The sequence below is a fragment of the Mustela putorius genome, unplaced genomic scaffold, assembly GCF_011764305.1.
Source record: "Mustela putorius furo isolate JIRA1106 unplaced genomic scaffold, ASM1176430v1.1 tig00000551_pilon_pilon_pilon, whole genome shotgun sequence".
NCBI lineage: Eukaryota > Metazoa > Chordata > Mammalia > Carnivora > Mustelidae > Mustela > Mustela putorius.
The window spans coordinates 172,666-426,403 of NW_025421412.1; the positions used below are offsets into that span (position 1 = coordinate 172,666).

General features: G+C 53.5%; 4 protein-coding genes and 4 long non-coding RNA genes across 20 annotated transcripts; 3 read left to right on the forward strand and 5 right to left on the reverse strand.

The window, feature by feature from the left end:
• Nucleotides 1-24,820: 24,820 nt before the first annotated feature.
• CFAP97D2 (CFAP97 domain containing 2) lies at nucleotides 24,821-41,957 on the reverse strand. 3 transcript variants are annotated; one of them, XM_013053006.2, is made up of 5 exons: nucleotides 41,803-41,957; nucleotides 37,408-37,598; nucleotides 27,699-27,779; nucleotides 26,778-26,896; nucleotides 24,821-25,538 (listed from the first exon to the last, which is right to left on the reverse strand). In XM_013053006.2, exons 2-5 carry the CDS (start codon nucleotides 37,495-37,497, stop codon nucleotides 25,355-25,357), a joined length of 474 nt encoding a protein of 157 aa, XP_012908460.1. In that variant the 5' UTR covers nucleotides 37,498-37,598; nucleotides 41,803-41,957; the 3' UTR covers nucleotides 24,821-25,354. The 3 variants fall into 3 exon arrangements, with proteins under 3 accessions (XP_012908460.1, XP_044937170.1, XP_012908459.1); XM_045081235.1 differs by lacking the exon at nucleotides 27,699-27,779; XM_013053005.2 differs by lacking the exon at nucleotides 41,803-41,957 and having other exon boundaries at nucleotides 37,408-38,545.
• A 30,533-nt stretch (nucleotides 41,958-72,490) lies between these two features.
• LOC123392405 lies at nucleotides 72,491-75,630 on the forward strand. Its single transcript, XR_006607139.1, has 3 exons — nucleotides 72,491-73,167; nucleotides 74,372-74,463; nucleotides 74,914-75,630. It is a non-coding gene; the product is annotated as an uncharacterized LOC123392405 (long non-coding RNA).
• Nucleotides 75,631-81,078: 5,448 nt separating this feature from the next.
• Nucleotides 81,079-195,635, forward strand: RASA3 (RAS p21 protein activator 3). 5 transcript variants are annotated; one of them, XM_045081238.1, is made up of 24 exons: nucleotides 81,079-81,247; nucleotides 122,494-122,611; nucleotides 134,434-134,537; nucleotides 149,968-150,062; nucleotides 156,707-156,783; nucleotides 167,871-167,951; nucleotides 168,312-168,384; nucleotides 170,845-170,921; nucleotides 172,521-172,625; nucleotides 174,080-174,236; nucleotides 175,103-175,251; nucleotides 176,002-176,116; nucleotides 177,112-177,186; nucleotides 177,918-178,041; nucleotides 179,070-179,176; nucleotides 179,812-179,889; nucleotides 181,663-181,740; nucleotides 182,779-182,852; nucleotides 183,769-183,875; nucleotides 184,364-184,446; nucleotides 187,605-187,813; nucleotides 189,413-189,516; nucleotides 193,563-193,746; nucleotides 194,235-195,635. In XM_045081238.1, the coding sequence occupies exons 1-24, from the start codon at nucleotides 81,193-81,195 to the stop codon at nucleotides 194,308-194,310; spliced, it is 2,505 nt and encodes an 834-aa protein (XP_044937173.1). In that variant the 5' UTR covers nucleotides 81,079-81,192; the 3' UTR covers nucleotides 194,311-195,635. The 5 variants fall into 5 exon arrangements, with proteins under 5 accessions (XP_044937173.1, XP_044937171.1, XP_044937172.1 ...); XM_013053008.2 differs by lacking the exon at nucleotides 81,079-81,247 and adding an exon at nucleotides 121,775-121,967; XM_045081236.1 differs by lacking the exon at nucleotides 189,413-189,516 and having other exon boundaries at nucleotides 81,100-81,247.
• On the reverse strand, nucleotides 108,686-112,325 carry LOC123392386. Its single transcript, XR_006607111.1, has 3 exons — nucleotides 112,129-112,325; nucleotides 110,986-111,136; nucleotides 108,686-110,784 (listed from the first exon to the last, which is right to left on the reverse strand). It is a non-coding gene; the product is annotated as an uncharacterized LOC123392386 (long non-coding RNA).
• On the reverse strand, nucleotides 124,507-129,874 carry LOC101688436. 3 transcript variants are annotated; one of them, XM_045081240.1, is made up of 4 exons: nucleotides 129,766-129,874; nucleotides 129,210-129,630; nucleotides 125,387-125,740; nucleotides 124,507-125,009 (listed from the first exon to the last, which is right to left on the reverse strand). In XM_045081240.1, exons 2-4 carry the CDS (start codon nucleotides 129,469-129,471, stop codon nucleotides 124,951-124,953), a joined length of 675 nt encoding a protein of 224 aa, XP_044937175.1. In that variant the 5' UTR covers nucleotides 129,472-129,630; nucleotides 129,766-129,874; the 3' UTR covers nucleotides 124,507-124,950. The 3 variants fall into 3 exon arrangements, with proteins under 3 accessions (XP_044937175.1, XP_004746035.1, XP_044937174.1); XM_004745978.3 differs by having other exon boundaries at nucleotides 124,507-125,740; nucleotides 129,766-129,873; XM_045081239.1 differs by having other exon boundaries at nucleotides 124,507-127,903; nucleotides 129,766-129,873.
• Nucleotides 195,636-195,701: 66 nt separating the features above from the next.
• LOC106005218 lies at nucleotides 195,702-203,528 on the reverse strand. 2 transcript variants are annotated; one of them, XR_001178436.2, is made up of 3 exons: nucleotides 201,950-203,528; nucleotides 196,573-201,031; nucleotides 195,702-196,070 (listed from the first exon to the last, which is right to left on the reverse strand). It is a non-coding gene; the product is annotated as an uncharacterized LOC106005218 (long non-coding RNA). The 2 variants fall into 2 exon arrangements; XR_006607110.1 differs by having other exon boundaries at nucleotides 196,573-201,282.
• On the forward strand, nucleotides 198,246-206,687 carry CUNH13orf46 (chromosome unknown C13orf46 homolog). Of its 4 annotated transcripts, XM_004745974.3 has the most exons (8): nucleotides 198,250-198,583; nucleotides 201,115-201,166; nucleotides 201,771-201,858; nucleotides 201,974-202,015; nucleotides 202,930-202,977; nucleotides 204,658-204,725; nucleotides 206,363-206,443; nucleotides 206,605-206,687. In XM_004745974.3, the coding sequence occupies exons 1-7, from the start codon at nucleotides 198,250-198,252 to the stop codon at nucleotides 206,427-206,429; spliced, it is 699 nt and encodes a 232-aa protein (XP_004746031.1). In that variant the 3' UTR covers nucleotides 206,430-206,443; nucleotides 206,605-206,687. The 4 variants fall into 4 exon arrangements, with proteins under 4 accessions (XP_004746033.1, XP_004746032.1, XP_004746034.1 ...); XM_004745976.3 differs by lacking the exon at nucleotides 202,930-202,977 and having other exon boundaries at nucleotides 198,246-198,583; XM_004745975.3 differs by lacking the exon at nucleotides 201,974-202,015 and having other exon boundaries at nucleotides 198,246-198,583.
• Nucleotides 206,688-212,936: 6,249 nt separating this feature from the next.
• Nucleotides 212,937-218,429, reverse strand: LOC123392387. Its single transcript, XR_006607112.1, has 2 exons — nucleotides 218,284-218,429; nucleotides 212,937-213,681 (listed from the first exon to the last, which is right to left on the reverse strand). It is a non-coding gene; the product is annotated as an uncharacterized LOC123392387 (long non-coding RNA).
• Between the last annotated feature and the right edge of the window lie 35,309 nt (nucleotides 218,430-253,738).

Consider the following 253,738-nt stretch of genomic DNA (forward strand, 5'->3'; position numbering starts at 1 on the left):
CCCACATGGGGCTCTCTGCTGCGCGGGGCGCCTGCTCCTCCCCCAGCCCCCCCCCCCATGGTCTCTCTCCCGCTCTCTCAAAAAAATAAACAAAATCTTTAAAAAAAAAAAAAAAAAAAAAGACCAGTGGCTCAAGAATTAAAATGAGCAAATTACTGAAAATACACTTCATCAGGAAAGAAATACAAATAGAGTCTAGACATATGAAAGAAAACTCAACTTCATTCATAATAAAAATTAAAATGATAGTGGGGTGCCACTTTTCATACATCAGCAAAGGTCAAAAAAATTGGTGATGCTTTTTTGACAAGACTGTGGGGAGGGGTGACGGAGGGGGCTCAGTTGATAAGCGCCTGCCTTTGGCTCAGGTCATGATCCCAGGGTCCTAGGATCAAGCCCTGCCCAGCAGGAAGCCTGCTTCTCCCTCTCCCACTCCCTCTGCTTGTGTTCCCTCTCTCACTGTGTCTTTCTCTGTCGAATAAATAAATTAAATCTTTTTTTAAAAATGGGGGGAAACAGGCTCATATGTTATTTTTGTGGGTGATGTTGGTATACTGTCTATGGTGAACAAGTTGGAAAGTCTCCAAAACTAAATATGACATACTCTGCCCTAATGTTTCCACTTCTAGAGATACATGTTGCACATGTGCTGAATGACCTGCTTCATAAGGACAGTCATTATAGCACTGTCTGTCAGAGCAGAAAGTTAGGGACACTTTAATAAGCTGACAGATATGGGGCGCCTGGGGGGCTCAGTGGGTTAAAGCCTCTGCCTTTGCCTCCGGCCATGATCCCAGGGTCCTGGGATCGAGCTCCGCGTCAGGCTCTCTGCCCAGCAGGGAACCTGCTTCCCTTCCTCTCTCTCTGCCTGCCTCTCGGCCTACTTGTGGTCTCTGTCAAATAAATAAAATATATTTTTAAAAAATAACCCAACAGATAGGAAACCGATTCAAGAATTCCCAGTGTACTCACATGGTGGAATACCATGCAGCTGTTTAAAAGAAGGGAGGGCTGACTGACTGGCTCAGAAGAGCATGCAAATCTTGATCTCAGGGTCATGAGTTCGAGTCCTATGTTGGGTGTACAGATTACTTAAAAATAAGTAAATACATAAACTTAAAAATGTATAAATGAAATTAAGAAATAGAAGAACAAGGCAGTTCTGTGTATGGATATAAAACAATCTCCAACATACATTAAGGCGGGGGAAGCAAGATATAGGAAAGTGTTTCTCACATGCATCCATTGCGGTTAAACAGGAAACTAACTAACGAATAGATAAGATCTTTAAACGACCCCCCTGGAAGACAAATCAAAAACTGGCCACAGTGCAATGCCTTCTGGGATGAGCACTGGAAGCTATGAGAGGACTTTCCCTGGGTGTCTTCTTTCACCCCTTGAATTTCAGACCATGTACATGTAGTACCTTTTAAAGGTAGATATAACCTTTATAAATATAAAAGCCCAAGAAAGAAAGAAAATGCAGAGAAATGAAAAGAACATAAAACTTCCCATAAAGAATCCTATCCACTCAAAAATTCTTTTCTTAGCACTTTTGTGAATAATCTGCCATCTCCTTCTCTACACACACACACACACACAGAGGTAACATTGAAATTTCTTCTATACCTTTCTCTTCACCTCTTCCCAGAAACAATCACTATCAACTATTGCTGTACACTTCATACTCTCCTTTCTGTACTTTGAATGTACATATACACATTTATAAATATCTTTTTCTTTTCTACAAAGAACGATGGTGTGATACGTAATTATTTTGAGATTTGCCTGTCTCACTGGTATACATTAATGATCTTTCCCTGTCAGAACCTGCTTTGTTCTTTCCAACAACTGAAAAATGTTTCATGTTATATTCATCAAACCAGGCTCTGGGATGTGATGCTATACAAACTAACACTATAGATCACACCTGAGTGTCCGTGATGGTTAATTTTATATGTCAATTAGACTGGAGCATAGGATACCCATATCTTTGGTGGAACATGATTCTGGGTTTGTTCATGAGCTGTTCTGGATAGACTTAATATTTGAATCAGTAGACTGAGTAAAGCACATTGCCCTCCCCCAGTGTGGGCCTCATCTAATCCATTATATGCATGAATAGAACAAAAAGATAGAGTAAGAGAGAATTTGCTCTCTGCCTAACTGCTTAAGCTGAGACATTCATTGATCTGCCTTGGGACTCAGACTCAGACTGGAATTCACACTATTGGCCCTCCCAGGTCCCCATCTTGTCAACAGCAAATCTCGGGACTTCTCAGCCTCCATAACTGTATGAACCAGTTCCTTATAATAAATCATGTATGCACACACACACACACACACACACACACACACACTCCTCTCTCCTATTGGTTCAGTTTCTCTGGAAAACAGATTAATACAATGGCCATTTCATTTAGGAGATCTTTGAGCTCCCCAAGTTGAGCTTATGTGTGCCTCATACACTTTTTAGTAACACTGTATTTTCTTCATTGAAACATGATTGTAATTGCCTGTTCACTTTTTCATATCATCTGCCCCGTAGTCTGTGTGTTCCTTGAAGGCCAATACTGTGGGAGAATGTGAGGAGAGGGAAATAAATATAATTTCCTCTATTAATCAAACCATACTTCGGCATTCAAACATTTGGCAGAGTTCTAATTTTGTTCCTAACCTTCGATTGGTACCTGAAATGAGTCTCCCCAGACCAGTGTCACAGTTTGACAGGGCTGCTTTCCATCTAGAGGCTCCAGGGAAGAATTCAGTTCCTTGGCTTTTCCCGATTCTAGAGGCTGCCTGCATAGCACATTGATTAGGTCAGGAATTCCGCATCTTTGCAGCTGTTATTCTGCCAACTGAACCACCCAGGTGCCCCAACAATTGTCTTTCAAATTAACCTCAATGTAGATAAGTAATGTCTGATTAATGTTTGTTAACTTGAGGTTTTATGTTGATTCATAAATGTACAGCCTAGGGGTGCCTAGGAAGCTCAGTCAGTTAAGCATTTGCCTTTGGCTCAGGTCAGGATCCTGGGGTCCTGGGATCAAAGGCCCCCAGCCTCCTCCCCTGTGCAGGCCCACTCCAACCAGGCTCTCTGCTCAGCTGTGGGTGGCTTCCTCTACCCTTCCCCTTCACCATGCTTGTGCTGTCTCTCTGAAATAAATCAATAAAAACTTTTTTAAAAAGTCAATGTACAGCCTGCAACACCGGCTCTCATGGAAAATGAGACCCTGCAAGGAAAATTTCGCTGCTCAAGGTCACAGAGCCAGTCCGCACAAAGCCACAGCTAAAAGCTGGATTCAGGGCAACAATGACTTGTGTTGTCTTATCTGTTAGTGACTGAAGTGTGGCTTTAAGGCAACTACACGTTCTGGAGGAAATAGCTCAGGGTGAGTGACCATCTCGGAATCTTTAGGACATTGCTGATCGCTTGCTGCTGTGACCCTGTGTTCACTTGAGCACAGAGGAATTGATTCGTTCTTTGTTGTGCAGGGCCTCTAACAGTTGAGCGTGTTTGGTGTCGTAATTTGAGCATATTTCCGTCATGGTATACTGTTGCTTCATTGATTGTTTTATTCAGATGGTCCTAAGTCAGGGCACGTGATCCGGGGACATATCCGTGTCAGTGGGAGTCAAAGTAACTCATGCCCACAGAAACTTGACTGGAGATTACCATCTCTGCTTGGGAGCCATCCTGCTGGGGAGCTGAGTTTGAGGGTTGGGAAAATGACCATCAGCAGCATTCCCCTTGCAGAGAGAGAAGATCTTAACTGGAGGGTTCCTGGACAATTTGGAAGTGCCCAGTGGTTTGAGCCTACTGCCCCTCTGGGCATCTGGGTTCCGGAGCTGGAGCTGCAGTACCAGGGAGCACCACTAGTGACCACCACTTCTCCATGAATCCTTGGCTTTGCGCCACGGGCTGTAGGGGACCATGGCTGGCCCAGGACTGGAGACTGGTCAGTCCAGGGATGTCAGAAGGTTGTCATGTCAGAAGCCTGAGAATCATGGAAGGCTCCAGACTAATAGCTCCTAGGGTTCTCTCTGTTTCAGCCACTGTTTTGAGGGTCAGTACTGTGTGTAGTTCACCCTTAGTATACTTGTGGATTATATAAAATTTACTCTGGTCCCAAAATAGATTTGGGAGTTTTTGGCAGTCCTGTGTCTCACTATCTTTGAGAAATCAGCGCGTGGTCATTTGCATTATGGAACTGCTGCTAGAGGCTGGGTGACAAAGAGGAGGGAGGTAAGGCCAGGAAGGAAGGAGGCCCCTAAGCGCAGGCGGCATGCCGCACAGATGAACCCAGCCTCTCCTCCAGCCCCTCCTCTGCCCCCACCAGCCCCTCCTCTGTCACCCATCACTATCCCCACTCATTATACTATGGTGATTGTAAAGCATTTCAAAGTCCTATACATTGAAACTAATTTGATGCACAGTGTAATGTGGGATTAAAAACACACCTGGTACCTTACTTTTTCAAGTTATCTTTAAAATCAAAGCTCCCGGGCACCTGGGTGGCTCAGTGGGTTAACGCCTCTGCCTTCAGCTCAGGTCATGATCCTAGGGTCCTGGGATCAAGCCCCGCCTCGGGCTCTCTGCTCAGCAGGGAGCCTGCTTCCCTTCCTCTCTCTCTGCCTGCCTCTCTGCCTACTTGTGATCTCTGTCATATACATAAATAAAATCTTTAAAAAATACAAATAAAATCAAAGCTCCCTAAGAGGCATGTGTGAAATAAGACCCATTTGCCAACTAAAGACTCTCAGGGCAAAGTTCAGAGAGGAAAGAGCCAAAATCACCATGTTGTTGGAAGATCTGTGCTGTTTCCCAACAGAGAGCTATTTCTTGACGATGTGGAGTGATCTGACAGCCTTTTTTTTTTTTTAATTTTATTAATTTATTTGAGAGAGAAAGAGAGCACAAACAGGGGAACAGGAGGCAGAGGGAGAGGGGGAGAAGCAGGCTCCATGCTGAGCAGGGAGCCCTCTTCAGGGCTCGATCCCAGGACCCTGGAATCATGACCTGAGCCAAAGGCAGAGGCTTAACCCACTGAGCCACCCAGGCACCCCCATATCATCGTTTTTAAAAATTGCAGCTTCATCGAGACAATTTTATACAATAAAAATCACCCATTTAAAGTATATATCTGAGTGGTTTTGGTATTTTCAGTGTTGTGCAATCATTACCAAATTCAATTTTAGATTTAGTTTATTGAGTAAATGAAAGTGTGTATGAGTCTTTCGGTCATTTTTTTTTTTTTTCGAGGCATTAACTATAGGATAGATGTTCATTGCTGTAGAGCAGGATGAGGGGTCTTTTCTGGGTATAACAGAGAGACACTCTTGGCAATACTCAATCCGTCCATCCAAGGCCCACAGATTCCTTTTAGGTCTTAGGGTTATGTGTTCTGGAGTCTGGTGTAGTTTTTTCACATGGAGGAGTTTTAATCTGATTTATTTAGATATTTGTTAAAGTTACAATCACAGATTTTTAAGGTAAATTATGCAAATCCACCTGCGAATTTTAAACAAATACCCAACAGCACAACAATGATAATAAAGTATCATGGCTAGAGAAAAACCTCCGTAGCTCCCAATATTACTCCTCTGTGTAACTGGTTTCCAGTTATCAGCTGAAGAAGCACAAAACTAGTTTTGCTGCATCATCTGGTCAGGGGTAGTCTTGGAGCGCTGTGTCACGCATGCACACAGCTGTCCTCAGTGTGATAGCAGTGGGGAGAACCTAGCCAGCACCCAAGAGAACCAGGACTTGGAGGAATCCATGGCCACTTGCCATTTTCCCCACCACACCTGTCACATTTGTCTTCTTTTCAGTTCGTGTTTTGAGTCCTTCCTGCCCCCTTCACTCTTTGGGTTCAGGCTTGGACATGGCCTTGCTAAACATCAGTTCCAGTTCTCATTGGATTGAAAGTACATATTGGAAATAACACTTTCCTTAGGCAAGGACAGTAAAATATCAATTTACTAGAATGCAAAGGAAATACAATATTCCAATTTACTGACAATTCTATTTCATTTAGAATCAATCATATAGTCTTTTTCTTTTCATGGTCGCATAATATTCCTTTGGATGGTTAGATCACATCTTGCTTACCTGCTCATCAGTCGATGGACATTTGTGTTGTTTCTACTTTTTGGCTATTATAAATAATGTTGCTGTGAACATTCTTATACAAGTTTTGTGTGGCCATGTGTTTTCAGTTCTCTTGAAAATAGTGGAATTTTCGGTTAGATGGTAACATTATGCTTGACGGTAACATTATGTTTGAGGAACAGCTAGACTGGCTGCACCATTTACCATTTACATTCCTACCAGCAAAGGATGAGTTCCAGTTTCTCCATGTCCCTCACCAACACTTGTTATTTTCTGTCTTTTGATCTGGGTCAATTAGTGGGTGTGAAGTGATGTCCTATTGTGGTTTTGACTTGCACTTCCCTGATAATACTGAGTTTCTTTTCACAGGCTTACTGGCCATTTGCCCATCTTCTTTAAAGTAACGTCTATTTAAATAATCAGATAATCATGTATCCTTTTAATTTTGTTGTTGAATATCTTTCTAAAATGCATTAAAGTACTCTTTCACCACATCAGTGCTTTCACAATTGCACTTTGAGTACCCACACACATATCCATACATAGACACATACATCTGTACACAAATACACACATATATCCATACACCTCCAAACACCCACACAGACCCATACATATTCTCTCTCTCTCTCTCTCTCTCACACACACACACACACACACACACATTGGCTTATTGGTAATGGGTGGCGCTGGGTCTCAGGACACCACTGGCCAGGGTTTGGGGGTTTTTTGTTTTTTGTTTTTTTTCCATTTGTTTCCTTCATCCTCTGTGAAGGCTGGTCTGGAAAACATCTGTGGATAAAGTCTGAATGGTGGGACCTAGCTGTACGGGTCACTTAGGGAAAGAGGAATAGGGTTTCTTGCTCTGTTACAGTACGGTCTGGACTTGGACGGGGGAGAATTAAGGCCACCTCCTCCACTGGAGATAGTTCCATTCCCCTGACCTGCAGCAGCAGTGGGGCTTCAGTGCACAAGTCTTCTGAAATGCTAGAAGTGGAATTCCTATGGCTCTTTTTAATTTCATAATATAGTTAAGATATAATCAGGCAAAGAACCCATCAAGGGACGGCCAATATGATCACAAAAGATTATCCGAACTTACATAGTCAGTCAGGGTAAGTTGAAAGCCACCTCAATAAACACAGTAACAGATCACTATGGCTTGAAATAAGTCAAATTAAAGTATTTTCCAATATCTTAAATGGTTAAAATCTTTTAAAAAGAACCTATTGAATTCTCTTCTGCCCCTAACTGCAAACCAAAACTGAGAAGTCACTACTGGGAGCTCTGCTGAGTGTGTGATATGGCCAGGTCTGGAGGCGTAATTGTTGAATGATGACGCAGAAATATTTCAGTAATTAAATTCTGATTCCTACTGATGAGGGAGCAGGAGGCTGGCTGAGGACAAAGCAAAAGCTGGCGCCTTGCACCCCTCTTCACCCTTTCCCCTCCATAAGTGTAGCATCCCTCAGGCAGCCCTGACTGCCATGAACAATAAGCAAATAGTTAACTTGCAGAGCTCACAATCCTGCTAGACAGGAGTCTCCCTTGGCTTACAAATGTCCTAAATCTCACTAACAAAGACGATTGATAGCAGGATTGTGACACCCCACCAAAAAGTCTCCCAAAGATCTTAATGTTAATGGCTGGTCTAAAGACAACACTGATCCAGCCGCAAGGGCAAGGCCTCGGGCAGGCCTGGAACATCCTGGCACCTTGTAGGCCCTCTTTAGCATATGAAAACTCCACTGACACCTCCCTTCCCCTCACCAATCCCTCACAACCCGGGGCAGCAGCTCTTCCTGCCCACGGGTCCTGTCCCCGTGCTTTAATAAACCACCATTTTGCACCAAAGATGTCTCAAGAATTCTTTCTTGGTCATCGGCTCCGGACCTCAGCCCACCAAACCTCACCTAGGTTCTAGAACTTCATCACTACTACTGATGTAAAAATGTTCCCTTATCCCTGGGTTGATTCTGTCATATAGAAATAACCTTGGGGGTGGGGGGAACGCCTGGGTGGCTCAGTGGGTTAAAGCCTCTGCCTTGGGCTCAGGTCATGATCTCAGGGTCCTGGGATTGAGCCCCGCATCGGGCTCTCTGCTCAGCGGGGAGCCTGCTTCTCTCTGCCTCTCTGCTTACTTGTGATCTCTGTCTGTCAAATAAATAAATAAAATCTTTTAAAAAAGAAAAGAAAAGAAATAACCTTGGGGTGCCTGTGTGGCTCAGCTGGCTAAGCATCTGCCTTGAGAGCTCAGGTCATGATCTCAGGGTCTTAGGACCAAGTCCAGCATTGGGCTCCCTGCTCAGCGGGGAGTCTGCTTCTCCCTCTCCCTCTCCCCCTCCCCTACTCATGATCGCTCTCCGTCTCTCTCTCTCAAATACATACATACATACATATACATACATTTTTTTAAAAAAATTGAATAACCCTAATAGAACACCTGCTTTTCATCATCCCATTTCTTTCCAAACCCACTTCTCTAACACACATACATGCACAGACATGCACATCCACACATTCACACACACACACATACACACAGTTACACACACCCATACATGGACACACACATGTATACACAAATGCACACACACTCACACATTCACATATACACATAGTCTCACACACATCCATACACAGACATACATGTCTATACACACATATACACACACACTGAAATTATAAAATCCTTGAGACGAGTCAATGTCTTAACATACTGTTTGTCTATAACATGTTCCTTTGAATGATTTTCTATGAACAGAATTTAGGTTTGCAGGAATATTAAATGCCCTTTCTCTACTATTTTTTTTTCACCTTTGACTCTCTGTCTGTCCACCCCCCCATCACCATGGCAACTGCCTGGCTATTCTCTGTATCATCTAGCTTATTTTTTTGGTTTTGTTTTATTTTTAGATTTGACACATAAGGATGATTGTATTGTGTTTGTTTTTTTGTCTCACTTCACACAATGCCCTTGAGGTCCATCCATATTGTCATAAATGGTAAGATTTCATTCTTTCTTATGGCTGAGTAATATTCTATCATTGTGTGTGTGTGTGTTTATGTGTATGTGTACATGTGTGTATGGATGTGTGTGCATGTATATATGGATGTGTGTGTGTGTGTGTCTGTGTATTCCACATTTTTTTTATCTGTTTCCCTATTGGTGGACACTTAGGTTGTTTCCATGTATTGGCTACTATGAATAATGGTGCAGTGACCATGGGAGTGTAATAATTTTCAAATCAGTGGGGTTTTTATCAGTTAATGTTTTTATTCTGTGTGCAGGTTCACATGGCAAGGAAGGAAAGGAAGAAATGATGTTTCACTACTCGCCAAGTAAATGTCAGGCCCATTTATCATCATTTTTTTTCAAACGTTACTCTTTTCTCCCTGACCTGAGTTCTGGGAGTGGGTCCTATCCTCTCCTCGCAGGCGAGAAATGCAGGCTCCCAGGCAGAGCGAATCGACGCCCGCCTCCTGCCCCCTGCCCCCAGCACGCCCCTCTGCGCAGTTTGTGTCAGCTTCCGACTGATGCTGCCTGCGACCCTGGCGTGGGTTGCATTTGTGTTTCCTTCTCGTGTGGTGATTATTTGGGGCTGCAGCACTGGATTAGAGGAATACATGCTTCCGGTCAGCGGAGGGTGCCCGTAAATTTCAGGGTGACTCATGAGTTTTCTTGTTTTTTAAGGTTTTATTTTCACTCCACTTAGTTGCACAGAGTGTAATGCTAGTTTCGGGTGCACAACGCAGGGGTTCAGCAGTTCTGTACGGCAGTCAGTGCTCAGCAGGACAAGCGCCTCTTCATACCCTCCTCTATTCCCCCTACCCCCCCCCCAGCCTCCCCACCTCCCCTCTGGTCCCCACCAGTGTGTTCTCTGTAGCTAAGAATCTGCTTCTTGGCTAATGAGCTTTATGGGATGCTCTTATAGAAACCTCATCCTCCCTGGGTAAAAACAAGTACCAAGTTAGCTAAGTAATTTCTCTTTGGAATTAGGGATAAATGAGGGAAGTTGAAATCCTTCCTTGAAAATATTTTAGATATTTTGCAAGCTAATATTTAAACTAGAAAAAAAATGCTGAAGCTCCCAGGGAGGCTGGCAGTGCAGCCATCCAGCGAATTAGGGCAGTGAGTGTTACCAGAGGAGATGCGGCTGCAGGAGAAGGGAGCAGGCTCTCCGGAGAAGAGCAGTTTTCTCTGCCACGTCAATGAGAGGCCCATTTCCGCAGTGGTAAACTGGGGTGTTCCTTGTCTGTAGCAGGTGAGCACGAGTCCCAGGCCCAGCTGACGGACATTAGGGAGGGGTGTCCTCAGGCAGCTGGTCAAGGAGGGCTACTGGGGGTTTGGGGATCATTTTCTAACCTCTGGTCCTATGGAACAGCTCTTTTCTCCCTAACCCTGCAGTTTTCAAATAGCTTGATTTTGGTTTTCCTTCTGAAGGAAAGAGTCCTCCCATAAAAAGTGTCCTGCTACCTCCATCCCCACCTCCGTGCTAATTCCCTAATATTTCCAAGGCTGGGAGGCAGGGCTTGTCAGGAAAAAGCGCAAGCAAACCCTCAGAGAAAGTTCTTCTACTTCAAACCCTCAGACCCAAGAGCAGGGGAGGGATTTTTGGCTGAGGAGTCCCCAGAGCGGGTGTCCTTCCCTCTGCCCTGTGCTCTTCCTCCTGTACGGAGACATGTGGAGGCTGAAGTTTCTGAGAACTTAAAACGGGGTGCAAGCTGCTTGTGACGGAGCTTTCCTTTGGTTTGGGACACTCAGACCACAGTTCTTTCTGACTTGGGATCCAGAAGCAATGAGTTGTTTCCTTAAGCTATCCGTGTTTGTCTTTCCATGGAGAGCAGGGATCACCTCACCAGGAGGCCTGGATCCCTAGGGTCTGGTCTTGTCAGAAGCCCAAGAGCTTCGGCGCCTGGGCCAGTTTCCCGACAGCATCAAGCCAGTGCATCAAGCCGACACTTCAAACACAGTGAGGTCTCTGGGCTGCAGGAAACCCTATTTCTAGGAGCTTCTGTTTTCCCTCCCTTTGTTTGACTTTATCTTAACATCTCCCTTTGCCCTTGGGCTTTACCTGTTTCCTGTTATGTAAAAGAGGAATTTCAAGAGGGTCAACACAAATAAATGAAGGATGGATTTGAAACATAGGTTCCAAGCATTTTCTTGACATTTGCTAAAGAAAACAACATAATGGAGGAGAAAGAAAGGAAACAAAACAAGGAAAAAGGCAGAACCGAGCAAACAGGATACTTACATCAATAAACATAAATGGATGAAACCGAGGGAAAAGCCTCTGAGACTAGAGTAAAAAGCGAAATCACAGTGTTCTGCCTGAGGACACAGACCTGAAATAAAATGGCACAGATACTGGGCATAGAGTGACGTCATCGAACAAGTGAGCCTGCGGAGATCAACCACAGGAGGCAGTGGCGGCAGCAGCACCCAGAAAACGGTAGAAAGGGCCCAGGACTGAATAGAATATGATCCCATTTTTATTTAAATAAATAAATATAATGAATAAAAGTCACTGCTCAATAGCAAGCCAACAGTGATTACTTCTAAGTTCAGTCTGAGAGAATCCCCACTTTTATTCACACACTTTACGGTTTGATGTTTCATTTTTCACAGTAAACAGACATTAGTCTCATAATTACAAATAAAGATTTGAGGGGCTCCTGGGTGGCTCAGTCCGATAAGCGTCTGCCTTTGGCTCAGGTCATGATCCCTGAGATCATGCCCCACATGGGGCTCCCCGCTCAGCAAGGAGCCTGCTTCACCCCTTACACTGCCCCCACTCGTGAACTCTCTGTGTCACTCTATCTTTGTCTCAGATAAATAAAATTCTTTTCTTTAAAGATTTTATTTATTTGAGAGAGAGAGAGAGAGATAATTAGAAAGAGAGAGCATGAGAGCGGTCAGTGGGAGAAGCAGACTCCCTGCCGGGCAAGGAGCCCGATGTGGGACTTGATCCCGGGACTCCAGGATCATGACCTGAGCCAAAGGCAGTCGCTTAACCAACTGAACCACCAAGATGCCCTCAAATAAATAAAATTCTTAAAAAAATACAAAGATTTGAGATGAAATATTGGGGGTTTCAATATAAATTGAAAAACAGACTTTCTGAATGCCTCAGTAATTTGTAATTATTAGCTATGCATCTTTGGAAAAGGCATTTGTTCCCTCTGTGCCTCAAGATTGTGTAGGACATGTCCAAGGCAAGTATGCAGGAAGCTGGGACTTCTCCACATCCCTACTGTTGCCCACACAGATGCCTGTGGGGCCAGCAGCTGCCTGAAGGACCAGGGCCCCTTGAAGGAGGGAATTGGGCTGGGGGCCCGTGGGACCTGGGGATGCTCAGGGCAGGGGTTTGGGGCTAAGGGTGTTTATTTAAACTTCGGTGTCTATGCAATGTCTTACAACTGACTAGACTTCAAGGGAAAGCAATCTACTGAAATGTACCACAACACGGTGGCTCACAGGTGTGGGAAGTAAGTGAAGATTTTCCAAGTCTGTAATATGATTCATTGGGACATTAATAAACAGGATAATTAATGATAAAATGAAAATCTTATTTATCTTAGTTCAGAATTATGGTTTTGCCAGCAGCAAGAATAAGATGAAGAGAGAGAGTTTAGTTTTTAAATTATCTGGCAAACTTTTCAAATTATTAAGTTTCTCTGTCTCTCTGGACAAAGTGTGCTACAGCTAATTCAGGACTGTCACATGATTTCCTAGTGATATTTTATGCATGCTATCCTGCCAAGTTATTACTTTTCACCAAATCTCTCTCCCTCAACCTATAATCAATCAGCTGAGCTTGTTTTCATCTCCTTATAATTTTTGTGTGTGAGGAAATGGCTGTGTTCATCAGTTGAGTCATTGTTCCATGCCATCTGTTTTTAGGATATGACCATTTGGCAAATGCTTGCAGACAACAGAATAAAATGCCCTAGAACTGCAAAGAATCAGTGAGTCCGAATGAGCGACAAATCTGATGCAGCATACGCATTTAAACTGGCTACGGATTTAAACTGAAGCAGAAACTGCAGGCACCTAGTCACTGTGCATGTCTGCAGTCTCCTGGGACGCCCTCCGCCAGCGTCCGGGTACTTGCCAGCCTGTCCTGGTCTCCTGCCACCTCTGGGCTCTGTGTGACAATGGCTCGGGTTTCTGGTCCTTTCCAGAGTGGTTTTGTTTTCTCTTTGCACTCTGCGGAGTTCCTCTTCTTTCCTTTACCTGTTTAGACTCCAAAAAGCAGTGCAGATGGTTCTTGAAATCCTGACAGAACCCCCTTCTGCACTGAGCCTAAGTGCCCACAGGGCCGGCAGGGGTCCCAGAAAAGGAGTGTTTGCTCAGCTCACTTGTTGGACACGCATTTGGTAGCCCATCCTGCTCCCGGTGTGGGGTTTGGGAGGGGCCGGGCTTCCGAGATGAGCAGCGACCTCACAACGCAGGTAGGGAAGACCCGATGAAGGTGCAGAGGAGAAAAGGCAGCCCCGTGCAGTGAGTGCGCTGGGGGCCGCGGGGTGGGGAGGCTCAGGGCTTCCCGAGGGCACTGGGAAGAGATAGCAACCCGAAGTGGTGCTGGGACAGGGGCAGGCGAGCGAGGCAGGAGGTCCCTGGTGGCAAGTGCATTTAGGACTCTGCAGGCCCAGGTGCAGCTCCAGGAGCTCTGACTTACCTGGAGGGCAATGGGAAGCCACAGAATGGCTGTGAGGCACGTCTCTGCCACTGCAGAGAAGGGAACAGAGGAGAGGAGGCGTGGGGGGAATCATGGGAACCCGCTGCAGGCGCCCAGGTGGGAGATGTGAAGGCTGGAGGCAGGGCTGCGAGCAGGTGTCGGAGGAAGAAGCAGGAGCAGGGGCTCCCACGGGCTGTCGGAGGGTGGAGCACAGGCCGCGTAAGCGGCTGGGTGGGTGTGGGAAGACGTGTCAGAGTCGCGTGAGCAGTCGAGTTCACCCTTGCCATCCTCAGAACATTTATACACACTGTGTTTCACTGACAAAAGCTTGCCATGGTTGCCGTCTGTGCCACCGAGAAAGAGAAATTGCCTTCTCCAAAACCGTGCCCTGCCAGACGCCGTAAGATGTGTTCCCACTTCAGAGCCGTAAAGGGTGTGTGTGTGGGTGGTGTATCTTAGAGTCTGTGAATTATGGTTATCTCACTTAACCGTTAGAGCTGGGTACTAGTGTTAGCCTTACTGAAGTTAAAACTTGCCCAGTGTCACAGAGAATGGGTAGTAGCCTGGATCCTGAGCACGAGGTCTAACTAAGTGGGACACAGAAGTAGAATCAATCACCTGTTAGATACAAATGGCCAACGGACACATGAGAAAGTGCTCCACATCACTCGGCATCAGGGAAACACAAATCCAGACCACAGTGAGATATCACCTCACACCAGTCAGAATGGCTAATATTAACAAGTCAGGAGACAACAGATGCTGGCGAGGATGCGGAGAAAGGGGAACCCTCCTGCACTGTTGGTGGGAATGCAAGCTGGTGCAGCCACTCTGGAAAACAGTGTGGAGGTTCCTCCAAAAGTGGAAAACAGCTACCCTGCGACCGGCAATCGCACTACTGGGTATTTACCCTAAAGATACAAACGTAGTGATCCGAAGGGGCACGGGCACCCCAATGTTCATAGCAGCCATGTCCACAACAGCCAAACTATGGAAAGAGCCTAGATGTCCATCAGCAGATGAATGGATAGAGAAGATGTGGTGTTTTGTTTTTTTTTTTAAAGATTTTATTTATTTATTTGTGAGAGAGAGAGAGTGAGAGCAAGCACAGGCAGACAGAGTGGCAGGCAGAGTCAGAGGGAGAAGCAGGCTCCCTGCAGAGCAAGGAGCTGATGTGGGACTCGATCCCAGGATGCTGGGATCATGACCTGAGCCGAAGGCAGCTGCTTAACCAACTGAGCCACCCAGGCGTCCCAGATGTGGTGTTATATACACAATGGAATACTACGCAGCCATCAAAAGGGAAATCTTGCCATTTGTGACGACGTGGATGGAACTAGAGGGTATTATGCTGAGCAAAATAAATCTGTTAGAGAAGGACAATTATCATATGATCTTGCTCAAATGTGGAGTTTACAAAACAAGACAGAGGATGATAGGGGAAGAGAGGAAAGAATAAAACTAGATGAAATCAGAGAGGGAGACAGACCCTAAGAGACTCTTAACTCTAAGGAACAAACTGAGGGTTGCTGGAGGGGGGGGAGTGAGGAGAGGGGTAACTGGGGGATGGGCGTTGAGGAGGGCACGTGACATATTGAGCACTGGTGGGATATGCAACTGATGAATCACTGAATTCTACCTCTGAAACTGATAATACATTATCTGTTAATTAATTGATTAAGCTAAAAAAATGATATATCATGTCATAGGCTTATGGTAGGTGGGGGCAACAAGGCTAAAGGCCTGGTCAGTGGAGGAATGTGCAGCAGCGAGTGAGGCGGAGAGAGGGCAGGGGGCGGAGGGGCCGGCCCTTCTGGGCAGTCAGGAGAACCTGAGGGCAAGACAGGCCAGAAGAGAAGTGTGAGGGACAGTGCGAAGAGCTGCACCTGGAGAGGAGTGAGCTCCTCCCACAACACAGGAAGCCGCACACAAGGGACTCGCACTGGGGTCGATCGAACAAAATGGACACTTGTGCAGGCCGGAAACAGTGAAAAATCCCAACGATTGCATCCAACACAAAAAGAGCAGCACGGGAAAGAGTCTTGGTGAGCACTGGTGCATCGAGGGCATCTCAGCTCTGTTTACAGCAGCATGGACGCGGTGTCACCTACAGCCCGGCTGCCGAGGTACTGAGCACATCCACAGTGGGGTCACCCCATGGAAACAGGCCGTGAGCACATGCAGTGGTATGCAAGAAGACATTTTAATGAGGTGTAAACATTCTTTTCATTTAATGTTAGATGAAAAAATTTAGGATATAAGATTATATATGAGGAACAATTCTGACTATACTCAATACACTTCTATATGCACAAAAGTAAAACTATGAGAAAATGCAGACAAATAACACAAAAATTATCTCTGGGCGATGGAATTACACATAATTTTATTTTTTCCTTTATTCTCTGATATAAATGCATATTACTTTCTAATTAGGAACCCCTGGAAATCATGCCCAGAACTTCAAAGGGAAGCAAGTGAATCTAGCATCTGGGAAGTCACTGATGAGTTCTTCCGACTGTTGGTCAACAAACATTTACTCCACACATGCTGGCGCCAGGCCCTGTGCTCGGCCGGTGGTCTGCACCTGTGAACAGCACAGACAGTGCCCGGTGATCGTGAGGCTTGTGGTTCTCAGGAAGATAGGAGTCAACAGGTAAACTCCCAAACCACAGAGTGTGCCCCATCTGATGAGGGAAAAGAGCGTTGTCACAGTGAGTGTCAACGGGGGTGTCTTTTAGAGAGGGTGTCAAGCCTTCCTCAGGACACACAGTGTGCACTAAGACAGAAGCTGAAGAGAACTTTCTAGATATCCACCCGCAGACACAGAGGGCCCTGAGATACTCTGGGAGGGAGAGTGTAGGGAGACAGTGTGTTCCTTGGCAATGCAGACCCGCTCACTTCGCACCGGTCTTGCTTTAGGAGACCGCGGCCCAGACGGTTGTGTCAGCGGGACGACATCCAGCCGAGCCGCTGCTTTTCTTCCCACGTTGAAAGGTACATGTACAGATGACCTGTGGCTACTCGAGGTTTGACAGGATCCCAGGGTTTCACACAGTTAGGAGCTCTGTACATATTCTGGATATTAATCCTTGTCAGATCATATCATCTGTGACCAAGATCATTTGACTTCTTCCTTTCCAATTTGGATATGTCTTATTTCGCTTGACTAATTGTTCTGGAGAGAACCCCCAATCGATGCTGAACAGAAGTGTTGAAAGCAAGACTTTCCTGTTCTTAGAGGAAAAGCTCTCAGTCTTTCAACCTCATGACATCCATGGCAGTTTTCATACATTACTTCTATCATGTGGAGGTACATTCCCTTCTAGTCCTTGCCTATTTTTTATCATGAAAAAATGCTGAATCATGTCAAACACTCTTTCTGCATCAATTGAGATAATCATCTTTTTCCCCTTTCATTCTGGTAATGTGGTGTATTATATCATTTCATTTTCTTATGTTGAACCAACCTTGTATTCTAGGAATAATTCTCACTCGGTCATGGTGTATGATCCTTTTAATATGCTGCTAGTTGGTTTACTGGCATTTTGTTGAGGATTTTTGCATCAATGTTCATAAGGGATATTGGTATCCAGTCTTTTCTTGTGGAGTCTTTGTCTGGCTTAGGTACAAGGAATGTTGCACTCAGAATGAGTTAGGAAGTAGTTCCTCTTCTTCAATTTTTTGGAAGTTTGACAAGCATTGGTATTAGTTTTTCTTTAAATATTTGGTAGAATTCACCAATGAAGCCACTGGGTCCAGGGCTTTTTTGTTGGGGGATTTTTGATTACTGATTCAATCTCCTTACTAATTATAAGTCTATTCAGATCTGTTTTCATGACTTAGTGTTGGTAGGTTTTCCAGTTCTATAAATCTGTCCATTCCATCTATGCATGCGATTTGTTTGGCATATGATTTTTCGTAGTATTTTCCTGTAATTCTTTTTTTCCAGATTTTACTTACTTGGAGTCAGCAGACTCCAGACTCCAAGCTGAGTGCAGATCCTGGGGCCCTGAGACCATGACCTGAGCCGAACGAACTACCCAGGTTCCCACATTTCTTATTTTAGTAATTTGAGTCTTTTCTCTTTTTTCCTTATTACATCTACCTCAAGGTTTATTAATTTTTTTAATCTTTTTGAAAAACCAGTTTTTAGTTTCATTGATTATCTCTATTTTTTTTCTACACTTTATTTCATTTATCTGTGCTCTGTGCTTTATTATTTCCTTCCTTCTGCTGGCTTTGAGTTCAGTTTGTTCTTTCCCTGGTTCCTCGGGTAATAAAATTATGTTGTTCATTTGAGACCTCTCTCTTTTTTTTTAATGTGTTTATAGCTACAAATTTCCTGCTTAACACCAATTTCCTGCATATCCCATGAGTTTTGGTATTTTGTACATTTATTTTTATTTGTCTCTAAGGATATACTAATTTCCCTTGTGTTTTCTTCTTTTAACCATTGGTTGCTTAAGAGTATGTTGTTTAATTTCCAGACTTTTGTGAATTTTCCAGTTTCCCATTCTGTTACTGATTTATAATTTCATCCTGTTGTGGTCTGAGAAGACACTTTGCATAATATCTATCTCTTTAAATCTATTGATACTTACTTCATGGCCTAAAATATGACCTATTCTGGAAAATGTCACATGTACATACTTGAGAAGAATGTGTATACTGTTGTTTCTGGGTAGAGTGTCTGTGTATGTCTGTATGATCTAGTTGGTTTGTTGTGTTAAGTCCTCTGTTTCCTTATTTATCTTCTGCTTGTTCTGTCCATTGTTTTAAGTGAATACTGAAGTCTCCAGTTATTACTATAGAATTGTCTATTTCTCCCGTCTATTTGATCAGAGATTGCTTCATATATTTTAGTGGTCTGTCCTTAGTGCACAAATGTTTATAATTTTTTATTTTCTTGATGTATTAAAACTTTTTGAGTACATAATATCCTTCTTGTCACTTTTTTTTTAATCTAAAGTATATTTTGTTGGATATTAGAATGCTCTTATGCTTATGCTCTCTTTTGGTTGTGATTTGCCTGAGATATTTGTTTTTATCCTTTGACTTTCAATCTATTCGGTTCTGAAGTCAGTCTCTTATAAATGGTATATAGTTTGATCATGTGTTTTTATACATTATACCAATCTCTATCTTCTGATTGGAGAGTTTATCCATTTATATTTAAAGTAATAATAAATTACTGATAAGGAGGGACTTCTGGTATTTTGCTATTTGTTTTCCATATGCCTTATAGCTTTATATTATTTATTTCCAGCATTACTATCTTCTTTTGTGCTTAGTTGATTTTTTGTAGTAAAACATTTTAAATTATTTCCTTGTTTCTTTTTGCATATATTCTATAGCTATTTTATTTGTGATTATCACTAGGATTGCATTTAATATCCTAAAGTTATAACACTCTAAATTGAGTTTATACTAGATTAACTTCAATAACTTACAAAAGCTGTTCCTTTACAGCTGTGTTCCCATCCTTTTTAGTTATTGATATCATAAAATTACACTCTTACCCATCATGTGCTGCCAAACATAAAATAACAAATCTTTTAAATAAATTAGTCTCTTAAACTGTGTGTATAAAATAATATTTAAAGTTCCAAAATTCCAATATACCAGCTTTGATAATTGCCCATGTATTTACTGTTATTGAGATCTTTATTTCTCTGTATGGCTTTGATTCACTGCATCATAACTAGTAATTTCACTCAGGACTCCCTTCAACATTTCCTGTGGGTCAGGTCTAGTGGTGATGAACTCCGTGAGCCTTCATATATTTGGGAGTGTCTTGATTTCTCCCTCACTTCTAAAGGACAGATTTACTAGATACGGGATTCTTGACTGATTTTTTTTTTCTTTTAGTTCTCAGAATATATCAGACCACTGCCTTCTGGTCTCCAAAGGTTCTGATGAGAAATATGCTAATTCTCTTATTGATGATCCTTGTATATAATGATTTTCTTCTTTTTTGGTGCTTTTAAGACTCTCTCTGTCTTGTCTTTCTAAAGTATGATTATAATGTGTCTTGGCATGGGTCTCTCTGAGTTCATCTTACTTGAAGTTCACTGAACTTCTCAGATGGAATTTGGGAAGTTTTTAACCATTATTTCTTCAAATATTCTCTCTACCCCTTCCTCTCTCTCTTCTCCTTCTGGAACTCCTATAATACATATGTTGATCCACTTAATCTTGTCACACAGGTCCTTTAGGTTCTGCCTGCTTTTCTTTGCTCTTTTTAATTTCTGTTCCTCAGCCTGGATGATTTCCATTGCTTATCTTCAAGTTCACTGATTCTTTCTTCTGCCTGCTTAAATCTTCCTTTGAATCCGTCCAGTAAATTTTTCAACTTCAGAGTTTCTTTTTTAGGTTTTTTCTTTAGGTTTTATATTTCCTCGTTGATCTTTCCATATTGTTCATACCTCATTTTCTTTTTTTTTTTTTAAAGATTTTATTTATTTATTTGACAGAGAGAGATCACAAGTAGGCAGAGAGGCAGGCAGAGAGAGAGGAGGAAGCAGGCTCTCCGCTGAGCAGAGAGCCCGATGCGGGACTCGATCCCAGGACCCTGAGATCATGACCTGAGCCGAAGGCAGCGGCTTAACCCACTGAGCCACCCAGGCGCCCCCATACCTCATTTTCTTGACTTTCTCCACATCTTCCTTCAATTCTTTGAGTATCTAAAACCATTGTTTTAAAGTCTTTGTCTTGTATATCTGACATCAGGTCCATTCTCTGGGACAGTTTTTGTTGATGCATTTTTTCCCACTTTGAATGGGTATTACTTTCCTGTTTCTTTGTATGCTTTGGTTGAAAACTGGATATTTGAATCAAGTAATGTGGTAGCTCTGGAAAAAAGATTCATATAAGTATCTTGGATATATGCAACCAGCAGCATAGTCAATGACAACATTTTCATCACCCTCAAAAAGAAACCGTGTACCATTTTTTAAAATTTATTTATTTATTTTTCGAGAGACAGAGAGAGCAGGGGTAGGGGTAGAGGGTGAGGGAGAGAATCTCAAGCAGACTCCCCACTGAGCACAGAGCCTGACAAGTGGCTTGATTCCACAACCCTGAGATCATGACCTGAACTGAAATCCAGGGTCAGATGTTTAACCAGTTGAGCCACTCAGGAGCCTCAGAATCCTTGTACGCTTTAACTATCAGTTCACTATCCCTCTGCGCACCCAACCCTAAGTAATCACTAATCTACTTTCCATTTCTCTGGAATTACCTAACCTGGACATTTCATATAAGTGGAACCATATAACATATGGTCTTTGGGGACTGGCTTCATTCTCTTAGCATGATGTTTTCAAGGTTCATCCATGTTGTAGTATTTTCAATACCTTACCCCTTTTATTTTATTATTTATTTTTTAAAAGATTTTATTTATTTATTTGAGAGAGAGAGAACACAAGTAGAGGGGAGGGGCTGAGGACAGGGGAGACGCAGACGCGTGCTGAGCAGGGAGCTGAAGGCAGGCACTTAACCGACTGAACAATCCAGGTGCCCAGTACTTAATTTAATTCCTTTTAATGGCTGAATAACATTCCATGTTATGGGTTTATTCGTTTTTCAGTTTTGAACATTTGGATCGTTTCTACCTTTTGGCTATTATGAGTAATACTGCTGTGAATATTCATATACAAGTTTTGCTTTTGGACATGTTTTCATTTCTCTTGTGTATGTATCTAGGAGTGGAATTACTGAATCATGTGGTAACTCTATGTTTAAATATTTGAAAAACGGTCAGACTGTATTCCACAGTGACTGCAGCATTTTACATTCCCATCAGCAGTGGATAAGGGCTCCAGTTTTCCACATCCTCAGCAACATTTGTTATCTGCCTTTTATTCTTGTGGGAGTAAAGTTGTATCACACTGTGGTTGTGACTTGCCTTTTCATGATGACTAATGATGTTGAGCATTTTTTTGCATGTGCCTGTTGGCTCTTTATATATCTTCCTTGGAGGAATATTTACTCAGATCCTTTGTCTATCTTTTAATTGCGCCATTTTTCTTTTTATCGTTTGACTATAAGAGGTTTTCATACATTCTTGATGCAAGTCCTTATCAGATATATGACTTGCAAATAGTTTCTCCCATCCTGCGGGCTGTCTTTTCACCTTCTTGATATTGTTCTTTGAAACACAAAAGTTTTTAATTAAAAAAAGTTATTAATTTTGACTAACCCTAACTTATCCAAGTTACTATTTTCTTTTTTGTTCATGGTTTTGACGTCATATCTATTACGTTGCCAAATATGAGGTGAAGAAGAATCACCTCTGTGTTTTCTTATGTGAATTTTTATATTCTCAGCTTTATATTGTGGTCTGATCCATTTTGAGTTAATTCTTGTATATGGTGTGAAGAGTCCAAATTTATTCTTGTGCATATGAGTATAGAGTTGTTCTAGCACTATTTGTTGAAAAGACTATTCTTTCCCTATCAAATGGTCCTGGCACCTTAACTTGAAAATAATTGGCATAGACACATGGGTTTATTTCTGGACTCTTGATTGTATTCCATTAATCTATACTGCCTTTATGCTGGTACCACATTGTCCTGATCACCATTGCTTTACAGAAAGTTTTGGAATCAGGACACATGATTCCCACTTTGTTCTTCTTTTTAGAATTGTTGTGACAATTTGCTGTCCCTTGCAGTTCCGAAGAATGTCCATATCTACTTGTCAACTCCTACAAAGAAGTCAGCTGGGATTCTGGTAGGGTTTACATTAAATCTGAGATCGGTTTGAGAAGTACTGCCATCTTAACAATATGAAGTCTTCTGATTTATGAACATGGGTTTTTTTTTATTTAGATATTCTTTAATTTCTTTCAACAATATTTTATAGTTTTCAAAATATGAGATTTGCACTTCTTTTATTAAATTTATTCCCAAGTATTTTGTTCTTTTTGATGCTTTTGTGAATGGAATACTTCTCTTAATCCCATTTTCAAACTGTTAATTGCAAGTATATAAAAATAAAATGGACTTTCCATTAATCTTCTATCTTGCCACCTTGTTGAACTTGTCTATTAGTTCTAATACCTTTTTTTTAGTCGTTTCCTTGGGATTTTCTGTATGCAAGATCATATCATCTGTGAATGGAGGCAGATTTATGCTTTCCTTCCCAATGTGGATGTCTTTTATTTCATGTCCAATGAAGTTTGGAACTTGCCCACACTCTGTTGCAAAAGAAGTCAGTTACTTTGAGGGGACATCAGGAGCCATTGGTTTTATGGCATGTTTATCTCCCAGGCAAAATCTCAGAGCTCTGAAGCTCAGAGTGGGGGAGATGCCAAGCATCTCCATATGTGACACCCCATGCCCTTCCACTGTGTAGGGGAGGACACGTAGACCTTCATGGCTTCAAATCACTATAGTAATTGAACTAGGCCAAGGGGATCAGGCCCCAGGATTCCCAGCAACACTGCACTTGAGATAGAGCCTCCATTCTTGAGTGGGAGCTGGGCAGAAAGGAGCCCCCATCTCTGGGCCATACTCATCTGAGACTTGGTCTCAGTAGTAGGCAGCTGGGGACAGGATGATAAATGCTGAAGTCCTGCCTTTTCCAGGAAGAAAGCTCTCCAGCTGGGAGTAAGTGAGAGAAGGAGTCCTCTGTTGTCAGCTGTGGCCGTCTGGAACAGTCTCTGCTTTGCTGAGCTGGGAGGGAGGGGAAAAGGAGTCGGTCCCAGTTCCAGTAATATGAAACCTATCTGTTCTGGCCACATTTTAGCAGCTTTTCTTGGAAAATTGTTTCTTTATATGGTATATGCCCTTAGGACCATTTCCATAAACTTAAATTAGTTGTTTTAAAAATAATTTTTATCAGTTTCACTGGGGAGTGGGTCCAGGGACCTCATTATGCTGTCATGCTTGGAAGATCTTCTCTGTGTGACTCATAGTTGAGATTCTTCGTTTATCATTGAATTTTTAGTCTTGGGCAGAGATAATAGGTTTTGATTTTTTAAAAAACGTGACTACTCCTAGCAGCCTTATTTGTAATACCCAAAGACTAGAAACAGTCCAAATGCTCACCTGTAGGTGGGTGGATAAAAAACCGTGAGGGCAACTCGGCACAAAAAGGAATGGTCTGTCGACTCTCTCAGCCACGACATTGCGTGGAGTGAAAGGCAGGAAAATGCAGACACTGCAGGGAGATACTCCCACAAAACTCAGAAAAATGCAAGCTTGTCCCTAGGGACACCAAGCAGATTGTGGATGCATGTGGACGGGAAAGAGGAAGGGTTGGGTGATGATTGATGGGAATAGGAGACCTTGGGGGGCGATGGATGTAGCTATTATCTAGATTGTGGGGATATTCTCCCAGGGGTAAAGCGTGTCAGACTTGTCAAGTGGAACAGCGCACATACACAGTTTGCCGTACGCCAACTACAATCTCAATAAAGCCCTGAAGAATAACAGGAGGAGTGAAAGCCCAATTGCTGGTTATGTAGTTTCTCTTAGACTTGTTGAGTAGTTAGGTAGCTAGGTAATTTTATACTAATTGAACCAACTGGTTTGCAGTGCTCTGGGTGGCTTCCGTTCCACACCATTTATTAATTTGATAAGTGTCTTTTATTAACTAAAGGACAGAGAAATGAAATGGTCAGTTATCAGGCTCAAACTGATGAATTCTTTTTTTTTTTTTAAGATTTTATTTATTTATTTGACAGACAGAGACCACAAGTAGGCGGAGAGGCAGGCGGAGAGAGAGGAGGAAGCAGGCTCCACGCTGAGCAGAGAACCTGATGCAGGGCTCGATCCCAGGACCCTGAGATCATGACCTGAGCCGAAGGCAGAGGCTTGACCCACTGAGCCACCCAGGTGCCCCCGATGCATTCTTTTTTTTTTTTTTAAACATTACCTATGCTTATGTATTTTTTAAGACGTATTTTATTTTATTTATTTATTTTTTGAGAGAGAGAGAGAGAGAGCATGAGAGGAGAGAGGTCAGCGAGAGAAGCAGACCCCCCGCTGAGCAGGGAGCCTGATGTGGGGCTCGATCCCAGGACTCCAGGATCATGACCTGAGCCGAAGGCAGTTGCTTAACCCACTGAGCCACCCAGGTGCCCCCCCACCCCGCGTCCCCACTGATGCATTCTTGACAAAAATCATTGACTTCCATTCTTGCTGGGGCTTCGTTACACTAATCACAAGGAGACATGTCATTTCTACTGTTACCTTGTGATTAGCTCGGTGCTCTCTGCTTCAACACAGGAGTGATGCTGAACTGATCCTGAGTCTGAACATGCAAAGTGACCACACTCTGTTCTCGACATATGGCCCAGAGTTGAACAAAGAGAAGTGCATAGAAAGGCACAAGCTGGTCTTTGCTTTAAAATCCAAGCAGGTGAAGGAGGTGGCATGTCGCTTGCAGGGCCTGTGAAGACGGTGTCCTGGTGTGGGAGGAGCTGGTTGGCCTCGCAGCCCCCTCTGGCCCTCACATCCCTTTTATGTTTCCGGAAGTCTGGCCCTGTCTGGCCCCTTGTTCAAGCTCAGGCACTTCCTGTGCCCTCTGACTGGCTGGCCCCTCCCCGGGATCACTTCTGCTCCCTCTTTTCCCTCCTTCTTCCCCCATTTCCTGAGTGTGACATATCAGGCAGGCGAGGAGGAGGAGGGGGAAGCCACTCGATGGTGTGGGGTGACCTGCAGGCTGGCTGGGACTTGCGTTTTTCAAAGAGAATCCAGGCAGCAGGTGGGGGGCTCTCCCTGCAGGATCCTGTCCTGGATTGAGGTGCATGGAAATGAACGATTAGTTTAGGCTACTTCGTTACAGGGGTTTTTATACTCCAGCTAATATCTGTCTTTAAAGCAGAAAGTGATTCCAAATCTAATGTAAACTAACCCAGGAAAATGGAGGTTGACCCATTCCTCCGGGTTTTTAATGGCAGGGGCTGGACATGGAGGCATTTCGACACCCAGACCCACTCCCTGTCCCCCACCCGCACCCTCCCACCTCCCCGTGAAACCTCAGTTGAACCACTGCTGGAGAACCCAAAGACAGAAGGCTTCCAGGAGGCCAGCCCAGCTGGAATGCAGGATCCGCCCCTCCTGTGGAGCCCTCCTCTGTGACACACTTCCTGGTGCTTGAGGGTCAACTAAATCTTAATTTATTGTGAAATCTGGAAACCACTGTGAGCTTCTCTGAGACTGGCGCAGGCTCAAGTAGGACTGAAAACCCGCCCGCCTGAAACCATCCCTCACAGGCACTGCGGGACGGAACGGACAGTGATGAAACCAGGGGCCAACTCTGGGGCTTTGTAGGGTGTAGGGGACAGGGGCTGTGTGCTTTAGAGAAGAGGGGCTCTTGGGGTTCATAAGTGTCTCTAAATATTTGTAGCAGGTTTTCAAGACTGTGGAGGCCTGCTGTCCTGCACCTCCACAGAGAGCCCCGGTTTGGGTAAAAACAATGTTGTTGGTCGAGAGTAGCACCAGCAGCAGGCTCCCCGTAACAAACAGGAGCGGTCACCATGCCACGCGGGACACAAAGTCACATGACCTTCCATGCATTTTCCAGACGGACATCGGGCCGTTTTTGCACATGGAAGTGCAGGAGCCCAGCCTGAGCACAGGCCCTGGGGCAGGAATCTGCTTCCTACCGCCTCCTGGGGGCTGACTTGGCCATGTTCCTCGCTGCCTGCTGCCTCGGTTTCCCCATGGCCCCTTCCTCATGGGATGCTTATGAGGGTTTGGCGGGAGGACGGTGCAGCAGGCTTGGGACGGCACAGAGGGACACTGCGAGCTGCTGTCGGTGTCCTTGTTCGGTTGTGGGCACAGAATTAGCCCGAGCCCCGGGAAACCCTCTGATTTAGGAAGGACAGAGGAAAAAGCACAGGGCTCCCTGCACGGAGGGTGGCAAGAAAACGTTCCAGCTCCGGGGCAGCGCCTCTGTGTGGGCCCCGGAGCGGCGCTCTGGGCCCTGCCCGGGCTGGTGCTGACTGTAGGGTGCGGGGGCCCCGGTACCTCTTGTGCGCGTGGTGGTTTCCGCTCTCGGCCCGTCCCCCGGTCCTCATGACGCAGGACAGCTTCTCCAGCAGCAGGCGGTTGTCCCTGTCGATGGTGGCAAGCCGCGCCTCCTCCAGCTGGGGACAGACACACAGGGAGCCTCTGGGGCACCAGCCACGTCCGGCCGTGACTGCACAGACTCACTCAGGGGGTCACTTCAAGCCCACACTCCCTTCGACTTGAGCCCGCCGCGCCTTCTAACGCGCTCGTGGGCATCAGCGCCCCCAGTGCTGGGGGGCGCGCTCCTCTGTCTGGGAATCGGAGTCCGTTAGGGCGCTCAGAGTGGGGGTAAGGGCGAGGGTGCCACGCGTCTTTGTGAAATTAGGTCACCCTCTGAAACTCCGAGGCGGGGATGCTAAAGAGGAAATCACTTCAGGTTTCAAGACAGCAATTTTAGAAGACGCGCTCGGAGCCCAGAGGAAAGGGACTCCCTCTTGCTTTAGGGCCGGACACCGGCGGGCCTGCACCGGGCCCGGCCAGCCCCCGCCCGCCCTCCTCGGACCGCGTCCCCGGCAGCACAGCCATGAGAGGCTTATTCTCACTCGGTGGTTTAGGCTTCCAGAAATAAAGAGTCTGTGGTGGGCAAGACGTGGTCTTGTTTGTTATTTTTTGAAGAAAGGTCCTGTTTAGAGGAAGGGTACTGACTGGCCTCCTTAAGGCCGCCGCCCTCGCTTCCCGGAGAGGAAGGGTCCTCGGAGGACCGGAGAGGACCCCCGGCGTCCCCGCCGCCCCACGGCTCCGGCCGGCACCATGAGGCTCACTGGCGTGGATGCGGCCGGTCACTGACGGCAGGAACCGCGCATTTTCCACGTCCCTAGTCTCTGAGTTGACATCTCCTCATGAGCTGCACCCGCGCCCGAGAGGTAGCCGAGAAATTACCTTCAGCTTCTTGAGTTTCAGGCGGAGGTGGCCGAGGCTCCAGGGGGCGCGGGCGTCCACGAGGGGCTGGGCGTCCTGGACCTGTGGTGCAGGGCAGCCTGTGACCCTGGGCACACGTTAGCTGGTGATTACCATGAACCCAGATTGGGCAGCTTCTGGGCTGTGGCCCTGGGGACAAGTATCGATGCTTGTTTGTGGCACCAAAGATTCCAGGTCAGCCTGGGGCAGATGGTCCTGAATGAGGCTCAGGACTTGAGTCAAAACCCAGTTATTCCCTGGGGAACACGGGAAGCCCTGGGGGATGAGCCTGCCACGTGGTTTTCAAGTAGAGAATTAAGTACAGAGTAAGAAGTCATCAAACGTAAGTGCCAGCCGACACTTCTGTTCTGTTGCCAGAGGCCTTTAAGGCAGTGAGTTATGAGGCTGTGTCCACCTCACCCTGATCTCTGGGCCTCCAGCAGGATGAGCCCCTGAAACACTGACGAGCTTCCAAGTGATCTCTGCAGCTTCCCGTCAGAAAACATACCAGCGAGGGGTGAAAACCTAGATTCCAGAATGTGATGGCGTGAATGCATCAGGGCTATCTGCGTTACCATCTTCGACAAAAAGGGACCCCCCCCCCATATTCCAGACCCCGCTTGACCGCTAGCCAGACCACTAGTTCCCGGACACATCAGCTGATGTCCTGCAAGCCACCGTGTTGGGAAAAGCCCGCCGCCGGGTGACTCTGGAACCATGACGTGAGCATCATTCGCTCCAGGAGTGAAAGCCAGCGGGCCAGGCAGCAGGAGCCAGGACAGGGCAGAGGGGCTAGCTGGCAAGAGGCTTGGACAGCACACTCAGCGATGGATGCATGGCCCCTGAAGGGAGGGGAAGACTAAGGAACGGAAGTGAGACAATAGCACGGCTACATACATGACCTGGGGCCCTGTGTCACCAGCTGTGGAAGCAGCCAGGACCAGAGGTGGGCTGGCCAGAGCTGTGGGGATGCTGGGAATAAAAACACACCTGGTACCTTACTTTTTCACGTTATCTTTAAAATCAAAGCTCCTGGGTGGCTCAGTGGGTTAACACCTCTGCCTTCAGCTCAGGTCATGATCCTGGAGTCCTGGGATCGAGTCCCGCATGGGGATCCCTGCTCAGCGGGGAGCCTGCTTCTCCCTCTGACCACCTCCCCAAGCTCTCCCTTTCCCTCGCTCATTCTGTCTCTCAAATAAATAAATTAAATCTTGAAAAAAGCCCTAAAACTGAAATAAATTGAATTAAGGAGCTGAGGATAAAACCAAGAAACCTCCCCAAAGTGAGCCAGAAGTAGAGACGGGCAGGAGGAGAGAAAATGAAAGGACACGAGAGACTCAGTATTGGGTTAGGGACATTGGACTAGGAGGGTTTCTAGAAAATGGAAAGGGACAGAATTTTCAGAGTCTCTAAAATGAAAGAATCCATCAGAATAAACTCAAAGAGACTCATAGAAGCATGTCATCATAAAGTGTCAGAACAACAGTACTAAAGAGGAGTTGCTTCCCAAAAGTTTCCGAGAAGAAACACCTACATGCCCATGCCCTTGGTGACAGAGGAGTCACAGGATTCTTTAGAGAAGGTGTTGGCTGAAGCAGAGGGCTGACCATCCATTAACTCACGCTCACCCTACCACCGTCTTGAGCTGTCACTCCTGTCGAGACAGGACCATGTTTCCTAGGACTCTTGGCACTGAGGTGTGGCTCCTTGATGATTTTTTGCCAAAGCAGCATCACAGATGTTCGTTTTAGGCCAAGGTCTCTACGAAGCAGGTGTGCCTTCTGTGCTCTACCCTGCCCCGCCCCCACCCCCATGCACCACCCCCCCAGCAGCACCCAGGTTGTCACAGAGCCTAATGGGCAGAGGAGCCACAGGTGAGTGGGTCTGGTGCGGAGCCATCCACACACGGGAATAGGCGCAGGGATTGCACTCTGATAGTGCTGGGGTCTTCATACATTTGTAACATATATATGTATATGTTATAACATTATATGGTATAACATGTATAACATATACACGTTTTTATACATTTATACATTTTATACATGTATACTTTATACATTTAAGATCTATTTGTTACAGCAGCTCGTATTACTCTAACTTATGATGAGGACCAATGCCTTCAGCATCCTAAGGGAAGGCTATTCCATCCTAGAATCTCATGCCAAACTTTCTATCAGGAGCGATGGGAGCGGGGCACCCAGGTGGCTCAGTCAGTTAAGCGTCTGCCGCTCTGGCCAGGATCCTGGGTTTGGGGACTGAGTCCCGCATCAGGCTCCTTTCTCAGCGAGGAGCCTCCTTCTCCCTCTGCCCCTGACCCTGCTTGTGCGCTCGCTCTCGCTCTTTCTCTCTCTCTGACAAATACATAAATAAAATCTGTAAAAAAAAAAAAAGAGTGATGGGAGAATGAAGAATTTTCAACACGGAGACCAAAAAACATCCAAAACAAAAGAAAAAAGCACACTCCCCCACCCCCAGCAAAAAAGCTCCCTGCCCCTGTTCTTGGAAAACCACCCTGGGATGTACTTCATCACCAGAGAAGCGCTTTCTGCAGGGGAGACCAGCAAAGGGAGCCCCGTAGCCAGCAGGTCTGTGGGCCGCACAGCTGGGAGCAGAGGACGGGCAGAAGGGGGTGGGGGTGCTGAGAGATTATTCGAAGTTTCTGAGTGTTTGAGAATTTATTCATCAGCATTTGATGACTAATGGAATATTTGGGAAAAATGGCTACAGATATATAGGAAACTCAAGAACATGAAAACAAGGCGATATTAACTTTTACAGGAAATTGTAAGAGGAAGGACATAGAGCTACAACTTGACTCAACAGTGAAAGGTTTTGCATAGTCTTTTTAACTATCAGTAGTCTACATTTCTTATTTAATTGGTTATTGATTGAATAAAAACTGATTCTCTCTATGTTGAGAAGAAATGGCAAACGAGCATCTTATTCTGAGAAATGGAAGCCAAAACCAGGAGAAACTGCCAGAAGGGCTGAGCGTGGCTGCCTCAGAGCCAGGCTTTGCTGCTTTTTATCAAGCTGTTTTGATACTATTCTTTTTTTTTTTTCAAAATGTATCTATATCACTCTGATAAAAAGTAAAAGGACTGCAGAATTATCAGACAGAGCGGGAGCTAGAACTGCGCGGGCTCCCAAGAAAGCAGGTGGCCTCCGGTACAGCCCGGTCCCCGGCGCTTCAAGCCCCTGCAGCGGAGCCCCTGCCCCCTGCAGAAGAGCGTGGGGCCCTCAGGTTCCCAACAGACCCCCGCAGCCTGCACCTCCCCCTCCTCTGACTCCTTCCCTGCTTCCCCATCTTTGCCGCGGGGAAGGCACTTACAACCCATCCACTCTACTGTCACATTCTTAAATTTACGGAAACTGTTACCATCTATTATTACCACTCGGCTTCCTTTTTCACTCAAAATTATCGTTTCTAAAAAATATAAACTTTAAACATAAAAATGAGAAAAATCGCCCAGTGGACCCCCATGTAGCCTCACGCCCCTTCACCCAAACCAGCTCTGCCCCCGCCGGCCGTGCTCCCTCACCTGTGAGGATAGCAAAGCAAACCAAGCAAACCCTTTTCACCCTCAAATATTTTACCGTATGTCTCCGCAATACGGGGAACCTTTAAAAGACACAGAGCAGCGGTACCACGAGCACCGCGAGGTGACGACCGTTGTCCCAGTCTCCGGGCACTGCTCCTCTCTTCCGCTGTTCCTCCCTCCTCTCTCTTTCTCATTTGCTGGTGTGACTTTGGACCCAAGTAAGAGGGTCCGTACGCTGCACTTACTTGATATGTCTCTTGCATCTCTCTCTTTGTTTAAAGCTTTATTGATTTATTCTAGAGTGAGAGAGAGCAAGCCAGGGGGAGAGGCAGAGGGCAGAGAACCGCAAGCAGACGCCCCGCTGAGCACTGAACCTGCTGACCAGGGGCTCGATCTCCCGACCCTGAGAATACCACCTGAGCCGAAATCAGGAGTCAGATGTTTAACCGACTGAGCCACCCCGGTGCCCCTGCATCTCTTAGAATGATAGCTCTCCCTCCATACCCCTCCCCTGCAATGTGTTACAAGGAAGCCAGATAATGTGTCCTGTGCACTTTCTCACTTGGATTTTGCTGATGGAATGCCTGGCACCACCTGTAAACTGACAGGAATTCAGGTTCGGTTTCTTCACTGGCAAGACTATCCCTTAGGTGATGCTGTGATATTTTACCAGAGACAAGGTACACATGTCTGCTTGTCTCTGTTTTTGTGAAAAAGAGACATTCTAAGTCCATCATTCATTCTGTTTATTTGCGGGAATACTTCGATGAAGACAAGCTTCAATTGGTAGGATACGTACTGGGCTCTTCTTAGGACTTGGTTCTTAAGCCCTTGCAATGGTGGCCAATATGGTGTTTCTGTTTAATATCATTGGAAAATCAAAGACTCAGCCCTATTTGATGTGTTTCAGCCCACTGCCATGGATAGTCACTGTGCCCCACCTGTGGCCCGTGAGAAGGTGCTAATAACCTTGACAGCTTCCTTGCCCTCTGGAGTGACAAAGTGATGTGGGGTTAACACGTACATATCCTCTCTCAACTTGGAATCTGCCGTTTCTACAGGAAAGCCTGGTTCTTCCAATGACATGGCATTTAGAGACAAGTCTGGGTTCCCTGGAGTTTCGTTTGTACCAAGTTTGTTCTTTCAAGGCCTTTGCCATAGACAGAGCTCCCCTGGTCCTCCTAGCTCTGGTTCAGAGCCCCATTCCCCTTAGCTAGGCTAAGGGGTCTTACTTCTGCATTTCCCTTCTCCAGAGCTAAAATCCCCAGTTCTCAGTGACACCAACATGACCGTTCATTTGCTTATCCCACTCTAAACACACATGTAACCCGTAAGAGTGATCCTGGCATCTTGTGGACATCTGCCTCAGCCACAGACGTACGGGTCCATCTCCACAGGCAAGGGGAACAGAAGCAGAAATGAACTATTGGGACGACACCAAAAAGAAAAGATTCTGTACAGTGAAGGAAACCTCCAGCAAAAAGAAAAGGCCACCTACCAAACTGGAGAGGATATCAGCAAATGACAAATACAGTAAGGGTTTCGATCCAAAATACATAGAGAACTTGTGTAACTCAGTACTGAAAAACAATCCAATTCAAAATGGGCAAACAATCTGAACAGACATTTTCTCAAAGAAGACGTCCAGATGGCCAACAGACATGTGAAAAGAGGTTCAACGTTCCCCACATCAGGAAAATGCAAATCAGAACCTGTCAGAATGGCTAGAATCAAAAAGACAAGAAATAACAAGTGTTGGAGAGGGTGCGGTAGAGAGGGAAAAAGAGAAACCCGATGCCTGTTGGTGAGAAGGTGAACCGGTACAGTCACGGCAGAGAACAGTAGGGAGGTTCCTCCAAAAAATCAATAAATAAAAATAGAAATACCATAGGGTCCAGTAGTTTCCCTGTGAGGTGTTTCCCCAAAGGAAATGAAGACTCTAATTTGAAAAGATACGTGCGGCCCTCTGCTTGTGGTGGCACTCTCTACAACAGGCAGCTATGGAAGCGGCCCGAGTGTCCACGGACACACGACGGGATAACAATGGTGCATACGTGTCAGGGAATGCTACTCAACCACAAAAAGAAAGAGATCTTGCCATTTGTGACAACATGGATGGATCTAGAGGGCACGGTGCTGAGTGAGATATGTCAGAGCAAGATCAATAGCATACAATTTCACTTGTATGTGGAGTCCTAAAATCAAAGCAAACAAGCAAAAAACACACTCATGAATACAGAGAACAGGGCGCCTGGGTAGCTCAGTCGTTAAGCATCTGCCCTCAGCTCAGGTCATGAGCCCAGCATCCTGGGATCGAGCCCCGCGTCAGGCCCCCTGCTCGGCAGAAATCCTGCTTCTCCCTCCAGCCTGCTTCTCCCTCTCCACTTCCCTGCTTGTTTTCCCTCTCGCTGTGTCTCTCACTGACAAATACATAATATCTTAAAAACATAAATAAATACAGAGAACAGACTGACGGTTGCCAGAGGGGAGAGGGGTGGGTAGCGGTGAAACAGGTAAAGGGCATTATGGGCCACAAAACTCCACGTAGAAAACACGTCAGTCGGGGAGACGGGAATGCCGTCGGTAACACTGTCATCACCTTGCACGGTGACAGACGGCGACGGCACTCTGGAGCTGAGCACGGAGCATGCAGAGGATTACGGAACTGCCGTGCTGTGCTCCTGCGACAAGCAGAGCACCGGCTGCGGACTGTGCTTCCACAACGATAAAGACCCAAACTCAAAAGACAAAGGCAGCTGCCACAGGCCCTTTCAATGTGGTCATGAAACCAATTGCGTCTACATTTTGGTCCATTTTATTTTCAATATTTTGGAATGCTTCCCAAGTTTAATTTTAATACGATGGGAAATATTTACCTGGCTCCAGAGTCAGATCTGACCATTAACTCTTTTTCTGAGAAGTCAAGGCTCCGTCCTGTCGCCTCTGCCCTTTCCCCTGTTGACGGATCCAATTTTACCGTCACTCCTTGAACTTGTGGAAATAAAGGACACACAGGATGTACGTGTCGATATGTTTGTGTGTATATATATTTCCATCCCTTCTTTTTTAGGCAAATGTAGCCCATTTTACACATTTTTCTTCACATTGCCTTTTCCATTTCACGGCGCATCTGACGTAATTCTGTAGTGCTGTGGAGAGAGGCTTCGGGTCCCTTTTCACACCTGCATAGCACGTCGTCCTGTGAAGCGACTCACACAGCTTCCTTTGGATGATCATTTGAGTTCGCTCCCATTTTGCTATTACAAATACTGCTGCAATTAGTATCTTTTGCAATTTCTTTTCAGATCTTTGCCAGGGTGCCTTTGGAATGGGCACTGCCAGGTTAAAGGCTAAACACATGTGCAGTTTGACTGGGGATCGCTAGACCCTCCGTGGGGCCATGTCTGCCGCGTGCCCACCTGCACCGCAGATGGTGCCGCTCTCCCCAGAGCACGGCCAACAATTTGGGGGATCTTTGTCAACCTACTAGTTGAGAAATTGTATTATGGTGCACGTTTAATTTGCATTTCTCTGTTACAAGTGGAGTTGGCCAACTTTTATAGTTTTGTTTTTTCAACTTTTTATAGGTTAAGAGCTATTTGCAGCTCTTTTTCTGTGGACTTTCATTTATCTCCCTTGCCCATCTTTATATGGAGTTTTTTTCTTTTCAGAAGTTCTATCTATATAAGGATATTAACCCTTTGTGCTGTAAGTTGCAATTATTTTTCCCAATTTATATTTGTTTTTCCATTGATTCTTCTGGGTTCTTTAGATATTTAATCATTTCATCTACAAATAGAAAGAAAAAAAGCCCCAAAACCTACTTCACTATATTTTCATGCCTAACAGATTTGTATTGTCCGTTTGCTGATACCTCCAACACAATTCACAAGGTATACAAGGTAGTAAGCATCCTTGTCCTATTTCTAACTTCACAGGGAGTGCCTTTAGTGTTTCCCTATTAATTAAGTTCTGCCTTAGGACTAAGACATTTATATTTTATTGTGTTTGGGAAATATCAGTAGCAATGTCTACTTTATGAAGGTCATTTTAATTTTATTTTCAGCACGAATGGATGTCTAGGCTCTGAGACAGAAAGTCCTGTTGACCTTCTGTCAGATGCTCGCTGGGCTGGGGACAAGGAGTTCCATCCTAGAGACGCTTTGGATACGGGACTCTCTGCAAACCCTTTCGGTCTCTTCTATTGCATTGAGGTCCTATATGTTCCCAAGGGTTCTCAGCCAAGTAGTAAGAAACTAAGTAACCCCAAAGAGCTGACTCCCCTTTCTCTTAATATGGAAGAAAAATTTGTTTCAAGCCAAGTTTCGGTGCCCACTGGTAAGATCTGGAGTTGGCTCCTGCTGTGGCCTCCGGGCAGCACTGAGCGGCCGCCGTCCCCAATACCTGCGCTGCTCTCCTGCTTCCTTCCGCTGCAAGCCCATGTTGCCCTCCTTGTGGGGGCCTCCACCCCCATGTCTTGTCTTCCCACAATGTGTTCTACTCCACAGGACGGCGCTGCCCCCTCCTCTCCTGACCTCTCCTCTCCTCTCCTCTCCAGGAAATCCCTGGACTCCTGGCACCGTCCCTGCCTGGAATGGCCCCTCTGGCACCCGTTGCTCCATTCCACACCCGCACTTCCCTTCTTACAGTCGGCTGTACCTGAGACCTTCTCCCTGACGTCCTGTGGTCCCTCCCAGGTGAGACCTATGGCCTCCCTTTACACCTGATGCTGGGATCACGGATTCCTCGGCCCAGTGACCTCGGCTGCTGAGCACGTGCTATTGGGGTGTCTCAGCAGTCCCTCCTCAGACCCAGCAAGCGCGAGCTCTTGAGCCATCTCAGAGGTGAGCGCGTCAGGACGAGGTAATTTCAGGCTCCAGCACCGCACCACGGTCCTGCGCCCAATGCCAGGGTTCCCTAGTCGTCAGCCCCCGCTCCATATGATGACTGGTCGGATCTTCTCTGTCTCGCGGTTTCTCAGGTGCAGAGCACGGTTACTCACTCACCCTGAGGGTGTTATCCGCCTGCAGGTCCCTGGGACGCACACGTGAACACCAAAACGCTCGTGGCTTACATTCTCATCTACCCTGTGAAGAAGCCGTGCCTGTTGTCTCGTTCTTACTACCGTAAGGGCTCTTCCAGCTTCCCCTGCTGAGCTCGACCTACTAGGTGCTCCAGGTGTCACGGACATCAGAGCAGCACCACGGGGCCATCCCCTGGCCAGGTGGGGGAAACAAACACGACAAGACGAATACATTACATCAATCACATGGTGACAGGAGACAGCAGAATGAGGACCCAGAGAGCGATGGGGATGAGCTTCCTAAAAGAGGGCCCAGAGAAGACCGCAGGAAGCCCAGAGGTCTGAGGAAGCAAGGGTGAGCCCTGGGACGGCCGGGCTCCCAGGGAGGACAGCAGGCGCAGGGCCCAGGCATGGGGGACCCCAGAACAGCCTTACGGTAAGTGTGACCCCCTGAGCCCACAGCGTCACCACCACTGAGGCACGCAGAATCCCAAGAGGAGCGAAGACTCACCTGGATCTTGTACCTTGCAGGAACCTGGGGTTCCCTCCCTGGTGAGATGCCTTCAGAGCGTCACAGAGCGACGCCCCCTTCCCAGCTTACTCCCCTCTTAGAGCATTTCTCAACCTGGAGGGACACAGACTTGGAGCCTCGTGCAGGCGGATGGGCCCACTGACGTCTCGGAGGCGTAAGACCCCCATGGCAGGCCATTTCAAAAGCACAAGGTGACCTTCTCAAACGATATCCACATTTGCATCAAATAATGGAAATAGTAGCGTATCTCCTAATGGAGATAAAAGGCGGCTTTTAGTTCCCATGGGCAAATGCTGTTTTGACAGGGGAGAGGGCTCCTCGCTTTTCTGTGTCTTAAGATACTTTCGAGTCAATTAGGAAAAATTAAGTACTTTATAAATGTGTCATAATTCAAAGTCCTAAAAGACCACAATCCGTTTAACGGAATTTTTATCGTATGGTCATATATATGACCAAACTTCTAAGGAAATACATTCCAACCATTCCATCTCTGAAAATAAAATTAGTTTTTGGTTTCCAGGGAAAGCCCTGGCAATCCGTAGAGGCTGCTCGGGCTGCTGAGCCATCTGGGCTGACATTCAGCTTTCCTACCTTTCTCCTGTGATCCTGGTAGGCTTTCTCCCAGCTGCGCTGCAGGCTCTCGCTGCCACAGGGAAGAGCTGGCCGGGGGGCTCTCCGCATCTCCAACAGCCAAAACAGCCGCTCCCTTCCACCAGCCGCCAGCGCGATCTGCAGGGGGTTGTGTTTGCTGGGTCAGCAGACCGTTGTCATGGCGTCCAAGCCTAGGAGGAAAGAAAGGGCAAGAAGCCGTCCTAGCACAGGAGAACTGAAGATCCTTCTGCTCTAAAGGGCATTTTCTCCACAGATCTGAGATAGCTTCGTGATGCCATCGTGATGCGCTCTGCTCAGCTCCCCCGACTCGTGGAAAAGGGCAGAGTTTCTTCTCCAGCTGAGCTTCCCCTTCCCAGCCTCCCGTCTTCTCCTGCTTCCTTCCTTCCCTCTTCTCTCATTCCTTCTCCCCTTCCTGCCTGCAGCCCTCCCCCTTGCGCCTCCTATCTTTGAAGAACTTTTAATAATTTGGACAACTCCAAATATTTTTATTTGCAGCTTAGGTGGGAGATCTTCATTTTTTTTTCAATTGTCTTGAGGATTAGGTACAGAAAGTTTTAGTCATTTTAAGCCGTTCCTCTCTCTGTGGACTTATCTGGCTGGGATGGGTTTTCTGGGAGGCTGATGAACGGACAGTGGTGCCAGACTGTCTGTCGAGCTGTTCGTCTTTGTCGGAATCATAGGCCTCATTTCAAGATGGCATGATTAGAGGAACTGACTAATGACGAAATAGCAATATTATTCTCATTTCAGGTTGCTGGTCTGACATCTCGCCACACTCACCCCAGAAACATGGTATACGGAATTCGTGATTCGGGGCTCACTGTTGAGCTGCTTGTCAGGAAACAGAACACAACAGAAAAGAGGCATTTTATGAAAAATTGTGTTCTGTATATTAGCACGACTCAGTGGCTGTCAGTCTGAAAGAGAATTAGCTAAGCCTAAATTGAATCAGACTTTGGAAAAATAAGATATGAATAAAATTAGAATATGACTTTTTCCTGTCTGGTGTTAGGTGGCTGAGGTATTGTGGACTGAGCTGGTTCCAGAGCTCTACAGAAGTGGGCAGAAGACTTTGCAGCTGCTAAGATTGTTGATGTACTGACAGTTTAAAAGTTGGGTTTTTCTTTTTTTTTTTTTAAGATTTTATTTATTTATTTGATAGACAGAGATCACAAGCAGGCAGAGAGAGAGGAGGAAGCAGGCTCCCCGCTGAGCAGAGAGCCCGATGCAGGGCTCTATCCCAGGACCCTGAGATCATGACCTGAGCTAAAGGCAGAAGCTTAACCCACTAAGCCACCCAGGCACCCCTAAAAGTTGGGTATTTAAAAATGAGTTCATCTTAGTTCACAAGTAGGAAATTATGCACATACAGTAGAAGGTAGATGTAAGAATTACTGCCTGAAAAATACATATGGCGCCTTGAGACATGAGGCTTTATTAAGATTTCTTAGCCTATCAAATCTACATGTCATATTCCTCTGAATATATAAAGAAAGAAAGTACATGATAATGATAAATAAATAATTTTCTCTACCCAGTTATTGTCATTGATCAGGCCCAATATTCAATAGATGCTCAAGGAAACCGTACGGTTAATGAAGTCGTGGTATTGATGATGACGATTTCCAAGATTTGTTTGTTCGGACTGCGGGGCTGGGTCTGTATGTTTCTTTTTCTTTACCCAAAGCCTGTCTGCCGCACACGCTGGCAAATCCCTGGCCAGCCAGCCGAGGAGGGGAGGCATCGCTCTGCCCAGCCTGTTCCTGCTCAGGATAGACCAGGGATGGGGGGCAAAGTAGAAACCGGCCAGAATAAATGATATGAAAGGCTCTCCGGGCTTTCTTCTGCACTGCCGTGCTCACGGCAGTGACAACACACACTGTCATTACTGCACCTTGTGCGGTGAGTCTGCGCACGTGGGAGTTTTGCCGCTGTGCTTCCCCTCATTTATGTTTACTCTTAAAAAAAAAAGATTTTATTTAATTACTTGACAGAGAGAGCACAAACAGGGGAGCAGCAGGCAGAGGGAGAGGCAGACTCCCAGCGGAACAAGGAGCCCCACGTGGGGCTCAATCCGGGACCCTCCGACCACGACCGGAGGCGACGGCAGCCGCTTCGCAGCCTGAGCCACCCAGGCGCCCCGTTCACGTTTACGCTTAATAACTAACATTGTATCTAATTAACATCTGTATCCGACTTGATATCTGACCTGATGGTGGGGTCCCACAGCAGAGGATCTGGGGAAACTAGACGTACCCCACACCAAACCAGAAAGATTACTCTCAGCAGCATGGTACACCCACCAACCCAGGCTCCAACGGAGTTTGGTTCTTAACATATTCTTCTTTTTCTAAATATGTCTTTGTTTTAGAGAGAGGGAGAAAGAGTATGCACGTGTGCAGGGTGGGGACGGGGGAAGGAAGACAGGGAGAGGGAGGGAGAGAATCTGGAAGCAGACACCCCACAGAACGTGGAGCCAAGCCCACAACACTGAGGCCGTGACTTGAGCAGAAATCAAGAGCTGGGTGGTCAGCGACTGAGGCCCCCAGCCTTGCGGTTTCCTCATATTCTTAGCACGATGAGATCAGAAAAATCAGCCAGCCGGAAACTCCTTGCACTCTGTCCTGAGGAAATAATCTGAAACATTGACAAGGATTTATGCACAGCAAAGAATTACTCATAAAAGTAGAAAATTGGGAAGCCTGGAGTTTAATTAATAGTGTCCATGTCAGTTTCTACTAATGTTCTTTTTTCTGTTCAGAGATTCAAATCACAATATCAGTTTCTATTTTGTGAATTTTTAAGTAAAGAAGTGTTTTTTTTTTTTAAGATTTTATTTATTCATTTGACAGAGATCACAAGTAGGCAGAGAGGCGGGCAGAGAGAGAGAGGAGGAAGCAGGCTCCCTGCTGAGCAGAGAGCCCGATGCGGGGCTCAATCCCAGGACCCAGATCCCGGGATCATGACCTGAGCCGAAGGCAGAGGCTTTAACCCACGGAGCCACGCAGGCGCCCCAAAGTAAAGAAGTTTTTTATCTTGAGCTAGGTTTGAATGCTTAATATTACACAGTTTCTGTTTATACTTTGTACAAAGTAACCCTATTTTGATTCGCTCATTCTGACAATACTGTATGCTCAGCCAGCCTTAATCATTATTGGCTCAATGTTGACTTGAGTATTGGGTTTATTAGGAATACTTTGAACTGGTGACTCCCTGAATATGTGAAGGCTATTAGTACAGTTGGTTATTACATTGTATGTAATACCTGCTACAAAGTATTTGTGAAGTTATCTATGTTAATTCAACTCCTAATATTCCTAATTCTTGTATGTGTCTTGTGACTATAACCTGAAGTTCGAACTTTGGTTTTTATGTCCCCTGCTCTCCCACAAAGGCAGTGAGACCAAAACGAAGAAACAGGCCTCATTCTTATTCCACAGCACAGAGTAGTTTGAAAACCATCTCAAATGACTTCAGATGAATTCAGCTTTTGGGGGGCAAATATTGCTTCACACGAAGGCGTTTCCAGAGCCGTCTGGTGAGTGTGGGTCCCTGGAGAACCCTGAACAAAGGACTGGGATACGTGCTTTCAGGAAGGGTGGCCTGGGCTACTCTCCTCCTAGTGAAAACAACAGAAAATCCTGGGTATTGCCTTAGGAATAAACCTTTCCCCCAAAGCAGCCACCAAATTACTGCAGAGCAGGGAACGGAGTGGGGGAAGGTTCCTGGAGCCCAAACTCACATTGCTTAGGCAGCCCGAACACCCTCAAATAGTGCAATAGGCTCATAGTCCTGGGCTGACCATGTCTCAAGGGGCCGAGGAAAAGGGAGGTCCCTGACCTTCCCAGCAGCCCCAGACTCTCCTGGGGTCTCAGGGGCGTAAGCGTCTTGCCAAGTGAATGGCCCACGAATGGACGGAGCCGAAACCTCAGAACAGATTCCCAGGACCAACAGACACCGCAGAGTCATGAGACACAGATCACAGGAAAGCTACCCTTCCTGTGTTTCAAGGGGGGAAAGGCAAAATTGGAAATATCTGCAGGGTACAGAAACCACAAAAAATCATCCGTCCAGGAGGACCATTTACAGAATATGCAAAATTTGACCGTATGCTGAGCTGTAAAAAAGTCTCCACAAGTTTCAAAAGGCAACATTCATGCAGGTAGCGTGGGCAGAAGAACGGAGCTAGGAATTAGCCACAGAAGGTAACTAGGAATCCCCTGTACTTGGAAACTGAGCCAGGCAATTCTACGGTCAGGGGCGGGACACGGATGTCCCTTTGACCTTCCAGAGGAGCTCTCAGAATGAGCGGACACTCCTGTTGGGGCTGTGGTTACCATTTGGTAAAGTCGGGGCCACCTTCGCCTTACTCACCTGAGAAGGTTCGAGGGGGCTTATGGAGCCTGCTCTGGGGATGCTCTCAGGGAGTCCACAGAGGACAAGCGACACACAGGAATGAGGAGGGTCACGGCTGGGGGAGAGCCGCAGCCGTGGCCATGGAGGCGGAGGCCACACAACAGCACAGCCGGTTGTTAGTGGGTGTGGCTGGAAGCCTGACAACCCAAGAAAGCAGAGACAAAACAGTTCCTCGTACAGTTGGTAACAGTCAGGAATGTCCACCCAGCCCGGAGCACATCTTGGAAAAGCTGACTTGTTGTCGGTGGGGAATGAAGTGATTTTTAACTTTTAAAATGGATTTTATCATATTTGTGTGGCTGATTTAAAAAAAAAATACAGTTTTTACTTATTTATTTATTTGACAGAGAGAGTATGAGTGGGGGCAGAGGGAGAGGAGCCTGTTTCTCCCCTCCGAGCAGAGAGCCTGACGCAGGACTTGACCTCAGGACCCTGGGATCATGACCCAAACGGAGGGCACACGCGTCACCGACTGAGCCACTCGGGTGCCCCTGTGCGGTGCATTTTGTAAAACTCGATTTGATGTGCATGTTGGGCCTTGCTCACCCCACTTAGAGCCCACGGCTTCCTCCCAGCGGCCGCTCTGTCACCATGAACTTGGAGAACTCACAGACCGGTAACAGGTAACTCCGTCCCACCCCCCACGCCGATGTCACCTGTGAGGTGAACAAGCCACTCTTTGGCCTCAGCGTCAGGCTGTGCCCCTGGGTTCGCTCCCTAGGCCTGTGGCATCGCCAGCCCCACACTGTCCACATTGTGTCTGGCCATGCGGTGTGCCCGCTGTCAGGGGGCCTCAGCGCGGGAAAATACTGAGCCCCGGACTGTCCAGGGCCGCGGAGTGTTCCTGGCAAGAGCATCTGGGAAGGGGCTCATGGAGCCTTCTTTGGCCTTCTGCCCTCTCCCACACCAGGAGCAGAGAGCTGACTTGGACTTTCAGTCTGCTTTTGCTCAGAAAGTCAGGCAAAGCTGACCCCACGGGGCCACGGCACCAAGTCCCCACCAAGGAAGGGCACGGGCCTGCGCGCTCAGATGGGCACAGAGCTGGGCGCTGGGGGGGGGGTTCCTGTGCCCCACAGACTCCCCTGTTTGCAAGAGTGCCCTGTCTGCCCAGGATCTCCAGCCCAGTGTGCTGATTATCTAGCAGCTACTTGTCACTTGCTGTGGGTCCTCAAGTCTGTCATCTGCAGGGCAGGGTCCCTCCCTGGGGGTGAGGGGTCTGGGGAACGGGTGTGGCCGAACAGAGCAACCCCTGGAAGAGAGCCGCCTTCCATGGCCCACCAGGAGGCTGCGGGGAATGCCTGGCCCCCCTGGGTGGCTGCCACATCTCCAGGTCCTTGAAGTCTGGGCTCTGCAGAGTCACAGACAGGGTATATGAAGCTCAGAGCCTGGGAGACCCTGTCCTGGGAACCCTCCAGATGCCCGAGCACCTCAGGAGCCCTGGGGGGATGGTGGAAGGCCCCTAGGCTCTCTTGCTGCCATTTTATTGTACTTATATTTATTTAAGTGGGGGGGTTGTGCTGCAGACCCCTGCTGAGTGAGGCACCAGAGCCAAGGACCCAGAGATCCCAGAGATCTATCTAGACCGGAGCTCAAACCACCCACAAATCACCCAGACACCTTCGTTGCTGCCATTTTAATGTAGATGTGACTCTAAAATAATTAAACCATTTTCTGGGTGCCTGGGTGGCTCAGTGGGTTAAGGCCTCTGCCTTCGGCTCAGGTCATGATCCCAGGGTCTGGGATCAAGCCCCGCATCGGGCTCTCTGCTCAGCAGGGAGCCTGCTTCCCTTCCTCTCTCTCTGCCTGCTTGTGATCTCTGTCTGTCAAATAAATAAATAAAATATTTAAAAGAATAAATAAAATAAAATAATTAAACCATTTTCTCCATCATAAAAACCAAGAAGCAGTCCGTGTCTCTTCGGCAACACATCCTTCCTTTCAAGAGAAAGGAGAAAATGCAACTGAAAAAACAGAGCTCACCCTCTCCTCCAATTCTGAAGGAAGATGGCCTTGAGGCAGGGGAGCCCTCCCCCGCCCAGCAAGGGACAGCTTGAGCTTCTGGTGGGGCATTGTCCCTGTGGGGCCATGACTTCCTGGCGTGTGTGTTCAGGTGACCAGAAGGAGGCTGTGAACGGGGGCTTCATCTCTCGGTGACAGCGGAGCCTTCCCTTGGGCACAACTTATCGTGGATAATGTGACCTCCCCCAGGTGGTTTGGGTGGTGAGCTGTCTGCTGGTGATGGAGTTTTGGAATATAGATGAGGTTCACTGGGGTGAGGTCCAGAGCCAGCAGCCAAGAGGGAATTCTCGAAAAGTCTTTGGTGTGAACAGGCGGCTTATTAGAGCGCAGGGTAGGACCCGTGGGTGGAAAGACTGGGGTTGTGAGGGGCGGCTGACTAGGTACAGTGGGGTTGGGGGAGGGAAGGAACAGGGAGGTTTCAAGAGGATTTTTGGATGTTAAAAGAAGACTCACAGGACACCGGAGGCCTTGCCATTGTTAAGCTAAGGTTGTCCTTCCTTCTAGTAAGGCATTACGTGAAGACCCTTGGGAGCTTCCTGGAGGAATGTCATACACATCCCAGCCAGGGGGGCAGTTGTGGGGTGTCAGCTTCTGCTTTGTCCTCAGCCCGCCTTCCCCTCCCTCATCAAGATCTTTAGGGTCACGCTGCCATGACCTGAGCTCTGCTCTGAGCCATGCTCTGAGCTCCCTAACATGGAAGTGTTCTGCTTGCTCTGGGTGACAGGACAATCACTGAGTCATTAGAATCTGGAAATCATGGGGCGCCTGGGGGACTCAGGCATTAAGCATCTCCCTTCAGCTCAGGTCAGGATCCCAGGGTCCTGGGATCAAGACCCACATCCGGCTCTCTGCTCAGCAGGGAGCCTGCTTCCTCCTCTCTCTCTGCCTGCCTCTCTGCCTCCTTGTGATCTCTGTCTCTCTCTCTGTCAAATAAATAAATAAAATCTTTAAAAAACAAAAACTGAGACCCTAATCTCCCTCCTCAGACCGGCTTCCTCTTCCCTACCGTTTATCACTTCATTCAGAGTAAGCTGACATGGCACTTAAGCTTCTCCCAGGAAAAAACTGAGTTTTAAATGAGAGAGTGCTCTGCAGCCATCTTACCCTCGGGCCAGCGACACTCCTGGGTTGCTGACCGTTTGCAGATAGGAGTGGTTGTGGACAGGAGGACACCCAGATCCAGTGAGTAGTCAGACCCACGCTTCCAACCTTACAAGGAAGGCCCGGACGGTGTGGAGACAGAGCTGGTCCCCAGGTGTTCTGATTCTTGGTCCAGGGATGCTCCCCTCTGCTTTGACCTTTGTGGTTGTGATGTGTTGGTGATGCACCTGGAGTGGTTCCACAAGAATTCACCTCCCTTTGCAGACATCATAATAAATGACTGGTTTCAAGGACATGAAAGTCAGAAGTGTTAAAAACCAAAGTTCAACTTAATGAATTGGAAGATCTAATTGGTTTTATTCAGTGACTCACGAATCAGACAGCTACCGTCCAGCAGACGGACAGGAAATCTGGGGAGCTGTGTGAGACAGAAAGCTGTTACAGGCAGAAACAAATGGACAAGGAAGTTATCGGCGAAGGAAAAGAAAGGATTGTTTTGAGCGAGGTCACGTTCCTTCGGGGAAGGGTAAGGGTCTTCAGGCAGCCTTGCAGGTGGAAACAATACCTAAATCTTGGTTTGCTGGGGCCTGGGTGGGGTAGGTAGGCAGTTGGGTGTCCAGCTCTTGGTTTCGGCTCAGGTCCTGATCTCAGAGCTGTGGGATGGAGGATGGCGTCGGGCCCCACACTCAGTGGGAGTCTGCTGGAGATTCTCTCTCTCCCCTGCCCTTCCCCCCATTCACGCACACTCACTCTCTCTCTCTCAAATAAATAAATATTTTTTAAAAATCTTGGCTTGCTGTCCGTGGGGCGAGTGACTCCATTTTGGACCTGCTGTTCCGTTTTTAACAATCCCTCCCTCATACTCAGCTGACGGCGGATGTGGTCAGAATTCGAGGCGCTGGTGCCACCCTGAGCTCCAGCTTGGCAGTCCTCAGCATCATTGACCTCCTGTGACTTTCACACTCAGGCTCACACGTCTAAGTTGGCCACGTGTTTCATTCTTTTTCTGATCTTCCCACCTCAGGGAGATCATTTGCCTGGTGGTTATCAGCTGTGAAGATGCAATTAAAGATTTTGAGAGAGGGGCGCCTGGGTGGCTCAGTGGGTTAGGCCGCTGCCTTCGGCTCAGGTCATGGTCTCAGAGTCCTGGGATCGAGTCCCGCATCGGGCTCTCTGCTCGGCAGAGAGCCTGCTTCCCTCTCTCTCTCTCTCTGGCTGCCTCTCTGTCTACTTGTGATTTCTCTCTGTCAAATTAATAAATAAAATCTTTAAAAAAAAAATAAAAAAAAAAAAAAAGATTTTGAGAGAACACAACATGCCAGGGAGACTGCTATGATGGCACAGGGTCCCTCCCAACATCTGGAGCGCACCCAGAGTCATGGCTCTCAGGACTCAAACCGATGAATATTTTTAAAAGTCAAAGAAAGACCCCATAGAAGGGGTCATGTGTTAGAGCCAGTAGCCTGCTCAGTGATTCTAGTAATGGAGTTTCTACTCCCCCAGAAGTGTCCCTCCAGGTGCACAGGTGACATCGCCTACAACAGACACCTCCTTTTCGGCTGAAAGGTAACCAGGGCCTAGTCACGTATCAAGAAATACCTGGAACAGAGAGTCTAAGGGTCTTGGGGTGGGGGTGGGAGGTGGCTTTTGCCTTGGCACCAGAGTCTGTAACACTTTCAAGACCCAAGTTCCTGATCATGGCTTCATTTACGTTTACTCCCAACTAGGGAAGGAGGGACCTGCCAGAGGAGTGAAGGCTGAATAGAGAAAGCCTCCTTGAAAGTCCTTTCTCATCAACAATGCAAATTCAGGCCTTTCGATGGCGGAGGCGTCCCTGTGTCTGTGAACACTTAGGTGCACCGTCAGATCACTAAGAGGCATTGGTGGGGTCTGCCCCAGCCGTGTAGGTATTCACTGGTCCGAGGAGAACGATAATCACCACAGACAGAGATAAATCCTGTCCGGGCACAGACCACTCCTGCGGAGGTGGGGCTGTTAACGGACAGATTAGGGTTTCTAGCGACAAACCCAGCAATCGGAAAAGTCCTTAGCAATAGCCCGGGAGAGGTGGGGGACGGCAGTACTAGAACTGGAAGTACTAGTACTTCCAGCCCAGTACTAGAGTAAAGGAAAGACAGAATAGAAGGAAGGGTTTCATGCTCAGGTCACAGGGTGGGGGTCTCCAACCAGTGTCTGGGGCAGAAGCAGTCCTGGTGGGTGCTGGCTGCCTCTCTCCCCGCCAGGTTGGCTCTGAGTCTTCCAGCAGCTGTGGGGGACCGGGAGTCAGGTGGGGTCTTCCTCAGCCGGGAGATGCATGCCCAAGGCTTGCTGCCTGTGGCGCAGCAGCAGCGTCAGGGGGCAGGAGCCAGGGAGAAGGCGTGGCACCGCCCCTTCCGAGGGGATTCAACGACAGTCCTTTCCAGTAACTCCGCATCGGAAGGGTGGAGAAAAGTGGGGACGTTAGCTTGTAGATTTGAACTCCCATCCAGTCCTGTTCACAGGTTATACAACAGAGTCACAAAGACTGTCAATTTTCTCTCAATAATTTACTCATAGTTAAATCACAGTTAATTTATTTCTATTAAATTTGTCCTGGTTATTTACATTAGTGCACCAGAATAGTGACTGATCATAAAGCCTTTTTAAGACTTTTTAAGGCTTCTTTGCTGGATCTTTTCATAAGGAACCTCAGACTGAACTCTTACAAACTTCTTGAGGCCAGGAAGCCAAGCCAATGACTTGTCATCAGATTTTGCCTATAATAACTATAGTTTGGGTGAATTCCTAACTAAGCCTTGGTAATACAACCAGTATTTCCCATTGTGTCCTATTACAAGGAGGACGAATACTTACTGAACTTATGCAAATAACTTATGCATGATAGTAACAATACTGTCATGAAAAGAATATTTAACATTTCCCAAACTCTGGAGTAGAGAGAGAAAGCAAATATTTCATCTTTGTTTATAAAGATGTACTTTACCAAATGGCTGTATGACATAAATAGTTTACGAGAAAAAATTTTCTCAAATCTGGAGAAACAAAACATTAAGGAACCAGCAGTGTTTCCAATAAAAATTCATAGAAATTTGTCACCATCCTCCACAGTTCATTCAGTCCCATGTGATTAATATCTTGTCTACTTGAAGCCAGTTTTTCCATCAGTTCGGAAATTCTTACCCAGTTCAGTTTTATGAGCTGAAACTTTTGTCAGAAGCCTGTGCTTGTCAAAGTCCTTTCTATTAATCTCCTTGAAGATGAAGTCATTTTGCAGGGACACACTTGCAAAATATAGAGTAAAACAATAACTCTCTGTAAATGACCAAAGACTCAAAAATGCCCATAATGAAAGATCTGATGAGGATTCATTATAATAGAATTAACAAGAAAATTTTGTTATTTCTGTGCCACACAACATTTAAAGATAGTAACAGAATAATGACTGATAACATTATATCAAGACATGTCACATTTCTAGGAATGTCACACAATTTCTGGAATACTTGTATAGCTACACAAATACTACACAGAGAAGGGTTATTATTACTTATTTGACAATGTTCTGCATGTAATTTAACATGTTAAATAAGCCTAGCTAGTTCAACATCTCTCTTTTCATAAGAGGAAAGCAAATCTTTTGAGATGTTTCAGGGACCCTTTGGAAAACCCAAAGATAGTTTAAGGTCAAAAAGACTATTTAGAATTTGATTTGGGGAAATTTGTCAAAAATATCAAAATATATTTTTTTTAATTTTATTTTATTTATTTGACAGAGGAGACACAGTGAGAGAGGGAACACAGGTAGGGGAGAGGGAGAAGCAGAGAGGGGAAAGCAGGCTTCCCGTGGAGCAAGGAGCCCGAGCGGGAGTCGATCCAGGACTGCAGGACCATGACCTGAGCCGAAGGCAGAGGCTTAATGACTGAGCCACCTGGTGCCCCCCAAAATATCAAAAGATTTTAAAACACTTGATAAAGTAGGATCATAGGGCACTGTGAAATAATATTTAGTTATTCATTTAACCAAAATGACAATTAAAGACTTCACAGACAAATACAAAAAGTTAAACAACTGTTCAAAAAAACTTAGCTCTTTGCAGGGTGGGTGGAGGTTAGGGGAAAACAAAACAAAACAAAACAAAAAAACTTAGTTCTTCTACATAATAGCTTTAATACTAAATATTTTCCTTGAAATTCATGTGGGTTGGTTTCTATTACATTTCTGAGAATTTAATTTATATAAATATTTAATTTTCTTTAGGCCAATTAAATCTAGCTCATTTACAAATTAGTTTTGGCAATACCATCCAGAGACAGAAAATACCACACACCCGTCACACATGCATACAGATGGGCACGAACACATGGACAGACACAGAGACCTCCTTGTTCTTGTTCTCAAATTACTGTCATGAATCAAAGTTTCAAATGTCCTCTTCCCCTTTTGTTTTTCTTCTGATGAGAATTACCTCCCTGAAGTTGATATTTTAAAGACTTGACCTAGATGGGACTGTGAGTGTTCCCGGTGAAGGCCAGGTAGAACATTGACATCTCAAAGGCATGGGGAAAGAATGCCAGATCCTTTGAGAAGGACTTTTGTGCTCTTAAGGCCAAATTTTTTTTTTTTTTTTTAACAATACCTTATAAGCCCTTTGAAATAAGTAGGGGAGGTTTTGGGATTGGTAAAAAGGGTTGGTGGACTTTGAATCATTTTGGAGCCGCACCTTTGGTCCTATAAAGCCTAGATTTATAAAACAAGGACAGTTGGGTTTTGGGTCACCACCTGCATAATGTCAAGTCTGACACATCCATTCATTTACGTCAGAATGTTTTTCTTTCCTTCCAAGTACATTTAGCTTAGAAGCCTTAAAAAATTCCTACCAGGCTCTAAAAATCAGCTTCCAATTTGGCCAAACTTCTGATCAGAGAGTTATTAAATTCTTTCAAATATCTTGTCAGGTTTCAAGTGGGGACAAACAGCAAATATTTCTGGTCATATTAAACAACCCATGGGACTGGAAGGTGTCCTCAAAGAGGATGCAAAAGTCACCACCTTCCTAAGACTTCAAGTCACTCCTGAAGGTGACAAAAGGAAGAACTGACAGCTTGCACATCCCAGATGGATAGAAAGCAGGTCAAGTTCTTAAGACACAAAACAGGACAAGCAAGAGGGAGTAGCTCCCTCTGACAGAAGAAGGATCAATAACCAGCGGACTTGATGTTGGTCAGGAAGGGAGAACTCGAAATTTTATTTCCCTCCCTCAACTGAGTTCCCCAGACAGACACTGGGGAGAGCCGAGTCATGAGAATGTTCCCCATCACCAGATTCTGGTTTTCCAGGGTCCCCTCTGCAGAGACTCCAGTATCAACCAGAATTTGGCAAGGTTTTTCATTAAGTTTAATCTTTACTTTCCCTTGGTTGTTTAAGAGAATAACGTCGCAGTTCGCCAGACCATCCCAGAGAGGCCTGTCCGTTCCGGGTGGGACCCACACGGGAGCTTCCTTTAGATGCAGGCATGAAGACATCTGTGTGGGGCTGAAGGGTTTACACAAAACCTTTGAAGACAACCTCTTTTCTTGTGTTCCAGTTGATTGCAAATGCAGTGTCCATCTCTAGGCCAGGAGGGTATAATGGGGAAGTCCTGCTGTTGTCAAGGCATTTTTGTTTCTTTTATTTTTCACTAGCCTCTTGTAATGACACTTTCAATAAAGCTATTTTGGAAACTTAAAGCCTTGTTGGAAACTTCTGAAATAGATATCCCATTCTGTTTGTTTAATATGGGAATCTTTACTGTCAAGGGCACTTTTTAATTGATCTTATCTAATCAGACAACTCCTCATAATGGCCATTGTAATTCTAGGTTGTTGTTGGTAAGATTTTGCTTTTTCGTAGATATTTATAGCTTCCAGGACCACAGTTTTTAGATTTAAAATACGTCTGCTGGAAAGCACACTTACCTCCTATATAGTTGAAAGATCTTACTTCTTTTAGCTAAGCCCTTGGGCGTCTTGCAGCCAGCAAATACGTAAAAGGGATGTGCCACTGGGTTGGGTAGTATTTTAATGTAGCGTGCTGCATGGACATTTCTCGAGTTGGCAAGTGACCTAGTGTCAATCTAGCCCATTCCATGACCAGCTGAACCTAACGTGAGAATCTTCAGTTGGCGCACAATTTTTTTTTCCTTTTGGTCTCCAAGATCCCTGTTAGCAATAGCCTTTAGCTACAAAAACAAGAAAAGCAGATATGCACACCTTAATGTAGGGTCATTAACTAAGAGATGTTGCCGTGTCCTGGCCACAGGAAGGCCTTCCGTTGGTTCCTGTGGAGGCTTGAGCTGGCGAAGGTCTGAACCAGCAAACCTCAGCCAGCAGGGCTTGTGGATGGGGGAACTGCACATAATCGGGGGCCGCAACGCGCCACTATCTGTTCTCAGGTGGATCTTGGAAAGGAATCAAGAGCGGGGCGTGTCCGCCAGTTGGGAATCGTGGGCTGAAAACCCCGTTAGGCCAGGAGTTCTCTGCAACCACGGCGGAGCTGAGAACCCAGGAGAGCGGACCCGCAGCCCTTGGAAATGGCAGGAGAGCCAGAGAACCCAAGGAGAGTTCGGGTTCCGTCCACGTGTCCCCCCGACGCGCCGTCAGAAGTTCGCGGCGGATCCCACCGCCGCCGAAAATCTGCTCCACGACAAACCCGCGCAGATCTAACGGGCGCTCTGAATCCCGAATCGGGCCGCGCCCCGTCTGGCAATGGAGAGGACTTCCAAGGTGCTGTGCGAAGCGGGACGCGGTGACGCCGGGAGCACAGGACAAGGAAGCTTCCAGCGAGGAGTGGCTGGGGCAAATCATCTTCCTGCGGAAAGGTGGGGCCCGTGGGGCCGCCTCGCGAGCACGGACAGAAGCCCCCGGCGCGCCGACTCGAGGGCTCGGGCTCGGGCCCGGGTTCGCGTCCGCGTCCGGCTCGCGGTCCGCCGGGCACCCGGCCCCGTCTTGGCCCCGCCGGACCTTGGCTTCGGCGGACGATCAACCAGGCGGGTACGGAGACCCACGGCTGTTCGCCTCGAGGCGACGACACGCGGGCGCAGGGTCCGGAGAAAGCGAGCGAAGGGGCCGAGCCGGTCGGGCAGACCGCGGCCTCCGGGCCTTTGTCCGGATCTGAGGCTGCCGCGAGCCGCGTCCTCCGCTGCGCGAGTTTCCCGAGAACAGTGTCCAGCGGACGCTTCCCGGGCGGCTCCGGGCCGACGGGCCTTCCGCAGGCGGACCCCGACTTCTGAGTGGACGTGGTCTCCCCTGAACCCGAGGGCTCCGGCTCCGGCTCCCGCCGCCACGCCCGCAGGTTCCCTGACCCGCGCCCAGGCCACTCGGCTGCCCCGGCTCCTCTGCGGGGAAACGCGGATTTACGCTCAAGCTCGCGAAGACGAAGTCAGACCCCGGCCCGGGCCCCACAGGGAGACCTGGCTCCCTTCCTCTCCGTAGTTGTAGTTCCTTTCTTGTCCATCTTTGCCATCTAACCCGAACCCGAACCCGAACCCGCACCCTAACTACCCGCACCCTAACCCGTCCCAACATGACCCACCTGTATCAGCTTCAGCCCCCACCGGACCTGGAAAAGGCTTCCGACTCCCCGGCTTGTTATGGCCTCGCAGTGGGGGACGTGTCCTCACACACGCGTGTGCGACGAGCTCTTGATTCTTTCCCGGTTCTCTCTGCCGTTGGTCCCCGAGGGAGGTTCAGGAGCCAGAACGTGCGGCCCAGAGGACGGCAGCCCGAGAGCCTCCCGCACGCAGCCCCGACAGCTCCTCTCCACTAGATGTTGGCATGTTGGTGTGGTGGTTCGTTTTCTTGAAGAAAATGGCCTGGAACTCACAGTAATTATGAAAACCGGAGTTCCAAGTAGTCCATGGAGGTATCTTGAATATTAATGTCAATAACTTGCTAACGTATATGATTTATCTCATGAGCACAGAATAATAATTTGCTATAGGATCTAACTTTAAAAAATACCCATGAACTGGACAGTCAATCAGCACAATTCTTCCCACTGGGTGAAACACACAGCTAGGAGCGTATGGTCAGAGCAGCAGGTTTTTCTTTTCTTCACCTTGTGAGCGTAGAGATTCGGCAGGTCCTGAAGCCAGAGGTTTGACTCCGACCACAACGCATTCTTCTAGCTATGGGTGACATGGCACGCGCGAAGGTAAAACACAAAGTGTGGTTGGTGGGAATATGCTGCAACCATGCTGCGTGTTACTGACCCCAACAAACTAAAAACAAAAATTCAGAGGGTGCACACACCCCGCGTTTCTTGTTGCATCATCCACAAACACCATGTTATGGGAGCAGCCCAGATGTGTGCTGAGGGATGGATGGATAAGAAGGTGTGGTATGTACACACGATGCAATATTACTCAGCCAGGAAAAGAATGACATCTTGCCCTTTGCCATGACACAGATGGAGCTAGAGAGCATCGTGCTAAGTGAAACAAGTCAGAGAAAGACAAATGCCGTGTGATCTCACTTGTATGCGCAATTAAAAAAGAAAAAAAAGGAGGAAAAAGAGACAAACCAAAAAACAGATTCAACTGCAGAGAACACACTGATGGTCACCAGAGGGGAGGCAGGTGGGCGGGATGGGGGAGATGGGATGGGGATGAGGAGGGCACTTGTCCTGGTGAGCACTGAGTGATGTACGCAAGTGTCAAATCACTGTATGTTCCCCCCCAAAATCACTCTATGTAGGTTAACCATATTCGAATTTAAAAGAAAGAAATATCACCAAAAAGAAGAAGAAGAAAAGAAAATAAAAAGAAAGTGTGGTGGTCAATGAGAACATGCTGTGTCCCCCAGAGCATCCAAGAGCAGAGCAGTGGACTCGCACATGCAGTCGAAGGTCTCCTACAAGCTCGACACACACAGGCAATCAAGATGAAACTGTGCCAGATGCCTTCAGTGTGTACTACTTGTAGGTTAGCCCTCCCTTTCTGAGACTGACCATCAGCTAGAAAACCACTTCATCCCCAGGGCCCACATTCAATAATGACAGAAGCAAATGGAGGACCTACATGTCAGAGCTTTCCAGCGCAAGCTGATACTAACAAACAAGAGGACAAGGGAACGCTGGTTGCGGGGGGGGGGGGTCGCAACAAAATGATGCACCGAAAAGAGTCAGCAATAGAATAGGTACGGTGTGGGCACCTGAGTGGCTCAGTTGGCCAGGCATCTGCCTTCAGCTCAGATCACGATCTCAGGGTCCTGGGATCGAGTCCCACGTTGGGCTCCCTGCTCAGCGGGGAGTCTGCTTCTCCCTCTGGTCCTCCCCCACCATGTTCTCTCTCTCTCTCTCTCTCACAAAAATAAATAAATATATTTTTTATAAGAATAGACGTGGTTTTAAAGACACCTGCCACAGGGTGCCCCACAGCAGAGTGTGACCCAAGCCAGTAATTCGCCCTCTATGCTCAGCATCGTCTAAGCTCTCAGAAGAGTCATAGACCTAATTTTCATTTCCACGTTTTAAGAAGGATCCTAGAAATACTATGTAAGGGGGTGTTTTAACAGGTTGACTGTCCCCAAGTTTTGGGCACTGTGGACTAGAGAGAGCATCTGTCTGACCCTCAAGCAGTGGAGGGGTATCATCCTCCTGAAGGGCTGCCAGAGCAACTCTGAGAGGCAGGCTGAGATTGTGCATGAACAAGCTTCTTGCACCTACAGTCCGCTCTGCCTGCCGTCCTTCCCCTCACCCGTGGAGATGGGTCTCCAGCCTGCAGACACCAAAGAGGTCTTCTTCAAAGACCTTGAATGAACAATCTTTGGGTTCCAGCTTCTGGTGTGAGTCTGGGGCTGCTCAGTAAAATCTTCCTCGCTCTGGCTTGGGTTGGGGTAGCTCAGAGGGTGGGAAGGAGAGGGAATCGCTAGCCTACTGCCAGTGCCTCAGTCATCTTCCCTGAAAGCACAGCAACAACCCCATCTGTGGGCACAGAATTCCCAGCTTGCCTCCCCATTCAGAGAAGTCTCTGGAGCACCCACAGCAGCTTATCAGAACAAGCCACTGATTCTTAATATATGTGAGCATCCAAGTATCTCCAGACCTTCGGAAGAAAATCAGCAACATAGAACCAGAGATGGAGTTGCACAGAAACAGCTCATCTTAGAGAAAACAGCCATGTACAAAACCACCGAAAATTAAATATCGTCTCAGAAAGAGTCAAGAAAATGTTGCATGTCCATAATCTAAGAACAGGATGAAGAAATGTAAAATATGAGTGCTAAACTTAATGTCATGGAGAAGTTCGAGGCTAAGATCAAAGGAGTCTTGCAGAATACGTATCGCAAAACAGAAAGATGAGAAATAAGCCAGAGAGATAGTCAGAAACAGGCCTCTGAGGAGTACAGTCTGAGCACTCAGGGCTTCAGGAAAAACAAAGAAGGGTGACTAATCATTAAGACATACCAGGAAAATTTCCCAGAGCAGAAAGAAGATGTGAGTCATGACGCAGCCCCCACTCCAGGCTGAGGAACTCAGGCTGTGACCAGCCACATGCAGGCCCGGCCAGTGAGAGTCCAGGGACACTTGGAAGAGGAGCCCATTGGAAAGCCTGGTCAGGAAGAGCCAAGATCACATGTGAGGGTCCGGAATCACACTGGCTTCAGACCCACAGCTGGAAGACAAAGGGGCTGTCATGCAGTAAAATGGCAAGCTGCCCCCTCTCCTCCGAGAACAAAAACAAAGAAAAGGAGAAAGAGAAACACATTTCAGCCCCACCAAAGCCAAACAGAGCCCTCAGTCGAAACCACGCCAGATGGGAGCAGGGAGACCCCGGCAGGCTGTGGGTCACAGCACGTTACAGTCAGTGCCACATCCTGAGGGAAAGGGTGCAGGTCTGGCCTCACTGGGCACAGGAAAGAAGCAGGGTTCAAGCCACCAGGAAGGGTGTTCTTAGAGGGAGGGGGAGGGGACACCGTGAGTGTCCACACGCCCCCTGTGCGCTGCGCTTGGTCCATCCTCACATCCAACCTCATCTCCGCACTGAATTTCCTATAAAAAGCTGACCCAGGGAGGATGCACTATACTCGAAGATGAGTCATAATCAGAAAGAAACCAGCACAGATTCACACAAAAATAGAGTCAGGAAAAATACATAAAAGAAAAGGAAAGGAGAAAGTAAGACCGACAGCAACCGAGGAGTGTGGCCACGAAGGGAGTGAAAACGGACCAGAGACGTATGCTGGGACAGAAACTCTGCCCCTCCAACCTCAGAAAGACACACACAGCAAACCAGATATTTTTAAAGGGAAATCAAGATGACTAGACTATAATGTGAAATACATTCCCAAAACGAAGTCTAACGTGCACTTTCTGACACTCAGTAATGCCCTGAAATGAACTCAACTTGGGTATTAAAATAAATAGGCTGCCAAGCTGAATCACAGAGCAAAACCCAGCATCCCATGTGTGCAGGAACAGGCCAGAATGAGAGAGATTCAGAATGTGCAGGAAAAGGGCTGACACAGAGGGAACAGAGAGTCTGCGGGAACAGGGCTGATGCACAGGATCGTAGAGGGTGTGCAATGAAACGACGGGCACAGCCACACCAGATCCTGAAAAAGTTATCATGTAGAATTTTCAAATTAACATATAAAGTATTATTTGTTTCAGGGGCTCAGGTCTGTGAATCATCAGTCTTATCACAATTCACAGCACTCACCATAGTACATACCTCCCCAATGTCCATCACCCAGCCACTCTGTCCCTACTCCCACCTCCAGCAACCTTCAGTGTTTAGAGTTAAGAGTCTCCTGTGGTTTGTCTCAATCCCTGGTCCCATCCTGTTTCATTTTTCCCTCCCTTCCCCCCATGACACCCCTCCCTGCCACTCAAATTTCTCACATCAGGGAGATCATATGATAATTGCCTTTCTCTGATTGACTCATTTCGCTCAGCATAATACCTTCTAGTTTTAGCCGCATCACTGCAAATGGCAAGATTTCTTTTGATGGCTGCATAGTATTCCATTGTGTATGTGTATACACACACACGCATGCACGCACACACAAACACACCACATCTTCTTTATCCATTCATCTGTTGATGGACATCTAGGTTCTTTCCACAGTTTGGCTATCGAGGACATTGTCGCTATGAACATTGAGGTGCACGTGTCCCTTTGGATCACTACATTTGTATCATTGGGGTAAACACCCAATAGTGTGATTGCTGGGTCATACGATAGCTCTATGTTCCACTTTTTGAGGAACCTCCATGCTGTTTCCCACCAGCTTGCATTCCCACCAACAGTGTAGGAGGCTCCCTTTTCCCTGCATCCTCGCCAGCATCTATCATTTCCTGACTTGTTAATTTTATCCATTCTGACTGGTGTGAGGTGGTATCTCATTGTGGTTTTGATTTGTGTTTCCCTGATGCCGAGTGGTGTGGAGCATTTTTTCATGGGTCTGTTGGCCATCTGGATATCTTCTTCTTTGTTCATGTCTTCTGACCATTTCTTGATTGGATTATTTGTTTTTTGGGTGCTGAGTTTGATAAATTCCTTATAGATTTTAGATACTAGCCCTTTATCTGATATGTCGTTTACAAATATCTTTTCTCATTCTGTTGGTTGCCTTTTGGTTTTGTTGACTGTTTACTTTGCTGTGCAAGAGGTTTTGATCTTGATGAAGTCCCAATAGGTCATTTTTACCCTTACTTCCCTTGCCTTTGGCAATGTTTCTAGGAAGAGATGCTGAGGCTGAAGTCGAAGAGGTTGCTGCCTGTGTTCTCCTCAAGGATTTGGATGGATTCCTATCTCACATTGAGGTCTGTCATCCATTTTGAGTCTATTTTTGTGTGTGGTGTAAGGAAATGGTCCAATTTCATTCTTCCACTTGTGGCTGTCCAATTCTCCCAGCACCATTTGTTGAAGAGTGTGTTTTTGTTTTTGTTTTTGTTTTTTTAACAATGGACATTCTTTCCTGCTTTGTCAGCAACTAGTTGACCATAGAGTTGCGGGTCCATTTCTGAGCTCTCTATTCTGTTCCATCGATCTATGTGTCTATTTTTGTGCCAGTACCATACTGTCTTGAGGATTATAGCTTTGTAATAGAGCTTGAAGTCTGGAATTATGCTGTCAGGTTCGGTTTTCTTTTTCAACATTCCTCTGGATATTGGGGGTCTTTTCTGGTTCCATATAAATTTTAGGGTTATTGGTTCCATTTCTTTGAAAACAGGTAATGGTATTTTGATAGGGATTGCATGAAATGTGTAGATTGCTTTAGGTAACATAGCTATTTTCACAATATTTGTTCTTCCAATCCATGACCATGGAACATTTTTCCATTTCTTTGGGTCCTCCTCAATTTCTTTCATGAGTACTTATACTTTTCTTAGTACAGATTCTTGGCCTTTTTGGTTAGGTTTATTCCTAGATATCTTATGGTTCTGGGTGCAATTGTAAATGGGATTGCCTTCTTAATTTCTCTTTCTTCTGTCTTGTTGTTGGTGTATAGAAATGCAACTGATTTCTTTGCATTGATTTTCCATCCTGACACTTTACTAAATTCCTGTATGGGTTGTAGCAGTTTTGGAATGGAGTCTTTAGGGTTTTCCACATAAAATATTATATCATCTGCAAAGAGTGAGAGTTTGACTTCTTCTTCACTGGTTCACATGCCTTTTATTTCATTCTGTTGTCTGATTGCTGAGTCTAGGACTTCTAGTACTATGTTGAATAGCAGTGGTGATAGTGGACATCCCTGTCATGTTCCTGACCTTAGGGGAAAAGATCTCGGTTTTTCTCCATTGAGAATGATATTCACTGTGGGTTTTTCATAGATGGCTTTGATGATATTGAGGTATATACTTTATATCCCTACATTTTGAAGAGTTTTGTTCAAGAAAGCATGCTGTACTTTGTCAGATGCTTTTTCAGCATCCATTGAGAGTATTATATGGTTCTTGTCCTTTCCTTTATTAATGTATTATATCACATTGATTGATTTGTGGATGTTGAAGCAACCTTGCAGCCCAGAAATAAATCCCACTTGGTTGTGGTGAATAATCCCTTTAATGTACTGTTGGATCCTATTGGCTAGTATTTTGGTGAGAATTTTTGCATCCACATTCATCAAGGATATTGGTCTCTAATTCTCGTTTCTGGTGGGGTCTTTGTCTGGTTTTGGGATCAAGATAATGCTGGCCTCATCAAATGAGTTTGGAAGTTTTCCTTCCATTTCCATTTTTTGAAACAGTTTCAGGAGAATAGTTGTTAATTCTTCTTTAAATGTTTGGTAGAATTTCCCTGGGAAGCCGTCTGACCCTGGGCTCTTGTTTGTTTGGAAATTTTTGGTGACTGCTTCAATCTCCTTACTGGTTATGGGTCTGTTCAGGTTTTCTATTTCTTCCTGGTTCAGTTGTGGTAGTTTATATGTCTCTAGGAATGCATCCATTTCTTCCAGATTGTCAAATTTGCTGGTATATAGTTGCTCATAATATGTTCTTATAATTGTTTGTATTTCTTTGTTGTTGGTTATGATCTCTCCTCTTTCATTCATGATTTTATTTATTTGGGTTCTTTCTCTTTTCGTTTTGATAAGTCTGGCCAGGGGTTTATCAATCTTATTAGTTCTTTCAAAGAACCAACTCATAGTTTCATTGATCTGTTCCACTGTTCTTTTGGTTTCTAGTTCATTGATATCTGATCTAATCTTTATTATTTATTTTCTCCTCCTGGGTTTATGCTTTCTTTGCTGTTCTTTCTCCGGCTCCCCTACACCTAAGGGAGCTGGAGAAAGAACAGCTGGGTATTTGAGATCTTTCTTGTTTCTTGAGAAAGTCTTATTACTATATACTCTCCTCTCAGGGCTACTGTTGCTGTATCCCAAAGATTTTTTAACAGTTGTGTTTTCATTATCATTTGTTTCCATGAAATTTTTAAATTCTTTAATTTCCTGGTTGACCCATTCATTCTTTATTAGGATGCTCTTTAGCCTCTATGTATTTTAGTTCTTTCCAACTTTCTTCTTGTGATTGAGCTCTAGTTTCAAAGCATTGTGATCTGAAAATATGCAGGGAATGATCCCAATCTTTTGGTACCAGATGAGACCAGATTTGTGATCAGGATGTGATCTATTCTGGAGAATGTTCCATGTGCACTAGAGAAGAATATGTATTCTGTTGCTTTCGGATGGAATGTTCTGAATATATCTGTGATGTCTATCTCATCCAGTAGGTCACTTAAGGCCTTTATTTCCTTGTTGACCTTTTGCTTAGATGATCTGTCCATTTCAGTGGGGGTGTGTGTGATAAAATCCCCTAGTATTATTGTATTATTGCTGATGTGTTTCTTTGATTTTATTATTAATTGGTTTATATAATTGGCTGCTTCCATGTTAGGGGAATAGATATTTAGAATTGTTAGATCCTCTCATTGGACAAAGTTTTAATTATGGTAGAGTGTCTTTACTCATCTCTTATTATAGTCTTTGGCTTAAGATCTAATTTATCAGATGTAAGGCTTGCCAACACCAGTTTCTTTTGATATCCATTAGCATAATAAATTGTTTTCCACCTCCTCACTTTAAATTTGGAGGGGTCTTTGGGTCTAAAATGAGTTTCTTGTAGTCAGTGTATCAATGGCTCTTGTTTTTTTATCTATTCTGATACCCTGTGTCTTTTGATTGGGGCATTTAGCCCATTACATTCAGGGTAACTATTGAGAGATATGAATTTAGTGCCATTGTATTGCCTGTCAGGCGACTGTTACTGTATATAGCCTCTCTTCCTTTCTGGTTTATTATTTTTAGGTTTTCTCTTTGCTTAGAGGACCCCTTTCAATATTTTCTGTAAGGTTGGTTTGGGTTTTGCAAATTCTTTCAGTTTTTGTTTGTCCTGGAAGCTTTTTATCTCTCCTTGTATTTTCAATGACAGCCTAGCTGGTTATAGTATTCCTGGCTGCATATTTTTCTTGTTTAGTGCTCTGAATATATCACAGCAGTTCCTTCTGGTCTGCCAGGTCTCTGTGGCTAGGTCTGCTGCCAATCTAATATTTCTATCATTGTATGTTACAAACCTCTGGTCCCAAGCTGCTTTCAGGGTTTTCTCTTTGTCACTGAGACTTATAAATTTTACTATTAGATGACAGAGTGTTGACTTAGTTTTATTGATTTTGAGGGGGGTTATCTGTGTCTCCAGCATTTTGATGCTTGTTCTCTTCCCCAAATTAGGGGATTTGCTATAATTTGCTCCAATATGCCTTCTTCCCCCTCCCCCTTTCTTCTTCTTCTGGGATCCCAATTATTCTAATATTGTTTCATCTTATGGTATCACCTATCTCTCTAATTCTCCCCTCTTGGCCCAGTAATTGTTTGTCTCTCTTTTGCTCAGCTTCTGTATTCTCCCTCTTTTGGTCTTCTATATCACCAATTCTCTCTTCTGCCTCATTTTTCCTAGCAGTAAAACCTTCTATTTTTGATTGCACCTCATTAATAGCTTTTTTAAAATTTCAACTTGGTTAGATTTTAGTCCTTTTATTTCTCCAAAAAGGGATTTTATTTGTCCAGAAAGGGATTCTCTAGTATCCTCTATGCTTTTTAGAAGCCCCCCCTAACATCTTGATAATCGTCATTCTGAATTACCAATGTCCATATTGATTAGGTCCCTAGCTGTTGGTACTGGCTCTTACACTTTTTTTTTTTTTTGAGGTGAGTTTTTTCCATCTTGTCGTTTTATCCAGATAAGAATAGATGGATGAGAGAACAAAATACTAATGGATAGCAATGACCCCAGAAAAATATACACTAACCAAATCAGAAGAGACCTGAAAGTAGGGGGAGAAAAGAGGAGAAAACCAAAACAAAGCATATATATATATATATGTATATATATATATATACACACATACATACACACACACACATTTAGTTGGTGAACAGAACAGAGAAGAGAGTGGCACACTTGATTTTTGTTGAATTTTGGTCTGTTAGAAGAAACTGCCTCCCAAAATTTTAAAGAAAGAAAAACTTATTATATAAAAATAAGAGTAAATATGATAAAAGGATGGAATTCGACTGTAAAGATGAAAATCTGAAAAGATTCCAAAGAAAGGAATTGATAAGAAGTTGTTTAAAGAAGAAAAAAAAAAAAAGGAGAGAATGTGATCAGGCTGGAAACTAGAACAAAGCCATACACTAGATTTAGGGTATATTTTGATCCATTAGAAGGAACTATGTCTCAAAATTTTAAAGAAAAAAAACTTACATGTATACAAAAAGTAAGGTTAAATACAACAAGGAGTTAGAATATGACTATAACAATGAAAATTTAAAAAGACTTTTTAAAAGGTATTGATAAAATCAAATATTTTAAAAGGTTCAAATAGGAAAGAGGAAAAAATTTTTTAAATAGTATAAGAAAAAAATAAAATTAAAAAAAAATTTACCTTTGAAAGACTAAAGAATCATGGGGGAAAAAATCCAGGAATTCTATGTGTTGCTTTCCCCCAACTCTGGAGTTCCACTGTTCTCATTGATCAGAAAACTTGGTCTTGGCTGGATGTTCTTGTTGATCTTCTGGTGGGGAGGGCCTGTTGCAGTGATTCTCAAATTTCTTTGCCCGAGGCGGAATTGTACTGCCTTGCCAGGAGCCGGGCTAAGCGATCTGTAATCTGCTAGGGGTTGCTCTCGGAGCTTTTGTTCCCTAAACGCTTTCCATTCCGCTTTGGAGGATGGGAATGAAAATGGTGGCCTCCCAATCTCTGGCCTGGAGGAGCCAAGAGCTTGGGGACCCCTCCTCAATGCACCCTTAGAGAGAAGGAGTCAGTCCCTCCCGTCTCCCTGATCTCTGGCTGTGCTCCGAGTTCACCCGGCCTATGACCGAGCGTGTCTATCTCTGGCACGCGGCCCTGTTTGGAGACTCCAAACCCAGCACATTCCTGCTGCAGGCTCCTGCGCCACTCATCCCGGAGTTAGGCAGATGAGTCTCCACAGATCTGCCACTTGTGGGGTCCCTGCTCGAAGGGCAATGGCCCCACTGTGCCTCAGATCATGGTTTAAGGTAACCCCGATCTGAGAACTGACTCCTTGGCTCTGTCTCTGCAGCCAGCTTCCCTGCTGCGATACACCCTCGATCCTCTGGTGACCCTGCTGGACCTGAGATCACACTGTCCCCGCGATGGCTCCACCCCCACTTAGCCTCTGGAGCCATGTCCCTCCGTGGAGCCGACTTCTAGAAGTTTGGATTTTGTGCTCCGCTGCTCCGCTGCTTGCCGGGAGCCACCCCTCCCCCGTGGTCGATCTTCCCATCACCTTGGAGTCACTTCTCCACACGTCCTACCTTCCAGAAAGTGGTTGACTTTTTGATCCTAGAATCGCTGCTCTTTTTCTCGTCAATCTCCTGTTGGGTGTGTTGGTGCTTGGAATGGTCTGATAACTGTCCAGCTGATCGCCTGCGAGCTGATGTCATCTCGGTCTGCTACTCCTCTGCCATCTTGTTCCTCCCTTAGAATTTATTTTTAATTGGAGAGGTAAATAATTAAAATAGCCAGAGAAGAAGGCTTATGTTAATAGAGTTATGTTGTTGTATGAATGACAAATCAGGGAATCAAAGAAAGCTCTGATATATACGAACTATCCAGGCATAACTATGATATGTTAGTATATAGTGTAAATGTAACTATGACTTTTCAAATCATGAGGTAAAGGGTGAGTACATAAGGGTCTTATGACAACTAAACAGCTGTCAGAAAAATTAGGTTCACCCTACTTGTCAACTCACACTGCAATAAATTCTAGATAAATCAAAATTTAATTGGAGAGAATAAAAGCATGAAGTTAGTAAATGATAATATGAGTGATTAAAAAAAAACAAGAGAAGTTCTTTCTAAATATGACAAAACTCCAAAAGATAAAAGATTAATTTCTTTACATAAATGTAGACTATATCTTCAACCCAAAAAACCAGCATAAACAATCCAATGACAAAATAACAATCTGGGTGTTCGTGACCTCTAATCACAGACAAAGGTTGGGTACCAGCAAATCAAGAAAGAAGACCACAGAGCCAACAGGAATCTGAGCAATAAGTTGAATAGACGTTTCACAACAAAAGAAATGCATACATGGACCTTAAAGTTGGGAAAGCGCTCATGACAGCAGGAAATGCAAGCTGATGAGGATGGCAGTGGGGTCTGAGACTTGTAGAGAACAACCCTCCCTCCTCTGTGAGCCCAGATTCAAAGGCATCTGTGGGTCCCTTTGAAGTGGGCGGTGGCCCCGCTGAGTGCAGGAGACACGCACTGTTTCTAAGATCAGGCCTTCAGACCACTGTGGTGCCTCCTCTGCCCTTTTCTGGGGTGGGGCCAGGGCTGGTGACACAGCTGTGACCACAGAGACAGACAGGCTCAGAGGACGCAGGTGCTTGAGTGACCCCATGGAGCAGAGCTGCTGACCAGTGTAAACACAAGCCCTGCTTGAAAGAGAAAGAAATAAGATGTACACGATGGTGTTTGCAGGAGGAGACATCGCCGAAGCGCTCGACACATCTTGACACATTCCTACAGTGGAAAACGACGCAGACATTTCTTTTGGTGGGGGGGTGGGCAGGTAGCTGTGTATTTGGTGACTCGGAAAGAAGAAAGCACATGTTATAGGAAGAAAGTGGCATGGGGGTCACTGAGCGGCACACTCTTTACAGATGGAAAGGGTACCAGACGCATGTCTCTGTTCACCATGCCCAGACTGCTCTGTTGGCCCTGGAAGGTGCTCTCCAGCTGGGGCACAGGGTGAGCAAACGGTCTGCTTGTCATCACTGTTGAACTTTGTACCAGGCACATGAACGACCTCTATGGAAAAAACAAAGCAAGTAATTCTTACAAACAAAAAACAACACCCTCTCTGTCTTTTCTTTTCCTGAGACCCTCTTACAACGCTGCAGGGGAACTATATATGTGTCAAACAAGAGCCACGAATGGATCAGGAGACAAGAGGCTGTGGTGCTTGCTTGAAGATGGAGGCCTATGGGGGCAGGGCACAGGATGAGGAGGGAGTCAGGGAGTGCGCACACTCCCAGGGCTCCCAGGGCACGCCGGACCTCCAAGGGAAGACCCTGAAGGAAGAGAGATTGTTCAGGAAGAGAGATTGTTCAAGAAAGCATGAAAACAAAACAAAACAGAAACCCTCCAAATGTCCTATCAGTATCTTCAAGACTAGGATGCTCTTGTAGAACAAAGAAGACCTTCCTGAAAGTCAGGTTAAAAAGCTCAACAGAGGCTGGGACATAAAACTGAAGAAATTGCAAAGTAAAAAGAATGAAAGATTTATTTTTAAAAAATTGAAGATAAAAATTCTGTCAGGCAAAGAGTTCTGACTCTCCACTGACAGGCCCTGAGGGAAAAGAATCAGATGAAAATCACACAAAGGAAGTTACTCAAGAAACAACACAAGAGTATTTCCCAAAGCTGAGGGTGACACTCTTTTGAATAAAAGAGCCGACAGCAGGGATAAGTGCCTGTCCTTGTGAACGGTGCTCCTCCAGCGGGAGGGGGGCCAGCAGCACCTGGAGTTCAAAGGTGATGCTGGTAGCAGCCCCAGCAGGAAGAGGAGGAAGGCCCAGTCCAACACTGGCAGGGAACCCTGGTGCTAACCTAGGGTCTAGGTCAAGTGCACAGATAAAGAATAATAAAATCAAAGATCTCGTGAGAGCTGCAGACTCAGAAAGTTTAGAGGAAGGTGGTTGAATTCTCACTAGTTATGGTGAGAGACCTGGACTGGACTCTTCTCCCCCGATCTAACACTGAGTGGTGTGAACATGGGGCCTCATACCCATGAGGCTAGTGCTGGGTCGTGGGAAACCTTGGCCAGCTGGAGGGGTGGAGTGTGCTCTGCATGGGAGGGGGGCATGGGGAAGGGGGCGGCAGGCACCATGGATTCCTGTGAGAGGTCCTTGGCACTGCCTGATTTTCTTTAAATAAGTGCATATATTTCGACGCATAGAACAAGCTGTCCAAATCCTTACCCAGGCGCACCACAAGATACTCCGTTCGTTTCTGGAAGATGTCAGACCTCCCCTGAGTAAGGAAGAGCTCCCACTGGCTTGGTGCTTTTGTCCTGGAGCTGCTCAGAGCACTGCCCAAGCCCTGCTGATTCTGCTCACGCACGGTCTGGAGGCCAAAGGGCCCTGCCCATGCTCCACTGAACTGTTATATCTCCACCGACAGAAGACTCTGTAGGACCCAGTGGGTCACCTGATTTTAAACCAAACAATGACAACTTACTCAGCCAAATGAGGTTGGTTCTTCCAAGTAGTGTAGTGGAAAGACCTTGTGCTTTGGGACTTGGGACCTACTCTGGAACTTTGTGCCTAAGAAGAGGGGCCCCTGTGTTGGGGGATAGAGCATGAGCTTGGGCCTAGGAAAAGATGCCAACCACGGTTCTGCCACTTACTGGCTACAGAGCTGTGGGCGAGGGGCCAGCAGTAATGTGTGTCTCGTGGTAGGGAAAACTGATGGTCTCACCTGCGGAGACCTGCACCGTGCCTGCAAGGACCTGCTCATGGAATGCCAAGTGTTCTCGCCCCGCGGAGACCCGCACGGAGCCCGCACGCGCCGTCAGCGCAGGCTCAGCTCCGTCCGCGGCTGCCGTGCCCGCGGGCTGCGACACGACCTCTGTGACCGGGCGCTGAGGTGGGGGACACCTGATTCTGCTGCTCTTGAGAACAGTGACGTGTTCTTGGGAAAGTCCTTAAATACCGCAAGTCTTTGTCATTAAGGTAAATTTGCATTTTATTTTTCAACACAACGCAAGTAATTTGGATTATTTTAGACGAAGCGAACCGTGAGCCCAGGGCGATGGTCGCACTCCTCCCAAGTGCCGCGCCGCATCAGCGGTGGGAGCCCCGGGGCGGCTGTGTCTCAGAGGTCGCAGCGCTCTGGCTGAAGCCTCAGCCTCGCTGCTCGCTTACAAGAGCATCTGTAAAATGGGCCGAAGATCGTTTGAGTCCCGCGAAGGGATCCGAGGGCGGCCAGCTGTCTCCGTCCGCCCAGGCCTGCGGGGTGTCCTCTGCTGGGAGCGCGGAGTAGCCACGGGCAGCGCCGCCGGCTGGACGCCGGCCACCTGCAGGTGGGGAAGGCTGGCCGGCGTGGCCTTGGGGAGGGCTCCGCTAGCGAGCCTTCCCTACTTCTCGCAAGTTATTTATTGATTTATATTTGTTTAGGAAGAACAACTGATTCTGGGTGCCTCGTGAAGGCAAGGGAAGACCGGCCCGAAGCAGGGAGCGCGTGGGTCCTGGCGGCACTCCCGGGGAGAAGGGATCTTAGGGGCGGGAGCTTCAGCAGGCGTGGGGCCCAGACGCTGGCCCTGCAGGCTGCCTGGGGTTCGCTCTAAGGCCTTCGGGCTGGGCTGCAGAAGGGTTTCACTCTCGAGCCCCAGATTCCCTTCCTGCACCGGCTTCTGCGAGGACAGCCTCCAGCTCCCCGCGCCGGCCCGGCTCAGAAGCGCCCCGCTCCCGGGCGGCCTCCGCGGTGGTGCTCCCGGCGCCCGCTTCGCCATGTCGGGGCGCCCCCGCCACCGCCTGAGAAAGGGCAGACGAAGGCCCCACTCATCCTTCTAAACCAGGGCCCGTCGAGAGCCGGCCCAGGGCTGGATCGACTCTCCAGCGTCCAAGACACCGGGACTCAGCAGCAGAGAGCGTAATGTCTGACAAGTCACTTTTGAAGACCATTCCAAGAAGTTTTGTTTGGAAGAAGGCGATTGTGATGGGGGACACAGGCCGCCCGCTATCCTCCCTGGGCACTTACATCTCAAAGGGGGACGTCTGTGTTGACGATGAGTATCAGGAGCTTCAGCCCCTCACAGGGTACACACTGCGGGTGGGTGCTCCCAAGACGCGGGCCCGGCAGAGCGCTTTGTCCTGGTTTTCCCCCAGGAATGCTCCAGTTTTCACACCGAAGTCCCACGTCCTGAGGGCCCCCCTTGGTCCCTGGCAGACTGGGACGTGGTCACGCACTCCTGGAGTGCGACAGAAATCTGAACTCCAGGCCCCCCTGCACCTGTGGGCTCAGAACCCCAGGGCTGGGCCCCGCTGGCTGCTTTAATCTGGCCCTTCAGGATGTCTCGGTGCAGGCGTAGAGAAGCTACTTCAGGAGGCTCCAGGGTCCAGGCTTCTCTGGGAGGGGCCACTCTGTAACTCGGCTGCTGGAGAAAATGTGGAACGCTGCCCTCAGCAACTGGTCCACCCCCAGCCCTGTCCCCCCAACCCCGGCCGAAGGGAGTGGTCCATGCTGGGGCTGGCTGGGATCTGCCAAAACTCAGGAGGCCGGTTTTGCCTGAGCTGCTCTGGGGCCACCTTCACAGCTTCTCTGCTCACTCGGGGACATTGTCATTATCCCCAGCAGGTGGCACAGGCTAATGGGCTTTTGCCATTGGCCCAGCGCCCACGTGTAACACAATGGTCAGATTCGGCCACCAGCAGTGATGGAGACAAGCCTGTAGTGGGCATCACTGGGACTTGAGTGCAGGGTTGTGTAATTAAAAATACTCTCTCTGGCTCCAGTCACACTGACACTGGTAATCACAATTTTTTTTTTTTGAGGAAAAAAAAATAGGAGGATATTCCGATGTTCAGCCTCAATCACATTTTCAGATTTACTTGTGGGTGAGTTGCGGGTGCTGCCCAGTTGGTAACAATTCTCTGAAATGCCTTGACTGGGACAGAAAAGAAAATCAGGTGCTTTGGGGACGTGTATGTGACCAAAAATGCGATCTCTCTCTTTTTGTCAATTGAGGTGAGTCGCAGTACAATGTTACATCAACTTCAGGTGTACAACGTATCGATGCAACAGTTGTGCATTACACAATACCACGGTTAGCACGGTCACCACACAAGGTCGTGCAATATTATCGGCTGCATTCCCTATGCCGTCCTGTCCATCTCCCCGACTTACTTATACCTGGAAGTTTGTGCCCCTTAATGCCCTTCAGCTGTTTCGCCCATCCCCCACCCTCTCCCCTCTGGCAACTGCAGCCTTGTTCTTTGTATTTTTTTTTAAAGATTTTATTTATTTATGTGACAGATTACAAGTAGGCAGAACAGAGATTACAAGTAGGCAGAGAGGCAGGCAGAGAGAGGAGGAAGCAGGCTCCCTGCTGAGCAGAGAGCCCGATGCGGGTCTCGATCCCAGGACCCTGGGACCATGACCTGAGCCAAAGGCAGAGGCTTTAACCCACTGAGCCACCCACGCGTCCTGTTTTTTGTATTTCTGAGTCTGTTTCTATTCTGTTTGGTTTCTCAGACCCCACATATAGGGGACGTCATAGGCTATCGGTCTCCATCTGACTGATTTCCCTTTGGGAACACTTGTTATTTCTTGTCTTTTTGACATTAGCCATGGAACAAGTGCAAGGTGACGTATCATTGTGGTTTTGATTTGTACCTCCCTTATGATGTTGTATTTCCTTTCTTAAAAGTTTTTATTTATTTGAGAGAGAGCACGAGTTCATAAGCTGGGGAGTAGCAGCCAGAAGGAGAGGGAGGAAGCAGGTTTCCTGCAGAGCAAGGAGCCTGATGTGGGACTCAATCCCAGGACCCTGAGATCGTGTCCTCAGCCAAAGTGAGATGTTTAACTGACTAAGCCACTTATGCTCTGATGCTTTTTATTTCTTAAGGAGAAAATTTGAAACAAAGTAAAGACTCTGGCCCTATAAATTTTGTTACATCCCCATTAGTTCGCAGGTGTCTTGACAAAAAAATGCACATAGTATAGGTTATTTCCTGTTACCTGAGAAATTGCCCCATGAGATATGGACCTTCTATGACCTTTGTGTGTGATTATAGTTTGGGGTCTCAGTACCTTTTGCAAAGGGGTGAAGGACTGTGGTGACAGGGCCTCTGGGCATGAACCCAGCTGTGGACAGCAGAGCAGAAGAAGAAGACTTGGTCAGTCACAGCAGCCTGCAGAAGCCACAGTGGGAACCATGGGTCCTACCTTGGGATGAATGTGGCTAAGACACACAGCTGAGTGGGTGCACTCAGAGCGTCACGGATACAACGCAGTGAGCTGGAAAGATGAAAACGAAGGGGCAGGGAGGCGGTTATGTGACGTGAAGCAGAGAAACCTCTCAGGGATCATTTGAGCAAAATCTCAGAGGGAGAATAGAGAGCGGCATGTGTCTACGGAGCAACACTCCAGCGCGAGAACAGCAAGTGCAAAGGTCCAGAGGCTGACAAATGTGTGGGGGAAACACAGAGGCCATGGACCTGGACCCCTGAGAAATAGCAAAGGGCATGCCAGGAGGTGAGGCCAGAGGATGGCAGAACGGGAGCACATAGGCCTTGTTTGTATATAGGGATTGAGATTTTGGACAGAAGGCCAGGCTCGGGTGTGGGCAGAGGATTGACACAGCGTGAGCTAAGTTTCCAGAGGACGGCTCACACTGTGAAGTGGAAAATAGATGTTTGTTCCTGTGTGGGGTGGGTCATGGTGACCATGCTCTAATTCATCCCAAATTTCTCGCCTGGTGAACAAAAATGGTGTTTTAAACAAGGGACTTCAATGAGCCCCAGACCTCCCCTACAATGCTGTGTCTTCACTGCAAGGGTAACTCTAGAAGGCAGCAGGGGCAGGGAGCACCCAGCATTAGTGAATTCATCACCATACATTCCGCTCTGCACCCCCTCAAGGGGGGTCTCAAGGTTAGCTTGGCTTACTGAAGGTACCCGCTGGGATCCTGTGGCTTCCTGCCACCTAACATGGCCTTCCAGCCCAGGAGGCTGGTCTGTCCTGGGGGCCCGGCAGCTCCCTTTCCTCCTTGTGGCCCGGGCTTCGAGAGGCTGCTGACTCTCGCAGTCCCCGGGGGGGTGGAGAGGCAGAACAGTGAAGGCAGGCAAGGGGCTTCGAGCTGGTGGTCTCCCTGGAGCACACGGAACTTTGCCCCCCAGAGGCCTTGCTAATTGTGTCTGCTCTTATTTAAATGTGTGACACGCAGGCAGGGAATGGTGCCAGGCGGTGGGAAGGCGCCCTCACCTCCTCGCCCCTTCCCGTGCGCACAGGAGAGGAGAGCCTCAGCGCCCGCCCGGTTAGGAAACACACGGGATTCTTAGTAGCTTCCGCAGGGGGGGCAAAGTGTTCTCGCCGCTCTTGGTTCTGACTGGGCGGGAACACTTGCTCGGGGACACGAGTGGAGGAGCATGAAGACGGCTTTCATGAAAGAGGAGTAGGACCAGAATCACCTTCCTTTATACTTCCCTTAGTGATAAAGACCAGCGATGGGTGAAAAGCACTAATGCAATGAAGCGTATTTTGCAAGGTAGGGACCGATTGCGTCCAGCATCTCGTGTGTGCATTTCCCATCAGATTTTCTCTTTCTTTAGGGGCAGCCTTGGAGGAAAGGTTGTAAGAGCTCTGTGTTCCCCACCTCCTAATAACACGTCTGGGATAAGTCTGTGAGAGCGAATGAAGAAGCACGCCAAGGAGAAGTCCACACCAGCAGGCCAGGCTGAAAGCAAACAGCCCCGCACCTCCCCAGAGCTGGGTGCTGGGTCTCCATGACTGTCCCTGGGCATCAGCTGCCTGGCCAAGAAGAGCAGCGCCCGGCGGACTGCGGGTCCTGGGACCCACTCCCCACCCACACGTCTACATCTCAGAAAGGATGATGAGGCCTGCATGGGAGAGAGCTCTGCTTCCAGCCCCGGAGTCTCGCCATCTGACTGCATGCGGACAGCCCTGACCGGCGGTTTGGGGTGAGAGGCAGGACTTTTGGTGGCCGCACAGGACCTAGAATGGGAAGAGAGGGCACACTCCCACTCGGACACCAGCTGGTCCCGGGCCCTGGACTCTCCAACGACCCCCCTCTCCTGTCTTCAGGATCAAGCCCAAGGTAGGGTGGCACAGGGGAAGGGGCTGTGTAGTGGAGGGCACCTCAGACGGAGTCTCCCAGCTGGCCCCTGCTGAGAAGGGCCGGAGAGCTGACCGGAAACGAAGGGCAGGAGTGCGTGGAGCTCGTCAGCCTCCACGGTGTGAACTCTGCAAGGCGGGAAGAGAAGCAAGTGACCGTCTCGTGTAGCGTTTCCACCACGTAATGAGCGTCAAGAGCGTGGTTTTGTAAGCTTTGTAAGCCCGTGTAATTCAATTTTTAATAATTGTTCAGTTATCAGCTGGCAAAACTCCTGAAAATGTACTGGTTGGGTCCTGTGGGCGGGTCCCTCCCGCACTCCAGCGGCTCACTACCTGACTGAGGATCCCGAAATCAATTCCCAATCAAACAAACAAGGAGTTTAAGCGAAGCCAGAATAGAATATAAAATTTTAGGACACGTTATATCTAGTCAGGATAGGTATTATCTCATAAAATTTGTGAGAGTCTATCAGGTCATGACCTGAAATGTACTCATGTCTGTGGGTCTTTACTAAGAAGTCTGAGCAGTTCTTGGCATCGGGACCACCGGCTGCGCTTCTGCGCACTGTGGGTTTCAGAGTGACTGGAGCCGCCGCACCCATCGGTCAGGCTGTAACCTCACTTAGGAGGGTGGCGCTCTGGGGCAAGGAGCCTGGGATTGTCTGCCTGCCCTCCCGGGGCGGCTCTGCGGGGGGCTGGGGGCGAACCCTTCCCTGGTGCACTGGGTCGGCTGCGGTCAAACCCCCCCCCGCAGTGTTTGCGAGCGAGGACCCCGAGGGCAGAGGGCACCGCTTCCTCAGGTGCGACTGATAAACAAGAGGTCACGCCCTTCCTGTGGGGAACCAGCAACCAGCCCCCCCACAGGAGAGGATGTCGGCCCACGTGAGGCTGCTGCAGGGGAGACAGTCACTGCCGTATTGTCCTTCCTTCGGGGTTTCTTCTTTCAAGAGGACTGCAGATTCACACGCACAATGAGGAGTAACACGAAGATCCCCGGTGCTGGCCACCGTTCCCTCCACTGGCCACATCTTGTGGCACTGTGCTGCCTGTATCCAAGATCCCAGCCAAGACAGCCTCCAGCCGATCCCACCGACGCAGACGGCGCGCTCTGGTGCACCCGCGTGTGCGCTCAGATCTGTGCGACTCTGTCACGCCTGGATTCCCGGGGCCACCGGCGCTGCCAAGACACAGACCATTTCCATCCACAGGGTCCCTCCGCCCCCTTCCCCGACCCTGGACAGCCCCTGTCTGCTCTCCCCCTCCACAGAGTGTCACTCCGCAGTGCCGTCTAAAAGGAGTCATGAGGCCCGTGTGACAGGCTGTCCTCATTCACGTGAGCAGGTTTTTCCTCTTTGTTGATGAGTGGAGTTTGGACCCCCCCGGCTGTGCAAGGACAGGCTGGAGGCTGTTTCTGGGTTTGCAGATCTCTCACAGGCTCAGGGAGCCCTAGTGGCTTTGTCTTTGCAGAGGAACGTGGGCCCATGGTCACCCTGGGCACCAGAGGCCACACTCAGCACTGGCTCCAAGCACCGCTGGGAGGACAGGGGTGGGGGCCCGTGGCAGCGAGCAAGGGGAGGGCTGAGGGGGACGGGGAGCTCTCGACACCTGGGGCTCAGCATCCTCCAGCTGGGGAGGAAGGAGCCCCACCCTTCCGGGGGGAGGAGGGGGAGACGAAAAAGCCACTAGGAGCCCCGGTGGGGGGAGGGGGGCTGGCGGAGTCCGGTCTGACCGCGCTGGCCCACTTCACAAAGTGGACCTGTCCCCACTTCACAAAGACACTTAGAAATAACCTGCGGCGACCGTTAGGTTCACATCAGAGTGTTTGGAAGAGTTGACAATGAGCGGAACGTCACAGCCCGCGCGTGGGGTCCAGCTGTGTCCGTCCTCACTTTTCATGCTCGAAGGTACAGGAGAGGTACCCACACCCGCGCGTCCTGTGTTTGCTCCCGAGCGCCCAGCTTTGTCCTTCTTCCTCTCTGCGGTCACTGGCCCCGGTAACACGGTAACACGCACTCTGGCAGATTTCCTTCTCAGTGGCCGCCACCATCCACTCCCCCTGGTGCCGCCCATGCCCTGAGGCCTGGGGAGTGCGGCTCCGACATCCCAGGAGGGCTTTCCCGGATGAGGGGAGGCACTTTCCCGCTGAGGAGAGGCCCTGCTCCCTGGACCTTCTCTTCTGTTTCTCTGGTTTGCGGGTCCACACTGAGCCGAGCACAGGCACAGAAACTGTGTGGGTGACTCAAGGCCCTGGGGTGAGGGGTGTGTTGTGTTTCTCCCATATTCCCACAGCGCCCAGCAGCTTCCAGAGACAAGCTGGGCGCTCACTAAAGGCTGAATAAATGAATTGCTAAACAGAGTTACCGTTCCAATTCTAGGGCCACTGTGTGGGATTGTATGTAAATACTAATAAAACCTTGACAGGAGCAAAGAAATAAAAATACTTGTTATAATGATGGGCACACATGTATATTTTTGCCCTTTTATTTTTTAAAGACTTAATTAATTACTCAATCTATTTATTTATTTATTTATTTCAGAGAGACTCTGAAGCAGCCTCCTCACCAAGCACCAAGCCCAGTGCGGGACTTGTCCTCACCACCGCAGGATCACAACCCAGCTGAAACCCAGAGTCGGTGCCCAACTGACTGAGCCACCCATGTGCCCCCATTTTGGCCCCTTTAAAGTCTTTCCTATTACCCTGGGTCTCTGAATCTAATGTCTTACAAAAAGACCAGCTCTTCCTGGGCACTGACACTATCAGTTTGCCTGACGGGACCATGTGGGCAAAAGGTTGAGACTTGCTGCTACGCTTGCTCTGGGTCTCCAGTGCTGGTTCCCTGGAGGACATGTCTGTGGGTCAGACAAATTTTCCAGAGCCCTGGGATTTTTCTCCTTTGGAGTTTGTGCCATGATCCTGCTAAGTTTTGAGAGTCAGAACAGTTTGATTGTTCGATTGACAGCGAATCCCCATCCCAAATGGTGTAAATCAGGAACCCTTTTCCTTTGAGCTTTTTCTGGGACAGGGTTGGGTTAGGGTTGGGGTTTGGGATTGATGGAGGCTTTTTTTTTTTCCTTACAGAGAGAGAGAGCGGCAGAAGGAGAGGGAGAGAGAGAATCTTGAGCAAGTTCCACAGTGGATGCAGAGCTCAAATGAGGGCTTGATCTCACAACCCTGAGATCATGACCTGAGTCAAACTCAAGAGTTGGACGCTGCAGCGACTAAGCCACCTAGGTGCCCCTTGATGGAGATTTTAAAAGGAAAAAAATACATATATTCCTACCAAAGCTAAGAAGATAAAATTTGGAGTCTAATTAATTGCTAACTTCAGGGTTCTCTTCAAAAAATACCCTGATATTTGGCCAATTCTGGTCAAAAATAGTAAGTTAGGTCTTATTACATTAAAAAAAGCAGTTATTTTGAGCAAATATTCTTCATAATAAGCAATCAAGACATTACACAAATGTCTTCAAAGAGTAAATCTGTTAGACATCTGCGATTATATTTTATTATTACTCAAATTGACAGATGATTGATATTAATGATGATTAATATTGCATTGACATTAATCAAATAGCGTCTCAAGTAAAGTTTATTTTTTAAGGCTTTGTTTGAATTCCACTTAATGAACACAGTGTTACAGTGCAGTGTCGGAAGGCTTCCAGGGGTCCCCCGGGGCTCATCCTGGTGCTGCTCTCCGTCATCCTGTCCTGTCTCCCCCATCCCTCACCACCTCCCCTCTGGTGACCATCCGTGTGTTCTCTGCAGTTAAGAGTCTGTTTCTTGGTTTGTCTCTCTCTTTTCCCCTTTTCTCATTTGTTTTGCGTCTTATATTCCACACGTGAGTGAAATCATATGGTATGTATGTATGCTTCTCTGATTGACTTATTTTGCATGTTGCCCTGTACCTCCATCCGTGTTGTTGCACATGGCGAGATTTCATTATTTTCTACAGGTAAATAATATTCCATTATATACATACACCACGTCTTCTTTATCCGTTCATTTATCAATGGACACTTGGGCTATTTCTAGATCTTCGCTAAGGTAAATAATGCTGCTATGGGGCTCCTGGGTGGCTAAGTCGTTAAGGGTCTGCCTTTGGCGCAAGTCATGATCCCAGGGTCCTGGGATCGAGCCCCACATCGGGCTCCCTGCTCTGAGGGGAGCCTGCTTCTCCCTCTGCTGCTCCTGCTGCTTGTGCACTCTCTCTCACTGCGTCTCTCCGTCAAATAAATGAATAAAATCTTTTAAAAAATTACTTTAAAATAATGTTGCTATAAACATTGGGGTGCATGAGTTCCCTTGAAGTAGAATTCAGTATTCTTTGATAAATATCCAGTAGTGCAATTGCTGGGTCCTAGGGTAGTTCTAATGGCGCCTTCTTGAGAACTCTCCGAGCTGTTTTCTGCCGTGGCTGCACCCACACCCTTGACAATTCCTGCTGTTTCTTGTGTTGTCGATTTTACCACATACACTTCACTGAGGATTTTATTGGTCAGGACATGGGTCTGGGCTATGTGGATTCCTTAGTCGGTTTGGCTTTAACCAATAAGAAGTGGGAAGTTCGTTTCTCGCTTTCGGATCTCTCACTTTCCGGGCTGCAGATGCCGGCGGCCCTCCAGCGTGACTCAGGGATCCCGGCCACTTCCCTCTTATCTCTGGGTTTCAAAAGGCGTCTTCAATTGCCACAGCAGGAGGAGAGACTGGAAAATATCCCACTTGCTTTGCTCCACTTCCAGTCAGATAGATGTCCCTTCCTTCCCGTTTCCAGGTGCACAGTTCCTTGCCTCGCTGTGATGAGGGCAGGTGCGTGGCCTTTGTGCTCCCCAAGGGCTGGTGGTGTGCGAAGCCGGGCCTACTGATGCCTCCTCAGGGTGGACGGGCCAAGTGTCCACGCTCGGCCCACTTGCTCTTGGAGCACTAGGCCTGCTTTCTACCAGCCACACACCGTCTGGGCTCTAAGCATCCTGAAGGAATCTTAGTGTAGATGTGTCCACTGTCCGGCTTCTGTCCTCTTTGTGGCCCAAGCAACTAATATTGAGAAATGCTCTTCAAAGGTGTGTCAGGGCTTGTCCGTCTAGACTCTCGGAAAGCCCTCTCTCCTGGATGCTCAGGCCTCGAGAGCTGCACTCCGTGACTCCTGAGAGCCTGAGCAGACCTTACCCAAGAGTTATGGATTAACGGTATGTCCCTGAGTTCTCCATGAGGCAGCGGGAGAAGCCAGTACATCTAGTCCACAAGTGTTAGCGGAGCTTCTGCTGTCTGCCCGCCACTGCCATGAGCATGTCCACAAAGGTCAGTCCCTGAGATTGGAAACCTCCTTCCCTAACGTGCTGAATATCCCCAGGGAAAAAAACCTCCATATTGTTTAGTTGGCTATGTTGTTCCAGAAAAACGAATATACTTCCGTTTATAAGATAATATAACTGATATGAAATGCCACATTTCCATATGTTCTTTTTCACCTTGACTACCAGGAAACTCGGAGTGGAGCTTTACACTTGTGGTTGTGGCCATTTCCACTGTCGACATTTGACACAACAGCTTCTTCCTTCAGTGCTTTCTTTGCCCCTTTAAAAATCATTCTGTTATAGACTGGTCATTTATTTTATGCCACTTCAAATCCTTTGAAAGTATTTTGGTCAAATATGAATAATAGATGATGTAATTATGATGTCTTAGCAATTCATAAATATCTACTTATTGATAGATTGATACTTTTCAAGAAATATTTTTGGGGGAAGTGCAGAAGAGGATTCTGTCAAAGAGAGAAAGTGTGACTGTGCTACAAACAAAGGAGATTATAGGGACTTTCAACAAAACCCTCATCTTCCTTTAATCCCCCAATGTTTTCCTGTTTCTTTCTTTCTTTTTTTTTAAAGTAAGCTCCACACCCAATGTGGGGCCCAAACTCACAACCCCAAGATCAAGACTCTTACCCATCACCGACTGAGCCAGCCAAGTGCCCCTGTCTTCCTGTTCCTTTCCATCAAAACTCTAAAAGAACAGATTTTAATTTAGAAAATTAATGATCACTTCCTTTGTGCAGAACATTTTTGAGAAGACATGGTACTGCACATTTCTTAGGAGGTTGAGTTTTGTTGAGGGAGGAATTCTAGAAGTATGCTGTGTGGATCTCTGTGTTAAGAGGAAGAAAAGTACATACTCAGGGACATGATGCCTCACTGATGTGCGGAACCCCTGAATCTCCACAAAGTCACTCACATCCTCTGAGCACATGTGTCTTAGAGTGCTTATGTCTCACCAAAGCCTCCAATGAACCGCCAGCTTCTTGCTCATCTGGTGAGACTAAAATGATGTCATTAACATACTGAACCAAGTCAACATTCTTTTTTAATTTTTAAAAAGACTTTATTTATTTGACAGAGAGAGAGAGACAGACAGACAGACAGAGACAGACAGACAGACAGCAAGAAAGCAGGGGGAGTGGGAGTGGGAGAAACAGGCTCTCCACTGAGCAGGGAGCCAAACACAGGGCCCAATCCCAGGACCCTGGGGTTATGACCTGAGCCAAAGGCAGACACTTGACTGAGCCACCCAGGTGCACCCACTTTTTAAAAAAATATTTTATTTATTTACTTATTTGAAAGAGAGAGAGAGAGAACAATCAGGCAGAGAGGCAGGCAGAGGCAGAGGGAGAAGCAGACTCCCTGTGGAGCAGAGAGCCCGACATGGATCTCCATTCTGGGACTCTGAGATCGAGTCAGAGCTGAAGGCAGACAGTTAATCAACTAACTTGGGGGGCACCTAGGTACCCCCAAGTTAACATTCTGAAGCCTGTTCGGATGGTCTAGGTGTCCTTGGACTATATTGTAACAGAGGGCAGGAAAGCCTCCCAGTGGGGCAGATTATGGGTTAGTCTACACCATGTGATGTAAATTGCTTAAGATTCTCCTTCTTGAGGGTGGTGAAGCGTGGACATCTTGCTCTGTGGACATCTTGGCTCCATGGCCACACACCCTGGCCAGAGGCTGAGGTGGCACAGTGGCTACAGCTGTGACTGCTGTGAGGTTGAGCTGGTCTACTGTCACCACCCAGAACTCATCTGGTATCAGAGGGGGGAACTGGCCAATTAAATAGCCCATGAGGTCTTTAAGGGCAGTCTTGGTCTGTTTCCCCAGGTGTGTTATTGTTTTTATTTTCCATCCTAGCACCCGACTTGGCCCTCCGTCCTGGGATGACTCCTCACCCCCACAGCAAGGAACCGATGTGAGCTTTCTGGCCACTGTCACCTAGGTCTGTGTCAGTTATACCTTCAGTGCCAGAGGAAATCAGTGGTAACTGGTTGGTGGGGGCGGGCGTGTTCACTGTTAGTCCTGCTGGGGCCTGGGCTCCACTCATTCCCTGGACCTCACAAATCTTTTTCTACACATTGGGTCCCTGTGTCTCATGACTTGAAGCCCAGGCGTGTTTGAAATGTCTAGGTAAATGGCCACAGGTGCCTTTGCTGGGCCGAGGTGTCCTAGGGGAACCCTCACCATGCATACGTGTTGCCAGCTTATCTCCCCCACTTGGTGGGCTCTGAGGATGAAAACAGGCTCACATCTGAAAACTGGGCAAGGGACTGTGATGTCTTATTGGGCACATTTCTTCAGCTACTGATACCTGTCTTTGATTGCTTTTGGCTGTACGGATGGAACCACCTCTTACCGGCTGGCAACTGCCTTGCTTCTGACAGCATGTCCGGTGGACCATCTCAGCGGCCCTGTGCAGTTCACAGCGCCCCAGCTGCCCCTCCAGTCCTGCGGCTCAGTATGTGATAGCACTTGGTTTGCTTCTGATGGTGAAACCTCAGTGCTTGGCCTCTAGTATGTCACTATCTGATCACCAGCATGGCTATCAGCGAGCCCAGTGCTGGCATCTGTACCCTCAGGTCAGGCCTACAATGGCCACCTCCTGCGGAGACTCTCACTCAGTCCTCACCACTTTTGTCATGAAGTGCCCTCCAGGCTTTGCAGGAAACCTAGTTTGCAACTAGCTTTCCCGGTCATAGGAGTGTATTTACTCTCCTGAGCTGCTTCTCTGAGCATTGCGATGCTTTAACCTGCTGTCTGCCATGTCCATGGCATCCCCACTTAGTGCGGGATATCACTTGTTCTGAGCTTCCGAAGGCCACCAGAGGCGTGGGGTACTTGCCAAGTGCCAAATCCTCTCCCATAATTGAATGACCCCTAACCTGATCTACCTTTTTGTTCTCCCTGCCCAAAGCCAACGTTCTCTGGATCTGGTTTGGGGTTTATTTCCTCCAGCCCTTTGCGCACACCCCTTGGTTGTGAGGCTCCTTTGCAGAAAAGACCTTCTTCCTTTGTCTGATCCGGCCCGTCTCCAGTGGGGAGATGGTGACACGGTGGAGGTGTGGGGCTGGAGGCCCCCGGCGCACCACCGTCCCGCACAGGTCTCTGCAGTCACCAGCAAACAGAGGGAGCATTTGTCTGTAGCACGAGGTGGGACGCCTCTCAGGTCCAGACGATCTAGGGATGTCTGGGATTCAGGATTTTGAGAACATTAATCTAGACGACGCTCTTCCAAGCCTCAGGGTCGCCCTCCTTCCCCCGTGCCCCTGCCCCGGACCCACTGCATTCCGCTGCCCGGCTACCCCCCCAGCCCTCCCGTCTGGCTTCCTTCTATCCTGGGCCCCTCGCCGCACGGGGTCCCCCAATCTTCGCTCCCCTCCCCCCTCATCTCCTCCATTCCCGCTTCTGGTTCCTCGGCCTCCTCCACCTCCTCGCCCCGCCCCGCCCCGCCCCCCAGCGGGTCCCCCACCGGGGTCTCCCCCTCCTCAGCCCCTCCCCGCCCGGTTTCCCCGTCCCCCCTCCTGGCTCCCCCACCCGACCCCCACCCCCAGCCAGGTCCCCCCATCCCCTCCCCCGGTTCCCCCCGCCGTGTCCTCGGGCCTCCCCCGCCCCCGGCTCTCCATCCCTTCTCTCGCCTCCCGGCGCCGTCTTCCCCATTCCGCGTCCCCCCCCCCGCCGGTCCCTGCCGAGCCCTCCCGAGACCGACTCCGCCCCTCCCCGAGCCTCGGCCAATGAGGAGCTGGCGCTGTTCCGCGGGCGGAGCCGTCTCGCTCCCGCCTCCCAGGCCTCAGCCAATGGGCAGCTGGAGCCGCGAGGCGGGCGGAACCGTAGCGCCCCGCCTCTCTGGAGCCGTGGCCAATGGGGAGCCGGGGCAGGCCGGTGGGCGGGGCGGGGCAGGCCGGTGGGCGGGGCGGGGCGGCGGAGGCGCGCGGGGTCTGGCGCAGAGCGCTGGGACTGCGCGGCGGCTCGGGCTGCGGCTGCTCCGCGGGGCTCGGCGCGAGGATCCGGGCGAGGCCCGCGGGCTCCGGGCGGGCGACGCAGCATGGCGGTGGAGGAGGAGGGGCTGCGGGTCTTCCAGAGCGTGAAGATCAAGATCGGTGAGCGCCGCGCGCCCCCTCCCCGGCGGCGGGCCGGGCAGCGCGGACGCGGGTGCGGGGCGGTGCGGGGCGGTGCGGGGCGGGACGCGGCGGGACGCGGCGGGAGCCTGCGGGCGTGCGTGTCCGCGGGCGGCTGGGCGGACCGCGGGGTCGCGTCTCCGCGCCGCGGCTGCCCCGGGACGCTTCCCTCCACGCGTGCCCCGGGGGCGTGGGCCCGGCTCCGGCTGCGGGCGGTGCGGGGCGCGCGGCCCCGGGGGCGGCTGTGCGTGTTCGCGGCTGTGCGTGCGCGGCCCGCGGCGGATGTGCGCTGCGCGCCCGGCCCCAGCTGCTCGCGCGGGGAGGCGGGGAGCGCCCCGGCCCGCTCCGCGGAGACCCGGCCGGAGGGGCTCAGGGCCACCGGCGCCCGCCCTGCAGGCCGCGTCGCCGTGCGGGCCTGGGGAGGGCGTGATGTGCGGATTCCGGGGGGGCTGGAGGCTCGTCCGCACTTGCTGGGGCCGTCCGGAGAGGCCCGCGTCTGCCCGCCGCTGTTTGTCTCCGGAGGGCGGTGGGCAAGTGCTTTGCCTCCTAAAAACGAGATCCTTGTCCGGAGTGACTGTCGCACAGCGATGCGGTAAACGTCCCGGGAGAGAGAACAGCCTTCGGTGGACCCGCAGTGCTGCCCGACCTCGGGGTCCCCTCGCGTCCGCGGTCCCTGCTCTGCCCCACGTGAAAAGGGGCCGCTGGGAACAGAGCCAGGCACCCAGGGACTGTCCGTTGTTGATGACATTTGATGCTGCCCGAGGAATTCCAGCCGCCCCAATCCGCGTGTCGTTTCCTGTCCGCTTTATTTTGGTTCGGGGATCATCGCTGAGACACTGGATACTTGGCGGAGAAGCACCGGGACTGGATGTAGCAGATCTTCAGGCTCGAGTCTGCCTGCAGCCAATTTCTCGTGTTCACTTGGGTGAAATCTGCTGTCACTTTCGTACTGAGAGATTCCACCGTCCCAGCCGCTGAAGCGGGGGCAGGCACACTGCCTCTGCCACGGTCCTCCGGCCCAGAGCCCTCACTCATCGTCCGGGAGTGTGAGGGACATCACCCCGAGGGTTCCAGATGCTTCCTGGATCAAGGGAGCAGGAGGGGGACCTTGGCATGGGGGTCTGGTTGTGGAGGAGAGTGCCAGGCTTTCTGCGTACAGCAGGCAGGAGTGGGTCTGAGGATCTTGTGGTTCAGGCCAGGCACTGCCATTCTGACACTCAATTCCAGGAGAGTTCTGGAACAGTAGTGTTGATTTCTTTCCAGAGTGGTACAGTACAGGAAGCAGGGGACTGAGGAGACCCCCGGAGATGCGGGAGAGCAGCCCCACTGGCCTTGTCTGTGGGTGGGTTCTGGATCTGAAAGAGAGGGGCCTCTTGTGGAAGGAAGAGGGTTCGGAGACAGCGCTTGGTTAGGCTTTCTGTGCTTTGTGTTCCACTTTCAACGAGGGAGAGAACCACCCAGCTCAGCTTTGGAGTAGTGCAGTGATGGAAGCATCTGCCATCTCTAACCCCCAGGGGAAAAGGTGCTGTTGGGAGCTTTGGAGCCCCTTCTCCAGATCTGAGGGCTATAGCAGTGGGGACAGCACCAGCTCCAACTCCCTGGGTGTTGTTCCATCTCCAAGAAGCTCTTGTCTCTCCTCTGAGGGTCCTCATCACAGTGCACAATGCTGAGCTGTAAGAGGGAGATACAGTGTCTCCCCTTTTTATCGGGGTGGCGGTCAGAGAGCAAGGGGCTATACACAGCACGGCAGGGCATACTTCTGTGTTTGGGTGGTCTCGGCTTGGGCTTCTGAGTTCGAGGCTGGGCTGCAGCCCCGAGGGTGAACTGGGTGCACTGGGTTGGGGCTTAGTCTCATCTGAGTCGAGGGAGAGCCTGTTAATAGGATGGGATCGGGATGGTTCTGGACATGGAACGTGGTGTGCTGAGCTCTTGATTTCTCTCCTTGGTTGTCTGTTGTGGCCAGTGTTGCCTCTGACTTGCCTGAATGCCCTGGTCTTAAAGGCACAAGATGACGAGAAACGCCAGAGTTGATCTGGGAGAGGAGCAGACATGCATGAGTCATACACACACATGGTCACATGCACACTGGCCTCTCCTCGTTCGGGGACACACTGGCCAGGCCGTCCATTCATCTCCAAACCTAGTCTCCGGGCTAGCTGGCTGCACGCCCGTGTGCTCTTGGCCGGCTAGCTGACCCAGAGCAAGTGGCCTCCCCATCCATAGCCTCATTTTTCCATTTGCAAAATGCAGGCAGTAATTGTCTGCTGCATCCGGTGGGGGTGTACAAGACGGGATTGTTCTGGCTTGCATTAATACGCACCCCTCGCTGTCAGAAAACAGAGAAAGAAAAACTCTCCCTGAAGTTAGACCAGTAAGCAATGTCACTACTCCTGTTGCTAAGAAAAAAGGCAGAACATTTTTGGGGGAATGAAGAGTGTTTTAGGTATCAGGGCCTTGGCCTTTAATTCTTAAATCGTTTTGGACTGTGTGGTGGTCCTTGTCTGGTTGACAGGCGAAGGCTGGGGACAGTGGGAAGAATCTGGTCCTTTCTCTCCCCCGTTCTCTCGCCCTCCCACCTTTTGCAAAAGCCAAATCAGACTGAGGCATCTTTACTGTAACTGTTTGGAGTCCTTGTCTTGAAGAGCCTGTTGCTTTCTCCACTGAAACCTTGCAGGTGTTTTGGTACTTCTTCCACACACTTAAAAATCTAAAACATTGTCTACCTTTGGGAACAGTTGTTACTGTTTTTGTACTAGTGTCTCTTGTGGGCGAAGGCCAAATGCACTTCCTCTGAGGTGGTAACTTTGAGGAAGTTGCTTCTCTGACTTTCCATGAGTCAGGGCCTTGGTGCCGGAGGGGAAGCAGCTTGACGGCTGTGGGTAGGGAGTGTGCCGGGGACCACAGCCAGAGCTCTTCTGTGTTATTTTGGACACGACGCCCCTTTAAGCATTGTGGTATAGCCTTGCTTCCCGGGGTATGTTCTTTTCCCATAAAAGTTACCTCTGGTTTTTAAAAGTGTCATCTTATCCTTATAAAATGTTCAATAAAGAGCAATATACAAAGGTTTTTCTCTTGAGCTAAAAAAAAAAAAAAAATCCTATCCTTGAACTCAAGAGTGAGAAAAGCCCCCTTGCCCTGTTAATGGTTTTCATTATCAGGCTTGAGGGCCCAGTTTGGATCTGCTTGACGGACGGCACACCAGACCTGATAGCTCCTCCCACTCAGGAAAACATGGCCCTGCAGGGTGTTGGTGCTGTGGGCCCAGGCGAGCCCGCCCCAGCCTTGTGCCTTCCCTCCAGCCAGACACAGACACCATCCCACCAGAAAGGGACGTCCCTCGGCAGGGAACTGAGGGAGGCGGGAGCAGGAAATGGTGGTGGAGGGTCTCTGGCCGGCACCTCCCTGGCTAGATGGCTGCTTTGGAGGGGTGTGGTGGAGATGGCCCAGACCACAGGGGCTCTGTTAAATGTGGGATCTTTAACCAGATTTCCTACATGGGAAGCAATACTGTGCTCCTCCCAGGGTCCTGTAAGGGTCAGAGGCGGTGGCCGCCTGCTTGCTAAGTTAGAGCAGTTATTGTTGGTGGTAGGGTCTTCACGGGGTAGGAATATGTGGTTTTCCCAATGAGAGAAAACACTTTGTGAATATAAGGCAGAGACATCAGTGTGTTGGCTTTTTCATTGTGTGTGTCTGACAGTGGGAGAAGGGGCAGGCCACACACGGCTCTTGGCATCAGGGATTCTGTATTCCCCTGAGCACTCTGATGCTAAAATTAACCTGGATATTCTATTAACCGAGCTCAGCTGCCTGTGCTATTTGTAACCCCCAAGGGCTAGTGTGTGGATCTGGGGTATGTCTGGGGAGCAGCCGGGCTCAGGGGCCAAGTGTGATTTTAGTTCGCGTCTCTGGGTTTTACATGGGAAGGGCTGGGCTTGCTGTGCCCGTGTGTGGTGTGGGCAGAGTTGCAGACTCTTGGGATCTGGTTTGCAGGTGTTATGTCATTTTCGTGCACGTTCTCACGAGTCTGCGACGTTGAAGTTGAGGAAGGGAGACCCGCATAACTTTGTTTACCTGCCCAGACTCACTGAGCCTGTACAAGTGGAGCTGGGGTTTACGCTGATGCTGATGGTCTTGCGACCACCGTCTCCAGCGGCTGGAGGCCCAGGGCCCTGCCCTTGCTGTCCTGAGCCTTGTAGTCACTGCCTGGGGCTTCCGGGGCGGATGTTGAAGAGGCGAGGAATTGCGGAGATGTGGTCTTGAACAGAAATCCAGGGATGGTTTGTTGAGCAGGGCCACTGGCAACACTTACGCTTTGGGAAAAGGCATCGCCAGGTGAGCAGAGCATGGATCCCTGTGGCGGACTCACGTGGGCGGCATGTCGCATTTGGAAGGAGCGTTCAGATTTGCTTCTCTGAAACGAGTGAGGCCTCTGAGCATATAGGCAGTCACACCTCCCTGAAGGCATCGGGGAATCAGAGCATCGGCTTGTCACGTTTTCGTCATGTTTGCAGAGGAGACGGATGTATTTGCTGGAAGCAAACAGAAGCAGTAGCTGCGAACACCTGAGAGCTGAGGTTTGCGTGTTGCCTTGCAAGTGAGGCTGCGAGTGCACCTCCCCCTCCTAGTGACCCTGGAGGTGGGTTCCTGCTGTCCGAGGCTCGCAGAGCGTCAGTCAGGCCGTGGGAGGGACAGGAGCCCCCGGGAGCCTGCGAGGAGAGGCAGGCGTGACTGACAGCACCTGGGGGCCCGGACCCAAGACTGTCCTTCTCACTAATTCTACCACTTGAGGCAAATCTTCTAAACCCTGTTTGCCTCAGTTTCTCTGTCCAAGTGGAGAGTAAGGCCTTTTTTGTGGTGCTAGTAAGCCTGTGTGAGCAAGGGCACGCCCATTCCTCTAGACAGGAAGGGGTGACTTCCAGGCCAGTCTGTGGCTGTTCTGTTAGTCGTGGGACAAAGTGGCGTTCCCACTGTAGCTGGGCGCATCGGTTAAGAGAGAGCTGGACTTCAGGTGTGTGTTTGCATGTGGGCGAGGTCAGGAAAGGCGTTGGGAGAAAGTGGCTGTGAGCCGGCCTTGAGTTTTTGAGAAGGGGGGAGCCAGCGTGTGGTGTAGATCTGCACAGATGCCCCTGGGGTCACAGTGTGGTGGCCAGCGCGGCTGGCATGGCCGGCGCTGTGTGTGGCTGGTCCTCCGGCCTCAGGGTGAGCCTTGTGGGGACTTGATGTCCTGTCTCGCAGGGCGGCTGCTCCTGCAAGGTCTGAGGCTCGAGAACAGAGCGGGACCGCCATGCCTGAGCAGGGGTCTTCCCTGATGGTCTGGTCTTCCGCACCCTGTGTCTGCACTGGGGGGGTGGGGCGTACCCCGTGATGGACCGCTCTGCACTAAGCAGCAGGTAGTCGTGTGTCGGAGGGATCTGGCCCACAAGGTGATCTGCTGGCGAATGGACACGAGTGGACAAAGCAAACAGCGGCTGAAAGGGTGATTGAACCATGGGGCCCCGCGTGTGGGTGTCCGTGCAGCTTCCAGAGGGAAGAGTCAGAGCCAGGCCGGCCTGGGTGACACGCGGGAAGCTCCAAGGGGCAGGCCTAGAAAGAAAAACAAAACACAGAAAAATCTAGCCAAGGTCACCCCTCAAAGACAGTCAAACGGAGCCGCACGCGCGGCCCTGGACATGGAGGCCCCACAGCCCGCCAGCCGGAGCGGGGAGCGCGGAGGCGGAGGCCGGCGGGGAAGAGCAGCTCGAGGGCATCCCCATGAGGCACACGTAGAATTACGCACGGAGACGGGCATATGAAGAGCTTAGAAATCACAGCCTTAAAAGTGAAAGAATAAGCTTTCGGAGAGGAAAGGCCCAGCAAGGTAAAATGATTGGCCTCGATTGCCGGCAGGTGTGGGAGCGCAGGGCCGGGCGGCGGGTGAGCGTCCTGGGTCGCTCGGACCGGGAGAGCCGGCGCCGGTGCCGGAGTTTGAGGCCGCGTCCTCCCCCGCAGGCGGCCCGCACTGTTCTCGGGCGCGAGGCAGCGGCACGGCCGGTGAGCACGTTCGGGCTCCTGCAGTCCGGGTCCCGTTCCCGCCCTTCGAAGTCAGGAGAGGAGCGGCCCCGGCCGCGCACAAGCGTCGTCGGTTCAACCTTCGGGCCCACGCGGGCCTCGGCGTCTGGACAGCTTCTGGTTGGCGTGTGTGTTTTGTCTTTGCTAGGGGCGGTGGGCCATCAGGCTGACTGTGGGGCCAAAGGTAGTGATTCCTTGTGTGACGAGGTGTGTTTCTGCTCAGGGCTGGACTCCCCGGGGCTGTGGGTCTGTCCGTTCTGAAATTTCACATTGCCGGCTTCAGTTTCCTTTTTTTTTAGAAAGAGAAAGAGCACATGAGTGTGCGCACCAGCGCTTGTGGGCAGGGAGGGGCAGAGCGAGAGAGCGGGGAGAAGCAGGCTCCTTGCCCAGTGAGGAGCCTGACCCAGGATTTGATCTCAGGACGCTGAGATCATGACCGGAGCGGAAATCAAGAGTCAGATGCTTAACTGACTGAGACACGAAGGTGCCCCTGGTTTCAGTTTTCCAGTAAGCTTAACCCCTCTCTGGGGACTGCTGCATCCCGATACAGCTGGTCAGTTATTCTGCATGTCACATCTGAACCACACGCGGTGCATCTCACACACGAACCACACGTGGTGCTTCTCTCATCTGAACTGCGTGGTGAGGGCAGCACACTCCTTTGAAGGAGGCTGGAGGCTGTGCTCAAGTTACGCAGTAAAACAGAAGTTTTTCTAGAAACAGAACAGTACCCTTCGCTCCTTAGTCTGTCAAGGAATGGCTCTTGTGGCTGTTTTTTCCTCTTCACATTGTTTCTGTTCCTGTGAAGAAACAGGAACACGTGAATAATGTGAAGCATTATTCTGCGTTGGCCCCCAGTTGCCAGTGGGATAAAACCCAAAGGTAAGCGAAGTGGCCAGATCCTTCTTAGACTCAGGGGTAACTCGGCCTGGAGACCGTGGCTGGGCTGCTCTCCCCTCGGCCGGCAAGCCCCCGTGTCCTCTGCAGCTGCAGGTGCCTCCGGGGCCCCCTTCGCACCAGGAGCAGGACCCAGTCACCAGGCTTTTCTTGAGAACCATCTTCCCCCTTTCTCAGTCCTAGGGTGAGCAGCCTCCTGGGATAGGGTCCGGCTTCTGGAGTCTTCTGGACATTTAGCAGACTTGAGAGTGCTCGTCATCTGTGTATTTCTTTCTGGACCTTTGGGACGCCACGATTTTCTGAGATACAGTGTGGGCCCAGTTAGGTGTGCCCTCCGTGTGGGCCAGTTGTCTCGTGCGCTGGCTGGGTTAGGGCTGATTCCTCCTTTCTCGTCCTGTCCATCCTAATAAAAGTGCACCCTGTGGGTGAGGACTGTGACGTGTGCCTTGAGATCTCTGTGGCTTTGTTGTATGTTTCCTTTCGTCTGATTCGTTTTCCTTTTTTAGCTCTTGTGGTTTCTGTTTTCAGTCCTGAATCCACTTCTGGGAGGTACAAGAGCAGAAGGTCTGTTTGATTTTGTCTGTTTTCACTCCACCGGATTGGTCACTGGTTAGGGAGCTGCAGACACACTGTTCGATCTTCTAACGACTCTGTGCAGTGCACAGGGCAGATACTCTAACCAGCTCCCACCTCTGAGGCTCAGAGAAGCTGGTGACTTTTCCCAAAGCACATTTAGCGAGAGAGCCTGTGGCTGCCCAGTTGGGTTGTGACGGACTTGCCACGTCCAAGACCCAGCACTTTTGTGGTTCGGGTGGAACTGCGTCCTTGGGTGTGGTACCCAATTACTTCCTCAGACAGGAGAGAGCTGCTTCCCACCCATGCCTTCCTCCTTAGCGAACCCTTAAATGAGCACCGAGGGGGCTTACTCAGCAGAGTGAGCCTGTCGCACGAACGTGTGGCTACCAGGGGCTCAGAGCCCGCTGACCCACTTCCCTGCTGAGTCGGGTACCTGAGACCTGCTTCAGAAGAGGGCGTCCTCGTGGGCAGCCCTTCTTCTCTCTGACTCCCGCCCTCCGGCTTCTGTCTGATCATCCCTCCTCCTGGCCGGGTGCCCCCCCCACCCAGGTGCCGACCTTAGCTAGTGCAGGGAAAGCTCTCTGGGCGAGGCCGGCAGAGAAGGCGTGGCTTTGCGGCAGGTGGAAGATGGGTCCAGTGGGACCGTTAAACTCGGATGCTTCAGAGGGTAGGTCAGCCCCAGGCCCCTAAGCCTCGGGGCACCTGCTTATTTTGGCCCAGCTAAACTGGGGCTTTCCAAGTCTGGGGTCAGACAGAGATCCAGGAATATGAGTTGGTTCTGGAAAACCCATCAGTGTGAAGACCCTAGGGGACCTGGCCAAGCCCTCTACTTGTTTTGAGGTCTGGGGTATGTGCTGTGACCTGGCTGGTTTTCCCATGGTCTTTGGGGTGAGGGTCCCACTGGGGAATTCCAGACCACGTGGGGCTGAGGCTGGCAAGCCCTGTTTACTCATGAGGCCCTGCCAGTCTGTCCTGGGGCTGACTGCCAGGCATAGTTTTTTGGTTTTGTTTTTTTAAGATTTCACCAATTTTATTTGACAGAGAGAGAGAAAAAGCACGAGCAAGGGGAGCAGCAGAGGGAGAGGGAGAAGCAGGCACCCCACTGAATAGGGAGCCCGATGTGGGGCTTGATCCCAGGACCCTGGGCTCAGGACCTGAGCCAAAGGCTGATGCTTAATGACCGAGCCACCCATGTGTCCCCCCACGAGTACTTTTTAACTTAGGAACAATAATTAGCTGTTTTATTACTTTACAAGGGGTGAGTTTCAAGGGCATTTAACTCTGCCTGTACGATGTTTACATGGGAGATCCTTAGCACCAACATGCAGTATGTCCAGGAGTTGGTCAGACTTACACAGACTTACCCTGGAGCTTTCCTCACGGCTGCATCCCGTGGGGAGGAGGTTTAACTGAGGGCGATCATCCATCTGTACTTTCCTATGCGGCTGCCTCCTGTTGGAACACGGTTTCGTGTGTGCACACACACATGTGCACAGAACACACACATGTACGCACACGCGTAGACACACGGGCACACTACAGAATACACACATGTGTGCACAGAACACACGGATGCATACATGTAGACACATGGGCACACCACACATACATGCACACGTACATACACATGGGCACACTGCATACGCACACAGCACACACAGGTGCACACTATACTCACACACATGCATGGAACACAGGTGCACACGTGTGTATACATAGGCACACTCTATACATATGCATACGCACAGAATACACTCACAGGTGCACACACAGATGCACCGATGTACACACATGGTGCACCACACACACACATATACACACGGGCACACATGGGCACATACCACTCACACACACACATGGGGCCCTGTGGCCTGTCTCGGGGTAGAGGTGCCTGACACCATGTGCCCGGTGTGGTGGGAGGCTGGGGACATACGGGAGGCTCACGGCCCTCGTGACGGCTCCGTCCCCTGCTGAGATCTGTGGCACCGGGGCCTGGCCACACAGGGCATGGTGGGCAGCGTGGCATTTAAGAGGAGCTCCTGTCTCTCAAGCAGCTCTGTCTTTTTTCTTCTGTTTGACATGGTAGAGGCCACAGATGCGCTGCAGCGAGTCCTGTGGCCCCGTGAGCTGCTCCCGGTGGGCCGTGGGTAAGTTCTGGGGGCACCCGGGGTCTCTGTGCTTGGACCCCTACCTTTCCACTTTCTATGACTTGAAAGTTTTTCTGCAGTTGCTTTTGAGTCTTTAATTTTTTGTATTTGAATCAGAAGGCTTTCGCTTCTCAGGGCCACAAACTAGCCTGTTTATCAGCTGGCTGCCCTCGGGCCTCCCCGTCTGACAGGCTCCGAGGACGCTGGCTGGGCAGAGCCACTCGGGAGGGTACAGTGAGCAGGACGGATGTCACTTTGGGAGACAGGAGAAGGGGATGGCGTTGGTCCTGGGGCCACAGACGGTGAGCTGCGCCCCGCGGGGCGTCTGGTGGCGCCGAGGAGAAGGCGATCCTTGGGCAGTTCTGTAGGTTTGGAGGAGAAGTTCCTTCCACGTGCTCACCTGGGGCAGGTGCACGCACGGGCTCTTGTGCCCCTCCGGGTTCGTGGGGCACACCTGGAGCCAGGCTGCTGGGACAGCCTCTGCTCACCCCTCCCGAGCGGCAGCCAGTGCACACACGTCTGGAAGAGGCGAAGCCCGGCCAGGGTGACGATTTCGCGTGTCCCCCCGAGCTGGGTCTGCTGCAGACGGTGACTCCTTGAGCAGCCGTGGGAGGGGACGGTGAGAGACCTCGCTTGGCTTCCTGAGCCCCCAGCTGGCTCCGTCCATCTGGGATCTGCGGCATTCCTTTCTCTCTTCATCACTTCCTGCTCTGCGCCGCTTGCGACAAGTATTTGGAGAAAGAGTTTCTCAGCATTTGGACCCAAGAGTGTGTTTATGCGCATCCTGACTGGAAATAAAGGGTCACGTGGAAAGAAAAAAAACTCTTGTCGTTATGTTTTTGCTCAGTATCTTGATTTTCTATTTGTTATTGTTTCCTAAAGTGTTTTCCAGTGATCCCTTCAGGGAACCTCTTTCCTGTCCTCCTGGACCGGCGGAGCCTTGAGTCACAGGAGCAAAGGGGCTGGTCAGGAGGAAGCCGGAGGGGCAGGCACAGGGGTCCCAGGAGCTGGACGCTTCCTGCCGGGTCACCCGGCCGTCCTTCCCTGCAATTAGGGACACTTAAATTCGGCCTCTCTCCTTTGGGGACGCGCCGCTGCCGCGCTCGTTGCCCAGCCTGCGTCGGCTTCCCCGTGGGCACCCACAGGAGGACCGCGGGTGCTGCGACCCGAGGGGCGCCGGCGTAAGCGCGAGGTGCCTGTTGGCCTTCAGCCGCGGGGTTTCCGCAGCTCGGCCTCGCTCCGGGAGCTGGCGCGGAACTCCCTCCTGCCGTGGCCTCAAAGCGGTGATGGCCTCTTCAGATAAAGTAGTTCAGAGTCCCTGGGAAGTGTCCTGTGCCCGGGGGTGGGCGCTGCTGCGGGGCGTGGCGGGGCGTGCTGAGTGGCCGTGTCGGGCCGGGGCAGGCCACGAGGGGTGGCGTCCACAAGTGGGTGTAAGACCGAAGGCTTTTCGGGTCACCACAGGCGTTGGAGGAGCTTTGCCTTAATGTGTGAATCACTAATGCTAGTTGGGGAAAAGCTAGTTTTCAGATTTTCTCCTGCTGCACAGCGCTTGCTGGTGGCTTGGGTGGCGATTCAGAGTCACACGAGTCAGCTGTTGAGGAAGTCGGCGCAGGGGGTCTGGTGGTTCTGATGGCTTCTCGCCCACTGGATGCTTCGTAGGGGGCTGTGGGGCCGGTGCACGGGGCCTGTCTCGGCACATGGAGAAAACACGGGCCTCGATTTCTGGGTTTGTACGGCCTGATGGGTAAGACAAAGTGCTGTCTTTATGGGGTTAGTGATAACGGGACTGTTCCAGTTTTGGGGAGGCGAGATTTCCTTTGTGCTGAGACCAGGACGGGTCTGAGCAGCTCCTCCTGCCCTCTTGGGACGCCCAAACCAGTGGAGGTCAGTTTTAACTGTGCACAGTGGTCCCCATGTATGAGAAGAGCACTTCCTTTCATCTTTAAAAATAAATTAAAAATCAACTCCATGTTTTACCTATTGTGAGATCTTACCTGTTGGAAAGTGCAATGTCCTCCACAGTTGCCGGCTCTGGCGATTTGCTTCCCCTTCCTTGGCGGCAGGTGACAGCGGTCTGTCTGACATCAGCAGCTTCTCAGGCTCCTTGAGATGGCGAGGGTCGCTCTGGGACGCTGGGAGCAGGGAGGGGGAGGGACCGGGTCTGGAGATGGACTAGGAGGCCGGATCGGACACTGCTTTGCACATTCATGTTTACAGATGTGCGTTTCGGACCTGCAGACCACCTTCGGCTATAGTCGGGCCTGCGGGATGGGGAGGGAGGCATGGCACAGCCGAGAGCCACGGCAACAGGCGGTGCCCAGACCCGGGTTTTGGTCCTCTGTGCCTTTTTCCTCTCCAGAGTTGTCTGTGGTTCGCAGGGCCCTTAGTGGGAGGGCGAGGCAGGGAGAGGGAGACAGACATTCCAGGGGCTTCAGAAACAGGGCTCCGACTGGGGAAGTGGGGGGACAGCAGGGCTCGCCCCCTTCTGGGAGGTCCTCCTGGTCCTAGGGTTTCCTAAGAGTCTTGGCCCCTTGCCATGAGTGACAGCATAGTGGGGAGGCCCAGTGCTGTCTCCCTGGTACCCCAGCTCCTCGGCTTCCCGGGCTTTTGCTCAGCAGTACTCAAGTCCTCGATCCTGTGAAGGGAATGGAAAACCGGGGGAGGGAGGGGCCTGTGAATTTTCCTTACACTATTCTTGGGCGACTTGTGAACCTTGTTCCTTCCATGAGAGAGCAGGACTGGCCCTGTGGACGGGCACACCACTGTCTTCACACCTCACTCCGTGGGACCCGTCCCAGGCTCACGGACGTCTGGTCCCAGCCTGTGCTGCTCACCTGGGAGTGAGTGTGTCCAGATGCACAACGTTTCTTTAACACCATGGTTTTATTCCGGGGACGTTTGGGCATGTCTGGAGATGTTTTTGTTTGTCACAGCTTGGAGGGGAAGAGTGGCTCCCAGCTGAGCACCTGGCAGCCCAGAGAACCCTCTCTGAGAACGTCCACACTGGGTAGGAGAGTTTAGGGCACCTGAGCACCAAGGAGAGTGCGTCTGACTAGCTCTCCATGCTTCTCTCCGCAATATGGCCTTGAAGGGCTGTGAGTCACATTTGAGGGCAGGGAGTAGACGTCTCATGCTCACCTCATGGAAAGACCCCCGCCCTCCACCACAGTGTGGACCAAACTAATACAGCCCAAGGGTCTAGTCTGTGAGCGACAAGGGCAGTGCCCTGGGGCTGAGCTGGTGACATTCCTGGCTCTGCACCTTCCCTGCTGTGTGAACTTTGGCCAAATCACTTAACCTCTCTGTGTCTGTAAAATGAGGATAACAGTAGGCTTCATTGGGTTCTTAAGTGGGTTGAGCGGCACGGTGGTGATTTGGGGCCTGCCTGTGCCTCCCCTGCGCAAGCCTGTCCCTGTGTCGTCCAGCTCTTCCTCACTGTGAGGAAGAGCCCAAGGTCTCCTGGGGCTGGGGTGGGCAACCACTGGCATTTTCATGAACTGTTGAAAGCAGGACGGCCGGCTGGATTCCTTGAGGGGACGTGGCTGTGTGCAGGAGCCGGGCTGGGAGGGCAGGGTTTAGTGGCACCTGGGGTCTGGCCCCCCTGCTCCTGGTGGGGTGGGCTCACCTGCATTGACCTGTGTCCCAGGCCTTGGGCCGCACTCATCCCATCAGGCTGGGAGGCCCCGGGGACGTCTGCGGCCCCACGGCAGACGCTTCTGAGCCTGTCTGTCCTCTTCACAGAGCGTGTCTGTTGCTGCCTTAAGCACGCTGCCTAGGACTTAGAAGTAAACCATTAACCAAGAAGCACAGTCACACATAAATGTAGTTTGCAGGGACGCTGTCCCTGGAGGAATGGAGCTGGAGGCTGTGTGTTCCCTTGGGTTGTGGTACAAAGTAGAACACAGGAGGTGTTTCTGATGCTCGGCTAGTTACAAAGGGTTTGGCGCAGTTACAAAAATTCCTCCAAGCCTGAGCGTGTTAGGGAAGAAGCTGTGAAAACAGTGGACCGCGCTGGCGCACTAGATGCTCTGGTGGCCTTCGAGATTTCGGCATGTTGTATTGAAGCTGTGGCTTCTTTCTGCAGCATTTCACGGTTTTATCTCTGTGGCGCAGGCCTGATGGTGGGAAGTATATTAATGAAACAGTTAACTTTTTTGGAAACTACAGGAAGTTATCGTGTGGTGAGCCTGCACTTAGGGCCTGCAGGCGACCCCCCCCCCCCAGAAAAACAAGCATTTTTGTGTGCCGAGCAGCCTCCCGGGGTCCTGGTGGGGCCTGATGGCGCCTGCTGTCATTCTCCTGACATGAGTGCTTGTCACCGAGGCCTCACACTCACGTGCTGACCTCGCCCAGGACAGATGCCCAGGACAACTGTGACTTCTCTTGCAGTCGACGAGGTACAGATGCTGGGTCTCGGGACACAGGTGCAGGTGACCCACTGGCAAGGGAGGCCCTCGTGGGCTGCAGGGGTTTTCAGGTGGGGGGGCCTGGCCTCTGTGTGCGGGACCGGGTGGCCAAGCGGGAGGAGCCCCCCCCCCCCAGCAGACTTCTCCCCGCCCCAGGACTCATTGGGACTTCTGGATAACTTCACTGGCGATTTAGAGAGTCTGACTTCTCTCTGTATATGGAAATGGGGCTGCTGGGGTCAACACCAAACAAGTTTTGGAGCGAGTGTTTACATACTCTTAGGTTTATACTAAAAACCTGCCCTCATTTTATTAACGGAGAAGAGTAAACAAAGCTCAGGGAAGAATGAAGAAAAACAAGTTGCTTTTATAAGTAAAATTAAATGCGTGATAATGTTGCACTCGTTCTGGCTTGTGCAGTTGAAAGACCAGCCAAAATAAGATGTCATTTTGTCAAACGCGGAATGAGGGTCCTGGCCCCAGATGCCCCCGGGGTCCTGTGTGATGACACACCCCACACTCACCCCAACGCGGGCAGGGCCCAGATGACCCGGTGTCCTTCGCTGGCTGGTTTGGACTTGAGTCTAAGAAAGGAAACCCCTGGAAATGCAGAATAGGGAGCTCGCAGGGTGATGGGAGGAAATCCATTTTCAGCCGCACAGACGAGTTGCCGTGTGGACTTCTGTTGGTGCCCAGCGGGCCCCCGCACACACCTGCTCTGCACACGCCTGATCACGGTTTGTGGGTATATTGTGCAAATCTCTAACAGAAGCTTCTACAGTCTTGAAATGCAGGTGACAGACCACGGGTCCTGGTTCCTCATTAGTGTTCATCTTCTTCCGCCATCTCTCGAAGGCAGCTTGGCTCCTGGGTGGGCTTAGCCCGGACCCCTCTGTGTTCAGGTGTCACCATTCTGCAGCCACGGGCCATGGGCTGAGTGACCTCGTGACCTGCCCGGAGAGTGTGGGGGGCCATGGAGGGGGGGTCTGGGCCACACCTATTGGTTTAGGATGTCTGGTGTGCTGGGGTGGGCCCCTGCCAAGGGGGACCTCTGTGCCCCAAGTGCCGCCCGTGAGCCCCTCCTTGAGCACGCTCCGCCCAGGACAGCAGAGCAGGAGAAGCAGACATTTTTGGGGTTAGCATTGCTCACCTGCTCATCAGGGATGTCCCAGGACCCTCCCCTGAGTCCCTAGTCCCCCCTCCCCCCTCCCTCAACCTGGCCCTGGGGGTCCCGGCTCTCTCCCTCTTATTGTCTTCATGGGCCCTGCCAGCCCCCGGGCCTCCCTGCCAAGCCCCCCGACTTCCCCACCCCCGGTCCTCCCAGGCCCCCTGCCCTGGCCCTTTGCATGTCCCATCAACCCCCCCCCGCCCCGATAACCGTCTCCTTCCCAGTGAGGTTTCTTTTGAAATATTTGCACTGATTGTGGAGCCTGTCGCTGAGCTGGTTCAGCTCTGCGGGAAGAGGAGGCTGCTGGCCCCCCCGGAGGTGGGAGAAGAGGGGCCCGACCACAGCCTCCTCCGACTTCTCACCAGGGCGCTCCCAGTGGGTCCTCACGCCCCCAGCACACTGGGACTGGTTTGCTGTGTAGCTGTTTGGGCCCCACCCCAGACCCACGAACTGGGGACTCTGGGCAGAGCCTGGAGACCATTGTTTGCAGGGGGTCCCGCACAGCCCCTGGTCCTTGCTGCTGAGCTGAGAACCCAGCAACGCCTCCCGAATGGCCACCTGTGGAAGGTGCTCGGGCTCTGGGGGAGAGGCCCTGACTTCCCCTGGTGGAGGGCCTGCCAGGACCATGTTCTGGTTGCCCGGGGCCCTGACAGCAGCTCGGGGAAGTAGATTTGCGGGAGCCCGCCCGGTGCTGAGCTATGTGAACACCCATTCACACAGATGGACTGTTTTGTTCCCTGTTTGCACTGGCCCTTGCCAGATTGATGACGCGGTGTCCTGTCCGGTGCAGACCGTGCAGTGTGCCCAGACTGGGGGCTTGTGGGGCACGTGCGGCCAGGGCTGAGGGAAGAGGTTAGGGCCGTGCCATGCACCGGCCCCATGGAGGAGCTTATTTTGACTTTTGCTTCTGTTTCTTCCAGTAACACCTGCATCCCATTCTCTGGAATTGTGGCGTGGGGGGAATGTGCGCCTCCCACCACAGTAGGAACAGAAGGTCTCTGAAGCTGGCCGTGTTCTATTCTGAGTTCCTGCCACGGCTCCCACAGCCGCAGCCTGGGTCTGCTGTGCCCCGAGCAGGACGGGTCGTGCTCAAATGACACCTGGGGAGAGCCCTAATTACTGACCATGGAGAGGGGTTGTACATCCTCTGCTGTCAGGTTTGAGGGGTTTTGAGCAACTTCTGTGGTTGGAGGCTATTTTGGAAAGGAAGGTTGTCGGGAATGTCATCGAACATACTGGGCCTCTCCACGGGAGTTGCTGGGTGGCGGCCCTTTGTGTGGGGGTGGGATGCGATGCTTTCTCCCCTGAAGTCACAGCTCACTTGAGGCATCAACAATTTGCCGATCTGAACTACAGTTTGAGTGTTTTCCTCGGGCCACCCTGAGTGATGATGGGGCTGGGCAGCCACTTTGCTGGGGCCTCATGGGGGGAGCGTGTTGGTGCAGCTTCCGTCCAGGGTCAGTCCCACTGGCCAGTCGGCCTTTCAGGGTGATTCCCAGTCCCCACACAAGCAGGAGCCAGGGTCCAGCCTGTCAGCTCTCAGTGGAGCGTGTCCCTGTGCCATGAGGCTTCCACCTGGGCGCTGTGGCCCCGGGACGTGTCACCGCGGACATGCTGCCAGCCTTCTGTGTGACGCACATGGCGTGCCGTGGTACCCCGACACCGGAGGACGGTGCCCACGTCTCCGCACCTGCTCCCAGGGTCTCTGGTCTCCTAGGGCTTCCAGCAGCTGCTCACTCTGTGTCTTTTGGATGTCTTGTTTGTGTTTACAGAAGTAAACATTTTCACTGGAGAAGATTTGGGGGATGTAGAAAAGCAAAGTTAGAATATGAAAAGTTGTAACGCTACATCAGGTGCCTTTTTGTGGGTAACACCCAGATGCTTCGTTTCTGGGGCGAGACTGCCCTGGCGCTGTGGTGTGTGTGTGGCTAAGACGCAGGTATATTCACGGGGCACCTGTTGCTGGGTGGTCCCGGGGCCGACCGTCCATGTGGCCTAAAGCAGGTGTGTGGGGCCACCCCAGTCTCCACTGTAGAAACTGGGAAGAGACTGTCCAGTGTGTTCAGATTGGAGGGTCCGGCTTTAGTTTCACTGGTGGGTGTACAGCACCTCAGGGCGGCGTTACGAGAACAATTAAAATCGCGTGGCCTGGGAGGAGGTTGAGGGAAATTTATCATCGCCTTCGGGGCTGCCGTCAGCTCGGGTTCTGTGAGCCTGCGTGGCGTGCGGCCCACGCTGGCGTCTCCCGGTGCTGGGGTGCAGTTCTGCCGTGGGCGGGGCTCCCGGTGCTGGGCTGCGGTTCTGCCGTCGAGGGGGAGGACCCGAGCGGAGCGCTGGACGGAGCTGGGGCCACGACGTGCAGGAAGAAGGTGCTTCAGTGCTCAGAGCCGCTGCGGTGCGCACAGCCGCTTTCTGAAGAGGGGACTGCGGGGCCCCAGGTCTGGCTTGACGGGTCCCGCGGCCGAGACGAAGCTGTAGGAGCCCGCCTGTCCGCCCGGCTCTAGGTGGCCTCTTGTCTGACTGGACGAATCGGTGGTTTCTCAGAAGCTTCCCTCGGGAAGCTGGGATTTTGATCTCCTTGGAAGTGGTCAGCACATTGAGCTGGGGGCTGGCCGGGCCCCATCTTCACGCCGCCGTGCGCCGTCTGCAGCCCCGTGGCCTCCTGTCCTCGCTGCTGCTGGAATCGGGGCCCTCGTGTGCTGCTGTCTGTCACCCCGCGGTGCGTCCCTATGATAAACCGCGCAGACGCCGCAGTGATTCGGGGACCCAGGTTCTCCAGGGAAGGTCATGATTTACTGTGGGGAGCCGAGGGGAATGTAATAAACCTCAAGGGCAGGGAGTGTCGTTGTTGGGGGAACTGATGCCCTCTCTGGAGTGCAGCCCTTGAGTGCGACTGCGTCCCGACAGACCCGCGTCCCTGGGGCTCCTCTGACTATGCCCTCGGCCGGTGACCCAGAAGGCCCTGCCATGGGGACGGTGACCGGCCCCTGGTCAGATGTCGCTGTGGCTCCCAGAAGGCCCTGCTGTGGGGACGGTGACCGGCCCCTGGTCAGATGTCGCTGTGGCTCCCAGAAGGCCCTGCCGTGAGGACGGTGACCGGCCCCTGGTCAGATGTCGCTGTGGCTCCCAGAAGGCCCTGCCGTGAGGACGGTGACCGGCCCCTGGTCACATGTCGCTGTGGCTCCCAGAAGGCCCTGCCGTGGGGACGGTGACCGGCCCCTGGTCAGATGTCGCTGTGGCTCCCAGAAGGCCCTGCGGTGAGGACGGTGACTGGCCCCTGGTCAGATGTTAACTGCAGAAACCCTCGTGTTGGGTGTGGCGGGATGAAACGCCTCAGGACGGTCAGCACGGGTCTTCACTCTGTGGGGAGGCCAGGAACCACGCCACACATGCTGAGGCACTGTTATCCCCTGTCGCTGATGGGGAAACAGGGTTGGCAAAAGGCTCCTGTCCGGTCTGAGGTGACCGCGGGGAGGAGGACAGTTTGGCCGGGCGCGGGGCCGTCACTCTAAGTCTCTGTTTCTGGGAGGTTTGTGCTCGGCCTTGCTCTGGGAAGAGCACTGGCAGCACGAGCCCTTCTGGAGGTGTTGAGGTTCGTGTGCCCTCCAGGGCCCTCTCTCCTCTCATCCTGGGGGCTTGCAGCTTCTCAGGCGGGCTGGCTTGCAGTGGTGGGGGCAGGATGTCCTCTAATGGGAATGGAGTCCACGAGGGGCAGCTGCTGCCACAGGAACCTCCTGGACAGACTCTAGGCTGCTGCCCAGCCACAGGAGGTGTCCAGGTCAGTGGCGGCCCAGCCCCGTGGGGACACTCGCTCACTTTGCCAGGATGTGAGATGTGGACATTCCTAGAGCAGTTGACGAGGGTGGAAAGTGAAACCTGTGGAATTACAGCCCAAAAAGGACATGAGATGTCACATGTGTGACTGCCAGTGTGAGAAGACTCGACACACGCGGGGCCCGAGGGGCTGTGTGGCACTGCCTGCTTCCCTTGTGACTCTGGTGTCCTGGGCCGTTTTCCATTTTAACACATGGCTTGTGGCCTCCTGTATTCCCGATTTGGGCTGCCCTCTGCCCTTGTGCCTCCACCTGTCCTGACTGGGCTCTCTGCCTTCTGACCTCATGGCCTTTGTCCTGTTCCCCCTTCAGGCCTGACCTCTGCCTCTTCGCTCTTCGCTGCCCCCTAGGCCCCTGGCCCTGGCCTCCCTGGGCCTGCCTCCTTCCTCAGTGTTCTGCCGGGGTCAGGCCACCAGAAGGTCTTGGTGGCCCAAAGTACTTTTCATTTCTTAGACACAAGGGGAGATATTAAGTTTGGGGGTTTTATAGGAATTCAACTTATTTTGATTCATGGGAAATTGTGAATTGGCCCTTCGTTGAATAATACGCAGATTGCCTAGGCCAGCCAAAGCCTCGGATTCTAGGAGCTAAAGATAGAATGGTGGGTAAAGGGCAGGCTGGCAGAGGACAGAGACTCAGAATGGGAGTGGCGAGCTGGTACTCATGGTGACCGCCGCACCCACGCTCCAGGCAGCTGGCAGAGGATGTGGGCCAGGCCCAGGTTTGGCCAAAGAGCTTTCTCTGCAGTCAGGAGTTCGAATCAAGTAACCATGTGTGTTAAGAGGGGATAGTTGAAGTTTGAATTACAGTAGATTAAAGACTAAATGTGAACATTTCAGCGCTGATTTATTACTAGTGAAGCCAGACTTCAGACTAGAAAAATCGTTCAAGTCAGAGGGCAAGATGCGTGCTTTGTATGTAAGTCAGCGTGTGGAAACGTGATTACAGCTTGGAGACCTGGGGCACCCGGGGGGCTCACCGGAGATGCCCACCAGGGGTTAAGCATCTCCCAGTTGTGGCTCAGTTCATGATCTGGGGTGGTGGAGCCCCGTAGTGAGCTCCGCGCTCAGTGAGGAGACTGCTTAAAACTCTCCCTTGCCCTCTGCCCCTCCCCCTCTGTCTAAATCTCTCTCTCTCTCTCTCTGTCTTTAAAGAAACAACTGGGAGCCTGACAAAAGTGCTGGGATTTCCAGCCGCGCTGGGATTTCCAGCCGCGGTGTTTGCTGTGAGTGTCATCTTTGATTTCTAGCAGACTTTTTAAAGATTCATTCATTCATTCATTCATTCATTTGACAGAGACAAATGAGATCTCAGGCAGAGCAACGGCGGCGGAGGGGAGCAGGCAGCAGGCTCCTCGCTGAGCAGGGAGCTCGATGCGGAGCTCGGTCCCAGGACCCCGGCATCCCGACCCCAGCTAAAGGCAGAGACTCAATGACAGAGCCACCTGGGTGCCCCGAAACAATCCTTTTTCTATCCTTAAACATTTCCAGTGACAAAGGAAATGTCCACTGTAGCCGTGAGACAAAAGCGCACAGAGAAACCGTAAGTTGTCTTTCCCTCCCTTCCCGTGCGGAGCTGACCATTTGGTTCAACGGCTTCCAGAGCGTTCTCTGCGATCTCACAGGCGTGCGACAGGTGTGTGCACGGGAGGGGTGCTTCTGAGCTGCTGGCGGAAGCACCAAACTCACTCTCTCGCCCTAGGATAAATCCGGCCCCACCTGGGGAACTGTCTCCGGCCGTTTTGGGATGACGCCGCGTCCACGGGCAGCACCGAGAGGACGGGTCCACCCACCTGCTGTCAGGAGACAGCCTGGGGTCAGCGGGGCGGCTCGGGCACCCACAGCGCCCCAGGCTCCGGCTTCCGCCTCTCCGGTGGGATGAGAGCGGGGCCGCCCCCAGAGCTGAGGGCCCGCGCCCTGCGGCCAGCTCGCGACAGGCACCTGCACACGGGGTCCCGGCACGGGTCCCGGACGTGGGGCCGCGCTCCCGCCTCACGGACCCTGTGTGTCTGGCGGCTGGTTTGTCCCAGGGGAGCGCACCGGCCAGGCCACCCGCGGGTGGGTCCCAAGCAGGAGCCCAGACGCTTCCTTCCAGCTGTTCGTCACTTGGTGTCTCCGGCCACACTCAGTCTCCGAGATGTTCCTGTTTTCACATGTTGTCACCATCAATCCATTCAGAATTTATTTTGTATGATGGGAGTTAGGAGTCATTTTTTTCAAGACAGCCAATTAAGCCAACTCCGCTTACTAAATATACCACCTTTTCCTCCGTGAACGAAAACGCCATCTTTATCATAAATTAGGCTCACATACATGTTCCCATCTCCATCTGTGTTCTCTCTGATACCTTTTGTCTATTAGAAACCTGAGAATATCCTGCCTATCGTTTTAAAAAGTTAGCTGTCGGGGCGCCTGGGTGGCTCAGTGGTTAAGCATCCGCCTTTGGCTCAGGTCATGATCCCGGCGTCCTGGGCATCAGCCCCTCTGCTCAGCGGGGAGCCTGCTTCTCCCTCTCCCACCCCCCCCCCCCGCTTGCATTCCCTCTCTTACTTGCTCTCTCTGTCAAATAAATAAATAAAATCTTCAAAAAAAAAAAAAAAAAAGAATAGTTTCCTTTTAAAACTCTTAATTTTTATTTTAAACATAGAACTTTCTGAGAGGAACTATGCTTATTATTCAGTTACCATGAATTATGTGTCTACTGTATACCCAGAAATGGGGTCGATGATTTTGTAGCATGTGTTACAACTTGGACCCAGCTGGTTCAGGAGTTAAACATAAAATGAGTAATAAAATAATTAAAGGGATTCGTTGAGCAGATTGATTCCTACAGATTGAGCAGATTCCTACAGCAATACAGACCCTTGCTGTAGGAAGCACCCAGTCTAAATGGGGTTTGTGAATGAGTTTCTAAGTTAAGGAAATCAAGTGGGCATTGAATCACAAAGCTCTGAATTATGGTTTATTTTACATTTAAACTCTAACAGAAATTGCCTTTATTATGACACATAATAAGTTGACGTGGTCAGTGTTTAATATAAGGTGAAGGAATTACTGGCTATTAAATTTACAAGCACTTCTATTTAATTATAAACGTGCTCTATAGAGATTTTGAAAAACCTAGTTCTAAATTTTCAAGAATAAGAAAAAAGTGACTCATTCTCCCAGCAAGAGGCTTGGTACAGTCGGCATCTGTGTAACATTCTGGTTCTTCTGTTCAACCATTTCTTCTCTAAGTTTATTTTTCATACAGAGATGTCTCGTGTGTGTGTACTTATTAGATGTCAAATACACATGTGTACATGTATATATTTCATATATCCTTTAAAAATTCCACTCCGAACATTTCCACGTATTTCTGGAAGTTCTTCATGAAAATCGCTTTGATTGCCGTGTGGCCTTCTGCTCAGCCTTATCCACTCCTTGCCCTGGCCCTCTGTGCCGCTCAGGACCCATGTGGCTTCCTGCCGGCCTCCCCCGTGGACAGGCAGCTCTGGGGGCGGTGGTCTGACCTGCCCCCCACAGCCTTGCGTCCGGATCCAGTGAGGGCGAAGGCACTTTATCTGGGGACTCTCCAGTTTTTGAATGTTTAAGCATTTCCTTGTTTTCTTGCCAACGTAAATATTGTTATAATAAACATTGATCATTTATAAATCTTTGCTTTATGGATTGTAGTTGACAACAACATAGATTTGAACTGCATGGGTCCACTTACGTGTTGATTTTTTTTCAATAAATACAGCGCAATAGTGTAGATGTATTTTCTCTCCCTTATGATTCTTCTTTTTAATAACATTTTCTTTTCTCCAGCTTACTTTATTATAAGAACACAGTTTACAATACAAATACATACAAAGTATGTATTAGTCAACTATCTCCATTATTGGTAAGGCTCCTGGTCAACAGTAAACTACTGTTTTCTTTTTTGAAGTCTAAGTCTAAGTAACATTGTGTCGCAGGCGCACAGCATCCTCTGCATGCTCCGTGCTCAGCTCCAGAGTGCCGTCGCCGTCTGTCACCGTGCAAGGTGATGACAGTGTTACCGACGGCATTCCCGTCTCCCCGACTGACGTGTTTTCTACGTGGAGTTTTGTGGCCCATAATGCCCTTTACCTGTTTCACCGCTCCCCACCCCTCTCCCCTCTGGCAACCGTCAGTCTGTTCTCTGTATTTATTTATGTTTTTAAGATATTATGTATTTGTCAGAGAGAGACACAGCGAGAGGGAAAACAAGCAGGGAAGTGAAAGGGAGAAGCAGGCTGGAGGGAGAAGCAGGATTTCTGCCGAGCAGGGGGCCTGACGCGGGGCTCGATCCCAGGATGCTGGGCTCATGCCCTGAGCTGAGGGCAGATGCTTAACGACTGAGCTACCCAGGCGCCCTGTTCTCTGTATTCATGAGTGTGTTTTTTGCTTGTTTGCTTTGATTTTAGGACTCCACATACAAGTGAAATTGTATGCTATTGATCTTGCTCTGACATATCTCACTCAGCACCGTGCCCTCTAGATCCATCCATGTTGTCACAAATGACAAGATCTCTTTCTTTTTGTGGTTGAGTAGTATATATGATGATAAAATAAGTAATGTAATATAATTATATAATAATATAAAGATTATAATATGTAATTATAAAATGATGATAAAAGTAATACAATATCATAGTAAACATAGGGATGCATATATCTTTTCAAATTATTGTTTTTATTTTCTTTGGATAAATACCAGTAGTGGCATTAGTGGATCTTATGGTAATTCTATATTTAACTTCTTCAGGACCCTCCGTACGCTTTTCCACAGCGGCCGCACCAGCTTGCATCCCACCAGCCATGTGCGAGTCTCCCCTTTCTTCACAGCCTCACCAACACCTGTTGCTCCTTGTATTTTTTATTCTAGCCACGTTGGCAAGTGTGAGGTGGGATATCTTATTGTGATTTTGATTTGTATTTCCCTGATGTGGGGAATGTTGAGCCTCTTTTCCTGTGTCCGTTGGCCATCTGGATGTCTTCTTCAGAGAAATGTCTGTTCATGTCCTCTGCCCATTATTTAATTGGATTATTTGTTTCTTTGGTGTTCAGTTTTATAAGTTTTTTTAATGTACTTTGGATATTAATTCTTCTTCAGTTTGTTTACAAGTATCTGCTCCCATTCAGTATGTTGCCTTTTGATTCTGTCGGAGGTGTCTTTTGCTGTGTAGAAACTCTGTGTTTTGGTGTCGCACCAATAGTTTAGTTTTGTTTTTGTCTCCCTTGCCCAAGGAGGCACAAATATGTTACTAAAGCCAATGTCCATGAGATTGCTGCCCATGTTTTCTTCTAAAGAATTGTATGGTTTCAGGTCTCACCTTTAGGTCCTTAATCCATTTTGAGTTTGTTTGTGTGTGATGTAAGAAAATGGTTCAGTTTCATTCCTCTGCGTAGTGCTGTCCAGGTTTTCCCAACTCCGTTAACTGAGGTGACTGTCTTCTCCCATGTATTTGCCTCCTTTGTTACAGATTCATTGAAAATGTAAGTGTGGGTTTACTGCTCTGCTCTGTTCTGCTGATCTGTGCTAGTCCCATACTGTTTTATTCCTGCTTTGTAGTGTATCTTGAAATCTGACACTGTGATGCCTCCAGCTTTGTTCTTCTCTCTCAAGATTGCTTTGGCTATTTGGGGTCTTTTGTGGATACAAATTTTATGTGTTCTAGTTCTTAAAAAATGCTGTTGGCATTTTGATAGTGATTGCATTAAAGCTGTAGATTGCTTTTGGTAGAATGGATATTTTGAACAATATTCATTCTTCTAATCCATGAGCATGAAATGTCTTTCCATTTCTTCAGGTCATCTGCAATTTCTTTTATGAATATTTCATAGTTTTTGAAGTACAGGTCATTCACCTCCTTAAATAGGTTTATTTATAGGTATTTTATTATTTTGGTGCAGTTGGAAATGGGATTGTTGTCTTCATTTCTCTCTTTGCCACTCCATTATTACTGTAAAGGAATGAAGCAGATTTCTGTATATTAATTTTGTATCTTGCAACTTTACTGAATTTATTAGGTTTTTTTTTATTATGTTCATTATCATTTATTAGTTCTAATAGATTTTTGGTGGAGTCTCTCAATCTGCAAATATTGAAAGCTTTACTTTTTCCTTACCACTTTGGATGCCTTTCATTTCTTTTTCTTGCTGTGTCTAGGACTTCTAGTCCTATGTTGGATAAAAGTGTTGAGAGTGGACATCCCTGTCTTGTTCCTGACCCTAGGAGAAAAGCTCTCAGTTTTTACCCACTGAGGATGGTGTTAGCTGTGGGTTTTTCGTGTATGGCCTTTATTATGCTGAGGTGTGTTCCTTCTAAACCTGGTTTGTTGAAGGTTTTTTTTTTTTTTCTTTTAATCACGAATGGATGCTGTATTTGTCAAATGCTTTTTCCGCATTTATTGAGGTGACCGGATGGTTTTTATCCTTTCTTTTATTTTTTTAAAAAAGATTATTTATTAGAGAGAGAGAGACAAAGATAGCAGAAGAGGGCATAAGCAGGGGGAGGGGAAGCAGGCTCCCCACTGAGCAGGAGCCCAGTGCGGGGCTCGATCCCAGGACCCTGGGATCATGACCTGAACCCAAGGCAGGCGCTTCATCAACTGAGCCTCCCGGGTGCCCCATCTTTTCTTTTACGGATGTGATGTATCTTGTTGATTGATTTGCAAATGTGGAATTCCTGGACTAGATCCCACTTGGTCATGGTGAACGGTTCTTTTAATGCTGGATTTGGTCTGCTGATACTTTGTAGAGGACGTTGCATCTATGTTCATAAGGGATATTAGCCTGTAGTTTTCTTTTTTGTGGAGTTTTTATCTGGTTTTGGCATCAGGGTCATGCTGACTTCCTAGAATGAAATTGAAGGTTTTCCTTGTTTTCTATTTTTTGAAAGAGTTTGAGAAGAGTAGTTAAGTTTTGGGGGAATCAAAACCAGCACGTGGATGTTCTGTGCAGGGTATTGTCGCTACAGCCACCTGTTGTTCAAGGTTCAGCTGTGTTTTCTTGGGAGACCTAGATACTGATTTATTCATGGTTTTTCAACTTTTTTTTTTTTTTTTTTAAAGGAAAGTGCATGCATGTGAAGGGGGAGGGGAAGAGGGAGACAGAGGGAGAGGGAGAGGGAGAATCTCAAGCATGCCCTACATCTAGTGCAGAGCACAACATGGGGCTCGATCTCACGCCCCAAGTCAGACACTTACCTGACTGAGCCACCAGGCGCCGCTCAGCTGCTGTTGGAAGTAAACATGTCTCCTGCCTGCTCCACACAGCCTCAGCTGCCCAGGGTGTCAGGACTCAGGCAGGAGGCCCAGGTGTGTCAGATGGTTGGTGGCCCACTAGCGACAGGGCCAGGAACACCTGGGGGGAGGGGCTGTTCCCGTACCCCCTCCACCAGGAGGGGCTGGTTGTTTTTCCCTTCAGGGAATTAGGGCCTCTGGTTCATCTGGGGGCTGGGAAGGCCTGCAGGGGGGCCGTCCGCCTTGGGCAGGGTGCAAAGCTCTCTGCATGGCGTCCCTGGACGTCCCAGAGCTCGTTCGTGCAGTGGCTTCAAGCGCGAGATGGTGCCATGACCGGGATATGTTTCTGTGTGAGCTACTGGTTGGCCGGTGTTTGTGGTGTGAGGCCTGAAGAAGACGGTACATCCATCTCCCAGGCGGGCTCTCACAGTGATAAAAAAGGAAGGGAAAACCAGTTTTATGCTTTCAGTTTCTTCCTATTCTAAAGTTGCCATTAAGACTCAAAGCCAGCTCCCAGCGCTCACGTTTGGTTTGTGGCTCTCCCCAGGGACAGTGGAGTCTTGTGGCTGGTGACTGGCATAGGCACACACTCGCCCTATTGGCGTTGGACGCAAGGCCATCAGCTGGGGCCCCGGGGATCATGGGCTGTGATGCTGGTGGCAGCTCTCCCTGCGTGGGGTGGACACCGTGGGCCCTTCGTAAGGTTTGGCTGCGTCCGGCAGTTGGCCAGGTTGTGGCCCCACCTCTCGGCCGGAGCTATCTCCAGGGCTCGGGTCCCTGCAGCCCCCTTTGGCAGACAGCTGTCTCCGGAGTATACATAATGTGCTTCTGGGGTTCCCAGTGCATATGGTGGTGCCTTCGGGCCTTTTAGATCCCTGTGCTTTGGTCAGTCAGGAACCACCACAAAAGAGGAGGCTGGGTTCTCCCAGGACACCCCTGGACCGACCAAAGCTGCTCTGGAGCACTCAGACCCCAAGTCCAGTAGTCACCAGGCCATCAGGCACCTGTCCCGCGAGGAAGCCCAGGGGACCCTAAGTCCTGAGCTGGTGGACTGTCTCTCATTTTGCCAGGTGCAACCGTGACGTTGGTAGAACCATCGGTCACTCCCTGTGCTGGGTGTGCTTGTCACGGGGGGACACGGCTTTGCCCTTACTGTGGCGAGTGAGAGCGCGGAGGACCTGGGGGCCGCAGTCTGGGCTCTGACTCTGGCCTCCTGCGCAGGGCTGGACTGGTGATTTCTTGAGGACCCAGAGCAACACACCCCTTCCACTGGAAGTCGGTCCTCAGACGTGGCCTTTGCTCTTTGTTTCTTGCACCCCTACTAGACCCTGGACGGGGAGAGGGTCCGAGTGTCAAGCCCCGAAAGGAAGAAGTCAGTGCTCTGCTCGGTGCTCCGCGAACAGCAAGTTTGAGGGCCACCGACCTGCCGGCTTGCCCCCCGTAGCTCTGGGCCCCCGTTCCACTCGGAGATGGCGTCGTGCACCGAACGTGGTGCCCCGGGCTGCTCAGGTTGCGGGGGGCCTTGTGACCCGTGCGATCCACCCTTCATCCCGATTTTGAGGATTGGGGGCGGGCTGTTCGGAAGTCCCACACCAGGGAGGGGCTTGGGTGATCTGAATGGGGAGGTGAAGTCAGAGTCAGTCTCTCTCCTGAAAGTTCTTTTATTCACTATTTCAACAAAGTTCAGAACGCATCCTGTGTATGTCAGTCTGGTCTGGCTCCTTGCGGGGCTCCCAGGGCAGCCCGCTTGCAAGCTGGCCGGTCTGCTGCCTGCTCAGACCAAGAACAGTGTTGAGATGACTCGGGAGTTTGAACGACTTGAGCTTGGCAGGGATCTCTGGGTTGTCTCGGGTGCCGCAGCCCATTGGGCCTGAAGCAGCCTTGCTCTGGCCCCAGGGTGGGCAGGCCCCATGGCCTGGGATGTGTTGGGACAGCAGTCCGCAAAAGCTGGGTGCATCTGGAACCCCACAGCCGTTTCTGTTTTCTCGCGGCTGGAGGCCTGGTGGAGCTCTGCCCTCTCCTGTGCCCGAATCAGTGAACACAACAGCCTGTGGCCTTTAGAAATAATTTATTACATCTTTCTTTAAGTCCCTGCATAAGTCCCACTTCCCCATCCCATGCACCTTCCAGCCACCTCTGTCCTTACAGGCTTGTCATGAAGAAGTCTGTCTTCCAGAACATTCCACAGGTGACACATCTGAGGTCATCTTGGCAGGCCCAAGACTTTTGCCCTCTGGGTTGTTCCCACTTAGGGCAAGGGTGTTCTTTTGTCCAGCATGGGAATGGCTTTGTGGAGGACAGGTCCCGGATGTGTAGCCATTTTTAGTGTGCACTTCAGTGGCACTTACAGCACTTACCACCACTTCTGGTTTCACCATCTGTGACCGCCTGCAGGGACCCCAGGTGACCTTCAGGTAACCCCCCAGGGCAGCGGGGACACCCCGTCCTCCTGCCCTGCGCCCTTATGTAGGTGTGTGACCGTGTTGTCTCCACTGGCTGGCTGCTGTGTACGTTCCTGTGTTGGGTTCTTGGGAGCGTGTGGCCCGTGGAGGGGTTGCAGGCACACATCCCAGCTGTTTCCTACACAACTGCTCCACTGCACGCTCCCCAGCCACATATGAGCACCCCACTTTCTCCACATCCTTACCAACATGTGTTACTTTCCTTTGACAGAGATTCTGGTCATCTCACAGCAGCGGTATCTCACCGTGGGTTTGACTTGCGTTTCTGTAATGAAACATGCTGCCCAGCGTCTTCTCGTGTCCATGTGGACAGTTTGGACCTTTGAAAAATGTATTCCAGGTTCTTTGCTCATTTTTAAGTGGGTTGTTTGCCTTTAGTTTTTGGGTAGCCAGGAGCTTTTTATATATTTTGGATCTCAGAATGCTCATCGGATATGTGACTTGCTGGAACCTTCTCCCGCTTTGTTGCTAACTGTCTCCACAGTCTTCATTGCCACCAGTCTTTGTTCTCAAGGCCTTGAGATGCGTCACCTGGTTTTTCTCTATGTCACAGCTGGAGGGAAGGGATCAGTCAGCGTGGTGGTCATGGCACCTTGCTCAGGGGTTCTTCCAACCCAGAGTGCCCCCACCTCACCCCTGCTGGGGTGTTGGCACTCCTGGTGACCAGTTCCTCTTAACATCAGCTGCCTTCTGTTGCCACCATCTATCTTCTCTGAGCCCTCACTTCTGGCTCCTGAGCAAGGAAAAGAAGGGATTTTATGGGTTTGTTGGGGGGACCAGCCCCTATGCCCTGTGCACATGGAGGTTAGCCCTGCTGGGGTTTCAGTAATGCTGCTTTCCTTACCAAGGTGCAGAAACAGGTGTTTCCCACACACGCAATCTCATAGGCGTGACACAGCACTGTTGCCATTACACGCACTGACATGGATGTTACCTGGGTGTGAAATCAGGCCATGCTAAGCTGCCATAATTGCCTTCACTCTTGCGGAGACTGTCAGCGTCAAAGACCACCCTGACCACGAAATGCACACTGCTTGAGAAACAGCCTGGGGTGTACTTAGCCGACCGAAGAGATAGTAAGTTACCTAGAAGAAGGCCAAGCTTTCGTCAGAATACCCCAGAATAACATAGGATGTCTCACGTTCGCCGTGGACCTGGAATTTCCACCGTGTGTCTGGCCAGACCCAGGCCATTTCCCTTCAGCGAAATGTGAGTGAACAAAAGAACACCTTCATTTAAAAGTCTTTCCAGAATGGCCCCTCGGTGGCTCAGTCGTTGAGCATCGGCCTTTAGTTCAGCTCAGGATCCGAGGGTCCTGGGATCAAGTCCTGCATTAGGCTCCCCGCTCTGCAGGAGGCCTGCTTCTCCCTTTCCCTCTGCTGCTCCCCCTGCTTGTGCACTCACTCTCTATCAAATAAACAAATAAAATCTTAAAAAAAAAAAAAAAAAAACCTCTTTCCAGAACTTTGTGTTTTGCACTGGAGGTATGAATGGCAGGGTCTGATTTTACAAGGAAGAAAATGGTTTTTCTAATCTTTGGTTAATATCTAAGAAATTTTCTTTCTTGAGTTTAAGCCAGGACTCTTTCAGAGACTGGTGTGGGGAAAAGGAAGAAAGGCAAAGAGAGTACCAAAGTGTTCGGGGCAGAAAATAGCAGCCTGAAATCCTATGTTGGTCACTTCGGAAAAATAGGTCTAGATGGGGTGCCTGGGTGGCTCAGTGGGTTAAGCCGCTGCCTTCGGCTCAGATCATGATCTCAGGGTTCTGGGATCGAGTCCCAATCGGGCTCTCTGCTCAGCGGGGAGCCTGCTTCTCCCTCTCTCTCTCTGCCTGTCTCTCTGCCTACTTGTGATCTCTCTCTGTCAAATAAATAAATAAAATCTTAAAAAAAAAATAGGCCTACATGTTGTAGAAGACTCTCTTTCCAGGGTAGGCTGGGAGGGGCCGTCTTTGGCCAAGAGGGGTCTTATTTTGTGTATCAAGGAACTGCTGCCTGTGGAAGAGGTTGCAGGTTGGAATGGAAATTTGGGCCATTTAATTTGGAAATGGAGCAGTACCTTAAACAGGGCAAGCTGACCTGAGCGCCGAATTTGTATTCTGTCAACCGATGAGGACCCCTGGACAGGCAGACGTGTCCTCCTTGAAGCCCAGAGCAGAGCCTGGAGGAGGTGCTCGGGCCAGATGGGAAGGGCCCGGTGAAGGGCAGCATGGAAGGGGTCGCAGTGTCTGGTCACAGCACACAGCTGCGTGATCACGACAGAAGCGACGTCTTGCGGGGTTGGTGTGTCTAGAACCGGCTTACCGAACAGTGGCTTAGACGTTGATAGGAACAGAACGGGGAGTGTTGCCATTTCCCAGGAGATCCTACCGAACGCATCTTTCCTAGCGGGAGTCAGCGGCGGGTCTTCAGCCGATCACCGGGAAGCATCGGTGATGCTCTTTCTTCCACGGATGGTGTTTGCTCGAGAGCAGGAACGAAGGTTGCCAGTGAGTGTTTCTGGGTCTGGCCGGGCCTGGCGCTGTGGGACGACGGTCGTGTCAGCCGCGGGTCCCCGCGGGTCCCACGGAGCCCCCGTACTCCCCCGTGTCTCAGCAACAGTAGGAAACAGCGTATCTACCAACAGAGAGCTTTTCTGAAAAAAGATTTCATTATTTGGCAGACGGAGACGGCGGGGCGGGGCGGTCAGCGGGGCGGTCAGCGGGGCGGTCAGCGGGGCGGAGGGCCCGGCGCGGGGCTCCATCCCAGGACCCCGCGACCACGGCCCGAGCCCCCAGGCGCCGCGTGCAGACGGAGGCCGGTGCCCACCGCGCGGCTCCGCTGGCCGCTCTGCCGCCGAGGCCGTGAGCGTGGACTCGGAGCCCCCGGGGCCTGACGCCGGCCCGGGAGGACGCGGGCTCTCCCGGTGCGCGTGGTGCCGCGTGGCCCCGGCGGGCCTCGCGCGAGCGCCCGGGCCCGGGTGTCCCCGCCGCCGGCGCCCCGACGCGGGCCGCGCAAACCCGGGGCGCGGGCCGGACGCGGACGCGGACCCCGAAGCGGCGCACCCCCGGCCCCGGGCGAGGGGCAAAATCTGCGCCCGCATCACTTACTGTGATCGAGCCCGGTCGCCCCCGTGACCCCCAGGCCCCCACCCAGCCGTCGTCAAACAAAAATGGGGAAAACAGGCGTTTCTCCGATTCCAGGCACCTGTTTAACCGAGAAGACAGCAGCAGCCGGGCAGTGGGGCGTGGGCGGGGCCGCGGGCGGGGCGTGGGAGTGGGCGGGGCCGCGGGGCGGGGCGGCTACAGTTCGGGCCCCAGTCCACGGCCTCCGGCATCTCCACGCCGCGCGCGCATGCGCACAGACCCGTGCAGGAGGCACGGCGGGAGCGACCGGCCGGAGCGCGCGTGGGCCGCAGGCGGGAGAAGCAGGCCGCGAGCCTCGGGTCGGCGAGTCCTGGGAGCCTGAGAGGGAGCGCGCGGGGCGGCCGAAGCCTGGGCGTTCGCTGCGCCAGACGACCGCGCGCCACACGATTCTGTCGTTCGGTGCGTGTCCGTGTCCGAAGAGCCGAGCGCGGGGGTGGAAAGTGGGTCGCGCTTGTCTCGGGGCGGGAAGACGCCCCGGCGCCGACTGTGGGGACAGCGGCACAGCCCGGTGACGGCGCCGGACACCCGGATCGTGCACCTGAGACGGGCGCGTTTTCGGGTCTGTCGCGGGAAAGCTCTTGGAGGGAGAAGCAGAGCCCGCAGCGCGCACGGACACGCACGGACACGCGGACTCAGACGTGCGCGGACAAGCGAGGACGTGTGGAAACGCCTCCGCGGAGGAAGGGGCAGGTCTGGGGCATGGCCCTGTGGCCCGGTGTCCGGTGCCGGGCATTCGCCAGATGTTCCCCCGGGCGTTCCCGCAGGGGCCGCCGCGGGTGATCCTCCTGACGTCTCCCAGGTGTTTTGCCCCCTTCCTGCCTCTTCCTGGGTCCCCCGCGCTCTTCCGCAGGCTGAAGACCGTCCCCAGGCTGAGGTTTCCTGTGGCGTCTCCTTCGTGCCGCCCCTCGCGGTCGGTACTGTTCGCCGGCGGATGCGGGGGATGATGTTCTAGGAGGGCCCAGGCCCAGCAGGGGGACAGCGTGGATCCTTGTCTTCACCCGTGTCCGGGGCCTCGTTCTTCCAGAAGCTTCCATGGAACCTCGCTTTACTTTCCTGCATCCGGTACTTCTGCCCTCCGTGTTCGCGTTAGTGCTTCACCCTCCTCAGCTGCCTCCTCGGCCTTGTCCCTTCAGGGCAGCCTGTCCGGTCCTCACGCAACTAGCCGCGACAGAGCCTCGGAGCACCGAAGACTGCGGAGGGTGGGGACCCTGTGGTTTCCTTACTGACCTGCCACAGCAGCTTCCAGCCAGAAACTGCCGTTATTCAAGGGGACCCCAGATGCCGCTCATGCTGGGGACTGGCGGACAACTCCAGGGCAGGTGCCCCTTGATGACGGACTGGTGTCCTTAGAGGGGGGCCCTGGTGGACCGCATGAGGGGTCCGGGAGGGCAGACCCATGCCAGGGGCTGGAGGGTCCCAGACGCACAAGGCCAGGCAGGTGCCCCCTGAGCGGGGCTGCCCCCCCAGACCCTTTCAACAAGGGGAAGGAGCCCGCATGGCTGCATCGTCAGAGTTCTCCAAAGGATTTGAAACGTGAAACCCGTTTGTTTTTATTTTATTTATTTATTTATTTATTTATTTTAAAAGATTTTATTTATTTATTTGACAGAGAGAGATCACAAGTAGGCAGAGAGGCAGGCAGAGAGAGAGAGAGAGGAGGAAGCAGGCTCCCTGCTGAGCAGAGAGCCCGATGCGGGGTCGATCCCAGGACCCTGAGATCATGATCTGAGCTGACGGCAGCGGCTTAACCCACGGAGCCACCCAGGCGCCCCAACCCGTTTGTTTTTAATGGCATCCACTAACTCAAAAGTTAGAGCTGTTGGGGGGGGAAGGCCGTGTCTCGGTGCCCCTTCGACCCAGTGCCCCGGGCTGAGACTGGAGGGTCGCGCCCGTAGAGGACGTTCTCCGGGCCTCAGCGGGGCCACAGCCTGAGGTCGCAGCCCCGGAGGGGCTGTAGACTGTGTGTTTTAAAGATTTGATGTATCTGTTAGAATGAGAGACAGCAAGCAGGAGAGGGTAAGGTCAGAGGGAGAAGCAGACCCCCCGCAGCAGGGAGCCTGGTGAGGGACTTGATCCCGGGACTCTGGGTTCATGGTCCGAGCTGAAGGCAGTTGCTCCAGCAACTGAGCCACCCAGGCGCCCGGATCTGTGTATTTTTATGACCGTGTCGGCTGAGGATGGGAAAGCGTCTTCCCCTCCCAGGCTCAGGGTCTGAGGCTTCCTGACTCAACGGACATAAAGGTCAGGGCAGGGGCGCCTTTCTCTAGTGGGTAAATGCAGTGTAGCTGCAGGACCAGCGAGGGTGCCCCTGCCCGGGATCAGGGTACAGACCGAGTGAGAGTACAGTCCTTCTCTGATGTGGCCCCGGCAGCAACCCAGGGAGCCCTGAACGCTCACTCGGGGGCATTAACTGTCTTTGTTCGAGTCTGCTGGTCTGGTCAGGAAGGTTCGAAATGACGGTGCACCGGCACGTCCAACCAGCCGGCACAGTGCGTCACGGTGGACCCTCTCTGCTCTCCTTTCCCGCTGCACTGACCGCTCAGGAAGGGATTGGTCACAACCTGGTAGCTCGAGCGGGCCACCTGCACAGGTCCCTGCAGACCCGGCTGTCCCTTCATCTGGCCCACCCTGGGAGCTTGTCTACCCCATTTCTTTACTCCTCTCCGGAATGTGGAATCCGAATCGGAACAGATCTGGTGGGTACATTCGAGTAGCTCCTGTAGCTGTCGCACGGTGCCCACCGCACACGGCCTCCTAGGCCCTCAGGCCTGTGACAGTGTTGGCAGTGTGATGGCTGCAAGGTGTCAGACGCTCTGTCACCGGACTAATCCCGTGATTCAGATAATCACCAGTGTACCTGGACGGGAGGAAGAAGATGCTTTACCCACTGATGTATGAGCTCCCGAACCTGAGGACATGTGTGTGTCCTGGTGTAGTTGTCCTCACCACTAAGGCTTGGAGACAACTTGTGCTCACAGCTTTGGGGCTGGGCATTTGGGGCCTGCAGGATGGGCTGGATTTGGCTGCATGAATCTTCTGTACACCGAGGCCTACATGGGGCTGTCGCAGTCTGCTGGCTGGTGGGCTGGGCTGCAGGTCCCTGATACGTGCCTCATGGGTTATAGGTCCACAAAGGTGCTGGGAGGTCATTTATGCTCTGACAGCTCCCTGCCCCGCCATGCACCTTCGTGCTCTCCCTCCAGCAGTGGCCTCAGGGCTCTGACTTCTTGGCTCAGAGCAAGTTCTTATTCCAGGGACCAAGTGGACTCCACGAGGCTCTGTCTTTGCCCAGTCACTGCTGGAGAGCCCAGACCCCGGGGGTGGGGTGGGGCTCTCTGGGCTCACATCTCAGGGGGAGGAAGGTGGAGTCTCTCTTTGGGTTTTGGTGGGTCTTTGAAAGCTGAAATGCATAATCAGCACTCCGAAACCCCTACCCGGCTGGCCATTTGATTGTCATATGTACTGGTCTGTTGAGTTGAGCGAACATTTATCGGGTGCTCGCTACTTGCCAGGCTAGTGTGCTGTTTCAGATGCTGGAGGCAAAGAAAGAAAGAAAGGAGACCCAGTCATGTCGTGGGATGCACAGGGAGGAGACAAGCGAGCAGGCCGTGTGGCTGGAGGCTGTGGGTCTGAGGGCGGAGGCCTGGCTGAGGATCTCAGCGGCGTCCCAGTCCCAGGACGGGGGGCTGGCTCTGCTGTCACCCTTGGGCATCTTACCAGGCTTCTTCCATGGACATGGGCCATCCGGTATCTCCGGGAGCCATGAGAGGGGGTTAGGGTGGCGATGCTGGTCCGAGTCCACAGTAGGCAGGGCTCTAGCCTGGAACTGGGCGGGGGGCACAGAAGGTGGAGCCCCCCGTGCAGAGACTCTTCCCAGGGTCCGCAATTTGTGCCCTGCTGCTCGTGGTCACCGCACGGGGCATCGCCGCCTCTTACAGAGCGAACACGGACGTGTGCCCAACCCCTCTCTTCCTGTCTCCTGTGTGAGGCGAGCAGAGGCCTGCTCCAGAACAGTGTCCCCCTCCCCGGCAAGTAAATTCCGAGAAGCGCACCCGCTGCCATCTTTCCATTCCTGCCTTAGCTCCCGGGGAGCTCCGAGTTCAATGGATCCCAGAGTCACACGTGTTGGGGCTGGATAGATACAATTTTCTTTCCTTTCATTTATTTTGAACTTCTAATTTCCATGTGAACAGCCTTATCTTTCTTAAGATTTTATTTTGGGGGGGCGTGCAAGAAGCAGCGGAGAGAGAGAATCCTCCGGCGGGCTTCCTGCCGAGCATGGAGCTCGACCCAGGGCTGGATCCCCTGACCCAGCATTCATGACCTGAGCCGAAATCAAGAGTCAGGCGCTTAACCGACTGAGCCACCAGGTGCCTTGAGAACAGCCTTATTTTATGCTTGTCTCTGACCTGTCCCAACAACCTCTGGGCAGAAATCAAATCGGCCTGTGTACGGAGCAGCCCTTCCCAGGTCGTGATCCCCAGAGGCAGAGGGAGCAGGTGTGCTGGGGCGTCCGAGCAGCTCAGGGTGGAGTTCTCCAGCCAAATCAGTGCCGTAGGGGCGGCTGCTCGGAACCCCATTTAGAAACCCAGTTTCATCTGTTTTTGTGGAGTTTTATTCTCCTTACTATGAAGTGGTAAACTAGCAAGGTATTAAAAAATGTACACAAAAACGTACATTCAGGGAGATAGAGTATTCAGTCATGGAGTCGATCTTCTGGGGGACATAGACTCTTCTGTTGTTACAGTAAGCCACCTGGCCACCAGAACCTGTGGGCCCATGGAGGTATTCTGAGCCAGAGTGACCGAAGGCCTGCCTGCGTTCTCCCACTGTGTTCCCCTTCCAGAGCAGAGGCACCGGGCTGGGGAGGGCCCGCCGGTGCCGTGTGGGTGTGGTCGGTCTGAGTGCGTGGAGGGGAGCCCCCGAGGCTCAGAGCCAGAAGGAAGCGGCTGTGTCCGGAGAGCCGGCCGTCCGCACGCTTCCCTGCGAGGCTTTCCCTCCTTCCTCCATCCTGCTCTTCCTGGGGATGCGGAGGGCATGGCCGCCTCTGCTGGGTGCCGGAGGGCAGCCAACCACCTCAACCCCTCGGGGGTGACACAGCTAAGTGCGGTCCCTGGCGTCACTCCTCAGGTGCTGGTCTCTGTGACCTCCAGCACCCCCTTCCAGGTATGGACGGCCTTGTTCCTTGGCCCCCTCGAGGCCCTCCGGACGGGACAGAGGCTTCTTTATCAGGTTGGCCCCCCGTCCCTTGGCCTGGCAGCGAGGTGTGGACGTCCACACAGGGTCTTCCCTCCCTCCGGTGGAGCACGAGGTCCCGGGCACGAGGGTTGGGTTTTCCTGGCACAAGAAAGTGTGGTGGCTCGGAAACGATGACACTTTCAGATCACAACCTCTGTCCCCTTACCCAGGGCCTGCTTCCTGGATATAGGAGCCAGAGTCTGCTCATTCAGGGTCTTTACTGCTGTCCACGGCTGCCTTCTGCTTGTGTTAATAGGTTGACTGTTTGGAGGTGGAAGCAGGTTCCTCCATCGGATCTGGTTGGCGCACAGTGTCCGTTCCAGACACAGGCAGTGGGAGAAAGACTGGTGGAAAATGACCCTGGGTGGGTTCTTAGAATGAAACCAAGGTTTATTTTTCTTTGATGTGGTGGTCGCTTATTCATCCATTCATTCAGCAGATAGATCAGCACCTGCTGTATACCGGGACAGCTTTGCTTTCCCACGAGAACGTCTCCACGTGCTGGGAAGAGGGACGTGTTTCTCGTCAGGGGCAGAAAGGCCCCATTACATGCAGCCAGGCAGGGAGATGGCCTCTAGCCATTGGGCTAAGCAGTCAGCGTGGAAGGAGTGGTCATCTGTTCTGCAGGAGGTCGGGTGGGACACAGGCGAGCTGAGACGCCCACCCCCATTCTGCGGCGGGCTCCAAGCAGACTCGGGGAAACGCCTCATTCTCAGCCTGTTCCGCCCAAAGAGGTCCCCAACAGTAAGGATCTCACCAGGACGTGGCTGCGGGTGCTGCCCACTCTCCCTGCCCTCCCGGTCTGAGCAGCTCGTCCGCGTCGGTTCTGGTCGGCCCGCTGCTCTCTGTGGCACTGTCCTCACAGCCCCCCGCCTGGGGCCCCGAGACGGCGGAATGTGGCTCCGTCTGTGCTCACACCGGCATTTCCGCGGTGTCAGGTGTCTCTCTTTCTCTTTTTTAAAAGATTTTATTTATTTATTTGACAGAGATCATAAGTAGCAGAGAGGCAGGCAGAGAGAGAGAGAGGAGGAAGCAGGCTCCCTGCTGAGCAGAGAGCCCAATGCGGGACTCGATTCCAGGGCCCTGAGATTGTGACCTGAGTCCAAGGCAGCCGGTTAACCGACTGAGCCACCCAGGCGCCCCGGGTGTCTCTGGTTCAGGCACATCTTTCCCTTCTCTCTTCAGGGGACCCACCTGGTGGAATGTCAGCAACTGTTGCTTGGTTCTGAGGTTCTTTGGAGAATAAACAGGAAGAAAATCTCAGTTCCGTATTTTCCCCCACCGATCATCTCCCATGAGACTTTCGAATAAGTTTCTTTTCTCCTTTTATGAAACACAGGAACTTGCAGCTAAATATCTCATTTGCTGTAAAATAACAAGAACAACAACAACACCAAAACAAACTCTAAGGGGAAGCATGGTGAGTCCTGATTCTCACCATCGAGATGTCAGCCGGGAAGTTCTCAACGTCAGGCTGGTTTTAAGTTTCAAGGTTTGTGAGTGCTGCACAGGTGATCTCCAAACCAGAACCAGAAGACAGAAAGCATCCGTTTGGGGCCTGGCGTGTGTGAGGGGATGGCCTCGTCGGGCAGTGCAGTGGAGGGGGCCCGGCTCTGCTGCCCTTGACCCTTGCTCTGGAGAGGCCCGTGGACCACGTACTCTTTGGCCCCTGTGGGATGTGGTCGCACCCCTGCATGCATGTGCACAGGACCTTTCCCATGCGCCAGGTTTGGCTTAGATTCACGTGCCTCTCACCAGCTTGGCCGTGTCTCCGTGGGCCTGGCTCACGCGCACGTGGTGTGTTCTGGAGTGTGGTAACCCGGCGGCTCTACCGGAGAACATTCATTGTTTTTCTCTTTCTTCACCTGCCAAGAGCCATTGGTGATTCCCAAAAGGAAAATCTCTGCAATCTTTTTTTTTTTTTTTTTTTAAGATTTTATTTATTTATCAGAGGAGGGGGGGGAGAGAGCGAGCACAGGCAGACAGAGAGGCAGGCAGAGTCAGAGGGAGAAACAGGCTCCCTGCGGAGCAAGGAGCCCGATGTGGGACTCGATCCCAGGACGCTGGGATCATGACCTGAGCTGAAGGCAGCTGCTTAACCAACTGAGCCACCCAGGCGTCCCAAATCTCTGCAATCTTTTGAAGTAAAAGCTTCTTGGAGCTGGAGGAGCTGTGGAGAGCTCGTGTGTTCTCGTGCTCCTCCCGTGGGGGAAACTGAGGCCCAGAAAATCAGGTCTCCTGTCCCACTGTGTTCAGGAAAGGACCATGTGCGCCGACTCCACTGCTGCTCTTTGGAACCCTGGAGGAACACGCTCGTCAGAAATAAGGTGCACTGGCCCGGAAACCCCACCCCGTCTATAGAGACATTAACTGAAAAGTCAAGAAGCTTCCAACAAGCTGAGCTCATCTCAGTCCCCCTGGAGGCTCAGGTGGGCCCGTTTGCAAACTGGCATCTTCTAAATGTGCTGGTTCCCCCCAGAGAGTCAGAATGTCTGTTCCGTTGGGAGTTGTGCGGGCGAGGGTGCACCCGGGGCCTCTGGTGTGGAGTTCTGAGGAGCTGGTGCTCTGGTGTGGGGTCGGTGTCTGTTGCTTTCTTCAGTTTCGGCAAGAGTGAGGCAGTTTGGCCCTTTGTGGAGCCGCCAGTGTCCGCGCTGTGCCTGGGTACTCGAGCTACCCTGCCGTCCGAGGTGGGGTCGGGGGCCTGCGGGCGCCCCAGGAGACGGGCCATAGCGGAGGCCTCTGAGATGCGAGGGGTGGCCCGAGGCTTTTCCTCCGCAGAGGAGACAAGGTCTCTGCCTGGGTGTCCGTGTCACAAGCTGCCCGTGGACAGCGCTGTCGACCCTGTTCGCACTTGTGAGTCTCCAGGAGAGGACACAGACTGTGGTGCTGTCGGCGATTGTGGACAGACCCCAGGGCCCACAAGGAGCCAGGGATCTGCGGTGTTTTCTGCAGGGCCTGCTGCTGCCCGAGGCTCTCTCCTTCCGTGTGGAGCAGGGGACATGGGAGGGCGACACTGGACCAACAGCAGGTCTCCCCGTGGGACTTACTTCTAACTGGCAAGTCACTCTGTGTTTTAAACAGCTGGAGGGGTGCCAGGTGGCGCCGTTGGTGAAGCGTCTGCCTTTGGCTCGGGTCACGATCTCAGGGTCACGGGATCGAGCCCCGGAGTGGGGCTCCCTGCTCAGTGGGGAACCTGCTTCTCCCCTTCCCCCGCCCCACCCCTGCTTGTGTGCTCACTCACTCTCTCTGTCTCAAATAAAGAAATAAAATCTTTTAAAAGATAAACAGCTGGAGTCCATGCTTTTTTTTTTTTTTTTTTCTTTAAAAGGGTCCTTCTCCTTAATTATTGCCCCAGCTTTGGCCTGGTGCTGACGAATCAAATTCAGAGTAACAAAGCGAGCCAGGATTTGAATGGATCAGCAGAATGTGGTCCATCCGTACAATGAAATATTTAGCCTTGATGAGGAAGGAACTTGCTACAACACTCATGAACCTTGAGGGCATTTTGCTGGGTGAAAGAAGGCAGTCACAGAAGGACAAATACTGATCACTTCTGTGAGTTACCTCGGGTAGCCGGCTTCAGACACAAAGTGGAAGGGTGGGTGCTGGGGGAGGGGACGGGGTTGTGTTGCGTGGGTGCAGAGTTTCAGTTCTGCAATATGAAAAAGTTACAGATTGGTTGCCCAATAGTATAAATATACTTTACTGAGCTCTACACTCAAATGGTTAAGATGATACATTTTAAGTTATATGTATCTTACCATAATTTACACATTAAAAAAAATTAAGGGGACTAGTATGAATAAAGTCCTGATTCGTAGGCTAATGGATTCCTACTTTGATCAGTTTGTTTTGGAGGATATGTGGATGTTACCTTGCATTCTAACACCACACGTAGTATGCTCTCTGATATTCTGATTGTGGCAGCAAGAAAGACCTATAAAGAGCTAATGAGTGTATAAAAGGGACAGCAGGTGCATTGCTGTGAAATAAGTGCATTACTTGGAAAAGTGCCTGTGATTGGCAAGGGAACACGGTAACTGTACGCTAAATCGATGGTATATTTACATTTGCTTTTTAGGTGAAGCCAAAAATCTTCCCACTTACCCGGGGCCAAACAAGATGCGGGATTGCTACTGCACGGTGAACCTGGACCGGGAGGAGGTTTTCAGGACCAAGATTGTGGAGAAGTCGCTCTGGTAATGTCTGCTGTTTGCTTTCCTCCGCCTGCTTCCTCTGTGTGGCAGATGCCTGGAACACAGGTGCCATTGGCCACTGTCCACACTGCCCAGCTTGTGTGAGGCACTGGAATGTTCTGTGAGCTCCTGTCTGCCAGGGCCGCTGGGCTGCCGTCTTGGTGGCAGTCCCCAAATGCTCGTGCTGGCCCGGGCTGAGCAGCCTGCAGCTGCAGGGGAGCGGTCACCCCCTGCAGGGGCGTGTTTGGGCATCTCCGGTCAGAGATGGGCTGAAGGTCAAGGTGTGCACCGGACATAGCAGCAGTCAGGCATTTTGACAGGTGAACATTGGGCAGCTTTTTTTTTTTTTAAACCACCTTCCTTTAAACTTTCCCAGAGAGACAAATCTGAGATGGGCATGGAAGTGATGCCCACTGAGGAAGGGGGGAGAGCGCTAGAGATTGTTGGTTGGAAGGAGCAGCATCTAGTAGGTCCTCAGGTCCTTGGAGAGTTTGCTGTACAATGAACATATCCGTGCCCCGGAGGGTCAGCTGTTAAGGGCCACTCACCACCGGAGGGCTTGTCAGGACAGCTGTCTGCTCAGACATCTCTGACAGTCTCCCCGTGATGCCACCCCTGGACCACACCCCGGGGACAGGAGGGCTCCCTAAAAGTCACAGCAGTTTCCATGGAGGGTGGGGAGAGAGAACCCAGAAGCGCAAATGTTAGCAGGGGCGGGCCTCGTGGCTTGCAGCCAGCACAGCTAGTGGGGGTCCTGAGCAAGTCACTTGTCACCAAGTGGCTGGTGGAGTGGAGCAGGGTCCTCCAGGAAGCCCGTGTTTACAAGTGTGGGTGGTGTGGACCCACGCACACAGCTGTTTCTGGTTTGAGAGCAGCTTTCGCAGAACAAGTGTATCCTTCCTACTGTTCTCTCTGAGAGGGCACAAGCCGCACGTTCTGACCGGACTTGGTTTCTACAGACCTGTTAGGGATTTCCTGCCCCTTCCATTCTCCATCTGCACAGGGCCCCCAGCACTGGGGGGCACCCTTGAGGCCAAGTGGCCACAGCGTGTGGGCCAGGCATGCTCCAGAGTCTCTGGAATCATTCGTTGTAGGAAAACAGAACTCCTGAGTCGTCTGTCAGGAGTTGCGCCTGGCTTTGGGGCTGGTGTTGGAGGTGAGGCCAGGGCTCACGATGTCACTGTCACCTTCTGGGTTATGTCCACGGTCCTGAGGCCGGGTGAACCCTTTCTGTGTTTGCACAGTTGGCATTGATGCCTGGAGGTCCTATACCTGGAAAGTCACTGTGGTCTCAGGGAAGCTCAGCCCTCCCCAGACCTGCTGAGCCCAGACCTCTAGGAAGAGAGTCTGCTTGGGAACCTCTGTTTTAGGCAGGGCTGAGAGTGGGGTTCCTGATCTTCAAAACATTTTAGACAAGTTTAGAAATGGAAACTGTGGTTCCTGGATTTGGTGATACTAGGAAATGTGCTTCTGGAGCAGGAAGGGGAAGCTCGGAGCTAAATCAGGTAATGATGTGGTCACACTGTCCGTTCAGAAGATCAGCCATCTGAGAAACAGCCAGAATCAGGTGGGAGCCTCCAAAATGCTGTCGCAAGGAGCCAGTTACCTGTAGTCAGTGCCCTGAGGTAATGGTCTGACTTGGAAAATTCATTCTCTCCTTATGGACAGTTTTAATGAGCTTGGCTATTTTTGTTTATTTATTTATTAGCTCAGTGAATGTTTTTTTATTTATGTATTAAAGATTTACTCATTTGAGAGAGAGAGCGCGCAGGCATACGTGCACGTGAGGGAGGGAGGGCCGAGGGAGAGAATCTGGAGCAGGTTCCCTACTGAGCAGGAGCCTGATGTGATTCCAGGACCCCAAGATCATGACCTCAGCTGAAACCAAGAGTCGGATGTTAACTGACTGAGCCACCACGTGCCCCTCAGTGAAAATTTATTGAGTGCTTCTCTAATGCACTGACAAGGAGAGGGTGCTCTAAACAGAAAGTTAAAAGTGACAGCAAAGAAAGACACTAACACAAAATAATTCCAGGAACTTAAAAAATATGGGTGCATTTCACCATTTAGTATTGAGACAAAAACTGCATTCACACTGGTAGACCTTGTGGGCGAGTAGCCCCAGAGCTCTACTATAGTGTCTGGGCAAAAAGGCGAAGAAACTCACCCTATAAAAGAAGTTAGCAAGGTAAAGTGCTGCCTCCATTTGCTGCCAAGTATTTGAAATAAAAAATTAGCTCTCTTGTGAGTGTGCACGCCTGAATCCAGAAGCCTCAGTCCATGCACGGGCATTGCCGTAGTCCTGGATAGTTGTAACGTCCTCAGAGGTGACGAAATGCCAGTCAAAGCAAGTCCAGACGACCCTTCAGTCCAGGCCTCGAAGAATCTTCCTCTGTGATCTCTGAGGAGAAAGTACAGAAGAACCCAAGGAGGTGAAGTGTTGGTGCATTTGCCAAGAAAAACAACAGAATCAGACCTGAAGGGTTTGCAGAAGGTCTGCCGACAAGATTTAATGACTTTGAAGTAATAAGTAAGACAGGGTTGCAGACATGACTGGGATGAGGAATGATAAAGAATGATGAACCCAGTTTCCGAAAGAACCAAGTAGAATTCCCGGAAAGGAAGGACCCAAGGACTTGAATGGAACGTCACTGGGTGAGTAAACAGCTGGATGGGTTCGCTGGAGGGAGAAGGGGTGAACGGGAAGGCTCCAGACACCCCCGACACACAGGAAACGGGTAGGAGGGGGTTAGCGACAGAGCAGAAGAATGTCCAGACCTGTCTCACGAGGACTCGGAGGCGAGCGGGAAGAAGCCCGTGCGCAAGGGTAGCTGCAGGGAGACGACACATGAAGATGCGGCTCCAGTAGCCGTGGCTGGAGGCCGGAAGCGGAAGACCCGTCCGCAGGCTCTGCCGGCTTTGAGGCGGGGAGGAAGGCCGAGGCTCCGACGGCAGCTGCCAGCACGAAGGAAGCGGGCGCACTGGGGGCCAGGCCGGCCCTGCCCATGGCCTCCAGTGTGGGCAGCGCTCGGTCATCACCTCCGAGGAGTGCCGGAGTCTTCCCTCTCTCCAGCTCGTGCCTGCGGGCCTCAGCGTTTCCTCTCCGATCGGCTGCTGCATTTGGGAAAGTCCCTGCGGGAAGGAAGAGCCTCCATCTGGTCTCTGAACTCAAAAGAGCCAGAGGGCATGGCGGCCTGTCCGGGCCTTGGGGGCAGGGTCAGTCCCCAGCTCAGCTGCTGTCCAGCACCGTCTTTGCACTCAGACGTGCAGACAGAACGTGTCGGAGAGACTCCCTCCCTTCGCAGCGGAAGGCCGTCCCGGGTCTCCTGGGGGAGGACCGTGCTTCTCAGGTGTCCCCGGCACTCGCGTGAGGCCGTTCCCCACGAGTAAGTCCGCCGCGGGTAACTTAGGGAAAGGCCCGAGTTTGTCCTTTGCTTTCCTTCGGCTGTGGGAAAGGGTGCTGGGGAGGCTCGGCTGCAGACCTTCTTGGAAGGGCTCATGAGGTCTGGCACTGGGGAGCCCCAGTCCTTTCCTCCTGGCCTTGTCCATTCTCCAGAAAAGCGATTTGGGGCAAAGTTTCTGTCTTACTAGGAAAATACCTTCCTGACGTTGACTGTGAACCTCGTTCACACGTAACTTCTGTGGCTGTGATCGTGCTCTCCCTTCAGTGGCCGCTCATGGTCGGTTGGCTTAACCTCAGGCCCCAGGATGTTGGGCCGTCACATCGGGGCTCAGAGGCAGCTGCCGCCCCAGACAGCACGGCACACGTGCGGAGAGCACCTGGTGACCCACCCGGAGAGTTGCCTCCTGCTTCCCAGACAGGGCTAGGGAAGGTCCCATCACGGAGGAAATCACCACTTTCTCCAGTGAAAGAAGCATATTCTAGTTACGTGAACAAAACAAGTAAAAACAATGCTGGGCCGCTCATTTGCAAGAATATTCCCCAAAGTACTCTATATTCATCTCCTTTTGTCAACATGTGTGATTATTTCAAGGATGGCGTTGCCTCCCTTTTCCCACAAAATGCCTACAACGTGTGGGCACAGCTCCTGTGCCCCAAACTTCCTGATCTGACCCGCACCTTCCCCAGCGGCCACTGTGACGGGGCTGGGGTGCCGAGCCTCTCCCCAGGGCCACTCCAAGACCCCCACCCCCAGGCGGTCTCTGTCTGCCTTCTCTCACCTGGTTTCTGTTGTGGGAAGGGGCCACCCCCTGGCGCTGGCCTGGCTTCCCACAGAGGCTTCTCACCTTCCAGTGGGAATGGTGGCCGCTCGGCCCAGAGTGTGCTGGTGTCTGACGACTGCTAACGGAGGGTCACAAAGTTGTGTTCGCAGTAAGATTCCCTCTTGTTCTGAAAACTGGGATTGTTCCAGAATGGTCCGGAATATGTGGACATAAATGTCAATGTGGTTATTTTCGGGCGGGTAGTGGGATTATGGGGGATGTTTTTGTTTTTGCTTTTTTACATAAGATTAGAAGTTAGACAGTAAAATAACCACTTTCTGGAGCAAAGTGAGGAGGAGCTCGCCCATCACCGTGTTTGTCTACACGGCGTAATTGTAGCCCTCACATCCTGTCGTTCCTGCTGAGAAAGTTCCCAAAGGAGAGGTTGTTCCCAGGAAGGACGGGTGCGCGCTTCCAAACTGGAATTAAAGAGCGTGTGGGTCTGTGACGAGTCAGCCCCCATCTGCTCCTGGAAAATGCCCGTCACTCAGAGCCCAGCGCTGCTGTGTGCCAGACCCGACTCCTGCCCGGGGGACCCTGCAGCTCCCATCCTGGGGGGGACACGCTGCCTGGGTTAGACTCCGAAAGGGACGGCGAGGAGTCTGTGGTTCAGGACGACAGACACCATCTTCTTGGAGGTTTTCAGTAAATCCCGGGTTGTGGATGAGCAAATGCTGATTTTGGTTTAGGAGGCTGTACGTCTAACGGTTTCTCCTAATACTTACTTTTATCTCTAATTGCTCCAGTTTAAAAAAAGTTTTTGGGACGTAAATTCAAGCGTTTGGCTCAGATAGTCCTTGTCAGCTGGAGTCGGTGAATTCATGCCCCCACTGTTCTGGGGTGCTCCCAGAGGAATCCCCAGTTTGGGTCCTGGTGCTTGGGGAAGAGTGTGAGCCCCTTTAAGAACATTTCCTGCCTTGGAGCGCCTGGGGGGCTCAGTGGGTCAAGCCTCTGCCTTCGGCTTAAGTCATGATCTCAGGATCCTGGGATCGAGCCCTGAATCCGACTCTCTGCTCAGTGGGGAGCCTGCTTCTTTCTCCCTCTGCCTGCGTCTCTGACTGCTTGTGATCTCTGTCAAATAAATAAACAAAATCTTTAAAAAAAAAAAAAAAAGGAAAAAGAAAAAAGAACATTTCCTGCTTGGTCCAGTGCCTGCCTGATGCTAACCTGGGGCCCTCTGGCCCTGCCTGCCAGGCCACCACTCTCGAATGCCCTCTGGATCTGTGATGTGCAGCAGCCGCCACTGACCCTTGGGGGTTTATGCCCACGTCTCTGCCCGGAGCCCCACGAGTGTGGCGACTGGCCCGGTGACTCTTCTGCCTAGCACTGGGACAGACACTGGGATCTGACCTCAGACTCTCTCCTTCCTGCGGAGGCTTAGCTACATCCCTCCTATCCCTGCTGCCAATGTGCAGCGTGCCACATGACACGACCCATGTCCTTTGTGGGATCAGAGCAGCTTTCTGTCCAGGAGCTGCCCGTCCCTGGGGTGACCTGAGTCGGGGTTGGGGCTCCCACAGAGGCTCAGCATCCTTCCTCCCAAGGAGACGCAGCGTCTGATGGGAAGGGAGAGCTCTGTGGGGAAGGCTCGCGGGTGCCAGGGAGCCAGGCCACCCAGGGATTTAAAGGAGGTCTGGAGGAAGTGAGGAGAAACCCAGAGGTTTCCAGCTGCCTGAGGGCCTGTGGGGATGACTGGCAGTGGAGGCTTGTGCCTCCGAGGCTCCTTTCTGGCTCTGCGTGTCCCAGGCCTCCCTGCCGCCCATGCCTGCTGCAGAGGGAGACACGGACACTTCCGGCTCAGCGGCCCCGTGGGCCCTGCCAGCCCTCGACTCCTTGGCATTTCTCATTCATCTCCTGCGGACAGTTGAACAGTATTTGGTTTAATGAAAGTTTAATCCAGCTTTTGGTTCACAGCGTACAAGGCACATTTCATTAGCTGAGCTCTGAGCTGCTTGGAGATGGGCTGTTGCCCTTTTTGGAAGACCTGCCCTGCCAGCCAGGCTTCCTGGCCGTGTGGGGCTATGGGGTGGGCCCTGATCTCCCTCGGGGAGCCTGGACGCTCGGCCCCCAGGGTGGCCTCCTCTGTGGCATCGCCCTCTGTCAGAACGGCCCTCTCACAGAGAGGCTCGGAGTGGGGTTCCTATTCTTGGGCTGCCTTTCCATCCACCCCAAATCGGGAGCCGCCCAGGCAGCCCCGCCCCTCCGCTCCCTGCCCAGATGTTGGGAAATGGACTCTGGCGTTTGCGACAGAGCCTGAGCCCAGAGAAGACCAGGCATGCAGCTGTTTTCTCCTGAGCAGACAGTGTGGCCGCAGGGCCGGCCGCCCCGGTGGGGGTGGGGTGCTGCCCGCCTCAGCAGATGCTGGGAAATGACTCACCGAGACTCGGCGGTTTCTGCGCGGGTCCCAGAGGAGGCCCTGTCTGAGCCCCGGGCGGCACATCTGGGCTCTGGGAGGAGTGGGAGGAAGGCAGGAGGTTGGCCTGTCGGAGCTTATAGATAGATCCGCTCCGTGTTCGGCAGGAGGGTTTCTTCTCTCTCTGCGAGAGTTCACTTGAGCTGCTCCCAGCAATTACCGAGGGAAAGAGCCTGCCACTCTGGCCGCCCTCCGAGGGCCTCCAAGCGGATGCGACCGCATGCATTAATCTTCTTCTGTCACACAGCAGTGTTTAAGGCAAGCCAAGTCCTGTGGGCTGCTTTTCTCTTTATTTGGAAGGAGGGTTCTGGAGCCCCGAGGCTGCGAGTGGGGCATGAGTCATGCATCTGACTGCTGCTGACCTCGGCTGGGGACAAAGCGGGGCCTGTGTGGAGAGAGACCCCGGGTTATGGCGCTAATGGGAAGGAAGGGGAGGCAGTGGCTGGGCCCCCTCTGAATTCCCCAGAAAGGAGACATTGTCTGGCCCAGCACATGGAGAGGGGCGGGGATGGGAGAGTACCTCGGTTTCCCTCCTCTCTGGGAACACGCTTCCGACTCCCCAGCCGCGAAGAGACAAGCACGGACTTCCTGTTGACCCGGGACGGGGGTGGGGCTGACCGGATGACCGGGTCGGTGTGCCCTGGGGTGGGGGCCCTCAGCAGAGGGGTGCCCGCTGCGCTGAACCCCACGTCGGCCCTCCTGCCCCAGACAGATGTCACCGCCTCCCTGGGCAGCCTCAGCTCCCAAGTGCAGGGACATGGCTGCTCTGTGCTGGGACACATTTTGGAGAAGGCAGGACTGCACGCCAGTCCTTGCCCATCGATGACAGATGGCACTGGCAGCTTCGTGGTGTTTCCAGTTGAAAAGGTGTCTCTTATCTGCTGTGTCAGTTATCCATCATCTAGTCTGTAATGCCACCTTGGGAGTTCTCAGTGGACGGCTACCCTGAACGCAAGAAGGGGGGCGTGCCTAGAACACGGGCCAGAGCGCAGCCGCGAAAGCACACGTGCCTGACTCTGAGCTGCGCCGACGACTCAAATGTTGACAACGAAGCAGGAGGTCGTTTTGCCGTCATGTGAGCCAAGTTTGTAGATGCCGGTGAGACGGTGTGTTGGTGGGCGTGTGGGCCGAATCTGTCCTCACGTTCCGGACGGTCGCACCGTGTCCCACACCGGAACCTTCCGGCGGCGAGCAGCCTTGAGCCAAGCACGTGCCTGGCGCGGCGCTGCTCTGCGACAGGTGGGCAGCCGGGCACTGGCCACTCTGCTCCGGGCACCGTCAGGGTTGGGACAGGAGAGTCCCGCAGATGTGCCCGCTCAGACCTCAGGCCTGCTGGCAACTGACGTTTAATATATGTATTCGGAAAGTGATCTATGACATGATATTAAAGGAAAAAGTGAACGGTGTATGGGGATATGTAATGGAATCCTACTTTTATTTTTTTTTAAAGATTTTATTTATTTATTTGACAGACAGAGATCACAAGTAGGCAGAGAGGCAGGCAGAGAGAGAGAGGGAAGCAGACTCCCCGCTGAGCAGAGAGCCCGATGCAGGGCTCGATCTCCAGGACCCGGATCCCGGGATCATGACCTAAGCTGAAGGCAGAGGCTTAACCCACTGAGCTACCCAGGCACCCCGGGATCCTACTTTTATTGTAAAAATATCTGTTTCCATCTGTATCTACTTGTGTTCTATATTCATAGATCTTCAGAGAAAAAAGTCTAGCATGTACCCTGTAATGTTAATTCTGGTTTTCACTTTCTGACATTCTTATGTATTTTTAAAATTTTGGTTTTAAAAAAATGGCTTTATTGAGATCTGATTCACATACCCTGTAAGTAACTATGGCGGGTGTGTAATTCTGTGGCTTTCAGTACGTTCGGAGCTGTGGCCGTCAGTTGTGGAGTATTTTCGTGACCCTTCACTGCCCGCTTCCTGTGGCTCCAGCCACTTTCTCTCTACGTACTTGCCTTTTCGGGGGAACGTGGAGTCGCACTGTGTGTGGCCTTTTGTGGCCTGTCTCCCTGAGCACCGTGGTTTCAGTGTTCGTCCGTGACAGCAGGCGTCTGAGCTCCACACTGTCCGGTTCGACCCACCCCACTTTGTTCATCCGCGCCGGCTCTGCTGATGGACATGGGGCTTGCTGCCGCTTCTCGGCTGCTGTGAGTGCAGCCGCCAGCTCGCAGGCCACAGTGTCTGTGGGTGCGTGCGTCCCCCCTGCTCTGGCCGTTTCAGGGAAGTGCTGCTGTTGCCGAGTGGCCGCACCGCTGTGCTCCTGCAGGCTCTGACTTCGCCACATCTCACACTTGTCACCCTTATTTCTAGTTACACGTTATCAGAAGCATTCTTGTTCCTGCATGTGCCTTTTTTCAGCCAACAGTTGAGATCATGAAGGAGTAAGGCAGCACAGGGAGGTTCTAGGAACAGGCACCTGAGTGTGATTATGAGTCAGGGCACCCAGGGAAGCCGTGTCTTCCTGGGGCACCTCGCTCAGGGGGGCACCTCGCTCAGGGGGGCAGGGACGAGGTGGGGTCCGTGGGTGCGGGCGTCCGCAGTCGCAGCCTGCGAGGTCAGGCCCGTGCTGTGTCTGGGACTCCGTCGGCCCCTCCGGGCATGTGCTTGCCACCCAGGCTGGGCTTCCTGCTGCCACGACTCACATGTTACGTGACTCCCTGTGGTCTGGCTCTCTCCTCTGGGCTCAGGTGCCACCTTTGTGTCCTATGGCCTCTGGGGGCAGCCTTGCCCCGAGTGGCACGTCTGAGGGTATGAGTTGGGGTTCTGTGTCTCTGAAGATAATCCGTGTGTGGCCCATGTGTAACATGGGGTGATATGGAGACTGCGATGACCTCGCAGCTCGTGTTGGTCGTGTGGCTGTGGAATTAAAGGAATCAAACCCCGGAGAGGCTTGTCTGGGGTGGGGCCCAGGGACCCGTGTTTTCTAAAACCCCGTCCCAATGGTTCTGCTTCGCGGCCTGAGCGAATTACGTCTGGCTCCGCGTGGAGAGTAGAGGAGCAGAGCCCCATGCGCGCGGATGGGGTCCCGGGAGGTGTGAGGAGAGAGCTCAGACAGAGCCACACGTGGCTTTCCCTGGAGGCGCCTATGCCTGGACAAATGTGTGGGTGTGTGGCCTCCGTGTGAGGCCTGCGAGGCAGTGCTGACGTCTGCACGATGACGGCTTGGTGGCATGGCACTCTCTGCACCCTCGGACCCTCAGGACAGCAGGGTCCCCACCCCGCCCCCGGCTCTGGTCTTGCTCAGTGAGTGAGCGGCACACACGCAGCCATCCGGTGTTTCCAGACGCAGTCCTGGGTCCAACACGCTCTGCTTTGCCGCACGGCAGCTCCCTAGTGGCTCAAATGCCTTCCCCTTTGCGGCTGCTTTCTTGGCTGTTGTCCGACTCACTGTGGCCTGGTCCTTCAGGACCCCAGGCCCCTGCCTGCCTCACGTGCTTCTGGATTATTCCTTCCGGTGCCCCAATAGCCCTGGGCCCTCAGGGGCCACCGTTGACTCTTCTTCGCAGCCGGCAGGTCCGCTCTGCACACTGCCGGTGCTGGGCACTGTGTCTGGACCGGTGGGCTCAGGCGGGTCTCCTCAGTGACGGTTCACATCCTCTGTTCCCACCCGTCCAGGCCGGCCCTCAGCTACTGGCCAGAGGAGACAGGTCGCCTTGGGGCCCCGGCACCTCTGTGCCCCCGTCTGTCCGCAGGTCAGCCTGCACGGCCACGGACTGTGGACACGTTGCCTCTTGACGGGGGGCTGACTGCTCTGCCTTTTCCGTATTTCGAAGGCCTGGCCCCCCTCCTCAGCCACTGCCTGGCGTGGGCTGCACCCAGCCCCTCCGCTCGGCTCCCTCTCCCTGCCTGGCCGCACGAGCCGGGGCTGGGACTCCAGCAGCCTGTCTGGGCCATGGCGGGTGGGTGGAGGCCTGCCCGTGTCCTCCGTCTATTTTCCTCATGGGTAGTGCCTCCCTCGGGCCCCGGGAAGGGTCCACGTGCTCTGTCCATTCTGGGCTCCCCAAGCCTTGCTGAGCTGATCCTGAGGGACAGAGTCGAGACGCGTGTGTGGCACCCGCTGGTGATTTTGACAGATCACGTGCCTGTGTCTGAAGACAGCGGACTATTGCTGCTGAGGCAGGTGGCGGGAGACAGACACATGGGTGACCCCATGCCATGGCACCAAGAGCACGTTCTGTGGGGCCGTGGCACTGGTCAGAGGGAGAGGCCCCGTCACCTTGGGGCCCCAGAGAAAGAACAGTGCTTTCTGACGCTGACCGCGGTGTGCCCTCTGACCTCAGAGATGCTCAGATGTGGTGGGGAGAGTCGTCTCAGGACCGGCTGGAGTGCCCCGCCATCCGTGTCCCTCGCAGGGGGTTCCATGGCCGGGAAGCACACTGCCCCTTCTCCGCTGTTACTCCAGCCTGGCCAGGACTGCGTGATCTTCCTCCCCTAACCAGCACAGCATACCCCGTTAGCTTTCCCGACTTCGGACCTTGGCCATGGCATGTGTGGGAACGGGTAGGGTCAGAGGGTGCCGCAGGGAGTGGCGGGCCATCCTGTAACCAGCTGCAGCCGGTCGGAGGCCCTGCCCTTTCCAGCAGGTCTGCTCTCTGCACACCTCACAAGTGGACTCAGCCTGGCCCCGCCAAGCAGCTGGGGGCCTGTTTGTTGACCTTGACTGGGGTTTGTGGTTCATGTTGGGTCTCTGTGCACGGGGATGCTGGTGTGGGGTCTGTGTGCAGGGTCAACCCGTGGCCAGGGGTCCTCTCCCCAGGGACAGGTGCAGACTACAGCCCAACTTCTGGGGAAGGAGAGCAGTGGGGTCTGCACCTGGCAAGCCAAGTTGGATGGACGCACGTGAAGGGAGGCGCACCCGCACGTCCCATGTGTCCTCGTGGTCCTGGAGTGTTGGGTCCAACCCGGACACACACAGCGGACTCATGCTCCCTGCGCGGAGCTCTCTGCCCGCAGCTGATCACTCCGGGTGATGGGCCTTGGGGCCGAAAGTGGGGACCACATTTGCACCCCAGCAAGCAAACCACAGTTCCGCATCGCACACGTGAGACCCGGCGTGGCGTGTTGCTAACACACGTGGGAGCATGATTCTGCGTGTGCGCCCGAGGCTGGTGCTCAGTGGGCCGCCCCACACTGGCCGGCTCACTTAACGGAGTCCGTTCTGCTTGCTTCTCAGCCCCTTCTATGGAGAGGACTTCTACTGCGAGATCCCTCGGAGCTTTCGGCACCTGTCCTTTTACGTCTTCGACAGAGATGTCTTCCGCAGGGACTCCATCATAGGTGGGTACTGAGATAGGTCTTGTCTTGTTCTCTCTTCCTCAGGCCTCTCCCCCAGCTCTCTGCCCTGAGCCCAAAGCATTCTCAGCCCGGGTTTTTGGCTGCGCTGAGCAGCTCTGGGAGGTGGCAGTGGGTACCTGGCTGGCCTGGCAGTGGTGTCCCCCATGCCCTGAATGGACTTCCTGAGCCCCCCGTAGCTGCCTGAGTGTCCCCCAGCCCGGTCAACGTGTAGAGAACTTCACAGCACGAGCTCACGAAGAAGGGCTTCAGAGTTCTCCTTCAAAGTGAGGTTACAGTGACCACCAGGCCTGTTCCCGGGTGAACAGGGTGACCCCTGTTCCCAGGGGTCAGTGTGCAGAGGACACCCCCCTTGAAATCCCCAGACTGCACCTGTCCCTGACTCTTGACAGCCCTCCGTGGGGATTGGGACGGATTGAGGTGAGACGTGTGAAGGTGCCGTGGAGTGCTCCTGGAGAGGGAGAAGCAGCGGGTGGGGCAGCAGAGCCTGCAAGCAAGAAGGTGCCTGGGTGTGGGCCCCGCTGGGCACTCACGTACACCACCACCTGCACGGGGCTCCGATAGCGCACTCCCAACACCAGGAGGCCTCTGCCTCTGCCTTCTGACTTGGGACTGCTCCCACAGCGATGAGCTCCGGCTCGACCTCTGTCCTCTGTTGCGGAGGACCCAGCCCCTGCCCGTGCTGGTGGACCCACAGTCTCTGGGCTGAACCTGGAGCTCCACAGTTTTGTGGGGTTCCTCGGCTGATTCTCAGTCAGAAGAAAACATGTCTGAGTGCACTTAAGAGGTGCGGGAGCCTGTTCTCTGGGTGCGCTGGGACTATGTCACCGTCCTGTCCTGCAGGCGTGTCTTCAGCTGAACAAACTGGTGCAGACCAGCCAGACAGTTGTTAGGGCTCACCTGGCGTTCACACCTGCAGCCAGCCAGGGTCTCAGGTCTTCACCTCGCTTTAGATTGCGCACTGCAGACTTCACTTAGAGGCGTTGTTGGTTGGCGTCGTCGGCTGAACGTGGAGGCTGATGGGAAGGGAGAAGTCCAGGATGTCTTCTCGTTACGGGTCTACACCACCAGGTGGATGATGGGTGCTGGGACGTACACAGGACTGGAAAACGGTGGGGGTGGTCCTAGTGGAGGATGAGGTGGGGGAGATGGGGATGACATGGTGAAGAATGAGTTACTCATGCCAGGACAAGATATCGTCTCCTACCAAGAGCAGAAACCTATCATCACCACGTACCACCCTCTACCCATCATGCACCGGCAGCCATTCACCCTCCTGCACCATTGCTACTCACTGTCCGCCCTCCTGTACCACCAGACCACCACCATTCACCCTCCTCCTCTTCACCACCCGCTCCATCATTACCTACCGTCCATCGTCCTACATCCTGCACTGTCACGTGACACCGTTCTCCAGCCTTGTCCTGCGCCTTCACCCACCAAGTCTGTTAACCACCTTCCACCACTGTGGTGCACCACTTCCAGCCAAATTTGTCCCACCACCCAAAACCCACTTGGTAAACCCATAAAGCTGCACTTACTCAGATCTGTTCTAGCCCCGGGCACACACTGCGCACTTTTTTGGGGAATGGAAGCATGTGACTAGGTTTTCTTCCGCCTGAAGAGGGTCACTCTGCACAGTGCTGGACAGTAGGGCAGCAGATACCAGCCCAGGTCAGGGAGGCCCTTTTTCTGCACCTACTGGTTGGGAGGGAGCATTCTTCCTGCTGCACGAGAAGCTCCTCTTACCTTGTGTCTCCTTTGATGGGAGCCTCCTTGAGCATGTGCCCCCACGCCTGCGCTCCCAGTGCAGCAAAGGTGGGTGTGCTACCCATGACCTCTTCATCCCTGGGTGGAGGTTTGGGCTGTTTGTAGCGATTGCAAGACTTCCAGCAACGCTCTTCTGCATCTTTATATTGACACGGGATTTCATTCCTCTTAGAGGATACCTGAGAGGCAGACTGCTGGGGTATCTGCAAGATATGGAGAGATGGCAGAATCTGCCACCCTTTGGCACTGGGTTTAATTGGAGCTGAAGGCAGTTGAGAATAAGCAGACACAGGAGAAGCTCTCCAGCCTGCCCAAAAAGCAGGACATGAGTTTGCGCAGAAGTTAACCACAGGGACCAACCTGGAGCCCTGTGGGGCTGGTGGTGACACTGGAGGGGTCTACGTGACCCACCTTTGTCTGCCACTGGCCCCTTCCTGCAGTTTGTGTCCTGGAAGCCCAGTGGCCTTTCCTTGGTCTGTCCCTCGTCTCTGAAAGTTTTTGTTGTTTCTGGTTAAGATGCTACAGAGGTGCAAGTTCTGGCTCACTGCTGAGTTCCCCGCCCCTGGTACATTTGAGACGTGCTCATAAACGTCCCTTGTTCTCTTGTCAGTCTCCTTTTGCAGAGTCTGAGAGAAACTAGAAGGTGAGAGGGAAAACATTTTCCCTCCACTGCTGTGCGTGTTGACTTCTGTTAGGGACTAACAACCTTCTCCCGAGTGGCGCGCCATCCTGAGCTTCCCCGGCCGCATGAGCGTCCCGGGAGCCACGCAGCGCTCAGATTGTCCGTTTTTGTTTTTAACCCACTTGTGCTGTCTTGATGTGTGTAGTATCTCATTGTGGCTTTTATTGCATTTTCTTTTTCTTTTTCTTTTACTTGAGAGAGAGAGAGAAAGAGAGGGAGAACACAGCAGGGGGAACAGTGCAGGGAGAGGGAGGAGCAGACGCCCGCTGAGCAGGGAGCCTGACACTGGGCCTGATCCCAGGACCGTGGGACCATGACCTGAGCCAAAAGCAGACACTTAACTGACTGAGCCACCCAGGTTCCCCAAATCCCTACCCTTTGTTCTCAATTCCTATGCACATTCAAGATGAAAAACCAGATAACAATACTCTACTACTATGTTTCATCAAAGAGGAAACCCCCTCTGATTGGAGTACCAGCTCTGTTGTTAAGCTCTCCCAAGCCATAGCCCAGGACGACCCCGTTAAGAATTGCTGGGCGTGTCACGACACACGCTCCAACCAAATACAAAATGCTCCCTCCTCACTCCTCTCTGCAGTCACATTGTCCCGCAGACTAAGGTCACATGCGATGCCTCTAACCCAGCACCGCTGCTTCTCCTCCCCAGCAGTACCCTCACCCCGCTTGCTTCAGCCTCCTCTCCCTGTCTCGACGTTCTTCATGCCTATGATTTCATTTCTTGTCTAAGATATGCCCACCTGGGACCTAGTGTGGTCCCTGCAGATGTACTAAGTCTCACCTTTCGCTACAGTCTGTCAAGCTGCAGCCACATCTCGTGCACCTGCCCTCATGCTGCCGTCCTCTGCCAGGTCATCCCAGAGCAGAAGAGGAGTCATGAAACTTACTAGTAATGCTTGGGTTCACTAATCTCCAGGGGAATGATTCACAAAAAGCCCTGTCATTGGAATCCTGGGAAGAGCTTCTGCTCTAATCAAACCAGGGCTAGGTTCTAGCCTTCCTGTGGCCTCGATAAACCTCACATTGCACGACCCCATCTTCCTTCTGTGCCAGTTCTTCTTTCCAGTCATCAGTAGCACCACTCTGGACGATGACGCAGGAGCCAGTCAGTCTTGCTGTGCTCCCACGGCAGCCCCTTAATTACCTTCCCACTGGCAAACCCCTGTGGAAAAATAACTAGCCAAATCCTACCCTTCAAATGCGTTAACGCAGTGCGTGCTAGGATTCGTAAAAATCCATCTGTCTATCTTCTTGCCCACACACCACACAGTCCCTCATAGAACCGAAAGGGCTTTAGGTATGATAACTGCTAGAATTGGCCATAGGCATGTTGGCCCCCTAGGAAGAATTTGCTTGATGTGAAACTACCCTGTGTAATCTAATAAACATCCTAGAAGAATTATCCCACTATACTGCTTCAGCCCTACAAGACTCCACAATTATTCCTGTGTTCCCTTGCTTCAGTAGTCCTCGACGATCAAACAGCACTGCCAGTCGGCGGAACAAGGGGGCATCTGCTGTTGCTGATAGTCTCATCGTGCCTCGAGAAATACTTCCTCCCAAGATGAACTAGGTAATTTTTATTATACAAGCCTCGTAGCTTCACAATATCAACAACCCCACTGCCAGTGAAATGTGAAATCACAGTAAAAGTTATCTACTGTTGTCCAGTCTCTTCAGATGGTTGTTTGGCAAAATAGGAAACATCCTTCTGTTTGGACTGTGGGGGTGACTGGCTGGCGCAGGCGAGCATGATCTCAGGGTCATAGGTTCGAGTCCCAAATTGGGTGTAGAGATTACTTAAAAATAAAATCTTAAGGGGTGCCTGAGGCTCAGTTAAATGTCTGACTCTTGATTTCAATTCCGTTTGTGACCTCAGGGTCCTGGGATTGAGCCCCACGTCAGGCTCTCCACTCAGTGGGGAGCCTGCTTTCCCCTGCCTCTGCCTGCCTCTGTGCCTACTTGTGATCTCTCTCTCTCTCTGTGAAATAAATAAATAAAATCTTTTAAAAAAAAGACCTGATTTTTAAAAAAATTTATTTATTTCAGATGGGGTGGGGAGGGGCAGAGGGATAGAGCAAGAGAGAATCTTGCTCCCCGCTGAGCAGGGAGCCTGATGTGGGGCTCGATCCCAGGACCCCGAGATCATGACCTGAGTTGAAGGCAGAGGCTTAACCCACCAAGCCACCCAAGTGCCCCAAAAAATCAAGTCTAGAGAAAATCTGGACTACAGTTCTGTATGGTACTATTAATTTTGGTATTAAGCTTCTGATGCCGTATAAAATACTCTTTCTAGGGGTGCCTCTGTGGCTCAGTTGGTCAAGCATCAGATTCTTGATCTCAGCTCAGGTCTTGATCCCAGGTCATGAGTTCAAGCCCTGCATTGGGCTCCATGCTGGGTATGGAGCCTAAATATCCAGCTTGGTTCCAGAAGTTGCTTCTTTTCCTCTTCTTCCACTTGCACGCTAATTATAGTGACCCGGGCTTCTGTATGTACTGCTCCACCCCTATGCCCTGCGATTCTTGTTTTAAAAAATTAACATATAATGTATTATTAGCCCCAGGGGTACAGGTCTGTGAACCATCAGGCTTACACACTCACCGTAGCACACACCCTCCCCAGAGTCCCCAGTGTCCCATCACCCACCACCCTATCCCCAGCCCCACCCACAGGCAACCCTCCGTTCATTTTGTGAAATTAAGAGTCTCTTTTGGTTTATCTCCCTCCCAATCCCATCTTGTTTCATTTTTTCCTTCCTACCCCCCAACACCCCCACATTGCATCTCAACTTCCTCATATCAGGGAGATCATATGATAATTGTCCTTCTCTGATTAACTAATTTCGCTCAGCATAATACCCTTTAGTTCCATCCATGTCGTTGCAAATGGCAGGATTTCATTCTTTTGATGGCTGCATAGTATTCCTTGTACATATGAACCACATCTTCTTTATCCATTCATCTGTTGATGGACATCTAGGTTCTTTCCATAGTTTGGCTATTGTGGACATTGCTGCTATGAACATTCAGGTGCACGTGCCCCTTCAAATCACTACATTTTGTATCTTTGGGGTAAATACCCAGTAGTGTGATTGTGTGTTGTAGGGTAGCTCTATTTTCCACTTTCTGAGGAACCTCCATGCTGTTTTCCAGAGTGGCTGCACCAGCTTGCATTCCCACCAACAGTGTAGGAGGCTCCCCTTTCTCCTCATCCTCGCCAGCATCCATCATTTCCTGACTGGTTAATTTGAGCCATTCCAACTGGTGTGAGGTGGTATCTCACTGTGGTTTGGATTTGTATTTCCCTGATGCTGAGTGATGTGGAGTGTTTTTTCATGTGTCTGTTGGCTATCTGGATGTCTTCTTTGCAGAAATGTCTGTTCATGTCCTCTGCCCATTTCTTGATTGGATTATTCTTTCAGTGTTGAGTTTGATAACTATTTTGGATACTAGCCCTTTATCTGATGTGTTATTTGTGAATATCTTCTCCCATTCTGTCAGTTGTCTTTTGGTTTTGTTAACTGTTTCCTTTGCTGTGCAGAAGCTTTTGAACCTGATGAAGTCCCAGTAGTTCATTTTTGCCCTTGCTTCCCTTGCCTTTGGCAATGTTTCTAGGAAGAAGTGGCTGCGGCTGAGGTCAAAGAAGTTGCTGACTGGTTTCTTCTCAAGGATTTGGATGGATTCCTGTCTCATGTTGGGGTCCTTCATCCATTTTGAGTCTATTTTTGTGTGTGGTGTAAGGAAATGGTTCAGTTTCATTCTTCTGCACGTGGCTGTTCAATTTTCCCAACACCATTTATTGAAGAGTCTGTCTTTTTTCCATTGGACATTCTTTCCTGCTTTGTTGAAGATTAGTTGACCCTAGAGTTGAGGGTCCATTTCTGGGTTCTCTATTCTGTTCCATTGATCTGTGTGTCTTTTTGTGTCAGTACCATGCTGTCTTGATGATGAGAGCTTTGTAATAGAGCTTGAAGTCTGGAATTGTGATGCCACCAACTTTGGCTTTCTTTTTCAATCTTCCTCTGACTATTCGAGATCTTTTCTGGTTCCATATAAATTTTAGGATTATTTGTTCCATTTCTTTGAAAAAAAAATTGATGGGGTTCTGATAGGGATTGCATGAAATGTGTAGGTTGCTTTAGGTAGCATAGATATTTTCACAATATTTATTCTTCCAATCCATGAGCATGGAACGTTTTTCCATTTCTTTGTGTCTTCCCCAATTTCTTTCATGAGTACTTCATAGTTTTCTGAGTACAGATTCTTTGCCTCTTTGGTTAGGTTTATTCCTAGGTATCTTATGGTTTTGGGTGCAATTGTAAATGGGATTGACTCCTTAATTTCCCTTTCTTCTGTCTTGTTGTTGGTGTATAGAAATGCAACTGATTTCTGTGCATGGATTTTATATCCTGACACTTTACTGAATTCCTGTACAAGTACTAGCAGATTTGGAGTGGAGTCTTTTGGGTTTTCCACATAAACTATCATATCATCTACAAAGAGGGAGAGTTTGCCTTCTTCTTTGCCGATTTGGATGCCTTTTATTTCTTTCTATTGTCTGATTGCTGATTCTAGGACTTCTAGTACTATGTTGAATAGCAGTGGTGATAGTGGACATCCCTGCCGTGTTCCTGACGTTAGCAATGGGGTTTTCCCCCATTGAGAATGTTATTCGCTGTGGGTTTTTCATAGATGGCTTTGATGATATTGAGGTATGTACCCTATATCCCTACACTGTGAAGAGTTTTGATCAGGAAGGGATGCTGTACTTTGTCAAATGCTTTTTCAGCATCTATTGAGAGTGTCTTGTGGTTCTTGTTCTTCCTTTTATTAATGTATTGTATCACAGTGATTGATTTGCGGTTATTGAACCACCCTTGAAGCCCTGGAATAAATCCCACTTGGCCGTGGTGAATAATCCCTTTAATGTACTGTTGGGTCCTACTGGCTAGTATTTTGGTGAGAATTTTTGCATCTGTGTTCATCAGGGATATTGGTCTGTAATTCTCCTTTTTGATGGGGTCTTTGTCTGATTTTGGGATCAAGGTAATGCTGGCCTCATCAAATGAGTTTGGAAGTTTTCCTTCCATTTCCATTTTTTGGAACCGTTTCAGGAGAATAGTTGTTAATTCTTCTTTAAATGTTTGGTAGAATTCCCCTGGGAAGCCATCTGACCCTGGGCTCTTTTTTATTAGAGGTTTTTGATGACAGCTTCAATCTCCTTACTGGTTATGGGTCTGTTCAGATTTTCTCTTTCTTCCTGGTTCAGTTTTAGTAGTTTATACATCTCTAGGAATGCATCCATTTCTTCCAGATTGTCAAATTTGCTGGTGTATAGTTGTTTATAATATGTTCTTATAATTGTTTGTATTTCTTTGGTGTTGGTTGTGATTTCTCTTCTTTCATTCATGATTTTATTTATTTGGGTCCTTTCTCTTTCTGTTTTGATAAGTCTGGCCAGAGGTTTATCAATCTTATTAAGTCTTTCAAAGAACCAGCTCCTTGTTCCGTTGATTTCTTCTTTTGTTTTGTTTGGTTTGGTTTGGTATCTATTTCATTGATTTCTGCTCTGACCTTTATTATTTCTCTTCTCTTCCTGGGTTTAGGCTTTCTTGCTGTTCTTTGTGCCGCTCCTTTAGGTGTAAGGTTAGGTTGTGTACTTGAGACCTTTATTGTTTGTTGAAAAAGGCTTTTATTGCTATATACTTTCCTCTCAGGACTGCCTTTGCTGTGTCCCACAGATTTGGACAGTTGTGTTTTCATTATCATTTGTTTCCATGAATTTTTAAAATTCTTCTTTAATTTCCTTGTTGACCCATTCATTCTTTAGTAGGATGCTCTTTAGCACCATGTATTTGAGTTCTTTCCAACATTCCTGTAAAGTTCCTTTCCTTTAAAGTTTCCTCTAAAGAAAGAAATTGAGTTCTAGCTTCAGAGCATTGTGGTCTGAAAATATGCAGGGAATGATCCCAATCTTTTGGTACCGTTTGAGACATGATTTGTGACCCAGAATGTGATCTATTCTGGAGAATGTTCCATGAGCACTAGAGAAGAATGTGTATTCTGTTGCTTTCGGATAGAATGTTCTGAATATATCTGTGGTGTCCATCTGGTCCAGTGTGTCATTTAAGGCCTTTATTTCCTTGTTGATCTTTTGCTTGAATGATCTGTCCATTTTATTGAGGGGGGGGTGTGTTAAAGTCCCCTACCATTATTGTATTACTATCAATGTATTTCTTTGATTCTGTTATTAATTGGTTTATATAGTTGGCTGTTCCCATGTTAGGGGCATAGATATTTTAAATTGTTAGATCTTCTTGTTGGACAGATCCTTTAAGTATGATATAGTGCCCTTCCTCATCTCTTATAGTCTTTGGCTTAAAATCTAATTTATCTGATATAAGGATTGCCACCCTAACTTTCTTTTCATGTCCATTAGCATGGTAAATTGTTTTCTACCCCCTCACTTTAAATCTGGAGGTGCCTTTGGATCTAAAATGAGTTTCTTATAGACAGCATATTGATGAGTTTGGGTTTGTTTTTTATCCATTCTGATACCCTATGTCTTTGGTTTGGGGCATTTAACCCATTTACATTCAGGGTAACTATTGAGAGATATGAATTTAGTGCCATTGTGTTGCCTTTAAGGTGACTGTTACTGTATATTGTCTCTATTCCTTTCTCGTCTACTAGTTTTAGGCTCTCTCTTTGCTTAGAAGACCCTTTCAATATTTCCTGTAGGGCTAGTTTGGTGTTTGCAAATTCTTTTAGTTTTTGTGTATCCTGGAAGCTTTTTATCTCTCCTATTTTCAACAATAGCCTAGCTGGATATAGTATTCTTGGCTGCATGTTCTTCTCACTTAGTGCTCTGAATATACATACCATGCCAGTTCTTTCTGGCCTGCCAGGTCCCTGTGGATAAGTCTGCTGTCAGTCTAATATTTCTACCATTGGATGTTATAGACTTCTTGTTCCGAGCTACTTTCAGGATTTTCTCTTTGTCACTAAGACTTGTAAGTTTTACTATTAGATGATAGGGTGTGGACCTATTTTATTGATTTTGAGGGGGTTTGTCTGTACCTGCTGGATGCTTGTTCCCTTTGCCATATTAGGGAAATTCTCTACTATAATTTGCACCAATATACCTTTGTCCCCCTCTCTCTTACTTCTTCTTCTGGAATCCCAATTATTCTAATGTTGTTTCATCTTATGGTATCACTTATCTCTCGAATTCTCCCCTCGTGGTATACGAGTTGTCTTTTGCTCAGCTTCTTTATTCTCCGTCATTTGGTCTTCTGTATCACCAATTCTCTCTTCTGCCTCATTCATCCTAGCAGTAAGAGCCTCCATTCTTGATTGCATCTCATTAATAGCTTTTCTGATTTCAGCTTCTTCAGATTTTGGTAATTTTATTTCTCCAGATAGCATTTCTCTAATATCTTCCATGCCTTTTTTGTGCCCAGCTAGCATCTTGAGAATCATCATTCTGAACTCTAGGCCTGAGATACCACTAATGTCCACATTGATTAGGTCCCTAGCCATTGGTACTGCCTCTTGTTCTTTTTTTTTTTTTTTTTTTTTGGTGGAGAGTTTTTCCGCCTTGTCATTTTATCCAGATAAGAATATATGAACGAGAGAATAAAATACTTAAAGGGTGGCAAAGACCCCAGAAAAATGTACGCTAACCAAATCAGAGGAGACAGCAAATTTCGGGGAGAAGAAAGGGAGAAAAAAGGAAATAAAAATTAAAAATTAAGATAGATTGATATCTATCTGTCTATCTATATATATCTATATATATATGACTGGTGAATAGAGCAGAGCCACTCACTTTATTTTGGGTATATTTTGGTCTCTTAGAAGAAACTATCTCCCAAAATTTTAAAGAAAGTAAAACATATATATATATATATATATATATATGCACAAAAATAAGGGTAAACACGATGAAGGGATAGAATATGACTGTAAAGAAGAAATTTTTTTTAAAAAAATTCTTAAAAAGGAATTGATAAGATAAGTTGGTTGGAAAAAGAAAGAAAAAGAAAGTGGAGAGAATTTGCTCAGGCTGGAGACTAGAACAAAAGCCATGTGCTAGATTAGGGTATATTTTGATCTATTAGAAGACGTTGTATCCTGAAATTTTTTAGAAGAAAAAAAACCCTATGTGTGTACAAAAAATAAAGCTAGTTAAAATGAAGGATAAAATATGACCACAATAATGAAGTTTAAAAACATTTTTTAGAAAGGTATTGTTAAGGTAAACTAGTTAAAAAATGTTAAAAGAGGAAAGAGGAAAAGTCAAAAAAAATTAAATAAGAAAAAATAAAATGAAAAAAATTTAATTATCTTTGCAATACTAAGGAATCCTGGGGAGAAAGCCACAAATTCTGTGTGTTGCTTTCCCCAGCTCTGGAATTCTGCTGTTCTCCTTGATCGGTGAGCTTGGTCTTGGCTGGATGTTCTTGCTGATTTTCTGTGGGAGGGGTCTATTGCCATGATTCTCAAATGTCTTTGCCTGAGGTGCAACAGTACCACCCTTGCCAGGGGCTGGGCTAAGTAATCTGCTTTGGGTTCACTCTCAGAGCTTTTGCTACCTGAATGCTTTCTGTTGCGCTTTGGAGGATGGGAATGAAGATGGTGGCCTCCCACTCTCTGGCAAGAGGAGCCAAGAGCTTGCCCCCCACCCAGTGCACCCTCAGAGAGAGGCAGTCAGTCCCTCTCATCTCCCTGGTCTCTGGCTGCGCTCAGAACTCATCCAGCCTGTGACCGAGCGTCTCTGTCTCTGGCACACAGCCCTGTTTGGAGTCTCCAAACCCAGCAGATCCCTGCCACTCTTCCAGGGGCATCTCCCCAGATCTGCCACTTGTGGAGTCCCTGCTCAAAAAGCAGTGATCTGACTGTGCTACGGATCACAGTTTAAGGTAACCCCGAGCTGAGAGCTCACTCCTTGGCTCCGTCTCTGCAGCCGGCTTCCTTGCTCTGATACCTGCAAGGTCTGCCAAACTCAGGCACCCCGGGTCTTTGTGTGACCCCACGGGACCTGAGACCACGCTGTCTCCGTGAGGGCTCCACCCCCCATTTAGCCTCTGGAGCAACATCCCTCCGTGGAGCCGACTTCTGAAAGTTTGGATTTTCTGCTCCGCTGCTCCGCTGCTTGCTGGGAGCTGGCCCCTCCCCCATAGTCGATCTTCCCATCGCTTTGGACTCACTTCACATGTCCTACCATCCAGAAAGTGGTCAATTTTCTGTTCCTAGAATCGCTGCTCTTCTTCTCTTTGATCTCCTGTTGAGTGTGTCGGTGTTCAGAATGGTCTGATAACTGTCCAGCGATCGGCCTCGAGCTCGGTCTGCTGCTACTCCGCCATCTTGACTCTTTTATTGCATTTTTTGGTGAGGAATGAGGAGCGTTTTCATTTGTTGTCTGTACCTGTTCTTTGGTTAATTGTCCAAATCTTTGTCCTTTTAATTGTTTTATTATGGAGTTTTAAAAGTTTTTTGTGTATTCTGGATACAAGTTCTCCATGAGATGCTTGTTTTACAAATATGTTCTTCCTCTTTGTTATTTTCATTTTCTTACCAGTGTTTCTCAAAGCCCAGAAGTCTTCAATTTTGATGAAGTCCAGCTTGTCAGAATTCTTTTATAGCTTGTATTTTGGAGTCATAGCTAAGAAATCTTTGCCTACTCCAGGGTTATAGAGTTTTCTTCTATCTTCTCTCTCTCTCTCTATTTTTTTTTTTTTTTTTAAGGAAAGCTTATGGTTTTGTCTCCTACATTTAGATCTGTGTCAGGTGAATTGTACTTCTGACACAGAGTTCATTTTTCTCCTTATAAATGTCAGTTGTACCAGCGTTTTTTATGCAAAATTTTCCTTTCTCCATTGAATTACCTTGGTGCCTTTTTGAAAATCACCCAACTTTATGCATCTGGGTCCTCTCTTGCTTCCCTAGCCTCTTGCACCCACCTGTACCCCTTTCCTGATACCCATGGCCTCAGCACTTGTGGCCTTTGCCAGGCTCAAGTCAGTGGTGTGAGCCAACTCTGTTCTTTTCCAAGCTTGTTTTGCTATTCTAGGTCCTTTCAGTTTTTACTTACATTTTTAAATCAGTTTCTCAATTTCCAAAACCACTGAGATTGCACAGGTATATAGACTAAGTCGAGGGAGAATTAACATCTTAACAAAATGGACTCTTCAGACCCTCCAATGGGGCATGTGCTTGGTCTTCCTAAATCTCTCTCATCAGTGTTTGTGATGTTTTCAGCTTATGCATCTGGCATATGTAATTTACATTTTTCCTATGTATGTTATGTTTTCGATGGGGTAGATGAAGATTTTTTAAGTTAGCACACCAGAGGCACAAGCCATCAAAGCATCCTTTTGTGGAGTTTCTATTGTTGTTGTTGTTGTTTTTTAATTTCAGTCCTTGTTTTCATTGCTTGTATGCACAAATAATGACTGATTTTACGTATGGGCTTTGTGTTTTGTAGTCCTGCCGAACACACCTGAGCTAGCTTTTCGTGTAGATTTTCCTGTAGATTCTGTGAGTAAGACCCTATTTCTTCCTTTCCTTTCTTCATGGCCTTTCCTTGTGGCCAGGCCCTCGCAGGTCACCAGCTGGAACTGGAACCCGTCTACAGGCGTCTCTACCCCTTCTTGTCTTGGGGGACATCTGTTTGTCTCTCATTGAGTCTGACCTTAGCCAGCCTTCCTGCAGCTTTCACCCCCACCCCCCAGGGCTGGTCCCCACGTCACCTGCCTCTGGTGTGCTCCTTGGCACACTCTCTCTTCTGAGCTGACCTTGAAGGCAGGAGGTTTTCCTGTGTGTAGGCGGGCAGCACCACCTCTGTCCAAGTGAGACGGTGAGGCCCAGAGTGGTTTGGTGACCTTTGGGTGTCCCTCGGAGAGATTGGGACATGTTTGAGTAGTTATTACAGTTCATAGATCAGGTGTTCTCTCCAAACAACATTGAGAAATACTAACATATGTGTTTAAAAAGTACACATTTGTATACTAAGTGATGGTATATAAGTTGTGGGGTTTGTACAGACGTTGAACATGCAGTTCCTCCCTGTTTCAGCTAAAGCTCATAACAGTTCAGTGACGTAACATTTCTTTTTTTTTTTTTAAGATTTTATTTATTTATTTGATAGACAGAGATGACAAGGCAGAGAGGCAGGCAGAGAGAGAGGAGGAAGCAGGCTCTCCACGGAGCAGAGAGCCCGATGCGGGGCTCGATCCCAGGACCCTGGGATCATGACCTGAGCCGAAGGCAGAGGCTTAACCCACTGAGCCACCCAGGCGCCCCCAGTGACTTAACATTTCTGATCTCAAATATAATCCTCTTATCCAGACGAACGAATCACAGTCTGAAGATTTATCTTTTTCAGTGAAATATGTTGCCCAATTCAATTCCAAGAACTTTTTTCATGTGGCTTTATTCCCTTGAGACTTAAAAACCACATTCCCAGGGGGGCAAAAGGGTGGCGGTTCCGGGGGCTGCCAAGAGAGGAAGCGCAGTCTTCCCTCGGCGGGGGGTGTGCTGAGGGCGGTGAGAAGCGGTGGGGGGGCCGGGGCCGGGGCAGGGGTCCTGCGGGAGCCACAGGCCCTGTGACGTGGCTCTGCTGGAGGAAATCCCACGCGGCCTGTAGGCGGGGCTTCTCTGCGCATGTCTGTGGGGTGTCCTCCACGGACTGTGTCCGCTACGTTGTCCGCGCCCGCCTCTCGCGCTCTGCCTCCCTTCGTGTCCGCCTGCCGGCTGCGAGCAGTGGCTTTGACGTGTCTTGCAGTCTGTGGCGTCAGGGGCTCTGGTTCCAGGAGGAACCAGAACCAGGCTCTGTGGCTCCTGGAGGGGAGAGCCGAAGTGGCAGGTCCAGGTGGGCAGCGGCATGGACGCTGGGGCTGCTGATGTGCTCTGTCTACCCCAGGGGGGACACAAGTACTCACCTTACCGACGAGCCCTCATGGGGTGATCCCAGGGTCCTTCCCAAGGCTGTTTGGTGGCTTGGAAGTGTGAGGTTCCTTCTGTTGGAGAGTGTGAGGGATGGGAATTGTGGCTCCACCAGCAGGGAGATGGGGCCTGATGGCAGTGACAGTGGGAGCCAGTCCGTCGTCCTAACCCCCAGGCCCAGCCCTCTGCCCGTGGAATGGCTTTTCTGTACGCATGTTGCTATCCGAAGCCCATCTGTGCCTCATGGGTAGGTCTCCCGGGGTCTGGAGGGCGGAGGTCGTCCGGCTGAGCTCTTGGAACAAGATGGAAACCCGTCAGGGAGGTAACATTGCTCTCTACCCACCGAGGTTCTCCGGCAGGGCCTGTAACATCGGGAGGAGGGAATGGTTTCTTCACGCCCGCAGGTCGTGGCAGGCAGGAGACATCTCCCTGACCAGGACCTCAAAGAGGCGGCCGGACTTGGGCAGAGGAGCAGTCCACACCCAGAGAAGTGACTGACGAGGGGAGAGGTTTTAGGCTTCCCAGGGCAGCAGGCTGTGGGGAGTGAGCACGGGGGGTGAGTGCGGTCAGGTTCGTCCGTGCAGGACTGTCTTGGGCAGCTGACTTCTTCATGGAACAGCCCCCGGGAGAGGGTCCACGGCGGCCCTCCATCCTCACCAGTTCCGTGTGGGGGCAGCTCTGGGAGGGCCTCTTTCGCACCTGCTGGTTCTCATTTGCCTCCAGCTCAAAGTGGCCTATTTTGGTGTGTGCTGTGCTGAGCTCCCAAGGACCCGACAGAATGGCAGCCTTTTCTCCTAAAACCTCATGCGGAGCAGAACGGGCTGCGGCCCCAGCCAGGTCCCACGAGAGGCCTTCCCGATGAGACGTGGCCGCTGGCGGTCTTCTGGAAGGAAGGCAGCGGTGTGAGCAGCGGGCACCGGTCGTGGAGAGAGTCCTGCGTGCTCTGTGGGACCTCTTCCGCCTCGTGACCGCTGGTCTTCTGCGTCTGTGTTGCAGGGAAGGTGGCCATCCAGAAGGAAGACTTGCCAAAGTACCATAACAGGGACACTTGGTTCCAGCTGCAGCACGTGGACGCCGACTCGGAAGTGCAGGTGAGCCCCACGGGGCCCCGTGGGGTGGAGGGACTTCCGTCCTCACGGGACGGCACTTGGCAAGTCCTCGGACACCAACACAGGCCTGTTGGCTTTGTGTGTCTCTTGGTTATCTTCACACTTCGCCACGCGTGGTGGAAATGGCTTTAGAAATACGCAACAAGGACAGTAATTACCCATAACTGAAGCGAGGCTTGGGCCGGGAGCGAGGCGGGAGCCAGAGGGGCCTGCCCGCATGTCCAGCCCCGACACGCAGAGGATGAGCATTTGCAGTGAACAGAAGTGACCAGTACCTGAGCTTCCCATTGTCTGAAGCGTCCCCAGGGCTCGCCTGGGCCGTGTATCACTGGGACAGAGAAGGGGGCCTCCCCTGGCAGAGGAGACTGGGGGACCCCAGTTCCCACCCTCCCTTCCCTGTGTTCGGGGCACTGCCCATGCCCAGCATCTGGGACAAAATCTCTTGGGAGGGTGAGCCTGGTTGTGTGGCTCCCAGCCGAGCTCCTCATGCCCTGCTGGTGTCTAGAGCCCAGGACGGGAGCCCTGATCCATAGCACAGTGCCCCGACGTCACATGAGATGTTCATCTGTGGTCCCGTGAGTTGCCAGGGTGTGGGCAGGGGTGCGAAACCCAGCCCAGGGCCTGGCACCAGCAGGCCATGCTCAGAGCCAGCAGTGGTCCCTGGCAAGCCCGTGTCCTCCGCTGTGAGTACCAGATGGTGCTCCATGCAGCAGAAGCCTCGACGTCGGTGGCCCATGAGGCCTGCCTCCGCCCCGCCTGCTGCACCTGCCCCCAGGCACCTGTCTAGCTGCTTGCCCTCCGCCTCCTGGGAGACCCTCAGGCTCAGCAGAGCTCTGGGGGGGAGGGCAGAGCACGTGGGGCTCCTGGGATCAAGCCACACACTCGGAGAGAGAAGCAGCTCTAGGGAAGGGTTGAGGAGCTGAGCCAGAGACGTTGTCACGTGCCGCACACGGAGTTCTAGCCGTGGGGCTCACGTGTGCTGCAGAAATGAGCGGACGGGACAGTTCCCACAGGATCGGCGCCTGTGCCGGGACAAGAGCAGTTGCCGCAGCGATGACGGCACAGCGAGCTGCGCCCGCTCGGTCTGCAGGAGGAGGGGCCGGGGGTCGTGAGCGCCATGACACGGGGCATTCCTGCCTTTTGTTCTGGTGCCATTCCCGTCCCTCTGGTTCTGCAGGGGGACAGCCCCAGCGCTGTGATGAGCTTGTGGGTGTCTCCTCCGGCAGCCTGCCCCAGTGTCCTTACCACGCTCGCTACAATGTCCCCTCTGATCAAAGTCGGATGTCACATCGCGTGTGACTTGCCTTTCTTCTCGCCTTGTTCGTAAACTTAACTTGGAATTTTGAAATGGCTTCGGTTTCATGGGAAGTAGCAAAACCTGGTGCGCAGGGAAGAGCGATGAGCAAACACGTGCTCTCCTGTCTGTACCTCGAGAGCGCAGTGCGGAAAGGCTGTGTTCCTCTACCTGTTCTCCCTGTGGCAGCATCCAGCTTGTGCTGCAGCTGGGGCACAGACATTCCGGTGATCCGCAGACCTCATGAAGGTCTCCAGTTTTCCATGTTTGCACACGTGCCAGTGTGCGAGCGTGCATAGCTGTGCACCAGTGCATGTGCAGTCCACATGTGTGCCTGTGTCCGACGGGCTCCACGCGTGCACCCGGGTACCACACGTGTGTTGTGCATGCACCTGGGCAGGCCTGTTGCGTGTGTGCACATGTTCCCGCATGGGTACTGAGTGTGTGCACGTGTGCCGTACATGCGTGTCCTGTGTGCTCTGTCACATGTGTAGGTCTATGTAACCACCGCTGCAGTCAAGATGCAGAACCACTCTGCCGCCACAAAACTTACAAACGGGGTGTGCACTGGTTGTACACTGTGTGATATTTGGGCTGCATCCACCTGATGTGTTTCGTGTGCCTGTGGACAAGGTCCTTGTCTGATTCCTACCATCTTTGAGATGGGCTGCTGTTTCAGCTGGGTTGGTGTCCTAGGAATACGAATTCTGAGTCGTAAACAGAGAGTGGGTGTTTCCAGGACTCTGAAGACAGGAGGAGGGACGGTGTGGCCTCGGGTGGCCTGCCGAGTCCTGGGCCCTATGCAGGTGGCTCCTTCCCAGAGTGCCGGCTGAGGAAGTGGCCGTCCCGCAGAGGGAGCAGAACTGCCCTGGGTTCAGGCTGCCTTGAACAGTGCATTATAGTCTTTCCCTACAGCTGTCTTTTCTTCCTGAAATGTCACATTTACGGTTTCGGAAGGGCAGAGGATGGCATATGGTTTCATGAATCCATCTGTTCTGTCATTGACAGTGAAAGGCATATGTCAGAAAGAAAGTGTCACAAAACTGGGGCCAGTGAGAGATGGAGTCACTGCGGTGGGAAAATGTGATTTAAAGAACTTCTTCCTTCTGTAACCGATATTTTTAAAAGTCTCTGGAAAATCACTTTATTAAGAAGAATGGGTTGCTGTGTTCTGTCCCTGACCCTGGGTGTGTGGTAAGAGAACAGGAGGTTTAGGGGGAGGTCTTCCTTGGTATCGCAATGGGGAGGTGACGGTCCCCCACCCATACGGAGCAGGCCTGGGGGTCCTTCCCCAGCTCCTCCGAGGACGTCCGGCTGAGCTCTGCTGTGAGCTCTTCTGTTTTAGTAGACCTGCTGGGAAGGGCCGTGGGCTCTGACAGCAAACTTTCCGTAGCGGGACGGGGAGTTCTGGGAGCCGCGTCTGCCCTGTGTGTCTGACGGTCCTCCTGTCTTTGCCCACATGCTACATCTGTAGGTGTCTGCATGTACAAGGACCCAGCTCTGAATCTTTCTGCAGGGTTAGGGGATCGAGGGTGGCAAGGGCCGGCTGGACCTCTGTACTCCTCCATGCATCATTTCTGACCTATTCTCTCGTCTTCAGTGTTCACTGAGGTCTTGCTGCTCTTGGCGCCAAGGTCCAAGTGCTCAGTGGTCTGGGTCCCTGTGCGCTGACCCCTACCCCGGCCCTGAGGCCCATGCAGACCAGGGCTTGATGGGCCAGGGAGGGTGGGCCCTGCTGCTGTGACCACAGACCCTCTCTGCAGGCCCGGATCTGAAGCTTTTCTGAGAAAAATGTATGGGAGCCACCGGTGCTTTTTTCGTATGTGTGCTGCCGAAGCAAGCACAGCTGGTGCTTTTTTCTCTTTAAGTTACTAAACCTATTTTTCAAGCGATTTTATGTTTGCAGGAAATTGAGTAGAAAATGGAAGGAACTCTCAAGTCCTTGCCCCACCTGGTCTGTGGCTGAGACCGCGTGCTGCGTTCACGACAGCTGCTGCGCGACATGGTCAGAGGCTATGCGCCCCAGGGTCGGGCAGGGGCGGGGTCCCACCTGCAGAATCCTGTGGGGTGGCCCTGTGGGGTTACCAGAGACGACCCCTCTCTTGTTCTGCTATTTGTTTCCTAGTTAGCTTGTCTAGAAGGTGAATCGATTTTATGATTCTGTTGTGTCTTTTTTCTGCTCACTTTGGATTTAGTTTGGTCTCCTCCTAGACTCCTTACATTATTTTCTTTAGAGAATTTGCGTATTTATTTGGTAGAGTGAGAGGGGATGTACGAATGGGATGAGGGGCAGAGGGAGAAGCAGGTCCCCGCCGCGCAGGGAGCCCCACACGGGACTCCATCCCAGGACCCCGGGATCATGACCTGAGCTGAAGGCAGTCGCTTCCCCGACGGAGAGCCCAGGCGCCCTGAGATCCCTTACATTATTAGTGAGGTTAGATCTCTCCGACCTGCGCGGCTGCTGCTGTAAAGTCCCCATAAGCACTGCTTTTCGCAGCGGCCCATGTGCTGTGATGAGTTTTATTTTCATTTTCACTTATGAAAAGAAATGAGCTGAAAATATCTCTCAGTTTCTCCTGAGACGTTTTTGGGCTTGGTCGTTTGGAAGTTTGCTGGTTCACCTTCAGATACTGGGTGATGAAGCTGTCTTTCTGCCCTGACTTCCCGCTTCCTGTGCGTTCTCCCGAGAGCGGCTGCCGTGTGATGCGCCTCCCGGTGCGAGCCGCTGTCTGTGCCGCAGGACGGGGAGCCCCAGGTGGCCGCCGGAGCAGGGGTGGGCGGGGGTTCGCCTCCCAGTTGCTAGCCATTCGCCTTAAGTAAAAATGGGAAAAACTACCAAATCAGCCTTTTTCAATGCACCAGCCTAAGACTGTTTTCTCCTCAGAGAAGCTGAGTGTCTGTGCCGCGCCTGGGCTCTGGGCGCCGCCCCACCCCCCCAGCTTAGCACGTTGGGGCCAGAGCCTTCGAGGGCAGGGGGCAGGTTTGTGGGTTTCGAAGCTGTGCAGAGGTCGAGCTGGAAAACCCGCATTTCCTGCCGCCCTGCGGTGGCGGGTGTGGCCCCGGCCCCAGCACCCTGCCCCCTGGGTGTTGGCGTTTGTGGCGGGCTTGTTTGTGAGCAAGCTGGCGTGTCCCCCACAGGGCACGGGACACGCCCAGACCCTCCATCCGCTGCGCAGCGACTCGTGGGAACTTCTGAGCCGCAGCCATATTGGGGCGCCTGGGGGCCGGGGGCAGGGGCGTCCGCTCCATGCCGGCGGCGTCTGGGTGGTTAGGGTCACCGCCCACCCTCCTCTCCCGAATCTGCAGAATGTAGTGACCCGAGCCTGAGTGCAGAGTGTCTGCCTCTCCGCTGGCAAGGGCTCGCCCTCGGGAGGAAGCGGCAGCCATGGGGTTCGCTGCCGTGGGTGCCTTCTCCTCCCGGTGGGGGACAGGAAACGCGCCGCGGGTCATCCACGGCGGGGGTCCGTCTGGCCCAGACACGTGCTCTCGCTTCTCAGAGCCTGTCGAAAATAGGCCCTGTCCCTGCAACGTCTGTGGCCAGCCTGAAAATGAAGGCGGAAGAGAGCCGGGCCCAGCGTGCGGGAGGGCACCACTGGAGGACACAGGCTTTCCAGGAGCCCATGTGGACAGGCCTTTGCTCTGCTCTTTGATCTGCAGCCTTCACTGGCACTGGGTTGTAGAGGACAGGCTGTCTGCCGCCCAGCCGCAGCGTCCCCCCTGGAGCCAAAGGACAGCAGCGCCTGCTCCGTGCGATGCTTCGGGAAGCCTGGAGCCTGGCCTGGCCGCGTGAGGGGTGCTGTGGGCCGCAGGGCTGTGTGTGCTCCTGCGGCAGGGTTGGCGGACACTGAGGGTCCCTCGCATGGGCTGGGTGGGCCCAGAAGGTCGTGCTGCATCAGGGAGCCTGACGTTGGCACTCCTGGTCCATGAGGGGCCTTCCAGGGCCAACGCTCCCTGGGCTGTGTGCGACAGGCTCCTGGTTTCCCGGGGCCACTGGTTCCCTGGGGCCGCCGGCTGCTCCTGGCCAGTGCATCCCTCTGAAGGCAGCCCTGCCATGTGGGGCAGGAACCCCCTCAGAGCCCTTGGTGGATCCTCAGTCTGTGCTCTGGACACGGGGTGTTGCCCAGGGTCACACAGGTGTGATGCTGGCCTAGTCCTACCATCCAGGAGATGTTGCCGCACCCTCCGAGGCTACTGGTCCTGCTTGGAAGGAAGGGCCAGAAAGGGCCGCACCCAGCCTTGCCCGCAGCAGGGGGAGGTGGGCTCCCTGGGGCATCAGTGCCTGTCTCGCCCACACGTGTCAGGTCTCCCGTTTATGTCCTGGTCAAGCCAGAGGTCCAGGGGTCCAGAAGCTGCAGGAAGAGCAGGGCTGTGGCCGCCATGTTCAGAGGAGCAAACTCAGGAGGCCAGGGGGCCCCGCCGAGGGGTCTTGCCCACACTCCTCTGGCCCAGCCACCTGGCCCACCATCTCGGGCTTGGATTCTTCTAGGACAAGCAGTTTTCCTCCCCAAGCTGCAGAGTCATGAAGTTTTAGTCGGAAAGGACCTTGGAGGTGCTCCCATTCAGCTTTCTTGTCCAGTAAAAAAGATGGTTTTGGGCTCCGAGGCGGCTCAGTCAGTTGAGCATCTGACCTGATTATAGCTCTTGATCTCGGGGCTGTGAGTTCTAACCCCACACTGGGCTCCAGTGGTCTGAGCCGACTTAAGAGAAGTGCTGATTTTCACATTGTAGTGCGTGCTCCTATAAATCGTCAGTGCGTCACGCCTGCTGCTGTTGGGTGTTTCTGAGGGAGCAGGTTCCTCTTCATGGAAGCCCCTCCCCCGACCCTTGATGGTGACCTGATTGGGTCCTGCAGCTGATCTGTCCTTTGCACAGATGCAGACGCAGGCAGAGAACAGCACTGGTCTTGTTCTCGGAATGCTGGTCCCCTCTGCTCCCGTCTCCTTAGAAGCATCCATGAGCACTAACTTCCTGTCTGGGGCCCAGGACTGAGACCCCTTGTCTAGGGCTCGGGCCTCACACACAGACAGAAGGATGAGATGGTCCAGAGCCGTGTGTACCTGCACGCGGGCTCGGCGTCAGAGGCAGGGACAAAATGTAAGCAAGCGAGCGAATGTGTTTGGGAGGCGGCATCCTGCTCTGTCTGGCCGCTGGCTTCTGAAGCAGTGTTCCGGGGGAGCCGTGCCCTCGGCCGGGCCTGGGATCTGAGTGGGGGTGGGGCGGTGCTGGGGTTGCCACGTGGGGTCAGGCAGCTTCACGTTTGTGAGCAGAGACCCTGGGAGCGCCCCCCGCGCGTGGCCATCCCCTCATGACCCTCTATTCTCGTGTCTTCCAGGGCAAGGTCCACCTGGAGCTGAGGCTGAGCGAGGTCATCACCGACACGGGCGCCGTCTGCCACAAGCTGGCCACGCGGTAAGACGCAGACGGCAGTCTTCTCGGGACCAGTGACTCCGCGCAGGCGGTGGGCAGGCTGTCGTTCTTCACGCGCATGACTCAGAATTCCGGAGTCGCGGATCCCCACGAGGACGCTTCTCTGGCGGGGCGGGCGCGTCATCCTCACACCCTCCTTCAAGCAGACGTGCGTCCGGGAGGGGACGCACTGGCGTCCGCAGCAGCCGCGGTCAGGGAGACGTGTAGACACAGGTGCTGTGTGTGCCCAGGCCATCCCGATGAGGGGACTGTCGGGGGGCGTGTGCGAGGCCAGTCAGCAGCCCTGCGGCCTGAACTCAGGACCCGCCTCCCAGAATCCAGAGCGCCTCCCCCGGTCACGCTTGCTGAGTGTGAGCGGCCGTGCCCGTGTCTACATGTCATCTCCGAACCTTGTGGTGCGCTCTTGACGTTTCGGTCCACGGTCCCGTAGATCGTCTGGAGGAGGCTGAGGACGAGCTCACGCACGTGTGCAGGGTCCTTGCCTTCTGAGCCCAGCGAGGCCTCGGAGGGTGCACACCCCGCCGGGCTCCCGTTCCACACTGCCTGCCCCACGGGCCCCACGTGTGCCTTTGCCGGCAGTACCTGTGGCTGCCGGGGGTCCCGCGGGCGGCTGCCGAGGGTATCAGAAGTCTAGGGCAGTTGGGAGGGACTCCTGAGAAGAGGACGTGAGGGTGCCAGAAACCAGTCCTCTGGTGTTACGGACCCAGGAGACACCAGACGCTCCAGCTTTCCTCGTCTGTGCACAGACACTTTCCCGAATTGCCGTCTTCACCGTGTCTGGCAAGCAAGGGCTTCCGTGAGATCGGGGGATGCCCCTTCTTGGGCTCAGAGTGCAGGCTCTGCCTTAGCACTGTGCTCCCTCCGTCCGGTCACAGAGGATGGGGGCGGTTGAGGAGGTTCCGCTGTCGTCCGCCGCCCCCAGAGGGCCCTGCCCCGCCACCCACCGCGCCGTTCGGATTTGCCATCTCTTGGCTGAGGGTGGTCTCCGGTGTGTTGAGGTTACGGGGCTGTCACCATGGGACACGCAGGAGGACAGACGTGGGAACATGTATGGGACACCATGTAGCGTGGGGTGCCATGTGGGACACAGTGAGCTTTGGCCTTCACCCTTTGCTGCTCCCACTCTTCTGAACGTAGTTGCTCTTGGACCCTGCAGCAGTGAGCAGAGAGTTGCCGGTTTTCTCGTCTGCCTACTGGTCTGTCCCTTCTTCCAAACAGCTTAAGGGTTTTTAAAAGCAGCCTTACATGGAATAAGGAATGTGCTTTAGTGGCACAGGGACAGAACGGACCAGGCTGGGCAGAGAGCTGAGGCGGGTGAATGCGGGGGGGGGGTGGGTGGGGGACCAGGATCCCTGTTCTGAGGGCCGCCCTGTCCAGCCACACATCTGCCTGATGGAGGGCGGGTGTGAACCATTTGGCCAGGAGTAGCCGTGGTCCTGATCAGAGAACCACGGGTGTGGCACCCAGAGCACAAGACTAAGTCATACATCACAGCTACACTCTGCTGTCCCCACCTGTCCCCAGCCACCATCCACACCGTCTACGCCGTCCCCGTCCACCCCCAGAGTCCCCGCCGTGCACGCTGTCCCTACCTGTCCCCGCCCACCCTCAGAGTCCCCGCTGTGCACGCTGTCCCTGCCAACCGTGGAAGCACCTCAGACACTTCCCCGTGGAGTCGTCTTAGTGAAAGTACCGGGGATTTGCTTGGTTCCTGCATCTCTGTGGTGCGGTCCCTCTTGCTCCTTCCTCGTGCACACTAGTACACATGCTAGTACGCACCCTAGGACACAGCAGCACATGCTGCTGTGCACACTAGCATACACACCAGGACACACGCTAGTACACATGCACTAGTACACATGCTAGTACGCACCCTAGGACACAGCAGCACATGCTGCTGTGCACACTAGCATACACACCAGGACACAGTACACATGCACACCAGGACACTCGCTAGTACACATGCACACCAGGACACTCGCTAGCACTAGTGCACACTAGTACACATGCTAGTACGCACCCTAGGACACAGCAGCACATGCTGCTGTGCACACTAGCATACACACCAGGACACACGCTAGTACACATGCACTAGTACACATGCTAGTACGCACCCTAGGACACAGCAGCACATGCTGCTGTGCACACTAGCATACACACCAGGACACACGCTAGTACACATGCACTAGTACACATGCTAGTACGCACCCTAGGACACAGCACACATGCTGCTGTGCACTAGCACATGCTGCTGTGCACACTAGCATACACAGCAGCACACCAGGACACTCGCTAGCTAGTACACATGCACTAGTACACATGCTAGTAGTACGCACCCTAGGCACACACAGACACATGCTGCTGTGCACACTAGCATACACACCAGGACACTCTCGCTAGTACACATGCACTAGTACACATGCTAGTACGCACCCTAGGACACAGCAGCACATGCTGCTGTGCACACTAGCATACACACCAGGACACTCGCTAGTACACATGCACTAGTACACATGCTAGTACGCACCCTAGGACACAGCAGCACATGCTGCTGTGCACACTAGCATACACACCAGGACACTCGCTAGTACTAGTACACATGCACTAGTACACATGCTAGTACGCACCCTAGGACACACGCAGCAGCAGCACATGCTGCTGTGCACACTAGCATACACACCAGGACACACGCTAGTACACATGCACTAGTACACATGCTAGTACGCACCCTAGGACACAGCAGCACATGCTGCTGTGCACACTAGCATACACACCAGGACACACGCTAGTACACATGCACTAGTACACATGCTAGTACGCACCCTAGGACACAGCAGCACATGCTGCTGTGCACACTAGCATACACACCAGGACACTCGCTAGTACACATGCACTAGTACACATGCTAGTACGCACCCTAGGACACAGCAGCACATGCTGCTGTGCACACTAGCATACACACCAGGACACACGCTAGTACACACTAGTACACACACCAGGACACTCGCTAGTACACACGCTAGTACACATGCACTAGTACACATGCATGCACACTAGTACACATGCTAGTACGCACCCTACTCGCTAGTACACATGCACTAGTTACACACAGCAGCACATGCTGCTGTGCACACTAGCATACACACCAGGACACTCGCTAGTACACATGCACCAACATGCTGGTACACACACTACTATGGATGCTAGGACACCCTAGCACAAACACTAACACACTAGCACACACACTGGAACACAATAATACACTAGTACCCACATTATCACACACACTAGCACACACCAGGGTACACACACTAGCACCATACTAGTACACACATTAGCATGCGTGTTAGCACGCACCTAGCATACACACTAGCAGACACACTACTATGCATGGAATATGCTAGCATACATGCTACTACACATGCTACTATGCATGCCAGTAGAGACACTAACACACTAGAACACGTTAACACACTAGTACACACATTAGTACAATGCTAGCGTACACACCAGCACACATGTTAACACACAGTAGTACTCACGCTAGCATAGTGCTAGCACACACATTAGTACATGCTAGTACACATGACTACACACTAATATACATACTAGTATATGCTGGTACAGAGCTCTGATATACTAGCACACCTAGTAGACTTGCTAGTATACACCAGCACAAACTAGTCCCTGTACTGCACACACAAACATGCCGGTGCACACGAGCACACACTAGTACACAGTAGTGCACATGCCAGTGCACATGGACACACCCTAGTGCATATGCCAGCACAGTGCTAGTACACACGCTAGTACACACTGGTGCACACTGGCACACCCATTGGTACATATGATCACGCACATGAGTACACTTTGTTCAGAATCCCAGGGCCGAGGGGTCCCCCACAGGGATGCAGTGAGGAGGCAGGGGTGCCACAGTCACAGAGCAGCTGAGGTCCTCCAGCCGGGGAGTCAGCAGTGACTGAGACCACGGACTTCTCTTTCTTCACCCCACCTCCCTCCGCCAATTTTTCTTTCACTAAAAAGTACCCTTCATGTACCGTCAAGCTCAGCGTTTTTAAGGGTACACTTTGAGCACATTCACAAGGTTGTGCAGCGGTTACCCCTAAGCCCTGTCCCTTTCCAGAACGTTTCATCCTCCTGACAATGAAATCCCATCTGGAGTCGCACCCTGCCCCCTCCCCAGCCCTGACACCCGCTGGTCTGCTTCTACGGATTTGCCCATTCTGGATGTTTTATGTAAATGGAATCATATGCTCTGCGGTTCTCAGTGACTAGCTTCCCTCAGCGAGCGGGAGGTCTTCAGGGGTCATGCCCGCTGTTGCGGGTGTCACCGCTCCTATTAAAGGCTGAGCACTGTCCACCGTGTGGGTACACCACATTTTCTGGTCCGTCACCCACAGACCCCCGTTGGGTGGGTCCCACCTTTTGGCTGCTGTGAATACCGCTACCGGGACATTCGCGTGTGAGTAGGAGACCAGTTTTCATTTCACTTGGGGACATAGTGGAGGTGTAGAATCGGTGTGTTGTATCCTAACTGTGTTTCGGTTTCTGAGAAAATGCCGGGCTGCTTCTCATGAGGCTGCCCCACCCACGGGGCCCACAGCGTGTGAGGGCTCCAGCCGCTGTGTCCTCGCTCAGCCCAGACCCTCTCGTGAGCCGCCGGCTCGTTTCCTCCCAGTGCTGTGAAGCGGCGTTGACTCATGCTTCCCGGAACAATGTTGACTGTCCTTTCCTGTCCTTGTTGGCCGGCTCTGGATCTTCTCCGAAGAAGTGTCTGTTCAAGTCCTTTACGATTTTTTAATGGGGTTATTCGTATTTTATTATTAAGTTGTAAGAATTTTCCATGTATTCTGGGTACTAGACAGTTGTCAAATATATAACTTGAAGACATTTTCTGTCATCCTGTAGTCTGTCTTCACTTTCTTAACAAGGTCCTTTGTGATACAAGAATCTTAAATCTCCATCGGCCGCACCTGTTGTTTCCTGTGTTTAGGTAGATTTCTAAGAGATCTTTTCCCAATCCGAGATCGTGAAGATTGACAGCTGCATTTTCCTTCCAGCATTTCTAGGGTTTCGTTCTCCCGTTTTGGTCCTCAGTATGTGTGGAGTTCATGTCTTATGTGCAGTGTCCAGTTGGGGTCGGTGTCGGCTCCTTTCAAAGACGCAGTTGTCTCAGCACCACTTGGGGAAAGGTCCGCTCTGGCCCAGCGGCTGCCGCTGGGTCACAGTAAATGGCCGGACTTATTCGTGGACCTTGTTCTCCACGGACCTGTGTGCCTGTCCCGTCCCCGTGCTGTAGTACACAGCAGGTTCGAAGTCAGGGAGTGTGAGTCTTCCATCTTGGTCCCTTTCTCGTGACTCCCGGGCCCTCCTGAGCTCATTCATTTCCATACAAGTTTCAGGATCAGCGTGTGAATTTCTGCTGGATTAGCAGCTGGCATTTCGGTAGCGAGTGTCCTGAATCTGTAGATCCGTTTGGGGAATTAGCCATTCGAGCCCTGCCAACCCCTGAAACGGTCTGTCCTTGTGGTCAGGTCTTCTGTAATCTTCTTAAAGGGTCGCTCTGTTTCTATAAGATCTTAGAAATGTCCCCTCTTTCATTACCGATTTTAATGATTTGAGTTGTCTTTTTTGTCAGGCTCGCTTCAGGTGTGTCGAGTTGGTGGCTCTTCTCAAAGGTCCCGCTTTTCCTCTCTCGTTCGTTCTGTCCTTTGTTATCTGTGTGATTTCCTTCTTTCTGCCTGTGTAGGCTTTTTGCTTTTCTTTATCTGGTTTCTTAAGGTGGAAGTGTAGGTTATTAATTTGTGATCTTCATTCCTTTTTAACGTAGGCATTTATAGCTACAAGTTTTCCTCTAATGTTGTAGTCGCGTTTGTATTTTACGACTTTCTTCCTCAGCGCCAAGTCAGTTGTGTGCATCGGGGACTTTTGGGACAGAGCAGGAGACAATGGCCGCTCCACCTGTGATACAAAAGGCTCTGGACCCGAAATCCCGGCATCAGAACTGGCAGACTTCTCTCAGACCCGTGGCAGGCCGCAAACCCCGACTTGCTCCACATGTCGTCTCCTCGTGCCAACCTGCGTCTCTCCCACACTTGTTCAGAACCACACGTGCTCATGCCTGTGTCTTCGCCTCAGGCCCTCGCCTCTCAGAGGTTACGCGGGCTTGGGCCAATCTTGAGGTGTGTCATGGGCTCGGCAGAAGTTAAGAGCTGGGCCGAGACCATTGAGAAGTCGGTTGTACAAAAGCAGATTCATTCCAGTAGGGTTCCCTGCTCAGCCCTCCCTCCTGCCCAGCAGCACCGTGACGTACTCCCACTCCCCTCCTGTAAGCACTGGGGCCGGGCTCGGCCTGCACCTGTTGCGGGGACCTGCTCTCAGCACCCCCGACGCACATCCTTCCCTCATTGCAGGGGCGTGACTTTCCGAGGGCTGCTCCAGCCACACACCGCAGTCTCACGTACCTTAAACAGTAGGAGCGGATTCTGTCCAAACTCTGAAATCTGGCCACGCCACACTCTGTCTGGAGGCTTCAGGGGATGGTCCCTCCTCCTCGCCCAGGCAGTCCGTCTTCACGATACCCCCCACCCCCATCCCGCGTCTGAGCGATCTCCCTCCTGGAAGGACACTAGTCATTGGGTTTAGGGCCATCCTGAATGCAGAATAAGCTCATCGTCTCGAGAGCCCAAGCTTGATTACATCTGCAGAAACCTGTTTCCAAACCAGGTCACATCTCCTTGGGAACCCACCACTCAGCCCCTCACAGCAGGTGACTCCTACTGGCTGACCATCCTCCCCCCAAAGGCTACAGGACCTACATGCACTCTCAGATCCTTCTGGGCTCTCTCCACCTCTCACCCGGCCTGGTGGTCTTTTGTGGGGTGGCCAGGGGTGTTCTGGCCACCCGGCCTCCCCTCTCCCTGCTTCCAGCTTATTGCTCTCTGCTGCCACGTGTGCCCATCTCCGCCGTCCCAAGAGCAAGGCAAGGCAAGGCCTCGTCTACCTTCCCCAAATGGCAGGTTGCTTTCTGTGAGGTTCTGGTTCTTCCCGGGGGTGTCCATTCCCTGCAAGTTCCCTCCCTGCCCTTATGCACCAGGGAGCGCTTCCTGTGGGCTTTCCCGGCTGCGAGGCGGGCCGGACAGCATCTCTCCCTTCCCGGCCAGTGGAGAGTGAAAGCTGGGGAAGACCGTGCTGTTGGCTGAGCGCTCTGGTGGCTGTGCGGGCAGGGGTCTGCACGATGGGCTCACAGAAACTTCTCCGATCCTTCCACGGGTGGCCTTTCTGACTGTAAGCCTACTTTTCCGTCTGTTCACTCGTATGTCCACGTCTGCTGCGGGGACACCTGCGCGAGCCTCAGGTGGTTCGGGACCCACCATCCTGCTGTTCTTGTCGGTGTGGAGGGCGTCTACCAGTCCCCGCCTCCAACAGGTGCCTGCTCCGGTGGGAGCGGCCCGTCTTTCCAGCCAGACCTCAGGCCGGACTGTCTCGTGCTTTTCTTTCATCCCCAACAAGGGTGAATAAACCTTTAATCGTTCATTCAGTCCTTGCTCCATGCCAAGGACTGTGCGGCCTCCTGTGGCCTTCACCTTCATGGGGAGACATGTTTGTGAGCGTCTCCAGATTTCATTCGCCCAAGCCGAGCGTTGAAAGAGCCTGACGGCTAAGAGCAGCCTACCCAGCACAGGCCAGCACGGTGCTGGGCTCTGCTGGGCTCGCCGCCTTTCCTGGTGCTGCAGGCAGTCTCTTTCGGGTATCCTGTGGCCACCTGCTGCGTCTGAAAGTTAGGGTTCCTGCACTTGGCCACCTCTAAGCTCCACCATCTCTCACCACACCGGAGTCCTATTGAGGGCCCCACAGGCACCCGCTGGGGAGCCTCCCTGACTGGGACGGGGGCCAGGCTGCTGGGGACCGGGGGTGTGGTGCTGGGGGTCCTGCAGGCACCTGCTGGGGAGTCCCCTGGACCCAGACCCAGGCTGCAGGGCAGTCGGCCAGGGAAGCAGGCACTGGCCACCTGTACCTCCACCTTGAGGTGCATCCAATGAGGGTTACCTGTTTCAGGACTTCCATCTCAAATCCAGTAAAGATCTTTTTTTCTATTATTAGGGAATTACAACAGGCTACCGACCCTGGCTCTGTCTGAGGTTGGACCAATCATGAGTGGAGGCGGAGCAGCTGGCCGGCTGGTGACTGCTGGCCGTGGTGAGCTTTGTCACCGCACGGCCGGGTCCTCTGCAGCTGGTGGTCCCGCAGGCAGGCTGTGTCCTGCTCATGGGGGTGGGAAGCGGAAGCACCAGCCCGTAGCCACAGTGGGGGTTGCGGGGGAGGGGATGGAACAAGATTCCGGAGCTGCAGACCATTACTCCAGTGGGGAGGTGTGACCACGGTTTACGGGTCAGTTCGAATACAAAGTCCTGGAGATGTCAGAATGTGTACGAAATCTTGTGTTCGTGGTGCCTTGGGTTCCAGATTAGTTGACTGGGTCACTCTGTATGTCACAGTGTCCTTTCCTGGAGATAGGAATGCCCAGCAGAGTAAATACTTTACTTCTCTCTGCTATTTATCTAGAACATCCCCAAGGGTCACTAGAAGTTGTTCCGAAGACAGTAAGCCTGGAGAGATGTGTTTTGTGTGAAGTACAGGGGGGCTTGGCTTTGTGTGCCCCGGGCAGCCCCCGGGAGCGCCCACCAGCCGTGTGCTGGGCTGTGGCCCACCTGGAGCTGCCCAGGGCCGAGCGGGAGGGAGTCTGGCGCATGTTCTCTGGTTTGCGTGCTGGACCTGCCGGGCGGGAGGGTCCTTTCTTCCTCCCAGATGTCTTCGTGCAGGTGCAGTCAGTACCCAGTCTTTGCTTTGAGTCAGAGAACAGAGTGTTTCTCGTGTCAGTCTTCAGAGGAAGGAGAGATGGGGACATCTGGGTGCTGGAGGCAGCTGCTTGTCTAGGACATCAGATGTGGGGAAACTTGCTTTCAGTTTGGTGCTTAGCATCGAGTTTCTGGCCGTGGAAACCCATGATCTCTGAGGATCTGAAAGGTGGGCACACTTACCATCCAAACCTTCCTGATGAACAAGTAAATGTAGAAGACGCGTTTGCCTTCAGCTGCGGGTCAGCACGGGAGCCTCCCCACACGTCCCCTGAGCAAGCCGTGTGCGCGCTTCTCCCAGCTGCTGCCCTGTCGGCCCTCTTCTCCCCGACCTGTCTTGCCCTGCAGTCTGCAGCCGCAGCCGAGGACGCACGAGCTGCCCCACGGCACCTGTTCCTGGAAACGTGCTTGCCACGGATAAGATTGCAACAAATCCTTCTTTCCCGAAGATTTAATGCATGAAGAAATATTTCTTTAAGGATGAGTTAATGAAGGGCAGAAGGTAACCGAAGACCAAGTCGGTGATCTAGGAAAGAAACCCAGAAATACTTTGCAAAGTAGAGCAGGAGTAAAGATGGGAAAAATCAGGTAAGGCTCACATCGCAGGACTGGCGTGGACGCAGCTTGAAGGGCTGTAAGCACCATGAAGGAGAAATGAAGAAAACAACCCTGCGACCAGAAAGAAATATTCTGGTAAAATGCTAGAAGCGAACTCCTTCCCAAGAGGGACACGGGATCGCTTGGCTTATGAAGGAATGTGAAAACCTGGTTGTTTCCTGACTTCCCGATGCCCAGGAGAAGCTGAAGCTCAGCTCTTCGAGGGAAAGTGACCGCACGTCTGTGAAGCCAAACGGACGTTCCTCTTTGGGAGGACAGCTGTCCTGCCATGGTGCAGTGCTGGACCCGGACCCCTCCCACCACAGACAGCTAAGGAGCCGGATGCAGACGAGTGGAACAGTTTGGATGTTGGGCAGTCGGCTTTTCGCTCTGTGACCCCAAGTCAGGGAAGCGGACCCAGGAGCCTCAGTGGTCCTGATTTTGTCCTGCAGGTGTGTGGGGGCAGGAGGCCTCCCAAGTGGGGCTGGAGGTGGGAGGGAGACAGAGATTGCTGTTGGGAGTCTGAGGCCGCTGCTGGTGGGTTCTGGAGAGGAAGGGACTTGCCAGCACTCCCGCAAGCCGTGTGAATAGAGAGGGTAACGCCCTGGGCTCAGGCGGAGCTGAAGGGGTCATGTGGGGCTTGGGAGGCATTTGACCCCTGCCAACCCGGTGGAGATCCTTGTTCCCACGGGGGGCTCTGTGCGGACTCAGAGGGCACACCTATGTGGTGGGACAAAGTCCCTGGACAGAGGCGGCCGGCACCTCCCCTGATAGAGCTTCAGGCAAGAATTGCCGTGATCAATCTGCACCCAGAGACCCTCAGCCTCCAGTCAGCTCTGTCCTTTGGAAAGCAACAGCATCTGGACACCAGCAGCCTGAAATTCCTAACGTCCCGCCGGTGCTCCAGTCGGCGTGCCAGGAACGGGACGATGGGACCCACGGCCTGGAGCAGGGAGGGTCGGGAGAAGCACAGCCGATGGCAGGGTGTCAGGATGAGGGGAAGTGGTGGTCCTGGAGCTCGCATGAACAGCTGGGCTCCCGAAATTGAAGCAAACTGGGGAGCAGGACAGTGGTGCCAGGACCTGTGGGAGGGATCGGGGAGTCTTCTGCTGAGTGGCGTGCGTGGCACGGAGCCCATGGTGTCTGCGGAGCGGCATGCGTGGCACGGCATGCACGTGGCGTGCATGGCACGGCTGGATCTGCAGGCCCCTACGTTGTTGGGGCCCCCGTTTCCCACCTGTAACATGGCCTCGCCACAGCGCCTGGTCCATCAGCTCGCAGGGGAGCTGAACTCTCAGGACGTGAAGGCAGTGGCCTCGCCCCCGGGAGGCCCCAGCAGCCTGTGCCCCTCAGATAAGACAGCCGTGTCCTGAGGGCAGCGCTCACACTCTCCTGCCCCCACGTGTCTTCCAGTTGCAAATCGGTGCACCCGTCCATGTTTATTGGGAGCGTCTGGGCCATGGGTGACCGAAGCCACCCTGGGCTCATGGTCCCGGCTGTGGACAGCCACCTGCCACGGCCTCAGAGCTGCCTGGGTTAGCTGCCTGTGGGCCCCTCCCACCCCGCTCCTGATGCCCCTGTCTCTCTCCTCAGCATCCTCGAGTGCCAAGGCCTCCCCATCGTGAACGGGCAGTGTGATCCTTATGCGACTGTGACACTGGCTGGACCCTGCAGGCAAGTACTCTGCGTGCACCTGCGCATGGGGCTGGTGGGTAAGTCACCCGCCGTGATGATGCTGGGGCTTCCAGAGAAATGCAGGAGAGGCTGTGCGCTGGGACGTGTCTTCTGACTTACTCTGGTCTCCTCTGTGGCCCTGAGATTGCTTTCTGGAAACAGCCCCTCTCTTCTCCACGCTGGGTGCCTTTGGCTCAGTAAAGCTTCCTGATTTGCATACTGGGTGGGTTGGAGGCAAACAGAAATATTGATAAGTAGCAGGAGGAGGTTACTGGTGCATTTGATCATTCAGTCTGAAGGTGCGAAGACTCGGTGTCCACAGCGTTCGTTTTAACCTTAACCCCTCCTCCTTGGTTACAGATCAGAAGCAAAGAAGACGAAAGTGAAAAAGAAGACCAACAACCCCCAGTTTGATGAGGTGTTTTATTTTGAGGTTGGTATTTGAGCTCCGTGAATGTCACATGGAGACCCTTGGGGAAGGCATGTTTCTGGCCCTGGGCCCCGGCTTCCTCCTGCAAGTTCTGGAATGACCCTGGCACGATGCCTCCCTCCCAGCCTGCGGCGTCAGCCCGGCTCCCAGGAACTCCCCTCTGGCCCCTGGGGAGAAAGGCCATTTGTTGCTTCCTTGGTTTTGAGTTGAGTCCTGACGAGTTGTACGTCCCAAGTTGTCACGATCGGTGTGTTTTTCACTGTTTGGGGTGTTTGGTTTTTGCTTGCTTCACCCGGTCTTTCCTGAGCAATGGAGGGAGGCTTGTCTCCCCAGAAATAGTGAAAGGTTTTGAAGCAGAAGAGCAAATGCGTTTGAACACAGAGATCCGCTGGCGTCCTCTCGGGACTGGGAACCGCTGACGCTCGTGAGACGGGAGGCCTGGGCGGCGAAGGCCGTCAGCAGGACAGTCGCCCACGCGGCGGCTTTAGTGTGACCCTGGCCCAGAGCCAGCGTATTCGGGGCGATGTGGTTTCTCCCGCGAGGGTTTCTCGAGGGTCTCTGTGGACTGGGTCCTGGGGGCTGAGGTGCATGAGCCTCTACCCCTATCTTCCCGAGTTTTCCCCAAGCAGGGAAGCGTGCACAGGGCAGGTTGTGCCTGTGGTGAAGTGACTGTTAGGTCAGTGGCCCTGGGGAGCCAAAAGCAAATAGCCTCTAGTCCTGCCTGGAAAGAGTCTTCCCAGAACGACGACCCTTGGGTGCAGTCTGGGAGGGGGCACTGTGAGGCTGCAAGGAAGCGTGTCTCTAAATGTTGGGTGAGGTTGGGGTGAGAAGGGGGAGTTTTGGAAGTGGGGGAGTTGGCTCAGAACCGAGGAGCTCACATGCAGAGAAGCTCGACATGTTCTGATGGATCCAGAAGCTCACAGGTTTCTAGAACACTGGAGGCTGCAGTCCGGCTTCTTGGGCCACAGTGAGGGGGGCGTGGAGTCGGAGTGCCAAGGGCACAGCACCATTCTCTGTCCCAGAAGGACATGCTTATTCCATTGCCTGGTGCAGAAAGTGGTTAAAAGATGCAGGGTTGGTCAGGAAGCTGATGCGGTCAGCCTTATCTCCGGAGGGGCCACGGCGGGGCTCCAGCAGCAGTGAGGGGGTCTGGGACGGAGAGTGAGGACAGCTGTTGGTCTGAATTCTGTACTAGAGCCACACCGGCCTGCCTCATCCCCGCAGCCTGGAACGGCTGAGGTCAGCTCCTCCCAAGCTTGCGTTGCGCACAGTAAGGCCCAGACTTTTCGCTGCCATGTGGGCCTCCTGGACAGAGACACCCACTTTCTGTGTCATATTCTTCTATTTCACTCTGCAAAAGCGCAGGTCTCCACTTGCTAGATAAATCTCGCCAGCCCCACATGCCGCTGAGCACAGACCTGCATCCTGCCGGGTCCCAGGAACGATCCAGACCTGGGCCCTCGGTGCTGTGGCTAGGGCCTACCTGACACCTGCCTCCCTCACAGCCTCAGGCCACAGGACCTTGGAATGTGCTTCTCTCTGGAGTTTATGGTCTGAGACTCAAAGGTCTGAGCCCTGCTTAACACCTAAATCCCCCTTTGGATTCTCTGCACCCGCTTTCTTCTTCTCTTGCCAACAACCCCACAGTTCTGACTTAGCCTGAGTCCCAGTGGTTGGGTTTGGGGTCGTAGACAGCTTCCTATAGGGGTTTCAAAAGGAAGTAGTGTTCAAACCATTTTCTTCCAGGGTAATGCCTAGGCTTCCTTAAAAACTCTTCAGTATCTGCACGAAGTTATTTGAGGTTCTACAGAAGCCGTCTCCGTTCCCTCACTAGATGCGTTAGGTACCCATGCAGAAGCCCTGTGACCGCCTCACTAGGAGCCAGACCGTGAGCTGTGTCGACAGTGGAGGCTCTGGGGGGCTTCCTGGAGGAGGTGGCATTTCAGAGTCACCTTCAGGCTTCCCAACATGAGCCTGAGCAAGGAAGAGGCCGGTGGTGACCTGGGCAGGGGAGCAGGCTGCGTGCTGAGTGAGGGGAACTAGTGGGGGCTCCGTGGGGCTTTCAGAAGCCTCAGCTGGCAGTGGACAAGGCCTGAGCTGGTTGGCGGCTGAACGGGTCCCCTGCTTGCGCAGTGTCAGCATCCCGGGCGGCCACTGAGCCATAAGGGCGGAGGTGCTGAGATGGGGAGGTGGGGGAGGAGCGACTTCAGGACACGGGGGAGGGTGGGGCTGAGGAGGGAGGGAGCCAGCCGGGTGCCTGCATGGGGAAGTCTGTGGTGATAGGGGGGTGAAGGGGCAGCCCTCTGGAGAAGAGGCTCCAGCCATGCCTGCAGGCTGAGACCCCACCTCTGCTCTGGGTGGGGGACCCACAGCCTTTCCCCAGGCCTGGGGGCGGCCAGGACACAGGGTACTCTGCGGGCAAGGGCATGGCACACACGGGCTTCCTCCCGTCCGCCCCTCCAGGTGACCAGGCCCTGCAGCTACAGCCGGAAGTCCCACTTTGACTTCGAGGAGGAGGACGTGGACAAACTTGAGATCCGGTGAGCGAGAAGCAGGGTTTCTGGGCTCTGGCCTGGCGGCTCCAGTCTGAACCCGCCTCGTCTGTTGGTTTTCTGTGCTTCTAAAAGGAAGGGAATGCAAAGAAAGGAATTCTCCGTTTTCTGGTAATTTCAATACTAGGACATGGGGAGTTGGTTTGAAGGAAGAGCCAGGAACTTGCCAGGGGCTCGTGGGATGGCTGAGAGGACATTGACTCAGGCAAGGGACCTTCCACGAGGGGAGGCCGACGGCCTCATGCTGCCCCCCCGCACCTGGCCCTGCTGCCCCGGGGGTCCTCGTGCTGCAGGCCTGGGTGTGTGTGGTCTGCAGCAGAGCCCACCGCAGGTCCGGCTCCGTCCGTCCTGGGAGCCTTGGGGTCTCACCTCATGCCCAGCACCCGGAGCCTCAGAGACCCTAGCCGGGCATCTTTTCCCGTCGCTCTGGGCCGGGGCCGACCCTGAGGGACCCTGCAGATCTGAGCTGGTTTGTAGTCTGGTTTCCTGTGGGCTCCAGGCTTCCTGAGGCCGGTGAGGCTCCCAGGCTTCCCACTGGGAAGATGGGCTCAGGCAGGAGGCGCGTACCCGGAGGCCCTTCCCCCGACCCACTGTGGGACCCTCGGGCTCACTCTTTGTTCCTCTCGTGGCTTCGAGCACTGAGGGAGGCCCGTCTCCACACACAGGTCAGAGGTGTTTCCGCTTTAAGTCTTCCGTTACAGAGAGCCCGCGGCCAGGGGGCCCCGGCTGCGTGTCTGAAAGTGCCGGTGGCGGTCAGAGGCCATTCTAGAGGTTGGCCATGCCCCAGCCACCCTTGGACACACAAGTCTCTCTCTTGTTCAGAAACAGAAGTGTTCGTACAAGATTGGGCTTTAAATTTGAGAGCGGAGTCGTAGCTGTTGCATTTTAAGCAGACGAACCAAAAATGTTCTTAAATATTGCCCTTATCGAAAGGAAGAAAACACAGCCCGGCAGCTCTGCTACGGGGTCGCTTGACGTTCCTCCCCATGTCCCTGACACATGCATGCTCCTCTAGCAAACCCTGTACCTTCCAGACACCTGTGGCTCCCGCCTGGACCTCGGGGACCACAGAGGGCTGACGCGGCCTTCTAGAACTTTCCCTGGGACTGCCGAGGGTGGTGAGAGGGGACTGGTCTTGGACTGTCCGCTCCTGGAGTAATCGGGTGCAGGTGTTTACCATGGGGTGCGCGGACGTTTACTGCCTCGCACCGGGGACGCCGTTCCTCCCTCCGTGCTCCCGTCCTCACACACGCACAGTTGCCGTGGCCCCACATCAGATGCCGCCCGGGGTACCGTCTCCCCACGCTGCTGAGAAGACAGAAGGCCCTCACCCCGACACCAGGCCCCCAGCTCCTCTCCCTGCCCCCAAGGCCCAGGGAGACCCCCGTGCCCGTGCCAGGCACATCCTGTGCTGACCTCACATTTCAGACATCCCCAGTCAGTGTCGCTCCTCACAGAGACGGGGCCGTGGGACCAGGGGCTCTGATCTGCCCCAGACGCCCCTGGGGATGCTGAGGAGCGCTGCTGTCCCCTGCCCTCCCGAGGTCACCCCATACGGAGATCTGTGTACCGTTGGCTGTGTTTCAGAGTTGACCTCTGGAATGCCAGCAACTTGAAGTTTGGAGATGAGTTTCTGGGAGAGCTGAGGGTTCCACTGAATGTGCTCCGCCAGTCCAGCTGCTACGAGGCCTGGTAAGCGTCTGTGCATGGCCCACGCCGTCCCGGTGGGTGGACAGACGGAGCTGCCGTGAGCAGGCAGAGTGTGGGGGCGCAGGTCGGCTCCCACTGGCCAGACGCCGTGGCTTGGCACATGGTCCGTACTCACTCTGGTGAGGTGACAGGGTTGCCGGTGAGAAATTGGCAGCGCACGGCTGCCATTTTGGCAGGCGGGGGCGGAGGGAATGTCACAAGAATGGTGGCCGAGGCCCTCGACAGACACAGATGTAGGGCCATGAGAGCCTTGCAGCTTTGAGGACAGGCCCGGGCAGGGAGGGCAGGCCGCGTGCTCCCGAGGGCCCGCCGCACCAGGCCTTCCCCATGGCCCGTCCTCCAGGAGTCACCTGCTGAGGAACCAGGCAAAGGTGTTCCAGGCAAACCTCCCTGTGCTCTGCCTCCCAGTCACCCAGCGCCTTTGTTTTATTTCCCGATCATTCCGTAAATCAGCAGCGACTGTCACCACTGTGACCGCAGACACCCACGATGGGGACATGGCGTGGTCACAGGCCATATGCCGCAGACCAGACCCACCACGTGGGCGGGCTTCTGTGTGTTGTTCCTCAAGCAGTTTACAGTCACCGGGACACGGGAATTTTGTCTTCGATTCCGTGAGGACAGCGGGTTCTGTTCCTGCTGGGATCACTCCTAGTCCTGTCACCAAGAAGGGACAGTTACGTGGCAGCCCAGTGGATGTCCACCCAGGACCTCAGGTGGCCAGGTGCCCCTGCCCGATGCAGGGTGCCCACATCCCGTGGCAGGCTGCGTGGCCCATCAGCTCAGAGCAGACAGGGTTCCCGCACGGCCTCGCAGGGTGGGACCGAAGACAGGGGTGTCCAGTGAGAAACCCCGAGGATGGGACCCCGTGCTCCGGTGGCCGGCCTGCTTCCCAGCGCCGTCAGCATCCCCTCTGCTACCGGGAGCTCTGACGCTCGTTTGCTGGAGTCACGTCAGCTGTGCTCTAGCTGTCCTTCGTTGTCCGGGGCCCGTCTCCACAGACGGAGTTCCCTTAGCTCCTTTCTCATTTCCCCCTTCTCGAACTCCTACCCCTTCCGTCCTTCCTGTGTAATCAGCCCCCAGAGGGAAGACAAGGTGGGGGCGCCCCACGACATGCACCCCGCAGGGGGTCTCTCGCCGAGAAGGGCTCTGGCGCCTGGACCCTGCGTGTTGTGGGGGTGCCGTGGGGATGACCGAGCATGCCCCCACACCCGGACCCTGTGGGGTGGGGGCTCCCACAAGAAACACCCTGCCGGGGGCCCAACAAGGGAGTGGCCAGCGCAGGGGGCAGAGAGGTGTCCAGCAGAAGTTCCTGGGGCCCCTCCTGCCTCAGACCCCGACACAGCCCGTGGCGGGCGACCAGTGCATCCTGGAGGGAACCGGCCCCTGGAGGGTGCCGCTGCCTCATGCCGCCCTTCCCTGGGTCCCACGTCCAGGTACTTCCTTCAGCCCCGAGACAACGGCAGCAAGAGCCTGAAGCCGGGGGACTTGGGGTCCCTGCGGCTGAACGTGGTGTACACTGAGGACCATGTCTTCTCATCCAACTACTACCGCCCGCTGCGGGACCTGCTGCTGAGGTCTGCAGACGTGGAGGTGCGTGAGTGTGCGGGCCCCTGCTGTGTCTTGGGCCGCCTGCGGCCCCCCCGTGAGCCAGACCCTGCGGCCCTGCGGACCCCCATGGCCCTCCACGGCCGGCTGCTGACCCCAGCCCCTCTCCTCCGGCCCCCCGCCCACCTCCCAACTCCGGACCCCAGCTCCGGACCCTGGTGCCCCAGTCCCATCTGGCTCCAGCCCCCTACCCCAACCCTGCCCCTGACCTCTGAGTGCCCTGCCTCGGTCTGGCCCCGCGCCCCACCCCGGCTCAGACCCCAGCTTCAGCCCTCGGCTCCCTCACCCTTGTTCGGCTCCACCCCGTAGCCCCTCCCAGCTGCCCCCCGCCCACCACCACCCCCACAAGGCACGGAGCCCACCTCTGGCCCTGCATATCTGGGCAGCCAGCTCCTGGTGGGTGACTCTCCCTGCTTACTGTCCCCCAAGTCTGCTCTGTGTCCAGAAATACCTGCATCTCCCTTTGCCGGAGGGACGGAGGCGTGAGCCCCACACCCCACCTGCAGTTAGAGCCCTGCGGGGACCCAGCAAGGTTCATGGTTTCGGATTTGTATGAGGTCCTGAGGTCACCGGCCTCAGTTCTAGAGGTGGAATCAGGTGGAAGAACCCCCAGGAGTGGACCCGGAGCATGTGTACAAATCAGAGGGTTGGACGTGGGCACTAGAGAAGACGTGGTTCTTTCTTAGCTTGATGGGAGAGGCAATACAGGACAGGGTTGGGGTCTGGACCCCGGTGTGGGGACCCTGAACCACCTACTCACTGACTGTGCCCGGTGGGGAGTGGGGGTCGGCAGCCAGCCCCCAGGGCTGGGGGGCTTGCGATGGGGTCCCACGGTCTCTCCTGTCCCACAGCCGGTGTCTGCGTCCGCCGCGCACGTCCTGGGCGAGGTCTGCAGGGAGAAGCAGGAGGCGGCCGTCCCCCTCGTGAGGTTCTTCCTGCACTACGGCCGTGTGGTGCCGTTCATCAGCGCCATTGCCAGCGCCGAGGTCCAGAGGACCCAGTGAGTGAGCCTCAGGCTCCATGACCTCCCCTCCCTGAGGGCTGCAGCCTGAGTCAGTGACCACCATGTGGTGAGGGCCGGTCTGGGCTGGTACCCTCAGCGCCGAAGAGAGTGCAGAGTTGGGACAGCAGAAGGGGCCCGTACCGGCTCAGGTTTTCTATCCGAAACACGCTGTTTCTTAAAAATGCACCTTTTCTGGGAAATCCCAAGGTGTGAGTGCAGGAAGGCGGTGGGCCAGGGCGCGGGTCGCCTCGGGGGTGACCAGAGGGTGGCAGCTTCAGTACTAGGCCCACAGCAGAAGACTGGGTCACCGCTGCCCCAGGACCTGTGCCCACTCTGCGGGGATGGGTCTGCCAAGAAGAGTCTGTCCCTGGAGCTCTGGGTTCAGAAGGACCCAGATTGCACCCGAGTGCCGAGATGGTGTGAAGCACGTCCTATTAGGCTGACCTTGGGTCTGGTCCTTAGAGGCTTGGTGTGAAACGGGCCTCACAAAGGGGTGGGGCTGTGGGTGTGGGGAGGTTGTGCTGACCGGTCGGCCGTGTACAGTAGGTGTGTCACACATGCCCACCTGGGGGGCTCAGGGTGCCCCGACACGAAACATCTGGCTGGGTCTCATTTTCCTCCCAGAACATCTGGAAGCAGGCCAAGCAGGGTCTGTCTCTGCATCCGCTGGGCGTGGGCCAAGGACACGCTCGGTGTCCGTCATCCCCTTGCTCTCCAGGACAGACTCCCTCCAACGCTGTTTTACAGGGACCCCAACACCATTTTCCGAGGAAACTCGCTGACCTCCAAGTGCATTGATGAGACGATGAAGCTGGCCGGGATGCACTACCTGCACGTGACCCTGAAGCCCGCCATAGAGGAGGTGAGTGGGGGTCCCACCCCGTGGCCCCCAAGGACGGGGCACGTCAGGGTCTCCGGCAGGCCCAGTGCTGCTGGGGAGGGGCGTAAGGGACGCTCGCTCCCCAGGACACTGCGCACGGACGGCAGGCAGCTCTGACCCCTGCCCCCGAGACGTGGCACACGGACGGCAGGCAACTGAGACCCCCTGCCCCCATGACACTGCGCGTGGACGACAGGCAGCCGTGACGCCCCCCACGACGCTGTGCGCAGACGGCAGGCAGCCGTGACCCCCTCCCCCCATGGCAGGCAGCCGAGCAGAATGGCAGCCCTGACTGAGGGACTCCTGCCACCTCCCCTCCAGCCTCACCGCAGCGACCTGCCCTGTGTGCTCCAGGATCTTTCTCATTGTCTCAAATTAAAAAAACGTTTACTTCAGAAAATTCTTCATTCTACTCAAGACAGAAAGACATGCAGAGAAACACTGGTTTTTCGGAGAACACCCCTTTCTTTCAGCTGTGGGTCCCCTGAACCCGCGTGCAGCGTTCTCTCTAGGGTCCCCTCAGCTGTGCATGGCCTCCTGGTACCGCTCACGCAGGGGCAGGCGCAGCCGGGGCTCCACATGCTTCCTCCCCCCGTGGCCCCGAGCACCTTGCCCAACCTCTGTGGGTCCCTGAGGGGTAGCAATTACCCCAGAACAGCTTTGTCAAGTGCAGGAACGTGAGGAAGTTTAGACTCACGTGCTGGTTTGGTCCGTGGGCACAGACCTGCCAGCACTTGGGAGGAACCACCTTTTTAACCCTGATGAAACCTGGTCGCGGGCACTGATAGGGAGCAGTCTTCGAGAAGGTCCGGAATTCCTCGCAGGTCGTGGCGCACCCGTGGCCGCACTGAAGGCCCTCCTCCCCCTGCTGCCGAGGGCCTGGCTGTGGCTCCGGAGGTCGCTGCTGAGCTGGAGGCCTCCACCCACCTGGGATCCTGGACCAATGGTCACTCAGTCCTTATAAATGCACTTTTCAGATATGCCAGGGCCACAGACCCTGTGAGATTGACCCTGTGAAGCTGAAGGATGGGGAGAACCTGGAGAACAACATGGTGAGATGTTCTTGTCTGCTCAGCACTCTTCAGAGCTGGCTGCCTGGACGCAGGGGTGGGCACGTGGCCACCCTGGGGGCTCCGTGTCTCCCTAGGCTTTGGGGTGGGGACCCTACTGGGACGCGCTCGGCGTGTCCTCCGGGGCCTGCAGCAGGGTGAACGGCCCTTTGGCTGCTGACTCCTGTGTCGTCCCTTCTCCTGGGGTGGCCGGAGCCTCCCCTCCGGGCTGGCCCGTGGCCCGGCTTCTTCTCAGCCTGGTCCGTCTTCCTGCGGCAGCAGACGTGGGTCCCAAACCCTGGCCATGTCCCCCTGTGTTCTCCTGAAGAGGGTCTATCTTTAGGACAGCCAGACTCTCTGATGGGACAGGGAGCTGTCATCTTGCATAGGGTTTCCTCAGGGTAAGTCTTTTTCATGCCTGTGAGGGAAAGAGACGGGGCTCTCTGTCGGGAAGGTGCGTTCCGGGGGATTTCGTGCCTGTCCAGTTAGTGAGATGAGCGTTGGGGAGGGAACTGCGAGGCTGGCCCCCCGCAGAGCGGCAGGGGCTCGCCCGGTGCTCGCCCCGCTGACGGCTGACCGCTATGGCCCCGTGCGCCTGCTGAGGGGACGTGTGTCTGTGGCCGCCACGGCTCTCCACGGCTGCTCCCTCCCTGGTGTGCTCGACTGCCGTGGGGGCCAGCAGAGCGGCCTGGGCCACAGGGCCCTCGGGGTGACCGGGCTGCACCCCGTTGCAGGAGAACCTGCGGCAGTACGTGGACCGTATCTTCAGCGTCATCACCAAGTCGGGGGTGAGCTGCCCCACTGTCATGTGTGACATTTTCTTCTCTCTTCGAGAGGCGGCTGCCAAGCGCTTCCAGGGTGAGTCTTTGGTGTGGAAAACATCCACAGCTCCTTATGGGGAGGTCCCTTTCCCCGCCGCCAGGCTCCTCAAAGCCAAGAAAGGACATCGCGGAGTCATGTAGACGTGGTTCCAGCTGTGGCCGCGGGGTCGGTGCCCGTGCACACACAGCATTCCTCTGCCGCCCAGCCGGGCTCCAGGTCCTGCCTGCCATGGTGCTCAGGTGGGAAGGCCGGCTGGCCAGATGTTGTCACAGTGGTTAGTTTAGGACGCAGCGGTAACTTCTGTGCATTTGGGCCCGTCCAGTCGGAGAAGCTGCCCTCCTGGCTCTTCGCAGTTCTGGCTGGAAGGTCAAGGCAGCACTCAGCACCCCACGTTGTGCATGTCTGTCTTCTGCATCTTCAAGAGAGACAGGATGACCCCTTTGTGGGCGTGGGACAGGAGGGGTCCCGGGGATGAATCGCCTTTTCAGTCGTGCCCGTTGGTTGGGGATTCATCTTGTGCAGACGTGCCCACGGGTGGAACAAAGGTGGCCTTGGGCGGCAGGTGTTAGGTTGACTGAAGCCTGGGGTCCAGCCTGAGGAGGGGGCAGTGCGGTGTCTGGGTCCCCATGCCATCCAGCAGGCCCCAACCATGGCCCTGCCGCACCCTTTCCTGAGGAGTCCGTGGGTCAGCCCAGATGTGTCCTGCTGCCTCCAGGAACTGCAGAGTCCCCTGAGCAGTCCCTGGACCCTGCCGGGGGCCCCCTCCTGCCCGCCGGTGGGGACGCCTCTCAGCTTGTCTCACCATGGAGGCTGGGCCTCACATCCGGCTCTGCGGACAGGCCCTGCTGCCTTCAAACTCATGGGCTTCAAGCTCGGGGCACGCCGGCCCTCAAACTCTCGGGGTCGCTCGGGGTCGGCGAGCCAGGGCCTGCCTGTCAGAGCCCTGTCCCCGGGAGGCGCTGAGCTATCCGTGGTGCCCAAGGGGAGAACAAGCCAGCAGGTGCGCTGGCTCGGGCCAGGCCCGGGACTCCACGCCCTCACCGGACGTCCTGTCCTGGCCGCAGACGACCTGGACGTGAGGTACACGGCTGTGAGCAGCTTCATCTTCCTGAGGTTCTTCGCACCCGCCATCCTGTCCCCCAACCTCTTCCAGCTCACGCCTCACCACACGGTAAGTGCGCATCTGCCCCGTGGATGGGCCACCCACCCTCCTGGTGGCACCCTTGCTGGGGGGGGCGAGGGGGCTGTGAACTCCTTTATCCACAAGAAGGGGGGCACCTTGGCCAAGCTGCGTCTGTTGAACACGGTTGGCCGCCATGACCAGGAACCCTCACCCCCAGCTTTAGGAGAGCGAGCACTGACGGGCTGCCGTGCATTCAGCCACATGCCATCAACTCATGCGGCCCAAGCCCCTCAGGTCAGGCTCCGAGTGACGCACCAGCAGAGCGTGCCTGGCAGTGACTGACCTCGGCAGGAAGCCGGGGGCCCAGGGACTCAAGGGGTCCATTCCCGGCTTTGTTTCAGATGAACCCTCCAGGCCAGGGGACGGGCCAGGGAGCCCTGCCATGGGCGCCCAGGGCAGGGCGGGGAGGCTGCTCCTTTAAAGGTGCCCTCGTGCCTGCCGTCGGCAGCTGCTCCTCACCCTGCCCTGCGCGCTGGCCGACCTCCCATTGCTCGCCGGCAGCATGAGGGGGCTGGGGGCTTTTGCGTGCTGTCACCATGTTGTCGGCCGTGCAATTCTGGGTTCAATCACAACGTTTCTGTGGAACCGAAACGAGACTTGCCTTTCTCCTTCCCCTTTGACAGGACCCACAGACGTCGAGGACGCTGACGCTCATCTCCAAGACTATTCAGACTCTTGGCAGCTTGTCCAAGTCGAAATCCGTAAGTCGCATACTTTAATCATGTCTGCTTGTCCCAGGAGAGAGTGAGGGCTCAACGCAGGGACAGGGTAAGAAGCAATAAAACCCACACGGCCCACCACCCGCCGTCTGAGCAGAGAGCACGTTCCAGCGGCTTGCAGGCTCCTCTCTGCCTTCCTGAGCCGTGAAACATTGCGTTTTGAGACTGTTTTGTCTGGGGGCACATTACTCTTAGAGACCGGGCTTGCTTTCTGAGCCTGTACTCTGCTCAGGTCCGGAGTGTGGGGATGACCGCGTACAACAAATCTTCACAAGCCAGCACCGTGTGGGATGATGTCTCTTAACAAGCAGTAAAGACACAACATCCCCCAGACCCCGCTATGCTGCAGGCAAGGCTGGGGGAAAGAGTTCAAATCCCGAGTCTTCCCTGGAGAGAAGGGGTAGAGAGGACATCGGCCCTGCCAAAAGTCAAAGTCCCTGCTGGTAGGGAACGCCAGGGTCTTGCTGGGCAAGAGGGTGACTGGGGGTACCACGGAGTCACCCCTTTCAGGGCCCAGCAGTCCCCTGGGCAGATCAGAGCTCCTGTATTTGGACCAACGCACCCAGCAGGGCAGGGCCCTCGGCCGCAGGGCTCCTCGGCGGCATGGGGAGGGGGCTGTGCTCCCCTCACAACTCACTTCATTTTTCTCATGAACAAGTGGGTTTGAAACCCCGTCAGACCAACCTACGGCAGAGGGAGTCACAGGAGCACGTGGTGCGTTACCGGCTCCCAAGTGGGGGTTCAGGGGCTGCGGGGGCGTCAGCTGTGAGCCTCTGAGGTCGTCTATGCTTGGGGCAGATTTGCTGCCTGGGGCGGGCCAGGGGCTCCTCTGGGGCCCGCCTGCCGCACACCACGTCCTGCCTGGGTCCCGAGGGTCTGTCCTGGGCCTCACACCCCCCAGAACGCGAGTCATGACATGCAGGTTTGAGGACATTGGGGACTGTGTGTAGCGATGTCCACAGGCGGACAGCTGGGCACGTGCCCTAGGGACTGAAGGCCAAGGCCGGCTGCACAGGGATGAGGTCAGTGGGGTGGTGTGAGGCCTCCCCTGTGCCTGGACCTGCAGGAGCCCCCAGCCCAGCTCAGCCCTCCCCTTCTGTTGTCTGGGGGGTCCCATCGTTGCCGACAAGCAGCCCCCGTGTGGGAGACGCTGGGCTGCGTGTAGGTTGCAGCAGAGCCAAGCGCGTGTGGCGTCCCGCAGCAAGCGGCCACTCCGCAGTCCGTCGGCCGGAGCCTGGATGAACAGGTCCAGGCTGACTGTGAGTTCTGCACGGACGCACCTCTGTGCGTCTGGAAACTGCAGAGCGACCTTCCGCGACACGGTGTTCGCTGTAAGCACAGCGTGGGGAGGGCTGCCCCCCGGGTGTCCCTGAGGGGTGCTCTGACGTCCACCTGTCAGGGCCCTCGCCAGCCCCCTGGTCCCAGGAGAGGCTCCCGTGCGGCAGCCTCATCGTGACCCATGTCAGCAACAGAGACCTGGAACCCAGATGTCAGCCTCCATGCTCGCTGAGGGACCCTGACCTGTTGTCAGCGTTCGGACCCTGGCTTCCGGGGTTGCGTCTGCGTGGCAGTGCCTGCTTTCGTGGCTTCCATGGGCAGTGCCCGGGCTGAGCCTGGGGCCATAGTCACACTGGCACCCCCACTTGCTGAGAGACTGCCACCGGAGCCGGTCATGATGCATGCCTCCAGGTTGTTCCCCATGGAGCATGTGCCCGAGACCCGCAGGCCTTTGCTCAGTGACCTGTCTCATTTTAGGCGAGTTTCAAGGAATCCTACATGGCTGCATTTTATGAATTCTTCAACGAGCAGAAATATGCTGATGCAGTAAAAAATGTGAGTGCGGATATCAGTTAACACGGACGGACTGCCTCCTGTCCTGACACGCTACAGTAGTTCCAGAAAATGGAGTTGAAATTCGCAGAACGTAGAGCCGGCCATTACCCACTGTTCAGAGTTCAGAGCACCATTCCCTGCGTAGTCCACAACCACCCCCCGTCCCCGAACTCTGCACCCCAAACCCCCCACGACCTCAGGACTCTCTGCACCCCAGACCCTGTGAACCCGTTGCACTTCCTCCTGTTCTGACCACCCCCTGTGGTCCCCAGACTCCCTACACCCTGGGGACGGTGGACCCCTTCCAGACTCTCCTCTTCAGAACCGTCACGAGTTTTCCCTCAGTGCTGGGCGCTGTACTTCTCTCAAAGACCGCCCTGTGTTTCTTATAAATCCCTTTCCTCACCCTTCTGGCCATCTACTCCTGGGGCCCCCACAGATGCCCAAGTCATGGAGCCAGGGCACCCGGAATCAGGGACATGGCTCATGGAGAGAATCTTTTCTGGATCCTAAAGCTTTGCTTTTTCTGTTGCGTTTAGAAACACTCACACCTACTGGCCTCTCGGGGATCATAAAAACCAGGATCCAGAAGGGGAGAAGGGAGAGGAGCTGGGGCGCACGAGGTTGGGGGAGGGAGTCCAGGCAGGTCGTGGCAGTCACACTGGGGGGGCGTCCTGGGAGGAGAGCCCTGCTGCTTCTCCTTCCTGCAGAGATGCCTGCTTGGGTCACCTGTTGATGTGCCGGTGGGCCTCCCAGGGTCACCGGAAGCCTGGCAGCCAGGCAGAGCGGTGCCTGGGGAGCAGGGGGCCTCCTCGGCAGGTGGGGGGGTCTGCATGGAGGCTGGGCTCAGGGTTGGGCGATTCCCTCCTGGCCACAGTAGGGACACGCTTAGGACCCCCTGACTCTTGCAGAAGGACCCAGATGTCTCTCTCTCCTGGCATCAGGAAGAGACGTAGCGTTCTGCTGTTTGTGTGTGAGAAGGAACATAGCCAAGCGTGCCGTCTCCCCCTTAATTGTCTGCTGTCTTTCCCACCTTAGTTTTTAGATCTGATCTCATCTTCTGGGAGAAGAGATCCCAAGAGCGTAGAGCAGCCCATCCTGCTTAAAGAAGGGTAAGGCCCGTGTCTGCTGCTGGGCCAGTGGGAGCGAGACACGGGGGCGGCACTCCTGGCCGTCTCTGCCATGAACTGGGGCATCTGTGCCCACGTGGCTGGTGACCTCCCAACACAGAGGCAGCCAGACCCTTCAGGGGCTGTCCTGGCCTGGGACATCCATGGCCTTGGCCCACATCTCTGATCCAGTAAGACTGCTCACGGGGCGAGTCTGAGACGTGGTGTTGTCTCGCCTGCTCTGTGCCTCTGCCCTGCGGGTTGTGCGAGTGGAGAAACACCTATCCATGGGAGAGAGGGGAATGAGAAGCTGACCCAGCCTTGCATGTGGGCTGGCTCACACCTGAGTTCAAGACCCTGTTCCACGCCACCAGGCCCCCCACTCCTGAAACATCTCCGGCTCCCATTACTCTGTTTTCTGGAGCACCTCTGGCCCGGGTCCGCAGGCCTGCCCACCTTCATACAGGCGTCCCTTGTTGGTATTCCCAGTGTGGGAGATGGGGAGGGGGCAGCTGCTTTGTTGGAGGTCTGATGAACCTGCTGTCCTTGCCGACTTGTGACTTAAAGTTAAACTTTTCCGGGGTGCCCGGGTGGCTCAGTAGGTTAAGCCTCTGCCTCTGGCTCAGGTTGTGATCTCAGGGTCCTGGGATTGAGCCCCACATCAGACTCTCTGCTCAGCGGGGAGCCTGTTTCCCCACCGCACGCCCCTGCCTGCCTCTCTGCCTGCTTGTGACCTCTGTCCATCAGATAAATAAATAAAACCTTTTTTTTAAAAAAAGTTAAACTTTGCAAAAGTAGAGACCTTTGCCTTTTGGTGTTTTACCCTATCACTTGGAAATACAGTGAGATGTGGTGTGGGAAGCTGCTGGCTGTATCCCAAGCCCCAACACTCACCCACAGACGTGCCCTGTTCACACAGGTTCATGATCAAGAGGGCACAGGGGCGAAAACGCTTTGGGATGAAGAATTTTAAGAAAAGATGGTTCCGCCTGACCAACCATGAGTTTACCTACCAGAGAAGCAAAGGTAACAAGAGAAACTGGGTTTTTACTGGAGTCCCATAGTTTATTCTGAGGGGCCAGAGCCTGGACTGGGGGGGCCCTGATGGGTTTGTGCCTGCTTTCCTGGATGAAACGAAGCGCGTAGAGTACGTGTCCCGGGGCGTGAGCAGTGTCTGGTCACAGGAGTGCGTGGGAGACGTCCGCCTGCGAGGTGGCCTGGGTGGGGGTGGGGAACAGGTGGGCCTGTGCCCATGGGCTCCCGGCGTGGGAGTCGGGGTCCTGCGTGGGCCGTGTCCTCTGGGTCTGAGGGGGCATAGGTCTCGGCGACACGGCACTGGGAAGTAAAATGTGGGGACAGGGCTCCTCGAGAAGGCACGTGGCCGGAAGATCGGGGTTCCCGGGAGGCAGCACCAGGTCCTGCTGCGTGAGGCCCGCTGTTCTGCGGTGTCCCCCGCAACCCCTTAAGGCGGGGAGCCTCTCGCCTGCCTTGTCATGAACCCCTTTCTGTGGCAGGAGACCAGCCTCTGTGCAGCATTCCCATCGAGAACATTCTGGCCGTGGAGAGACTGGAGGAGGAGTCCTTCAAGATGAAGAACGTGAGTGCGGCTCCGCCTCGGGGCTCTTGGGGGTTTCTCCCTCCTGCGCTCGTTGCCCTGCCAGCACCCACTGCCGCTGCTCTCCTCCTGCAGCCCCATCGCCGGGGTCCTTGCAAGCTGGCCGGAGGCAAAGAACCTGCTGGAAAGTGCTTTCCTGGCAACTCCAGAGGCCGGAGGGCCAGCTCCGGGACCGGAGGGTTTCTTTGAAACAAATTTTGATCTGGTTTGAACTTACAGGGAAGTGGCGAGAATACAGCAGGACCCTCGTGTCCCCGAACCCAGAATTGCATGTGGTTTGTCTTTGTCTGTTTGCTGAGCCACGTAAACACTCAAGTGTGCTCCCTGCAAACAAGGACGTTCTGGTGTGGAGGCAGACCCCCAGGTCCAGAGGCAGGACCCCAACACTGGTGCAGTGTCACCTCTGACCGCTGCCTGTGTAGGGACTCTCCCAGCTGCGATCCTGGCCGTCTTTGTAGCTGCTGTGTGTCCCCAGCCACGCCCCACATGGTGCATTCTCCATCCTTTTCTGGACATGGAACATTCCTCAGCCTTTCTCGGTGTTCTTGAAGCACAGAGGCCAGGTGTTGTGGGTGTCCCTCAGCTTGGGTGGCAGGTTCAGGTGCCCTCTTCTGCCTGGAATCCCGTGGAGATGACCGCATCCCCTGGGTGTGTCTTCTCGGGATGGCTTATGGTGACCGTGGGACACACGCTGAGCTATGTCCACCTCTGGCTCCTGGCCTGCCTCGTCCGGTCAGTACTTCTGGGCTCTGCCATGGAAAGCTCCGTCCCACGGAGGTTCTTCTCTTGTCTGTCAGGGCCACATCTTCTTCAGGGCTGGCGTCCCTCGCCATCAAGTGGGTATAGGACATGACAGCGTTCTTGCCCGCATTGTCAAAACACCCGTCACCGGCACACACGGGCGAGCGCAGGTGGGGTTTCCAAGGGAGACACCAGTGACCTCACCAGGTCTGATTTGGGGCGAGGCTCGGATGGGGAGGCTTCCTGTGTGTCCCCACGGAGGGTCCTACGGGGGAGCCCGCACATCAGGTCTGCTTACTGTTTGATGCTTTTCAGAAGCACAGACCTCCAGGGACCGTCTGTGCAGCGCAGGCAAAAGCACGTGCAGGCCTCCTTGTCCCCGCACACCTTGGAGCTTAGTCGGGGAGGAAATGCCCTGCCCCCTGCTGTGGCCGCCGTGGCTGCCATGGCCTGGGAGGGGGTTACAACTCCGGCTCAGTCTCCAGAGACACAAATGGGCTCCCGGACGTGGAAGGAGCTCGCGCGTCTCCTGTGGGGCAGGAGCTCAGACCCACCCCTGCATCCGAAGGCCTGTGCGCGTGGTCCATCTGCTGTGGCCCCAGGCCCAGCCCCCCTTCCCCGTGTCACTGGTCATTTGCTTCACTGGTTGTATCTTCCCGAGTGTTGCCAACCGCCCCCAACACCCCACGGGCTTCAGGGAGCTCAGATGTTGGAGCAGCCCTGTGTTTCCTAAGAACCTTCCTCAGACGCTGGGAACCATCCACAGTGGCCACCGCTCTAGGAGGACAGTCCTTGCACAGCGTCTCACCCCGCAGGCTCCCCTATATATGCCAGGTGTAGGGTTTAGAGGAAGGTCCCCGAGTCGGGTCTGCCTCGCAGGAGCTGACAAGGGCTCTGTCTTCCACCTCCTGTGTCAGTGTGTCTCTGCACAGCTCAGCTGTCTAGTACCCAGTAGGTGCGTATGCCACGCTGTGTGGTGGGGGACACAGCGAGTCGGCTTCAGCTGTGACGGGGCCGCTTCTGGCCCAGGGGCGCTGAGGAGGAAGACCGATGAGCTCCCGTCTCTGTCTGGGTCAAAGATGAACATCGGTGGCCCGTGTGGGTGGCCCCTGCTGGGTAGATGGGAAGGCTGCCCCTGGCTGGACGGCCCAGCTCACACAAGGCAGTTCCCACTCAGCCTGTACTGTGCCTTCACCTGGACTACTGGAGGGGGTTTCTGGGGCAGGCAGATGGCCCCATGGCAGACGGTGTTTTCCCCGGGCCCGAGGGATGTTCGCATGTTGTGCCTGCCCAGGAGGAATGCCATCTCCTGTGTGGAGGCTGTAGCGTGGGTTGTCTGTTCCCAGGCCTGGGATTCAGCCCTCTCTAGGATGGGGGCCTGGGGCACCCAGCCCTCCCTGGGCTCTGGGCCTGTGCACCTGCTATGCCCATTCCAGGACCTCCACTGCCCCAGGACTCCCACACCTCTCATCCCCGCTGCCCCACGACCTCTGTACCTATTGGTGCTTCTGGCTGGGACTCTTCATCTTCTGCTTTTCCCACTCAGCTTACCGATGTTTTAATCATCTTTCTGACTTCAGCTGGATCATTGACTTAAAAGGTTCTTGCCTGACTCTTCCTCCAACATACACAGACCTTACATTTTGTGTTGGTTCTTATCCTTCTTGCTGGCTGGAAGTTCATGGTGAGAGAAACTCTGTTTGGGTCATACTCTGTCCCCAGAACCTAGGGCAGTGCCTGGTATTCACGATGGTTGTTGAATGAACAACGAGAGAGAAGGCGGAGGCTGAGAAGCCTCTGAGCAAGTCACACTAACCTGGAAGGAGGAGGAAGAGCCTCCTGGTGAGATGAGGTGGGTGGGGATTTTCTGATGGACACAACAGCACATACAAAGGTCCTGAGGTCAGTGTGGGATGAGGACAAGAGCGTGGGCACGATAAGCTCTGATGTACCTTGCACAGAAGACCGCCCCAGCTTAAAAAAACCAGGAGACTCGAAGAAACATTTGTGTCCTGACCACGGTGACCACAGGAGGGGATGAACAGTGCTACTCCTTTGCTTTTGGAATAGAGCTCCCTGAGACCCCAGCACACAGAGTGCCTTGGCCAGGCTGACCAGGGGTGACCCTGCTAAGTTGTGTTAGTCCCAAGTCCCCTAGGGGGAAGGAGATTGCTCTCTCAGTTTCAGGAACAGCAGAAAGGCTTTGTGTGCTCCACAACCCCCCAGGCCTGTCCACACCCTCCCTCTGCGGCCCCGGGGCCTGTCCACACCCTCCTTCTGCGGCCCCCGGGCCTGTCCGGTCCCTCGCAGGCCTGGCCACACCCACACTGAGGACCCTCGTGGCCCAGGCAGGACACCTTGCCCGGCGGTCTTTCTGACCCTGACTGCGGTCTCCCCAGATGTTTCAGGTGATCCAGCCGGAGCGAGCGCTGTATATCCAGGCCAACAACTGTGTGGAGGCCAAGGCCTGGATCGACATCCTCACCAAAGTCAGCCAGAGCAACCAGAAGCGCCTCGCCGTCTACCACCCGTCCGCCTACCTCAACGGCCACTGGCTGTGCTGTAGGGCCTCCTCGGACACGGCGCCGGGCTGCTCCCCCTGCACCGGGTAGGTCTGTGCCTCCCTCTCCCCCGAGGCCCTCCCAGCCAATGCAGGCAGAGAGGGGACCCCACAGGACCAGCCAAGGGGACGGAAATCAGCCCTGAGCTGACAGGGAGAGCAGAGTGTATTGGATGTGGATGATGGGGTGGGGGAGACGGGGACAGAGCAGCCAAGAAACACAGAAGAGAAAACAGTGGGCGTCTCCTCGTTGCGTGGGGTCTGGGTTTTTCATGGGGATTGTGGTCTGGGGCATGTGTCCCCTTAGGTGTCCAGGAACTGGTCCGCACAAAGACGGGGTCCAGAAGTCCTTCGTAAATTACTCATTCCCTCGAGCTGGGGGTCTTGGCCTCAAGGTGTTTGGAGTGAGGGGTCTTAGCATTTCTGACAACCTGCCTGCTCACTCCTCTTTTCTGTTGTGCTGGACGACTCCAAAGACACCCTCGCCCGTTTGTCCGTTACAAGGATGACATAGGCTACGTGCATTTCAAGCATGTGTGGAGTGGGGCGTGGGTGCAGGCCTAGCAAGAACAGAAGCTGGAAAAGAAGCAAAAAATAAAAAACATTTTTTGTTCTTTTTTTTCTTGGGGTCCCTTCAGTCCTTGTCTCACATCCACCCCGTGTGGCCAAGCACAGTTGTCCAGTTTGTGCACTGTACAGAGAAGTTTGGCCAAGGGGCCGCACTGGGGCTTGGCGAGCTGCACACGCACAGCTGCGTCTCCTAGGCTGTGCTCGCAATTCTTGAGGTGCCCCCATGCCAGAAAGCCTGGGCTCACCCTTGCAAAGGCCCTGTAGACTGGCAGGGGCCGTGAGCCATCATGGGTGCTCTGTCTCCCAGGGGACCTAGTGGTCCTTCGGGGCGGACAGCAGTGGGGAGGGTGCTCCGTGCTGAGGAGGACTCCCAGGAGCGGGGGCTGTCGTGTTTCTTCCAGAAGAGCCCGGAGGCCTTCCACCGTCCTGCTCACGCCCCTTTAGTGTCCACAGCTGCCATCTGACACCCTCTCCCGCCCCTTCCTGCCCCACTGTGAGCTGGGCCTCCTGGGGGTCATGAGAGAATCACTCGGCCCCTTCTGAAAGCAGGCCTGGATGCGTTGAGGTTGCCCCGGGGACCTGTGAGGACCCTGACCAATGCCATCTGGTGCAGGGGTGAGAGATCCCCCAAAGCTCACGGGGTGGGAGCGGAAGGTCCGGCTTCGAGGCTGGAAAGGCTCCACCAGGAGAGCTGAGTGTTGTGTGCGGGGGCTGGGACGCAGCCACAGCCTTGGGCCGGAGCCGCCGCAGCCTGCGGGAAGAGCCGGCACCTGGCCATCCTCACCCGGGGCGGCCCAGCAGGTCCCACGGCCCACGTGCGCCAGGGCAGCTCTTTCTGTTCCAGGTCCTTTCTTGTCACAGCAGAACGAGCGTGGCCTGTCGGCTGCTGTCTCAGCGGGTCCGTAGGCCTCCCGTCCTCCGAGCGTGGACAGGCCACCCTCAGGGCTTGTGAGCTGGGCCCCGGCCCCGTCAGGGATAAGTTCGCTGCGTAAGATCACTCTGACCCAGTGGGCTTCCAAAAAAGGGAATGACTGACATCATCGTTCTCTCTGTTGTGGCGTGGCGGTGCTCGGGCAGCGGCCTCCCGGCAAACATCCAGCTGGACATCGATGGGGACCGCGAGACAGAGCGCATCTACTCCCTCTTCCACTCGTATATGAGCAAACTAGAGAAGATGCAAGGTAGGCCCGGCAGCCGGCGCGCCATCTCGGCAGGTGGCAGGTGGCCGCGGAGACGCCTGCCGGGGCCACGGGGGCACCTGGAGCTTCCCGTAGAGACCCCCGGCCCTCGGAGCCCCCATGGTCTGTGCGCGTTCCCACGCGTGGGCTGAAGGGGGAGCACGTCCCGCAGGCCAGCAGATGTGGGGCATGGACTGTAGGAACAGATTCTCTGCATAATCTTACGGGGGAATTTAGCCACGACCTCTGAGCCACCAAGTTCTTGAGAAGATCTTGTGTTTAATAACCTCCCACAGCCCAGACCGCGGATTCGTTCTTCTGCCTGCCGGGGGGGCGGAGGGGGCACCTGGGTGTGTGGACGCGTGTGCGCACGTGGGACCATGTTCCCGGCCAGAAGCGGCCGGCGTGATGTGTGCCTCCGTTGGCCACCCTCTCCTTTGTGTTCTGCGGGCGGCAGGTGACGTGGGAGTGATGGGGTTGAGATTCAGGAGAGGCGGTCGGGACGCGGAGGAGGTCCAGAAGCCCCCCCCGAATGCGAAAGGAAGCTGAGTGGGCCTGGAATACACCGTCCTGTTCTTTCTCCTGATCTAACCCAGCAGGCTCGGGGTGGGCCTCAGCCCGGGCGGACTCCAGTCCTGCCCTGCAAGCATTCCGCCGTGAGCTGTCAGGAGCTCAGCCGCACCTGCCCTCGGGTCCCTTCCCGCAGCCTCGGGGGCCGCTTCTGGGTGCACACCCAGGCTCCAGGCCCATGCACTTGCCCACATGGTGCACATGCACGAGCATATGCTCCTGTGCAGACCCGCACGCACCGTGCGCATGCGCACACCCACTCCGCCCCGGGGGGTCCTCCCCCAGCAAGTGTGCACACCCGGCACTTGGCTGGTTTCCTCGGGAGGCCGCATGGGAGTGGTCCTGGGGCTACAGCCGGCCTCAAGGTGGCAGCCCCTCCCCAGCGCACTGAGAGGGGTGACCAGAACAGAGGATGGTCAGGAGACTTAGGGTGAAGCCACCCTGTGAGGTCCAGATTCATGAAGGAGGCTGACTGAGCCTTGCGTGGTCAGCCACTTTCCAGCGGCCTCTCTCTACACACGGTCTCCCTCTTGCTTCCAGCCTGGGGTCACCCCCCCACCAGAGGCCCCCATGACTCTGTCTCTCAGAGCCACTCTCTTCCCCCTTCGTCTGGCTGATACCTGTTTGTCTTGTGAGTGTCCTTCTCTGGGGAGCTTTTTCTAACCCTGGGTGTATCTCTGTCATTGCCATGATGACCATCTCTGATCTGTTCACGTTGGGTGGGCTTGACCCTTTGAGAGCAGAAGCAGGTCGTTTGCCTCAGTGCCTGACTTGGAGGAGGATCGAATACCGTGTTCTGGATGACAGATGCGTGGGCAGCGGACGGCAGAGGCGTAGATGAGGGGTGACAGATGGATGGTGGACGGAGAGATGGTCGTGGTGGTGGGGGACAGGGGATGACAGATGGACGGAGGGCGGACGAGCGAGCCTCCCTCCCAGGGTGGGAATCATCTGGGTGAGCGCCGGTTCTGTCATCAGGACTGGATCTTACAGGGCCCCTCACTTGGCCTCCGCAGCGCTGACTGTCTTCAGGCCTCTGCCTGGAGTCTCGGTGCTTCTCTGAGGCTGAGAGCTTGTCCTCGGAGCATCTGGTGGTCTTGATACTCCTGCAGCTGTGCTCTTGAGCGCCGAAACCACGGGGCTTGTTTCCCCCGAGGTTGATCCTTTCCTTTTGGCGCTTGGAGGTGGCTGTGCTCGGGCTGCGTGTGCGAGAGGGGAGACTGGGTCCCCTCCACCGCCCGCATGTGGCCTGGACTCACCTGGCCCACCCTGGCTCTTCCCCCGCCCCCGCCCCCTGAAGTCTGCTGACAGTGGAACCCGGGACTTGAGGCAGGGAAGGGTTAGCCTTGGTGCGGACGGGGGCCACGGGGCTGAGAGTAATGCAGGGGTGCCTTTCCAGGTGGCAGCAGGGTCCCCGCTCTGTGATGAGCCCTGGGATCACAACTTGCTTTCCCTCTGCAGAACAGGCACGAGTGCCCACTTATGAGGGCACTGGGAAGGTTAGAGGACTCCCACGGAGCACCAAGCCGTGTCTCCCACACAACCGTGGACCCACGGTCTGGCCTCGGGCCTCTTCCCCAGCCTGCGCCTCTCAGGTGCCTCCCAGCACTCACCCGCTCTGGCCACGCCCCTCAGCATCCCACGTGGGATGAGTCTGCGAGTCCCAGGCCTCAATCCAGAGACAGCTTTGGCCTCTGCCGTGAGACTACCGGGTAGCTCGTCATGTCCTCTTCCGTGACACGGGCTAACCGCCTGGGTTGGCCCAGGACCCAGCCACACAGCCCCCGTGAGGCAGGCTGCCCAGCTGCGTATCCGAGCCACCTCCCCGCACCTCCCCGTCCCCTGCTCGGGGTCCACAGGCCTCCGCAGGCCTCTGCATCTGTCCCTTCTCCGCCAGTGCCGTGCTCCACCAGCACCATGAGTCTTCGTGTCTGGTCGCTGTTGGCGAGGGTCACAGACATGTGCTTGTTCCGGGGTCATGCCTCTTGACCTGTCCGCACTGGCTGTGACAGCACAGCTCACTGGTCCTGCCAGGCCCCCGGGCAGGAGTCTCTCGGGGACACTGGTGCCCCCGCTTCCCAGAAGGGTTCATCGAGGCTCAGACACAAGTAACCTGCTCCGGGCCCAGTAGCTCCCATAAGTGGGGACTTTGGGGAGGGGTCCAGGCAGTCTGGCTCCCGAGACCCTGACCCTGCGTGTGATGTGGAGAGGGGGAGGCTGAACTCGGACCCGCTACGCACGGGGCTCCTCCCTCCTCCCTCCTCCTCTGTCTGTTCATCCCGCACATCTATGTCGCTTGTCTTTCTTGCGTCAGATTCTCTGTTTCTGAATCTTTAACTGAATCTTCTTGGTCTTCCTTTGTGCAGACTTGTGAGTTTTTAGTCAGAATTCGAGTTCTCCTGGGTTGGAGATAAAGACAGGGGTTTGGACACTAGAACTTCTGTGGTAATGAAACAGCAGGGCAGGTGGGATGAGGGGCTCCCTAGGTCGGGCTCACCTCAGCCCAGTGCTACCCAAATGGCGTGTCTTCCCACACAGACCCCCCGCGACCCTGGAGTGGAGTGTCAAGCTCAGGGGTTTGAGGACAGGTCAGGAGGAGAGTCCAGCTCAGGGGTTTGGGGACAGGTCGGGGGAGGGTCCAGCTCAGGTGTTTTGGGGACAGGTCAGGGGGAGGGTCCAGCTCAGGGGTTTGGGGACAGGTCGGGGGAAGGTCCAGCTCAGGGGTTTGGGGAAAGGTCAGGGGGAAGGTCCAGCTCAGGTGTTTGGGGACAGGTCAGGGGGAGGGTCCAGCTCAGGTGTTTGGGGACAGGTCAGGGGGAGGGTCCAGCTCAGGGGTTTGGGGACAGGTCAGGGGGAGGGTCCAGCTCAGGGGTTTGGGGACTAGTGGGTAGATCTGATCCCAGCCTAGGGGTTTGGGGAACAGCTCCAGTGTCTGGGTGCTTCTCGTGGTTGCCGGAAGGCTACGGCATGGTCTTCAGCAGGAGTGAGGTGGTCCAGTGAGAAAGTCACGTGTCCAGCAGGTGGGGTGACAGTGGTCCTAGGAAGCTGCTCGTGCAGCCCAGCCAAGAGGTAACACCCTTGAGGACAGTGTCCTCATGTCCCCACCACAGGGGGTGCACGTAAACGCCAGGTCAGTGACGCCCTGGCCCCTCTTTCTAAGATGGGGCTTCCCTTGAGGTCATCTCTCCAGACTGACCCTGGGTGACCCTGCAGGCCCTTGAGCCCACCGGCCCTATGTCCAGGAAGCGACATCTGCCAGCTCTAGTCTGGTGAGCAGTAGGTGTGGACAGATGCAGGTGCGCAGGAGACAAACTGGTCAGACGGGGCATCAGACCCTGGCTTCTCCGGCGCTCGGCTTCAGTCCGGCTCTCGGGAATGGCTTCTGCTTCTTCGTGCATTTGCGTGGGAGCGGTCAGCCCTTCCCCGAGGCGGCTGGCCGTGCACGCTGCCCTGACCTCTGACCCCTCTCAACGCCGCAGAGGCCTGTGGCAGCAGATCCGTGTACGACGGGCCCGAGCAGGAGGAGTACTCGACGTTCATCATCGACGACCCCCAGGAGACCTACAAGACACTGAAGCAGGTCATTGCTGGTGTCGGGGCCCTGGAGCAGGAACACGCCCAGTACAGGAGGGACAAGTTCAAGAAGACCAAGTATGGGAGCCAGTGAGTATGGCGTCTGGGTTGTAGGGGAGCCCTTGGCAAAGGTAACGGGGAAGGGACTGCTAGGAGCTTCCTGGGGCAGAGCCCTACCCTAAAGCTGCCCGCACACACCGGTGAGGCTTGGGCAGCCGCCCATCTCCTCAGAGCAGCCTTCCTGTACTCTCCAGCTGTCGGGCAGTGCGCCGTGGGCAGCAGCTCCCTAACTTCCCGCCTCCCGGTCTCTCCTTCCTCCAGAACCACCTCCTGACCCATTGCTTCCAAAATTAGGCTTCAATGGGCCAGAAGCTCCACACCCTTTGCCTCTCTCTAGGCCACAAGTACGCTTCTGTAGGTGACTTCTGCCTAAGTCTTTTCCCTGTTTGTATTTTTCACATTTATTCCGATGAACATGTATCACGTTTAAAGACGGAGCAAAGATACGAAAACGTGCAGAGGGCACTGGCGCTCGGGAGCTCGGCCTCACTTGCTCTGCTCCCGTTTCCCCTTTGCAGGGAGCACCCCATTGGAGACAAGAGCTTCCAGAGCTATATCAGGCAGCAGTCGGAGACCTCCACGCATTCCATTTGAAGCCGAACGTCCTGTCCCAGGACGGGGCCCTGGGCTGTGGGCGGAAAGCCACAGTCTTCGGGCTTGAGGGAACAGAGAAAGGACAATAGAGCATGGGGCCTTCACTTCGCAGCTCACCTGTGACCAGCGCCGGGCTCACTGGTCAGCTGAGACCCTCCCGGAGCTCATCTGTGGTTGCTGGGGCTCCGTCGTCACACTGGTGGCAGGCGACCTGGGCTGGCTCTTCTGGAAGGAGGGACCGGGACCGCCATGCCCGCTGCAGAACTCATGCTTCCTGTCCTGGACCCTTGGGCCTCTGCTGGGTTCTGTGCGGCCTGTGCGGTGGAGCCCCCAGCTCTCTCCTCCCACACGCCCTGCGGGACCAGCACGCTGAGCGCTTCGTGTCTTGTCGCCTGCCGGCGGCCCCGGCCCCGGCCCCGGCTCTCTGCTTCCAGCCCTGCCGTTATTCCTGCTGAAGGTCAGTTTCGCTTCCTCGTGCGTCACCACACGAAGGCCCCCGTGTGCGGATGCCTTGACGACTCGGAGGTACAGGGCCCTTCTGCCGAGAGTGCCGGGGCTTCCCGTCTCTCCTGCAGACGCTGGCGTCCCGCCGCTGCCAACACTGCCAGAGCGGGCAACGCGCCGTACAGAGTGTCCGGCCTGCGCCTTCAAGCAGAATCATCGTTTGCTGTTGGTGGGACTGAGAACAGGGTCCGCCTCAGCTGCCCCTTCTGGGAGTTTGGGGAAGGTTTTTAAAATAGAAATGTGCATTATTTTCAAGCTGTTTTTCTTAATGTTTTTAGAGGACCGTTTCTAACGAGCTGTTTGATGAAGTACCTCAGAGCATCTAGGCCTGTCGCAAAGGGCAGGCACAGGGGCACGAGCCGCTTCTCTGGGAAGCCGGTGGACGGCCCTCCAGAGCGCCCGAGGGGCTGCAGCGTCCTGAGCTGTGCAGATCCCCAGCCCCTGGGAGCAGGGCTTTGCTGTCTCTGTGAGGCCCCTAGAAGCTGCCAGGCAGTGGGGGTGCTTTTCTGTGGGGCTGGAGGGGGCCGACGTGGGGCAGCCGGCCTTTGAGCGTTGGAGAACACTGTTCAGATGCTCGGACCTTGTGCCTGTCTCCGCTTTTATTTGCAAATACTGTCCAGACTCTGACCCATGGCGGATAGGACTTGTCACAAAAATAGCGGAGGAAGATGTTGCAGAAAATACCCTTAGGGATGCACAGCTAGCAGGCCGCACCGGACTACCGTTTTTAACTCGGATTTGTAACTTGAGGTCTCTGTTTATAAGATACTAATGATCTGCAATGTATTTTACTGGCCAATTAAAACAGACGTTTTATTCTTTCTGAGGACGGTTTGATTAACGGCGCACGTGGGCGATGGGGCCTGTGGGAGGCTGGGTGGCAGCCCACATGGCAGGGGAGGTTCGGCTGCGAGCCTTTGGATCAAGCGGAAACCACAGTGCTCTGTGGGATGGGATGTGCGGGGCCTCTGAGCGCGTCCGAGCGCGTCTGCTGGAAGCTCTGATGGGGGTAGAGATGGGCGTCGTCGGCCCAGGAAGGGCCCAGGATGGGCTCCGCACGTGCTGCTGTCTCCGAGAGGCCGTGGGGAGGCCGAAGGTGCTGAGGGCCCTGCCCCACCTGGACGGGCGGAGGGAGGGGCCGGACGCACCGAGGGGACCTGGAGGAGACGTGACTCCGGAGCAGGGCGCATCGTCTCCCTCTTCTTGCTTCCATGTGGCCTTCACTCCGTTGCTGTTTTAACTCCAGCCCGAGTCAGCTGTTAGGAAGGAATTAGGTGAGCTGACTCTGGGACATCAGGTTGGACTTGGGGGGGCGCGGTCAGCCCCTCTCTGGGGTGTCGACTTGGGTAGGGAAGCACCATCGCTGCTTTCCTCTGGCCCCTCCCAGCAGCAGATGGCCGCGGGCTGGGTGGGGGCTGATGGGTACAGAGGGGTCACACCTGCCCACGAGGCCTCCAGGTCAGAGGCCACCAGCATCCGTCAGCCGGGACAGGAGCGTCCACAGCAGGGCCCGGCGGTACTGGCCAACTCAGACACCTGCGGGACCCAGGGAGGTGCTGCCCCGTGGAAGGACAGAAGGGAGAAAACCTCAGGGAACGTGGGACCCAGAAGCCCCTCTCCTGGGACTGCTGACAGGTCACAGTGTCTCTCGGGCCTCTGTGTGTCCATTTGCTCTTCCTTCAGACAGCCCAAGCATCCCCCCGCCCTGGCCGTAGCCCCTTGGCCTCTCCCCGAACCAGCAGCTCGGCACGCGGGTACCTGTGCGTTGGCGGCGGTGCCAGCCCCTCGCTGGGTGCAGAGCCCGCCCCGGGACGTGCCGTGAGGCGTGTCGGAGGGAGGGACGTGTATGTGGAATCGGGTCCCTTTTGTTCTGAATATGAACGGTCGGCAGGCTGCTCAGGGAGGACCCTGAGTGTGACGTCCTGAGGCCTTGGGTGCTTGGAGTTCCAAGAAAGTATCTGCTGGGATGACATCAGACAGCTTCTGGCAAGTTGTATTGTGTGTCCCCCAAAACCTCACAGCAACGTCCTGACCCCAGCACCTCAGACTGAGACAGAATTTGGAGAGAGGATCTTTAAAGAGGTCATTAAGGTCACCCGAAGTCATTAGGGCGCGCCCTAGTCCCGTATGACCGGAGTCCTTCTAAGATTGGGACGCAGCGGTGGACACGGGAGAAGATGCTTAGCATCACTCGTCATCAGGAAAGGATGAGTCCAGACCACAGGGGGTGTCACTTCACACCGGCCAGACGGCAGAATGGCTGAAACCAACAAAACAGGAACCGTGGGTGTTGGCGAGGACACAGAGCAGGGGAGCCCCGTGCGTTGGTGGGGACGCAGGCCGGCGCAGCCGCTGTGGGTAACAGCATGGAGGCTCCTCAAAGAGTCAAAACCAGAGCTTCCGCACTACTGGGTATGAGCTCAGAGGCCAAAAACATGGGTGCAACGGGCCCCGGGCTGCCAGCCGCCTTCTCTGCAGTGGCCACGATGCAGAAGCAGCCAAGTGTCCGGCGAGGATGGACGCAGGAAGATGATGCGGGCTGTGGGTGCACACGCAACGGACCACGACTCCGCGTCAGGAGGACGAGGTCGTGCCACTTGTGATGTGAGCGGACCCAGGGCCCTGCCGCCCAGTGAACGGTATCAGACGAGTAAAGACAAAAGACCACGTGAGTCCACGGAGACGGCACGAAACAGCGACGGCGAGCCCAATGAGTAAACAAGAGCCAGAACCAGAGCCACAGATAGAGACTCAGCGGGGCGGGGTGGGGGCCTCCGGGGGGGGCGTCTTGGTCACGGGGCCACCTGGGGCCGGGAGCACGTGGCCTGAGGGCAGAGGGCAGCTCTGCACTCACCGGGGAGAGAAAGCAGACGCTGCGATGTCTTCCCGAAGCTGCTGCACTGCGGCGTGTCACGCGACTTGGAGACACAGAGCAGGTTAGGGCAGGGCTGCGCGGAGAGACGACGCGGCAGGGCGCGGGATCGAGGCTCACGCTGGCGGGGCGGCTGCGGAGAGCCCAGCCTGGCGGCACCCACTCCGGGCCTTTCCGCCTCCCGACCGTGGGAGCCCACGTGGAGCCGTGTCCTAGTCGCGCCGCAAACCAGCGCCGGCTGCATCAGGGCAGCCCCTGCCCACACGGCCACTCCTGAGGGCACCTGGAGCTCCTCCCCTCGGACTCCTGGCCACGGATGAAGGCCTGGGGTGTCAGCCCGGCCGCATCCGACCCTGGGTCCCTTTGCCTGCGTTTGGTGCATGGGGACATTGTCCTAAGAGGAAGAGACGGAATCTCGCCCGGAGATCATCCGCAGGCCTGAGGGAGACCCGGCCCGGGCTGTGCGGCACGTCCACGCTGTGGAGGGCTGCCGCAGGCCTCGGAAGGGCACACGCGCGGGAAGGGCTGCGCTGGGCTGACTTCCGACCTCTGACAGTGCGGTGATGTCACAGGGGCCACTTGGCAACGGGGGCCCCCTGGCCACACTGGGCGGCGCCTCAGACGGAGGTCGGAAGCCATGCTCTCCATCTGACGTGTGCTGGGGAGCCCGTGTCCCTCTTCTTTCCGAAAACCTAAGAGAGGCGAGAAGGATGGAGAAGGACGCGGCCGCACACAGGAGACACCGGCCGGGCCCTGGGGTCCCTGCCTCAGGGGTGGCCCCTGGACACCTCAAGGCAGCCAGCGAGATGGCCGAGCTCCAGAGGAGCAGGAGCATGGGCGGCCTGCACCAGAAGGGGGACCCTCCCAGCTGCATCAAGAAGCTGTCCAAGGAAGCGGGTAGGTCCCAGGCAGTGTCCCTCCCTCCTGCCCGGCCCCACGGCCCCCCCTGAGAATCTGAAAGGCCTGGCAGAGCGTGCTAGACCCAGGGTCTGCCAGTGGCCAAACTGGGGCCCCTCGGAGCGGGCCACAAGAAGCAGGGCTGCGGTCGGGAGTGGGGCGAGGCCAGCTGTGCCTCCCGAAGGCCGTGGCCACGTAGAACGTCTCCAGGCAGTCCACTCGGGAGACATGCAGGGAGGGCCACCCGTGAGCCCCTGGGGGGCGTGGGCGTGGGGTACGGGCCGACGAACCTACACAGGGCTGGGCTGCCCCCGGGGCAGGGGTGGGACACTCCGTCCTTGTGTGAACCTTGAGTTTCGCCCTCCCAGGCTCCCCAACAGCAGGCATCTCAAGGTCCTCCTCCCGGAGGGGCTGGACCCCGAGGTGACTGAGGGTTGCTGGTGACTGGTTTGGTCATTTGCCAGGCCCTCCACGGTCCTGGTTCTCCCGGGAAGGTCACCCAGCAAGGGGCCCTTGACGAGGGTGTCGGGAAGCCGTGGAAATGAGACGTGGTCAGTGGGAAATACAGTTTGTTGTTCCGGCCCGAGGGATGAAGACTTGCTCTCTCTGGGTAAACATCTCTTGGGGGGGTGGGGAGACGAGGAGGTGCTGGCCGGCTGGGCACAGGGCCACCTCCGTCCCCCGAAGCCTTGGAGCAGGGCGCGCCTTCCACAGGCTCACGAAAGAGAAGCAACTTTTCCCGAAGAAGAACCGACCTAAGTCCACGCAGGCAATATCGCACAGTGAGGTGGGAGGGGGTCTGGTAGTGCCGCCACGAGGCCGGCCACGAGGGAGGACAGTGCCGGTCCCACTGCCGGATCCTCCCAGCAGCACCGTGGAATCTCCCCAAACCGGGTGAGTGGCAGACACATCTCGGTGGCGCCCCGCCTGCCGCACTGGCCCTGGCAGCCCGACGGATGCAGCAGAGCGTTGCTGCCTCCCCAGAGCCCGCCGGCGGGGAGCAGCAGGGTCACCTGCCAGCCCCACTGTCCACGTGGTGAAGCAGGTCCAGAAGAGGGGGCCCTGCCGGTGCACATCTGCTGGGAACGGGCAGTGAGGACACGGGAGCTGGGCTGGTGAACCCGATGGGCGGGACAAGGGGCAGCCGGAGCGCATCTGTAGCTGACGGTCCAAGCGGACCTCAGGATGAGCCCAGCGTCAGAGGGAACAGCGGGAACCTGGGGTCTGCGTGCTGGAACTGTGGGTCGTCACACACTGAGCCCAGCTCCCCACCCTGACCTGTACAGGGTCCCCTCGCTGCCCCCATGTGCTCAGAGTCTTGATACACAGACACTTTCTTGGAGAAAGGAAAGGGGTGAGACCCGCAGACGCTTCGTACTACTGCCCTGCCTTTACATCAGAGGATGCACGGGGTGTCTACTTGGGAGAGAGAAGATCATGTCTCTTTTTGCGGATTCTTCCTTCTTGCCAGACACAGACAAATCACAGAAAGAAGCAGGTTTAGAGATCAGCCTCGGGTCTTCAAAGCATGCACGTACACACATGCGTGCACACGCATGCCCACGGGTAGGGGCCTGCTGAAGATTTTCCAAAAGAAATCAATTTTAAAATTCCTGCTAGAAAACTGCTTCTGAATCACTCAGGTCCTGTTCTCTGAGCTGGAGACTGGGTGTTGCCTTTTCTCCCTGGGATGTCTCAGAGCCACCAAGTTCCGGAATTACCATCTGAAGGCCCGAGGGCTGCCCCCACCCCCGACACTGCATGCTGCCCCCTCAGACCCTGCCCGTGGCCTTTAGAGCCTTGTCTCGGGGTGGCCAGCACCTGCCTCAGCATCCCTGAGCCTGTGTGGGTGCGGCCGACAAGAGCAGGATGGAGGACCCCTTGTTCTCACCCGCAGGGGACTCAGATGAGGCAGAGAGAGCGTCCGCAGACCTGGCCGAGGCCACGTGCCCTGAGCTCCCGGGAGGCCTGGCTGGGACGCGTCTCCCACCAAGGCCGACTGCCTGACCTGGGGCAGCGCCTCCCGCAAGAGCAGGCCCAGGGCAGGGATGGCGTGGGAAGCTCAAGGGCCACCCAGGCCCCTTGACTTGCAGAGAAGCAGGACAGCTGTGCAGGCCGCCCCTGGAGCCCGGCTTCCCCTCCCCGGCCCGCAGGTGCCCCCAGCCTGAGACGTGCGAGCGCCAGTCTGGGTGGAGAGCCTTTCCTAGAACTGGGGCGCTCAGGGGCGCCTCCCCAGCCTCCTGTCAGGAGCAGGATTGGAGGTTTTGTCACTTCTCACCAGGCTGCACGGCGTTTGCGTCTTGGGCCCCAAGTGTGCTGGGGTGGGGGACGGGGACGAGCTGGCGGTCCGGAGGGGAGCAGCTACGGTGAAGCAGCCACCTCTGCCGTCCTGGGCCCAAATGTGGCCACACCGAAGTGGGACCTGGACCGTCCTCTCCGACTCGGCACCTGTGGGAGGGCCGGCCCGTCCTCATAGGGCCAGGCCGTGGGTCCAGGAGTGCTGACGACAAATGCTTCTCCTTCCTCCCCAGAGTCCGAAGACCAGGGAAAGGACCCACGGACCGACACTGAAGATGCCGGCGGGTAAGAGGCCTTTGTCCAGCAGAGGTGATTTTCAGAGACAGGAGGATGGCACAGGAGACAGTGGGGTGGGGAGCAGGGCCAGCCCCGAGGTCGACATCCAGGATCCCGAAGGAACCCTGGAAGGAAGGGGTGCCCTGAGACGACCCCGAGGGCTCAGACGGGAGGGTTTCTCAGGGATGCTAGCCACCCCTGCCCTGCCCCCAGCTCCTGCTTCCCTGGGCAGTCCCTGGAGCCAGCCATGGCCCCGAGTCCCAGGGAGGCTCCTGCTGTGGCAAACGTTTGCACTCAGATCTCCAGGCTGCTGGGCCGGAGGTCTCGTGTCTCCGGGAAGGTCTGGGTGTGCAGCTCGGTAGGCCGACGAGCTCCCTGCACCCAGGTCACTGCCACAGAACCATCCTCGAGGAGCACTACCCCGTCCTCGATGCCTGGGCCTGAACACCTCTGCCTCGTCCCGCCCCCCACCCTCCCACTGCCAGGCAGGAGGAAGAGCCTCTATACCCTGTCCCACCCTGCTCTGCTGGGGACAAATCCCAGAACTTTCCCAATGCCCAAGGGGAGAAAGGGCCAGCCCGAAGCCGCATCCATTGCCCTGCTCCCCCCACAGTCAGGCAGACCCAGAGGAAGACACGCAGGAAAAGCACCAGGACACCCGGGGAAAGTTGGACCCAGACGGTGCAAGGACAGAGCCAGAGGTGAAGAGGAGCCGCCTGGAGGAGAGGGGCCAGGGCGGGAGGGCTGGCCAGGCACAAGCGCCCGCCACCCGGGGGTCCTGCTGGTGCTCACCTGCCGGTGTCTCCCCGGGAACAGGAACCAGAGTCCGTCAAGGTGGATGACCATCGTGGAAAAGAGGCAAGAGCCTTGACTTTAGTAATAGGGCAGCCCAGCAGGCACAGCCCTGCAGGACCACAAGCAGGCTGTGGACACACGGTCCCGGAGTCCTCCCAGCAGGGCCATGCCGCAGGCTGGAGCCAGTGCTGCCTCAACCCGAGATCCTTTCGGTCAAGCCCTGGGCTCCAGCTGACACTGGGCGTCCTCGCCACAGCTTCCCAAACGGTGCAGTTGCCAAAGGCACATGGGACCTGACAGGAGGTAGCCCAGAGGAATGCCGCTGGCCCGTGCCCTGGAGCACTGGCCAGAGACCCATCAGAGGTGTGGTAGGACTTCCCACTGGGCACTTTCCGAGGGAAGGAGGCTCTCGTTTTCTTCCTGATCATGGGAGGGAACGGAGAAGGAGCTGGACCCGTTTTAGCAGGACCTACAACAAATAGTCCCTGCTGGGGGTCCACGGGTTCGCCCCAGGTAGGTGTTCTAGCCAGCCCTGGCGGGCAGCAGTCCCTGGAACTGCTTGAGCCGCTCATGCCTCAGTGTGAGTCTGCACCAGTGCGGGGCAGAGTGGGTCCCAGGAGGCTGGTGGGCAACATGCTGCTGTGGGCCAGCTCTGGGCAACCGCTTATGACCCGCAGCCCCGGTTCTCAGAGGGTGAAGCCCGGGGAGACCCTGGGGTCTCAGGGACCTGTCAGGGTGAGTAGGGAGAAGAGGAAGGACTCTCTTCCTCTCGCCAGAGCTGGCCATGGACTCCTTGCCGTCCACACTGCCAGCAGCTCTCTACCCAGCTCCTCAGGAGCCCCCACTGAGCACAGCCACTGTCGGGTGGTCCCAGTGGTGGTGCAGACCCGGCTGCCCCAGGGCCGGGAGCCCCTCCCAGAAAGCCTCCGCTCCTCTCCAGCTCACCCCATCTACACCTCTTTGGTTTCCATTCACAGACGCCATCTGTGTTTGTGGAGATTGATCTGGGAGACTGTGCCGAGGAGGTAAAAGCCCTCAGACGACAGAGCCAGACCCACTGCCAGGAATGCTGGTGCTCAGGGCCCCCACGGCCTGTCCGGGGAGCCTGTCCCACAAGAATGTACTGCAGGCTCAGGCAGAGGCGGGCCAGAGTGCCAGGAGGACTCTGGATGCTGGGAATCTGGCCTGGGAATCTGAAAGCCACCCTTGGCTCCTTCTTATCCTCCACCCTGCCTGCGTTCTGGTTTCGTCAGAGACTCTCAGGCCAGGGCTAGCCCTTCTGGGAGCCTACTGGGATGGTACAAAGGGCATAGGCTAGGGAGTTGGAGAGCAAGTCTCCACATCTGGCTCTGCCAAGAGATCCACAAATCACCATGTCTCTCAGTGCCTCTGTTATTTCATCCATACAATGGGGATCTTAGTGGTACCTACATTCCAGGTTGTTCTGTAAAGCACTCAGAATGGTGCCTGTGCTCAGAAAGCCTCAGTACTGGGTATGATCACCACCATCAACCACCACCACCACCATCACCACGACCACCACCACCATCACCACCAACACCACCATCACCAACACCATCACCACCATCACCACCTTCACCAGTATCATGACCATCACCACCACCACCATTACCATCACCAGCACCATGACCACCACCTTCACCATCAACACCATCACCACCACCATCACCACCACGGCCACCACCATCACTGTGATTATCACTATCACCACCAACACCACCACCACCATCAGAATCACCATCAACACCACCATAACCACTGTCACCACCATCACCATCACCATCATCACCACCATCACCATCACCACCATCACCACCGTCACCACCACCATCACCACCATCACCATCATCATATCACCACCTCACCACCATCACCACCGTTATCACCATTAGCCATCACTATCACCTCAACACCATTGTCATCATTATTATCACCACCACCACGACCACCACCACCACCATCATCATCATCACCATCGTCATACAGCAGCATCATTTTCTGTAAAAGGAAGGTGTTGACCAGTGGTCTGTCTGGACCATCCAGCACAAATGTCCTAGGGTGCCCTCCATTTCTCAGCTGTAGTGGGCAGCCATCTCTGGAAGTGTTTTAAATTTAAATTTAAGCTCCTTCTTGGGGACTGTCCTTTTCCAGATTGCACCCCCTATCTCTTCGCCCTCAGAACATGTGGTACAGTGGAGAGTGCTGGCTGTTACTCCTCACAAGGCTGTCTCATGGGCAACACAGGTTTTAAGGACTCAAGGAGGGTCCCCCAGTGGCAGAGTTGGGAGTACAGTCCAGAGGTCACGGTGGCCCACTTCAAGGGCAGAGTTCCTTGGTCAGGGTCCCTCCTTTCTTTAGAGAGGGACACATGGAATGAGAGAGAGTGTGGGGCAAGTGGAGGGCAAGGAGAGAATCTTGAGCAGGCTCTGCTCTCAGCACGTGAGCCCAACACAAGGCGGAAATCAGGAGTCAGACACTTGACTGACAGAGCCACCCAGGTGCCCCCCCCTTTCGGAAGTCTTCTCTTGACACTGTCCCAACTCATGGGAAGAGGCGCAGTGCCAACATAGTCTCGGCGGCCCCGTCTGGCCCTTGGGTGGGTCTAGCAGATCTGGCCTTGGTGGCTGTGGCTGATGGGCTGATTCTCTCTACTTGTTCCAAACTGCTCCCGCCCCTTCCCACAGGCGGTCACAGGTGCCATGAGAGAAGAGAAGCGGGCCCAGATGGACATGGGGGATTTGTCAGAAGATGAGTGAGTCATGCCTGTGGCGTTATCCACAGAGACTGGGGTTCTCCTCTACCACGGCGTCTGGTGGGCCTCAGGTGGAATGCGCAGGACCCCACTGCTTGCCTGCCTTCCTCTTCTGGGTCTGCAGAGACCCAAGCTTTGATGAGCCTGGAGGGGCTGAGAGGCGAGCCGTGGGACTCAGGGACAACCCTTAGCTTGGGTCCCCTTCACCCGACAGCCAGACCCTTTCTCCCCATCCCATCAGCCAACGCATTGGCCAGACTATGAGGTGGGAGAGGTGGCAGGAAGCAGAGAAGGTGAGAGGGATGTGTGTCCGTGGGGACGATGCCAGCTTCTCCGTTTGGGGTTTCGCAGGGAGGGAGGCCCCATCACCGGTCAGAGACTCTGCGAAGTGCACCAGGCCCCTGCACGGGGGTGGGAGGCATGTTTGATCTGATCACTCACACCCTCCTAGGGTAGGCACTGGCTAGAGCCAGCCAAGTCCCACGAAGTCCTGAGGCCATAAAGGGCACTGGAAGCAAGCCGCTGTGTCACCCAAGGGCCGCGGATCTGTTTTTCTTTCAAGCATAGCGAAGCGCTAGGAAGAAAGCGACGGTTCATCCAGCCCCGGGATGAACACTGTGTTAGCACCGCGGCTTACCTGCTCCAACACTTCTTAAAAGAAAAATAGCTCTAATAGAGATATTTAGATACAAAGTAAATTCCTTTGTAAAACCGACACATGGTCCTTTCAAATAAGGAAACACAAAAACGTGTAAGTCACCCAGGGCCCTCCCAGCAACAGTGAGGTCGGCGCTGGCTCGTGGGCTCCAGTGGACACGGCTGGGCGGCTTTGTGTTCTGCCCCAAGGGCCGGCCTGACGACTCTGCTGCCCCCAGCAAACCAGCCGGCCAGGGCCAGCACGCAGATCCAAGCCCAGGCTGCTGGAGGCCGCTCGGCCAGTGGGAAGGGGGACTCCGCAGGGCCCTCCAGACAGGCCCGCCCTCACACCTGCTGGCGGTTTCGGGGTCACCCGTCTGTCCCACGGCCCTGCCCACCGGCCGTCTCCGTTTTCCTCCAAGCCGAGGCTTCTCCATGCAGGCTCTCCCCTGGGCCCATTCAGAGCAGGGCTGGGCACCCATGGGCTAGCTGCTGCTTGTGACCAGTGGATGCTTTGACATTGAGCTGTGGGGTCCCTGCAAAGGAAGAGGTACGGCTGACTTGTCCCAGAGGCAGCTTTGGTAGGAAGTGGAGGCCCCAGAGACCACCCACCGGGGAACGGCACAGGCCGCGGTGTTCAGGAAATGGGCAGGGCTGGGTGCGGGGCCGGCTGGCGCGGGCTTGGCTTTGGGGCCAAGAGGAGCGTTTGTTCAGCGAGCCTGGGTCAACAGCTAGCTTATGATCAACAGCCCCTTCTGGTTCGGCCTCTCAGCGCGGAGGACAACAGCACGGGGTGGGCGGGAGGAAGCTCGGGCGCTGTGGGGAGGGCAAGCCCAGCTCTGCACCGGAGTCCGCTCGTGTGTGCAGGGCCCCGTCACCCTCTGACTGGCAAGCCCTGGGCCCCCGGGCTTGATGAGGGCATGGGCTGCTGGGGTAGAGGGTGCTGCCTGCGGCACTGGGCCCTGAGCTCGGGTGGGCGTGCCTGTCTCTCCCGGCTGTAGGACCAGGACCAGCTGGGTGTGCTGCATCCCCTACTCCACCCGAAGGAAGACGAAGGAGAGCGTGTAGCTGCCGTGGACAAGGTAGTCGGCGTCGGGACAGGGCTGGAGGCCCGGGGGCATCTGGAGGGGACGGAAAGCTGCTCTCCTGACCTGCTGGCCGCCTCAGTCCTGCAGTGAGCTGGTGGGGAGGGACTGGGGCTTGAGACAAGCATCCCTGAGAAATGACACTGACACCATTTCAGGGCACCGAGGACCACCCAGGTATGACCCACTGGTCCGCTGGCTAAGCGACGAGGCCATCTTACACAATAAAGTGTGAACGGAAGTTGTTCTCTCTCTCTGGTTCCCGCTGCGGGGTCCCCATCTCTTCCATGTACCTCGTTCCCTGAAGTGTAACTGGGTGGGGGGGAGCTCCGGGATAGAAGGTGGAGCCTCCCAGGTCACGTGTGCAGGACGGTGATGGCGGCCGTGACCACCTACCCTGCCCTTCAGATCATATGAACACCAAGAAACAAAGTCAGCTCCCCCTGGCGTCCTGGAGAGGGCTCTATTCTCAGCGATGGCCCATGAACTTGGCCCCCAGTGCACCTCAGGGGAGTCCCAGCCCCAGGGAGAAGAGCCCTGAGGGAGGCCAAGCGTGTTCCCTGAGGCCCTGGGAAGCAAACCTGACCAGGGGAGTGCCAGCCCTACAGCCGTGTGCAGGAGCTGTGAGGGTCGGGGGCCCCCGGGGACACCGCGTCACACATCGAGGCTCTGGGAGACGGTGCTCACAGGACGACGGGGCGGGAGCAGAGGGCCACGCAAAGGGAGGCACGACAGGGCTTCGCAGTGTCTTGTTCAGACAGTTGAGGCTCCGCCAACTGCCACAGGCCAACCAGCATCCAACCGGAGATGGAGAACGCAGCACACGCACGCACTGTCACCCCCACGAGCATGTGCACACGCACACGCACACGTACGCACACACACACGCACACGCGTAGGCAGTCACACCCTCACACGCGCACGCACATACAGCACACACAAGTGCTCAGGGGAACGAGGGCCCATGAGAAGCGGCATCTCAGGGTGAAGAGTACCTGGGCTCAGAGCTCAGAGGAGTCCCACAGGTGAAGCCCTCAAACGCCCGCCATCCCCCCGGGGCAGCGCTGTTGGTCTGAGAGCAGTGAGGCTCAGAGGCAGCTGCAAACTGCTGAGATCCACTGCGTGAACCAGCATCCCTGGGCAGGCAGGGGCCAAGCTGTCACAGGACCAGATCCCAGAGCGGGTCACTTGCCAAGCGCTCCGAGCACTCCGTGGGCTCAGAGGTGCCGTGCACGGAGGCCGGATCACTGCTCAGACCCTGTCCCAGCCCCCAGACAGGCAGCCCCCGTCCCCGCCCAGCTCCTACCAGACACCACCTACTACGGAGGCCCCCAGGAAGCTTCTGGAGACACAGTTGGTCTGCCCCGTGGCCGGGACAGGAGGAGCAGACCTCCATGCTCGGGTCCCAGGGCCCCCTCCCCAGGGCAGCACTGACCACAGTGGCTTTGCAGATTCCTCTGTGCCCAGGCTCAGCCACAGGACAGGAGGGTGACGGCCTGGGTGGCCCTTTGGCGTCCATTCCTCTCACCGTCCGTCCCTTGTCAAGGCATGTGGCTGCCGGCTTCTCAGGGCTGGAAAGCGGGGAGGCCACAGTGTGCACAGCGGGGCTAGCTTGCTTGAACCTTTCACCGGGTTAGGGTATAAACTCCCAAATCAGATCATGTCTGACTTTTCACTGGGCCTTAGAGGTCTGGGGGTGTCTTCCGGTCGGCTGGGCCAGTGATCGTCTGGGTGCATCTGCCGAGCACCCGGGCCAGGGCGGGCCTGGGGTGTAACTGGAGGCGTTTGGCTTGCAGGTGTGGGGGCTTTGTCCAGCCTTCTCCTCCATGCCAAGTCCCTGAGCTGCGGGCAGGGGGGCCCCGGAAGCCAGGGGCTCTTGCGGGAGCGCACACGCGGGGAAAGCGCCAAGGCCCCATCCTGGGCATGTCAAGGGTTGCCAGCCCTGCCTGGCTGGACCTCGCTCTGCTGAGGCTTCCATGGAGCAGGCACTGCCTGTGGGTAGGCCCGTCTGTCCCGCCTGGAAAGTGCACCAGCCCTGGGGTTGGGGGCGGGGGAGGCAACTTGGACACCCAGCGGCCGCCTAGAGGAGGTAGGTTCACATGGAGCAGTAGGGCCCGCTCGCTGGCAGCCGGAAACACAGCAGGCTGGACGGCAAGCAGGAGCCACAGTGTTCAGCCTGAGCTGCTGGCCGCCCTGGCGCCCCGGTGCCTTCCGACCTCTGCTGGCCTCCCCCTGCTCAGAGGCACCCCCGCCCTCGGGTTCCCCCACCTCCACCTGTCAAGGGCCCTGAGGAAGCTCACTGGTGGCATTTTCTGTCACACTGGGCTTGGCCCATGGTCGCAGGTGGTGGCCCCGTCATCCCCGGTCCCAGGCCTGGTTTCCCCCTTGGCCCTTCAGGGGGCCCGCAGACACCAGTAAGTGAGAGAGGCCACCAGAGCCCTCCTGGGGCAGGGACAGGACAGGACAGGCAGCGTCCCGCGCACACACAAGCTCAGGGAGCGACACCAGTTCTGGGCGCTGCTCCTGTGCCGCCAATACCCGCACCCCCGGCAATGCCTCCAGCCTTTTCTCTCCAGTAATGTTACCCCGCCCCCGCCAAATCCCACATGCGTCTTCCTTGGGGGTAATATGGGAGCTCTCAAAACCCATTTAATTTCTCCTCTTTCCTATTCTCCGTGCTAGAGTCTTCGTATACTTCTATGTAATACGTAATAAGTATATATGATGAACGTGGAGCGTGGAGTGGGAGGGATATATACAGCTTTTTTACAAGCGCAGCATCGCGCCGCAACCGTTTCTTTACGAGTTTTCACTGTCCCATGCGTTTTCACCAATGTCACCCGTGAGTGGTGCTGAACACCTACCGTGGGCCACGCCGGTGACCGAGACCAACACCGCTCCTCTCGGAGTGTCCATTCCAGTGGGGCACAGAGAGCGGGCATCCGCGGAACACGGAGCTCCATAGACACGAACTCCATCACCTTGAGAAGCGACCTCCGGCAGCTGCACCCCAGGGCACAGGGCACCGTGGGGATAACGTTCCGGGCCCCCCGAGAGTCCCGGGACAGCGGCGGCGACAGCAGGCAGCAGGCAGCAGGTGTTGGCTCTGTGCCAGGCACAGGAAGCTGTCCAGAGCGTTTTTGCGAATCTGAAGTCCTTAATTCCACCACAACCTACAGGTTCTGCTCCCAGCCTCGCTGTGTAGCTGAGAGTGTGTACGTGAGGGACCCTCGGCGACGCCGGCCACCGGCTGCTGCCCTCAGAGATCACCGTGCCCAAGCCCTGACCTAAATATGCTGTTGCCGCGGGGCAGTTGGCTTCTGGCCCTTCTCCGGGCCTCCAGGACCCTTGCGTGGAACGTGCGCCTCCCGCAGCCAGCCCTGGACACCGGCAGGTGCGCCCCGAGCGCGCAGAGACGCCTGTCCAGTGCGCCTCCTGGTGGCGGGCCTGCTGCGGCACGACACCCGGTTCCTCAGCGGGGAGGTCACCACCACTGTCCAAGAGGTGGCGATGGCGAGTCGCTCCGTTAGCACCCGAGAATTTAAAGTCTGGTCATTCCTAAGGGGGGCTGGAATGCCAGTGCTTTGTTGGCCTCCAGCTGTGGGCAAGACGAGGCCTTGACCCAGACCCTGTGCGCACTGTGCATCTCCGCTCCTCCTGTTTAGGGCCGGGGACTTACACCCGCTGCCCAGAGGTCAGGTTCCCAGGTGCTGGCGCTCCTTGCCCTCTGACCCCATGACCCATGACCCCACGAGCTCTGTAGGACAGACCGGCAGACAGACCTCCTTGGCACTTCCACTTCGACCATCTCGGGTGCTTCCCAGGGCTGGAAATTCTTGGTTCATGTGGAAACTTACCTCAAATAGATCCTTCCCACAAAGACCTCCACAAAACAGAGGGCAAAACTCCATCTGCAGTCACCGGGTGCCCTGGTGTCCAGTGACGTGGGGTGTGGAGGGCCTGCCTGGAAGGCAGGAGCTGAGTCGGGACGGCCTGGCCACTGCACGGGCATCTGGGGGCTGCTGAGGCCTGGGGAGGTGAGAAGCGTGCCCGGGATCGAAGACCACCAGTGCACGAGCCGTGAGGGTTGTCTGGGGGCAGCCCAAGCCTGGGCAGAGGGAAAGGCGCTCTTCCTGTAGCCCTGTCCAGTGCCCCCAAACACAGCCTGCCTGAGAATCCACCCCAGGCGCCCCGGACAAGGGCAAGGGGGAGGGCAGTCCTGGGGCTCAGGAGAGACAGAATCCTGTGCGGCGGGGGCGGGAGCCCTCATCAGGGCCGGCTAGACTTCCCCAAGGTCTCCCTCTGCTTGTTTTCGGGGGACAGGGCTTCCGGGGAGTCCAATGTGCACAAGCAGGAGGTTCGGTCCGGCGACTCCTTCTGGGTCACGCTGGGCTTAACCGGCCCAGGCCCTGGCCACAGCGCAGCAGTCTGTGGGAAAGCCGCTACTGGTTCTGACCAGCACCGCCTCTGCGGGGAGCTGGGGAGTGAGTGGGCCCTCTGGCTGCAGGTTAGAAGGATTCCGTTCTGACAGAGCCCGGAGACCAGGAGGGGCGGGCGGTCCCACTCTACAGATGGTAGAACTAAGGTGCACATGGCCGCGTTCTGCCCCCACAGCCAGGGTCCCAGGGTCCCAGGGTCCCATCTCAGCGGAGACCTGGCCCAGGCAGGCTTCTCACAATGCTCTCACGGGGTCCTTCAGACACCACAGCACCCCCACTGCATCCTCTGCCCCCATAGCTGGGGGATCCCTGGGGAGCCGGCCTTGTCCCTCCCCGACAGGCACGCACCCCGCTTCCGGATTCGTCCACGGGGGAGCTCTTCGCGCCGTTTGCCGGCTGCTTCCTGCCCCTCTCGCTCTGAACACACTCCTGGGTTCCGCTCACTGTGTCACTTGCTTCCGGACAACCTCACTGCCGGTCACCAGGAGACAGTTTCCTGTCTTCAGCAAGTGGCTCCGAAGCCCCGGAGCCACCCCTGGGTCCCCACTGGCCCACTGGGGGCAGAGTCTTGGCAGGGAGGGAGGCGTGTGCATTCCTGCCTTGAGTCACACCCCAAACCATGACCTTGAAAAGCATGTTTCCCAATCACTGCCCCAAGAGTCTGGGCAGGCTGAGAACAGAATTCCAGCCAGGAGAACACCCCTCCCCTCCCCCACGGATATCTGGGACGGGGGCTGCTCGAGCCAACCCCACACTAGGCCCTTGGAGGGGCCCTTCCAGAACTTCCTGGGCCCAGCCTCTAAGCCTGCAGGCGGTCAGGGCATGACCGGATCCTGATGATTTGGGGCTGTCCCTCCCTTTGGGCTTCGGAGGACGGGGATAGGGACATCCACACGCTGTCCTGCGGCTGCTCCCTTCCCGATGCGGAGTGGGGATGCCAATCCCTGCAAACAGGCTCGAGAGAGAGGCTCAGACGCCCCAGCCCGCCCGGTTCTCTGCAGCCGCAAGCTCGACCCTGGGCTAAGGGTCTCCGTCTCTCGGCCCTGATGCCATCATTACAGTCTGGGCTCCAGGCTCTGGCACGGTTTTCTTTTCTTTCTCTCTCTTTCCTTCTCTTTCTTTCTTCCTTCCTTTCTTTCAATTTTACCTATTTATGAGAGCAAGCGTGACGGAGGCTGCGGCGGAGGCAGAGGGAGAAGCAGGCTCCATGCTGAGCAGGAAGCCCGATACGGGGCTCAATCCCAGGACCCAGGGACCACAACCCAAGCCGAAGGCAGACGCCGCACTGACTGAGCCCCCCAGGAGCCCCTCTGGCAGGGTTTTCTAAACAAACAACAGGGAAATGTGATTTCCCTGACCCCTCTGATACACACAGGTCTGTTTCAGCAACCGAACAAAATGGCCAACTGCAAACTGACACCCAGCTTGGAGACACAAGGTGGGGTCAGGGGCCGCTCGCCCCCCTACCCAGTGAGGGCCTTACCCCCCACCCTGGCTACGGGTTCGTTAGTGGGCAGTGAGGGCTGGGGGTAGGGGGCTGAGGCGAAGCCCAGAGACACAGTCGGTGTTCTCTGTGGGGAAAGCAGATCAAGGCAGGCGGCTGTGGGGTGAGCAGGGTCACCAGGGTCACTAGCCAGCCTGTGACTGCGATGACCTCCCCAGGACCCAGAAGCCTGAGGGGCCGTCCTCACCCAGCCCAAGCCCTCTGCTGGAGCAGGAGTCGGGGGGAGACTCAGGCCAAGCTTTGCTCACATCTGTCCTCTGCACAAGGGACTGGGCTCTGCCAGTCAGAGGTCAGGACAGAGCACACCTTCCCTTTGCGGAGACCTCTCCTTCCCACACACCCCTGCCCAGGGTTGGGGGGAGCTGGGACAGAGAGGGTCAGCAGCCCTCGCCGACTCTCTGACACCCACCGGCGGCCCAACAATCCCACTCTGGCCCTAACGCCTGGGGTCAGGGTGCTCCGTCCCCCAAGCACCCCCCATCCGGCCCCCCCCGGCTGCCGTGGGGGCCCCAGTGTCTTTACTCACACAAAGCAGATTCGGTGAAACTCACTGTCCAAACGTTTTTATCTCCGTTGTGTGGGTACAATGAACCCAGTCACTGGCCATTGGTGTTTGGCTCCCCAGAGGTCAGAGGCCAGGGGTCACACTCAGCTGGCTAGGAGCCAGGAGTCCGAGCACGGTAGAAAGGGTCCTTGGGAACAGCAGATGACGCTCCTCTCCCTCGGGAACCTGCGCGGGTCCTCGAGCTCCATGCCTGGGTCTGGACAAAGCCCTCAGCGTGCCTGGCTCCGCTGAGTCCCTCGGCAGCGGTCCGGCTCGGCAGCGGTCCGGTTCTGCAGTGGTCGGTTTGGCAGCAGTCCGGTTCGCCGCGTGCGCGTCTCGTGCCGGCATCGCATTCATGCCTCGGTATCCGACGACTTGTGACGCCCCCAACAGTACCTTCTCGGTTCTTCCTCGCCCCTACCCTCACCCTCGCTGTCCTGGGGCCCCTCCCCTGCAGCAGGTGCCCGCTGCCCCTGCGGGCGCTGCCCATTCTCTGGAGAAGCAGGGAGCGTTTTCAGCCACGTGATGTCTGGACCATCCGTCAGGCAGGGGTCCCTCTAAGTCACTGTGTGGCGCTCCAGCGACGGATGTGAACTTGGACGGGTTCTTGAGAACCTCACACCGGCTCCCAGGAGTGATGAGAAATGCTCCAGGTTCCACGGCGGGACGTCTGAAGCCAGCCTGAGCCTTGCCCCATGGCTGCTCTGGTGCTCTGGGGTGCCGGCATGCCGCGGCGTGACGTGTGATCCTGGAAAAGGCAGGACGAGCAGTCTGGGCTGACAGTCCAGAATGACGGGGGAGGAAGGCACAAGTCATACCTGCAACCCTTGGGTCCTGCACAAGCTTGAGGAGGAGAGGGGCCTCCCGCTGGGGGAGGAAGAGCTCGGGACCCTCCCCAAGCTGAGCATGGTGGATGGTGCCCAAAGTGGCCTTGCTCTGGGTTTCTCGTACCCCGCTACCCCTCCGCCGCCTGTTCACACACGTGACGGCGTGTCCAGGGATCTGCCCCTGCCAGCCGGAGAACCGGGCGGGCCCACGCATTGGAAGTTTGAGACTCAACCAGGGATGCCCAGGGCCACAGCCAGCAAGTGGCCGGGGCGCCTGCTGGGGACGCCTGGCCTGTTCGCCACGTCTCTCCCTGTCCCGGCCCCTGGTCCCCCTGCACACATGCTCTGCCGGACCCTCTCAGCCCCTCAGGCAGCTACGTCTCGAATCTGGGCAAGCTCTCAAGGTCCTGGGTCCCATCACCTTGATGAATGAACAGGCCTGTTAGACTCTGAGCTCCCAGGGAGTCACCGGCCCAAGCCGCGGTGGCCGCACGAGCAGGGAAAAATCTCCCGCCACCCTCGCTCCTGCTTCCGCAGACGGCCACCGGCGGCAGCCGCGTCCGCCCCAGCTGGCTGGGGATTTGGGCTTCTCAGGGCCCCAGGGGCTGCCCCCCCGCCGACGTGCCCATGCAGGACCCCGTGTTTGAGCCCTGGGTGGTGCCCCCAGGTCACCGGCTCCAGCCCGGAAGCCCTCTTGCCTCCTGTTTGCTCAGGGCTGCAGAGTGGGGGACGGGCCTGGTCTTCCCTGTACCTTCCTCTGAGCACTGCGTCGGACCGTCATGCCCAGTGGCCTCCTCACCTGTTCGGATGACCCAGCCTCTGGGCCGCGCTCTGGTGCTCCTCCAGAGAACCTGCCGCAGCACACAGAGGAGGGACGCATGGGCGAGCACAGCCCGACCGCTTCTGTGTCCGGCCTCGGAGGCCCCTGCCTACCCGCCATCCCGCTTCTGCCCTGGCCTGGCCTGCAGTGCAGGACCACGACAGTGGGTCCCCTGCTGGACAGGATTGGGAAGGGTGCAGTGGCCGCAGCCGTGGTGCCGTCGTCACTCTGTGCCCTGCCTGGCCCAGCTGCTGGACGCTCTCTCAGCACAGGCTTCCCTTTCCAGCGGCCTTTGTTCCAGAGCGGCCACTGGGCCTGGGAACTTCTGTAGCAATCATGCTCTGGCTCCCACCTCTTCCCGGAGAGCGCAGCAGGACAGCCCCAGACACAGACTGGCCCGGCCAAAGTGCTCATTTAGCATCTCACCCAGCTGACTGCCCACCCAGAAGACTCCTGAATCCTGCTGACCACCTGACCTATCCCTTAGAAGGAGGGGCTCTCTGGGGGACGGTGCTGTGTGTCGCCTGGGGTGCTGTGCTGCGTAGCACCCACCGTGCTCAGGCCACCCCCCCGCCCCAGAGAAGGGCCCGGCCGCACCGTGCACGTGAGGGCTCCCGGACCTTGTGTAAACCTGAGGAGCCGCCCAGATCACATGGCTCCAGAGGGCTGTGTGGGCCTTGACCCACATGCGTGTGGCCTCCCCTGCCCCTTGCTGTGGCGCCCATTCAGCATGTGTCCTAGCACCTGTGGGGTCACGCTGTTGTCGTGACTGGACCGCTGGAGAGCCAGGGAGAGAGGCCCCAGGGGGTCGGCCTTGGGTCCGGGTGACTGGCTGTCAAGTCTCACGCTGAAGTCCACGGTCCTCTTGGGGCACAAGCCCCGAGTCTCCACACACTGTCCCCCAGGGATTGGTGTCCCCCAGTGGTCATGGCTTCTGTGGCTTTGCTGGCTCGCTGTCTCCCACGCCCACAACTATTGGCTGACCGACGCCCTTCTGAACGAAGAGGTGTCCACTGATGCTTCACTGGTCCCCTCGGCACGATCGCAAGCACGTGGGTTTGACCCCGCGGGCTAGAGTCCGGATCCGTCACCGCACGGCTGGCTGCTCTCAGGGTCCCTCCCGCAGCACCTTCAGGCTGTGCCCTGTGTCCTTCAACAAGCTCTGACTTTTCTAATTAATTACTTTCGGGAGCATTTCCTGGCTTTCGTCCCCAAGGACGTTCCAAGCCCGTCGTGCCGTCTCCCTGCACCAGCCAGAGGTGAGCCGCCAGTTCTCCAAGGACCTGGGTCCCAGTCACACGTCAAAGCCCCAAGAGGAGACGGAGACAGCAGGAGAAGACATCCTGAGAGGAACGTTGGTGGGGGTGGAGGGCAAACCCCTCTCCGCAGGCCAGCAGGCTCGGGCCGCCGCCGTACCAAGCCCGCGGCTGGGAGACGGTCGGAAGGAACGCAGCCAGGCCCTTCACTGCAGACGGTGCCCGGCCGCACGTGCTCTCAAGGTCCCCCTCTGTGAGGTGCAAGCTGCGCTTTCCAGCTGACGGGGGCGACGGAGGTCAGGCCCTGACACATTTCCAGACCAGGATGCATGGACTCTCTCCTCTCGCAGAGGCCGTCCGTCCGTCCAGGGCCCCAGAAAACCTTCTTAAAGAAATGCTCGACTGGCATAGTCCCGGCCAGCATGTTCGGTCGGGGTGGGGGAGGCTGAAAACAGGAGGGTCTTCTGCTTCAGGGTCGCTTGTCTGGGGAGCGGGGGTGCCGCTGGCTCCGCACTCTGTTTCCGGGGCGCAGCGATCCTCCGACCGACCGGTCGGCCCCTCTTGCTTCCCCCCTCTCCAGGCTCTACTCAGGCTCGCCGCAGCCCCCACCCGTCCCCCGCACTCTTGAGTCCTCGTCCGTCATAGCCGGGCCCGGGAGGGGTGACTCGTGGAAGCCGCCGTGTCTCCAGGGCTGCGGATCCCACTCAGCGTGCAGGCGGCCCTGGGGACCGGGGCGAGAGCCCCTGCTGGAGCCTGGTCCCCGCAGTGTCAGAGCCATGACCCCGTTGTCTGCTCGCTCACGGGGTCTGCGTGCCCTGCCCCCAGGCCCCTCTGCCCAGCGCCAGGCCCTGCAGGACTGCAGCCCAACCCTTTCACAGTGAACCACCTTTGACACCTACGGGGTTCAGTCTGTGACCCACCTGGTCCTGTGTCAAGCCTCAGAAACAGGTGTTGCCATCAGCTCTGTTTTGCAAATGACAGGCCATCAAGAGCCTGGTACCCGCCTGAGACACATGGCACAGAAAGGGAGCCTGGGGCCCCGGGCCATGAGATCAGGGCCTGGCCACTCCCCCTCTCCGGGGCTAGGACGCGTGTTTGTGCGCACATCACAGGTGAAATGCAACCAAGGCCCACTCAAGGCTTCAGGCCCAGGAGTCCCTTGGGCCTGCCCCCACCCCCGTTCTGGGTGGTGAACCCCGACGCCCCCTGTTCTAAAAGGTGACCCCATCATGGCACCGGCACCCCAGGCAGGTTCAGGAAGGCTCCCTGGCTATAAGGGAAGCCAAGTTTCCGAGCGTGCAGGGTCAGCCGGGGAGGGGTGCTGGGCAGCGGGGATGTTTGGGCCCAGATGTAAGGCAGGAGGCTTTTTGATTCCCGGCAGATGTCGTCCAAGCTGGGGACATGGAGGACCGTGAGCCCAGTGTCGCCGGCCGTGGGCTCACTTCTCCCCCAAGACACCCACGTCTAGTCCAGGGACCTGTGGACATGTCCCTTCCCTGGTAAAAGGGCTTGGAGGGGCTGGGGGTTCGGGTAGGAACTTCAGGTGGAAGATTGCCCTGGATGGTGATCCCGGGGGCCTCGTTTCAGGGGCAGGGGGGAAGAGGCGGAGGGAGACGGAGGTGCCGCTTGTAGACAGAGAGGGAGGGTGGGGCCTCCACGAGTCCGTGAGGGCCTCCCGGAGGGGACGGTGGGGCCCGGCGAGCTCACCGGCTCTGCCCTTCGGACTGATTAGACGACAGAGGCTCCCACGCCTACATCCGTGCGATGGCTCGGAGCAGCCGTGGGCAGTCCCCCACTCCCGACCGAGGGGAGGCCTCTGGGTGAGTCCGTGGTCAGTGAGTCTGGGCCTCCGGCAGCAGCCAGGCCTCAGGCACACACCTGTCCCACCACAAGGGAACCCACCAGCCCTGTGGCCGTGGCGTGGGCCTGTTCTTGCCCTGCAGCCGCTGCGCGGGCGTGAGCAGGGGCCCGGGAGTCCGGGCTCAGGGTCCGTGCACGCACCCTGCCAAGTCCCCACCTAGGAACCAGGGGCGCCCACGCAGGCCGGTCCCCCGGTGACTTCCATTTCTCGGCTCCTAAGTGTGTGTCTGCCTTTCCTGACTTGGAGCTTTTGGAAAAGGCTTTTAGAGTCCAGCCGGCAGCAGCCATGAACTCAGGGACCCTGCCTTTCCTGGGCAGCCGGCCCACAGGACGGCCCCGAGTTAACAGCATTTGGGTGTCACATGCACACTGGCTGTGAGTGTGGCTTGGGGAGCGGGAGCTCTTCCCGGACACGCGGCCCAGCACCAGGCAGGGAGGCGCCGCGGGTTACGGCCCGGCTCGGCGGCGGAGCGGCCCCCGCTCAGTGCCCGGTGCTCTGCCAGGCTCTGCCGGCCGAGAGAGAGGAGGCCGGATGAGCCAGCACTCCAGGCCGCGGCAGCTGACCAGGAACCCCAGAGGGCACGTACCGTTTACCCCCAAACAGTGGTTGCCACGGGAACAGGAAAGCTGGAAGCCAGCGGCTCTCGGCAGGGGAGAGGGCTGTGGGGGGACCCTCTCCGCCGGGACTTCCTCACAGAAGAGGAGGAGCCTAACTTCCGAGAGGCACTTAGGGGACGATCTGAAATCCAACAAAAGCAAGGGCTGGTGGGATCAGGGAGGCGGCGCGCCCGGGAGGCTGGCCAGGCCCGGGCACTGCTCCTTCTGGGCCGGCTGGGGCCCTATTCCCCAGCAGGCGGACCCCAGCCAAAGGGCTGCTTCTTAAACGCACACTCTGGCCAAGTGGGCCCCGGGCCGAGGGAGACTTTCAGGGCCATTTTCCTGTTTCTGGCCAAGTGGCTGATGGTCCCCGGGGCTCGGGAGGGAGGAGCAGGCCCGATGGGATGAGGGGCCGCAGGGCCGGGACCTCGGGTGTGGCTGGCAGGAGGGTTGTACGGTCCCTTGTAGGTCAGCCTCGAAGGGCTCTGGCAGAGGGGAGAGGGCCTGGTTCCTCGGCCTGGCAAGGAACGAAGAGCTGGAAGCCAGCTCGCTTCAAAGACGATCCCCCGGGACGTGTCTCATCCTCCCTCTGGAGGGCCGTGGAGGTCAGGTCCCGCGCCAGGATGTGGGTCCTCTTCCTGTGACAGCCCCCCCCAGCTGGTTCTGGAGAGTTCCACGACAGGACCAGTCAGTTAGCTCAGTTCGTTCATGCGTGACTCTGCCGGGACCTTGGGGCCTGAGGTGGTCACCGGAGGTAGGGGTGCTGTGCAGAGGGGGGAACCCACACGAGGGCCTCCTGGAAGGCCGAGTCCAAGTGGTGTGAAGGAAGGTTGGGTTCAGACAGGTACCCTGCAGCCGCAGGGGGCAGGTCAGTGGCCCCCACGGTCACACTGGCTGCACCTGGGGTCAGCCAGGGAGCGCGGAGATCAAGTGGAAACATCAGACTAGCACCAGGCGCCCAAGGGCCTGGAGGACCACACAACTGGCTCTACCCTGAGCTGGCAGCAGGGATGTTCTGGTGGAAAGTGGTGCCGTGAAGGAACCTGTGGGCAGAACCCACAGGACACCTAGCGCTGAGCAGCTCCGGGACGGACGCCGGCCTTCCCGCATGGAGCACCGGGGAGCCGAGGAATGGCCGGAGGAGGTGACCCTGGGCCCTCCAGCCACGGTGTTTAAACGACTTTTTCCTTTGGCATAACTTCATTGTATTAAAGTTCAAGAAGCTGCGCCAACCTAGGGTGTGTAATTCGGTTGTTTTGGACAGGTGCCCAGGCTCCGGAAAACGTCCTCACGAGGCGACGAACATTCCCATCACCCATCCCCAGCCGTCCCCAGAAGCCGGTCATCTGCCCTGGTCACCAGAGATTAGTCTGGACGCCGCAAGGTTTGTGTGATCGGGACTGTACGGTGTGGACTCATGTTTGAGATTCACCCGGGCAGTTACACGTGTTTCCTTTTTGTCGCAGAGTTGACTCCGCCGTAAGGTTTGCAGGGCGGTGGGCACGGGCACTGCCGTGGTTCCCTGCACGTGCCCAGGTGCTGACTGCCTTTCTGTTTCTTCTGGGTAAAGGTCTCCCCGTGGAACGGTTGGATTGCACCGTGGTGCACGTGTTTGTGCTCGGCCGTCCTTCTGTCTGTCTTTTTAACTTCAGTCGAGGCAAATGGAGCCATTTGCATGTTGTTTCCTGCTTTTTGTGTTCTAAGAAATTGTTGTCCACCCGAGCACAAGACGATGCCTGTTTCCTCGCAGGAGTTTGATAGTTTGGGAATTTATGTGGACGGTGATCCCGGTTCAGCTAATTGAGCGCGTGTGTCGCGTGAGACCAGCCTCCCCACCGAGATACCCAGAGGGTCCAACACCTTGGGGACAAAGCTGTTTTTCCGACAGAGTTGTTTGGACATCAATATTGAAAATTAACTTACCATGTTTACGTAGGTCTGCCTCTTTTTTCAAAAGTGATTTTTCAACTGAAAATTATAGAATTCTGCTTCCACTCTTTGTCCAGGTTCTACCTGCGCCTCCCCCTCCGCCCGCGCCTCCCCCTCCGCGCCTCCCCCTCCATGGCTTAGTCAACCACACCGCTTCCTTCAAGTGTCCTAAAAAGTGAGATGTGTGCCCACAGGGTGACCCAGCGACTGCGCTCCTGGGCACTTACCCTGGAGAAACGGAAGTCTCACCGGACACCGCACACCGCACACCGAGCAGCTTTATTCGTGCAGCAAAATCTCAGAAACGTCCCAGGCGTCCTGCAGTGACTACACGGACCGCCGCCGCCCGGACAGGGGAACATCACTTCGAGATAAAAAGGACCTGACTCTGACGCACGTGGTCGGCGTGTATCTCAAGGGCCTTGCGCTGGCTAGACGGTCCGACCTCAAAGATGGTTGTATTCCCCGTACACAGTGTTCCTGAAACAGCAAGTCCCAGCGATGCCACAGACACTGGGACGTGCCGGGGGTCACAAAGGGGCAGCATGCCCAAGTCCTTCGTGGGATGGGGCGGTATCATGTCCTGAGCGTGGTTGTGGTTTCAGGAATCTGCACATCACAGAATCACAAACAGCCACACAACCAAACAAACGCGTACGTCTAAAATCTTCCAGAACATGCAAACTCGTCTCTAGCAGCAGAAGCATCGGGGACGCCTGGCCAGAGGAGCAAGGGTGGGGCAGACGGACGTATGGGGGGTGGCGGGCAGGTTTGTGACGGTTTGCTTGCAGGAAGGATTTTGTGGGCACATGGTCAGAAATTACCAACTGGGGACGCCCGGGGGACTCAGTTGGTGAAGCAGCTGCCTTCGGCTCAGGTCGTGATCCCAGCGTCCTGGGATCGAGTCCCACATCGGGCTCCTTGCTCGGCAGGAGGCCTGCGTCTCCCTCTGCCTCTGCCTGCCTCTCTGTCTGCCTGTGCTCGCTCTCGCGCGCTCTCTCTCTCTCTCTGATGAATAAATAAAATCTTTAAAAAAAAAAAGAAATTACCAACTGTACATCTTAACTATGGTCAGCTACATCTCAATAAAGCTGAACATGGATTTTAAAAACCTACAACATCTACGTCAAATCCTACTCAGCTGTAGTAAGAGGAGCTCCGGGCCGGAGAACGAATTCCTGAAGGGAAGATATCGTCTCTGGGGACCGATGTCGACGCACCAGTTTAGCTCTATTCTTGCAACCGAACAAGGGTGAGAAGACACTGACTGTGCCACGGACCCACGAGTCACTTTATGTCACTGCTGGGAGGCGGTGTCAGTAGCAAGGTTGGGCTCGTCGGTCTCTTGGGACAGACACGCTCGCCCACCAGCTCAGAGATTCCCCACGAAAGGAGCAGCCTCTCCTGTCTCGCCTCCATTGTCTCTCGCACCGGTAAGGTCCCACCTTCTCACTCCTGGACCATTCCGAGAGTCCCCGACCTGGGACAGGAGGCTGGAAGTCTGTCACCCCACCCAGTAGGACTCCATCCAGCAAGACAGGCCAATGCTCATCACACGGGGAGCAGTAAAGGGCGGGAGAGGCCAGACCCAAGGAGAGCATGGCTGGTTGTCTGCGCGAAGGCTCAGGACAGCTGAAAGGAAACTTGCCAAGAGTGGCCTTGGGCTGAGTCTCCTGCGGCCTTGCAGACACGCATGCCGTGTGTTTCAGCAGACACGTGTAGTCCATCCGTACACAGCACACATGTCTGAGCCTGTCCCTCCCCCGACAGCTTCTTGGGTCCTACCCACAGCGCACGATCGCCCAGTGTGTCCCAGAGGCGCTCACGGGCCCCCAGCCAGCGTGTGGGGAACTCCTGGCCTGGTCACTGCGTCTGGCCATCGGCCGTCTCTGGCTACTTGCCAGGCCTCGAGGCCCACCTGGGCTTCGCCTCCCCAGGATCATCCCGGGTAAAGCCCGGCCAGCATCTTCCCCTTCTTGGCACTGGGCTGCAGCTAAGGAGTCCTCACCCGGGTCTGGGGCTCTGGGGCTCAGGCTCCCCCAGTAACAAGGAACTGGAGGGACTTACCCTGGAGAGAGGCACGGTCATCCGGTCCACGAATGGAGGCTGCTGTGTCTGGGGTTCAGGGAGCCCTGGGACCCCAGCCCCAGGAGACCATGGAACCACTTGGTCCTCAGGCACCACGGGGACCCTGTAGAGCATCTCCAGAAAGAGACAGGTGCGTGTGGCCCAGCCGTCGTGTCCAGCACACGTGGAGTGTCCTCAAGGGCACAAGGAAATGACCAACATTTGGGAAGAGACATACAGCCTTGGTGACTTACGTGGTCTGGTGAATGAGAAACTGATTCGTCAATGAATCCGGCTGGGCAGGAGACGTCATTCCTTCTGGGCAACAGGGAAAAGCCGCGACACGTGCCCAGGATCTCCAGGAGAGCAAGCCCTGCTCTCCGTGCCGCCGCATCGGGCAGGGGGCCGTGGGCTCCCCCGGGAGCCCTGCCCTGCCAGTGGCACCGGGCCTTTGGCCAGCTTCCCTGAATGGTCTTCACACCCTCCCTGTAAGTCACTTGGTCCTCAGTGTCAGGCTCCTTTCTGGGCTCTCGGTTCTACTCCTCTGAAGGTCCGGCCCCAGACCTCTCCTTGACCAAATGCTGGCTTTCTCGCTGGTGCCGGCCCTTGCCCATCCCAGACAGAGCAGCCGGGCATGGTGACCCAGAGGACACAGCACTCAGTGTCAACACAGACCACTCAGGGCAGAGGCTGGAGGCAGGGTTGGGGAGGCCGAGGGTGTGGGCTCCCTTGAGCGTGGTGCTATCCCATGTCCGGACGCTGTCTGTGGCAGGACTGTGCTACCGCACTGGGTGTCCCCTGGGGCTGGTCAGCATCCCGCGTCCACTGCACTGACCAGGGGCGGGAGCCTACAGGTGCCTGGGGGCCCATGTGGCCTCTGTGCTGCTACAGAGAGCTGGGCCCCTGAGTTGGACCCCACGAGGCTGATGAACGTCCCCACTGGTCACTCCATCCGCAGCTCAGCCCCTTGAACAAGGCCTAAGGACAGCAACCTCAGCCTCTCGGGCCGGGAATTTGACCACCCGCCTTACGGCAAACCCTCCGCCTCTGGTGGGTCCAGGCCAGAAGCCCTCGAGCTTCACGGGCACTGGGACGGCTCTGAGTGTGCTTGTGGCTGGAAAGACGTGACAAGCAGTCATCACTCCAGAGAATAAACCAGAGTTCCACTCCCCTTTGAACTACTCTGGGCCACGTTCAGAGCTCACGTTTCAGAGCAACTGGAGGAACTCGGCCATTTTCCTTCCAAGAGCCTCACAGAGTTTCCACGGGTCATTGCGCCGTGTCCCACGAGCTTTTATCAGGAGCCAGACCGAAGAGGACCGTAGCTCCAAGGGCCTTCCTCCGAGGGCCACGTGCTTGCATTTCCCAGAGACTGGCCGGAGTTGCGTCCTGCGATGCTGACAGAGCTGGACACAGAGAGCGGCGGCCGTCCGAGGCGGATGGAGCCCGGAACATGGGCCTGGAGACGCCCACGGGGCCTGTTTGGCTGACGCCAGTGTGTGCTGCTGCCCTTGGCTCCGGCAAACTCAGGCACTACCGAGTCTGCCGACTGAGTCGTCACCGCCCATGGCCTGGGTCCCCCTGGTGCAGGAAGGACTGCTGCTCCCCACCACGGGGTGGTGGGGGCCCGTCCTGCCACAGAGGGGGGACCTGTGGGGGCGAGGGCGGGGTGCGTGTCTTGAGGCCCTCGACGGGACACGTGGAGGAGGGGTGGGGGGAGAGAAGACCCAGTCCTCGTGCTTCGGGGCCGGGACCGGCGGCCGGCAGGGGAGGCCCTGTGGGAGGAGCCCGGGTGAGTCCACGCGTGATCCGCTCCCACCCCAAGGCCTCACGGTCTGCTCCGACAGGCCAGCGGCTTGCCCGTGCCGTTAGCCCTCCAAGCCCCCGGGGGTGACGGCAGGCGGCCCAAAGCCGTGTCTGTGGGCTCTGGTCAGAGCAGCGACGCCCTCCGAGCGATGCCTGGGAGATGTGACCGGCGTTCTGCCTCACGGGACCCTGCCGGCCTCCCGCAGCCGGCAGGGGTGGCCCGCGGCCCGGTCCCAGCCCCCACCTCGCCCCGAGGCTGAAGGCCCAGAGACGACGCGGGCAGAGGGGGTCGGGGCTGCTCAGGGGTCCTGTGGCAGGTGAGGAAGGACACGCTCTTCCACAAGCCCCAGCCTCCAGGGCCGACCCCGTCCCTGGGGCCTTCCCCGGCAGCAGAAGCAGAAGGGGCCGGTGGGGAAGCAGGTGTGAGCGGTTCACTAGACGACGTCCGTGACTCAGCAAGGCCCTCTCGGGGACAGGGGCTCACCGAGGGGCCTCTTGGACCGCCACCTGTTAGCGCGGTGTGGACGCCTACCCCGCCTGCACTCCAGCAGCCCTCCCTGCTTCTGGAACATTCTCAAGACCTCCTAGCGGCTCTGGCCGGCCCCGCCCGCAGGTCTGCGGTCCTTGTGGGTCTGGCCCTCCTGCGGGCTCCTCCCGCTGGGCCTGTCTTCCAGGTTCGCACTCGCCGCGTGGGCGACCCCCGCTGTCTCCCAGCAGAGCGGCTGGCGCAGCGCCTGGCATCGCTCCTGCCCTCGGCCACTCGGGCGGCCCCTGCCTTTGGCCAAGGTGAGCGGTGCCCCTCGGGCCTCTGCGCGGACACTGTGGGCCTGTCTGCCCTGGACACACACCGGGGACCCGAGCCGCTGGGTCCCGTGAACTCCATGCCAGGCTTCTCCGAGGAGCGCAAACCGCTGGCCACAGCGGTTCCCGCAAGGACTGTCACACGTGGATGCTTTTCCCACGGAAAAGAGCTACCGCGGGCCTCAAGGGTGTGAAGCAGCATCTTGCTGTGGTTCTGGTTCTGTTTCCTTAATGACCAACGATGTTAAATTCCTTATGCGCTCGCTGGCTTTTGTGTATCTTCTTTGGAGAAAGGTCTGTTCACGTTTTCTGCCCGTTATAAAAATCAAATTGTTTGCTGATGAGTCGTCAGAGCTCTTTATACTCTGGACACGAAACTGTGACCAAATCCACGATTTGCAGATATTTTCCACTCTTCTATAAGTTGTCTTTCTACTTTCTTAATGATGCCTCTTCTTTTTTCAATTTTATTTTACTTCCTTTCAGTGTTCCAGAATTCACTGTTTATGCTCCACACCCAGTGCTCCGTGCAATCCGTGCCCTCCACAATACCCACCACCTGGCTCCCCGAACCTCCTACCCCTGTCCCCTCCCAAACCCTCAGTTTGTTTCTCAGAGCCCACAGTCTCTCATGGTCCATCTCCCTCCGATGTCCCCCAACTCCCTTCTCCTCTCCGTCTCCCCACGTGCTCCGTGTTAGTCCTTATGCTCCACAAGTAAGTGAGACCGTATGACAACTGACTCTCTCTGCCTGACTTGTTTCACTCAGCATCATCTCCTCCAGTCCCATCCATGGTGGCACACGAGCAGTGTTAATTTTCAGGAGGGATGCGTACCTGTTTTTCTTTTTGTTGCCTCTGCTTTCCTGTAAAATATAAGAATCCACAGGCAAACTGGAGGTTATGAAGATTGATTCCTGTTTCTTTCTAATAGCTTTGCAAGTGTCAGCTCTTACATTTCAGTCGTCCATCTGTTTCAAGTGACTTTTTTAGAGAGAGTCAGACAGGGGCCAGACTCATTCTTTGGCACGTGACTGCCCAGTTGTCCCAGCACCGCTGCTCAAAGAGCCCATTTAGCCCAGCTGGATGGTCTTCGCACCCTCCCTGTCCGTCTCTCGGTCCTCAGCATTCGGGCTTCTTTCTGGGCTCTCGGTTCTACTCCCCCGGGCCGTAGGTCTGCTCTTAGGCTGGTACCACGCTGTTCGAACGACTGCCGCTCATCTCCGTTTTGAGATTGGGAACTGTAAGTGCCCCAACATTGTGCTTCTTTTCCAATACTGTGTGGGACATTTGGGACCCCTCACTATTCCATATGGATTTGAGGATTTTTCTACTTCTGCAAAAAAGGACATTGAAATGTTTGTAATCTGTGTGTGTCGCGGGGTTGTCTTGAGCCTGTAAACCACCCTCTTTGCAGTGTTTCTTCACTGATAGGACGTCCTTAGTTCCTCCAGCAACGCGTCAGTTTTCAGGCCGCACATCTTCCAGCTCCTGGGTCAGATTTATGCCTAGGTATTTTATTCTTTTGGTACAACAAGTGGTATCATTTTCTTAATTTTCTTTTTGGGTTATTCATGGATGGTATACGGAGACCCAACTCGTTTTTTAGTTGATCCTATACCCTAAAAGTTTGCTGAACCTATTTACTAGTTCTAGTAGCTTTTTGTGGATTATTTGAGAATTTCTACGTATGGAATCATGTCACCTGAAAACAGAAATGGTTTTACTTCTTCCTTCCTAATTTTGATGACTTTCTCTTGCGCGGCGGCTCTGGCGGGGCCGTCTCGTACATCCATTTAGCAGTCGTGGATGTGGCCAGCCTTGTCCTGTTCCTGATCTTTGGGGGAAAAATTTCAGTCTTTTACCACTGAATACGAGGTTAGCTGTGGGGTTTTTTGGTAAATACCCTTTATCCCGCCTTCTATTTTTAACTTGAGTGGTGTTGCTTTTTTAAGAATTATGAGAGAGTTGAATTTGTCAAATGCCTTTTCTGTATGGAGACACTGTGGGCCTTTCCCCCGATTCTACTAACATGGTGTTTTACATCGATGGGTTTTCTTACGTTGCACTTCCCTTATGTTCCTGATCAATTCTGCTTGGTCATGGAGTTTCATCCTCTGTACCTACTATTGGATTTGGTTTGCTAATATTTTGTTGAGGAGTTTTACTTCTAAATTCATAATGGTAATATTGGCCTCATGAAATGTATTATAAAGCATCCCCTCTTCCATTTTTGGGAAGAGTTTGGGAAAAATCAGTTGTAATGCCTTTGTGCTCGGTAGGCACAGTGCAAGCAAGCTTTGTGGAGGGAACTTCTGTCTATTTGAGTTACTTGAGAGAGCCTGGAGATGTGAGACCAGTCAACCGAGAGGCAGGTTCTCACGGCAGACCTGTCTAGAGCCAGGGTGGGTGTGCACTAGTGCGGGACACAGCCACGTCAACAAAGGACCCAGTGTCTGCGGGGACTCAGGAGAGTTCGCTGCCGGGAGATTCGTCCTTTCTCCGCAGCAAGGAGCGAATGTTGGGAGGCCGTGAAAGGATGCGCTTGTTTCTCAGCAAGTAATAGCTCGTCTGGGAGAACTCTGTCACTGACCATGGGACCAAGTTCAATGGCATGCTCTGAACTTGACTGCGAATGTAAGCTGAAGTTATATACCCACTTCGTGAAGAGCCTTAAGAAAGACCTCGGATCCATTTTAAGTCTTCTGCCGGTAGAGGGACGCATGCAGGACCTCGTATCCGCACAGCAGGGCCAGGTGCGGGCACGTGAGGCAGGACCTCCCCAGGGCCCCAGGGCCTGGGGGCTCAGGGCTCAGCATGAGCTCTGTGAGTGCCTGGTCCGTTCTTGTCACGTCCGACCCCAGCCCAGAGCTGTGCCATTCGCTGGCAGACACGGGACAGTGTGAGCACTGTCAGCTGTCACATGGACCCAGAACCTCGATGAGGAGTCCATGACAGAGACACAAGCCCCACTTTTGAGAGCCTGCTGTTGGGGACCGAACTGTGTTCTCCGAGTTCACAGGCCAAGGGCATGAAGCCCCGGGGGACCCAGTGTCCTAACAGGAAGTGGGGAGACCAGAGCTCACTCACCGTCCCATGAGGACACAGGCTTCCCTGTTGGGAGCAAATCTGCCAGCCCCTTTGATGTGAAATGTGGGGTCTGGGGGCAAACAGTCAAGAAAGCATTCTTGAGACATCTTTGGTGCGAAAAGGTGGTCTCATGAGAGCACAGGGTCAGGACCTGTGGGCAGAAAGGGCTTCACCGGGGTCACGAGGAGTGACCCTCTCAACTTGGGAGGGGGTTAGGGAGAGCGTAAGTCTCTAAGGAATTTTGGGAGCAAAGTTTCCAGGACCCCGAGGGAGCTCGCTGTTGTTGGGAAAGGCCACTTACTACTGTTTAGCAAACCTGCAGTCACGAGACCCTTCAGATGTCCATCAGTGGGCCACAGGGTGATTGCTGACATACACCTTGTGGAGGTAGAGGTGAAGGACGTTTCCAGAAGAATCTCTGGATGTTAAAGAAGATTCACGGGATCTGGTCGGTCAGGCTAGTGCCAAGCTAAGGCTGCCTTTGACCCTTAGCAAAGTAATAACGTTGAGGCAGCTGAGATCCCAGAGGAATGTCACTCTGCCTGTCCCGAGTACTTGTCAACAAGCTGTAAGTTATAAGGAAGTTTACATCTTTTTTCTGTTTCTTTTGTGTTTGTTCTTCACATCACCGTGATCTCAGACTTCCAGCCTCCAGGACCCTGAGAAATAGATCCCTAGAGTTTAAGGCCAGAGTGTGGCGTTTTGGTGATTCAGAACAGGGGTGTCCGTGAGGACGCTGCCATTCCCAGGTGGAGACCCTCAGCCACGCTGCCCTCGCTCTCCTCCAGGGACAGACCAGAGGCAAAGCCAACGGCTGAAGGAGGGGCTCCACTTCCTAAAGGAGATTTAGATTATCATCAGAGGCAGCTGTGAGAGGACGAAGAGGAGGAGGAGGAGGAGGAGAAAGAGAGAAAAAGAAAACACTATTTTGACTGAATCAAAGATTACATTTCAGAGGATTCCTGTCAAGCTAATTGCTGGTGATAGTAATGCCCTTGGGCTTGCTTTCTCAGCCAGAGGGTATACCACCAAAAGGACTCTCCTTTTTCTATCAGGCCGGTTGGGTTCAAGTCACAACTCTTGAGGAGTTACTTTCAACTTTGAAGTTGATTCCAAAAAATGATGGGTCAAATGTGATGATAAAACTATGTGTTCTGAGAGACACCCTTTCTAAAGAAAGTTACTGGAGGATATGCTCCAGATAAATGAAGGAGAAAATAAAGAAAAGAAGACTGGGTTCCAAATAGTGCATCCAACTCAAAAAACTGTGGCAGAAAGTGGCCTGGGTCTGGAGCAGTGGTCCTGATGGGAGAGGGACAGGGCGCCAGGAAGGGCTTGTTCTCGTGGAAAACCGGTCAGTGGGCTGCCCAACAGAAGGCGAACAGAGGCTGTATTAAGAACACACAAACAAATACGAGAACATATCAAGAGAAAATTTAGAACTGTCAGAGGGACGAAGCAGGGGGACTGTGTTCACAGAAGGAAAAGTAAGCCCGGTGCGTCCCTGGCTCAGCAGGGAACGGCGTCTTGTGGACACGTAACACTCCTCACGGACTTAACTCACGCGATCATAGTGGCGGTGGGGACACGGGAGAGAGCATGATGGAGCTAAAACCTCTGTCATGGCAGTGTCTGAAATCGATCTAGAAACAGAAACAGAAGCCTAGGGCTCACTGGTATCAAAGCAATTCCAGAGGAAACTCCTTAAAAGTGCGGAGCTGTGCTGCACGAGGAGAACTTGGACGTGAGTAGGAGGGAAACGCCTGATTGTCCGTTCCACATGCGCTCTTTGACCCTGTTGTATTTTACAGTGTGATTTGTGTTACATACATGCAGTTACATTAATTAAAATGTAGTATGATAAGATAAAGTATTCACAATAGAATGAGGCGTCCGGTTCCTGCAGGAGAACAGGGAGGGGACGAGAGGCAGAGTCGCTCTCACCGCCACAGTGCATGAGCCCGAACATGGGGTCATCCCCAAATCACAACACAAAACCAGAACACAGAACAGAGAAGATAGTTGCAGTAAATATGACACAAAATGTTGGTAGTTACAGATTTCACATCTGTCCAGGTGTTCATGTGCGAAGTCACCGAGCGAGGGTTTTGAATGCAAAGAATCACACCCAAATAGGGGCCACCTAAGTGGGGAGCAGAGGTCCGGTAAACAGGCCACATGGGGGACAGAGCCCATCGCCAGAAACCGAGGAAATGCAAATCAAGCCTATCTTGCTCCCACGGCACGGCTGCTGTGCGCTCAGGGCCAGGCGGCCACAGTAAGGGAAGCTGCAGGCATGACTCCAGGATGCAGATAAAAATTTCTTATCTGAAAAAAACCAGTACACTGTTTTGTTTTGTTTATTTTACAGAGAGACAGAGAGTGGGGGAGGGGCAGAGGGAGGGAGAATCTCAAGCAGACACCCTGAGGAGCACACATCCGGGCCTGGAGCGCAGTCCCACAGCCCTGAGATCATGACCTGATGCAAACCCAAGAGTTGGACGTCCCACTGACTGAGCCACCCAGGCGCCCCTGTTTCCAATATTTTAAGAGTAAAATGAAATTGTCCTGGGATGCCTGGGTGGCTCAGTGGGTTAAAGCCTCTGCCTTCGGCTCAGGTCATCATCTCAGGGTCCTGGGATCGAGTCCCACATCAGGCTCTCTGCTCAGCGGGGAGCCTGCTTCCACCTCTCTCTCTGCCTCTCTGCCTACTTGTGATCTCTCTCTCTGTCAAATAAATACATAAATAAATAAATAAAATAAATCTTTTTAAAAATTGTCCTGTTCATTGAACTATAAATGTTAAAGCTGACATGTCACATAGTAACTCCATCCATTAGAAGAGGCAACTTGTGATCACAACGGAATTAACTGGAGTAAAAATTCAAAGTTGTAATTCTACTCCTGTCCAACTCACCAAGCACAGAATATTACAACCATCTCCAGATGCCCTGGTTTTTATTTTTTAAGATTTATTTATTTGAGAGAGAGTTCAAGCAAGAGAGCATGAGGAAGAGGAGCTGCAGGGGCAGAGGGAGAAGCAGGTTCTCCGCCGAGCAGGGCGCCCGACGTGGGCCTCGATCCCAGGACCCAGGATCATGACCTGAGCTGAAGGCAGAAGCTTTATCTGGTGGGCCCCCCAGGTGCCCGAGATGTCCTGTTTTTTATGTTATTTATGTGAGCGCAAACAGTTGTGCTCCTCCCCCCCCCAACACCTGCCTTTCTCTGTCCCTCTGAGCTCGGGTTTTGCCTGTAGACTCATCTCCGTCCCACATGAGAGAGAGCCTGTGGCGTCTGCCTCTGTGCGACTTACCTCGGTGGATGTCCATCCACGTCATCACCAAGGGCGAGGCCTCACCCTTCGTGAAGACGAAGTCTCTGCCTCCCGAGTTTATGCCCCCTCACTAGCCCTGGTTCACCCCCGTCGTCCACCCTGCTTGCGAGCGAGCCCCCCTCTGGCGGAGGAGGCCAGGGTAATGTGGACAGTGGTGAGGCAGGGCCCTGCTCAGCCCGAGTCTGGGGACTCTTCCCACCACCGGCGCCCCTGCCCCTGCCGTGCTCTGTGGTGGGGTCACACAGGATGGATGGGGTGGGTAGGGTGGACCAGGTTGCCGGCTCCAGCTGGGGGAGGCTGCTCCTTCCTCTGTGTCCATGGAGCCACATCCCTGCGTCTCCCTGGATCTCCCTTGCAGAAGGATGAACCCCAGCACCTTCCTATGGGGTCTAATAGTCAGTTTGTAAATATCCGTCCAGTTAAACCCCACAGCCACCCAGGAGCCCGTGGTGGGCTCCTCCTGCAGGCCAGCTGACGGGCGGGCCTGAGCGGTGACAGAAACATGAAGGTGGCCACACAGGGACCTTAACAGTGGTGGCCTGAGCGGCAGGCTGTCCAGGGCAGGGCTGCAGAAGAGGGATTGGTGGGCCTCCCGGAGGAGGTGAAGGGGCGCACTCACATTCCATTTAGGAAATGATGTGTGTCTTCTACAAAGCAGTAAAAACTAAAGGATGAAACCTCTCATGGATGCATTTTTTAAAAAAATTTATTTAACAGATGGAAATCATTAGCAGGCAGAGAGGCAGGCAGAGAGAGAGGGAGGAAGCATGGTCCTCACTGAGCAGAGAGCCCGATGTCGGGCTCGGTCCCAGGACCCTGAGATCATGACCTGAGCCGAAGGCAGCGGCTTAACCCACGGAGCCACCCAGGCGCCCCTCGTGTGTGCATTTTAAAGTTTGATTAGATAGAGCCTCTTCCTAAGCGGCCCTGCTGGGTGGTTTGCCCTCTTGGAGATTGGGGTGAGGCACTGAGGCACAGCAGGCCCTGGAGGATTGGGGGCTCTACCAGGAGGTCACGTTTCACAGTGAGCAAAAACAGAAGCCTCTGTCCTGGGACATGTGACTATTTACTTGAAGCTGGGGGAGGGGGCGGGCAGCACTGAGAGAATTGAGGCATATTGCGACATGCTGTGTTTAAAACGGGTTTTCCTGGCAAACGAACAGTCATGCCTGCTTTTTGGCACCAGGATCACCTCAGTGCAGAGTCTGGGATGTCGACATTCGCTAGCACTGCGGCTTCTGTCTGGGCACCCACCCACCACTTTGGGCTGCTGGCCCCAGGGACACGGGGTGTAAGGCTCCTGGCTGGGCCCCAGGAACTGACCAGAATATTCCAAAGCTTCTCCCAGACGGCCTGGCCATGTCCTGCAGAAGAGCCCTCAGTGGGCCGGCTCCCAGGTCAGAGTTTAAAACCCGGTTTGGGGGTACCATTTGCTGGAGGTGCTCCAAGACGCATTTTTAAACGCTTCAACAGCGATGGAATTATTGGGGTACTCTTTGGCATTTGCTGAGTATTTGCGACAAGCACTACACAAGCCCTTTCCACAAGTTCTCTCCCTTAGGCCCCTCCACCACGCGCTGAGCCGCGCGGCCGCACAGGAAGTGGGCCGCCCTCCACCCGCGAAGCTGCGGCAGTGAGAGGTAAGAGCCCCGGCGCCCCTGCCGGGACCCCCCTTACAGCCTGACCAGCGGCCCTGGGGTAGCGCTGGAGGAGGAACGAGCGGGAGGGTCGGTAACCTGGGCTGGCGCGGCTGCGAACGGTGGGGATGCTGACCAAGGTGGCCTCTGGGGCCATGACCCTTAGGGCCCTTATGCTGCATACCCAGAGGGACGGGGACCTGCCGGGGCATGGCCCTGAGGACACTGGAGAACCCAGTTCCTTGGCCCCAGCGAGCACCGGAGGAGCACCAGCAGCCTGGAGCCCGGCCCAGGGGCCGCCCTGCGTCCCTCCGCAGCAGGCTGGGCTGCAGCACTGCTTCTGGCACGGACCCGCCCCACACCCCTGCACTGGCTTCCCCCACGGCCAGCCTGGGTCTCGCAGGTGAGACGACCCAGCGGCTGACGGCATCTCGGGACCCTCCGCCGCCGAGACGGGGACCAGCCCACTCCACCCCCACCGAGAAACAACGGACCTGTCACCACTATGGCACACACCTGCGGCAGCAGGCGCGGCGTGATCAAGCTCACCCACGGGCCACTGGCGCCCTCCGCTAGCCCAGGAGCCCACAGGGCCGAGCCCCCCATGCTCCGATTGGCCCTGCTGCCCACCAGTCCCTGGGACCGTGGAAAGGGGCTCCCTGATGGCAGGGCTGGGCCACATGTCCACCTTGGCACCAAAGACGGACGGAGGGGCCGGGTTGTTCCAGTCCTTCGAAGGGCTCCTCTCTGGGGCGGGACTCCAGCTGCGGAAGACCGGCAGATGCGGGGTGGACGCGGGGTGGACTGCCCGGCAGATGGCTGTCTCCGGTAAACCGGGGGAGTGTGTCCCCAGTGCATCCCTGGGGTCGGAGTGTGGTGGGGTGGGGAGTGGGGTCCGGGGCGGGCTCCCCAGTCCAGCCCTGGGAGTGAGGCCAGAGCAAACGGTCGCTGCCCTAACACGCGACTTCCTTCAGTCAGAGGCCGGTGGCCACACTTCCCTCTGCTCGCTGTGGGGCCTCGGGCGCCTCTCCTGAACTGCAGCGTCAGCCTTGGACCCAGGCCTCGAGTCAAAGCCGCCGGAGCTGGCTTGTGCTTGGTGACGGACAGTGTGCTGGGGTCAGATGGGGCTCTGTTCCCACCTGCTTGCTTTCTGAGACTCGGGCTGAAGGGGCCTCGGCTGCAGCGAAGGGGGGCCCCAGTGGAGAGGAAGGGCCCCTGGTGGGCCACACGGTGGTCACAAGGAACCTGCTCTGATGCGACTCCTTTCGTCCGCTTAAACCAGTCCCACAGCCAAACCAACCTGAGCCCAGCGGCGGGGAGAAGCGGAAGTCCTTGGAAGGACAGACCGACCGACCCCTGTGTGTGCAGCTCTGTGGGTAGCTGTCCCCAGGTGGTGGGAAGGAGCTCGCCTGGGAGCCAGTGGTTGCTGGGGACCCTGAGTCTGTATTTACTGGAGGGCAGCCTGGACCCTTACCCAGCGCTTCCTGCCACGGGCGCAGCGCGGCCAAGCCATTCCTTCCAGACACCAGGCTTCTTATCACTGTGGCTTTGGAACTTCTGCCTCCACAGAGCCCGCTCTCCGCTTGAACTACTCCAAAGGGCCCCCACCCCAGCTCCATCCAGACCTCGGGGTAGTGAGGTCATTCCATTCTGGAGTGCCTTCCAAGGTGGGCTCTGCTGAGAAGGTTGGCAGCTGCCTCATCCCAGGCAGGTGGGACCCCTGGGCCCAGCCATAGCCCAGCCCCTCCCCCAGGTGGCCAGTGGGGGCCTGGCCACACAGGAGCCCTGGACCTGGGGACTGTGTCCCTTCTGCCTCTAGGCTCTGCGGCACCTGCTTTTCTTTCCTTTTCTCTTCATTCCCACACTTCAAGCCCACAGTGTGAGGTTTCTTTTCACCATGTGGAGAAGAAACTGAAAAAAAAAAAATAGCAATCCCCTGGGCCCTGACATGTCTAGAAATAGCAAAATTAAGGAGTTTTCTCTCTTTTCCTACAGTGGAGGCTAGTAGACGTTTTTGTAACCCCTCTCAGAAATGACAGGGTCCTCGGGCCATTGTGTAAACACAAGTGCTAGTTGAAACAGTTTTCAACTGCTGGATCCAGAGAAAGCGAAAAGCAGAGACAGGATATAAAACATAATGCACAAAGCTCTGTTGTCCCCTCTGGTGTAACTGTCCCGAAACCCCCCACTGGGTAATCGAGCCCTGCTGCAGGCCTGGGCTTTGCTCAGCAGGGACTTCTGAGTATTAGCAAGACTTCTTAAGCTCTGCTTCGAAGTTTCCAGATTTTACAAGCACTTTCTCCATACGATAAATAAGATGTTGAAGGAGTGGCATCTCTGAGGGCCTGTTGCCATTGTAGCTGCTCCAGTAACTTCACATCAGTGAAGACGGCTTAACACCGTGCTTCGGACATCAGAATGTGCAGCGAACCTGCCCAGTGAGGCCGTCCACCCCGTGTCAACCCGCCGATGGGCCCCCGTGTTCTTTCCCCTCCTTGCTCTTTGTTTCCTAGGAAACTGCTCCACAGTTTGAAACCACAAGAAGAAAGTCACGGCAACGCAGCAGGATTACCTAACTTGTTAGTCAAGGACATGGTGGTCTTCCAAAATCCTCTTGTAGTTTGCTGCAACCCTGTCACGGGCCAAAACCTCAGCCGCCGTCCAGACAGTCTGGGAAGGGTACAGTCAGTGAGGCAGTCCGTTCGCGATTCCTCTGAGCCACCAGCACTGGCTGCTGTGACACTAGGAAAGACATCTTGATGGAAAGTATATCAGGACATGCTCGCTGCTCTGTGAGCTGGAAATGTTCGGAATTGTGCCCTCAAGGGAGGAGAGGCTGTGACCAAGGGGGAACACTTGGATGGTTCTTTAAGTGCAAACACAAAAACTAACTGGTTTATGCTCGGCCCGGAAGTCAATGCCCTTGACGGTGTGTCTGTAGAAGGCTCAGCAAATGCTGTGAGCGCTGCTGAACACCCAAACAGCAAGTCTGTGCGGGCCGACGCTGGTGGTGTGCCAGCCTGTTGGTCCTCCCACCCGGGCTGCCCGACTCCCCAAGCACTCATTCTGCATTCTTCTCCACCACACGAGAGAACATTCTTTCCAACTTAAGGATTTGTTTGAACCAAGCATGAGTTCTGCTTCCATTAAACACAATTAGCACATAAATGCCATGTACAGACATGGAGAAAGGGATTAGGAAAATATGCTATGTTTATTTTGTGGATCCAAAAGCAGACACCTTTAACTCTTTGATGTGCCAAGAGTCCAAATGCTTGGCAGGAGGAGGAACCGTATTGCTCACAAGCTGCTGGTGGGTAATCGGCAGCCCGAAGGCCTTCATTCTGGCAGGACTGGCCCTCCTGCTGAGGCTGGTGCTGCGTGTAGATCCCACACACGAGTGCCTTCAAGGTGTTGGACTGGTCAGCACAGATCACAACGGCTGCAAGCCTAAGACTGGTATTAGACCGGCTCAGTGGGGATCCTGCACCTCATACCAACACGGCATTTCAGGTGAGGCACCTGACCTTGCCATCTGTGGAAACAACTTCATAGGGCACTTGAGCACAGGGACTTGAGTTGATGCCTCTAAAATACAGGAACTGTGTCAGCAGAATACAAAGTTGTAGTCACTGCGATTGTGCGTGTTATGACCAGAACACAAAGAAGATCCTTTATCCAAAAACGGAACATAGAAACTGTTCTTGTGAGTCTATGAGATATTTAAGATCAGGCAGCCCAACAACAACATGCAGCCCTAGCCCAGGTGGCTTGCCTACGTGTTAGGAAGTAGCCCTTTGGGAAGGAGGGTGGGGCAAGTGCGTGGGTTCCTGGGGCAGCACATGTCTGAGGTCTATATGGGAAGCTGCAGCCACCATGGTAGTCAAGGAGAGGAAAAAAGAAGGGACGTCCAGAATGTTATTCGAATTGGCATTTCTCCAGTTTTGTCTGAACATTTAGTTACTTCTAGAGCTGAAGATAGACTTGCCAAAGACTCTGGCCTACACTGAGCCAGCCAGAACCTAGTCCTGACCTTCTGGCATCTAATCACACAACCTGGTTCCTGTGACCTGTTCCAGCTGCATAAGCTGAGCTCCAGATTATGCCCAGACAGGTGACACTCAGCAGGCCATGCGACCAGCCAGGCAAATAGCTCTACTGACAAGAGGAATGGAAATAAAGAACCTTAACGGATCGGCTCAACAGAGAAAAGGAAGGAGGGGACAGAGGGAAGAATCAGTGAACTAAAGGAAAACAAAATCATTCCATCTGAACAATGAAGAGAAAACAGACTTTTAAAAAAGTCAGAGACCTATAGGACTCTAACAAAAGATCCAACTTTGATGACATCAGAGTCCTAGAAGAAGAGGAGAGACAAGATGGGGCTGAAAAAAATACAAGTAAATAAATATATAATGGATTAAAACCCCCAAATTTGCAAATGGCCTAAACCTACAAAATTAAGAAGCTGAAGAAATTCCCAAACGGGATAAACACTAAGAAATCCATACCAAAAGATCAGCATTATCAAACTTCTGAAAACTAAATACAAAATAAACCAATATTTTACCCACAGGGGAAAAACAATTCAAATAACAGCATATCTCGCATCAGAAAGCATAGTGAAAAGAAGGAAGTAGCCCTGTATTTTTAAACACCCAAAGAACTGTCAACCTAGAAGCCTGTATCCAGCAAAAATAACCTTCAGGCTTGAAGGGGAAAATCAAGTCATTCTCATTTGAAGAAAAACTAAGAAAATTTGTCACTTACTTACCCTAAAAGAATTTTTAATTTCCATAGACCAAAAGGAAATGATCCAAGGAGGAAACTTGAACATCAAGGAGGAAGAAAGAACATGGCAAACAAAAATATGTGTGAATACAATGGGCCTTCCTTGTCCTTTTGTGTTTTCTAGATTGTGTTTGACAAGTGAGGCAAAAATTATATCACTGTCTGATGTGGAGGAAATAAGACAATGACACTGTAGACTGAAGAGGGTAAAAAGACATAGAGGAAGGTAAGGTTTCTATGCTTCACCTGAACTGGTAAAATGGTGACATTAATATGCTGTGATAAGCTAATCATGTATAAATTAGCATCTAGAGGGACCACTAAAATAGCTATACAAAGAAATATGCTAAAAATATTACAGATAAATCAAAATAGAATTCTCGAAATTGTTCAGGTAATCCACAGGCAGAAAAAAGAGAACAGATGTGAAAAATAGAACAAACAATCATAAAATAAAATAAAATAAAATACCAGATGGGAGCACTAACATATCAATAATTACACTAAATGTAAATGGCCTAAGAAGGAAATACACTGAAGGATTGGCAGAATGGATTAAGAACTGGGACCTATATGCCATCCAACAAAAGCCTCACTTCAAACATAACACTATTGGCAGGTTGAAAGTTAAAAGTGGAATAAGATATATCACACAAATACTATCCAAGAGAAAACAGAAGTAACTATATTATATCAGATAAAATAGACTTCAGAGCAAGGAAATTGCTGGAAAAAGAGATATTATATAATGATAAAAATCTCAATCCACCAAAAAGTCATAGAAATCCTACATGTGTGTGCATAAAACAACAGAACTACACAATAAGTGAAGCTAAAGCTGATGGAATAAAGGGAACACAGGCAAAATCCAGAATTCCAGTCGGAAACGTCAACCTGCCTCTTTCAGCAACTGATGAAACAACTAGACAGAAAATCACAAGAACACAGAACTCAACAACATTATCAACAAACAGAATTAACATTTATCAAACATCTGGCCAACAACACCAAATACACTTTCTTTCCAAGTGCTCTTGGGAATATATCAAGGTAGGCCACATCCTGGGCCACAAAACAAATCCCAACAAATTTTTAAAAATTGAAATTATACAGAATGTGTTCTCTGACCAAATGGAATCATTAACAGAAATCAATAATAGAAAGATAACAGGAAAACCTCTAAACAGTTGAGAACTAAACATTGAATTTCTAGATTATCCCAGGGTCACAAAGTCTCAAGAGAAATTTTATAAATACATCACATTGAATGACAACATGTCAAAATTTGAGAAATACAATGAAAGAAATGTTGAGAGAAATTAGTACTACCTCCATTAGGAAAGAGGAAGTGTCTCATAACATAACAATAGTTGAAACTCCTACCCAAAGGACCCAGAAAAGGAAGAGCAAAATAAACCCAAAGAAGCAGAAGGAAAGAAATAACAAAGGTAAGAGCAGAAATTAATGAAATTAAAAACAGGAAAATGGGAGAAAAGCAATGAAACAGAACTAGTTCTTTGAAAAGGTAAAAAACAAGTAGACAAATCTCTAGCAAGACTGACAAAGAAAAGAGACACAGATTACCAAGATCAAAACTAACAGGGGCTGTCTTCACAGACCCTGCAGACAGCAGCAAGAGACTAAATGAGGGCAAACAACTCTACATAAATATGACCACTTGGATGAAATGGACTGATTCATAAAACACACACACTCACACACACACACACTACCACAACTCACCCAATATGAAATTAGATAACTAGAATAGCTTTATAACTAACTATTAAGGAAATTGAATTTGTAACTTAAAAACTGCCAAAAAATAAATTTCCAGACCCAGATGGTTTCACTAGAGACTTGTACCAAATGTTTAAAGAATTAACACCAGTTTTACACAATGTCTTCTGAAAAAAAGAAGAGAAGAAAAAACTTGCCAATTCATTTTATGAAGCTCATATTAAGCCTACATCAACACCAGACAGATAGTACAAAAAAGAAAACTGCAGACCAATGTTTTTCATGAATCTAGATGCACAAATCCTTAACAAAACATTAATACATAGAATTCAGCTATACATAAAAAAAGAATTCTATGCCATGAATAAATGGGGTTTATTCCAGGGATGCAAGACTGGTTCAATATCTGAAAATCATACAGTGTAATCCGTCATATTAATGGACCAAAGAAGAAAAATCACATGATCATATCAATTGAGAAGAAAAAAACTTGAAATCAACACCTATTCATGCTTGATCAGACAACTGAAGTATACATGAATTTGGCCATGTTGCAGGATTCAAGCATAAAATAAAAAAGATAACTGCATCTTATCCATAGAAATGTACCTACATATATGTGGCCAATTCATTTTCAACAGAGGTGCTAAGATAACTCAATGAAGAAAAGAATGTCTTTTCAACAAATGGTGCTAAGACAACTAGATATTCATATAGAGGGGAAAAATGCAACATTGACCTTTAATTCACACTATACACAAAAATTAACTCAAAATAGATTATAGCCCTAAGAGTAAAATTATAACTTGTAGGAGAAAAACCTTTGAAGCTTAGGAGTGGGCAAATATTTCTTAGATAGGACACAAAAGGCATGACCCATAAAAGGAAAACTTAATAAATTGTACTTTTTTGGAAAGACACCCTCAAGAAAACAAAAAAGAAGTAGATTTAAAAAAAAAGGACAATTCTTTTTTTTTTCCACCTATGCTAAAAACTCACTGATATAATTTAGCAAACTTATCTGATAATATTTTTATCAGATATTGATAAATAGGGACACCCTGGCTGGTTCAGTCAGTTGAATCACTGCCTTCGGCTCAGGTTGTGTTCTCAGGGTCATGGGATCGAGTCCCGCGTTGGGCTGCCTGCTTCTCCCTCTGCCTCTGCTCTTCGTGCTCTCTCTCTCCTTCCTTCTCTGAAAAAAGCAAATAGGGTCTTTAAAAGTAAATATTGATAAACAGAAAAAGAAGGAAACATCCTTCATGTTTTTGCTCCTCTAAGTTGGTGGGAAATTTTGAATATGTTCTACATGCCAGTGTTTATTCTCCTTTCCTGGCTATGCATCTAAAGTCATAAATCCTCTGCATGAAGACAGGATGCCTGTACCTGGAAGCTGCCCAGCTGTGTTTGCCCAGCACATTTCAACACTTCCTCAGACTCTGAGATAAGTGAGGGGAAAGGTGGGGAGGAGGAGATAACTCATACTGTGTTATTCGGCCAACTGTCCAGAACAGACCCTCCTCCTAGGAGAATGGGAAGGCAGGGCAAGCACTGTCAAGTGGAGAGCACCAGCGGGGGCAGACTGCACTGTTGGAACCAGACAGGAGTCTTGGACCCTGGGCCCAGCTGGTCTGGAGACCACCTTGGACTTCTGCCAAGCAAGATCATTATAAGGTGCTTAAGTGAACATCTGAATGATGCGACATCGAAAGACTCCCTGACTTTGCCTTAGTAGTGCTCCCAGACCATGTTGGTCATAGAAGCACTTCAGGCTCCTAAAATCTGAGAGAGGAGACAGCCATGAATTTGGTACTTGGCAGAGCTCCTGACAAGGACCATGAACTAGGAGCAGGTGCCAGTGCCCTTGGTGGTAAAGCACTGAGCTTTCCTAGCATCACTGGGTGATGGCAGGGAGACCCTCTCTCTGTCCTGCTAGTCAGCATTCCAGAAGATCTACCTAAGGTAGTAAGACCAAAAAAAGAAAAAAGAGATACAACATCCAAAAACAAAACTACCACATTTTGCACATGACATGTCTAGGAATACATATTTACATATGTAATACATACATATAAGTGCATATATAATACAGTCTTAAAAACATTATCTCATGTCACTGTGACACCGTTTCAATGAGGCAGTGCACCTCATTGCACATTTTACAAAATGCACATGTACACTTTACAAAAATGAAACCTGAGACCTTTAGAAGACAGTGACTGGCATTGTAAAACCGAATGTCCATGCAAAGCAATGAATTTGGACCCCTACACCACTCACAAAAATTAACCCCAAAGGAGTTACATGTATGTATGTATATACATAATGGTCATATACGTACAACATACAATACATCATGCATGTGTGTGCATGTACAAATACATAATGGATATATACATGTCCATACATGTAATGGATATTCACATATACATATATCATGGGTAGCTATCCAGCCACGAAAAACAGAAGGAAATCCTGTATTTGCGACAACATGGATGAGCCTCGAGGAGATTGCGCCAAGGGAAGTAAGCCAGAGAAAGACACATACTTCATGATCTCACACGTATGTGAAGTCGAAACAAGTCCAGCTCACTGGGACAGACCGTAGATTGGTGGTTGCCGGGGGCGGGGGGTGGGGAGGAATGGGGAGATGCTGATCAAGCAATGCAAATTTCTAGTTATTAGATGACTAAGTTCTAGGGATCTAAAACACAACATGGCGACTATGGTTCATGACACTACATTACATACCTGAAATTTTCTGAGAGTAGATCCTTAATGTTCTCAACACACACATACACACACACACAGTAGTTCTGTGAGATGATAAATGTGCTGACTAACCTTAATGTAGCCATTTCACAATATATATACACAATCATCAAGTCGTACACCTTAGACTTACACAGTGTTGTCAACTATATCTCAATACAACGGAGAAAAAGAGAATATAATGACTTGTCCAACACCCAGATCTAGACGGTGGATCTAGACGGAGAATGCAAGCACAGGTCTGGTTGACTTCAGAATCAGAGATTGGAGACACAATACTTACCTGAAACACCCAAAGAATGGACTCAAATTAGTAAAACTAGGAGAAGAAGTTACAGTGACATACAATAAAATTAATACAAGAAGCCAGTGGTGCTTCCAGATGCTAGCAATAACCAGTTGGCAGCAGAGATGAGGACAGATGATCCATCTAAAGTAGCCACACTAATTGAACCAGGAAGACATAGAAAACCTGAACAGACCCATAACCAGTAACGAGATTGAAGCAGTCATCAAAAACCTCCCAACAAACAAGAGCCCAGGGTCAGATGGCTTCCCAGGGGAATTCTACCAAACATTTAAAGAAGAATTAACAACTATTCTCCTGAAACTGTTCCAAAATATAGAAATGGAAGGAAAACTTCCAAACTCATTTGATGAGACCAGCATTACCTTGATCCCAAAACCAAAGACTCCACCAAAAGAATCACAAACCAATATCCCTGATGAACACGGATGCAAAAAACTCTCATTAAAACATTAGCCAGGGGTGCCTGGGTAGCTCAGTTGGTTAAAGTCTCTGCCTTCGACTCAGGTCATGATCCCAGGGTCCTGGGATTGAGCCCTGCATTGGGCTCTCTGCTCAGTGGGGAGCCAGCTTCCACCTCTCTCTCTGCCTTCGCTCTGCCTACTTGTGATCTCTGCCTGTCAAATAAATAAATAAAATCTTTTTAAAAAAATTAGCCAATATGATCCAACAGTACATTAAAAAGATTTTTCACCACGACCAAGTGGGATTTATTCCAGGGCCGCAACGTTGGTTTAACATCCCCAAATCAATGTGATATAATACATTAAAAAAAGAAAGAACAAGAACCATATGATACTCTCAAAAGATGCTGAAAGAGCATCTGACAAAGTACAGCATCCTTTCCTGATCAAAACTTTTCACAATGTAGGGATAGAAGGCACATGCCTGAATATTATCAAAGCCATCTATGAAAAACCCAAGCGAATATCATTCTCAATGGAGAAAAACTGAGAGCTTTTCCACTAAGGTCAAGAACACGGCAGGGATGTCCATTATCACCACTGCTATTCAACATAGTACTAGAGGTCCTAGCTTCAGCAATCAGGCAACAAAAAGAAATTGAAGGCATCCAAATCAGCAAAGAAGAAGTCAAACTATTACTCTTTGCAGATGATATGATCCTTTATATGGAAAACCCAAAAGACTCCACTGCAAAACTGCTAGAACTCATTCAGGAATTCAGTAAAGTGTCAGGATATAAAATCCATGCACAGAAATCAGTTACATTTTCTATACACAGACAAGACAGAAGAAAGAGAAATTAAGGCATCAATCCCATTTACAACTGCACCCAAAACTATAAGATACCTAGGAATAAACCTAACCAAAGAGGCAAAGAATCTGTACTCAGAAAACTACAAAGTACTCATGAAAGAAATTGAGGAAGACACAAAGAAATGGGAAAACTTTCCATGCTCATGGATTGGAAGAATAAATATTGTGAAAATATCTATGCTACCTAAAGCAATCTACACGTTTCATGCAATCCCTATCAGAATCCCATCAATTTTTTTCAAAGAAAGGAAACAAATAATCCTAAAATTTATATGGAACCAGAAAAGACCACGAATAGCCAGAGGAATGTTGGAAAAGAAAGCCAAAATTGGCAGCATCACAATTCCAGACTTCAAGCTCTATTACAAAGCTGTCATCATCAAGACAGCATGGTACCAGCACAAAAACACACATAGATCAATGGAACAGAATAGAGAACCCAGAAATGGACCCTCAATTCTAGGGTCAACTAATCTTCAACAAAGCAGGAAAGAATGTCCAATGGAAAGAAGACAGACTCTTCAATAAATGGTGTTGGGAGAATTGAACAGCCACGTGCAGAAGAATGAAACTGGACCTTTTCCTTACACCACACACAAAAATAGACTCAATTGGATGAAGGACCCCAACGTGAGACAGGAATCCATCCAAATCCTTGAGGAGAACACAGGCAGCAACCTCTTCAACCTCAGCCGCAGCCACTTCTTTCTAGAAATATTGCCAAAGCAAGGGAAGCAAGGGCAAAAATGAATTACTGGGACTTCATCAGGTTCAAAAGCTTCTGCACAGCAAAGGAAACAGTCAACAAAACCAAAAGACAACTGACAGAATGGGAGAAGATATTCACAAATAACACATCAGATAAAGGGCTAGTATCCAAAATAGTTATCAAACTCAACACCGAAAGAACAAATAATCCAATCAAGAAATGGGCAGAGGACATGAACAGACATTTCTGCAGAGAAGACATCCAGATAGCCAACAGACACATGAAAAAGTGCTCCACATCACTCGGCATCAGGGAAATACAAATCAAAACCACAATGCGATATCACCTCACACCAGTCAGAATGGCTAAAATCAACAAGTCAGGAAATGACAGATGCTGGCGAGGATGCGGAGAAAGGGGAACCTCCTGCACTGTTGGTGGGAATGCAAGCTGGTGCAGCCACTCTGGAAAACAGCATGGAAGTTCCTCAGAGAGTGGAAAACAGAACTACCCTACAACCCAGCAATTGCATTACTGGGTTTTTACCCTAAAGATACAAACGTAGTGATCCAAAGGGACACGTGCACCCGAAGGGTCACAGCAGCAATGTCCACAACAGCCAAACTATGGAAAGAGCCTAGATGTCCATCCACAGATGAATAGATAGAGATGTGGTTCATATGTGCAATGGAATACTATGCAGCCCTCGAAAGAAATGAAATCTTGCCATTTGCAGTGACGTGGATGGAACTAGAGGGTATTATGCTGAGTGCGATACGTCCATCAGAGAAGGACACTCATAGGTGATCTCCCTGGTAAGGGGCAGTCTGAGAGACAAGAGCATCACAGGGGAAAGGAGAGAAAAATGAAACAAGATGTAACCAGAGAAGGAGAAACCATAACAGACTCTGAAACTTTGGGAAAAAAACCAGGGACGCTGGAATGGAGGTCGGTGGGAGGATGGACGGACACTGGGGACGGCGGTGCTGCGGTGAGCGCGGGGAAGTGCGTGAGCCTGGCGAGTCACAGCCCTGTACCCCGGGGGCAAAGCATACATTATATTAATTTAAAAAATCTTTAGCAGGAAAAAGAAGTACATCTTCGTACCTTTGAAAATGAAGTCACATTCGGTAGCTCTGAACTGTCCTGTCGAATCTAACGAGAATCACTGGACTTCTTCAGCGCACGTAACCTTCAGACCGCAAATATGTTTTGAAAATAGTTTTAGTATTAATGAAAAATTTTTTTTGATTCCTGTAAAAAGTACAACAGAATTTTTAAAATAAAATATATTACGATTTCGGGGCGCCTGGGCGGTTCAGTGGGTTAAGCCTCTGCCTTCGGCTCAGGTCCTGATCTCAGGGTCCTGGGATCGAGTCCCCGCATCAGGCTCTCCGCTCGGCGGGGACCCTGCTTCTCCCTCTCTCTCTGCCTGCCTCTCTGCCTACTTGTGATCTCTCTCAAATAAATAAATAAAATCTTTTTAAAAAGAAAATAAATAAATAAATAAATAAATAAATAAATAAATAAAATTGCTCTTGGGCAAAAGGCTCACCACGCAGCTTCAGCGCCAAGGTTCACTCTTGGTCTGTAGAGTTTCTGGAATTTGCTTTTGAATTATTCATTTCCACATTGCTGTAAGGGTTCGAAAGTTCTGGGCTGCGACGTGGCCGTGCTTGCCCGTGGTGTGATCTTGTGCGAACACTGCGTCTCTGCAAGCCTGTTTCCCTCCTTGTGCACTTGGCGCACGTCGCCTGCCTCCCTGGGTTTGGTGACATTCCACGGGACAATGTCTGCACACGCACCGTGAATGGGGTTATTCCCCGCGATGGGTGTCGCTGCTGGCCCCGGGCTTGAGTCGGCAAGGGAACCTCTGCGACCCCTTTCCCAAGTCTCCGGCGCCTTCGGCGTTCTCGTCCTTTCTGGCTTCTGCACTGCGGTCCACACGGCGCCTCGCCTGGACTTCTAAAATACCTCGTACGGTGACCAGCTTCGTACTCGAATAGCAGTAACATGTCTTGCCTTTACAGGCATTTACCTTTTTCACTCTTTTTAAAACAGTTTGTGTCAGTCCAGACGCACTCGAGCAACAGTTCGGCGGCGCTCCTGTCCCGGCCCCGGGGTCCTCTCCCTCGACCTTCCCCACCGCCCACGGAGCAAGTGTGGGTCAGCGGACCAGAGATGGTCTTTCTCCTCTGAGTCTCCCCGTTACTTTGAGAGAGCCCCTCGCTGCACTTTATTGGCTGTCCGTTATTTGGGGCGTTGCCCTCGCTTTGTCTGAGCTCTGAGCCCAGGGAAAGCGGTCCTTGTGCCCATTTTCCTGAAAGTCTGCTTTTCTTAGGTGCCGCCAAAGGGACCCATTCCAGTAAGATCCTGACTGTTGAGGACTGACAGGCCCTGTCTTCAAGAGCACGTGTGTTAGGAGAAAGGGAGTCCAAAACTGCGATGTCTGTCCTTCAGCCAGAGACAGACACCAGAGACTATTGTTTGGAAATTCATGAGGACTTTGTCGTAGCGTGCAAATCCCTTGGCCACCGCAGGCGACCTCATAGGGAAAGTATGCACAGGAACAGTGGAGGTGTTGGAAACGGTTTGCATTCCATCCGGGAGTCATATTAACAGACCAAACATTGACTCCCCTGCCAAAGTTCATCCGTGGGATGTGGGGGGGACCCGGCCCCCCGCACCGTGTACTTTGGCAACTTGACATCCTTTTCTGTGTCCTTTGTGTGGAGGGGAAGTACGCAGGTAAGTCATCCGTCCTGCTTTGAAGACAGGAAGGGGAGTGACAGTGCGCAGAGCCCTGTGCCCCGCCGGGGACCTCAGGTCCTCGCTGGTCTGTGCACAACTTGCCGTGTGAGAGGAGCTCACGCACAAGGGAGGGGTCGACACGCACGCGGGCAGAAGCTGTGAACACAGGAAACCAGCAGCGTGCTGGGCATTCTCCATTATGACACACTCGTTATAGGAAGTCAGGGAAATAAAAAACAAGACGAAATCACTTAGTTTCGTCACCCAGAGAAAACCATGCTGAGCGTCTTTGTAGGGCGAGGAACACTCCTGTTCTCACGTGCGCCTGCGCTCTTCCTGGCTCTGGAGCAGAACGCTCGGTAGCTGCAGGTAGGCCAGCGCCTCTCTTAGCTCCTGACCAGGTCGCTGCCCCAGCGCCCGAGGCCTGAGGGCTGGCCACGCAGCCCTCCCGACAGCCTCCCTCTTGGGCACGCAGGGTGTTGATATTTTTTGCTCTTACAGATAAGGCTATCCTAAATAAATAAATAAACAGATAAGGCTATCCAAGATGCATATTTGGGGTATATTGATTTTTTCCATTTTTTGAATTTTTTCCTTTGAATTTCTTTCCCAGAAGTACGATGTTGGCACAGGATATGGAAGTCTTAAGGCTCTTGACACACGTTACCTGCTGAACTCACACTGAGCGCTTTCAGTTACATAAAACACGTCCAGCGCCAGAACCCCCGGCTCCGTTGCAGAGCGGCGGGAAGGCGTCGGCTCCGCGCCCCGAGGAGCTGCGCAAACAGTGCCAGGGGGCGCCGCGCTCGGTGTTTGCCGGGGCTGTGCCGTGAGGGTTGCTCCCCCCGGGAGTCAGGAGCACTGACTGTCCGCACCCGAAGCAGGGAACCACGTGAGGGAAGAACGGGTCTGAGTCTCCGGGCGGCACGGGGCCCCTCCGGGAAGTTCCGGCCCCGTGGTGGCGAGGCTGGCGCTCCATTCTGGAGGAGACCCTCCGGGCGGCCGAGCCCCGCCTGCCGGGTCGCACAGAGCTGGCCTGGGGCGAGGTGGCACGCATGGGCGGGCCCGGGGTCCCGAGGCCGGAGAGGCTCAAAGCGTGTCTACTGCTCGGCAGCGGAGCAGCCGAGAAGGCCTTGGCAGCCCACTGCGGTTTCTCCCCGTCGCTCTTCATGCTGCGCAGGAAACGGGACTCTCCAGAGGCAGGACCACATTCCTTATCTTTTTCCCGGATGATTGGCTCTGATTTTCCATTTTTCAATCCTTCCGGGTTGGACGGCTTCGTGTATCTGTTTCCTGAACCGACTCCACAGGCTCCAGGCAGCGGGACGAGGGAGAGGGTTGCTGGGGCTGCAGAGGTGGGTGGGAACTCAGTGGGACCTCTCTGCTCCCCCAGACTCAGACCCTGTGATCTGCAGGGCTGGCGTCCAGCTGGCTGCGCCCCAGGCAACTTGGCCTGTGGTCACTCCTCGCAGAGGACTGGCTTTCACTGCCGCAGCCCTGGGTGGCCACCATGAAGCCAGGCTTCACCAGCTTGGAGCCCGAGGTCCAACCAGTGTCATCTAGTCTGATTTCAGGCCTTTGAAGTTTGGAATAAGAACCCCGAGCCCCTCCCCTGCCCCGAGGCCACAACCTTCAGTTTGTTGGTGGTTCAGAGCAGCCAAATTCCTGCTTCTCCGTGAGCGAAAACAAAACCTCAGCAGCAAGCGCCCAGTGCTGGCCGCACACACTGCTGTTTGGTGGTGGAGCTCCCTGGAGGAGCCCGCCCACCGGCCCTCCACCTGCAGCCCCGCGTCCTGTCCTGTGGGGGAGAAGCTCACCGACCTCGCCACCTCGTTGGCACCTGCTACAGGCAGGGCCTTCGGAACGTCGCAAGAAACCCTGCGACCCCGGGTTCCTGGACTCCGCTCTTCCCTTGGGCCCCTCTGTCCGTGACTCCTGTCCCCGCGGTGGGGGCCTTTGGCGCAGGCCTCCCCAGGGCCACAGACAGGGTCACGGGCAGGAGGGGGCAGACACTCTCCATCTAGAAGCGGTCAGGAAATTGGGGCCCCTCGCCCCGGACACAAGCCCCCTCCCCACGGAACAGGGGACTCGTCTGCATCTTGCCAAACAGCCATGGGGCAGCCTGTCTTTCCAGGGAGGAGATGATGTGCGATCCGGAGAGAGCCACAGCGTGGGGCAGAACAGTGCAGGGGACGCTCCGGCCCGCAGAGGGACAGACGCCGGCGCAGAGGGCAAAGAGCAGGCGTCCGTCCGCACAGAGCTCAAAGGGGACAACGATCGGCGGCCGTGACCGAGCACCGCGGCCGCCTCGGGCGGGAGGGGGCCTTCGGCAAGATGGAGAGCTCCCGTGTCTCACAGAGGTGGCGGTCACACAGGATGGTCAGTCCGTCACGGCCATACCGCGTGCACATTCACCTGCAAAGCCCTGCGTCCTCCAGGACAAACAGCCCAGGAGAGCCCGTTGTGACCGCGCCGAAGTGACATGCCCAGACTCAGAGCCCGCGAAGAATTTCTGGGATTCTTTCCTCCTGGTTGGCTTCTCTCAACCCAAACTAGACTCTGCTGACGGCTCCAAACAGTCAGAATTCCTTGGAAACAGTTTCCCACCAAACACCTCCCTTCCCCGGCTGTGCTCTATTTACTTGGGCCCAGGCTTTTCCTAACGGAGACGTGTGACAGCCTCGCAGCCGGAGCCGGACCCTTCCGCCTTCGCTGCCGCGGGGCAAGCAGGGCGCGGCCGGGAGAGCGAGCGTGTGGGGCGGCCCGGCCGGGTCTGGGCCGAGCCCTCCCACAGCACAGCCCGGCTCCACCATCCAAGCGGCCCCGCGGCTGTGCTCTCTGGGGGCCTTTCCCTGAAGGCCCAGAGCCAACACCTCTGGCCCCGCCCAAGCTCACCTCGACATGGGTCGGGTGTCGCTCTAGAAGCCGGCTCTGCGGACATGACTGCAGGCTGCGGGCGGGACAGGGGTGTGTGTGGCCCGTGCCCTGTGCTCCTGCACAGACGGCCTCCTCTGGCAGCCCCTGGTTTCCTTTCGGGGCCCCCCCTGGCCCGAGCGGTCTGAGCAGAGAGGCCCATGTCCAGGGACCTGCCAGCGCCGGCCCTGGGCTTTGAGCTACTCAGGCCAACCAAGGGACTGGCGTTCCCCACAAGCCTGCCGCCCCACAAAGTCCTGAAGCATGAAGTCCAGCTCAGCCGTCACGCCAGGCCAGGGTCAACCCCTGCTCGAACTCCGGGCCGCACCGAGCCTTCTCCAGGCCCACGGTTACATACACCACGGAAAGCCGCCACCGCGACCAGCTTTTGTGTGGACGATCTCGTTTCCCCGATAAACACCAACGGGTGCGCCTGACTCTAGAAGGGGCCGCAGGGCTGTGGTCCAGGGGCCTGCGCACCCTGACCTCCCTCCCACAGCCGGTGGGAAACCAGCTTCCCGCGCTCCCCGCCGGCAGGTGGCCTCGCCACCATTCCGACAGGGGTGCCCTGCTGTCCGTGTGGCTTTGATCGGCGTTTCCCTCGTGGCGAATGATGGCAGAGAAGCGCCGGTTCAGACCTTTTGCTCATTTTCTAGTTGGCCTGGTTGTTTCTGACAGCTGGATCTAGAGTATATTTTGGGTTCAAGTCCTGTGTTAGAACTGTGATTTGCAAATACTTTCTCTCATTCACGTTTACCCTGGGAAGGGCTCTTCCGCCAAGGAGAAGCTTTAGTCCCACCCAATGGGCAACTTCCCCAGCTTACCCCGGTGCTTCCATGCCCTTGCGCTCCTCGGCCGCGTGCCGGGAATGCACTCCCTGGGCCACAGGAGGGGCCCCACCCCACCACCCTGAGGGCCACGGGGAGCCGTGGGGAAGCTGTGCCGGGGCCCGCAGTCCTGCCAGCAAGCCGCGGAGCCTTCTCCTCTGTCTGCAACATTTCGTGGTCACCGTCACCCCTGGTGACAGCTGGTTTCCGCTTAGCCTCCTGCGGCTTCCCCTCAGCTCACCAGACACGGCCCCTGCTGCTTACTAACCTCCCGGCCTGGCCGCGCCACACTGCAGGAACCGCACGCCAGCCACCCGCCCGGCTGGGCTCCTTCCTTAGCCCGACTAGTGTGCGCTTCTGAGACAAGGACCCGCGCGTCTCCGGCACCTGGTAGGCGTTCACATATGTGTTTGTGTGCCCGGCTCCGGGGGCCCCAGGGATGGGTGACGTGGTGGTGACCCTGGGAGCCCGGGCTCCGCATTAGGACAACCTGTGCCTGTGTCCACCCAGGTCCGGAGCCACGGAACTGTTCAGAGGCTCGTAGACATGGACACGATGTCACTGTTCCCCTGCTGATGTCCCTTTGTGGAGTGTGACAGGCAATGAGGCGAGCCTGCCCTCCCCAGGGCCAGCTGGGTAGAGTCTGTCCTGGTTCCCAGCCAAGGGCTTTCCCTCCTGCTCACCTCTCAGCAAAGCTCTTTCCCACCACAAAACTCAGGGGTACAGGGAAGTGGACCAGCCGCCGGCCAGCTTTCTCTGGAGCAGAATCTTCCTCTTCAGCTTTTCCATCTCAGTCTAGCTGGTGCATCTCAAAGAGCAGCAGTGACTCTGCGACTGACAGGAGACTCTTGTTTGTGTGGTATAGACGGTGGTCAATGCGGTGTAGACGGGGGGGGGGGGGCGCGGATCAGCCAGGGGGAGGGGTTGGCTGTCTCAGTGCTACGGAGACATCCCTAGACAACGGTTCCCACAAAGCATCGCTAGCCCCAAACCAAAGACTGTGCTGCTGGGCAGCTCGTGCAGACATGGGCTTCCCGAAGACAAGCCCCCACGGCCCCAGTGTCCTGGCAGTAGACAAGGGCGTTTACTACTGGGACGGAAGAGCCTGGGCCATGGGCTCTGCGACCCTGATTGGATTCCGGCTTTTCAGAGCTTTTCGCTGTGTGACCTGGAGTCACTTGCCTAACTTGATTTCACCGATCTGGTCTGTGAACTAAAGACAGAAACACTTGTGTTGAAGGGTGAACCCTCAAGACTCCAAATAAAACGTGTCAGTGATAAATTACTCAGGAAATGATATTAAAGCTACCGGTTATCCATTGGGGTAAAATAATATTCCTCCTCTTCATCTTCATTCCCTGTAGTAGGAATGCAGAGTAGAAATGTAGAAAACACATTTCAGACGGATCAAGGACTTACATGCAACAGAACCGGGAAGAAAGCCGGCATGGACGCGCTCCTGTGACTCAGGACAAAGAAGGCAGCACCGGAGGGTCTGGACCTTCCGGATGCAAAATCCGGGGGCGCTGGGAGAAAAGCGGGTGGAAGCGCGTCTGGTACACTCGGAACTCTTCACGGAGTAAACATGATCATGAAGGAGAAGCTGGGGAAGCTTTCTGTGCACACGGCAAGCGGGCAACCTTCATCACGTGGAGAGGGCGCAGAGGACCCCGAGCCAGCAGAGGACCCCCAAGCCAGCCTGCCCGCAGATAACAGCCACACGTGCTGGACAGAGTGTGGAAACCCGCTGCCCGGAGGAGTGGGGCTGACAAAGGTCCCCGCGTGGCAGCCGTCCGTGCCCCGGCCCAGCCACACCGGCACCCCACACGTGACACCGTTTCACGGTTTTGCAAACTGTTTCCACTGCAGGGACACTGGGAAAGGGCCATGAAATCTGTCTGATTTGAGTGTGAATCTTCAATTATCTCAAAATTTTAAAAGAGTGAATTTTAAAAATCAATTTTTGTAATTTACAGGATCTGATCATCTCAGCAAATGTACAGAAAGCAGTTGACAAAATTCAGCAAATATTCATAGTTTAAAAAACCAGCACACGAGAAGAACCAAGGTCACTCAGAAACACACAGCTGGTGTGATGGTAACAGCGAGACGCCAGTTTCCAGCTGAGACAAGAAACAACTAGAGAATTACAGCTCCAACTCTTGCCAGCATGTGCTGGAGATAATAGTCCGAGAAACCCGGCCAGAAAGAACATCAGATAAGCAAGAACCTCACACCAAAGCCTGAAGGACGCGGCGTCTCGGCTCCCTTTGCCTCATCCATCAATCCAGCTTCCAACGAAAAGTCACGGGGTGGCCACAGGCAGCTCGAACACGTGCTCCAGCTGCGCGGGGCCCAGTGGGGACTCTGGAGGGATCGGACCAGTCATTTAGAATCTCTACACTAACAAGCCAAGGGCTCTCACGAACAATGTCAACAACACACAACAGTAAATGAATAATGAAACAGAGAGATGGAAACTCCAAGAAAGAACAAAAAAGAAACGCAAGACAAGACGCACAGGGTCGTGGAGACCAGGCACACCCGGGCGGCCTCGGTCTGGCCATGAGGGAAGGCTTGGCGGAGCCCAGAACATCTGGATCGATGGGTCCAAGAAGGAGCCTCCAGAGGAATGAGGAATTGTCTTGATTAAGTGAAAAGAAAATGCCCCTTACCACACCCTGTGTGTGGGGA

Excerpts from the sequence above, each read along its gene's own strand:
- CFAP97D2 (XM_013053006.2), bottom strand. The coding sequence starts at position 37,497 with ATGCGGAGAGCCCCCCGGCCAGCTCTTCCCTGTGGCAGCGAGAGCCTG. Across the intron at positions 27,780-37,407 it reads ACCAGGATCACAGGAGAAAG|GTCCAGGACGCCCAGCCCCT; the intron begins GTAGGAAAGCTG and ends CCTGCACCACAG. Across the intron at positions 25,539-26,777 it reads AACCACCACGCGCACAAGAG|GACAGGATCCTGCAGGGAGA; the intron begins GTACCGGGGCCC and ends ACCTCAATCCAG.
- CUNH13orf46 (XM_004745974.3), top strand. The coding sequence starts at position 198,250 with ATGTCACAGGGGCCACTTGGCAACGGGGGCCCCCTGGCCACACTGGGC. Across the intron at positions 198,584-201,114 it reads GAAGCTGTCCAAGGAAGCGG|AGTCCGAAGACCAGGGAAAG; the intron begins GTAGGTCCCAGG and ends CTTCCTCCCCAG. Across the intron at positions 202,016-202,929 it reads ATGACCATCGTGGAAAAGAG|ACGCCATCTGTGTTTGTGGA; the intron begins GCAAGAGCCTTG and ends TTCCATTCACAG.
- RASA3 (XM_045081238.1), top strand. The coding sequence starts at position 81,193 with ATGGCGGTGGAGGAGGAGGGGCTGCGGGTCTTCCAGAGCGTGAAGATC. Across the intron at positions 170,922-172,520 it reads GTGGACAAACTTGAGATCCG|AGTTGACCTCTGGAATGCCA; the intron begins GTGAGCGAGAAG and ends GCTGTGTTTCAG. Across the intron at positions 179,890-181,662 it reads GCTTGTCCAAGTCGAAATCC|GCGAGTTTCAAGGAATCCTA; the intron begins GTAAGTCGCATA and ends GTCTCATTTTAG.
- LOC101688436 (XM_004745978.3), bottom strand. The coding sequence starts at position 129,272 with ATGTGCCGCCCGGGGCTCAGACAGGGCCTCCTCTGGGACCCGCGCAGA. Across the intron at positions 125,741-129,209 it reads GCAGAAACCGCCGAGTCTCG|GGACTTTCCCAAATGCAGCA; the intron begins GTGAGTCATTTC and ends TCCTTCCCGCAG.